The sequence below is a fragment of the Stigmatopora argus genome, chromosome 23, assembly GCF_051989625.1.
Source record: "Stigmatopora argus isolate UIUO_Sarg chromosome 23, RoL_Sarg_1.0, whole genome shotgun sequence".
In the NCBI taxonomy this organism is placed as follows: Eukaryota; Metazoa; Chordata; class Actinopteri; order Syngnathiformes; family Syngnathidae; genus Stigmatopora; species Stigmatopora argus.
In genome coordinates, this window is record NC_135409.1 from 2,156,512 (window position 1) to 2,383,392 (window position 226,881).

Genomic DNA, 226,881 nt, shown 5'->3' on the forward strand with positions numbered 1-226,881 from the left:
GATCAACACTGGAGGGAAACAGCCGCCTAACAAAGGCCACACTTTTGCAGCAGAGGAAAGCGCTGGATTTTGAACAACAGCAAAGTAAAAAGACACACATTGAGCTTTGTGAACTAGCCGGGGTTCGCATCACGCTGTTGCTGTTTGTTGTGATCTGTCCTTGCGAGTGATGTTCACAAGGGGAGGATGTGTATTCCCCACCAGTTGTTTGCGCTCCCCTTTCCTGGGTTGGACCTTAACCAGGTAAAGCCATCACGTTTTTGTGTGTGTGTGTGTCTGTGTGTGAAAGGACGAGCCGGAGTGGCCTTTAATCCAAATGATCAAGGAGTGCACATGAGCAGTTAGGTTACTGATTACAGGTGATGCTATAGTTTGTTTGTTATAAGGCTTAGCTCTCAGCGCAAAGTCCTGCCAGGCACTAAAAACCTGAAGACCCTTTGTTCACATTGCTGATTAGGACCACTGCTGCTTCTCAGGTAAATACATTTCTTTAACTTTTTTCCCACCGTTAAAACAAACGTGATGACTGCTCTGCAATTTGTACAGTGAAAACTGAATATTGATTGAAAACACGATTTTAAGCATCTTCTGTTGACATATATCATTTTTTTTATCACTGCATGACATGATTTTTGAGGGAAAGAAATAACCTTCTTGCTTAGGTTGGTTGCCAAATCTGTAGCATCATGAGTGTAGAGTCCACCAAGCCGCGTGATGCTTGCTGCTCCAAACTCAAGGTTAGTGCAAACAAACGTGTCCCCCCCAAAAAACCTCACTGTTGCTTATCTGCAAAACAGTTCTGTTGCAAAAATATGAGGGGAAAATAGAGCTGAAATAAATTCACCTACCTAGCTAACCATAATGAGTCAATAAAAAACTTATTTATGGGCTGTCAATGCGAAAATTAATTCCTGACATGTATATCAGTCAGTGGCTGTTTGAAGTAAATTACGTAATGTTAATCAGCAAACAGTTATATAAATGTATTTTTCACTTAGTACCAAATTGTAAGCACTTTAGAATGTGCGGTTTATTGTATTGTAAATGATTATTATTGGGAATATTTTTGAATATTTTACGAGTATATAGTATGATTGCTATTTACACACACGCAAAAGTACAACATTTCGCCGTATACCTTTGTTGATTCCTGTTAAAGTCACAATGTACCGTGCTGTATATTCTGCCATATTATTCAAACTAATTGACTGGAATGAGTATAATTAAAGATAATACTGCAGTTTTCCCCATTTAGCGTGTGTCACAACAGCATTTTTTCTTTCCCAGCTCTTTCTCGCATCAATGGCATTCGCATATTTTGCCAAAGCCTTCGGTGGCGCATATATGAAGAGCTCCATCACCCAAATTGAAAGGCGCTTTGACATCCCCAGTTCGCTTATTGGGGTCATTGATGGCAGCTTTGAAATGGGTTAGTGCATTGATTGATCCTTTTCAAAACCCGATAGTATTTGATTTCCTTGATAAAAATTCATCTCCTTTCGCAGGGAACCTGTTGGTAATAGCCTTTGTGAGCTACTTTGGTGCTAAACTCCACCGTCCCAGACTGATTGGTATTGGCTGCTTGATCATGGCTTTGGGCTCCTTTATTATTAGCCTGCCTCACTTTTTGCAAGGCCTGTCAGTATTCACTCCCAAATGAAAAGTGAACTCATATTCACACTAAATTGAGAAAGTTTGGGCATTTCTTTTTAGGTATAAATACGAGACCAGCATGACCCCCAGTTCAATGGACAATAACACTGGAGGCATCTTGCCATGTTCAGCCAACCGCAGTTTGACCCATATCGACACGGATAATTTGGCAGAGCGAGCAGGTACGGTACATAGCAACACTTTTCACGCTACATTTGTTGTCATTCACTTGTTTCTGGTCTACTATATCATGCTTAATCCCCTCAGATTGTGAGAAGGCTGCTGGTTCCTCCATGTGGATTTATGTATTCCTGGGAAACATGCTTCGAGGGATTGGAGAGACTCCCATCATGCCTCTGGGAGTGTCCTACCTTGATGACTTTTCAAAAGAGGAAAATACACCTTTTTACTTGGGTGCGTGGTGACGAAAAACACAGCTTTCATTTGAATTAAAATCTAAAACTGATGACGACAAAGAACTTTAGTGCTGCAACGTCGATTCAATTGAGTAATTTGATTAGAAAAGGCTTCGAATTAAATGTTGCTGTTCCGATTAACTTTTTAATTAGAGTGAGGTTATAAGTATTTTATTTGAAAGGGCTTCATATGTACGACTTAGCGTTGTACATTATGAATGTCAAATGGGTGGTTAGTTAAGACAATGCGCTTACTTTTGACATGGTGGAAAAACTCCTTTTCTTTAAAAAAGAAAAGAAAGGATGTGCATTTTTTTTATCAATAATATACTTGGTTGTTGTTTGGAAGTTTTGTCAATGCACAACTTTGTAGAGTTTGAAGATTTTATTTGGAATTGGCATGCAATGCTCTTTTGAAAGTGCAATTTTAGCGCCAATGGTGGAGAAAATGTTATTGCAAGCATAAGCACCTGTTTTTATTTTATTTTTCCAAAAATGATTCCGCAACGCATCAAGTGTTTGTTAGCCAATCGTCGATTATTTAATGATTGAAACCTGCAGCCCTAAAAACATTATGACCTAAAACGATAATAATCCCTTTATTTGTTCTTGAGTTATCTTGAACACAAACAGACATACAGAGCCAAGTACTGAATTAAATTAAAGTAATTTAACTTGTTAAGCTTCATGCCAGATTTTTATGTGCGCTTTCCTCGATATGCCAGCCTGCATCCATACAGTGGGAATCCTGGGCCCCATGTTTGGCTACATGATGGGATCTTTCCTCGCCAAGATCTACGTTGACATTGGATTCGTCAATGTAGGTGCGAAACCACACGTCCTGTCCTGCTTTTAACCCATTTGTTGAGTTTAATGACTCCTTATCTCTGCAATTCATTGCCCTACACTGAATAAAAAGGCTTAGAAATGAGTATGCCTTTCCTAACTCTGCTTTCTTGACCGAAATCCCTTTCCCAGATAGCGTGACCATCAACTACAAGGATTCCCGCTGGGTCGGAGCCTGGTGGCTGGGCTTTATTGCGACCGGCACTATTATCTTGCTCTCCAGTATCCCCTTCTGGTTCTTGCCCAGGTCCCTCCCCAGGCAGGGGAAAGAAAAGAACCAGAGGAAAGATCTGGAGCTCAACACAAAGCCAGAGGAGGACCAATTCCTCCCTGACCACGATCATGAAGAAAAAGAAATGACATTCCAGCAGATGGCTAAAGGTGAACAACATTTTTAGAGCCAAACTGAGATATTTTGGATTTTTACATGTTCAATTATTAACTGATAGAATTCCCAGCTGTCACACAATCTGGGCAAAAGTTGAACTATGGTCCAGTCAAGGATGCTTAGATAACAGTTTAGGGGCTCAAAAGAATGCTGATTTAATTTTTCTCTCCAGATTTTGTTCCTTCTTTGAAAAGGCTCTTCAGGAACAGCATCTACTCTCTAATGATCCTCACCTACCTCGTGCTAGTCAACGGCTTCATGGGCATGATCACCTTCAAGCCAAAGTTCTTGGAGCAAATCTACGGGCAGTCGGCATCCAAAGCCATTTTCCTCATAGGTACAACATACACAGGATGCTACATACTGGGAACAAAGATGTTATTGAAAGGAAGTGGAATTGTGTTTCTCAGTATAAGCCATTGTTCGGTAACAGTTTACAATGTTTTTTTTTGCGCCACTTTTATGATCTCGACCAAAACAGCTCGATGACTATACTTCGATAAAATTCATAGATGGACATTTCAGGCTGTAACGACTGCACTAATGGAATATTATTCATATCCGCAGGTGTCCTCAATTTGCCAGCAGTGGCCTTAGGCATCATTACTGGAGGTTTCGTTCTTAAGCGTTTCAAGCTGGGAGTGATCGGGGCGGCCAGGGTGTCCATAGCTGCATCTATTGGCTCTTTTTGCCTGCTGGTCGTCCAGGTCTTCCTTCATTGTGAAAGTGCAGAAGTAGCCGGCCTCACTGTGACATATCACGGGTGAGTGCCTCGTCCAGACTGTTCAAGTGTGACGTCAACCGCATAAATTTGATATTCAATACTACGAAACAAAACCACCACAAAAAATATCCTCGCCCCAAAACAAAACCGAGTCATCTACATTTACATGTGCGGGCAGTCGCTTACATACGTCGAACCGTGTGGTGGATGCTGTTCTGTACATTTGTTTTTCCGCGTTGCAATTGAGCAGACGTAACTGGCACAGGCCAAGTCCACGGCTGCCTGTACATTTTTATAAGCACATTTAGCAAAGAGTCATGTGATTAAATGAACCTCTGACCGCCTCCAGAATCCCTGATGTGTCCTACGATCCGCAAACATTGTCATCACAATGCAACACCGGTTGTTCCTGCTCCATGAAGCAATGGGATCCGGTTTGCGCCTACAACGGGATGACATACGCCTCTCCCTGCTTGGCCGGGTGTCAAACCTCCACCGGCGCCGGGAAGGAGATGGTAGGAAAGAAGGCCATACGTTTCCGTCCCAGCTAATTGCGACCAATTTACACCGATTTTCCCTGAATTTGCAGGTGTTCCATAGCTGTTCCTGCATTTCGGAAATGATCCGTCCCAGCCAAAACACCTCAGCGGTGCTGGGCCAGTGTTCTCGGAAGAGCGACTGCGATCGAGTTTTCAAAATTTACATGGCTCTGTCCGTGATTAGTTCCTTTATATCGGCATGCGGCAGCACCCCGGGATACATAGTGCTGCTTAGATCCATACAACAAGACTTGAAGTCTCTGGCTCTGGGAATGCAGACGTTGATCGTAAGAACTTTGGGTGAGTCGATTAATTGATCGCATCGTTCAGTACAAGTGTCAATCGTTTTTTAATTTTAATTTTTTTTTACAGGTGGGATACCGCCTCCCATATATTTTGGAGCCTTGATCGACCGCACCTGTTTAAAGTGGGGCACCAAGAACTGCGGAGGCCGCGGCGCATGTCGACTTTACGACGCCGATGCGTTCAGGTACAGCTCCGTTTTGAGGTCAAATGAAAACAAATGTAGATTTGACAAATAAGTAAACACATGCGTTCCAGGTGGACGTTCATGGGGTTGGTCAGCGGACTGTACTTCTTGGCAAACGTGATGTGGTTGGCCCTGTATGGAAAGATTGTTCAGAGGCAGAAAAAGTTAGCATTACGGGAGCAGGCCAAGGATGACAAGGGCGAGGGGACCGGAGCTAACGGACACGCAAATATTAATATTGACCAAGACAAAGATGAAATGGAGAAAGAGAGCACTATTTAAAATGACCTTCCAAATTTGAACTGCTTGTATTTTGGGCGTCGTCTTGTGGCATCTCTGGGCCCAGGAGCACAATTTATCATTACTCAGGAGTTTAATGCCGACAAAAGTATTCATTAGCTGTCATCTTGTGGTAGGAATAGAGGATTACACTCTTTTTAGAGTTGGCGTCGATAATGGGAGGATTTTCATTAGGGTCAGGAAATCTTTTTGGGTATATTTGGTTTTGTATTATGAGGAGTAACGGGACGACAAAACAAAAGTGCAACATAATTTGTTACATATGCTGACATCTTTGGGTTATTGTGCGCATAGTTTTGTGACTTTGCATTGTTAGAAGCAGACGAAAAAATTCACAACCTGTAATTACTGTGGATAATTTTCAGAATGTGTTATATGTATATTTGTACAACTCTACGGATTTTTCTTGTAAAAGCATTTTCACGACTGTTTATCTTCATTTATATGATTACAACAAGTTCATCTTCTCTGACTATGACTGAAACACTGCCTATAATTGTCATAATAACAAATATATTTCATGATAGTTTAATTTTTTTTTATGTCCTTGTTGTGACAGTAGTCTAGATAGGATAAGACTTTATTGCATTCTTAAACTTTTAAACTGCCTGGTTTTACCAACAGGGGGGAAATATTGTCACTTGAAATATCCGCACAGCTTCTTGCAACACCAGTGAGAAATTCAAAATCAATACAAATTTGAAGGATTATTAAATGCCATTAATAATGACCAATACAAATGAGGTTGAAAATAATCTATTAGTTATATCCCAATGAGGGAACATTCTCTTAAGGAATTTGAACACTGTTAATCCTAATCCAAGAAAAGAAGATTTTGTGATTGTACAAAAACTGAAACTACTCATTGTGTTTAGTATTATTTTTATAGGAAATGTCTAAAATTGTTTTTGAAGGTTTGAAACAATACCTCAAGAACTAAACACACATCACAGTTAGGTTAATCTCTCTTTTCTCTATGAATTAATTAAGAATGAGTCCTCTATTTGCTGATATCTGTCAGTCTGCGACTCATTTAACACTATAATTTCACTTCCCTAAAGATAAAATATTTATTGCGCAAACTGCCAGTAACTACTTACTTAGTTCCAAATACTCAGGCTGCTCCACCTCTCCTTACTTGTTGCCCTGCCCTCCTGGAGGCACTTGCATGCCAGTGGAATAAAAATGTGCACAGCCTTTTGTGCCACAACACGAGCAAACAGGAGAGCGTGAATCTGGCCCGCCAGGTCTGTTTTTTTCTTCTTCTTTCCTCTCCCTGACATGGCCGGCAGCCCCAACAAAAGATGGCTCTGTGGATACACTAGGTAACTTGATTCCCCTTGTTCGCATGCGTGTTTATTCCTACGAATCCACGTGCATTTGGATTTTGTCAATTAACCGCATTTTTGTCAGTTCCGAGAGAAAACGCCTCTTTGTAGTAAGAACCTTGACTTTAACACCTGTCATGTTACTTGAGATGTCCCTCTCTGGTTTTTCAGGTCCTCGCTTTTGTACACGAGACTTAATATATTCCCATTGTAAATTTCTTTGTAACATTGCATTTTTAAAAATTGACTTCAGTTAAAAAATCAGATTTTGTGAGTTACGTGTAACCTATACTAGGGCTGCCGCTATTAATTGCCATGGATTGCTTCAATTATTATGATCGACTTTTGCTAGCAGCAGGCTGGAGTTGTGAAAGGCTGAACTAATGATGGACGACAAAAGCAAGATGACCAGCCAGCACGCTCTCTTTGTCTCTGATGGAGACGTTAGCAAAAAACGAGGGTGTAACATCTCCGCTCTGAAGGTATCATACATTCCGGTGATTTCCTGAGTACAATATGTGATAGAGGTTTTCCCCTTTGGTCTTCTTCAGATGTTTATTGTGGCGCTGTCCTTCTCTTATTTCTGCAAAACCCTGGCGGGAACCTTCACCAAGAGCGCCATCACGCAACTGGAGAGGCGTTTTGAACTCTCCAGCTTGCAGATAGGCCTCATCGACGGGGGCTTTGAGATGGGCAACCTTTTGTTTCTAGCCGTGGTCAGCCATTTTGGCGCCAAGATGCACCGACCGAGGCTCATCGCGTGGGGCTCCGTTCTTATGGCAGCGGGGGCGCTTCTCACGGGACTGACACATTTCTTCATGGGACCGTAAGAAAATTACAAATCCATACTGTGAACAATATTAGGCACTCCCGAAATGATTGTTTAGGCAATTTCAAGCAAGTAAAACTGGAAAGTAATTGTAAAATCAACTATTGCAAGTTTGATTTCAATAGTAAAGTAGGTATTGAATAATAGTGATATAATTAAATGAATTATTTCACCTCAGATTATTTGTTGTACTGACTCAGCTATTTACTTCCCTTAAATCTGATAATGAAAATGTAACGTATATAACTATAATGCCATGGATTAGTTTTTCGAGTGTCTGGAAAAATAAATCCAATTCATGTTTTCTCTTGAATATTGATCCAGTATTTGCTCTATCTAAATTATTAAAAATGAAACTATTTCACGTTGTTATTTTTATCATTGAAAAACAACTATTGATTTACTCCATATAATCGTTGCCATCACCTTCATTGACTGAAAAAACAAATGCCAAAACAGAAAACGATAATCTGAAACATTATCTTTCAGGTACAAATATGAGACGGTCATTGCCTCATCCCAAAATGACAGCACAGGCACAATTGCCTGTGTTAGGCCTGACATCAACAACAACAATAACCACTGGAAACAACCACTCCACAACGTGACCCAAGGTATACGATTCCATTACAACTCTCTGTGGATTAACCTTTCTTTTCCACTGAGCACGAGCAGCCCCGTTCCCACAGAAACCTCGCTTGCTCGGCGAATTAAGCCACTTAGAAACGACGAAAGGTAGCCAGCAAATATTTCCTGTGGAATGTCAAAGCCTCAAATGTTGAGAAGAAGCAGAAAGAGAGCAGTAAACTCAAAACGCTGGCTTTGCTCCAACTATTCCGAGAATGTCCTCCTCTTCCTCGACTGTCTGAAATTGAATTCCGATTCATACCCCTTTGTGATCAATTTCATATTTGCCATAGCTAACACGAGAGGCATTCCTTTACAGCCAATAATTGTGTTTGCGCAGCGTGCGAGAAGTCCGGGTCCAGCATGTGGATCTACGTGTTCCTGGGGAACGCGCTGAGGGGGATCGGGGAGACTCCTATCACACCTCTGGGGATCTCGTACATCGACGACTTTGCCAAAGCGGAAAACTCTCCTTTCTACATCGGTGAAGTTCATTTTCTGGTGTGTTTATTTGAACAGCCTCTTCAGAACATCAACTGTTTGTACTTTTTTTTTGCTCGACAGCTTGTCTCCAGACAATTGCTCTCCTTGGCCCTATATTTGGCTACCTCCTGGGGTCCTACTGTGCTAATCTATATGTCGACATCGGATTTGTTGATATGGGTGAGTTTGAACACACACAACATTGGGAGAATGGAAATCCGGCAATGAGTTATTCAATAGATTTGTCGTTTGTTTCTTGGGGAAGTTTTTGTATTTGGAGGCTGACAGCACAAATAGGGGGAGATGAGAAGATAGAAATCTTGCACTTAATTGACTTTGTTGTTGTTGTTGTTGTTTAAAACAAGCCCCTGATTTTATTAGTCTATGCTTATAGTTTCTCCATTTGAAAGCATCATTTATTTTCCCCTAGAAAGTGTAACCATCTCCCCCAAGGATGCCCGCTGGGTTGGAGCCTGGTGGTTGGGAATGCTATTGTCCGCCAGCCTGCTCTTCCTCTCCAGCATCCCTTTCTATTTCCTTCCCCATTCCCCCGAGGGTGAAGATGCCAAGCCCATACCTGTGGAAAAAAGATCCGATACCATGGCAGATTCCTCCGACAACAAGCCGGTGAAAAATATTCAAGAACTCGGAAAAGGTAAGACAGAGTCCGATCTTCCTCACCACAATGCTGAAAATAGCAGCTTTTCAATCTTGATCTCTTTTAGGGTTCCTCCCTTCACTGAAGTGCCTTTTTTGCAATCCCATCTTCGTCCTGCTCATGATTGGCAATACGTTGAAGTTCAACGCGTTTGTTGGCATGTTCACCTTCAATGCCAAATACATAGAGCAGCAGTTTGGACAGTCGGCATCCAGAGCCAACTTCCTAATAGGTGAATAGAGGACACCATTGGTGGAATTCTGGCCACTAGGACCTTTGAATCTTTCTCTTGTCACAAAGCTTTTGAGTTAAATAGGCTAACCTGTTAACAAGTCATTTCGAATTTCCTTTTCTTTTGACTGCATTACCCCCAAATTTGATCACCTCTTCTGTTTCCTATAAAATACACATTCTGCACATTTGATGATAATCCAACTACATAACCTTTGCCTACTGGAAGAAGGGAAAAAAATGACATCACTCTGCATCCTAATGAAGAAAAAAAAGCTAGTTTTACGACACTCAGTTGGCCTCTAGCCACAGGTTTGAGGCCTCTGATTTATAACATTAAGCGGCTGCTCGATAAAGGTTTAAGTAGACACTTTTTACATGCTTCCATGGCAGCGCCTGGTGTTTCTTTCAGCAGCAAAGGGCAAACAATCCATTCCCACACATTAAAACAAATTCAAAGACTTACTAAGTCGGCAATACACATTTTGCAATGGTGTCATGCAGCTCAGATAAGCAAGTCAGATAACATGGAAATGCGAAGGAGTACAACATGGAGTTGAGAGCAAAACATTTTTCTTTCTTACAGGGTTACTGACCATTCCAGCCATCGCCCTGGGGATCTTTCTGGGTGGCATCCTGATGAAGCGATACAAACTGAGCATCATATCAGGCGCTCAGTTCTCCTTCGCCATGTCACTCGTATCGTACCTATTTATGTTGCTCAAGTTTACCAGTCAGTGTGACAACATTCCCGTGGCTGGACTCACCACCTCATACAACGGGTTAGCAACCCTCTAACGCCCTCTGTTCGCAACCTGCTATATATTGCCATTTAGCTTCACCTTTCTTTGTCACTGACAGAACACCGGGAGTGTTACACGGTGGGCAAAATCTCTTCTCCAAGTGCAACAGCAACTGTTCCTGCTCGTTGGACGACTGGGACCCGGTTTGCTCAGACAGCGGAATAACTTACATCACGCCCTGCTTGGCCGGCTGCCTCAGCTATATTGGATACGGCAGAGAAACGGTATGGCTATTTTGACGAAAGCCTGCAACAAGTGTCGCTGACGGAATACGTTCACCCGCAGGTGTTCCATAACTGCACATGCGTGTCCGCGTCTTACCCGGAGGGCAGCAGCACGTCTGTGAAACTGGGGCAGTGCCCGCAAGCCAAAAGCTGCAGCCAAAGTTTCACCTCCTACATGGCTGTGTCTGTCCTCAGCGCCTTCATTAACTCTCTGGGAATCACGCCTGCGTACATGGTTATCATAAGGTCCTTTTTCAGTGGCACGGGCTGTAAAGATATTCAATGTATATTATATTTTTTTTCTCTAAATATTCTTTTATTCCAGATGCATCACCCCACAACTTAAATCCCTTGCCGTTGGATTGCAGACCATGATCATGCGAGTCCTTGGTAAGAGTTGCCCTGCCCTACCCGTGTCTTTCCAAATGCGGTATTGTACTACTGTCTTATTAATAGGTGGGATTCCAGCGCCGATATATTTTGGAGCGTTTATTGATCTAACTTGCTTGAAGTGGTCAGTGAAAAATTGCGGTGGCAAAGGAGCTTGTCGAATTTATGATGCCGATATGTACAGGTATGACGACATTTTGTTTTCATGTGCAACCGTGCGGCCTACAATATTAACTGCTCCATTTTTTTACAGGGTAATCTTCCTCGGTTTAGTCTCAGGTCTCAGCGGGGTCTCCTTTTTTTTCACGTTAGCTGTGATAATCCTCCTCCGAAAACATTTCCAAAAGGAGGACGAACGTGAAGTTGAACTCCGACCCCAATTGATAATGATGAACGATCCGCACAGTGCAAAGGACGTCGAAGGAGTTCTTAACAATGGCTTCGTCTTTACAACCGACGAGGACGAAGTTAGTAAAAAAAACGAAAAGCAACCGGCGAAGAGAATGCCGTGAAAATATCGCTCAGATGAATTTAAATGGAAGTTTACTGTGTGGAATGTCTTATTTTTATGGTAGTAAAGAAAATGTGTGTTCCAAAGAGTTCTAAATCTGTTGAAATAAATAAAAGGAGTAATCTGTAAGCTTGGTGGCCAAAAATGGTACAGCAACTAAGATCCAAATACTGATTCATACAACATTCTCTTCCCTCCTGGGTTGCTAAATGTGTACTTTGCAATTGAGAATTCATACCAATGTTGCATTTCCATAAAAAAAATTCAGTTTCTGAGGAATGGCGTGTGTAGTTTAGCTGTGTTGGTTTGTACACCTGTACTACAAGTAGACGTGCAGTATTAGTACACATGGTGGTTTAAGTACACGCAAAGTGTACAAATTACCATACTTGAATATGATTATGTACATGTATAAGTAAACATATTTGTAGTACATAATTGGTGGATTGGTGGAGCGTGAGCTGTCTGTTGTAAACACAATCAAAACAATATTTTTTTCTGTCCACTTTTAAAATGGGATATTTTCAGCTCGGACAACCAGGTTAGAAGTTTTTTGAAAAAACATCACAGTCCTCTAATGTTTCTTGTAGTATCAGGGACATATATGGAACGATTCTGGCGCACATTTTACATATTGCTGCTTTAATACATACGAGTATATGAATCCATTTCACATGCACTGTTTTAGCTTGAGTTGTTGGGAACCCAATGAACCTCGTGCCACAATCGCTCTCAAAAACAGGAGCTTTCAGTGCGTTGCACAGGCTCATTTACGCTAGCAAAGCTCTTTTACATTTATGCAAAACAGAAAATGGGCCTGATATATGAACATGTACTGTTCCAAGTGCAGCGGAAATTGCATATTTTTGCATATTTACGTGTATTCAACCCACGTGGACAAGGTTATTTTCATTTCAATGGACTCATGTTTGTTTTTTAGTCATTTCAGTCACATTCACTTTTAAGGTGGAGTAGATAATGAGTAAATATTAACTGGAAAGTGTCTATTTGAAACGCCTTTTGTTTTTGTCACTGCGACACAGAAAGTCAGACAAACTAATTAGACAAGCCTCAAAACTGCAAATGAATATAAAGTAACATGTAAATAACATAAAGCTGCTAAATGTATATTGTATACAGTATACACATTCTGTACTGTATTTAGCAGTACAGTGGTACCTCGACATACGATCTTAATCCGTTCCGGGACTGAGATCGTATGACGAGATTCTCGTAACTCGAGCGGACGTTTCCCATTGAAATGAATGGGAAACAAATTAATTCGTTCCAACTCTCTGAAAAAACACCAAAAACAGGATATTGGATTGGAAAAAATGTTTTATTTCTTCTAATTCGCCATCTATTAACAAAGTAACACATAACTAGTGGTTTAATAGTAATAAAATGTGTTTAATCTAACGAAAATTGGGCAGATTTCGCCGACGGGAGACAGAGACGTTTGGGGGTGTGGGGGGGGGGGCTTCGTTTTTTTTCCACGACAACGCACTCGTAAACGGAACAAACAAATTTAAATTAACTTTGATTAATATATACAGACACTCAAACATACGTTTGATGTAACTTTACACAAAACTGAATTCTAATTTTGTTGTAATCTTTTGTTACCTTCGTTTTCCGGGTTGGCGGTTTGCCACGCCTGCACCCTCACGTTTGCTATCGATGGGCTGTTTGCTGTTGTACTACGTATTCCCTTCAAAATATTCCGAAAATGATTCACACAAATGTCCTCACAATAGGATAACCCACGACCACTTGCCAACGAAAAATAGTCTTGTAGTACATTTTAGCGATCGCTCCGCTGCTCGTGGGGACATCGGGGGCAGCGACTCGCAACTCCCTCGTTGTAATGGGTCTGGTCGCAACCGCTTTGAACAGCGCCTATGAGAGAGAGTTGCGACCGGAAATATTGCGAGGAGGGAATTGCGGGCCGGTGCCGCTGGATGTTATGAGCAGCGAACGAGAAGTAATATAAAACTCCTCGTATTAGATAAGAATAACAGGAAATCAACAGCTGAGCTTACCCACGTATTGATTGTGTGTAATGAAGTTTTATTCTGAGAAAGAGTGCCATTGCCTATCGGCGTTGTGTGCACGAGTATACTTCATTACCCAGAAAGCCCTCTTTTTCCCGCGCATGCGCGTTGTCGCAACTCGCCTGAAGAACTCATTCGGTGCTCGTAGTATTGTTATACACGAAAGATATGCAAAAAAAGCAGTGCCATGGCCACCTGGCTTGGTCGCATCACGAAATTTTGATCGCATGACGGGCGAATTATTCGAGCGAAATTTCCGTCGTAAAACGAGAATATTGTATTACGAACGGTCGTGTGACGAGGTACCACTGTATATAGTGCAGCAAAATCAATGTTTAAATACTCATGTAATCCATTTATTCATTCATAGTCTCACTTGCCAGTCTGATTAAAATAATGAGCCACTCTTTATTATTAATGATACTAACCGCATTCCATTTATTATTCATCAAAGTCAAGGGGAAGCAGAAAGGGGCAAACTTGGGGTCACTGCAAACTTCTGGAAGCATCCGGAGGTGCATCGGTCTTCTCCCCAAGTATTTTCGCGCTTTTCATGTCCCTTAAGCGGATGACATTGGCAGATTCTGCCGTTGGCCGCGAAAGTTGGCGTGTTAAGGTTAGAAGGATAGCTATGCATACAATATACGACCCCCCCACCCCACCTTTCAAGGATTCACTACATTCATTCAGCTATATTTGGAGAGTTGATGTCATAAGTGGTTTGAGCGCAGCAAATATAAGTGTTGGCGCATTGGGAAACAGAGTGGCAAACCTCGGGACTGCTCAGCGGTAGACCAGCATCAGCTCCTCAATGTAAGTACATTGGATGGTGGACTTTTGATGTATTGAAAATAAATCCATTTTTTTTTCTCTGAGTGCAAAGTCATGTTCATCCCTTAGCGTGTCATGCACTGTATGTAATAGGTCTTATGAAATTGGCTTTTACTGTTCTACTGTACATTTGTATTCATATATAAGGTTAATACTCACGAGAATTTTATTTTATCTCTATGCAATTTGAAATAGTGTAAATATAAATATAATTAACATAACATAATTTGGTCATATTTAACACCGATGAATATTCTCCAGTGGGCAATATTTTTCATGATGATTTTTATACTTTCAAATGTACGTATATATACTTTATTTAATGTTTGTTTTTTTAGCAGTATGTTTATTTTTATTTTTCTGCTCTTTTTAAAAAGTGTTATTAGTCTATTGTCTCTATAGTAAACATTTCTTCTGCATTTAATCACTGCGTTAAATTAGTTGAATGTTTTTTTTCTTTCCAGATCGCCATGTATCACCCAAGAGTCTTTGCATTAGTCCTAATACTGTTTGCATTGCTGAATTGTATCGCCACAGCGCCGGGGAACAGGCGAGTGAACACACTAATAGTGGTCAAAAATGATTTATAGTGACTATAAACCATTTTTGACGGTTGATCGCATGAGCTGTAGGCGTATAAACGAAGTTCAGCAAGCCAAATTGTGCTCATCTTAGAGAAGATGTGGATTGAAATAGGGAGCGTTAAGTGGCCACTCTTTCTTCTCCCTCTTGGGACTGGAGTTCCAAGAGGGAGTCATCACACTCAGAGCTTCTCATTTGTGATTCAGACACTCCAGTTCCAACTCATTCAGCGATGAGGGCGAAGAGTGGTCCGTGCCCATGTTCCCCTTCTCCAATCCCTTCCTCAGTCTTGTGGTGGCACGATCCCAACGAGGGCTCCCGAATAAAAACAGGTGAGTTATCTGTGAATGAGGTCGATCTAGCATTTTGCCCTTGATTGCATCCTTTCTTGTCTGTTTAAGCCATTCCATCCAAAAGAGGAAATGCAACATGGCAACGTGCGTCACCCAAAGACTAGCAGACTTTCTGGTGCGCTCAAGTAACACCTTTGGTACCGTGTACACGCCGACTAACGTCGGTTCTGCCACCTATGGCAAGAGGGCCCTATTTCTACCTCCCAGTTATTACCTTTCTCTCTAGTATTATAAGTAGTGACGACTGTATATAATAAATGTACAATAGTTATAAAAAGTGATCCACTTTACTCTAAACCTTAAGCTACAGTACATTTGTCCTTTGTGTTATAGTAAGTGCTGTCTCAATGTTTTTCCACAGTGGCATATATGAATGTATGGACAACAAATGCTATGAATAAAAACAATAAAAATTGTGATCAAATATATATATGAAGTTGACCTAATTTTAAAGTAGAATTTAAAAAAAATCTTCCTAATAAATGGACCCAACACACATGATGGTAGAAATGTGGAAGTGCTTAAGATATAAAGAGATATACTTGATACATATCAGTGCTCTCAAAATGAAAGTGACTGCTTTAACTTTGACAGCACTAATACATTTTAACCTCCGCATAATTATTGTCAAATAAGGATTATGAGGCATCACTAGTTTGATTAAATACACAGAAACAAGCTATGCCGGTAATAGTCAAATTTCATTGGCATGCTGAGGTACTTGACATTAGATTTCAGAGATAAATTATTTATAGGATGTTTTTTCCCCCAAAGAGGAATGTCCAGTTAAAGTAACAATATCAAACCAAATCCTTTGGTTAAATCAGGTAAATCATGTACCGGTTTCACCATAATATTGCAAAAATATGGAACGGGCCATTCCTTCAGGAAACGCCTTTAAATATACAATTTCGTTATACGCAGCTGTGAATGATGACAATAAAGGCTTTTGATTGATTGATTGATTGATGTGACCATTGTATCGTATTCCTGCTAGGGTTATTCAGGATAGCATCACGAACATCAAGAGGGGGATATATGACGCACAACATTAACCTTTGCTGGATTACCAATGACCTGATTTACTCAGTCTGATATCTATGTTGTTCAAGTGGACATAAAAAGTTTTGGGGTAAAATGAAAAAAAAAAAGGGAAAAAAAGCTATGCAGTCACATCCGCCATAGTGTCAAGATTGTAATTTGCATTGCACTTTCATCCGGGGTGGAGTTGTTTATATCATTGCACTAATGCAGGTTAATGGAAGTATTCAGGTATAGGTGACCCCATTAATTTCTGACATTACAGGTGCACTTGGTATTTAAATTACAACAATGCAGGTTGTCTTGTTTCTAGGAATATAAATGTAATAATAGTAATACCTACATTTTATATATATATATATAAATATATATATATATATATATATATATATATATATATATATATATATATATATATATATATATATATATATATATATATGGCAGTCCGTGCATTTTCTAGTGACGCCTTCAGCAAAAACTATTTTATGGATATAAAACCTCTACTGCAGCTACAGCTGCGACACATAAAAAATAATCAATAATAACCTCATACAATTGAAATATTATTTAGGAATATAGCCATATTTTACTCACCAAAAATCCTTTTTACCTGTACACAATATCCATCCTCCTTTCTTTCCTCCTTCTTTTCTATCGCCATCGAAGTTAATGCTGAAATTCAAGCCTGTCCTGTCGTATTTCTGGCATACGTTTTTATTCGATTTTGTGCTGAAAATGTTCGTTCCCGGTTGTGACAGGCCTGCTTGCTTTGGAGTTGTCCGACCTTTCTTAATGATGTCCAGCTTTTTTTCTTGAAAATGGCTTTGACAGTAAATCTGCAAACAAATCCATTTGTTATCCTCCTTCAACCATTGCGGGTTGACAAAACCGCTATTAAATCAACACAACAATATATTTGCTTGTGCAGCTCGCTACAGATATAGCTTGCTAGCTCTGGCCAGTCCACTCTATCACTAGCCAATCATGGTTGGTGAAAGCGATGACGTATCCCCACACCTGCGAGAAGGCCATGTTGTCACCAAATCGAATTCTGATTGGTTAAAGCAACAGTCTTATTGACGCTTGTTTAATGCAGCAAAGCCTGCAGAACTGATTGTGAAGGTCTTGAGGCAGATTTCTGACCCTGGCAACAAATAATGGCTGAATGGGATTGGTTAAATGCTTCAATATGAAAACACACATCTGGAAGCAACCAGGTGAAAAGCAATGAAAGGAAGCCAACAGACAATTTGGAATTATTTAATAAGTATTCATGGGCAAAATATAATTAACATCCGTCTGTGATTCAGATATTTCTTAGGCCAGCAGAAAAGGCCTTGAAGGCTCTGATGGCACACCACAGTGCATTTTCTCGTAGCGCCTTCAACTTATCATTCCAACCCTCAAAAACTATTTTATGGCTATAAAACCTCTACTGCAGCTAGAGCTGCGACACATAAAAAATAATCAATAAATCAATGCACAAAAATGGGGTAAAATCCACTTCCTAGCAGCATTTCATGATTAAATACAAATACTGGAGCTTTTCAGACATTAAAACCAGGCCAGGGGGCCAATTTTCCGGGGAAAAGACATCAATGAACGTCAATGGCGTACGGGCAAACATTGCCCGAAAATGGGGTAAAATCCAGCCGAAAACAGCATTTATTGATTAAATACAAATACTGGAGCTTTTTAGACATCAGAACAGTGCCCAGAGTATCATTTCCCCGGTAAAAAGACAGCAATGAACGTCGATACGTCCATACGTGAAATGACAAAAAATGCACTAAAATTAGGTCAAATCCACTTCCTAGCAGCATTTATTGGCTGAATACAAATACTGGAGCTTTTGAGACATTACAACCAGGCCAGGGGGGTGACAAAAAATGCACTAAAATTAGGTCTGCTAATTTTAGCAAGCTGCTTTGGCCCGCCGACTAGCCAATCATAGATGCTGAAAGCAATGACATGTCCCAGCCAGCAAAATGCCAATGCCTATGAAAAATCATTGTGGGGTTGCCAATTCGAAATCTGATTGGTTAAAAGCAACAGTCTTGTTTAATGCAGCAGACCCCGCAGAACTGATTTTGAAGGCTTTGAGGCAGATCTGATCTGGCAACAAATAATGGCTGAAATGTGATTGGTTAAATCAGGGGTAGGGAAGCTATGGCTCGGGAGCCACATGTGGCTCTTTTGATGGGTGCGTATGGCTCTGAGCTAAAATATGGAAACCGGTGGTGAGAGAAAAGAGTCCCGAACGCACCAATAGGAACGTCACGTCGGCACTGTGGCATTGATTTTTTTTTCATTAGTCTTCTGCATTCATTCTCTCATTGATACTCATTGAACTCATTGACATTCATTGATTAGCAACAGCTTAACAATGTTGTCAAAATAATTAAGAGACTTTTTGTACTTTAAAAGTTGTAAAATGACTAAAAAAAATCGCACATTTTCATGTGTTTTTACTTTTAAATTGTGATTATGGATCTCAAGGAATAATATTTGAAAATAGGAATTGTTTATGGCTCTCTCTTTCAAAAAGGTTTCCGACCCCTGGGTTAAATGCTTCAATATGAAAACACATCTGGAAGCAGTGCAACCAGGGGGGAAAGCAATGAAAGGAAGCTAACAGACCATTTGGAATAATAAGTATTGATGGACAAAATATAATGATTCAGATATTTCTTAGGCCAGCAGAGAAGGCCTTGAAGGCCCTGACGGCCCACCACTTATATATATATATATATATATAAATCGCGTAAAATCTTTCTTCCTTCTTCCCACTTGCCGTAGTTGCTGTAAAAATCCTTATCGTGTTCCGTAGTTTGTGTAAACAAGGAAGTAAGTTGACGGTATCCAAAAATGAGTCACAGTTTGCAATAATTCATTTATTTTTAATCAAGAATTCTGCGCCATGGACAGTAAAATACGCAAAACGTTCAAGTTTGTGGTCATCGGTGGCGGTATTGCGGGCGTAACCTGTGTTGAGCAGGTGAAGTATTATCAGCTGTTCTAAATGCGTAATATTGCTAAAGATGATTTTCCTGCGTATTTGTATTGCCAGTTGTCATACAGTTTACCGTCAGATGACGTCGCCTTGATTACTGCAGGTCCCCACATCAAGGCAGTGACCAACTATAAGCAGGTTCGACAGAAACAGACATTTAATTTAAATTTAAATTGGGAGGAAACCCTCCTAGGGAATGACACATTTCAATTAGAAGGAAAAAGTGACTCCTGATTTGATGATTTGATCTTTGATCTTGGTCAATCGCCCTGAAAAATTTAAAGGTTTTTTATTATATTTTTATAATGGTAAATCATGACATGCTTTACATCTTTAAAAGGTGGCCAAGGTTTTGGAGGAGTTTGATGTGGAGGAGCAACCGGCCAGTGTTCTGGAAGAAAAATACTCCAATTTGACCGTCATTCACTCTCCTGTTAAAAGACTGCACACACAATCGCATGTAAGGATTTTTCCTACAATAACAGACAATTTATTATTTTGAGAATGACCCACCTGCTTCAAAACTATGGAGGGCAAGAATAAGCAAAATTAAAGATGTAGCCTTTCTACTAACTATGTTATTATTTCAGGATTTCTTTGTAAATGTATTTCAACATCTACTAATACATTTCAAATCGAATGTATAATGTAATGTATTATATACATTAACATGTTTTCAACATTAACAAATGTTGAAATAATAGAAGAAGTACTTTGCAGAGAGTTATGATCAATACAAATGGGGAAAAATAGAAACATTAAAATGCATCAATGATTACTACATAAAAATATATTTGATTACATATTGATGACATCATTACGGTCATTCATTTTCCTTCCGTTCACAAAGGATTTAATTAAATTCGCCACTCCTTGTCCCTCATTTGCTTTGTCAAATATCTCCACCTTGTGGATTCATGCTCAAAACGCCAAACCCCGTGGAAAAGAATATGCATTATTCAAGACTAATTTTCATGATTAACAGCTTGTAGAAACTGAAGATGGACACATTTATGGCTATGAGTTGCTGTGCATCTGCAGCGGGGCCATACCGAAGCTGCTAAGCCACGACAAGCCATATGTGCTGGGCATTCGTGACACGGACAGTGCTCAGGTACCTCTATCCATTTGAAATTTCCTCTTAAGTGCACTCAAAGTCATGGATTCACTTGTATTTCAGGAGTTTCAAAAGCAGTTAACTAAAGCCAAGAGGATAGTCGTCATTGGAAATGGAGGGATTGCCTTGGAGTTAGTGTGAGTACACTTTTTTGAGGTTGCTAGTTTCTCTTTACATTGACTAAAACTCCTGTTTAGGTATGAAGTGGAAGGCTGCCAGGTGATCTGGGCCGTGAAGGACGCCGCCATCGGTAACGCCTTCTTTGATGCGGGAGCGGCAAAGTTCCTGACGCCGTCGCTGGGCGCTGACAAGCAGGAGCGAGTTGCTCCGTGCAAGCGATCTCGCTACACAACCGAGGCCCAAACTTTTACAGCAGGTCTTATTCTAAAAGCAGCTATTCCTCGCGCCGACGACTCACGTGTGCCATTTTTTTCCCCTCAGATCGCCACAGGCAAGGGCGCGGTTCCGGGCACACGGAGCCCGGCAGCGCGCTGGGTCCAGACTGGCACCGAGAGCTTGTTCTTAAAGGTGCTGAAGAGGTGGGAACCGAAAGCTTTGTTTGTTTATCTTGAAAATCAAACTGGTCGACCCTTTTTTTGCGGTCAGGCATCCCGTAGAGTCTCCGTGGAATATCAGTGTGAGGTGGAAAAGATCTTCACCTCTGAGGAGATGCTCAATTCCCAATCGGAAACACACGCACTCGATACCGGTGAGAACAGTTTGAAAAATTGTGACCTACATGAATCATTTCAAAACGTGTTTTCAAATTTTCCCCCATTTTTACCTGAAGAAAAGTGGCCCGTTTACGTAAAGTTGACCAACGGCAAGACATTTGGGTGTGACTTTGTCGTGAGCGCAACTGGCGTGACGCCCAACACGGAGCCCTTTCTCCACGGCAACAGTGTGAGTAACGTATACGCAAAAAATCCTATTTCAAAGCCCTATAATAACACAAGGCATGAATGCATCCTTCTTCAGTTTACTCTGGCGGAAGACGGCGGCCTCCGAGTGGACGATCACATGGTGACGTCGGAGCCCGACGTTTACGCCGCTGGGGACGTATGCACGGCGTCCTGGGAGCACAGTCCGCTGTGGCAGCAGGTAAGCCGGCATGGGATTTAAAATCATTATGGCGTGTTCATATTTGCCGCTACCATGATGCGTGTAGATGCGTTTGTGGACTCAAGCTCGCCAAATGGGGTGGCACGCCGGGCGATGTATGGCCGCGCGTGTCCTCTCTGAAACCATCGAGCTGGATTTCTGCTTCGAACTCTTCTCGCACATTACTAAATTCTTCAACTACAAGGTTGGAGTACTTTTGCTTCCTACGCCGTCTGGTTAATCATCAATCCTCACAAACGCCATTTGCAGGTCGTCCTGCTCGGGAAGTTCAACGCGCAGGGGCTGGGAGCCGACTATGAGCTACTCTTGCGCTACACCAAAGGGCAGGAGTATGTCAAGGTGACTGTACTAAAATGGAAGCCTGATCCGATGATCTTTGCGCTAAACTCGTGTTTTTTTTTCCCAGGTGGTCCTACAGACAGGCAGAATGGTCGGAGCAGTGCTCATCGGAGAAACCGACTTAGAAGAGACATTTGAGAACCTTATTTTGAACCAAATGGATCTCACGGAGTATGGGGAGGACCTGCTCAACCCTGATGTTGATATAGAAGACTACTTTGATTAAGGAAATGTACAAAAACACATTAAGCTCCGACTTGTGCCTTGAAAGGACATTGAAATGTGTCTTTGTTGACATCTTCCAGAAAACACCCAAAAAGTCAAGTAACATGTCTGCAAAAAACAAATTCTTCAGCCTCGGGTCATTTGTCTTCAATGTTGGCAGTGAATAAATTGCCCCTGTGATTGTGTGGTTGTAGAAGTTTAAATAATGAAATAGTTGGGGCATGTGTCATCAAATTATCAGGAATAAATCCATGTTGGGCCTCAGCAGAAGAGTGTTTGATTTGGGTAATGTCATGGAATAGACGACGACTAAGTATTTGGAGTTAATCTTTAATCAATTGTGCTTGATGACTTCATAAAGGACTCATGTGCTTCCTTATTTGATGAGAATCACATGTTATTCCTATTCTTATTCAGCCTGTGATCCAAACAAAGGCACCTTATTTCCGAAAGGGTAAGGACAGGGTGTCCAACTGTGGAGAACATGCTGTTTCAGCCTAATGACATGAGTAATACTAGGCGAAGAATTTTAGTGTTTTGGGGTGCTGACATTTGCATGTTATGCTCATATATTCCATAGCAACCCTGGGAAAATGGTCAGGTTTGACCAGCGCTGAATGGGTAAACGGTCGTCTACGACACTGGAAAACTATTTCTTTAGGTAAGGTGGATTCGCCGTCTCTGTATCCGCTTACTTGGCTCCCAAAGCCTGGCAGCTGACATTTAAAACGTCTAGACTTTGATGCGCAACTCAGGTCAACAGAAGTGGCTGGCGGATGTGACGTTAATAGCCCACGCCGTTGAGACTTTATTTGGTGTGCGTTTCAGTGTATACACCAGGAAGTGCCGGCTTGAGTTACATAAGAACGCACGTTTAATTAATCCGTTTTGAGTCTTAACTGACAACAAGTTATATTCCCGATTTAAAAACCGTATTAATTTGCTGAGACGGCGTGATAGCTGTTTTTTAACATGAAAGTTTCGGTAAATTTGACAGGAGTGGGTGTATCGCTTCATTTCTGGGTACGCCATGAAATGAATCGAGCGCGCCTCTTGGATGTTGCTTCCCATCATGCACCAGGCGAACGTTTCCACTAAGTGGGCGGGGGCTTTTGGAGAGGCGTTGCCGCATACTGTCCTCAGTCATTAGGATTATATGAAGAAGATTGTCAAACGTTCTTCACATTTTGCTTACGCTTCTTGCTTTTAACAGTTACTTTGCCACGCGGATACTACGAATCAAAACCAAATATGGCCAACTACATTCATGTGCCAGAAGAGGCTCCTGCCGTGCCTAAAATAGACGTGACAGTGGAGGAGAAAGACTACAGAACCGGTGCATTGAAGCTGGTCAAAGAACTGAGATCAAACTGGAAACCTGCGGAGGTCAAAATAAAGGTGGGAGTTGCCTCTGGTTTTAGTTTTTGATGTCACCAAAACGTTATATAGATCGTGAAACCGAATTCAAGAAAGCTGGTCGTCTCGTCACGACAACTTCCTTCTTTAAAAAATGGCCACTGTGGAAGTCGAATACCAAGCGTGTATCATGATTTCGTTCATAACGAGGTATTAGTGGTTTACTTACAGTCGTGTTGCTGGTACATTTCCTTGGCGCTGTTTGCAACTGCGTCATATCAAAGCCACGACCTAAAGCTTCCCGAGCTTTCTTTGGACAGATTGCGTCACTAAACTCTTCACTCTACACTTAAACTCTTCTTGCAAATATTTCCAAACATCTCTTGGTGTGAAAGCAGATAGCACTGCGCAAAAAAACTGGTTAAACTATATAAATATGCACTTTTTGCGCCCTAGCGGAAGAGCATTGAACTCTAATTGCTGTCAATTTGCATTGAATGAAGGTCATTTTCTGCTAATGCACCAAAAATGGTTGATACTACTCAAGAGCTGACCTGCATTTTTGCACTGCCGCTCAGCCATAGAGTTTGGGTGTGCAGGGTTGTGGTGTCAACACAGCCAGGATGAAGTCAGTCACGCGCTTGACCCTCTTCCCCATCTTCCGCAATGAAAAAAAACAAAAACAAACGGGGAACTCAGCAAAAAGCCAGTCTATGTGTGGGCATGAAAATAAAATTCCTGTCATTCCCAGTCGGTGCCTCACAGAGATAACAATTAGCGGCTGGTATGTTGACCCCCCCTGCACAGCACGGCTAGAACAAAAGAGTCAGGCTTGATTCCAACATACTTCCTCAAGTTATGTAACAATGCAAAAAAAGTAGACATATGTTTCTAATGAAGTCTCTACTCTCGCCTTCCCAGTTTTTCACTGACGGTATCACCAATAAGTTGCTGGGCTGCTACGTGGGTGCGGCCATGCAGGACGTGGTACTCGTCCGCATCTACGGTAATAAAACAGAGCTTCTGATCGACCGAGAGAACGAGGTGAAGAGTTTCCGAGTGCTTCACGCGCACCGCTGCGCGCCACGTCTCTACTGCACCTTCAACAATGGCCTCTGCTACGAGTTTCTGCAAGGAACTGCTCTGGAACCGGAGCACATCCGCAGCCAGCCTGTTTTCAGGTATCCCGTAAGCCAGGGGGGCCAGTACGTAGATTGCGATCTACCGGTAGATGCCAAGGAACTATTGGTAGCAAAAAAAAGTTTGAACACCCCTGCAGTAAGTCATATGTGACACCTTTCCACAAATTTGGTATGTTGGTGGATTGCAGGAAGGTGCTTCTCATTTCAGCACAACCCCCGTTGGTTAAAGTGTCTGTGGAACAAAAAGCTGCACCTGATGCGGCCCTCCAGGACTGGTCGCTCTGCCTAGCCCTGAATTCTAACCCTCACAACAAAGTAGATGGCGGGAGTTTGGCTTATTGAAAAGTAGATCTTGGAGCAAAAAAGCGTGAGAGCCCGTGTCTCAAGCGATTTAATGACAGTAACCATTTTTTCTTACCTAAATAACAAAAAAACCCAAAAGGGCTTGAATAATAAACCGCCATATTACCCGGCAACACGGTAAACACAACTAGCCATGCTCCAGTTATTTTGGCATTCATGAAATCCCATTGTCTGGATCACCAGGCTCATCGCCAGACAGCTCGCCAAGTATCATGCCATTCACGCTCACAATGGCTGGGTGCCCCAGTCAGACTTGTGGCTGAAGATGGGCAAGTACTTCTCCCTTATCCCAAAGTACTTCGCGGACCCCGAGAAGAATGCGAGGTGAGCACCAAAATCTTTCACCAAGATGTATAATTTTGTCATTGGCATTCTCTTATCTGCATGTGAAGCGACGACCTTGGCCTTCAGAGCGAGTCTGCAAAACCGCCACAAGGGCGAAACCACAGATAAAACCCTGAAAAAAAACCGCTAGCACATTTGCAAACCATAACTACGATCATCCTTCTGACTTCACTTTTCTGAACAAGACAAGTTAGTTATGAATCAGATTAAAAATGGTAATTATTAGGGAAAATAGTCATCACTCCCCCAGTCCAATGCAATATTTTAAGAGATGAGCATTTAAACGCACGTTGGCATTGAGTGGCACTATAACAACTTGTTTGAGTTAGTTCACAAAATATATCCAAAACAAACAACCGCTGAGTTTTCACCCAAGCGATTATTGTTAGGGAAACACTGACGCGCCGACTTGCATAGCCCATGTTGTCGTGTGTCATTCTGACTTCTTCCGGCTCCAGGTTGACCACAGAAGTGCCCAGTCCGCGTTGCCTGCGGGAGGAACTCGTTTGGCTCCAGCAGAGCTTGTCGTTGCTGGGCTCCCCTGTGGTGCTGTGCCACAACGACCTACTTTGCAAAAACATCATCTACAACAAGCAGGCCGGTGAGTCAACGACTGGTGCCGCGTCTCGCATTTGTTGTGTGGCTGATTTGTGGTGTGGCGAGCGCTTCCGCGCAGGTAGGATGTCGTTAACTGCATTGCAGCTTCCTCACCCAAGACATTTCACTTATTATATTGGGCTGTGGAGACAATTTGAATGACACCAAATTTTTAAAATAAATAAATAAATAAAAACTTCAATAAGTGCCATTTAGCATACTTAGTATAGTTTTTACTAAGACTGGGCGAGTTGTCTCATTGCATTAATATGATGGTAAGTTTAAAATCAAGTCTGATTAATACTGCTTTTGAATTCATTATTTAACAACAATTCATTGCATTTAATCTCAGTTAATTCTTTCAACTTTGAATTAACTCATAGACTCGGTGTTGGAATAGTTTCTTATTTCTATATTATGGCAGCACATTTAAATTAAGTATACTAACTATGACTTGAGAATTGATTATTACACAGTAATGCAATTCAACTGTTCATTATTTCAACTCTCATTGTAAGTTTGTATAGTTTCTTTTTTCATCAATATGGCAATACATCTAAAATAAGTGTTAATTACTACATTTGAATTTAGTTTATGTTAACTCACTGTTGGCATGACGGCAGTAAATTACTGTGATTGTCAGCTTGGTGCCACATTTTCGTTTGGTGAATTTGTCTCACATTTGCCTCGTCACAAACCTACTAATAGCTGTAAAAAAAAAAAAAAAAAGGTACAAAGTACATTCTCGGGAGTGAACGTGAGGGTGAGAAACGGAGTATGTGATGAGGGCGGGGTGCATCCCAGCTGTCAGCCCCCTCGTCCCATGGCGGCGAGGGGCGGGGCCATTCTCACAGCTCCTTGTGTCTAGCCTCTCTCCCATAGGAGGAACAGCTGAGGCGGCGATGGAGAGCGGCAAACTTCACTCGCGTAGGAAGTCATGGCAGCCATGGCGCCCTCCAATGCCATCCCTCCCTCACTTTTATTACTAGGCCTCTTGCCAAGCGGGTGATACCACCTTTTTTCTTTAACCTGGTCTTCTCTTATATATAGCTGCATTTTACCCAGCTGAAACACACATCCGCAAAACAGACTCAAACTGTTCATTTTTCTACAATCCATGGCTTTGTCCGGTAAACAAGTAGTCATTGTCCTCGGATTAGGTCGACGCCCACTTTGTTCCCATTGCACGTTTGCCGAATCGTGTTTCAAGCTCGGGTAAGACGCAACGTCGGATGTGAGAAAGAACATTTTTGATGACTTTTTAATTTTTTTAATTTTTTTTTGCTTTGGGAGAAATTACGTTTCAACTTAGAAGATGTTGTTTGGAGGAGCGGGAAAATGGTGTCACGCGTTTGGGTTGGCCGCCGAACAATGAGACGGGAGCATTGGAGGGGCGTGTTTACGAAAAAATGTTAGGACACATCGGGAGAAGGGGATGGACTTCGAATTTCGTGCAGAGAGAAAACAAGGGAAATTTGTCAGTGAGCCAGTGAGCATGTGTGAAAGATGTTTGCCCCAACCTTTTCATCTGCTGCACAGGGGGGGCTATAGCCACTGCCTGGAGGTGTTCAGTTGTGTCCCGCTAGGACCCACACTCCACCTGGTAACCCACCTCAGTGTCTTTCTGTGTAGTCCAGCATCAGCTCAAACAAAAGAAAACTTGAAAGAAAAAAAAATCATGTTTGCCATGACCGCTAATCCTGTTCATTTGGCTTCCCTTCCAAATTCTTATTCTGTCACAACTGAGCATGTCAAGCAAGGGTTTGTATTTTGAGATGGAACTTCTGACGATACAAGTGCAAAGTGCAGTCAAATGGCTGTTGTCGCATGCCTCTAGTTATGCCGTTATGTAACCGCACTTGCCTTTTGTTCCTCACTTTGCTAATATTTTACCTGGAAGTGCTTTTTATGTATTAGATCCTCTTCACTGTTATGACACCCGCCCCCCTCCGCTTGTGCATTCTTGTCAAACCAGTCTTGGCAAGTGTCATGTTATGTTCCTTTCCTTTGTAACTTTTAGTGCTGACTCTGTTTTTTTCCTCCTTTCACTGAGTGTGTTATCGCAGCCGGAAGATAACTCTTTCCCCCCTGTATTAACTTACATTTGCACAAAAGCTTCTCAAAATGCAAACTCTTTCTTGAACCGCCGAGTCCCCCACCCCCACGTCCGGTTGGACCAGGGGTGTCCAAACTTTTTTTCTCTGAGGGTCGCTTTCAGAAAAAATCAAAGATACAAGGGCCAAATTGAAATCTTACCACTTCAATTTTGGGGTTTTTAACATTACTTGTATTCATTGGCTGCCATTGATCCATTTTGACTTGGAGGGCTGACAGCGATCCAATGATCGCTGCCAGCACTACTGTAATAATGGATACTTTTTAAATGACTCACTCCATTTAGTGCAAAATCTGAGAAATTCAATAGAATGTGGACTGAATCTAAGATTATTTTGTGGGCCGTTATGAATTTGTTACTTCATAATTTGCTAGGGGGGCGGGGTCAATTAATACTGTGTAGTGGGAAGCACGTGGGCTGCCGGCCCTATTTTGGACACCCCTTAGTTGGACAGAAAAGCCAATCGACAGTCTGACATCTGAGTTAACAAAAGGGACACAAAAAAACATGATAATGATTTTCATGATATCCCGTGCCTCTGTGTAAACAACACTGCTTCTCCTTGCAGGAAACGTCAAGTTTATTGACTACGAGTATGCTGGCTACAATTACCAGGCCTTCGACATTGGAAATCATTTCAATGAGTTTGCTGGTAACTGTAGAATAGAACAGGACAGTCAGAGGGGAGTTAGTCAATTTACTGTTTATTTCTCTTCTTCAGGTTTGAACGAAGTGGATTATAGAAACTACCCCTCGCGGCCTTTCCAGTTGCAGTGGCTGCGTTCTTACCTGGAAGCCTACAAAGAGCACAAAGGCCACAGCAACGAGGTGACCGAAAGGGAAGTGGAGACACTTTATGTGCAGGTCAACCGCTTTGCTCTGGTGAGTCCTTTGGCGTCCGCAAGCCGTTGTGTGTAAATATTCTGAATAAAAACAATCCCATTAATGGAAAAAAGGTGACTGTTGCCGCTGGTCTCGCGTATGAATCTTGCTAAGAACCATCATGAGATCTTTTTACTCCTTGCAGGCATCACATTTCTTCTGGGCTCTCTGGGCTCTGATTCAAGCCAAATTCTCCACCATTGACTTTGACTTTCTGGAGTAAGTTGGACTAATTCTTCTGCGCTTAAAAGTCCTATTATCACCTCACCGGGTACTTTACTGCATTAGATTAGACTGAGCTTGTAGTCAGTACTTCAATTTCTTTTAGCGTGCAATTGCCTACTGCCTATTGTTGCCTGGGTTTGGCTCCAGCACCCCCACCACCCTTTAGGATAAGCAGCTCAATGAATGAATGAATTTCAACAGCTATGAATCTTTGAGTCTTAATACTTTATTTTTTTGAAAATACTCTTTGACAAGATTATATCGTTTAATTAGTGTGTATAAACCAGTGTGAGATTTTAACGTACGTTTGCCTCTCCCAATCAAAAATGAGTTAAACGAGTACCCTCTTAATCCTCTTCTCTCCCTTCATAGATATGCAGTTCTGCGCTTCAATCAGTACTTCAAGATGAAACCCGCGGTGACCGTGTTGAGCCTACCAGAATAAGCCCCACCCCAATGCCGACCCTGATCCCTCTTCCTCCACTTACTCAGTGCCTCTCACGACAAGCATTGAGCGCCCTCCGAGGGGACGCAGCGGGAAGACTTTTTTTTTTTGCGCGATGTGGCGAGTTCAGTTCAAAAGGTGGTCGCACACACGCTCAACAACCCGTTCACATGTGTTGGATGATCATTTCTGTCTGGGAATCGGGAGGAGAGCCAAACACTAATAATTACCTGGAGACTCCCATGGAAACTCCCCCCTTGGGAGGCAACCCTGTTTGTGCGTCGCTCAGGAAGCGGGAATCAAAACATAACAAATGGCTGTTGTTTTGACACCCTTATTTTCAGGCCAGTGCGCTATGTAGTTCTTCCTGGGGTTGTTATCTTTGTGTAAAGTCAGGGTCAAAACAATAGTCGGGAGGAGAGAAACTGGTGAAACAAAATGGCCGTTTCAGCATTCCGCATTCATCGCGCTGCGCTGGTTTCGCTCGGATTGAGACCAAAACTTATTTGTAGCAAACATTTCAATGTGAACAGAGGAAAGCGGGGACGGACTGCTGAGGAGGTCAAACAAAATGGCTGCTACTGACGTAAGGACCAAGAGAGAGAAAAATATGTAGATTTGATGCTTATTATTCTAGGAAAAATCAACCACTTTTAGCGATTTGTCTAATTCTAAGAGCTCTTATTTCAAATTTCCCAATAATGCAGAGCTTCGGGAGCCAGTGATTTGAATGCAAATGTGATTTCAATTTTCACTGTTCTTTCCACTGTTCATTTTCCATTTGTCAAATAGATTAAGTGTTGTTTCGCCGGTGTGCACTTACTTTCTACTTGTCAAGGTTTGGAAATAAGGTCCATTGTTTGTTATAGAGGGGAGCTGACTTGAAGTCACAAATCAACGCGAAAGCTTTTGAAATGTGAAAAGAGGACTGTTTACATATAGTAACTGTGATATTTGGGAACTATGTCCAAACATCTCAAAGACAAGATTCTTAGTTCTGTGACCTTTCCCCCCTGTTATTTCTGGTCATTATTGTATATTGTTTATAATGTACAGTAATGTTATATAACTTTGCTTGTTTGAATTTTTCTTTTGTAAGGTCATATAAGTGAATAGAGTTGCAACACGATTTGAAAAATACTGTAAACAAGCCTAGAAAAAAGAAGTAAAGTATTTACTCTATATCCACTGTGTGATTCCTGATCCAGCGACAGCAAAGCAGGAAATGTTGCTGCAGTTGCAGAATTTGTCCGCAAGAGGGAATGATCCACTAGATTTTCAACATGGCGATTATTAAGTGCACCTGATTGTACCATGTTGCTTTTCATTACTAATCACCTGCTCTGCACCCATCCTAAAAGAAAGCAACAGCAAAACATCTGCTCTATAAAGCCAAGGTGTTGTTTTAAATCTTATTAATCAAGTTAGGAAGTTATCTTAGTCATTTTAGGGAATTAAGTCCTCGTTAACTCAGCAGATATGAAGAAGTTGTATTGCTCAGTTTCATGGGAAGGAGGTAAATAATCACTTCTGTTTTTCATCGTGCGAAATGTTTACATCAGAAGATTTTTTTTCGATAGTTAGCAGTTGCAAGTGCAAGCTAGCTCGAGTAAGAATCATGGTTTGGGAGCAGTGTTACTTTTATATGACGTTTTTCAGGTGTTTGAGCATCTTTAGCCCCGTTGTGATAATTATACTATAGTGTAAAAACAGATCATAATTGTCGATACAGTGTAATGGGGCGGCCATTTTAGACGATGAATTAAGGCAAAACAATTGTTCAAAACACGCCCTACAGCATGCATAAATGTACGTATATGTAGATCCGTGGGTGTAATATTTCCATAAATGCGTCACATTCTTTTCACGTCGATGGCAGACAATGAGATATTATATGTTAATTATTTTTTATCTCATGTCATTTTTGGAACCGCGTTATCCTCACTTGGGTCGCTGGGGGTGCTGGAGCCTATCCCACCTGACTTCGGGCCATAGGCAGGGGCCAGTCAATCGCAGGGCACAAGGAGAAAACAACCATTCACGCTCACACTCATACCTAGGGGCAATTTAGAATGCCCAACCAGCCTACCATGAATGTCTTTGGAATGTGGGAAGAAACCCGGAGTACCCTGAAAAAAACCCCACACAGGCCCGGGGAGAACATACAAACTCCACACATGTGGATCGACCTGGATTTGAACCCAGATCCACCACTGTGAGGCTGACGCGGTAACCACTACATTTTTTCTATACATGCAAATGTGTGTAGTATATGTAGGTCTGTGTGTGTTTTACATTTTACATCTTGCATTTTACATTAACAGTTTCATAGCAAAAAAATACATAGGACTGCAGATTAATACAGTAAATACACATTATGTAATAATGACTGACCTTTGGGCTTATCCTCTCAGGGGTTGCCAGAGAGAAATAGTCGATCCGCATAATAGATTTGGCACAAGATTTACACCGGATGCCCTTCCTAAAGAAAATTACATTCACATCATGCCAACGTCATCCCTAGATTGAATTTAATGCCCAATCAAATATGCAACAATATAACACCTACTTTTTGTCTCCTTCAAATGAACACATATATATTCAGACAATTATGTTGCTGCTTTGCCAGATCGCTGACAATAATTCAATTATCTTCCTCCTCCACTCAGCCGCACAAATAACACAGATAAATTAACAACACAATCCACCATCTTATCTCCCTGACTTGTCCTCATGAAAATAAAAAGCTAATTCCTGAATTCATTGAACATTACTTGACTCAGTTATATTAGACTGTATGATCTCTATATCGTCTAAGTAAAGGAGGTTAACAATAATTAGCACAGTGATAATTGCAAATAGCTACTGCTCTCTCGTTTCACCTGATGAATGACTAGTGCTCACTGACCCGTGCAAAAATTATTATTTCATGTATTTATTTCATTTAATGTATTCTTTTTTTGAAGCAAGAAAGCACGATCACAAAACGTCTCTAAGGTCAAATCACAACACAGTATAACAGGAGTTAACATTCCGCCAAGGAGGGAGGCATAATAGGGGAGGATCAGAAAGCTAAATGAGGGGGTCTAAAAGATACCGAGGCAGATTAGCGGTGCAGACAGCTGCTCATAACCACATTGGGCCCAAAGATTTCACTAGCAGACTTGTGACGGGCGCTACAACGCCCGCACTGCTGCCTGTAAAACAATAGTGCAAACTGCAGGATGTGTGTGCACAAACAAACAAAAAAATCCATATGCTCTCATTACAAAGAGGATTTTCAGCTTCAAACGTTCAGGATCAAACAGGCTGTCGCACATAACCCTTCTTTCGCTTTCTTTCATTTGCCTTTCTCTCAGCAGGGCCCGAAAGCTCAAAAGGCCCTCATCCTTTATAAGACATTGTCGTTAGGAGCAGAACAAGAACCCAATCCTATTTGTCTAGAGTTTTCCCTCCTCAATAATTCACTATATATTGTTTGCATGCACTCTTAGACAGACGACGTAGCTTATTGTCGAATCCCAGACAACGACGCATCACAATGAGGCAACAATTACCGAGAATTATGAGAGTCCCGTTATAGAAAAGGATATCGTGATAGCATAGATGGGTTCACTGTAAACAGACAGCAATGACAGGGTGGAGAATTACAGAAATTGCTTTTATGTCAGACTATAACATGAGTGAATATTTATGCTACCTTGCTATAAGTAGCGTTACAAAGTAATCACAAAGGGGGGCAGGCAGGTAAGGTTTGGACATGAGTTCGAAACTATGTAATTTTTCTTTCGATTCAGTATTACTTTACCACATTTTACACTGTCTACGCATATCTGCGTAGTAACCAGCTACTTGTACTTTGTTGAAATGACATGACTGTTATGCCTGACTGCTTATTAGTGGCATATATTTAGCATTCTACCACTGCAGGTGCACTCACACAAACATGCAAATGAGGGGAAAACACACCCAACAATGTTTATTTATGTGTTTCCATCTTCTCAGGGTTTTCAAAAGGGATCATAACACACACAGATACGAGCGAGGCCATGAGTGAGGCCATTAGTGGACAGCACAGCTGTGCAGATGTTCAGGTATCCATACTTTGGTTGAAATGTTCAAAGATTCTTGTGCTTTAAAGTCCCATCATCTCAGGGGGTAGGTTTATGAATTTGATATATTGGCTTCACTGAGCCACGACCTGTAGTTATTTTCTTTGAAAAACACAGTTTTCATCCCTTTTCACGATTGGGCATAAATCCAGAGTCAGTATCAGGAAGTGATCTAAATAAAGGCAGGCTTTCAACCATTTTTTGGGGGAAATTGCTCCAATACGAACACTGCCAATATAAGCCTATATTTTGTTGAGTGGATTCCGGACATGGAAGTGGGCTAACCGATAAGTATTCTGTTGTTTTGATCAAAACATTTGACTGAAGACTGCTTTGGCCAAGTGAAAGATAATGTGTCACCAATTAAAAAGTTGTTAACAATGACTTAGGTACCAAAAATAACCAGGCTTTAGCCTGCAGAGAGAAAGAGAGAGATGCAAGGTGTTATAGTGATTCTGCCAATAGCATTAACTTGTATGGTAAAACCTCCGCAGAATCATGTTATTTGGTAATTCCTCCTCTGACCCGCTTTCAATTTGGTATTCTGACTTCTCACATGTTAAGTCAACGACTCCGTTTTCCATTGAGTCGTATAGCAGTTGCCGGAATCCTTACCTTCGACTATGTCATGGGTCTCCAAACTATTCCACAAAGGGATGCAGTAGGTTCAGAATTTCAGTACAAATAAACAGGAGAGGATTTTTTCACCAATCTGGTTGGTGTCTTACAAGGGCAGTCGGTCGATCACAATCAGATGCTGCGTGTTTTAGCACAAACCTTAAACTCTTTGTGCTGGATCGAGTGGACCTTTAGGACCGACCGCTTTGGGGGTCCCATCAGTTTCAACAATGCAGAGGTAAACAGTTAGACAAATTATTTTTATTGCACTATGGTATTGCTAGTTTTGGATCTGCGTTTGCCTCTAATTTATTTTTGAATATTCTTTGACAAAATTCTAGTAAATTAGTGTATACAAACACGTGATGGTGGGATTTAAAATTAAACTCAAGTAGTGTTCAGTGTACTTAGTGAGTCACTTGGACTAATTCCTCAACAGACGTGCACTTGGTGAGCTGACAGATGAGTTGTCTAAAGTGACAGTTTCTATGGAAGCATTAGTGCTTTATTTTTTTCTGTGTGTTTTATTTTCCTTTTTTTAAAAAACCCATTCGGCTAGCTTTCATCTGGTGCAGGCGCACACGTCCTAAGCTTTTCCAGCTTGAGACAGAGAGCGATTTACATATACCAGCCACATTTGTCACCGATGCTATGGCCATTGCGACTAAATCTCACGGGCGGGCATTAATACACAGTGCTGTTGTGTTCCCCAAGAGAAATCAACTGGTAAATGAAAACTGTATAGAGATGTTTCCTTAATAAAATAGGCATTTTGCTTAGGGATTCGAAGATTAAAAAAGAATCTGTCAGGAAGATGAAAACTAAATAAAGTAAAATTTGACTTTATCCATCATGATTTTATTACAAATCACAATCCTATGAATGAAAATCAGCAAATGTAACATGACAAATGGTTGAGTTGTCAGTGTAATGCCATTCTCCAGCCATTTTCAGTGGCTGTCATTCTCCTGGCGGCTGATAGATGTCATCAATGGCCCGTTTAAGAGCCTATCGACTGTCGCCTTTTTATTTTCGAGCATCTCGAGTGCTTTGCAGTTGGAGATGGTACAGATGGCAGGGCCTAAACGCAACACTTCTCCACACATTTCACTGTTCGCGGAGTGATATCAAAGTCAACTCAAAATGGAGGCTGTTGCCATCAACTTGAAACAAATTCTCACACTTCCAACAAAATTGTATTGTGAGTGAAGTCGCAGTGGATTTTTTTTTTTGGTCAGCATTCAAGCACAGATGTCCCCCCCACCACCACCCTGTATCTCTCTGTGTCGATGCGTGTGTTAAATAAAAACTCACATCCTCTTAAAAAATTTCAGCTGTGGATTTTCATGGATAAATACTCACAATTATAAAATGTTTTAATCCAGATTGCATTCAGACAATTTATTCCAGCTTCTAAATCACGGATTGACAAATTAAAAATAAATAACAAATGCCCTAGATTATGTCAACTGTGAGCCTGAAACGGACGGCATTATCGACTTGTCCGTTTGCCCACAAAGTGTCAAAATTAATAATGCCGCGTATGATTGTGGTGCAATTCAAGTGCCCTTTGTACTCACAGTTTACAGGAAATTTCCCATGTGGACTCAAACTGTGTATAAAATAGGACGGATTGTGTCAGTGAGGTTGCGACAGCCTGAGTAGTGACTAAAGTGCTTTAGCTTTTCTTCAGTTTTTATGTTGTTGTAATTTTAAATGGAGGTTTTTTAGTATGGAATTAAAATGAAGTGTTTTTCTGCATAATAAATTCCAGTCAAGTCCATTTAAAAAAATGTGTCATAAACTCACCCAATGAAGGATTGTATTTTTCTTACCATTTTTAAAATATATATTTTGATAAATCCCAAAATATTTTAGGATGTTCCCCAACATCAACATATATGCTTAAATTGTCCACTCCCATCGACAATCATCCAATGACTGAGATACTGTAAGATTGATGTGACTGTGCAGTTGCGCAAAAAACAAACAAACAAAAAACAAAAAAAAACAGTTCTAACTCATTTGATCGAGACAAAGACAAAATCATTTGTGATATTGGCCACGACCAAGCTTTGCCATCATTAACAGCCTGAGACAAAATGAATGGGACATCATCGAGCTAATCAATAATAAGACATCTTTCAAAGTTGTAAAAAGACTAAAATGTACTCCCAGCACAGAAAAATATGTTTACGGCCGTGTTCAATTCCCCAACAAGAGGTCATCTGTGCCTATTTTCGGTAGGGCGGGGCCCTGCCCCTTACGCCTGGCTGCAAGGAGTTTACTTTGGAGGGTGGCGGAGTGCCTGATTTTCTTGCCCGCCGCCCAACCCTTCCAATTAAATGTGGAATGCGGTGCTCTCGAAGGCCATTTGAAGTGTGCTGTGCTTGCGCGTGGTAGTTAGTTAGCGTAGCTTTCATCCGCACAGAGCCCGTTCATTGTGCTCGCAGTCGGGCAGGTAAGACAGGGCCTTATCTGTTTATTTTTGTGTATGACCGGCCTCACGCCAACCCCGAGACATTTTAGAGCAGGGGTCGGGAACCTTTTTTTTATCAAATTAAACAATTCATATTTTCAAATATTATTTATTGAGAGCCATACTCAGAATTTAAAAGTATAAATATATGAAAGTGCATTTTTTTTCATTTCACCACTTTTAAAGTAAGAAAAAGTCTCTGAATTCTTTTGACAACATTTTTAAGCTGCTGCTAATCAATGAAAGTATGTATGCAGGAGAGTCTAATGAAAAAAAATGATTAAAAAAATGTCAACGCCACTGAACCGACACGATGCTCCTAGCAGTTTCCCTATTTTACCTGACAGGTTAGCGGAGAGCCAGATGCACCAATTATAAGAGCCACATATGGCTTCCGAGCCAAAACAAGGGTACTGTTTTAGAGCAATCGTCATAAAAGCTTGTTCTCAATGTCATTGACTGCGAGCACATTTTTTTTCTCACTATGCACAATTTTAGGAAATGATAAACAGGCGGGTGGGAAAAAAACACGGACATTAGCACTTGGATTCAAAAGTGTAAAGAAGACAGGAATAAAAGCGAATTTGAACTTAATGAACATGCATTAGCGGCCTAGAAGTGCTTTCATCAGCCTTCTTTTCAAACCTTTTCGTTTTCACATCCCTCAGATACAACATCACAGCCCCGGCGAGCGTGGCGGCGCTGAGAGAAAGTCTTTATTTGCTCTCAAATGGGTCTTATCTGAAATAATGAATATGTCCTTGAGAAAAACAAAGAGACCCCTACAAAATAGGCAACTCCTCCATGCAGGCGATAAAGAAGGCCGATAATTGTGTTCGAGTCTTCCTGCCGACGCTCTGGAAATGAGTTTGTTCTTGTTTAGATCAGAGCCGTGTGTCGCTTCCACTCTTTAAAAAAAAAATTCTTGCCCACTTTTTGGGGAAGCTCGCTCGCCTCCTCTCCCAACTGTTTTCAACTCATTTTTAGGCATGCACTCCAAAACCGATCTTGGTTTTCCTCTATTATGTCAAGGTTTGGGCAGAAAAAAATCCCTCGACCCGACTCGGTAACCCAAATGTACTTGTGAGATGCAATGACAAAAGTTTAATCTATTGATTCATATTAACATAGGCAGAAATTTACGGCACTAATTGCTCCAATTGCAAATTGCATTGCTGGAACAACACCAGGAAGTGGCAAAGTTGCACAAATCAACCCGACAACATGTTGTCTAGCCTCTTCATATTTTTAGAAATTGATCTTAGAACTTGAACGGTTGTGGTGCAATGAAAATGCACCCGTGTACAAATATCTGACGCAAATTCCTGTTTTGTAGCCAGCCTCCAGTGGCTATCTCCGGCACTGCAGGGATTTATTTTGTCCATCCCTCGGCTCCGCCCTTCTTCATGTCCCTCGAGAACCCGTCGAAGCCCTGCCTCGCCACCACATCGCTTATTTAGACCCCCCCTTCTCTACCTCCGTGATATCTCAGTTTGTCATTACAGTTCATATTCTTAATTATGCAGCAAATGTCCCCGAGGGAATAGCATGGAGGCCGCTACACCGCAATCTGTCCATATGGCACTTAATTAAAAGTTTTCTTAAGAATAAATTGCATTCAATTCAATTAAAACTGTAATGTCATCGCGTAATAATAGGCCGAGCCTCCTACGACGAACACATAAAATCTATTCTGTGTTTTGCAATAGGAAAAGTGCGTATCTGCCCCCCTACTAAAAAGAAAAAAAAGAAAAAAAGCCCCCTAGTAGAAAATATGCAAAAAGCAAATATCACCAAAGCCTCCTACATGCCACCGAGCCTCGGGCTGCAGCTGCGCCTGAACACTCGAGCTATTTCCAGATTCCACTCTTGGAAATTCACACCATGACAAATGAACCATTGGAGTTTCGGAATTCCTATTTATCTGCCGCGTGCAGAACCACTTGATTTGGGTGTGAAGAATAAAGGAATTATACGGACACCAAAATAAAATAAAATAAAAATCTGATAATTTCAGGGATACACGATGAAATGAATATGTTTTAAAAAAAAGATGCGAACGCCTTGATTAGATGGTGGGCGTGTCCTTATCTGAATGCTCGGAGGAAAATTAGCATCTGACATTAAGCGTCCTGACCCATTGATGTACGCCCACTAAATCCTCCAGGATTATTTCCAAGACAAGGCAGGTTGCTTTGAACAAAGTCAACCTTTTAACTCAGTGATAGACCTCCAAATCATTTAAACTAGGAGGGCCTGGGTTGTAACTGCAAAGGCAAATGCAAGCGTCGTACGGTGACAACGAACTTTACAAAAAGTAACATTATCAAAAAGAAAAGACTTGCATCTCGTATTTACCAGATTATCACCAAAAGATCTCCATTTTTCCCTTCAACAATTTCCTTGCATGTGATAGAAAAGGACATCGGGAAGTTATTCTATCGGTTGCGGGACGCCGACGCGGCGGCTGTTTGGGGAGGCAGTGATGACTTTCCTCTCTTTCACCCTGAAGGGTAAACAAAGTGTTTTTCTTGTTCAAAAAACGCACAGGGTCTTGGCTCTGGCATGGACTTGGCGGCTCACTCAACCTCACTCGACAAGCCCCTGCGACCAGCAGCCTACAGGTGATAACACACACACACACGCACACAAACACAAATATACCGGTGGCATGGTGGTGACACATTTCGGCTCCACATTTATGAACTATTCAACACTCAATGTGACCTACAACACTCATAAGTCATTTTCGGGTTAAATTTGGGAAATTTAGCAAGAAGTCAATCTGCAGAAACAATAAACAAACTAAAATGTTGAATATTGATGGTTTTCCAATAGAGGAGTGTACAATTTTCACCTATGTAGTCACTGTTAGAGTGCCCTCATATACCACACTATCATCTTGAAGGTATGTGGTTTTCGAACATTTGTCACTTGTTGTTTCGGTGCATTCAAGGTTCAAATCCATCATCCGGCTTCATTCAAAACGCTTTCTATGACAGTACAAAGCGAATCTGCACACTCGTTTTGTGGTCTCCACCGGCTCTTTAGTCTGAAAGACTCCCAAATATTTCAACTCTTTGACATACCTTTGATTCAAGCACACAGCAGGACCAGTGGTAAATACAGACAGGAATATTGCTATTTTCCTCATCACAGTGCAAATTTCTTCTTCAAAGTCACCATAACAGAAGCGCACTCACGCAAAGACTTTGACTCCTGTATTTGTATGGTTCAACTGGGTTTATGGGCATTAGTTCGTGTTCATAACTTCCACTTGGATGTGATGTTGATTGCATTACCACATGAACAGGCATACTTGACTATTGTCCCGTTTCCTTGGGTTAATATTTTCTGATGGACCTGGATCCTCTCGACATTGGCAAAGGCGTCCGAGGAAGCGGAAGGACACCCCGTGGCCCAGTTTAGCCTCCCCGTTTTGGGTTAAGGGCACCTGAGGCCCGAGACGAAGTTGGTTGCACTCCCAATCGCCCGCCGCCCCTCTCCCTCCCACCACATAAACAAACTAAGACTTATTTGTCCCCAAGTATACGGCAAGTTTTTGGATTTCCCATTCCTCTCCTGTTTTTTAAAAAATATATTTATTTTTATTAGCACGGCCTGCTAAATTCTGTTTTAGACGCATTAAGAGTCTATGACGTAACCTCTACAGACAAGATAAAACCTGCTGCTGTTTATTTGATTTTCACTTCAAACATGCTAACGTAAACGCTTTTGTCCCTTAGAAGTCTTCTGCAGGTGCATCCTAAAGTATTTCAGAAAACCGAAAAGGCATTAACTTGTCTTGTTTTGCCCCGTTTGTTAACATGAAAGCACATAAATCGATCTTCACTGCCATTGATGGTGATAAACGGAAAGACCAGTCTATTACAGGGCAGAGTGAGTGCGACATTTAAAAAAGCATTTCAAAGTAGGGATACTTTTACTAAAGCATTTCAGAACTTGGAATCAATTCCCGCTCAGTGGCAATCTGATTGTGAGTGTAGTTTGCCTCTGGTTTGAAGTTAGCTAGGGATAGGCTCCAGCACCCCGGGATCCCGACCAGGATAATCAGTGTTGGAAAAAGAAGGAAGGAGTAAGAATACTAGAAATGGTAAAATTGTTTGACTAAAAAATATTCGTAAGCATTTTAATTGTTTAGTTTGAATGTACAATTTCCTTTAATTTCAAGATTGTACTCTCAGCTTGGGTTGAATTTTTAATGACATTTATATTGAGATATACCATGATGGGTTTATTTAAGGATTTATTTTAATGAATGCCAAATTCATTACTTGAATCTTTAGCACATTGAAAAGCATCATGAAAAGAATGCAGTTCTTTGATTAAAAATCCTTTAAAAAACAACAACGAAAAAACAACTACTAGAAATGGTAAAATAGTTAGACTAAAAATACTCCTAAGCATTTTAATTGTTTAGTTTAAATGTACAATTTCCTTTAATTTCAAGATCATATTCTCCGCTTGAGTTGATTTTTTAATGACATTTATATTGAGATATACCATGATGCGTTTATTAAAGGATTTATTTTAATGAATGCCAAATTCATTACTTGAATCTTTAGCACATTGAAAAACATCATGAAAAGAATGCAGTTCTTTGATTAAAAATCATTTTAAAAAAAGTCCACGAAATGACGAGATGTTCATTCTCAATGCAATCTGTCTTCAGTAAGGCCACACAAAAGCGACAAAACTTTTTTTTTTTTGGGGGGGGGGATTGGCACTGTTGGCAGACTTGTCACAAACAGCAAAAAATGATCCATCTGTTGCTCTTAGATCGTTCATTATTGGCACTATTGATCACGTCGCTGTAATCCCCTCCCAAAAATGTGAGAAAAAGAAAAAAGTTGAACAGCATAGAGAGAAACCCTCGCCAATTATTCAGTAAAAACTTTGTTTCTCAAAAACGGATCTTTCCGAACCGGTAAAGCAAATAACTAACACTGAACAACACTGACTCATGTCACATACAAAATGTACTGCTGTCAACGTACTCGCCAAACTGATGGAATGCGGATGTACAGAAAACGCGGGTGTGTGTATGTGTGCGCACACGCATGCACATTCTTTCTTGTCTCATTGGCAAGCTCATGTCCCATCTGCTCTCCAGGGGAGCTGACAGAGAGATAGTTGTCATTATAGAACATTTCTACTCACGCACGCATACACAGTCACACAGCAAACCGCGAACATTTACTTTTAAGCTGACCGACCATTTTACGGCTAATTGACTGTCACAAGGGCTGCGGAGATTAACGCGCATGGGCCGAAACGGTCATGCCACATTTTTTTTTCTTATTTGTTATTGATATTTGCTGGCACCCTCTATGCCCCCCCCCCCTCGCTCATCATCATCATCATCAGGATTAGCGTTTAATGGCAGGCTCACGGCGAAAAGCGCGCCCCTGTCACCGTCTCCCAGATTAGCCGACGCTTTGTGATGGGCTCGCTCGGCAAGACACAACTTTGTCTCTCCAACGGGAAAAGAAGCTTGGAACCACTGTTTTTATTTCTTTATTTTTTTGACGGTACACGCCGTGTGGTTTTAGCTGGAGTTTGTTCTTCTGTTCTCATCCCAAATGATTGACTGCGACGGCTTAAACTTGTTTTCTTTAAGAAGTGGACATCCGCTGTACGAATAATGCAGGATAACAATCACTTTTGCTAAATGACAATTTATGATAAAAGTCACATCCTGTATTTGTTTTAACTAACATTTTCTAGTTTGATTCTCTTTGTTTTTTGCTAGTTTTATTTTTTTGGGACATTTAATAGCATTTTTGTCATGTCTTTTATAGGGGATTTTAAGGGGATGCTGCAGCCAAACAAGGCTAACACTGGGTAATAGGTGGGGTACACCCTGAATTGGTTGCCGGCCAATCACAGGGAATAATGAGACAATCATTTACATATACACTCTTACCTATGAACAATTTGGAGTGTTCCATCAACCTACCATGGGTGTTTTGGAGATGTGGGAGGGAACCGGAGTACCCGGAGAAAACCCATGCAGGAATAAGGAGAACATTCAAACCCCACACGGGAAGGTCGTAGCGTTCCTTGAACCCTTGATCTCACAACTTTGAGGTGGATGTGTTCATCAATCGAGCATCTTTGCGAGTAAAATAGTTCATTGTTTTTATTATTTTTAATTTTATTTTCTTAAATGATTCCTACAAAACGATAAGTGGCATGGCACAAGTTGTGTGATGTTGTCTGACTACTGGAGTCCAGTTTGTGCGTGTCAAAGGAAAAGAGAGAACATTACTTTTGTGTACATTACAGACGTGTGAACAGTCGCATTAGTGATTCACAGCACCTGGCGTTGATGGAGAGGGTGGCAGTGCAGCTGATGGTACAGTACTGAATATTAATGCTTTTTAGGACAAAATTTGAACATGAATTAGACGCCCTATGCGTGCACTGGCACATTTCTCTGATTCAGTTAAACGAGTCACGCAACACCTTTTTTAAACATTTTCGTTTTTCCTGTCCTGTCAATATTTTTATGGCAACTTTTTTAAAAAAAATTAACAGATCTGTTTGTTCTTTAACGGCATCACTCCCTCCACGGATGACAGTCATGCTCTGCATGCATCTGTCTGCTGGTCCCCAGTTTGTCTGCGTATGATCACTTCCTTCCCTACTCTTCGCCGCACTTACATCCACGCATCCCTGTTCCCTCGCCGCCTGGACCGCCGCGCAGCTCCCTTGTTGCCAACTCGCTGTCGCTGTTAACTCCCATAGCATCTTATGTATTGCCAAAGCAGATTGTGTTTGGAGGGCAAGCAATTAAGGGGGAGGCAAGCTCAAAACTGTAATGTAATTTTGGCTGCAATATTCACGGACCAAAGAAGAGGGGAGGAGGGGCGGTCTTGGCGGCGGGTAAGGAAGGGGGTCGCTCACTGAGGAGGGCTTAAGCGGGACAGGAAGCGGCAAAGTCAACACCGTCGAGAATAATGATCCCGAGCGGAGATTTAGCGGGACGGGATCTGGCACTTGCCTAATTACGGGAGGGCAAATGTCAAGCCTGCTCGCTGTCAGCTTGGTGGAGCTTCCGTCTCCTTCACGTCGCAACCCCCCCGCCTTTGTGGTTTTTGTTCTCCTGCAAGTTTTGCCGTTTTTGTGCATCTCATTAAGGGAGAACTGCTCGGAAACCATTCTTCAAATGTTGCCTCTGCGCTTCAAAATTTACTGTCCAACTAAACAAATAATTAACAGAGAAAACCAAACCGACATGGGGAAAAAGTAATGTCATAATTTCAAGTAATACTACTGACAGGCGGATGAGTGGTTAGCACGTCGGCCTCACAGTTTTGGGGGTCCTGGGTTCAAAATCCAGGTGGGTCCACCTCTGGAGTTTGCATGTTCTTCCCAGGCCTGCGTGAGATTTCTCCAGGTACTCTGGTTTCCTCCCACGTTCCAAAAACATGCAAGGTAGGCAGGCTGGTTGGACAATATAAGTTGCCCCTAGGTATGAGTGTGAGCGTGAATGGTTATTTGTCTCCTCGTGCCCTACGTTTGGCTGGCCACCAATTCAGGGTGTCACCTGCCTCGTGCCCGAAGTCAGCTGAGATAGGCTCCGGCACCCCCCCGCAACCCTAGTGAGGATAAAGCGGTTCCGAAAATGAATGAAAGAATGAACTACTGACAGTTCACACAACACTATGCACTCACGTGTTCTTTATCCTCTGCCCAAAAACTTTATTGCATTTGTTGGATCTAATCGATAAACATTCAATAACTTCGAATTAGAGGAAGCACGCAGAGTCGGCCATGATGAGTTTTATCTAGCTTCAGCTGAAGGAGGGGGTCAGAGCAGCCAGCGGCAGGAGCGCGTCTATCCTCCAGCCTGACTAGTTTGAACTCCCTGCCTCCCCCCAACAGGTCGACTAGTTTTATTGACAAAGGTCATGTGACATAGGTACAGACTTTAGGCGGGAAACTGAACAAAGAAATGGGAGTGTCATGGTAGATGACGCGCCCCCAACTCATAGGTGTCACGGACGGAAATTTCCGCTAGGTCATGCAAAATTCTATTCTAGTGACTAAACTAAATAAACCTATTGACTAATAAAAAGCATAAGAATACATTCCATACTCCACATTTCCCCCCTGTAGTTACTATGAAAGAATTTTCATTAGACATCAATTTATATCCCTCCCATCCAGGTTCTAGAATACAAATATCATCAACAGTTACTTTCAACAGGGTATGGAAAATAATAAAATCACTTGTCAAGGCAGAGGCGAAAAACTCGAGGTATTTGGCGTCATTCGAGAAAAATTCCTCTGCGTCCCTCTTAATGAGCGAACACAATTTTTTAAGTCAAGACAAGTACAATTACCCGGACGGCTCGACATCGTGGGACCCGTCACACTTCGAAAGCGCAATAATCTCCAGTATGGTTTGCCATGCGGTGATACTGTATGTCACTGTAAGCTACCAGCGTGTGCTGGATAATGTTTCAAATCATAACTTTGATACAGGGGATTACACACAGAAAAAATACAGAACAGAAACAAAATCGCAAATGAGGGAGTTGCAAATTTAAACAGCATTGACTGGTTTCGTCTGGGATGAAGGTGCAGCAGTGTTCTCCCATCATGGCACACACACCTCCATCCACCGTCCCGCAACATCCCTAAGGGCTATGACAGTTTGGTTAATAAACACTCATGTAACAGTTCAATGTCTTTACACGAAGCATAACTTTATCCACCCCAAGTTGGGAAAATAGCAACTGTATGATTTTCTGGGGGGGCGGACCACAACTTATGGTCACCAGGAACATCACTACCCCAGATTGCATCATGTGGTTTGAATTGCACTGATTTTGCACTGATTTTGATCTCTTATCTCTTACTGTTATGTTCACTCCCCTTAAAAGGAATGCATCTCATCTGCACCACTGCAGATTTAAGTGTGGCGTCTAGACCCAGTGAATTCAGGTTGTCAGGATACCTGTGGAAATGGGTATACGGCTACACACATAACAACTTTCATTCGGAACAATCAGTTTCTCCTGGAACACCATGAAATTATACCACACATCTTCTCCATAGTAGTTCTCCAGATTGTTCTTTCATCTTGCTGTTGAGGGATCGAAGACCCTCCAGGGCCTTGGTTAAACTCCCGTCAGCTGCTGTGTTGTTCGGGATGAACGTGCAGCATTGGTCGCCAAAGATGGAGCACACGCCACCTTCCTTTGCCAGGAGCATGTCAACAGCAATTCTGTTCTGGAACGCCATCAGGAGGTCACCGACAACTGTTCATGGATGGCTGCAAACCCTTCCTCCGTCCTGTTCTGGAGTCGTGCAATTTGGTCAGCGAGCTTATACTCATCTGGTATTGGGTCCCCGTCCAAGAGTGGACCGCTTGGCTCTGCCTTTCCAGCGTTGAGGCAGGACGTTTCCTGCACTTGTTTTCCAACTCGAGGCTCTGTGGGCGGGGCGTTCAGATACGCCCAGGTTGTCACTGACAGTGCAGTCACTGACAGTCCAGTCACTGTGATGTGGGTGGCAACAGCTTTCACTGTGGCTTCTGTATAGAGGTGCAAAGTCTATGGGAGGTCAGGGTTAAGTGAGGGGTGCTCGTGGCAGGTGAGTAGACGTCAGATGAGTTTCTTCACGGACAAGGGTTTTGACACCGTCCGACTTAAAGTCCTACTCAGAGTCACCTGTCTCGAACGACCTTGACCTGAATCGACTTTGACTTTTCAGCGATCTTTGCTGCTGTGGAGGTTGGTGAGTTGGGCCACGAATGGGTCTTCCCATCGTGGAGAGAACCAGGACTTCACTTTTATGACTCGGATCAGGATCCAGTCACCTGGCTACACCACCTCCTGCAAGATAGACAAATATCACGGCAGCTTATATGTTCTTTGGATAAGTTTCTCTCCTTCATCTTCCCATAAAGGAAGTTGGAATGGTCTTCCAATAACTATCTCAAAAAGTGTTAATCTCAAGCTAGTTCTACCAGTTGTTTTGCCATGTTTTGCACTATGCTGTTTGAAAAATGAGCTCCATTGTCACTCCAGCTGATTCTGGAGATCCCATGTTCTTTACAGATCAATAAAATAACAAATTAAACAGTTCCTACAAAAATTTTAAAATAGGTATTTATACCTCTTTACCATACCTCCCCCCTGTTGAGACATTTATATGGCTCAATTATGGAATATATTTTTGGTAGGTACGGTAGGCCTTTAGCTTTGTACAGTTCGTCTGCTGACTGTTCTTGAGATCAGCTCAGTTTTGTTGTTGTGTATGCTGCTGTGTTCTGTCGTTGTCTTCAACACGTGCTTAACATTCATCATTATGTTTGTGAAAATTTAAATACCTTATCAGTCAAAATTAAACATGCTAGCTGATATTCTATTTTGAACACTGCTTCCTTGTTAAGATCAAAACCCATATTTGTTTTTTCCTCTTTCCTACAATTACACAAATTAACTAATCATACTAAGAATAGGAAAAATACAAAAAGCAAACCAGGCTGCTTTCTCCTCAGGAAAACAGCTTTCCCGTTCTCTGTAACAGTTTAGATTCACATCAATTAATATTCAGAAACAAAATGCACACATTTATAATTCTGAAAAGAATTGAACCCACTAAAATGTAACCACCCCTTGTTTGTCAGGGTCAACATTTTTAGCATAACTGTGTCTTTTAGAGCAATTAAAGCCCATTACTTTTAAAATGCATACTAATCAAGTCCCAATTCAATTAACAATGTGTATCGCGTTGCATATTAACCTCAGTTGTTTGAAATTCAAAATATCCCAAACTAGTAGTCTTTTAATCAAATGTAACATTCCATTGTCTTTGGAGTTTGCCAATCAGCTCCTATAAAACTTTCTTAATCAATATTTCTCAATAGTCAGGCATAAAATTAAAATCTAGTTACATTTCTATCCATTGTAGTTTCTCTTTTCTCTCTAATTGTTTACTTTAAAAATCTGTAAGAAGGTTTGGTCTCAATTGAAACGCTTTCACTTTTTTTATGGAGACAATAAAACCAATATAAAAAGTTCCTCATGGCTTACAGCATTGCTCCCCGAGCAATAATCTTTCCAATCAATATTTGAGTGCTTGCCATTTCGTCTGATTACGTCAAAAAGTTTATCTTACCTGCCTCCGCATACGTTTCAACTGAGAGAACCTTCTTACAGAGCACAAAATGGATCCGCTATTTTCATGTCTGCTGGTTTGGTCAGGAACATTTGCACTCTCATCCTGGGTTGCTCATCATGTTTCCTGTTGAGAAATGCAATCTCCCTCTGCCAACCCAAAATTAATGCGTTTCTTTAAAGTTTTTTCTTTTATGCAGACATATGATTAGCCTCATCCTCCAATTCCAATCGTGTAGTTAATAATGGCGTTTGGTACATTCCACTAAATTGGATTTCCATATTTTTCCGGAACGAAATATGGAAACTTTTGTCAATTCAGTCAATTATTCTGTTAACACAATTTGGATGCCATTATCACAATAAATCAATAGTACTTTGGAATTTGGTATCAAGCACTGTCTTTTCAGTGCTCCTAAATTTTGCATAGCAGATTTGTTTCTCCACTTCAATTTTCACATTTGGAGTACTGCTGCTTTTTCCATTAAAAAATTCCTTGGACAAAATATTTTTCCATAATTTGTCGTTGCCATCCCTGGAACGGGCTTATTGGCGAATTCCGAAATCGATTCCAATTTGCTAAATCATTTTCCACCTTGATACCTAACCGATTGATTATATCTTGGTGGTCGGCCAATTAGAAACACAAAAAGACAAACAAACAATCATTCATGTTCACACTCATTTTCAGAAATCAGTGGTCTGCAATTTTTCATCACTGGTGAAGAGCGCCATCCCACGTCTGGGCTTTTTGGCAGCTTACCTCCATTTTGCTGTCTTATCAGCCTAATCATTCTCAAAAGAAATAGGTTAACGTCATTTGGTTGACATCAACTGTTTGATGCTAATGCAATTCGTATATCATTAATATTCTAATAGTCATTAAAATGAACCACGCCAAAGCATATTTCACTTGTTCCGGGCAAAACAAGGAATGCTTTTTGTGCACTTAAAAACATTCCATGCCTCTTCCGTCCCAGGGAAATCATGCCTATCCTAAATCAATTATTTTATCTAAATTTACCTAATAATTTGGATAAATGCCATTTCTGCGTTGTTTTCATGTTTGATATCATTAATAATTTGGATGATTCTTAATACTTAAGTCTAAATCGCAAATCACTCTCATATTTCTAAAACCCAATAGTTAAAGCTCTGGCTGAATTCCTATCCGCTCTAAGAAGGCGGTTTTATTTAAAATAAGAGCCATTTTCTGTGCTCACTGTTACCTCAATTACAATTTAGGGAAAATAACCTTTCACTATGCATTTCCTAATATAAACTTCAGTGTTTAATAAAGGACCCATAATTTTTCACTAATATATCATAACACTGTCAACTATCTCTCTCTCTCTCTACATCTCTCTAAAACTCTCTGTCAACTTTCTCTGTCTCTCTCTTTCTTTCTCTATCTGTCTTTTTCTTTCTCTATCTGTTTCTAAAACTCTGTCAACTTTCTCTGTCTCTCTCTTTCTTTCTCTATCTTTCTCTAAAACTCTCTGTGCAGGGGGAGGGGGCCTTGGGCTAGGCTGGTGTGGGCTCTCTCCTGACTCTAGGTGTGAAAAGGGGCACTAAGAGCTTTGGGGGACCCCCCTCTTTTTGTTTGCACCGGGTGTGCTTGGTGGGTGAGGGGTGTCCGCATCTGTGAAGGGGGGCCGGCTGTAAAGTGGGCTTCTTGCCTGCTCCACATTTTTCGGCCATTTTCTTCCTTTGTTCTGTGTGTGTCTTCAGCAAGATTCAAAAGCAGGCAGACTTTTTAAGGGAATTCTCATGTTCCTTCTTCAGATTTTGGTTCTCTGAGAATTCCTCATAGGCCTTCCTCTTAGCTCATCTTGCCAAAGGTCGTACCTCTTGAGCTCATGTTCAATGATGTTCATAGGGAGGGCCCCAATTTTGAAATGTGTGACTAGTACATGTGAAAAACATATCATTCTTGTTCTCCATGAAGATAGAAAGTTTCTTGAGGAAAGACAACCACCTAAAGCAGCTCCTCATCCTTTCTGTCCAGAATCTTCACAAGCATGTTAACCATGTTTTTGTTTCATTCTTCAATGATCAGGAAAATCTCTCAGCATGAATTTCACATCTTCTTACTTCACGTCCCTTTGTTTGAACGTTTTTTTTTTTTTTTTTTTTAACAATGGTCACATGTTACGCTATTAATACATTTAAGGCGATATTTTACGGCGATTCTCTAGGGACGTCGCATCTAATTTATTATCTCTTTAATACTTATCTTTTATTATCCTATTTATCCGTCTACGCCGTCTTTTTAACCGTTATTCTCTTCAATCCTCTCGATTCATGAGCGCATACCAAGCGCGTACCAAGCGCGACATAAAGCGCGTCACGGCCTACTTCCGGTTCTTAACAAACGCTTCTGGTTTATATAATAGTAGTACTATACTTTTTAATCGAGCGCTTTCTTACTCATCGGGTGCAGTATTTTTGGAAGCTTTATTTTTGACAATCTCCAGAAATCCTTTTAACAAAGGGGACTCTAACCCCCACCTTAGGGGGACTTTTAACCCCCACCCTAGGTTAAGCCGCGTCACCAGCCCACCTCTTGGATCGACATTTAGTTGGCCAGACCGACTAAATGTACGTCCGTTGCATACCTTACGTATCTATTTTCCTTTTTTCTGACATACGTACTTCTCAACAGTATGCACAATTTATCCCCTATTTATGAGGCGTTTTTCTCGACTATTCCACGAATGAAAAACGGGATTCCCACCAGCCTTGTCCTAAATATTAATTTTAAACAGCCCCTTACCTTCTCTTGTGCCTCCTCTTTTCCGATGGGGGTTCGTTCTGCAACCGGGCCGCGATCAACCGAAATGCCCTCTCTTTCAAAGTAAGAGTAGCTGACGTCAGTATTCTCGGCTTTCAGTCCACCGCGGTCCGAAAATTCAGAAATGAATCTCCCGGGTTTCTAAGGCACCAGAAAATGTTGGATCTAATCGATAAACATTCAATAACTTCGAATTAGAGGAAGCACGCAGAGTCGGCCATGATGAGTTTTATCTAGCTTCAGCTGAAGGAGGGGGTCAGAGCAGCCAGCGGCAGGAGCGCGTCTATCCTCCAGCCTGACTAGTTTGAACTCCCTGCCTCCCCCCAACAGGTCGACTAGTTTTATTGACAAAGGTCATGTGACATAGGTACAGACTTTAGGCGGGAAACTGAACAAAGAAATGGGAGTGTCATGGTAGATGACGCGCCCCCAACTCATAGGTGTCACGGACGGAAATTTCCGCTAGGTCATGCAAAATTCTATTCTAGTGACTAAACTAAATAAACCTATTGACTAATAAAAAGCATAAGAATACATTCCATACTCCACAGCATTACAGTGTTTGAGCCCATGAAAAAAAATCAAAATTGTAGGTGCAAAATAAGAAGAAAAAAAATTTGAGTTAGGAAACGGAATATTAAAAAAAAAACAAGTTTGTCTGCTCATTGTAACGTAATGGAGCTGGTGCACGCAATTCACCTCATACAAACTTACCACTGTCTTTCATGAGAGCGCTAGGGATTCAGAAAAACATTCAGGACAACAAAGATGAGACATGACTTTAAGTTAATAGCGGGCTAGGAATACAAAAGGAAAAAAAGGCTTCGAGTTGATGTTTTCTGAGCTGAAACGCCCAGATAGCGTCATTCTTTCTATGAGGGGTCGCAATCCTGTCAGAGTTTTTCACAAGACGCAAGCGCTCTAATCAAATAAAAGCTGGCGGACATTTTTGCTGGGTGCTTCTCTGACAAGTTGAGCTATTTGAAAATGAAATTATTCCGCATTTACAACTGTGCCAGATACAACAACAAGGTGAACGTGTCAAGGTTTTTTGCCACGCTGTGTGGGACAAAATGTCATATTCTGTGTATAAAAACTGCTTTTTTTCCAATCCATTCCAGAGCAAGGGTGAGGTGAGACGAAAGGTTCACCCCCCCGCTTAGGCGACATTCATTTGACGGAGATATCCGACGTTGAATGGAATGGAATGAGCTTCTTCCCATTCAGAGGAGAATGCTGTGAATGGACGGTTCAGGAGGTGAGAACGGTTCATGTAAAGAAACGAGAGTTTGTGCTGAGGTGACTCCGTTACCCGGCAGCTGCTATCAGTCTTGACGTGTGTCGGCCGTGCTCCCAATTACTCCGGTTCAATAGACTGGTTCAAATTCCCCAGAACCGTGAGCCCTTTGTTTGTGCTCCCCTGCTACTGTAAATGTTCCCAGCCCCGAGCCTCCTACTTTTGTTGCCCTACCAGCGTTTCCCATACATCTTGAAAATGACTCCCCAAATTCTGACAAACAAAATATGTGAAAAAATGCATCAACCAGTGAGTCGGACCGAGGTTCAAGTCTTCTCCGCCGGTTCCCGGAGGAGCAAGAGACGACAACGACAGACGGAGGTGATCTCGCGAGGAGGTGCAAAGTGGGAACGGCGCAGGGGGAACCCCGACTGGGCAAAAAGACACATAACCCCCGACCCCACCCCCCCAACACACACACACACACACACACTCTCACTTGTACGCGTGTCAGACAGAGCCCCGCAGTCCCACCTTTGACACTAAGCTTCAAGAAGCAGGAAAACTGGCTCATCCCCACTAACACAGACTGGCAGGTGAGGCTAAGAAGCCTCTGTTCTCCCTTGCTCTTCTCTCCCTTTCATTCCTTTACTTTCACCTCTATTCCTGTTCCCTCGTATCCATCTGTTCATTCTCTCGCACACAAACCCACGCCAAGCCCCCCACCCCCTGCCTCCCTTCTCTTCGGTGGCTGCGGGCTGCAGGTTGAACTCATCTGTCAGGATCAGAAAGGGGCTGGAGTGACGGGAGACTCCTGTTCCGGCAAGATAAACAGCCAGCGCAGATCAAAAATATTCTCCCTGGGAAGACACACGCGTTGGCGCACGAACACCCACTCGTGCGCGCAAAAGGCGTCGGGATGCAGGGTGTTCGCGCCTTGTCAGCTTAAGAAAGAAAAAAAAATATGGTGCGGCATTCCAAATTCAGGAACTACTTAGTTATTTACAAAGGGAGGGGGAAAAAAGTTTGAATCGGACCAAAACATTTGGCGAGGGGACCGAAACCCAAGTGACAAGTACATTTTTTGGACGTGCCACAGAGAGTTTGATGATCGGCGCGACATTATTTAGTTAGTGTGACTTTTTGTGTTGTGAATGCCGACACTAAAAGTGTTAACACGAATTGGAAAGATTAACACATTTTTTTTCCAAAGGACAGAAAGTTCAAACATATGGCAAACTGAAAAACAATTAAATACAGACGCTCCCCTACTTACAAACATTCGAGTTACAAACAATGGTACATACGAACATGTCTGCAAATTGCGTTTATGTCGAAAAATGTTCGTAAATTTGATTTTGTATTGTGCGCCTTTTTCCGAGTAGTGCTTCTTTCCGCCGCTAATACCGACGCCTGGCGCTGTGAGCGCTCACCCAGCATCTACCTTCCTCTGCCCAGTTCGTTGTAATACGGAAGTGTGTGAACGTATCTCCAGTGCGCAAAGAACCTTTTTCATTTGTATCATTAAATATCTCGTGCATCCATTATTGAATATTGTTGGTGAATAGCGAAAGGCTTCTATTGAGGGAGGTGCAAGGAAGGGGCAAGCCATTTGAAATGAATGGCAATAATAACAAAGCTTGATGCGCGTCAGAAAGTGGTGAGCGTTGCACGTGAATACAACTTGAATCGTTCGACCGTCCGTACGATTTATAAACATAAAGATCGAGCAGCAGGACCCAAATATTGAACATTGCACAAAGTTTGCAAATCAATTGAATGATGCCATACAGTGCTACCGCATCATTTATGATGGAAAAAAGAAGAAAACTGCAATCGTCATTAGATAGCTTCTTTCGGCCAGTGTCTAGTAAATCTCTCTCTCTCTCTAATGTATGTATACAGTACTGTATGTATCTCTCCATTTTATTAAATGTTTTTTTCAGTACAAACCAGTGTGTGTTACTTATACAAGCCTTAAACATACAAATGCACGTATATATACTTATATAGGCCTTAAACATAAATTATAATACAAAATATAGCACTGAGCAACTTATGAACAAATTCAACTTATGAACAATCGCTCGGAACCTAACTCGTTCGTAAGTAGGGGAGCGTCTGTATGCTTCCTGAAGTCACAATTTCAATTACCGAGGGGACACACTGAGTGAAAGGGAAACACCATTGACCTAATTGGGCTGGAAAAGGGGGGATAGGAAGGACTGAGGCAGGACATGCTTTGGTGAGGAAGAAAAGAATGCTAGAACCCATTTCTTTTCAAATTTTCAATCTAAGGGGGAAAAAGAGCAAACAGGGAATAAAGATACAGAAAGATGGATTGTACTGATGCACTAAAAGGACTGAAAAAGGGAGGACAGAAACGACGAGGGTAGCAATGTGCCAGGAGTGCTAATGAACTCTTCCTTTTTATTTTTCTTATTGAATGCCAACAGGTGGACATTGAAGTACATTTTTCCCCTTTTAGCCAAAAAAGAGTAGAGGTCGCCAAGCTCTTTTATTCTGAGCATTTAAGCGTGCCTGTAAAAAGTGTGTTTTAATAATAAGCCCACGTGTACCGGTCGATATAGATTGTCAGAAGCGACAAAGAGATTTTTTTTGGAAGCGCCTCACAAACGTAACATCTGAGCGAGATGCCAAAATTCCCCAAATCTTCCATTTGATGTTTGAAGAAGCCTCGAGTGGGAAGAAATACGGAGAGAAGCGGAAGGGGTGGAGAGAAAAAAAGGGGAAAGGAGAATGAGACAGGAGGGAAAAGAACATTAGTGAAGGCCGTGCCAAGTTCGGGATCTGCCTGCCCGAGGTGAGCGCAGTTGCATTGTGGGAGCGGTAAGAGATGGTGAAGGGGGGGGGGGGCTTTGTCAGGTATGTCTCTGTTTCTATCTGAGCACTCCAACATGTGCATTTTCTTTCCCTGCTGCTGCTCGCCCGGATAACAAATCATTCCCTACAGCGCCTTCTGTTAACCTCGTCATCGCTGTTAATAACATTTGGAGATGCTAAGCTTGTAAATTAGCGAATCTGGACCGCGGAGATATTATTTATGCTTGTCTTCCATCCTGAAAGACTTGTCTTGATGGGTAAATTGTGTTTAATTCTTGGAGGAAGCCTTTTTCCCCCTGATTTTTTTCGTTTTTTTTTTCTTCCCACCGCAGCATGAGATGAGATTAATCCCTTGACAACCTTTGCAGGCGCACTTCAAAATTGCTCCCAAATGTCACTGTGAGATTTGCGGAGGGGAGGGAATGGGCACAGCCCCTGCATAAAAAAATAAAATAAATAAACGGGGGCAGAGGCAGTGGGATAAAATCAACGGCGGTGAAGTTTTCGAGTGATTCCATTCATGATAATTAAAAGTTACACTTGTCGCCCTGGGACTGTATTTGACTAAGCTGTTTGCTCCTTTTTATGTCACTTTAGGCTATAGTGAGTCTCCAGGCTCATCTTTCCACCTCAGGGTCCAATGTGACAACCTGAGCACTTCGGACGGGTTCTGGTCCGGCTCCAACCTCCCAGAATCCCGACCGAGGGGCGGCTGGCAAAGGGGCTATCGCTTTCCTGGCGACCCCAAAAGATTTGCGGCCATAACGCGTGTCAACCCAAATCCATCATCTTCTACTTTTCTCATGAGGTTAGTTCATTCCTGTGTGGTCCCTTCTAGCTTTCTTCCGCTTGTAGTACAGTTTGCGAGATGTTTTCAAACAGCCAATAAGAATATAGTCAACAGGGTTAAAATCACTTTGGTAAACCAGAACAAAATGTAACAGTCTTTCGAATTTGGACATGTTAGAGTAACAAAATATTACAACTCGTCCATGAATCGTAAGTAACAAAGGCATACATACAAACACATTTTTATTTTAGAATGAAACACGGCGCAATGATTGAAAACAATGGTTTCAAATGTTCTAAAGGAAACATGTAGCCTGTAGCATAATATGCAAACTAGCCAGCTGTTTCCTGATTGATTTTTTTAATCCAGGGGTTTCGCTTCCTTTCTCCTAAAAATGCACAACTGATGTACATTTTCTCTGCTTTACAAAAGATCATTTAAGGTGAAGGTTTATTTCTGAACCTTTTTTCGCCCCAGTCAAAGCAAAAGTTAGTGTTTAAATTCAAAGTGCAACTTCATTCCTGTGTGTTCAATTTAAGAGCCCCACCAGTCGCAAGGTCAATCTTCTCTCAGGGATTTCTTTTTGTTCGCCTGACAAAGCGACTGATGCATTCTTTGAGAGTGACCCAACAATACATGCTCTCGCCGAGGTCATAACGTCAACATTTGTCGGCGGTCTTTCATCTACCGTGAATAATAAGAGAAAGAGAGGAAAACCGGATGGTTTGAAAGTTTTCAACCCTTGTAAGAAAAAGAATGTAACCCATGAAACAAATCACAAGTGATTGCGTATGTGCGACACAGGTACACTGCGTCTGTCTGTCACTGTCTGAGTAGATTTGACACTTTTTTTTGGAGATCCCACATTACCGCCGAGAGAGAAAAAACTGTCCTCTTGCAACGCTGTGTTTATTTATCGGAACAGACTCCTCTCTATAAAGTGACAGTTGACACGGCGCTCCGATAAAGTGGCACGAGGTTCCGTTTCTAGACTGATTGATACGACCCGCTGATCCGGACTTGGGCATCTTTGTAGAATTTAGCAGTTTCTGCCCAACCGTGCTGTAAAAGGATTATTTTAAAGGACGAGAGAGAGATTAATGTGCGCTATGAGGAAAATTTCCTTAGCAGGCACGGCTGTCAAACAATAGGAAATGTACAGAGGATGCCTGATTTACAGTTGCATTTCAGCATTGGGGTTAATCTTGACATCACAAACATAGTTTTAGGTCAAGCTATCGCTCCTGCCTCAACGTCAAGATCCGTCTGTGTTTACGGGCCCGTGCTCATTTGCGGTCACGACCGGGCTCTCTCGGGCCTTGTAAAGAATGTCGGCGTGCAGCGGCTTAGCCGCACTCAACGCAGACCGTTTATGTCCGTGAACAAACGGGACAAGAGGGAGCGAGTAGATGTCTCTCACCGTAATGCTACATTCTGACTCAAGCGAAGTGTTTATATTCACCGTAAAATTGAATAAGACTAAGTGGCAGATCCATTCTGTCAGTTGTTTTGCATTTTCAAAGAAAGCAGAGCTTAAGACTACTGAAGAAAATGGCTTTGCGAAGTTGTATTTTAGTCAAAGAAATGATGAAAATGACCCTAAATTGCCTAAAAGTTGTAGGGCTGTAGCTGGCGACTATTTAAGCAATTGATTAATCTACTGTTTAATTAATTTAACTAATCAAGTAATTGGATAACAAACAGTTCGACCTAAAAACAAAGAAATAAGTCTTAATGCTTGCTAGAATGTTTATTTTGACCACTTGTGCCAAGATTGCCCTTTCAAAAGAGCATCAAATAGTGGTTATGTTGTATTCACTGTTGTATCCTCCCAAATCTATAAAAGTAAATACAGTAGTTTCTAAATAAACCATTTTAAACACTACTCTAATGAAGCGATAAATTGAAACAGCAAAATTTGATTTTCCTAATTGAATTAAAAGTTGCAGCCCTACATGTTTTGGTGGGTCTCTCAATGCTGGACCTGACCAGTAGCAAGTTTAGTTTTGCTTCAGTCCCAGGACAGAATCATTGTTCTGTATTGGACCAGTGGCAGGCCGTCAGGGCCTTCAAGGCATTCTCTGCTGGCCTAAGAAATATCTGAATCATATATTATATTTTGTCCATCAATACACTTATTAAATAATTCCAAATTGTCTGTTAGCTTCCTTTCATTGCTTTTCGCACTGGTTGCACTGCTTCCAGATGTGTGTTTTCATATTGAAGCATTTTAACCAATCACATTTCAGCCATTATTTGTTGCCATGGTCAGAAATCTGCCTCAAGGCCTACACAATCAGTTCTGCAGGCTCTCCTGCATTAAACAAGCGTCGATAAGACTGTTACTTTAACCGATCAGATTTCAAGTTGGCAACACCACAATGCCTTGTCGCAGGCGTAGGGATACGTCATTGCCTTCTCGCAGGCGTAGGGATACGTCATTTCTTTCCCCAACTATGATTGGCTAGTGATATAGTGATAGTGAGAGTGGACTAGCCAGGGGCTACCAAACTGTATCTGGTGCGAGCTGCATGAGCAAATATATTGTTGTGTTGATTTAAAGCAATTTTCAAGACGAACTTTTCAAGAAAAAAAAGCTGGACATCATTAAGAAAGGTCGGACAACTCCAAAGCAAGCAAGCCTGTCACAACCGGGAAAGAACGTTTTCAGCACTAAATCAAAATAAACGTATGCCAGAAATACGACAGGACAGGCTCGACAGCATTAGCTTCGATGGCGATAGAAAAGAAGGAAGAAAGAAAGGAGGATGGATATTGTGTACAGTTAAAAAAGGATTTTTGGTGAGTAAAATATGGCTATATTCCTAAATAATATTTCAATTGTGGGCCCGGTTCTGATATCTGAAAAGTTCCAGTGTTTGTATTTAAGATCCAGTGTTTGTATTTAATCACTAAATGCTGCTAGGAAGTGGATTTTACCCCATTTTAGAGCAATTTTTGCCGTTTCGCCATTGGCATCCATCACTGTCTTTTCCCGGGGAAATCACCCCCCTGGCCCGGTTGTAATGTCTGAAAAGCACCAGTATTTGTATTTCATCATTAAATGCTGCTAGGAAGTGGATTTTACCCCTTTTTTGCATTTATTTATTGATTATTTTTTATGTGTCGCAGCTGTAGCTGCAGTAGAGGTTTTATTGCCATAAAATCGTTTTTGAGGGTTGGATTTATTCGTTGAAGGCGCTACGAGAAAATGCACGGACCGCCACTGTATTAGACTCATGGCTAACGTGCCGATTCAACAATCACTCCAGCTACCTCCTATCACTGATTTATCTTCAGGAGTTAGGGATCTAAATCTACTTGTAATACACAGCTCACTGACCATGTAATCCCCGAGAACATCAGAATAAATCCATGCTAGATCCGCTACATGCAGACTTGCGGCCGCAGCCAAGCGAGGCCATTACGGCGTGGCCTCGACGCCTTTGGCAAAGGGGTGCTAATGGGTCGTCGACGAATTGACTTTTACGCCATTAGGAAACCTCCATCTGGGAAATCCTACTTACTCTCATGATGCAGTACAGCAGCTGTTCCAAGTTTTAGCTTTAAACCCACAATCCCCTTGCTATCATGACTCTTCTTGTTGCTTTTGTCGCCTCGCCTTTGCGGATCAGTCGTCCCAAATTTGGATGGACTGTTCATTTTGCATTATTTGCGGCTTCTGATTAAACGTTCACCACAGAAACGTTCACTTCAATGGTGCATCTGCCTACTTTTGGACCACATTTCACAAATCTTTGTCATTTTGGAAAACTTGACACTTTTTCACCCAAATGCGTGTTGACTGTTAGAGCAATCAATCTTTCTAAAATTTTGACCAGGACTGTTGATCTCACACACTCAGTTGCAGTGAAAAACCTTGACTAAATATGATAAATAAGGGAATTGCCTTAGGTCATCCCAGCAGTCTGAGCAATTAGCGCATGTAATTTCTGCTTAGTCATTTTGTTCTCCAATTCTGGATTGACCTGGATTTTTCCCAATTGCTGAGACTAAATAAATAAATTAAATCCCAACAATTCCTGCCTGGGGGAAGCGGGGAGATGGGGCCAGCTGGTGCTAACGCGGTTACAAATGCAGGCTGACAAGTTTTTTCTGTCCACCCTTGTCTGGAAAACTGAAAATAATGCGCAAAACAAAGCAAGTTGGTCTCAAGTGGGATTCAAAGTCAACTGTCAGGACACATGGCTGTCAGCTGTGGCTTTTGGCGCCCGTGTCGCAAGTGCGGGGGAAATTTTTTGTCGCGACAAAGAAGCTAAGAGACAAATAAATGGGCTTTTAAATCTTGGAGCCAAATGAAGCGAGCCAGGCGATGGAATCAGAATTCCGAGCCCCCTCGGTCCGTCTTTTCGGGGGGACAAGTGAGAGGCCAGCGATCTCTTGCCTTGGCCGGAAGACACTTTCCCGGTCCGGAGGGGTTAGCGGTAGGCTGTCTGAGAAGCTGGCAGCCGCCAGGGCTCCACTGGGGGTTGTTTTTGAGATGTAGGGGGATCTTGTGGATGCTTGGCATGCAGTGGACACTGACTGCTTCCAAATAGCGGCGCCTGTGCCAGGGCCCGGCGAGCTCTCGCTCATTACACCACACGTACAGAAGCGCTCCAGGCCCAGAGCTCGCAAGGCTCCCCAGACAGATTCATAGAAAACCCACTGGGTGCCTTATTTATTGGCTTGCCTGGAAATGTTTCCCAACTCTCAATACTCCAAACAAATTTGTCTTGCAACACAGGATCAGGCATCTCCCGAGTGCTTACTTCCTCTCACGGTTGTGTCTTCTTTGATCGTTACAGCATTAAGTATATATCATTTTGTTAATGTGTACACCTGCACAACATTTTCCTAGATTTTTCCTAGTGTAACTGTGATTGTTTTTGCTCTGAACTAGGAGGAGGTAATGTTTGAAAAAGTCAGACAAACACAATTTTTAATTAATGTAATTTAATAGGATTTGGTACAAAACTAGCAATGTAATGGAATATTACATGTGCTGATTTCCTGCTCCACAAGTTAGGCATGACAGCTCGCTAGTTTGCCTCTGGTGTTAACTTCACCTAACTTAGAAGGGAACACTTGTGTCTGCTCGTTTTTTTTGGGAGGCATGTAGTTGGAAGTGGCAGAAGTAAGCATTGTCCCTTAACAACAGTAGCTAGGATGTATAGTTGGTCAGGTGTCGTTGGGGGTGGGGTTTCCAAACTGTCAAGTGTGCTATACAAATAAATTTGCCTTACCTAACCTAGTACATTATCATTAATCTTCAGCAATTCGTCTATTTCCTAAATTAAAATGACAATTTTCACACAAAAAAACACTTAGTTGAAAGCTTAAACGTTTCCGTACTCTTTAAAAACATGAAAAGGTATGGTAATGAAGTCACTCAGCGAATTCATGAGTAGTATGAATTTTGATAATTTGTGCATATAATACATGGGAATATCTAATCCTGCCGTTATTTGCATTTATTTCTCCATGCCTTTATTTACTTCCAGTTCTAACCCTATATTTGTTTTACCTCAAGTCGTCCCATGTTCCTTGTAATCCCCTTTAGAGCATCATTGCCCCACGTTCGTTCCTTGTCCCTCTGCCTCTTCGTGTTACCGTATCCCTGAGCCGATTCCCTCACACCCCACCCCTAGCCGGCGGTCCCTTGTATTCAATGTCTCTCTGCTCATCCGTTTATCACTCGCCCTTGTTCCGCTTATCCCCGAGGGTTTTGTTTATTTGTGTTTCGAGCTGCTTTTACAGCTTGCGACTGACCCCACCTATTTTCTCACCAGTCATTTGAACAGCAGGGCTGCTTTGCAGCTACGCCACCAATTAACATACCATTAGCATAATATTTGCATGTGTGCATTAGGGTGTTGATGGCGAGAGAGAATAACAGTCCCCCGTGTGCGAGCGCGGTCCTTAGAAGAAATTATATACATTTCATGGAATATGACATTAAAGCGCCCACGGGCTGCTTGGCTGCTTTCAAGTTCACCGTGAAAAGTTCTGTCCACCTACGCAACAACAGCTGACAAGCCGTCCGATCACTTCCTTTTATCGTCTTCCATCACTGCTTCTGCCTAATGACTTGTCGCGAAGTACACCTGCACTGTCTCATCATATCACATCTTATAAAGCAGGCGCGCAAATATTTTAATGCTCTCTGGAGCAAGAACTTTTATCACACACTTTGAAAATTAAGGAGTTTTCATATTCCTTTTTGTTGGTGGCGAGTCTTCCAACTTTGCCACGACGCTCAACGCCCACATGCATCGAAGAGAACTGTTTCCTCAATTCTGCGTCGCCCATCTGTCGCAGGTGGTGCAAATTTGGCAGCATTTGGCTTTCAACCAGCCATGCCACTTTTTAGGACTGGGTCGACACAGTTAAATTTCTGCTGAATGGAGTTTCATTTTATCCGAGGAGCCAAGAATGATGATATGATGCTTGTCTGACTGTTCCATTTGAGCCTTGGATTGTTGATTTTTGTGGGTCTACTCATGATCGACTAGTCTTCCGAGAATCATGCTGATGAGTGAAACTGGTTTTAGGGCTCAGGTTATCTTGCCCAAAATAGATCATTTAAAAAAATGGAAGAAGTCTTATGGCGTTTTGAGCATATGCTCTTGTGGCTTTTATTCTGGGTCCATTTATGCTGGACATACCAACTTCCATGTGGGTTTGTGGAACTAGATCTGTGGGCTGAAATCTTCAAATCATAATTGGCTGAGTTTGTTTGTTTATTACATATATTTTTTATGGACTAGCCTACCAAGTTTCAGATTGAAATTGAATATATATTGCCAGTTGCCGAAAGATAGCCATAACCAGTCCGAAATGCCGAATTCAAATGAAAATGGCAAATATACGGAGTATTTTTTTGTGGGTCAACCCATGATGGAGATACCTACCCACCTCCATGCTGGTAGGTGACACTAGCTTTGGGGCTGAATTATATCCAATCTCTTACAATGGCCAAAATACCCCCAAGAGCAGCTAAAGTAAAGGTAAATGCCATTGGGTATATGTTCTTCAGACTTCGTTTGTGGGTCACCTCACGGGGTACACATGTAGTACGTGTAGTTTCGAGTTGCAAACTGAGACTATCTTCAGGGACAGAATTTTTTTTAACAAAAATGTAATTGAGTGTTATCTAGCAGTGAGAATGGTTTACATGTACCAAAATCCACGAGAAAAAAAAGTCATTTGATGGACAGGGGCAAAAGTAGGCCAGCCAACGGCAGCGATAATGACGAAGCGGTGTGGCATCCTGAGCCAGCTTCTTGGCCCAGGATAAAGCCCCCGCAGGCCTCGCTGCTACGTTGTGCGCCACGCCTGTCCCTCACATGCCGCCACTCTCGTCACATTAGTCCGCCGCTCAAAACACCGACGCCTAATATCTGCTTGCTAACGGTCCGCCATTTTGTCTCACTCGAAGGCCCTCGGGCCCATCCTGCGCACCGTGACGTGCAAGGTAATCATCTCCAATACACAAAATACTGTCTATATTCAGGCGCTAATGAATGACATTTCAAACATTTGCCTTTTTGAGGAAACGTCACCTAAATTCAGAGTGAAACAGTCATTTTAATGGCTGTCAATTTTAACTTAAGAGTATGGAAGAGTTGCACCGTACACATGCTTACATATTTCTATTTAATTCCACACTGCGGCATCACATTACTTTAGTTTTATGGCTTGAGTGCTTGTGTTTTCTGACACGGGACCATTTTATTGGCTCTTAATGCATCAGTCACCTGCTATTAATGGCCTTCTTCTTCAGATGAGCCCTGACGGATGTTTTTGCAGCTTAGCTACTTTCGTCCTTTATTTTACGAGATGTTTATGAATGCGTCGCTGCATTTAACGACGCGGCGCATCTCATGTTGTAAGGACGGCTTATTAAGCAAGGCACAACTCAACACGTGCTTATGATATATAATTTCTTGCCAGCTGACTTCGGACCAAAGTCCTGCTTTATACTAGCCATGTATATCATATTGGGTACCCGTAATGAGATCCAATACAAGAGTGGCATATTGATGACTCCATTAAAATATTGTCATCAATGCCATCGTAAATTTAATTTTACTATTATTATTATCTTTTTTATGACATGATTCATTCCAGTCAAATAAGGCAATGCATTTGTATACTAATTGAAAAATAAATACTTAGCTGCCATAATGTTTCATATTAAATAGATAAATTGATATAGAATTTATCAAATGAATTTAGTTTTTTATTCTCACGTTCATGAAGTGACCTAGATTTAGGATGTTTCAGTATGTCATTGAATTACTTTTTAACTCTTGCTTGGCATTTATGGCAATAGACAATTACTTTGCAATTACTCATACTCATATATTATTTGATTTAAATTGATAACAATGAGGAGTGCATTAGTTGAACATTAAAAAAAATAGACGTATGTTAACCACATTATTCTTAATACTCCTAATGGTCCCGTAGTTAAAAAAAAAACCTTGATTGCGGAAAAAAACAGAACAGTTTTGGATTCCGCACCCAAAATAAACTCATTCAGTGAAATTGATGACAATGGAAGTCCAGGCGAGAAAACCGACAAGAATGAGCGTATGGCGGCGCAGTGTGGGGAGACTAAATGTAAAACAAAATATTTATTATTGTAAATCTTTTGATAAATCTTTTGATTTCCTACGGTTTACTCCCTGGCGCATAACCTCAAATCGTCCGATGCTCCTCTTTCGCTCTCCTCTCGTCTCTCGCGGTAATCCCTCCTCCTCATGAATACATTAACTCCGCAGCCTTAAACTCAGTTTAGCTGGCGGCTCAGCGTCACAGCACATCCTATTACCGACTTTAAATCATTAATGTGACATGGTTTTCACTCCATTTTTCTCCCCCACTAAACACTCACAGTTTTGTCGCACAAACTATCCAACAGTATGCTTGGATTGTTTTGATTTAGTGATTTGTTGTGAAATCTGAGCAGGAGAAAAAAGTTTGAAATCCATGAAAATGTAAATCTGGGCCCACTGTAATAGTATTGCTGCTTTGTTTTCAAGTATTGTGATGGAAATAGCCAAGTGGATAATTGCGCTTTAAGCTGAGCTAACTCCTACGGTGCACCTTGGGCTGTGTGAGTGAGATTTAATCTGGGAGCACTTTGCGTACAATGAAGAGGAAAGAAAGAATCACAATCCCCTCTCTTGCTCCTCAACTATTCAAACGTAAACCTTTTTCTCAGGTTTTTACCTCCAGGCTGCCTCTAAAAAATTCATCACGCCCAGAGAACAACTAAGTCCTCTACTTACTTGGAGGAGTTCCCGATCTTTATTGCATCAAAAGGACATTTGCGCACGTGTGTGAGGCTATGCTAATGAGCAAAAATCATCTCCATCCTGAGTGCTTTCAACTGCGCTCTACATACCGTTTAGTTTTTGTTTTTTGTTTTTTTCTCTTTTCTCCAGCATATGGATGCGGGAGAAGGACACGATTTTCACGAGAGTGTTGAGTGGGGTTGTGTGTTTTTGAACCAGTGCAGAGTGTGGGCATCAATTAAAGATCGGCCTGTCGATTTTTCGCCTATAGGGCATCCCCTTGCCGAGTGAGAGATTCGCTCGCTCGTACGTCTGCTTTGTTTAATGAGGTTTGAACCAGTCTCAATGGGGCGTGAACATCTTCCCAGCATGCAATCACAAGCCAAAAAACCTGCCGTGATTGACGCTACACTGAGCAACTGAATTGTTGCAGTTTAGTTCGGAAGGCTAAAAATCCTATTAGTTTTTTTTATTATACTGGTTTGTTATGTACAGAAAAACGTACTGTAGTTCTGCAGCATTAGGATCCAACATGTGTGTATGTTTCTAACAGCAATTTAGTCTGAATGGATAAAGCTGTTTTTTGATGATAAATGGTATTTATTAAAGCTCATGAATGAAATCATGCAATATTTGAGCATTAGAGATGGGGTAGCTAAATAAATGTGGTTCCTGGCTGGCTTGTCATTGTCATTTCAGCGGAATCAGTCCAATTGGTGTACCGTTCTATATTGCCTGTAAACAATCACACTAACTATAGTCTCCCCTTTATCTTTTTTGTAACAATGCTAAAAATAACACCCGTGCTAGGGCAAACCAATTGCGTGTAAAAAATAAAATAAAAAAGTGTTTAGTTATGTATCAATAAGTAGACACATTTTACGTACTAGCCAAAAATGTAAACGTATACACTTTGGATATGTAATAAAGTAGAAGTGACAAGGACAGACAGTTTACCGAACACATTGTTGTCTTTATTAGAGACTCGTTTGGCAGTAATACTGAAAAAAGTGAACTTAGAACAGATTGTGATGGTAGCCCATGGCTTTTTTTCTTCTTTTTTTTTCCTCAATTATATGTTGTTGCTTTAATAATTGTCTTTTTCTGTGTGCATGTGTATGTGTGTGCGTGTGTGTGTGAGTACCGCGACTCCTGTGGCATGGATAAACATCAATAAAATAGACCGAGGAAGATAAAGGAGAGAGAAAACAAAAACAAATATACAACTTATATTACACTGTGTTATGAACAAAATATAAATCTATAACTCTATGTTATATTTACATAATTATCTTTCTTGATTTATCAAGTTGAGATGGTCAGATATTTAATGTTTTTTCAGCATTATTCACTTTGTTTTGAGCTCCACACATGACTTTGATTGTCTTAAATAATATGATCGCCTTCTTCATTGTCTCGATACGAGGACGGGGGGAGGCCGACCTTTCCAGCAGGGGTGATTGACATCCTCCCCTCCTCTCTCCAGCATCGTAGCGTGATAACGGCGCTGGCCGTACAGCAAAGTCAAGTCATGAGAAGTCATGGCTCCGTGGAGCTCAAAAAAAGCAACCCCAAAAAGGAAACAAAATAAAAGAGGCTCCTAATAGAGTTTAAGAGGCCGCGTGCACACAGCGGAACACCATTGGTGGGGTAAACACTGCTTTCCTATGATTAATCAAATACTAAACACACAAACAATATGTACAGGATTGATTCCAAATGTAAAAAAACCCAAGAGAAAAGAAAAGAAAAAGACAGCATAGGACTTGTTTGGTTGTCATGAATAATCTCTTAACTGTGTGTGTGTGAATGTGTGTGTGAATGTGTGTGTGTGTATGGATGCCAGCCAATGATGTTCCACTGCATAACCGGCGGAGCTAGTAAACATTGGGGCTTGAAGAAAAAAAAAAGAAGCAAAAAAAAAAAGAAAATGAGAATCTTCACATTATACATTTAGAATAAGCGTTACAAATAAACTTAATAATTAGAATAAAAAATATCATGTTCTTCTTTTCTCTGTCTAGAGTCTGAGTGCTTTTTAGAAATGGGTTTTCCGGACACCACCCTGCGGAGGATTAATCACAAATTTATTTTAAAAATAAAACTAAAATAAAATAAAACGTCAAAACTAAAATAAAATAAAATCTAAAAAAATGGAACCAGACCAAACAAGGGTGTCGTTCGGATCTAATTACAAGCAAAAATAAAGTCATAGAAACCCGATATAGAAGAAAAATAAATATACTGTACATAACTTACTAAACATAGCTGACCATCCTCATAGTAATTATTGTTAATATTAGAATAGAGGCAGTTTAGAGAAATAATAAAAATACAGTATTCAAATACAAAACGGAAACACTGACTGGCGGTCTGCTGAGGGCAGCAGGGGGAAACACAAAATGCGTGTGTGCATGTGCGGGACGGTTGATGAACAGCAGTTAGTTGTCTTTTTTTAAGGGCTAACACACGCACAGTCGTGCTTGCACGGTTCAAGCTTAGTCGCACTGCTGTTGGTGGAGGGACGGCGCGAGATGAGCGGGTGGATTGTCTCGCAAAACACAGTGCTTCTTGTCATCAAGCCAACCCATAAAATTATAATTTAAAACAAAACAAAAAAAAACCCTCAGTGTCCTTGCCGCGTAAGGTAGGGGTTGAAAAACTGCAAATCTCCAGGAATAAATCTTTTTTTCTCTTTTTAAAACTAAACTTGGTGTTTTTTAGGTGCTTCACAAGAAACCGTGAGGGAAAAGAAATGTCTCTTTTTCCTATTATTATTCAAACTTAGCACAAATAAAAGCAACAAATCACATTCACAAGCCACTTATTGGCACCGTGTACCTGAGTGAGAATATTATAGAACCGAGAACAGGAAAAAAAGTTTCTTTTTTTATTTCTCTCAAAAAGTGTCTCAAGAAAAAAAGGTCCGCCGTCTTTAAAGTGTCGTCTGTTTTGGCCCGTCACAGGTCCGCTGTTTTTGCGACTTTTTTCCTGACGTCCTTTATACTCTTCGGCGACAAGGGCCGGCCGGCTGGCTTTGTCTTCCTCCCAGATTGTGTAACAGTCAGTGTGGGTGGCTGTCCTACGATTCAGCTGATTGGTCGAATGCTGGTATCGGACTCTCTCATGGGTTTTGGGGGGGGATAGAGGGTGGGGCCATTGCCAGGAAGCTCCGCCTATTGGGCGATGTGATTCTCGTTGTCGCTGGCGTAGTCGGCTTCCTCGTCCTCATAGTCGAAGTCGTCGTAGACGTCGCCGTTGCTGTCGTCTAGCCGAAGCTCCTCCTCCTTGATGCTCGGTTCGTCGCCCTTCGGGCCGCCCATGTGGGAGGAAGTGTGGCGTGGGTGGTGGTGGTGGTTGGCGTTGGGCTCGGGGCTGCTCGACATGCTGGAGTGCTCCGAGGGCATCTGGGGCGACGGCATCCCCGCCATGGAGAGGGCGCCCGGGTAGACCACGCCCGCCGACGAAAGGGGGAGCTGACTCTGTTGCCTGGAACGCACGGCACAGTCAGATGTTTTTGGAACTCCTTCCGTGCCGATGACAGTCATAGACATTGAAAAGGGGGGACGGGAACGACAAGGGTGGGGTTTCCGAACCATTGTGCCGCGGCACACGGGTGTGCCGTGAGCCATGGGCTGCTGTGCCGTAGGAAATGATTTGCCAAGAATGCATACATTGTAATATTCCGAGATAAATCTTAACAATACGAGATCAAAATTGAAATATGATGAACATTGTACTATTACAATATTCAAATCTGAATACTTTGAGGTTCAAGTCATTTTGTAGTTTATTTTTATGTGAAGTGAACCTGAAGTTGTTTGGATTCACGGACTTTTGCCAATGTTGAATCTGTGTGAGCACAAAACTGATTTTCGTGTAATATTACAAGATTGAAATAATATTAGGAGAGAAAAAAAGATGTAATATTACGAGATTTAGTTAGTCATGGTGTTTTATATTTCGTGAACCGAAAGTTATTTGGTTGGTTTGGCGACAATGGTCAGTGTGAAAATTTGAATTTGAAATAGTTTTTAGAGGATTTATTTGATTCCTGTTGATAAAAGTTTGTTGAGAATGACTTTATATTGTTAATTTTAAATTTGAAGATTTTAAGATGGTGGTGTGCCTTGCCTTTTCAAAGTAAAAATGTGCCGCAGCTCTAAAAAGGTTGGGAAACACGGGACTAGGGTATGACAAAGCGGGTGGGAATTGTACTGACCCCACGCTGAAGTATTGCCTCATTTCCTGCCGCCGGGAACGCATGATGGCCTTGTACTCGCCGATGCGCAGCTTCTTGCCGTCCACCAGGCATGTGCGCTTGGGCCGCGGCTTGTACTTGTAGTCGGGGTACTTCTCCAGGTGCTGCTTGCTCAGGCGCGCCTGCTCCTCATAGTATGGTTGCTTTTCCAGATTGGTCATTGCTTTCCAGCGGGAGCCTTTAAAGGAGAAGCTTTGTCAACGACATGCGATATGCAAGGATATCCTGGAATTTGCGGAGGTGAAGTTGATACAAAACTCACTTGCCATTCTAAAAAGTAACACGTACTGGGAACAAAAGCATAGACATTAATGTCTTGTAGTTTTAGGGAAACATTGTACTTGCCTGAAGATATTTTGTACTTGTAGCAAAGGCAACTTCCACTTGCACAAAGATTACATATGTAGAAATTTTTTTGTAGTTTCAGCAAAAATTCCTGGTACACAATTTACAAGGGAACTTGTAGTTGTACACAATTGTCGTAGGAGTTGAAGCAAGTTTTGTAAAAATGTATTTTTAAAATTATATTTGTAATAATTCCAACTGCAAATTATCTTTTGTACAACTAAAATTTACCTCTACCATTACGGAACAAGTTAGTTAGATACTGTTCGTGGTAAGTTAGTTTGTTACTTGTACAAACTTTACAAGTTATTTCATTTAAAACTAGAAGAACTAGAAGAGTCATTTGTTCCCTCCTCCACGTCCAAGTCCCAATTGCACCAAATGTCCCCCCTTAAGTCTTTCCATGCAGAATTACCCCAATCAATTAACGAGGCAAGACAAAGCGCAAATCGTTAGCCACTAGTAATGAATCATTATTATAACCGAGGCGAGATGACGAGACGTTCGAGAACGGGCTTAAATTGCAGCCGCGCGTCGGTCAGCGGCATCCACTCGGGAAAAGTGGGGTTAATGAGGGGACGCCAGGTACTTATCCACACTAATGAGGGTTGTTCCGGGCAGCGGCGCTTGGATCACAGGCGAGTGTGTGTGTGTGTGGGTGGCTGGGTGGGTGTAATCTTGCGCCTGTTTCCCTCTAGCGCAGCCTCATATCTGGTCTGAATTTGCACTTGACTACTGTATGTTTAATGGCTAAAAGCTGTCAGCACTTGGCTGTCCTCGTCTGTTCTGCGATCTGTTAGCAATTGAGGCCGAGGGAGATAGAGAACCACTGGAGAAAGAGAGAGGGGATGCTTATTAAAACCAGATTTCCCAGCATTCCCAATCGCTTAGAAGCTCTTTAAAATGTCAGGGCCGCTCCCGACGGTCTGGGCGAAATGTCAGGCGGCGCGTTGCTTGTTTAACGCCTCACGTATGTATTATACTGTCATTTGCCCGAGACGCGCGTTCCCTTGCCGTTCGCGAACGAGCGAGTGCGGCTTTCCTTTCTTGAAATGCGACGGAGAAGTACAGCGGCAAGCGTGCAGGTGTTTGTTTACCGAGGATCTTGCTGATGTTAGAGTTGTGCATGTCAGGGAAAGCCTGCAGGATCTTCCTGCGCTCGTCTTTGGCCCACACCATGAAGGCGTTCATGGGCCGTTTGATGTGAGGCTCGCTGCTGCCGCGACCCCGGGCTTCGCGGAATATCCGTGAGTCGGACACGCTCGGAGAACCTGAGGGGACAAAAATGAGAGCTTTAGGGACGGGTTAATCTGAAATGTGGATTTCAAACAACTTGGAGCAAAACTAAACTAGGTTTAATGACTTCATTTAAAAAATACCAATTACATAGTATGTGAAAAGGGGTTCAAAACACATTGGTCTTATGATACCAACACAAATATAGGAAAATGTTTAGTTTTGCAAAAAATAATAACTCATAATAATGTAAAATGCAATTGGAAAATAGTATTCTACTGTGTTATGAAAAAAGTAAAATAGAAAAAAATCTATTAAATAGATAAAAATCCAGGACTTTATATAGAAATTCATTATTTTAATATACTTTTGATTGCATGAACTCATACCTTTCAAAGAAATTTAAAACATAACAGCACCAACAGCACTCACCCTTCTATCTGAACACATAAATAATTTCTACTGTGATGGTCTTTACTATACATCTAAGCAAAATTTAAACCTATGTGGATTAAAATGATGAAAAATACATCTTTAGGAAAATTTGTCAATACCTAAAGCAAACTTGCAAAACGACATAATACCCAGACCTGAAGTCATACACCTAAAACCTAAAATATGCTAGATATAATACTGATGATCATTTTGATTTTTTGTTTTGTTTTGGCTTGTTTACCATCTGAGTCGCCGCTCATGGTGAAGTCCAGCATGGCGTGGCTGAATTTGTCCTCGGCCTGCTGCTTTAGCTGTTGACTCAAACTCTCCAAGGCCGCTTTGTCCTGCACAACCCAACAAAAAAAACGTTGAAAACCCATTTTGCTTCATTAAAAAAAAACACACACACTTTAGAAGTCACTCAAAAGCATTCGCACTCACTTTCCCAATGTGACGCTTCGAATGTTAACGAGCATTCAGGATTCTGAGCCACCTGCGCTGGACGAGCGCGGCGGTCCTCGTCGAGGCCCCCGCGGGTCGATGCATTAGAGGGAGAGCAGGGCCACGTCGGGTTGCCCGCTGAGTATTTACTCCCGCCAATAAAAGCCTGATTCGCTGCACATTTACATGCTTAATGTGCGCTGGAACTTGACGGCACTCGCGCTGGCAGCCGTTTTTTTTACACTTTAATTATGTGCTTAAGTGTGGGCAGCCCCGTGTTGTCTTCTAAAACAACCTTTCAAAAAGTCTCCATTTAAACGCGACCCGAACGGGCCGGCTGCACGTTTTTAGCTCGAAACGGTTTAATTGTTAGCCATAATTTCCCCTGCGTTTTGAGTTAAATAGACGAGAGAGCCATTTATCTCTCTGGAGTCATCAGCAGAGAGATTTGTGGGAATTATCTGCGTGTCAAACAAGTGATCAGAGCTCATTTTAGGGGAGAAAAAAGGACATCATGTCCTCCACGCGCTTAGATATTAAGATTAAATATGATGTCGCACACGCACACACTTTTGTACAAGAGGGGAGACAGAGTGGATGACAGCCTAGTCTGACATTAAGCCCCAGCGCCGTACACTAGAAAAGTGGATTGAGCGGCTGACACAGGCGCCGAGACACAAAGTAGCGACAAAACTAATCCCTCTCGGAGTGTCAGGGACGACAACTCTGTTGTCGGCGTGCCGGTGGCCGTGGCTCGACAAAGCCAAAAATGGAAGGAGCAGAAGTGAGCGCACGGGCTGAGACATAATCACCGACGCTCTCCGAAAAATGTAGCCATGCCACTGATTTTTTTGTTTTAGTGACAGGCAGAATTGTTCAATTCTCTTCCACAAGATGGCAGAAGGTTCAGTAGATGAGTTAACTGACATTAAGCAATATGTACATTGAATACAGGTAGACAGCTAGACTTTGCACTTTATGTTGACTTGGAGGGGTAAAAAAAAACAATGTTGCGTTGGGTTAATACTCAAATACATTTTTTAATTAACATTTTTTCGCATTCCCCCCCAAAAAGATCCTTTTTGGATTCCGCACCCAAATGTTAGACCTAACTCACAAAAAATGGCTCCTTCCTTTTTACAAAAAGGTAGGGATCAAACAGGCTTTAATTATACTTTAACTTTATGTCTAAAATGTCTTTTCCTGTGTCTGTATTCTCACCCTCTTGCTACTGCGACAGTGAAACTTCCCGAATATGGGATGAATAAAGTTATCTAATCTAATCTAAACTATTTTACTCCCACACATGGCACAATTTTAATTTTTTTGTGTGGTATTATCTTTCTCAAAACTAGCTATGTATTATTTATTACAAAAGAACGTAAAAACCTAAACTCAAACCTTTAATTTCTGTCGAAAGAACAGAAGTCTACGCTTTCATATCGTAGATTGTGTGTGCAGAAAGATTGTCTGTCGGCCTTGAAAATGGGGCCAAATTGGCATTTGTGAATTATGTAGAAGTGACACCCATACAAATTATTTTAGCACGTTCTCTGTTGTTGTTGTTTTTTAAATTTTAAAATATACTTTTTTAAGATAAATGTTATGCAGTTGGAGCAGGAAAATATTGTTTTCAAGACGGTTGATTTTTGCAAACCCAGTGTCACGTCTTTACCTTGTCGGAGCGTCCGTTGTTGAGTCCGAGGCTACTGACGGCCGCCACCTTGGCGTCGAGCACCTGCTGCTCCCGTTTAAGATGCTCCTTCATCTGCCGGGCCTCGGCAAACGCCTTGGTCACGGCCTCGTGGTCGTTCAGGTAGGCTCCCGACGAGAGCGACGACAGCAAGTCTGCTGAGACAAGCGGTGGCATTTTTGTCGTTGTTTCAAATGACCGTGAACGTAATTCACATTTGGCGCTTCGTGGGAAGCACGCTTCCCCTTTTTGCCACGAGGTAAAGACATCAGCATACACTTGAGGAGGAGGGGAACCGAAGTGAGTCAGAACGCACCCCGAGCCACTCTGGCTTCGAGCTACCCGCCCTTTCGATTTAAATAGGCACAAATGTGTATTGATATTTGACAAGAAAAAAAAACATCTTTAATTGCACATTTCCAGCCAGGTAACCCCTCAAACTTCTCCATCACTCGCACTCACCGATAACAAAGAGCCGCCATTGGTTTAAGGGGCCTTTATCTGCGCTAAGCCGCCCCCCGCTAATGCCATCTCAGGCCAGATTACCAGCTTCAGATTGGTAATGACAGAGCCGTGAACTCTTTTAGAAGTCGGGGGAATTCTGGACGTGGGGGGGTTGGGTTTGTGATAGAAGAAAAAGGTGACGGCAGTCAATTTTAATCCCTAGAGAAGGGGGGGGGGGGAGTATTCTTCACCACGTCAATGTGTGTGTATGTTTATGTGTGTCAAAATGACAGTTGCCAACCATTCAGACAAGTGTATGTGACCCAAATAGTGGAGGCTTCTGTTACTCTCTTTATTTCATTTTAGCCTCTTAAATCCCTCACGACAGGCAAAGAGCATTTGGGACCACAAACGCTCGCAAACTTTGGCGACGGTGACAAACGCACGGCAAAAAAAGTGTTTCAAATTGAAGGCAGTGACAGGCCATCAATTTTACTTGAGATGGGAAGATGGATGGCCAGAGAGATGATGGAGAGAAACTGGCCTCGGGGTCTGTTAGGCAGTGGAATGACAGAGAGATGTTGGCATCACTTGCTTTTTTGTCGTACCTTTAGTGGTAGTTGCTTTCTAAAAGGTCATTTGACTGAGCTTAAATAGAATCTCAAATCAGAAGCTTTCATGTAAAAGTTTGATTTGAGCATCTTTCCTTTAGCAGACCGTTTATTACACAAAAAATCCCTTAACCCATTCGCTGCAACTGATTTTAATTAGACTGTCACTTCGGAAACGTTCACGTTAAGGTTTGATCATAAATCCTATTTGGGCATGCATTTGGGCAAATCTTTCGTTTTGGCGATATGGCTCGCATTTTATGGTGTCAATTTGACCAATATTCACATTGAAGTAACTAGTGACTGAAATCCAAAGACAATTTCAATTCCATTTCACTTATTTGGATAATCTGAAATGATATTTTTATGTACACTTTATCCCCCCAAATTTGTGAAAAACGACACGTCCCAAACTACCCCCAGCCGCATCAAAACGAGCGCGTCTAGACTCTTTTCCAATTTGCCCTTCGCTCCAATCCCCTCTGAACCTGCAACAAGAACCCTAATACGCCTACAAGCCGGAGTAACAAATGCGCTGATGACCGGGTAAACCCGCTGGCAACAGATGGGCCCGCGGCGACGTCGGCTCATCACAAAAGCGTCCGAATATTCCGCCGGGATCACACACAAACTTGAAATGCTGTAATCCATTTTTCCCGAACAAAAAACATCTGGGACCGCAAATCCACTAATCTGATATTAAATCCGGCGATTTGTTGAAAAACAGTGAGATTAGCCGAGAAGTCAGATTGGGGGGGGACGACGGAATGATGCGTTTGTGTGCGTTTCAGTTGTGTTTTTCGTCCTCGCTCATGTAAGAAGCTTCTCTAATCTCATTGGTGATACCTCCTGTCTGTCATACGTGCCTCAATTTATTATTCCCCCGCTTCATAAAAAAAAAAGAGGGTTGTTAATCCCTCTCGCATCTTTCCTCCCTCCCCCATCACCACTCATGTCTCTTTCAGTCACTAATAAACACATAACAATGCAGCAGGCCCGGCAGGCAAATAGTGCCACGGAGGCGGGGAGGGGGAAATAAAAAAAACCAAAAACAACACAAACACACTAATTATAGCTTGTTACATATGTGAAATATTTGAACTATCAGCGTGGCATGAAAAATGGATTAAGCGCACAAAACAGCGATTCATTTAGGTCGTTTTATGTACGCGCATGAAGGTGCATATGATTGGGTGATTACGCCACCGACAATGGCGACACTTGCAAGGAACGCTGCTATTTTTGGTCATGTGTGCCGACAGCGCACCCAGGAATATTGCGTTTAAAAATTGGGATTGGCGCAGCCTGGCTCAAAAGCGCAATTTGGATATAAGCCCGTGGCAGCATACGTGTCAAAAACACAATGCATGGAATGAGAGGGAAAATTGGATCTGGTTTGGGTATGTGCGTAAATGTAAATGATTGAGACCCAAACAACACAATTAATGGCTTGGCTGTTGTGGGATTGAATATACTATTTGCCTTAAAATGTTGGATTTCAGACGAAGCACAAAAATTGAAATCTGTTTGAATTGGTGCGGAACTTCAAATTGGAAGAAATTGGAGAAAAGAAGCTAAGAGGCAATTAAATATGAAATTTAGCAACCAACATGCACATAAACATCGTGTGTGTGTGTTTGTGTGTGAAGTTCAGTTGTATTTAACTTTGGAGTGTAATTTGCAAAACTGATGTCAATGACGGTTTGAGGAATACATTTTAGTTTGACTTATTAAGCAAAGTATTATTCTTTCTAAATGATTTTTAAATAAACTCTCACATCAGAAACGTTCACCGTTTGGATCATACAGTTGAGTTTGGAGAAAACCGGTATTAAATACTCTAAAATTCTTTTTGAGAATTTTGAACTCAGTCGTTGGCAAGATGTTCATTAATGACACTTACTTAGGCTTACAATCCCACATTTTCAATGCTATCAAAACGTAGGAGACAAAGAGTAGACCAACCTATTGAGCTGACTCTGGCCGGAGGTCCTCCGATGCTGGAGGGTGCGACACTGTGCTTCAGGGAGCCGGCGGAGCCCAGCTTGGCGGCAGCGGCAACGGCAGCGGGGACCTGTGGGGAAGTTGGGGGGGAGTTGGGTGACTTGCTCTCGGATGCCCTAGGCTTGGCCGACAGGTTCAATGGCTGTGCGCCCTCACTGTCCTGCAAAAACCAAAACAGCACAGTGTCGCCCGCTGTGACTAGCAATTCGGGGGAGTGGATCTAGCGATCTGTCCGGAAGGCCAACCGGGCGCATGCCGTTGACATCCGCATGCAAACCAGTCCGGGCGCTTTCCGAATGGGGACATGCGCATGCCGCATGCAGCCCTCGTCAACATGCACGAGCGTGGAAGCATCACGCCTCCCATTCCTCTGTATAGCAGAACGCCAGCGCTTCTAGTATTTTAAGTCTGGTGTTGCCGTTCTCCACTTTCCACCGTGGCTGCGATGTCGCCCCTGCTGTTGACCTCACGTGATGGCGAATTTCACTCGAGGCTAAAATATCCTGGCATTGAGATCTTCTCCATTTTTCTGTAGCGTAATGAGTTGAATCGCTGCCCAGGTCGGGTCGTACATACAGTGGGCTATATCCACTCATTATGGTCTGACTTTCACTGATTCCCACTCCTTAAGCCTCTCACAACTCAATTAAGCTCTTCCAATTAAGCCCCCCTGCACTTTGGTAGGCTGCGTGTGTGCGGCGAGGCCTAACCGGATTGTTCTTCATTAAGGGGGAGGGGGTCTTTGCTAAATTGAGAAAAAAAGATGTCTTCCATGAGACAATGAGAACACAGGAGAGTAGAAAAAGACAAATAAAACAAGCTAGAGGGAATCTTCTCAATCCTGACCCATATTATGCTGGGCTTTGGCTGCCGAATGTGTTTGAATATTTATTACAAATAGATAATGCTTGTGCCTCTTGTACAGCGGATGGGGGAATTTCCTCTCTTAGCCAAAGCAAATCCTATGGTGGGAAGGTGGCCAACCTGCATTATGCCAGTGTGGAGGAATTAGTTGAGACAGTCAAGCCTGAGAGGCTTGGACCCACTTGTTGTGTGTACGGGCGTGCGAGACATTGTTCAACAAGCTTTAAATCGTGTGTGCGAGGCCTCCAAAGCCTGCGTGTGGCTGGGAATGGCGAATTCATACAATTGCTTTTGTGTCTCTCTTGGCTGATGAAACAAGCGGAGTGCTGTCAGAGACAGAGGGAAACCGGATGGGTGTGTTTGGAATCAAGTCGTTTTGTGGGTACAGTCCCAATGCAGAACACACACCATTTTTGCAAAAAGAGTTGCTTTGAGTTCAAGTGTCTTGACATTGGGGACTAGAAAAGCAGTCTCATTTCGAACTCTCTTTGCCGTATTTTCTTACTTCATTGTTTCGAGGCATTGTTGACCCCAAGCTTTATTGTTTGTCCTTTATATTTTTTTAAATGAATTAAAATGAAAAAACAATTCTTGTTATTTCAATATTTTTTATAATTTTACTTCAAAAAACTGAAAAAGGAAAAAACTAGTCCAACTATTCTTCAGCACACCTTTTTTTCTTAGTAATGGCTTAAACAAATAAATTTCCTTAGATTTACATGACTACACCAATAAAACATGACAAATGAAATTTGATGACAATCTCTCACTATGAGTTCGTCAATAACCATAAATAAGGGACATTTTTAGCAGACTTTTTAGATCTTCTCACAGATAATATCCAAGTGTGGTTATACAAAAATGAAATCAAAACGACTCATAAAAATCATAAATTAGGCCAATAGTAACCCTCTCCATACAAAGAGGCCGTCTTGTGTATAAGAACGTGGCAGTGATTTGTGCATGTGTCTTCTTCACGGTGTGTGTGAATGTGAATGTGCACAAGTGTCTCACCCGAGGGTAAAGCACTTAAGCGATATGTGCCTGAGTCCAAACAGCTGTGAGCAAAGGCAGGCAGCGGGTCTCTAAATGACTCGAGACCTGAGACGCATCCCACAGGGGGAAAGGCACCTCTGAAATATACATGTCACTAGCCCAAAGAGAGAGAGAGAAGGGCGGTAAAAGAGCAGATTATAGAAGGCATGAGCAGAGGGCACAGCGGTCACTCGGCCATTTGGGCTCTACGGGGCCCGCCGGGGTCCGCACACGCGTCTGCCGCTCCCGCCGGGCGGGGGGAGATTATTACGGCTCCTCCGCCACGGGCCGTGGCACTCTGGGGTCAGCCCAAGTCCATATATATGATAATAAGACGCGCAGGGAGGTGGAAGGAGGTCTGTGCTGGTGATGATGTGGATGTGACCCTGCTTGTCAACAGAATCACGCGGATTGTTCTCGTGAGAATTTTCAAGGCTGAGGGGAAATTGGGAAGATGCCTCTCGGACCTCAGAGCACATGAACGCATTTGTTTTAAATGGCGAGCAATGGATAGTAGTCGTCATTCTTTAAAAGACAGTTGAAATAGTGATTTCTTTCATAGCCAATAAATGGGCAGAAATAGACTTGATGTCGTCTTTTGGGGCCATTTTCCTTAGGCTTGGGTATGTTGTGGATTCATACCATCTAAAGACAACAAGAAAGACACTTGTCGAATATATCCCACAAAATGGCAAGCATAAAGCCAAGAGTGCAACATCTAATACATAGGTTTTAAAAAAAACCCAAAAAACGAGCCATATATTTCAGCAGCATGTGTAGACAGGCAATCCTCAAAAATGTTTAGAAGACATTGTCGAAATGTTCTCACCTCATCTAACGATATAGCACATTTTTCTCCTTAATACACGTAAAATCACATTAAGTAGTGGCAAACAACACACCTTCCGAAGGTTTCACAGCTTAATGCTAATGCACAATGCATCATCCCATCTATTTCAACACAACGGGTGCAGCAAAAAATCCTCACAACTATATTCTTTATCCTCTGTTTTGGGGGAATTTTCTTCAGCATTTATCATTGTAGAACATCTCTTGAGCAATAATAGTGTGTCCCCGTGTGTATGGTCAAGCTCCCAAAGGCAGGCCACAAATTGTCTGAATTGGCTCGTCAGCTGCGAAAATGGCACAAACAGCTTTACGCCGTCGTGCTGGGCTGACGTGCTGAGGCTTTATCAGGAGAGTTGATTGTTGGATAAGGGAAGACAGGAAAGGAGGGACCATGCACACGTCATGTCGAGACAAACATTGACAGCGTTTGCGTCGTTACGCTAGAAAAAGCCAACGTAAACAGAATATGCCACACCTTGTCAATGAATGCAAATGCATTTCTTCATTGCTGGTAGGATTTACAGCAAGCAGTGCATGTAACATAACATAATCAGCATCCTCTTAGAGAGTTTGAGCACAGCCAAGGATGCAGCTTGGCCAATTTTCACTGAACCGAGTGGGCTTCGGAAGGGGTTCGGCAAGAGCCAAAAAAAGAACTAATTGAATTTTGGGTCTGTTCCATTGACCAAATCCTGTTTTTGTTTTGTTTTTAATTAATAGATTAAATTTGGAGGAGGAATGCACTTAAAGTGTCTTTCGTCCTTCCCTTATTTTCACGCAGCACTTATTAATAGTGAAACTAATTGGCTTTTTTATACTAAAAGCACTTTATGATATGATTTATGAAAGATTCAAGTGCGTTATAAATAAGGACATTGTCGTTAACAAAAACTAGAATTGACCAAACATTTTTGTCACTTGAAATAAATCAAATTACAATTAAAAGAAAAAAAAAGAAAACTCACTGAAACTGTCTTGTGAATTTACAAAACAAACAAAAACATTAAAAATAAAGACTAGACAAGCTACGTTTTCCAATTTCTCTCCACGTCGTTTGGATTTGAAAAAAAAAAAATCTGAATAATTGTTGCATATTTTCGTATGCGCAATATTGGTCGCACGGTCAACTGAGCGCCACGTGACCCCCAACATTTTTGGGTGGAGGAAATAGGCTTTTCCAGCATTAGTGCACAAGTGCACTGCCTCGTGTTTACCTTGGCCTTGTTTGCTTGCGGGGAGCTGCGGCCCTTGTCGCTCTGTGCGTGCACGTTGGTGGGCGGGGAGTGCGTGCCCAGGTTGGCTTGGGACGCCAGGCCGTGCTGCTTGGCCCCGGGGGAGACCTGCATGGCCGCCAGCTGAGCCGCGTACAACTGCTGCAGTGGCGGGAGGGGAAAAGAGGGGGGTGGACGGAGACGGAGGAGAAAGGGGCAGCATGAATAAATGAATACCGGCCAGCAGAAACAAAAAAAGGAGCTAAAAAGCTCACGGAGAAGAGGCCATTAGTAGCCGGGTTTGTTTGTGCCACACAGAAAGGGACATCGCCTCTCCTTCCTACCCTCCCTTCCGTACTACCCTTCTTTCGTAAGCCCCTTGGGAGAAGCGCTAACAGCTTCTCTGACCGGCCCAGAGATGTCCCCTCCAGGTGCATCTTGGGATATCGAGGTCACTCTGAAGGTGAATACCCCCCAAAAGTTATGCAAGCGCAGTACACTTTTCCTCCTACTTTGTTTGAATCCAATCTGCTTTTCGGGAGCAACAAAACAGCTTACCGCCATGATCGAGGCGTTTAATTAAGCGGTATTATGTTGTCTTGCTATTTATGCAATCGTAGTGAATAACGCTAAACAGCGTCTGGCCTGTGTTTGCGACAACTTGGAGGGCGCGTCAGTATTCCTCAAGTTTCTTTCATGGGGCTTAATACAAATCTCCGCGTTGGCCACAAATTGCCGCTCTCGCTTGTGAAGAGTGAAAAACGTCGCTTTTGCGAGGAACCAACAGATGTGTTTGTATATTTGTCCCCCCTCCACTCAATTTAGGAGTTAAGATTATTTATTTCAGACTTTTGTTTTCGGGAATGCAAGTACGCTTCCTTCTTTTTTCTATAGTTTAACTTGCATCCTTCTGTTGGGGCTTGGCGGTCGGCCACCGCCGCTAAACAAAGGCTGCTTATGCAAATGGCCAAGAAAGAGATGCTGTCTTTGCTATTCTCCGTCTTTCTGTCTGTTTGCACCTCTCTCCATCAGCCCTGACAGCCACCGCCGTAACTCCCGATTCCCTCTGCTGTCGTGATACAGACATTTGTCTCTCTTTAGACAAATAAGAAGAGGGAGTCAATCGAGCTGGCGCGCACAGAAGGGAAAAAAAAGAACGGTTTGGTGGGAACTCATATTTGACTGTGGAATAATCTGCTGCCTGTCACTGACAATATTCATTGGGAGTTTGTCACAGATTTTGGAATGAAAGAACTGGCATGGTGAGGTAGTGGTTAGTGTCTCTACTTTACAGTTTGGTGCTCAGTTTCTGTGGCGGCTCGAAATTTAGGCATATGTTTGGTTCAAAACAAGGAAAATGTGCTTTTGATCAGCTTTTAAAAATGCTAATTTATATGGCATGGGATTAGAAATTGCAAATAAATGGACTTCCCACTCTCAATGTGATAAAATTTGGTAGTGTGGTATCTGTAACCTGTTTTCAACTAACTTTTGGGTACCGAATCAAAAACTGGTCTCAGTTTTTAGCTTTTACCCTTTTTAACAAATGACAAGTAATAACAACTTAGTGAGTAAGTAAGCTGTTGGTTAAACATGCTATTAAAAACTGACAGCAATTTTGGCATGCCAATTTTAGTATAAAATGTAACTCGGATTACATTTTTAAAAATACCCAGTGTGTAGTTAATGGACAATTGGCTCTAACATCCAACCTTTAGCAAGCCATATCTGTCATATGGTTAAAGATTATAAAGTGGCAATGCTACTGCTAATTACGGGTCTAAATGTAAACTTTGAAGTGACAGTTTCTGAAGGGCGGGTTTAGTCATAAAAAGTAATTCCAGAATGTATTTAACTCATGCCTTGGATCCATAAATTTATCCAACTAACAATCTTTACAATTATGTATGTTAGAAAAAGTGTAGGCATCGAACAAACTAAACCCTTCTTTTAATTTGTAAGGCCCATTAGAATAATGAGAACCTAATTAGTAAGTAGACTGTTGATGCACAATATGTTGAAAACGTCTTTGTCCGCTTCAGTGACGTTTACAGTAAAAAGATGTCTCCGCTTGTCTTCCCCACTCAGAGGGAAGGAAGTGTAATTGCGGACCACTCGGCAGACAGGAAGCGACGCCACCGGTGCGCGTTGCGACGGAGGGGGGCCGGAGCGGGCTGCGGCGGTCCGCTGACAGGGGCCAGCTCGCTGAGATTGGATCAGCCTGGGCTTCAAATTGTTGCTCTGTGCTGCCCGTCGCCCTCCCTGCAGCCACACCCCCTAGCGAGTAGACCGTAGGCGTTATGTGTGTCCTGCCATATTTGGACCAGTGCTTCAAAGGCCGCTTTATTTGCAGACTGAATTGAGTTCCATTACACGGCCAACTCCTGTCACTCAAAGCTCGCTCAATGGGCTGACAAACATACACACACACACACACGCACACACGCGCACTAAAGGAGGAGAGAGGCACTGCCGAGTACGCCCTGAGCGTCGCCACGACGGCAGTGCATGTCAACAAACAGGAAGTGACAGCACGGAGCCCCCTGGGGTGGCTGGAGGAGCAAAAGTGTGGTGACGCACACACCCGGGTGCTTACACAGGCGCGCACACACATGGTGAATCAACAAATAGGAAGGGGAAATGCAATCATAGTTGTTGGAGGAGAATAAGGAAATTGAAATGTCACTCTTCAGACGCGCGAGTGAGTGTGTGTCGTATCTGAACTGCGACAACCATCTCGTCTATTTTTTTTCTTCCTAATCCCCTAATGTGATAATGTATTTTAAAGCAGGTTCAGTCTACGCATTATTGACAAAATCTCCAAAAGGTGTCATGAGACAACCACTTACTAGTATTTTTATATTTTAGTGAACTCCCACTCATGGTAACTTTAATTTATTAAATACCAAAATAAGATGCACATACTGCTTTGCGAATAATTTAAATTGCATTTGTTTTGTAGCATTTTTGCCAAATTCCAACACAAAGTTTTGTTTATTATGACTTGATACCTGTAAAATTTGTTAGTTTCAAACTGTGAAAACAGTCATGCCCTGATGCTAAATATTCTCACGTTTGAATGTGAACTTCATTGCATTAAAATGTGGAAATTGCATTACAATGCGACCCATAGGGGATTCAACCTTGTCACCTCAATCTTTAAAACTCAACAAAATATATCATTTATCACAATAATCCCATTAGTAAATGAACGTCAAACTGAGCACGTAACAAACTCCTCCGTCCAGATGTGAACGTGTTCTTGTAAATTTACTGAAATTTAGGACAAAAATTGAGGATTATCATGTTTATTCATGTTAGTGTTAAAAATGAACCATAAGAGAGTGGACTAACACTGTGTGATTGTGTGTGTGATTGTTACCATCCTCCTTTATTGTGCCTTGTCTTGTCATCTTAGTGGGTGGCTATTTTTACGTATACGACACTCCTGGATGAATATTCTGCGTTTTTACTCGGATTACCAACTGGCTCTTTGTCATCAAGAGCTTCAGTTAGGCCGCTATTGTTTCCACCGACACTGAAGACCATTGTTCCAGAACCTCTAATGGGTTCCTCTCTGTCTGTCTCGCCCACTTTCCGTCTGAATGCAGGATTGTCGCACGGCAAAGACCAAAGTCGGACTCGGGAAAGTCAATTTAACTCTATGCTAATTGGATGTTTAGCTATGTGAGAAATGCAATTGCCGTATTGATTTCCCCATTGTCGTCCCTCATGTCTTTCGTCACCGTCTCCCCGTTTCCCTCTTGCTCCCCCACCGCCCGCCCACCGCCCGCCTGTCTGTTGTCCGCCTGTCATCCATTTCTCCGGTATACAGCGCGGTAATCCAGGACAATATGTTCCAACATCTGCCTCTCCATATGATGCCTGACCCACGCCATTGACCCTCTTAACCATACACACACTTAGAAACACACACACAATTCACAAAACTCCACTGGATTTTTTTTTTTACTTGCACACCACCTACCGCCACCCTCACCCCCACCCCCTCACCTCGCCTAAGTGCATTTATATCCACGGGTCTCGCCTGTCCTTCTCGGCCTATTTGTGTGGATAATATCAATAATATCAAGGGTCAATAAAAGAGCCAGATTAATACAGTCTAATGCACAATGTCACACTCATCCCCCTCCAGATTAAGATGCTAAATGCCAACCTTGTGCACTCGGTAGCCAGGAAAAAAATTGCGCAGGATGTGGCATTAAGCCGACATTGAGTGTGAGAAGGACTCCCATTTGTACTAACGCTTTAAATCGTTAATACATTTTTCGCAGAATGGCAAACCACTCAAAGGATACTTTCGTGTCATTACCGGAGCGACGAATCGACATTCTTCAACGATTTAAGAAATGTTATGCTCGTGCATTCAAATTTGCAAACAAGTCTTGATAGGTAACCCTATTTTTTTTTACTACTGAGTCGCATATATGGGAAAACCATTTTCACGTTGTAAAAAAACATCACTCATAACCGTCGCAAAAAGTCACAGACCTAGCCAAACCTTAAAAAATAGTGCAACTAGACCAGAAAATATGTTGCCCCCTACAGTAACCTGAAGACCAAATACTTAACTAATGACATGACCCCCAAAAGAAATCCCACCATATTTAGACTCGTTGAGCCCTTCCAAATCTCTGACAAAGCCTTAATCTCAATGCGAGTGCCTGAAAGATGTTTTCTTTCTTTTTTTCGGGGGCGGACAAAGCCGAGATTTGAAGCGAGTCAGAACACTGCGCAACATATGGGCGGCTAGATTGCAGCAGTGATCTGAGGACACGATCGACGCGCACACTCGGCCGAGTCATAATGAAATCAGCAGCGGCGCTGGCAAACGTCGGCGCTGATAGAATTTCCCACCACTTTCTTATTCCTCCCGTGGTGCGTGTTTGGACCGACAGGTGCAGGTGGATTGTCGCGGCCTACCGCTTGAACTTCATTTAACCCGAATGCGTCAGCGGGCCGCTGTGCAGAAAATGCCTTTTTGCGCGTTTTTGTCACTCCACGTGCATTTTATATCCGACTAGATGTGTTTTTTGGTCGATGTTTGAGCACCCTACCTGTAGCTGAAGGGGTCCCAGACCTGGTGTAGCAGCGGCAGCCGCCGCCATTGTGGTAGGAATGAGCTGGAGAGGGTACGGGTCACCTGCGCAAAGAAAACACCAATTCATTGTTTTTTTTTTTTTTTTTTAATCAGATATTTAAAAGCAAACACAGGGTTCACAAGTAGCCGTTAAATCCCTGTTTTTCTGCTTGCCCTCACTCATCTTCTATCCCCATCCACGCCACCCCGTCCTTTTCTCTGCAGCTGTTAAAGCTGCCCTTTGTGCGCCGGGTCCTTAATGAAAAGCATGATTGTGTGTCTTCCTTCCCTAATACCCTCTGACAAAGAGCGGTGAGGTGAGGGGATTTCTGATAAAGCGGGCAGCCGTGTTGTAATTAAGAGCCGCCACCACCGATTGCACTACTCTCTCGCTTTTCATCATTTAAAATGTATATAGTACATGTAAAATATATATATATTTCAAGTCTGCGCTTCCTGTCTCGTATTGTCATTGGCACTCAGCGGACGCTCCATTAGGTACACCTGCACAAACTAATGAGAAGCACAGTAGATAGGCGTCCAATCGTGTGGTTGTGTGTATATATATACATATACACACATACATATATATATATATATATATATATATATATATATATATATATATATATATATATATATATATATATATATATATATATATATATCCTATATTCTGTCAAGGAGGAAAAAGTTTTAGTGATAGTGAGCATGCAGGGGCAGATATCTGTAATTACTTGGCAGGACCGTTAAAGGGAGTTGCTGATATACTTAATTGTCATGCAAAGTAATTTTAAAATTATGGAATGAAGTCTCTATATTAAAAAAAAGATGTTCTATCACTGCGTTTTGACCTGAGAACGTCTTTCATCCTTTAACCTCTAAAACCTGGACTTAAATAATAGACTTAAATATGTACAGTAACGTGTGTTTGTCCTGCTCTGAGCCAACTTTCCTCCTATTGTTCCCTATACTGTGTGGTCCTCAAATATATTTCTGATAAAAAAGGCAGTGGTGTGCCGTCAGGGCCTTCAAAGCCTTCTCTGCTGGCCTAAGAAATATCTGAATCACAGACTGATGTTAATTATATTTTGTCCATGAATACATTAAATAATTCCAAATTGTCTGTTAGCTTCCTTTCATTGCTTTTCCCCCTGGTTGCACTGCTTCCAGATGTGTGTTTTCATATTGAAGCATTTAACCAATCACATTTCAGCCATTATTTGTTGCCAGGGTCAGAAATCTGCCTCAAGGCCTTCACAATCAGTTCTGCAGGCTCTGCTGCATTAAACAAGCTTCGATAAGACTGTTGCTTTAACCAATCAGATTTCGAGTTGGCAACACCACAATGCCTTCTCACAGACGTAGGATACGTCATTTCCTTCTCGCAGGCGTAGGGATACGTCATTGCTTTCACCAACTATGATTGGCTAGTGATAGAGTGGACTAGCCAGAGCTACCAAACTGTATCTGAAGCGAGCTGCACAAGCAAATATATTGTTGTGTTGATTTAAAGCCATTTTCAAGACGGACTTTTCAAGAAAAAAAAAGCTGGACATCATTAAGAAAGGTCGGACAACTCCCAAGCAAGCAAGCCTGTCACAACCGGGAACGAACATTTTCAGTGCTAAATAGAATAAAAACGTATGCCAGAAATATGACAGGATAGGCTCGACTTTCAGCATTAGCTTCGATGGCGATAGAAAAGAAGGAAGAAAGAAAGGATATTGTGTACAGTTAAAATGATTTTTGCTGAGTAAAATATGGATATATTCCTAAATAATATTTCAATTGTATGAAATTCCCAGGGGAAAGTCGTCCTACGGGCCCGGTTCTGATATCTGAAAAGCTCCAGTGCTTGTATTTAAGCTCCAGTGTTTGTATTTAATCAATAAATGCTGCTAGGAAGTGGATTTTACCAAATTTTAGTGCAATTTTTGCCGGTTCGCCATAGACGTCCATCGCTGTCTTTTCTCTGGAAAATCACCCCCCTGGCCCGGTTGTAATGTCTGAAAAGCTCCAGTATTTGTATTTAACAAGTAGGCTTTTTGTGTTGTGTTTTTGTGTTAATCAAGAAATGCTGCTAGGAAGTGGGTTTTACCCCATTTTAGTGCAATTTTTGCCGTTTCGCGTATGGACGTATCATCGCTGTCTTTTTCCCGGGGAAATGATACTCTGGGCCCGGTTCTGATGTCTAAAAAGCTCCAGTATTTGTATTTAATCAATAAATGCTGTTTTCGCCTGGATTTTACCTTCATCTCTGTCTTTTCCCGGGAAAATCACCCCCTGGCCCGGTTGTAATGTCTGAAAGGTCCAGTATTTGTATTTAATCATTAAATGCTGGTAGGAAGTGGATCTTACCCCATTTTTGTGCATTGATTTATTGATTATTTCGCAGGTGTAGCTGCAGTAGAGGTTTTATGGCCATAAAATAGTTTTTGCTGAAGGCGTCACTAGGAAATGCACGGACCGCCACTGAAAAAAGGGAAATATATTTTTTCTTTGCAAAAATAAATATTGAAAACACTTTTTGTGCTCTGCCTGCAGGGACGCAATGACAAATGGAAAATGGAGAAAAACAAATGAATATTTGTTGTCAACACAAAGAGAGAAAAAAACCTGAGTAACTTCTTTTTTCTTTCTACATTGCTTCTCCAAGTTTGTTTTACACACACTCACTGCCAACTCTCCCACTCATAATGCATTGGCCATTCTGATCCACTTTTCCCCCTTCTTGATATATTTCCTTAGTATTGGGACTCAAAATCAGCTGACTCGGACTTGGACTCACATGCAAAAATATGTGATTAGGTCAATAGCATTTTTTTTCCAAAATACTTGTTGGCGTTAAGCTAATTGATTTTTGTTTGACTAATCTATATGAAAACCCTGCATAAAGACGAGCCCACCACCTGACCGCGTCTTTAGGTGGGCTTCAATGGTGTGGGTGGCTCTATTAAAATGAAGCCGAATTGTTAGGGGAGCTCTGAAATCCTAAAAGGTTTTTCTTGCTGCGTTTTTTCCGCACACACTAGAGTCCTATTTGTGGCAGTGTTTATTTTTTGTCTTTGCGATATCGCAAACGTGTCCCTGGCTTCCACGGCTGCGCGCATACGTGGGCTGTACGTTTGGAAACCCGTTCTGGCTGCAGCCCGCGTTAATGTGAGGACAACCTGGGGCAGGTCACATTCCCACCCTCCATTTTGATACCCCCCCATGGAGCGTTTATTCCCAGCCATCCCCTGGCAAGTGCCTGTTTCTCTTTCTCTCTCTTTTTATCGTGGTAAACAACACATTGCCACGCAGCCGGCGTGTGATAGACCCAAAAAAAAGTTTTTTTTTTAAAGAGAAATTATTATATTCAGACTCATTGACTTGGGTGAGCTTGATTAAGTAAGAGTGCCACTCACTGCAGCCAGGTTTGTAGTTGAAGCCAGGGGGCATGAGGAAACCCTGCTGGGCCGCCGCCAGGGTTCTCTGGTCTGGGGGGAAGACAGGAATCATCAGCGGCGGGAGTTGGCCTTGGACCTGCTGAGAATGCAGGGAGAGAGAGGGAAGGAAATATAGATATTACTATGGGGAACAATATGAGCTACATGATAATGCTAATTACGCTGTTAGCACTTGCCCACAATTATAATTACAGTTGCTACATATTTTTTAAATACGTACATATTTTCTGTATGAAAAAGCGCATATTACGTATGCCGTTTGTCATATTTTCTTAAGAAAATAACGAACCCTGGAGGCTGTGGATAAAAACTGAGATTGGTTTTGGATTCTGCTCCCAAATATTCGATAAAATCTTATTGACAGCGTTAGTCATACAAGCGGAGGGCAGGAAAGATTAGGGTATGAAAAGGCAAGGTGAGTGCAACATTTTAATTCAGAGTTAAAAACGGCAGCGATCAGTTGTATTCATTCAACAACCAAGCATGTAGGTCATTGTACTGGTTACTTTCCATAAGATAACACATTCATATAGATCATGTGACATATGGAACACACACATGACATCAACACGCATGCGCTTCCTGGAGTGCGGACGGTTCCCAGCAGCTGGCCCTTTCCTCATGTTTGAAAGACGGCGCGTTTTCATTGAACCCGGGCGCACACATTCACTGGCACGCTCCGAAGTAAGCATATCGCCGCTCTTCGGCAGAGAGCCACGCGACTTCACAAGGTTTCGGGAGCTTTTAAAAGGAGGCGAAGAAGAAAAACTCCGATCAGGCGTCTTTGGCAGAAGAGCCAAGAGAGCGCGAAGAAGAAGAGACGACGGGGGAGTCGGGAAAAGAGAGAGGAGGAGGAGACAGATGGTCGCACAAAGCAGCGCGCTGCCAAAAACGACGCACAAAGGCACGCGTGTGATGGACGGACGTACAGTTTGAGATGGGAGAAAGGTGACAGAGGGACGACGAAAAAAGATGCAAGCTGCTTACGTGGGGAGAATAGGACAAACCCGTCTCACTTTCGCGATAGAAACGCTTTGGAAAAACAAAGATTAGCCCCTGTTTAGAAAACTCAACCAAAAGCGCTAGTATAAGTCTTACCCGAGTAGAAGTCGTAGAAAAAGAAAAGTGCAGTACGTAATGCTTTGATGCCGATGACATCCCCGAACAGGATAATAGTCGGGTAAATGGCTGATGTGGGGAAAATGGATGTGAAATAGCTCAATCATAAAGATTCGCCAGGATATCATCCAGTCACATTTGAGTGATAAGGGCACCTGAAGCGGTGCTTTGCGACGAAAAACCCTTTTACCTGCGTCTCCGTGAGTATAGTAAATACTGTGTCTCCTCCTGCGTCCTCCTGTGTGTCGGCATGCCAACAACACTGCAATCAAACTCTCCCGACTCGGGGGAATAGCGCTCTCTTCCAGCGCCCCCCTCTCGCCCCAAAAACAATAATTACACCAGCATTTTTTTTTGGTTAAGCATAAACCGCGCAACGCCTTTGCGGGATCAGAAAGCGAGAGGCGTTCCAGCGCGGCGCTCGGACAGGCCCCCCGCGGGGACGAATCACAGGCAGAACAGTTCCGCTTTGCCTTTCAGGCCTAATTGGACATATGCTGGAGTGGAGCTGGCTAGGGATACTGTAACGCGCCATCGGGAGGAGGAGATAGGAGACGCCACATACGCGGGCGAATGACATCTGCGTGGCTTCGCTTCGTCTCATTGCGAATGAAAATATCACATAAGAGCCTTTGTAAGATCCTTCTCGCCTCTGCCGATGTCAGCTTTCATTGGAACGCACACCTAGCGAGGCGGCGTGCAATCAGGAGACATGAATTCTCCGACAATTGTGATTCACCACAATAGGAGAAAAAAGATCAAGCAGCAGAAGAGAGGAGAATAATTCCCAACCCATATGTTGCTGTAATAATAGTCGACTTAACAGCTGTTGGGCTGCTCAGTGGCACGGCACACAAGGCGAAGTCACGTGGGTCAAAACCTCCACATACTGGATGGGATGAATCGTGGGATCGCCCGTTTTGGAGAGGACAGACTCCCCCAAGCTTGCTGAACTGGGGAACATATTTCACGTGAGATGGTTCTCCACAATGTCAGAATTCTAGTGTCGCAATACAAAAGACTTGCAATTTAGTCAATTTACTCATATAAACTGCTAGTTTTTTCTCTTACTTTTGAACAAATTCATTCATCCATGGTATTCCAGCTTGGACGGCACTGAGAAACGAGTCTTTTGTTTTTTGGTTTGTTCTCCATTAAATTGATTCGGAGTTGCATCACGTTTCTAGAAATTGCCAGGGCATCGAGTCTGCGCCGCACTACCTCAACATCATTTTCCAAGACGTGGAGTCCCCCGAAAGCGAGAGACAAAAAGTTTGACAGAAAGGAAAAGAGACGCTCGCGTGAGAAAGCCAGGCCACATCTATCAGACAATCTCCACATCTTCACGCATAAAGGACGAGGCACATCTGAAAACAGCAGGCACTTCAGGGAATAACACTCTCGCCGGCTTCCCTTTCACATCAGTCCCAAAGTGAACATGAAAACCTTACAACAGCACAGACAAAACATCACACCGCCGCCTCTGTAGACTTTAGACGGCATTGAGACGGAGGCGCTTTTAATCTCGCCAATCCCTCCCCCACATCCCAGCGCCATCAAACAACCAACGCACGTGTCTGAAAGACAAACCGACGGACAAACGGGAGCCCATCAAGAGGAAGCGTTTCTAATCAGTGCTAATTGTTTGCGCGGAGTATCTAGAGGGAAAGTGAGAAGTTTCACAGGGCCACGGAGGACAGGAGGAACCGTCCTGTCGAGAGAAAGTTCTCGGCGGCAGATAGAGCGAACAGAATGAACAAGAGAGAGAGAAGGAGGTGCGGCGTGGGGAGCAAGAGTTGAGAATAATTGGCAGTGAGCGGAGACTGCGTTCACCACGCGCCAGGCGGCACAGCTTGAACTTAAAGCGCCGTCGCGGCATAATGAAGATGTGGCCGCTAATTAACATATGGGGTGCGAAACAGGTTGGTTGGCACACGGCGCGCTTCTCCCAAACAAAAAAAAACGCCAAGGTAAAGTTATTATTGGGGAGTAATTAGCTCTGTGAAGTTAATGCTCTCAACAATAGCTGCCAGCGCCGCACAATATGGCCTGCATCTGAGCGCGTGAAAAAAAAAATTGCCCCCGCTAAAGTGCCAGTCCCTCGGCTAAAATCTGTTGGCGGCCATATGCTGCAGCAATTAATGCAAAACCTGGGTGACCTTTTGCTGAACACGGGAGAGAACCAATAATTAATTTGAAGCAAGAGAGCTTCTAATGTCGCTCCATTAACTTTCTATGTATGGATGATGGGCCAGTCTGTTGTGACATTGGCGCTGGTTTTAGGGTTTTATCAGAGATGCCCATTCATCAACTACTCATTGTGCCGTCCTTTGCCGTAACTAGTATTTTTGGAGAGGTCTGTAGTTTGTGAAGGTCCAAAAGGTTGGATGAATCAGACAAAAGCATTGGAACAACTACTAAGGCAATGTTATCCAGGATTTCACACTTATTGGAGTATAGTAAAGGGTATTGTCACGGTCTTGTCTCAATTTTGACTGCCAAAAGTCTTAGTTTTGTCTTGATCATTATACGTTCTGGTCTCCAGGAAGTCTTGTTCTAGATTAGCCTTGTTATGAACACAACACTAGAGTACATTCTGTTCAAAACCGGTAACAAAAGTAGTGATGTCCTGATCAGATACACAGTATCGGTGCCCGATTCGGCTATTTTTAGCCTATCGGATTAGGTCTCAAGATTGGACCCAATCTAGTTGTTGCGTGTGTTTCCAGTACTATCTTGCATTTCAGCGTGCTGTAAATCGAACCAGAGTGTGACTGCTTTTTGTTCAAAACTTATAACTGTGACTGCACCATATTACATTTGTAAACTGACCATTTTTTGGAGGAAGTATAAGCAACACTTAAAAATGGTCATTTACTGGTTATAATGTTTTTGACATTATTTTTTATCGTAAAAATATGGATTAGTATTGGCAAAACATATCTTTAAATCTCATGAGATCGAGGGTAAACTATTCCTATTAAGATCATACATTGAAGCCAACATATGTCTAGTTATCATGTTAGGAATTACTGAGGAACTTAAAGCTTCTGAAGGCCGGTTGCCATATTCCAAACCCTCAACTCTTCGAAATTGTACCTTTTAAAAAAGAACGTCCTATCTGCAGGGAAATCCCAAATTGTGCCTGTAGCTGTTTAATAGAGATTAGACAATTATGCAGATGATTGGATTCACTGTTTCAGTTTGAGTGTTGTGGCATGTGTGAAAATGAATGAAATCCTTTGCGAGCTTGTGACTACGCCAGGTAGGTCAAGTGATTAAGTTAGCAATGCGGGTTAAACTTAACGAACGGCTTGTTAGTCGCTGTCTATCTGGACTCTTTTGAAGTAGTCAAAGCATCAAGCTTTACCCATTTGACCATTTTTTTTCCTTCTCTGCCCCCATTAAGCTTTTTTTCTTGCGAGTGTGCTTGATGAGATAAAAGATAAGGTAGACGGAGAGAAGTTGAGACACGCTAAGCCGTGCGTTTCGCTCCGGTGACTTTCTGATTCATTAGCCGGCGAGTTGTCCGTGTCCCCTCATCTTTGTGTTTCAATCCTTGTGTTGCCTTCTATTCTTCGCACGCTCGACATACACCCCCAGACGCTACGCAGGTGAGCGCCTTTCATCCCCACCGCACTTCCCGGCACGGCGGCCACCGGGGGGAGCCTCGGAGACAAGTCGCCTAATTAGAACGAGCGAGAACACGCTCACCCTTTCGAACCTAACAAGGAGGCCCTTGGCAGGGGGTGCAGAAAGAAGCATGTTTGCATCTCCAAGCGCGCACATGGCCGGAGAATAAAGCCTTGTATCGTCTTAGAGTGAGACAACGTAAGGATCTGTTTCACCGCGTTCCAATGCTTTCTTTGGCTTGATGATGAATCTAGATTTTTTTTTCAAGATTAGCGGAAAGAGGGGGGCCATTGGTGCGTTTACGGTTACACGCATGTCTAGTTGAATTTTAAAAGATGCGCTTTAGTGGGCTAGATTCAGGACTTTGCAGGATTATCATTTTTTGCACTACTTTGATTTTACCTTGATTCACGAGTGTCCAACCTAAATTCAAATTCGCTTAGTGAACCTAAAATTACTTTGAAGTCCAATCACCGTCTTTTTTAGCACATATTGTACTTAAATGATTTGCAGTCGACCTCCACTGTACTACTCCTCGTAGACTGCATTTGTCTAACGGCCCATTAACGATGCCAATTCCAGGTAAGAATGAATTAGCAACAAACAAGTCAATCGCTGACTTCAATGCAGACGAGCGCAAAATAACTGTGGTTGGATCATATTCAATGGCCTATTTAGTTGACGCAGACATAGTACGCTTCAATTCTGGAACTCCGGGTTTTAAAAAAATAAACAAAGCAAAGCGGATGCGAGGACAATAAATAATTTGTCCTCCTTCCACAAAGATGTGTGGCGCTCTCCTCCCTTTTTCATGAGCTTGATCATTCGTTTCATTTCATCACCTCGTCCAAGTGGACGCTTGAAAGCATTCTTCACAGTCCTTTGGGGGTTTCGGGCCCAACAGAGCCAATTCACACACACACACACACACACACACACATACACACACACATGCGCACTACAAACAGAGAGAGACACAAGAAGGGACAGCTGAACTCGGCCTCGTTAGGGAGAAACACAATCACAAGGGGCTTATCATACAGACACAAAACACGCACACACACCCCAACATAGTGAACCTGGTGCCCTCAATCTGGCAGGCCATTGTAGTGTGGGATTGTTCGGACAAGCTCCTCATGAATGATTAAGCATCGGGCTTTCTCCAATGACTCTTTGATGCCCATGCACTCCCCGTTTGATCACGGGGCATCGTTTTCTAGATACGAGCAAACGTACGCTCGCGGATGCCTACAGCTGGCCCCTCCCACCCCGCGGCATGTGAGAAGCTATTGTTAGGGGGCCCGTTCGACGGAGAGATGCTTGTTTGGGAAAAGGTTGCAAAGTCATGGGAAAAGAGCGCTTTGTCTCGGCGGGGTCGTGAAGGAGTGAATCATGAGCGGACGTGTTTATAGCTTGACACACACAGCTGCGGCAAATGCACGCATACGCACGCGTGTGCGCGCACAGGCCAAGACAAGCGAGATCCAGAACACATGGACAAGTCTTCCCCGGACGACACAATTGCGAGGGCCCAAAAAAGAGAGAACAATTTATAATTGAAGGCGCACAAAGCAAGTAAACACAGCTGCTTTACACCACAAATGCTATCACAAGGCGCCTTATCACATAAATTGCTTATGGGCAACTCGCGGGGGGGGTTAAGAATGTGTGTGTGTTCCGACTTGGACAGGGCAGCTCGCCGATACAAAGCCGGCCTTTCTCAGCTCAAAAATCAGTGTCATCTGCCTTTAGAAAGGCCCGAGCTATTAGTTCCGAGCCACCTGGGCTAACATAGAGGCTCCAGTGTCGCGCCCCAAAAAGGACAATGCTTACATTTTTTTTCAAATCGGTTAGCTCAGTCCTGCCTGAATTTGTTTAACGCGACTGCATCTGAGGCCCACTGCCCAAACTACGATGACAATGTGCCACTTGTACTCTGGAAATATATATTCTATCATGTTGCTACTAACTTCAATTTTCCCAAAAAGTTCACGTTTGGGCATTGTGTATGTGAGGAACGTTGACCTGAGCCTTCAATTTGGCTCATTACTGAGGCAAACTACAAAATGCCCTTCCATGCGCACACTAGTGCTGATGCAGACATTATGAATCATACATTAACAGGCACAGGCATAGCAACCCATGCATCATCATCATCATCATCACATGGTTGCACGCTCACAAAGCGGCCTCACCTGGATTTGCTGCTGCAGGAGGTTGATTTTGTGCTGCTGCTGCAGGAGCTGCTGCTGTTGCCGGGCAATCTGGGGACAAAAACCAGCACATTGTTAAAATATACAGAATAGGGATGGCCCATGTGTATGGGAAGTGGGGCGTGCGACACGTGGGCGGGTCTCGGATGCCCCGCTCGCACGACAGAGGGAATGAAATATTAACGAACGGCTCTCATCTGGTCGCAGCTCGCAGCCAAAGGGTCAACGCTGTCGCATCGACACACTTAGCGACAAGAGTCCGTCTGGCATCATTGTGTTAAGCCTCGCTCTAAACTGTTAGTGATGCACAGGAAATATCTATATGAATACCCGGCAAATATAATATCGCTCATTTCACGTCTGCTATACCGTATTCTCCCCAAAAGTCGGTGTCACCAAATTCCTGGTTGTTTGTGACCCCTTAAAAGCACAAGCGGGTAACCCATGACACTTAGAAATATTCGTCATTCCTCTACTTGTTTCGTTTGAGATTTCGCTCGCTATTGTTGTGGAAGGAAGGATTGCGTACCTGGTCCTGCTGCTGCTTGGCCAGCTCCATCTGCTGCCTCTGTTTCTCCATCTGCGAGGCGGCCAGCTTCTTCTGCTCCTCGTGGGCCGCCAGGAGCTGCTCCCTCAGGCTGCTCAGCTGGCCGATCATGCCCATGAGTTGGCGCTCTTTCTCCGCCAGGCTGTCAGGGGTACCTGGACAAGAGAATAGGAGGCGGTTTAGCGGGATTCTTGGAAGGAAACTGACTTGAGGATGTGTGTTTGTGTTCGGTCTCGGCAGGCAAAGTTTGTCCAGAATCCAAATGCGGATGTCTTCTAACCAGAGGCCAGAGAGGATTGTGGGAGTCGGGTCAAAAAGGGCAAGGAACAACAAAGTAATGTAAAGCTATCCGTGGCTCGTTGTGCCATCTAATATATGACCGGTTTGGGGTTTTAAGGTCTCTCCGACGGAAGGTGTGTTGTAAAACCAGATGTTGACTCGTTTTTTTTTTCCTGGGTAATTACTGCAGAGCACATCCATCATTGTCTTTATTGCTTCATTGACGTTGAAGAAAAGGGCCAGGAGAGGAAACATTTGTCAACAGGTTAAGCAAACTGAAATTCCACAAGGAAAAAACGGCTACATTTTGAATTGGAGCCTAAGAACAGTAGCTATTAAGCCTTTTGTGTTTGCGAGAAAGAGAGAGAGAGAAGGAAAGTGTGTCTGGTCTGTGTTTACCCTGCAGTCAACCCGCCTTCTGCTCACATTTAGCATGGCCTGACCCTTGACCTCTCAGATCCTGACATACCAGCTCCATTACACACACACACACACACACACTTACATGCATACACAATTACGTATCCAAACACACCAGCGCACAAGGCCTAAATCATTCAACAGGATGTAGTTAAAGAGAAGCACAATCAGCGCGGGGTCCTCATGTCTACTCATACCCACCGGTTTGATGCTATATATCGCGCCTGTCAATGTGTGTGTGTGTGTGACAACTACAATCCTCCATTGTTCCTCAGCTGCTACCTCAAAAGGGCTGCATTCCTGCAACAGTCGGGCCAGATGACAGCCAGAAAAATAAAGCGGGGATGGAAAAAAGAAGGACATGCGAAATGGAAGGGGAGACAGTGTGCTACATGGAGCCTGACCCGGCCTTTTACCGTGGGGGTAAGGTGAGAGTGGTTCGTTTTTTTTCCTCCCGGTTGGTAGTCGCCCCAACCTATCGACGCCCCACCCTTTCTTACATACGTCCAGTCACCTCTCCCTCACTTCGCCCACCAACAATGAACAATAACGGCAACTGTAGTGAGCGCTGGCTGCTGGAAAAATAAACAGGCCGCTGTCCTAACGCACAGACGCACCTTTGTAAAGCCAGAAAAAGCCAAACGCTCGTGTGTGTGTGTCACCAAAGCTGACCAAGACAAGAAAGGGTCCAGTGTTCAAAAACGTTGGCCTGTTCAAGTAGAGGGGGGGTGAGAGGGTATAACTTAAAGGGTAGTAGGGGTTAGCTTGTAAAGGTGAAACGATGGATCAAAGGACGCTTTCTTGTCTCCGGGGGGGGGGGGGGGGGGGGGGGGTCAAACACATGCACCCACGCACATCCATGCACAAATGCAAACACGGTTAAACTGGAGGGGGAGGGGGCGTACAGACACGGAATGTGTGTGATGAGATGTACAAGACAAAAAGTGTGTGAAGATGAAGCTGCTTTTCATTCTTTCCCTGCATCCGATGCGAGGCTTTAATCAGTAAGGCAGACGGACAGACAAAGGGCCCCCACTTTCCTAGAACTTTTACCCCCCACCCCTCATCTTCACATCAGCTTTGTTTCTTCAGCTGCTGTGAAGAAGAATCGATCATTGAGTTCTCCCCTCTACGGCGTGATTACTATAGCCCGAAAACTCTCCACGTAATTAACCAATTTGTAACAATGCAATGCTTGTCACGCTCAGTTTTTGGCTAATTAGTGACCGCCCATCCCAGCCTTCCCAAGAGGGAGGCAAGAGGGCAAGACGGAAGCAGAAAGATCCACGAAGTCTGGAAGATTATTAGCAAGTATATTCACATGAGGGGGGGGGCAACCCAGTTAGTGTAAATAAGTGGATTACAGTGATTAGTTTGATTTAAGTGTTTACTACACGGAGGAGTACAGTTTGATTTTCCTATTGACAAAGCTGTATACAATTTGCTTGCCTACGGCTTGCTTGGGCAAAATCCTGCCAACTTTCTTAATTTCTATCATTAGTGCTGTCAACGTTAACTTTCATTGGCTGTCATTGTCTGACCTGCACTAAAAATGAACATTGATTACACATTTGCTTTTGCATACAATATTGAAATTAAGGAAACACATCAACAACTTTCCAAATAGCTGCTTCCATGTTATTTATGGCTTTTTTGAACCATTTAAAAGTGAGTGTGAATAGCCTCTCTTGTACTGTTTAAAATATACTTTTTATTCATTTAATAATTTGCATTGAGAAATCAGAAAGGAAAAAGCAGCAACCATTCTCTTTGTTGGAATTAGACCTGTTTAATTCTTCATTCTTTTATTTGGTAGGGTTAATTCATTGTCTTCTATTGATGGCAATAGACATCCAATCCTTTTTGACTGAAAGAGCGGATTATGTACTTAAGTAAAGGCTTTGCGTAAAAAGTACTGTTTTACGATGGACGATGAACGGACACACATTTCAATGTGGACTCCTGATTTTGCCCTCCCCCATTTCTGAGTGAACGGGGCGCCCCGCAGGACACCCCCTACACGGAAATGTCAGCGCAGCTGGGGGCATGGGGAATAAAAGGAAAAAAAGAGGGAGGTTTGATCAATGGAGCACACCTTCGCCACAGCTATGACGCTCTCTGCGAACCTCTTTGCAAACCTCTTTGATTACTTATCTCGCTTCCTTTAATGACGCGTCAATGCTCGAAAATGTTTCTTTTTTCTTCCTGCGCTTTGGTCTGCTCAGCCTGATGCCCTTGTGCTTGTTAAAGAAAGTTCGGTGGCTCTAAATTTGTTTTTGAAGATAGGAAAGATGAGGGTATGAAAGGGCGGGTTGAGCTTTTGAATCGGCCGCACCAAACGGGCGAAACAATTCAGAAAACTGCTTGGAATTATGAGGATAAATTCATGAAAAAAAGTCTACTAAACTGGAAAAAATGAAAATACTTTTTGTCACTTGTGTTCCCCTATTTGTCCTCACTTATGTGTACAATGAGTCAGTCTTTTATAACTCTTGAGCACTTGGTATTCACATGCTCGGCATGAAGTCGCGGTACGTAACCTACCTTTAATTTCGCCAATGTGCCCCGAGCCCATGGCCAAAAGTTTGTCCTTCCAGTCCTTTGACAAGAGTTTCTCAATGCTGGGAGCTTCTGTTCAGTGAAGGACACACAGGAAAGAGAGAGAGGGAGAGAGAGAGAGACAGAGAGAAGAGAGAGAGAGAGAGAGAGAGAGAGAGAGAGAGAGAGAGAGAGAGAGACAGAGAGACAGAGAGAGAGACAGACAGAGAGCGAGAGAGAGAGAGAGAGAGAGAGAGAGAGAGAGAGAGAGAGAGAGAGAGAGAGAGAGAGAGAGAGAGAGAGAGAGAGAGAGAGAGAGAGAGAGAGAGAGAGAGAGAGAGAGAGAGAGAGAGAGAGAGAGAGAGAGAGAGAGAGAGAGACAGAGAGATTTAGTCGGGTGGCCAATATGACCATAAAGCACCTTTAAAGTCCATTTGCTGTAATAATGGCGGCAGCGGCTCAGCCTAATGGCCGCATCAGCGGGAGCGGAGTGAGGTAGAAACAGAAAGCAAGCGAGGACGCTAATAATCGAGCGAGAGGAAATCTGAGGAACAAAACAAGTGCGCGAGATGGGGGAGAGAAAAAAAACGAGGGAACAGAGAGAAGCGAATGGCGGCAAGACAAAGCGAGAGACAAGTGGAGCACGGAGAGAGAGGAAGTGCGAGAGGCTTTTTGCCTCTCACCTGCTGCTAGAGAATCATTAGCCCTGTGGGCCCTGAGACAAAGAGGGCCTTAATGCACCCCGCACAATGGACACATTATCAGCCGGCGCTTTGTTTCCCCACACTCGCCTGCTTACGTGAGCGCCTCGATGCACGCGGAAAAAAACCACCGGTAGAACGATCCCACTCAAAAGTGGATGTTTAGCGAGAAAGGTGTCGGACGAGAACGTTTTTGTATTAGACATGAGTGACCGCGACGCCAGATGACGTTCCTGCTTCAAAAAAGAAACAAGTAGGCACAAACTCAAAAAGTGAAAGCGAATCACTTTGAAAGTATCGGTTCTGTCGTGACACAAAGTGCAAAATTCTCCAAAGTGTGACGCTTGTAGGTCTTGCTTGCCTTCCAAATGAAGTTATAGTGAGGGTTGAAGCGAAAGAGAAGGACCGTAAATGTCATTTAGCAGGAGCTATCTGCACGTGAGATGGAAGGCCTGAGCACTGAGGCACTTTTTTAACACTGTGCAGTGCAGAGAGGGATCTTAACCCTGTCAGCCAACGCAAACACACGTACACACTCCAATGCACAAACAGCCACAAAGCAAACACACCCTCTCGCCTTCGCTATATACCACAGCACCAGGCACACGGATGAGGCAACAATTTGTTTGTCCTCAGGTTATTCCTGCGCCGACACTTCATAAGATGAAATGACGAGACAGATGTTAAGAAGGAAAACATTGTCATTTTACTTGTGGGGAGACAGCATTCGTAGCTGGGAATGCTTTGACCAAAGTTAGCCCCCTTTTTTTGGTCGGAGCACCACCCAAAACGCGGGTTTTTGAAAAATTCCAAATATATCTTGTCTTACCTTTTATCAAATTTGCATCATTCACATGATAAAACAAAACCATTTTTTTGCTAAATATTTGCTTCCATCAAAATGTAACCAAAAGTATCCCATTCCAAAAACCAATAGAAAGTGACCTAAAATTGCCCCCCAAAATCAATCAAACGTGACAAAGCAAATAATATAGAAGATCCAGTCCAGATTGCAGTCATCCCTATTGGGAGTATGGTGAGCATGTTAAAGTTATAACTCGCATCCCTGTCTCACAATTTTATGACTCGAGTAGCTTTTTCCCAAGAAATGCCGCCCACCTGCACGCGTCTTCCCCCAACCAATGACAATACGATTCCAGCTCACACACACGCAGACGCACTCGAGCGTGTCCTACATACTGCAGCGACATCTCCAGAGGCCTGAATCAGCTCCCGACTTGGACCGAGACGCTTTTTTTCGCCAATCAATTGGGAACTTTCTCATCCCTGGCTGTAGAAAGAGTGTTCCCGTGTTTTCCTCCCTCTCTGACAGCTGTCTCACCATTGCCCCAACAGGTGCTATTAGCCTCTGGTGCTCCCTCTTCGCTTGTCCACCCCCACTCCCCTTTCTCACTGCTCTTCCTCAACAATGACAGAGGCTTTTAAGCCAAAGAGCTTTGACACGTGAGAGGGAACAACAAATGGCAGCCTTTCCCTCTTCTTGCCTCTATCTCTAGTTAGAATTTTTATTTATTAACAGGGCTGCAGCCATTGTCCCAAGTGACAGGCTGGGGACCACTTTAACTATTAATAAAAAGCCAAGAGGCTCTTTCATTGTGCAGAGGATGGCAAAAAAGGGAAAGGAGACAGGAGGGGAAGAGACACGCTGTAGCCTTCTGCGATGTTGATTGATGATGTGGACTCGGCACGGAATGAACGCAGGCTGACCCCCCTTGATAAACACAATCCAGAAATGGACACATGTACTGTATGTGGGTTTGTGTGTGTGGAGGTTGGCGCCGTGCACACAACTTAAACTGTGACCTCCTTGTCCCCTCAACATGCTTGTTTAGCCCCTCATACCTGGTGGATGACTTTGGCCCACCCAGTGCATGTCCCCGCCTCCTAATTTTTATGACTCTGTCTGTAATTGAACTTTATTTGTAAAGTACTTTTCAGTATTTCACCATACATTTATTTTACTCTCAAAGTTAAAGGTTTCAGTGGAATTTTATATATTATTCATGAACTGCTTTTTACTATTTAATTCGAGTATATTTCACATGTTCAAATAGCGAGACAAATGCTGCAAATAACCCTGGGGTCATATTTAATTATTTTACACTTGTTATGCAAATTTAATTTATTTCGTAGTTTGTTTTTATTCTTGACTATCCGTTTTTAAATGGAATATTATTTTACATTTTTTTGCTTTAATTAAAAAGATTATATATCAGCTATACATTCATGTATATTATTAGCCAATTAGTTTGAAACATGGGCTGATTTTGTTTTCTCTTTGTATTTCATCCATTTTTTTCGCACATTTTCCACTTCAAGTTCAATTTCATTTTTTTGCCTTTAATTCATCCCGACAGTCGCATGAAAACATAGCAACCGCTCCCGACTCTTGAGAGTTGCCAGGAACCGCATGAAACTAAAAACTGAAATCCCTAAAAACTTTCCACCCCCCACCCCCAAAAAAATAAGTTTATTCGTATGAGTGTGAGGAAAACGCGGTAAACTTTTGCGCCCACGCTGGGTTGGGATATATATTGCAAATGGAGTCTGTAAAGCTTTAACCTTTCCGGCATTTATATATGTAGATTGTATTTTTTGGGGGGGCTCTGGCCGTTAGCGAGAAAGGCGGGGCACTTTCCAGCTCAGGAACGGTGCCATCTCCCGTTTTGCTTTCACACTTTCTATTGTTCGCCCGCATGTTGTTTTTTTTGCCCTGAGTCACCACTAGTGGTGAGCTCCATTTTTTCCTATTATCTCATATTTGTGAAAGGGAGGGAGGCGGCGGCGAGGTGGAGGTGGAGGTGGAATGATGGAGGAGGGGATGTGGAAAGAGACCTTGGGGTGCACAACAAAGGGGCCTCTGTGCCAGCGCCAGGCCCAGCCGGGCTCTGAGGATGAAGGAGGAGGGTCCGCAGGAAAAAAAAGGCCCTGGCTTTGGACCCCCACCCCCGCAGAAAAGGGGGTTGGGTCGGTAAACAGGCCGCACATTGACTTGCCTTGGCAGCCAAGATGGGACTTCGGCTAGCCCACCTCCTCCCGCCACTTCCTCCTTCATCCTCCCTCACCGCCTTCCCGAGCAGAGCAGAGGTCAGCGTTGAATAAGCAATTATACGACTAGTGGCAGCGTTTGTCTAAGCCCCGGTCGCTCCCCTCACCCAACCCCGAACACTGAAGTATTGAGATGGCAGCGCAAATGTGACAAGAGGCAGACAGAGTATGTTTACGTACGATGGCGCGATTAGATTTAAACCCAGTTAGAGCGAAACGTGAATCTTTGCCACTGACAAGTTATTAACTTAAGTGTGTTATTTTAACCGAGTTAGAGGCTAAATCAGAGCGAGCATAACTAACTCGGGTTCCTTATCATTCTTTTGACTCTCTATTGTCGCAGAGTGCATTTTCCTAGGAAGAGAAAATCTGGACTGATGATAGGACCACTAGTGTTGTTGAAGGTCTTGGTCCGTTCTCGCCCAAAAGTCTTGTCTTGGAGTGGGCTTCGAGGCCAATTCTGGAGTTTCCGTCAAGATTTTGTCAGCCTGGGTATTGATTCAGTCTCAATTCCAAAAGTCTTGGTTTTTGTCAGGTTTTGGTCTTGGGCCATTTTTGTTTTAGTGTGTTCTTGAGTACAACGCTAGTGACCACTCTACTTTTGGTCAAGGAATATACCTCAATTTATTGAAAACAGAACAAGGTATTCCCGGTGGGCTGTTTTAACAACATAATGCCAGCTAAATCTTGAAATTGAAGTCTGATAATCTGACATCTATTGAATCAGCCACAAAGTCTTGTTGAAGTGTCTCTAACTGTGATTGGCTGTCTTACCAGCAAGTCATCTATCAGTACTGTATAGATATTTTGGTAGTCCAAAAAGACTCCAAATGAGTTGCACTCCCTAAAGTCAAAGGATTGTTTGATTTTTCTGGTGTTTCTAACTTTGTTCCTGACTGGAAATCAAATTATGAATGTACATTTTCCAAAGATTATGTTATTTGCATAGCAGTCGGGCTAAAACAACATGGTCCCTTAACAAATGATAATGTTGTTATCGTGATTATTGATTGATTTAAAATTTGGTTGAGCTGGTCCATTTGACGGGACACTTTTATTGATTCTCTCAATGTCGGTCAAAATCGCTTTGCCAAGGCGAAAGATAAGGAAGAGGGGGAAGGGAATTCTAGAGGGAGAATATCGCAAAAAGCTTTCTGTCCACTTTTGCCAGGTGTGTGACTCACAGCAGCAATTTGCTACTTGATTTCATTGTACTTGGCAAGCGTCAATAATTCCTACATCTTACTTTGCCACTCCCACTCAAGCAAACTCGCGAGAAACTGAATTTTGATGCGCTCTCCAAGTTTAGTTAGTATAAATAAAACGTCCAGAGCACTTGGCAGCCGTGAGGCGCGACACCAGGAAGTCCACGAGCACAAAGCAAAATGTTTACTCCATAATGATCTCCTTCAAAGTTATTATAAGTTATTTCTCCTGAATCTAAACAGCAGGTCCCCTTCATCACGCTATTATTAGCAGCTCGAGCGAGATGGCAGTATCGCTTTAATGGAGGCTTTCTCAGAATAGTTGGCGGCGACGCGGAAAGTGAACATTTCGGAGGGTGTCAGTCAACAATTTAATAAATTGAAAATCCATTTATCTGCGCACAGAGTTCTGCCCTTCACTCCGCTTGCCTTTGCCTAACAGATGGTGTTGTGGGTGCTTATGTCCAATTTGATTTGAACCAAACCCGCAGCCAATTCTGATACTGGCACAAAATCTCGGAGAGCCCGATCGGCGCGCACATACACACGACGTACACACACACACACACTGGCAGTCAGAAATAGCAGCGGTGAGGGCGCGACATTGCGAAAGAACGATGAAGGGCAAAATATTGAAGAAAAAAAATAAAAAATCTGGATCGACATTCAAGAAAGTCGGAAGCAAACTTTGCGGGGACAAACATTTCCCCTTTCTCTCGGATTTTGCGCTTATTCTGTGTTTGTACTTTTTATCTGGCCAAGCGTTGGGGATATTAGCGACGCTATTCCCGGCAATGGTCCTTCCACGCAGTCGCAGGCACATGAGCCGTTTTCTTAATTGCCTCGCCGGCCTCGATCTTCATGAAAACGCTTGATGATCACATCGAGACGCCTGTATTGGCGCTCGACTGCTTCGCCTAAAGCTTGGAGGCTGGAGCGATTCCACATACTGCCTGCTAATTGCCTGGTTAACAAATACCCCCATTAGTGCATTGTGTTGTGTCATTACTGAAGTTTGAACACTTTGGAGACACAGAGAAACAATATATTAAGTAAATGTAGACAAATATGCTGGGTTCCACCTACACTGCTGAATGGTAATTATAAATAAATGGTTGAAAACTCAAAAGAACCACACGGATGTGGAAGCATATAATGTAATGCTGACTAGATACTACACATATGACAATCTTTTTGTATTTGGTAAATTTGTATTAGTATACATGTTTCCAAACCGCTTATCGGTGCCGGAGCCTACCCCAGGCATGTATGGGTATCAGGCCAATCATATGTATGAATATTATGAATAAAGTTTAATCTAATGTAATGGCAAAAAATATCCAGATTTTTGCAAAACTGAACATATTTATATCCATTCATTTATTTTCCATTCCGTTTATCCTCCGAAGGGTCGCAGGGGGGCTGGACCAAATCCATGCCAACTATGGGTAGTAGAATTATTTTTTAATCGATAGATTTGTTTACATTTTTAGCGCTATCATTTCAACCCACAAAATCTCTTAAATGGGAGTGTCCAATGTATTTAAAAAAATCTTCAAAATATTTTTTGAAATTTCATGGCTGTATGCATTTTGGTGAAATGAGTCCACCTGATGTCAGTTGCCGTGGCAACCATGGCACCGCTCTCCTCCATTCAATTTAAAACCGTTCCCCGCTGGTGCTTCATAATCCACATTTTCTCCCTTTTTGATTTCCGTCTCAAATCGAATCCTCGCCAAGACCCGTTCCGAAAATTCTGATTTCCCCACCGGAGGTGACAATCTAATAGTCTTGCTATTCTATTAAGGCACGCACATCTCCTGTCAAAAACATCTCGTTAAAATAGGCCGAGGCTGCGTGCGTTTGCACTGGTTCAAGCTGCTGTAATGGAAAATGACACTTGCAATCTGTCTTGTGGCAATAACCCCTCTTCAGTGCTCTTGTCTCCATGCACACACACACACACTCACTTTCCACATCCCCGTCACACTGCAGTGGCCCTCGGGCCGTCCTTGTCACTGCACCGCTTTATTGCATCACTTTAACGTGACAACAAAAGAAGACATTGTGTGTCGGGGCCCGGCGTGTACGAGGGCCGCCGACCGACCCGCACATTAGCAATACAACAGACCGTCGGCGCAAACGCACACATGCACGTTTTCTCTACTGAGTCGTGACATTTTTCGTCTGCCTGTCAAAGCGATGGCAGGGCGACGGACAGCGCGGCGAGAAGCTCTTGACACAAGTGTGCCGCTATGCATGCCGGCCGAACAATCAAACATAGCGGACTTTGGGGCGTTTTTTAGGTGAACGCCAAGGTTGAAAAATGATTACCCTATTTTTCGTACTAAAATTCATACTAGCCAAAAAATGAACAATGAAAGGAAAAAAAGCATATAGGTCGAACTGGAGTATAATTTGCATCCCCAATTATCAACACAGGCCTTGATGTTCATTATAAAAATAACATATGACCTGATATAATAACGTGTGAATAATTTTACACAGAAATCTCAACCCTGGCCAAACTTTTTTTTTTTTTTAAAGTGACTCAGTCTGGAAAATATGGTATTTTGCCTTGATTTAACATATTGAACTCATTTCCCTGTAAAGGCCATATTGATGTAGCTCCTAAAATCCAAACTATTTTGAGTGGGAGGTGCTGGTTAATTACTTGTTCAGGCAGAACAGGAAAGACGAGGGTGTGACAGGGCTGTGTGAGTGAGAAATTTTAACAATCCCTCGTTTGAATTCTGAGCAATTTGCTCCCAGAAAACATCCTAATATTTAAAAATGGCGGCGTCCAACAGGCTGGAAATTGGAGATACAGCATCTGAATAATTTCACTTCCTGTTGTATGTATATGTAGTTTTCACAAAAGCCATGTGTTGTGGTAGTTAGTTAAAGAAGAATCTGTGTTGAAAGCCGAGGCGTTTCATGGCATTGATCGGCGATAGACGTCCAATTCATTTTGCCTGGGAGAGGCTGGCAGTGAATGATGGCTGTCAACTCTCCCCTTAATGGGTTGGATTTTAATCACCGTCAGTGGCAGGCAAGGATTTATGTATGGATTTGGCACATTGTGTGTTGTGATAGCTAGAAGCATTCATTATTCATATATACCATGGTTGAAATGTAATGACATTATTTTTGTGTGAGAAAGGGAAAACAACTTTTATGCAAAAATTATAGTTTTGATACTGTTCCCCGTGAGGGCTTCATATGTTCCCTGTTTCTCAATCTTTTTTGTCTCAACATGCAAGTGTTTATCCTATCAGACAAGAATGCCTTTTAAACTCCTAAAAGAAGGAAGAAAAGGCCCTCATTGTCTCCTTGTAAGATAAGGCCGAGTGGCATGTGAGAACCATTAGGCCAACGTCAAAACCAAACGTCACAGGAATGTTTGGCTCACTAACATGTGTGCGCTCAGAGCTTTTTCCTCCCATTTTCCATGGGAAGATAGCATTTGGGGGGGGGGGGGATAAATGTTGATAACAAAGCCGCCCCAAACTCACTCGCGTCATCTGCAGCCAAAAGGCAGATGTGAGCATAATCGATTTCACCAACTGTAATGGTCTTCGATATTATATAACTTTTTTTTTCATTCACGTGTGTTTGCGGAGATTGAATTCCTGCATTTCGTTTCCTGACAAGACACCCATGACTCCCTTAGTGGACTAATTGCCTTAACAATGTTTAGCTCGGCGGATAAAAAGACTTTGTTGTCATAGGATAACCTCGTTCCGTAACCTTGTTTGTATAATTAAGTGAGCCAAGAAAACGTACAAGAAGGGCGTGATCGTTAAATACGGGCTAAAGGAGGGGAAAAAACGGTCAAAAAGAGGCCTCCGTTTTGGACTGTGTGGCCTGTGTGCGCCACGCGGGTGTGTCAGATAAACCGACGTGACCTCCCAAACAAGTGTCCAGTGTGTGAGGGAGAGCGGCTCTTTGAAAGCTGATCACAAGACTGCCCAGTGTCAGGCTAGCAGACAAGTATGAGAGTCATCGGTCGGGGGGGGTTGGGGGGGCGATCTATTCTGTTGTCTCGTGCAGCGTGTTCTCACAAGAGTTTAGTCTGGAGAAATCCAAAAATGTTACAGGAATGGCGTTGCGAGCTGACATAGAACAAGTACTATGTCCGATTTGAGATATTTGTGGGAAATCTGGGGAGCTGATATTCAAGTTTTATTTGTGAAACCAATTCCTCATGGAAGCAGTTAAAATTTGCAGTACATGATCAGTGATTGAATGCATATTTGGATCATTTGCATTGACTTTTTTGTTTATATTATTTAGATTATTTAATATTTAAACACCATTCTTAGTTTATTGGCCATTGTTTCTTGTGAATTCTCCTGTATTCAATTTTGAATCTGTTTCTAACAGTATACGTTACTTACATTTTTTCTAATGGATTAGTTCATTAATGTGGTTGTTTTATATCTGTAGTCTGAATGTCAAATATGTTATTGCAAAATATTCATTTTAATGTCGATTTTTTTTCAGTGGAACTAATTTAGGGCAGTTGCCTTCCAATTATTGTCAACAAAAGAAAAATAGATGTTAAAAAATTGATGCTTCGCCCACGTGCACGTAGGTGAAGTTCCGCGCCGAAAGAAAACGGTGACGAATGCCGAAAAAAACAACAACAACACATGACTCACGTACAAAGACGGAGACAAGTCGAAAGGAAAGGATGGCTAGGTAAACACCCTAAAAGGCCGATTGAGCATTCGAGATCTTGCGAGTACCTCCGCTGTGCGTTAACAATCAGCGGGGCGATCGCCTCAAGCTCTGACTGCTATGTTTTGGAAAGGCAACACAAAAACCCACCTGGGCTACAAGCGGGACTCGCGTCGAGCAGCTGATTCGCTCTGTGGGTGTAACAATGAGCCAAGAGGACCCGCGTGTACGAGCTCGATTGCATCTACATGCGTGTGTGTGTGGAGGTGACAGCTCTCGTCCCGAACTGACTGGCATCTGGCGGTGGCAGTTGTTTCGACAGCTGAGCTGACAACATTAATCCAAACGCGCCCAAATCAAAAGGAGGCAACACCTGTTCGCTGCTCCCCAGCACAAGCGGGGAGGAGACGAGAGGAAGCGTAAATGGAGGGAAGCTGGAGAGGGGCTCCGGGATGAGGGGAGATGTGAAGAAGAGAGGGCAAAATGCCAGAGGAAGAGGAGGGATGGCGGGGATCAGGGAGAAGATGGAAGGACAACAATCAATCCTTAAGAGCATCAGACGGTCGCCAAGATGGGAAAGAATAGGAAGGGGGTGGAGATTTCAGCTTCCCGTTTCCCAACATCTGGCAACAATAAGGGCCGGGGCCGCACAGTTGGCACCCTCCTTCGCCCCAGGGTAACCCCCTCGCACCCCAGGAGGCAACCAGCACTTCATTTGCAGGAGCTAGCCTCTGACCGACTGGTCAGGGGTTAATTTGTGTTCGTGGCTTCAAAGACATTTGCTAATCAACAAGTATGACAAAAGTATTGAGATGCACCTAATTGTAGGAATCCATAGCTTCATGATAATTGACAACTACAATACTCAAGCGGTCCCAGTGAGCAAACATGAATAACTTTTTTTTCTTCTTAAATGACCACTTCTGGATTACAAGAATGTAAATCATCGGCATAGATCAAATTGAAAAATATCCATCGGCGTCTTCTGTTATGCAATGTTTATCGTCTTTTTCAATATCCTCAAGTAAACCGGCGGATAAAGTTTGGCGCGGAAAACTCATTAACCTTGAAGCCATTATGCAAAAAAAGGAAAACATTCCTCTGTCTCTCCATGGCAATGGAGAGACTGGGGAAAGCGAATAACAGAAGGGGCGAAGAAAAACAACAACCGGGCGTGCAAATGAGGAGAGTTTATGAGAAGGAAAGATAAATTGCGGATTCCTTTGATTTGATTGGAAGACACGTTGCCGAATGGAAGTGAACGGGGGGTCTGTCAATTATTTCGGGATCTGTTTGACAGTCTGACGGCCGCTTGCCTGGAAACACATTTCTTATGGCTGGGGTGATGCACAAAATTGCACATACACATATTGGCCCCACCTGCCTGGTCACCAGATATGACCACACACACACATGCACATACCCAGAATGCTGCAGGACACTCACACTGTGACTCGGCCACAATAGCCGAGCTTGGAAGCCTGGGCTGATTCATGAACCTCAAGCCTTTGTCCTTAACTTAATGCCACGCCGGGAGGCCGATAACACACACTCACATGCACACACAGACCATCAGGAAAACCACAGGACCCTCTCTGCTCTCTCTCTAAGCCCCTTTATGCTCCTGTATCGGACAAAAGCCGAGGCGCTGCTTTTTCCCAACGCACACATGGGGACACACATACAATTCATCTCCTCGATATCTCTCATCTGTACCAGGAAGAAAAGGCAGAATGGGAGTTTCATGCCCACCGGTTGTCTCGAAAGGAACGTCGGAGCAGGGGGAAAAAAGAAAGCAGACGCAAAACAATTCAATAAGAGAAGTGACTTGAATGCGGCTTTCATTGGGGCAACAATGGACTGCCCTACAATAGGCCTCAAGTTGGCCGTGCGTGATGTAGCCGCTTTCGCATGCCGCAAAAGGGAGGCGGAAGAAAAAACAGAAGAGAACAAAATTGGACAGTCATTTGAATTGAATTGCACACCACTGAAACAATTTCTCACACCCACAGAAGTAGTGTGATGGACAAACTGATCTAGAGTGGCACTTCACATATGCTGAGATATAAATAACGTCTTTTTCATGTCTTGGCTCCATGCTGAAACTCTTTTGGTCAGTTTAATTTCACAGTTAAACAGACCTCTTAAAGTGAGGACTGTATATGCATTGATGGTGTTTAGCGTGTGTGCTAGCGAGACACTGGCAAGATGAAGAAAAGTAAAGGGGTGGGGGGAGGCGATCTGATGGACGGATGAATGAAAGACTGCCCCGACCGATCCTTCCACTTATCAAACTCGCTTTTTTCCACCCTCCTTTTCTTTCTCCCTCTCCTGCTCCTTGGCAGAATGTATCCGCCCTTCCCATTGTCACCCACTGGAGTGAACGGAGGCGTGAGCGAGTCGCGGCCAATGTGTGCTTGTCTGGCACAATGGCTTTGCCTAAGTGCTGTCCTATAAAATGCCTCAGTGCGCTCTAAAAGCAAGCCCTTGGATCCTTCACTGCCTTGGAAGTAGATGAAGTGCTGTGTGTGTGTGTGTGCGTGTGTGTGTGTGTGCGCGAGTGTAGTCCGACATCTGTCATTGAGTTGGCATTCTCAGGACGGAGACTGGTGCCTTGGAGCACCGCGAAAACGGCACGAACGGCTAGCCATAAATAAATACACCATTGTGTTTGACCTGAAGGTTGCCGACGAGCCTGTAAAACCTGCTGTGGAACATCCATGTCGTGTCTAAACTGTCAGGTGAAGGCAGAAAGTGAGTAAGGGTCTGACCCCTGGGTGGACACCTCGCTCGATATAAATCCATCCGCCAACCAAACTAATAATAACCATCCATCCGACCGGCCATTTCCTATTGCAGTTATTAACCAATTCACCCATGCCCAACCACCCAACTTATAATTTAATTAAAACAACCACATTGGCCTGTAGCCACCCTTCAGTCTGATCCAAACACTCATCCACCCACTATCTGTCTTCTCTCCGTCTTCCACTACTGGAGCACGGGATATCTAAGCGATGCCAGGTAGCAGTGCTTTGGTGCCTTCAGTATCTCCTCAACCATTCGCAATCAAGCCTCCATTAATCGAGCCAAACATCCATCTATTCCCTTCCATTTTTATCCATAAATCCCTCTGACATGATCAATAGGAGAGCGATATCGGCGCATATTGATGAAGATATGCTTCGTTCAGACCAAAGCAGAACTTTTGCGCGAAAACCCATGTTGCAGTTTTCCGATCACACAGACCTTGTGTAGAGGACAGTCAAAGTTAAACAACTTCCGGTTCATGTAACGTAAAAACAAGAACAGTCATGTAACAAATTGCGTTGCATGGATGCGGCATGTTGCAATGCTGTCGTGTTGAGTGCTGTGTTTTCTGGGTTGTTCTTAAGTGTCTGACTTGCCTTAGAGAGGGAGGGGTCGGCAAGTTGATTTTGGTTTCGTTCTGTTGGTGTCACAGTAGTCAACACGTTTCGTGCTTTGAGTTGCAAATGAACCCCTGAAAAGCCAAACTCTCCGTACACGTTTCAGAAGTAATGTCAAGTACAGCATTGTATTTCTTTATTCTAATGCATTCACTTTTTTCTATACCAGTATTTTGAGTTACATTTTGAATTGTGAAATCCGACCTAGGTGAAAATTCGGGTTACATCGCCGGCGTTGGAAGGGAAGTCTTTCGTAAGTTGAGGACTCCCTGTATTGTTATAAGTACTGTATATACACTCTGCCCTAGTATACGAGACAAGACCCTTCATCCACCTTAAGTAGAGCAACAACTGCCGTAAACTTACTTTGTGCGTGACATCTTTTGTGTGTGTGTGAAATTCAGCTCAAGGCCAAGTCCACTTTTGGTTTCAAGACGTTTATTGTTTTTTGACCCATTTTGTTTCTTTGGCTCCTTGTTCTCATCCCAGCTCCTCTAAAAGTGTGTGTCATTGATCCAGCTGGAAGCGATATGCCAGGATCTGTGTGTGAGAGAGTGTACTAATATTCGAGGCCTTTCATAATGATTAAAGCCTTCATTAAATTTTCATCCCAACCTGCTGTTTTCTGCTAATGGCCTTTGTGAGCCGCACAGCCAAACAATAGCTCGCACTGAAGGATTTTTATCTTGCCTTCACTCTCATTTCCAAGCGTCACTCGCCCCTTTTCCCCTGTCTTTAGTTATTTTCTCTCTTTTGACCAGTCTGGGTTTTGTGTGCGTAAGGTCTGGAGGCGCTTTTGTTGACCCTTTTCATTTGAACCTACAGCTGATAATGCTCCCGGTCGGTCTGGATCGCCACTAATGGGCTTTATGAAGATGCCGCTCCTTTAGATAACTTCTTAACTTTCCTATTGTACTCACCCCTTGCCTCTTTTCATTTCTCTTTGTGCCACCTGCCCTGGCTTACTCGTAAAGACCCATTATTGTTTTTCTCGCCCTCTGTGCCAGTTCATGCTGTCCACTGAAGCAGCGAATAGACCAAAATGCGCCTCAATTACATTTCATCTCGTCAAACTGCAGTTTTCCCCACCTTTCATTTTTTCGTTTCTTTTTCTTTTTTTGTACACGAGTCTAAGTGTGCCATTTTTGCCACAACAGGCCTCTCTATCGACTGGTATCAAAACAAGCAGACAGCGAGAAAAGCAGACCAGCGGCAGTCTTGACCGTATTGAGAAAAGCCTTAAAAATAAGGTTAGCACATCACAGCTTGAAATGAAAGCCTGTTGATGCACCAGGGGAAAGTATAGGCCAAACACACACAAACACGTACTGACAAAGGGAGGTAAAGACAGTTGTAGTGTTTTATTCACTGCACGGTAACCTTTCTGGGGCGGAATGTCATGAGAATTTGCGGTGAAACATGAGTTGGAAGTTGTTTTGACAAACAACGAAGGTGGCCGTCAATAAAACATATTTATATCAGGAGACGGGCACCTGTTGGCCATCTCCTTATCACCATTATCTGTTGCATGTAGTGACTTAAGCGCCCAGTTGTCCGCCAAGAAGTAATTAGAGTTGGCCAAAGGCTAATTTTAACCCCGACTGTCAGAAGTCAAGACTTAATTTCAGACACTAAGCGATCCAGCGTCTTTGATTAGATGTCTGACACGAAAACAGGGTGGTACGGTTCTGTAACTAAGGTTACAAAGGTAGCCAGAAGACACACAAGCAACGCAGAGCTAGTGGCGAGTGTGTGGGGAAGCTTTTCACATGCGCAAGGGATAAATATGCAAAGATTTGTGGACAATGGGCCCGCTGATGCTGTCTGGTTGCGGGGTAGAAAAACAACAACAACAAAGCCTCTCGTGTGTGTTCAGAACAGAATGACAGAGAAGAGAGAAGCCAAAAGAGATTGAGGGGGAGAGGGAAAAACTGACCTTCTGGTTCATTTTTTATCAGCTCCTCCATCTTGCGTTGTTTCAGTGTGTCCACTACATCTGCCAGGCTGCCCTTGCGTCTCTCCGGGGTTCCCAAAGTGCCGGTGGCCGAACCTCCGTCGCTGTACTGCCGACCCCCCGCCCCGCCTTCATCTTTGCCCGGTGAGGTAGCATTGTGCAGGGGGTAAGGGCTAAGTGAATTCACCTTGGCGCTGTCCAGATCCTAGAAGGCAAAAGAAGAGAAGAGAATGCTGAAGACCGGTCTTCATCCTGCCACTGTATCATTTCCCAAAGGTCTTGGTTTTGTCTCGGTACAGAGGATATTGTGGGCTTGAGCGCAAACGTAGTCATTAGGTTCATGAATTAGTACCTCTAAATAAGGACAATTATCTCCTGATCTTGCTCCCTTCATCCTCTCCTTTTCTCCCATCCCAGCATGGCTCGGTATTTGGACTTTAATCCGTTGCCAGTTTTCGTAAGTTAGAACGCACTTTTTTCTGCACTGGAATCTGCGTTTGACTGACTTGGAGTAACTTGACAGAACCAACACATGAAACGAAACTCTCGGACGCACGCTACCGCTTCATTACAAAGCCCTCCGCAGCTCAGCTTTGAGCGCCGTCCAATGTTACCGTACACAACTCGTAAGGCCGAGTTTCAGCACCGCTACTTTTGTCTTGCGAGACTGTTAATGGCGTTAAGCAAAGATTTGGCACTTTGTCAAGTGGTAAATTTATGTAAGGACTCAAATCACAAAAGAGTGAACAACTGGCATGACAGCTACAAAATATTATATACGGAGCCAACAGTGGTGCTCTGTTCGTTGTGCCAGGCTGTCGCCGTGAATAACTATCCTGCTGTCTCTACTCGCCCTCAAAACTGAGCGGTATGAGCAGAAACTAAAAGCTTGGATTGATTTATAAAGCGTTAGCTTTTGGAATGGCCCGTGCGGAAAGCGGGGTAGAGAGGCATTACGAGAACAGCTTGAATGGTCAGTACTGTTCAGCCTTCAATCCAATCGAGGTGGCATTTGTTTGGAAGATTGACTTAATACCTTCTCAGCCCAATTAACAGTGACACTGAGACACTCTAAATTGCCCCTAGGTATGGGCGTGAGTGCGCATGGCTGTCCGTCTCCTTGTGCCCTGCGATCGGCTGGCCACCGATACAGGGTGATCCCCGGCTCTGGCCCGGAGTCAGCTGGGATAGGCTCCAGCACCCCACGCGACCCTAATGAGGATAAAGTGGTTCCGGAAATGGGATGACATGAGACTGAGAGGGAGCGCGCATTGTAAGAAAGCAGCCCACAGTGTTGTAGATCTTTGAGAGTGCCCCCCTCTAAGTCTGAACAACCTGGAATACATCAAACTGGACAGCTTTGGTCAATTTTGCTTCTTTAGAAATAGATGTGTTTTTGGATTAGTGCAGAGTTTATCTCCTGGGGAGTGAAAAATGAAAGCAAAATGTCCTTTATTTTGCTCGCAGGGACTCCGGAATCAAGTGAGTCAGTCAGTCTCAGCTCTCAGCCTACAGAGGGGTCAATGGTCCACTGAGTTAATCGTTGGCTAATCCCTTCTCAGGGCGGCAAACACCACCTCGAAACCTGGGGCACACTAACTCCTCTATACATTGTTTATGCGTGTGTGGGGGCACGTGATGGAGAGACAGCTATGATGTAACTCGTGCCAATTTGGGTGGAGATCATTTGCAAATGATTAACTCGCATACCTGGAAGGGGAACATGATACTCAGATCACAGTCCACAGCTAAGTCATCGAGATAAACGGCAAATACAATTTGCTCCAAACACGGATGCCGTAATAACCCCTTCAAATGTCAGTTTACGTTATGGACGAGACAAGGGGAACAGACCACCATTATCACTCGGAATTCCCTCCACTTGGCCGAGTCCCTCGCTTAATCTCACTTCGATCTTGTGTTTTCACACTCTGAATAAGTCAGAACTTTCAATAATTCATTCATTCTGCCGGCACTGCTGCGCATACATTGTGCACCGAGCATGACACGGTTACTGTGTAACTTAATGTCCACGAATGACAGGCGGACGAGTTGACGGCAGGCTGAAGTCAGGTGGATGCTGCAAAGCAGAATAACTAAAGTTAAAGTATTGTATTGGTGGTCTGTCTTAAGACCTGCCCTGTATACTGAATGATGGATATGTTACAAACGGAAAAAAATCTGTTTTGTGAGGCGTTCATAAATCCATGGACACTTCTCACTTGTGATTTGAATAAACGCGCACATCAGAAAGTTTACTTGGAATGCCATTGCATTTTCTTGACCCTGTCGGTGAAAATTAAAGACCTTTCCTGTCTTTTGTCACGCCCTTCCTTCCTATCTTTCTTCCATGCACTCCCGTTGGACAGATTAGGCTAATTCACACTTCAAATACCCAAATGTCCCGGTGATTACGAGTTGCATCATTGCGAGCACACGCCATGTAAATGAGACCAGGCGGCGGCAGACTGCTAGGAAAATGAGGGATGTGGCGGGGGGTTGGCATGGGGGTTAAAGAGAGCGCGAGGTGATGTTATTAGAGGAAATGAGCGCGTTGACAGAGCGAGGGAGCAGGGAGGGAGGAAAGGAGGCATCTTGAAGGCAGCGGTCACACCTGCCACATCCCATTTATCTAATCCAGCGCCTACTTAAAACAGTCACTTTTCTTTTCTTTCGAGAAAGATGTTGCGCATACAAAAACAAACAAGAATGAGCAAAGTGTGCGAGGAGCGGCGGTGGGGCAGAATGTCATTTGGCTCAACAATGAAGGTCATTTTCCAAATCGTTGGAGAAAGAACAATGCTGAAACCAGTTTCAGTGGGATTTGCGTGTGACAGCCTCGTCCTAAAGGCTACATGAATGAAGTATCTAATCCACGCGGGTGACAATTTGCAGCCTTGACATTTGCATCCGAGACAGAAAAACCAGAGGGAGACGTTCCAAAGTAGTGTCAGGTGCGCCCGCCGCCGCGCTTCTCAGCTAAACACGATTTGTCCAACTTTTCCTCATCAGCATGCATTTATTCCCACGTGTGAACGCTCCAGTTTTTTAAACATTCCTGCCCTCTCCTCGTCACGAGTGAGCAACTTTTGCCATTTTGTTCGGCACCCAGATCGCCTGCAGGTGTGCGCGCACCACCGCATTTAGCTGGCGGTGTGGGCGGTTCTGCCTTTAGTTTGCAGATGTCAATTCTCTTCCAAATGACTGGAACAAAGTAAAAATTGCGCATCACTAGGCTTCATCCCTTTACTGCCTCTGCAAGGGAACCGAATTAAGCAACTTTTGTCCTAAGCTCATCTGCTTTAAAAACACTTAACTGAGCCAACAGAGCCCCTCCAGCCCCCCAACACACACAGTCACACTCCCCCTTGCGCAAGGTGCACGTGTGAAGTATTTGATGCTTGGCATGTCGTGGCGGATCACGACACGGACAATGCGACAGTGGGAAGAGCTGGAAACAGCTGCTCGACTAAAATACACCCGCATACGCGGGCACAGGCACAGTTACGAGAATGTCACTGATCGCTCCTGCAGGGAGGTAAAGACTTCGCTCCACGCCAGAAGTACCAATCTCCATGACATCCACTTGCAGCCAAACACAAACACACACACACACACACACACACACACACACACACACACTCGGAGCAAATCCCTTCACATGCCATGTCTAAACACAGAGACTTTCAGTTGTGACTCAGAGGTCCTCAAATTCAAATCGGGAGGTGCTCTGACAAATCTTATTTCGTTCATGTGTGATTTAGGGAAAGCAGATTCCATCTGGATCCGATCTAGTTTGAGCTGCAATGTGAACACTCTGTAATCCAAGTTGCAGGCATCTACATATTCCAGAATATTACTGATACATGAGAGCAACGCTGGCATGCGAAGCTAAGCAGTGTTTGGTGTTAAATCATTACACGCAACACCAGGATAAAGTCGCACCCTTAAAAAAATAAACATGGAAAAAAAACCCTGATGAAATATGTTTCATGATTTGGGTTGTGTTAGCAAAACAATTAGTGCTTGCCCATTAGCACATTTCCCAGACAGGATGCTTTCCTCTGCCTCATTTGCATGCTTTTTCTTTTTTTAATTTCCTGCTGCAAAGATATGCATAACGCTAACATAAAATAAAAATCTTGCTCACCCCCCTGATTGAACTGCTTTTTAGCGATCCCGTCGCGCACTCTGGGAACTTGACTCGTAATAAAACAGCCTTTTAGCCAGATTACAATCATTGGGACACAATCATAAACAGCAGCTTTTCTTACCGGGAGCTTTCATTAGGAGTGAAATGCTGTTAAGTGAAGTATATTTACAGGATGCGCATGTGTGTATTAGGTAGGTGAAGCTGCAGCGAAGGAATGAAGAGGTCAGCGAAGCGTTTCCGAGCCCCCGCGTTAATTCATCATGACAAGATAAAGCTGTAATTCCCCCGCCTGCTTCATCTTTTCTGCCGACCCCCCGGCGCCTCACTTCCAAGTCGAGTGTTTCCATATTGTTTTCTCCCTATTGTCCAGAAAGGGACAGTGAAGCCCCCTCTCTGGCCCTCCACCCACTCTAGTAGTAAAGCTCCCTCTATGTTTCATTCGCAGTGGGATTGCGGCTCAAAAAAAAAAGTTACAAGGTCTCTGGGTCCGATTCAAGCTATATGATTGGCTGAGAAGTTGTAATGCGCTCAGGTAAAGGTACGTGATTAAAATGCACACTTTTTTTAAATCAGGTAATAGAAATATGTATTACCCTGTACAAGATGTGTTCGGGTAAGCAGATACTTTTGCGACGCACTTTTACCTGCACATTATAACTCCTCAGTCAATCATATAGTGTGAATAGTTTGATACGCAGCCCCTCTATCCTCCCCCAAAGAGTTTGTGTATTTACACCGGCATGAGCACACTTGTCAATACTGTTGTCTTTCTGCTATAACAGATCAATATAGACAAGAATTCAAATGTGCAAAAGCAGCACTTCATCAATGCAGATTTTCAGCAATAATTTGGTTTAACAACATGACAGACTGAAGAATTTTATCATTTTGCGGGAAAATTCTGGTTTTCTTCTAAGAATAACCTGTTTTAGAACCATCATGGTTGCGTTTATCTTCTCTTTTGGTCCTGAGCCCAAAATGCAAGGACTTTGGTTTATAATCAGTGTTCAACTGGGAGTGGCCCTTTTCCTAATCAGCTAGCTAATTACAATTTGCTCTCTATCATAGCTGCTAAACTCATTTGGATTGTTTTATAGCTGGCAGGTATGAGCGTAGTAGGGTGGGGTGTTTTATTGGCTTGGACACGCAGTACAACGTGGAGGAAAGGACGCGTACAGCTTTAAGTAGATGCGCAAACACACCTAAAATGTGTTCCAAGTAGATTGTCCAGTCTTAATGTCCATGGCAAATTAGGTGTAAATCATTGCATGTGTACAAGAATAAATATTTACTTTGCAGATACATTTGTCTTGCGAAGTCCACAAAAAAGATGAGAAGTTGTGACGTAAAAGCCATCAGAAATATGTTTTTTCGGGTTGAACCGGATGTTTTTCCTTCTCGTCAAAGAAAACAAACCTGTTTCACCTTACATTGGGAATATTGGTAACGTCTGACGTGATTCGTCTAGTGAAAAAGTCTCTGATGACCATGCTTAAAAAGACACGTATATTTCGGACTATAAGTCACACCTAAGTATAAGTCACACTCAACAAAGAACACTTAATGAAAGAGAAAAAAATATATATAAGTCACACAGTAGTATAAGATGGATTTTTTGGGGGGCAGTTTCTTTAATTAGTAACAAGAACCAATTTTATATCTAAAATTAATGGTAAAATTGGGAACGAGAGACAAAATAAACACAGGGAGACCCAGCTTTTTTTTTTAAGTGTGACTTACAGTCCAACAAATACGATCCTAAATTATTCACCTTTACTTATAACATATTTTTTTTAATTGTTTTTCACTTACAGATGACCTTCAAAACTCATTCTGTCCAACTGCTGTGGCAATCTGATTGGAATGTACAATACAAGAATGTCAACGTTTTCAGCATTGTGAAGTTTTATACATGAAACCCCATATCTAACAGGTAAGACATAAACCAGACGACTCATAATAATTTCAATCAACATATTTTCATGATTGAACATACAAATGTTGCGATGTTTTTAAATTGCTGGCGAGTTGCCCTCGTTGCCTTGCATTGCTGTTTCGCGCTAATATTGAATGACTCACACAGTGAGCCATAACACTGTATAAAACCCCAATGCAAACATCCACTATACATTTGCCCAATGTCACACTCAACCTGCATTCTGTGAATCACTGCAATGGCTCATGTTTCGCAGTCACGCAACTTCGCATCAGATGGGCTCAGGGCGACGGCTGGTATCACGCACATGACGGCAAAAAAGTCTTTCTGGTGTCAAACGGTAGCACTGGACCTTCTTTTTTCACCGTAAGAATAGTCTGATAGAAAATTGCAGACACACGCCGCAATTCTGTCTTCTGGCCTTCTGCATTTCAAGTCCATTTAGACCCTCAGTTACAAACTCTGACGTCAGACATTTGTGGCAGGAGCGCTAGATCGCGCAAAAGTTCTTACCATGTTGTTGGGAGGGCTGTCCAAGCTCCGAAAAGTGGGCGAGCGTGGGGACACCTTGCTGCAGTAGGGGGCCAACGGGAGGTGGATCACACCACCCAGTCCCTCGCTCTCCTCATCCTCCACTCGCTGTCTGCTGGTTGCTATGGTTACCTCTCCATCTGTCCCCCCATATGGAGAGGCTGGTCGCTTGGAAGACATCCTGGGAGCCAAAAAACAAGGATAAGGAAGGTAGAAGACAGGGACGAAGAGGGTTATTCGGGGTTTTGGCAACGTCGATATTAAAGCATAGGAGAAGAGACCAGGTGTTCTATTGTCTTTCATTCCACTAAGCTACTTTTCGGTGTATATGAAAATACGTTGGAACAGCATTTCTCAGAAAGACCCCAGGACAAATAAAAGCACCGAGAAATGATAACAAGTTTGTAAAAGCTTTACCACTATACAATGGGTTAGAGTCAAGACTTTGTTCGTACCAGGAATTTTTCAGGTCGACATCAGTGCTTTACGCAGCAAGACTAAGATCGAAAAAAGTCAACTAATTCCAGTTCCTAAAAACAAAAACGAAACAAAAAAACAGACATGAAGATTTAAGACTTCTTTCTGCAGCACTTAGAGAAATCCCATGTGTTCATTCAGGTGACGAAACAATAACCCCTTCAGCTCTTTGGCAGACCTTCAAACACACTCTCAGCTCTTCCAACGTGTTTCCGTCGGTTGCCATTCAACGTTTACGTCTCTAAAAGATAGCCCATTACTGTAAATAAAGCCCGCTTGCACCGGCATTGTGTGGGAAAATCACCATGCCTTGACAATGGGCTTTAGCAGACAGAGTAGGACTGAGAAGAAAATAATGGACACTGAGAGAAAGAGAGAGAGAACAGTACGAAGACTGACAATAATATGTTTCTGAAAACCTCTGGACAATAGGGGGGACTGAAGGAAAATGGCTAGCTACACAAGAGCCCCGCTGTGTCAATTTGTTACCATGGCTTTGTTCCCTTGAAAAGAAGCAAAGGATATAAAGCCACATCTATTAGGTGAACTCTGTCTCTCGTAAGGTAAATTTGCCTCCGCGTACTCCAGCTGAATAGGGATGCAGCGACTATGCAGCAATAATAGAATTTAATGTGGTTCTCAGCGTCGGCTGAGTGCTTTCAGATGAACTTGTAAGCCTTGAAGCCACCGCGACTATGACCCTAGGTAATAGGCAGCTAAGGGGCTGTCACCCAGAGGCAACGCTTGGTGAGAATGGAGGGGCTTCGTGTGCGTATAACTGCGTGCGTGTGTGTGTGTGTGTGCGCGCTCACCAAGACAAGCAACAGGTATCCCAATTTTTATATCTTTAGCTTCCACTGCTTTCTTCCTCCAATTTTTCTCTCCAGTCCTTTACTCCGCTAAACTGATTACCCTCTATTGGATTTCTTTTGGACCGCCGATCTGGCATCGCTCCGAGGAGCAGCCCTGCTACTAATTCATTGCTTATTTGCTTTATGACAGCCAAAGTCAAGCAATCTCCAGCACCAAGCTTGGAGAGGAAATATGAGCATTGCTCCCGGAACGCCATTTTATTTTCATTTGGGTTCGCCCGCGTGGAGAATCGTTTAAGATGTCATATATGTTCACAAATTCCAAGAATTTGATTTTATTTTTGCGCGCCTCTTTGTTGCACTCTAATTCGGGAATTAACGGGATTCTTGACTTGAAATTCAATCAAACCATTAACAAAAAGCAAATTAAGGCAGTAAGAAAAAAGATTGTAGCTGCACCCAAATGCAAACTAACAGTTGAGGTCCAACGCATTTTCTTATGGCTTCTGACTGGCTCTGGTGTTGTATCCCCCACCTGTTGCTCCGCTCTACAAAATGCGCCTTCATGTGAACTGAGCTTTCATTAAATGTCATGAAATGACATTTTTGGATCCTGCAGTGCGGAAAATGTTACATCAACAAAGCCGTCCGTATGTGCAACAATGAAAGTCTGCATGAGCGATTGTGCGCCGCCATACATTTCTTTATCTGCGCTCATGATTCACCTTTGTGGCTCTTACTCAGCATAAAGTACCATAAAGGACAATCGACAAATTACGTAGATGACAAAAGGCTGGAGATAAAACCTCGCGTGCGATTGTTGACATTTCAGAGTCATTTGAAGATAACGATAGTGTGGATGAATCCTCACACAAGATCCAAAGTACTGTAGTGACCAACCCAGCTGTGCACACATGCTAGAATGCATGCATGCATACAACAGAGGCCCCAACACTGCAGGTCTGTCTTCATCACTGCCTGTTTACTTTACCTCCTTTCACTCCCCGCACACTGAGGCCTTTTGTTTGGCGCACACACACCGACACACACCTCCCCTTGTGTGTCCCGCACACACCTCTGCCTAATCATAACCCTATGTATACACACGCGCGCAGTCGGGGTCACCTTTGAATCACCTCACACACTCTCCGCCGAAAAAATAGAAGGATTTTCCGAAGCACAGTAGCGACATTGATCATATTTTAGACAAGGGCGCCGTTATCCAAACACGTTTTATTATGACTTTCTCTGGCAACGCCCCTCCCGCTTTCCAAATTTGCCAGCACTTCCTCAGAGGGGAGGCCGTTCGCAGACCCTCTTCAGCTATAAAATTCTTCCCCCACTTTGCCCCGCTTAATGGCTTTGAAGTGGCATTACTCCACGATTGGCCACGCAGCGAGCGCAGGTTACGCCAGCGACTTCGTTTAAACCCGCGCCGGCGAAAACCGAGGAGAAGACGCTGGAAAGATGGGAATGAGACGAGGATTAAACAAGATGATGCCCCCCCCCTTCCCTTCTTTTTACTAATAACATAAGTCGGCAGCGTGTTTCGGGTCATAATTTCTGCACGGAACATGTCAAACACATATTTTTGAAAGTACACAATTCAATGACTGACAAGACTAACGTGATTGAAAATGACACTCGTTCAAAAGTTAAGGGACACTCACACATCTTTTTTTTCTTCAAAGAAAAGCACCATTTCCTCCTTTTTCATTGTAGGTTCTGCGTTTCTAAATAATTGGATTGATTTCTACGTCACTTCAAACTTTTCAACATTACCGTACGTTTCATAAACCTCGACGTCCCCACAAATTACGTAATGATTTGCAACTGGAAATATATTGCCAATCTCATGCACGGACCGCACAAAAACGGACATTCAAAAAGTTTGAGAGCCACTTAAAAATGTCCTTATCGGAGCAAAGAAAATTGCTTTTCCATCAAAAGTAAGGATATTACTCCCTCACACCCGATTTATTTGGCCTGTATTTTCTGGAATATAAATTGTGACTCAGGTGCTTTATAACGGTTTTATTTAACTGTAATCATTGAAAAGGACAAGACACCCCGAAATGTATTTCTAACTATCAAATCAAAACCCAATTGTCTAATCTGTTGTTTTTCTCTTCTGTTCCACAAACTCGTGTAGAAAGCGCACGCACACACACACACACGAGCGCGCACGGTGACAGCACTAAGCTGAGATTAGAGCGCCACTTCCCCCTTGGCTTTTTGATGATTAGCGGCTCCTCCGTTAAGTCGCTCTCATATCACATATGTCCACTGCTGCTAAGTCAGTAATCGGGACGGGGACGCGCGTCCATTAACCGCACGCGTAATCGCCATGGACGGCGGGTTAACCGTCTCCAGGCCGGTTAGGCGGGCCCTGTAATCAACGCAACCGGCTCGCCGCTGGCACGTCACACCGTGGCGAGGCTTACGCATGTGTGTTTAAATACATGCGGGCGGCTTATGAACACACAAGCGGGGTTGCGGCGAGGCCAAGCGAACAAACCCCACCTTGATGTTTTTCAATTTTGCCTCAAATCTCTGAACAAAAATAGGAAAAAGGTAAACTGCTTGACACACAGCCCCCCTCCCCTCGCTCTCTCTCACACACACACACACACACACACACACTAGCAGCTAACATAATCATGGCACTAACTGCTCTTGTTAACTCCTTTTCAAGGAGCGTGGGAGCCCCTCTGGAGAATCCCGCACGCTGTAAAGTCAATGTGCATGTACGCTTTAGATTACAAGCCGTATTTCTACCGCAGCACGAGCGGCCCATGCCATCGGATATCCGTATGTAACGTAACGTTTTTATTTTGGACCCCCCATCCCCCCCAAAAAGCTCCAAAGGGCACGTCAGAATATTTGAGGGTATTTTGTGACACCTCAGGCAAGAATATTAGCAAATATGCCCCCCTACTTCCACCCTTTATCTGACCACTATGTCTCCATCTCCCTGTCAAGCCCCCCTAAGCGCAACCCCGTTTCCTCTCTCTGAAGCCCTGGTGTTGTCTTACTTACCACCCCCCACCTACCCCCATGTACAATCAGCTGTTTGTAAGAAAGTCACCCTGCCCCATAAGGAAATTGTCTAAAAGTTTTAAGAATATTTGGACGTCCGCACTAGCCGCGATCGGTCTATTTTTAACCATAACATTTTTGCGCTCTTAGCCATGCTTGTGGATTTCCCCCTGATGATAGCTTAAAGCAAAGTGGACGCTCACACACACACAAAGCGTCCAGTGTTTGAGAGGTAGTAGGCCGCGAAAGGCGGGTACGAGTGTCTCACCCGCACAAGCATAAGGGACTTTCATTAGCGTTAAAATAAGGGAGGACGCCGTAAAATGGAGAAAAAATGGACATTGTCGCATCACTTTAAAGGCCAGACAGCGCGTGGGAAAATATCGAGGGATGAAGCAAAGCTGGAAGACAATGAAGGGGAGGGGTGGAGGGCTTGTTTGAGAGGAGACAGACGGAGAAAGGGAAAAGTGCATCCGGTGGAAGGCATGCATTCCCCTTCTCGTTTTGACGTTTGCGAGTGGGGGCGACGGGACGCGGCGGCGCGCTGTTTATTGAGCGAGCTAGCGACTTTTTTCCATTGTTACGCCGGCTCTGCTGTTTGTTAAGCAATCCATGAAGGAGTCGCGACATTTGTCTCGCTGTCAGCCGACCCCCGTGTAACCACGCACACACACAGCTGGTCTGTTTCGTTTGTCTCTCACTATTTTTCAACTCCCTTCTCTCTCTCTCTCTCTTTTCTTTCTTTCTTTGACTCTCTCTCTGTCTCCCTCACACTACCTGGAAAGACAGAGGCTTCATTGTCAAGCTGGGAGGGACCTCGGAACCTCAAACACTGCCTCCTATTGTGGGCTGGAGGGACCGTGTGTCTATTGGTCGGGAAAAGTGGAAAACCAGTGGAGGGCATTGGAATATACACCGTATATTTCAGCCTATAAGTCACGCTGTTTTTTTTCAACGCTTTGCCTGGCCTGCGACCAATAGTTGGTGGATTTGTTTATACAGTTTTTATGTGATACTAAAGATGATTTGGCGTAAATGGAGAGGTTGGTAAACTTATGTTGTTTAGGATATAGTTCTCCGAGGAAGTGATATGACCTAACATTAACGGGCACCATTTTGCTGTTATAAGTTTAAAGTGTAATTATTGGTCTTCTAAAATTCCCAGCATAAATGCGACTCACCCTTCACACCCACACACAACAAAACCCCAAATGGCCCCTCTTTTCATCCCCATACAGTCAGCTGACTTCACCCTGCTTGGTGAGTTCCGAAAGGGTGGAGGGGTTAGCTTTTGCCACTGGTATTTATTTTTATTTTTTTTAGGCACCCCCACCTCCCTCACGGACGGAGACACGGTTATCAAGACTCTCCGGGGACGGACAATATGGCCCAGACAATGGCCTCCAGTCCAAGTTGGTTTGTGTGAAAGAGAGAGAGTGAGAAAGAGAGAGGCCGGTACAGGGCCAAAGGAGAAGAGAGGCCGAATTGTGCATTAGAGTGCAGAGCACGGACTCAAGTACTCAATTACATACTCACACCACTTTAATCTCCAAGGGAGAACATTTTACATGAATCTCTTCAATTGCGCAGGGAAATATTGTCCAAAATACATTTGGGGTAGTTTTGCATCAGTGTTGACTCACCCACCCCCACTTTAAACGTAATAAACGTCGGACCCAAATGGAGGGGTGTGAAAACCAAGCCTTAACGCCACATCGAAGAAGCAACAGAGTGAGACCTCTTCCTCTCCTCCTTCCTCTTTCCATCCACCCCCAACTATTTAAGACATTTTCCCTTTTCCCTGACAGTCACCCCCACTTTTCTAGCTTTTCTTCTGTCCATCAAGGGGCAATATGTCAATGTAACCCCACTGGTTCACTTTTGTTTACTTTTCTGAGAAGACTCCTTAAAAGTTCCTTAGTAAATGACAGAAAATTTCCAAGGAAGTCCTGAGTTACCCCTAACACTCACATGGAAGCAAAACTGCCACTTGCTAATTTGATTCGTAAAAGACAAGACAAAAGAGAATACCAAAAGAACAGAAGACAAGCGTTGAGAATAAGTGAAAGAAACGGAAGTGCGAGAAAACGAAGCCACTTACAAAGACGCAGGAAGCGGGAACATCGTGAGGCTGGCCCGTGCACAATCCATTCCCGACTGTGGCACTCCAAGTACACACACGCGGTGGGAGATACCCCCATGCTCACTCTTTTGCATTCGAACACACACACACACAGACACACACGGGTGCGCAATGATGGAGTGCATTACTGGAAAGAATAGAGTTTTAAGTGCTCCACACTTAAATCATTGTAATCCCCACATTTATCTCTATACATTCTCCTTTCCTGCTTTTAATCCTTTAAATTTGTAATTCCTTCCCTGGCTGTTGTAATTTTTCTTTCCCCCCGTACCTTGATTATGATTGAGCCCATTTTTGTTTTTGGTTTATTACCGTCGTATAAATACGCTTTTTAAACAGGAGGTCCTCCCTCGAAACTAAAAGAGGAGTTTCGCGAGGCAAAACAGAGAGTGGCATTGTCACGCCATAAAAGTCAAAGAGAAGAGAATGAGGGAGTTGTGTGTATTAAAAAGTAGGGTATTATAATATAACAAAATCTGGCGGTAGCCAGCAGGCGTTACTTGTGTTGACAGTGTGGCAAAAGGGCAACGCTAAAGGGGTCACACCTTGAAACATCAAGAGCGACATTTGTATATTCAGGAGGGAAAACAATGGGATCACCTAGTGGGATTAAGTGAAAAATAAACCAACCATTTTTGGGGGAAGGAGAGTTGACGTATTTGAACAAATTGGAAGATTGCAGTTTGTGATGAGCTTTTACAAGAAAGGCCGTGCCATGCACGCGGATGTAAGAAGGGAAGTGAGATGTAAATAAAGTGATGAAAGTGGAGGCGAGACGATGAGGACTGACACACACGCACTGATATCCTAGTTGATTTTACACACAGAAAAGGAAAAGCCAACTGAATGCTTCATTTGAAAGCACACTGCCACCACCGATTACTACTTTTTCCCCTTTGTCTCAACGCGGCATTCCTATCTCTGTCCCCGCCACTCACTTATCGGCGCGGAAGTGTAGGCGCGCCAAGGGGTCCGCACGTACCTGTTACACTCCTGAGGTAGCTCAGGCTCAGTGAGCATGCTGGAGTAAGGTTCCGTCTCTCTCAACAACAACAACATAAAACAGTCCCACAAGATGCTCAGCTGGACGGAGGTTGCTTGGGTAGGTCTCCCCTCAAAACAAGACGGGATAGGAGTGATCCTTCACACACACTCTCTGCCGATGACCGTGTGTGCATGTGTGTGTGTTCCTCTCTCTCTCTTCTCACACACTTTCAGACTCACACCCTCCCTCTCTCTCTCTCTCTCTCTCTCTCTCTCTCTCTCTCTCTCTCTCTCTCTCTCTCTCTCTCCCTCTCTCTCTCTCTCTCTCTCTCTGTTTCTCTGCCTCTGTCCCTCCTCTTCTCCTCCCCTGGCTGTAGGCTGCGAGATCCTGCTCTTAAAGGGCCAGCAGTAGAGCCGGGCTCGATCTCGTCCGCTGAGCACGGAGGGGCGTGTGAGGGGAGGGTCCCTTTTGACCGGAGGGCTCGTCAGTTACTCACACGCCGTTCTCACACTTGATTGCCACACACTCACCAAACAAATCGTGGCGACAACTGGGACGAGCAGACGGTCTGTAATTGGGGCCCAGAAAAGCCCCTTACCGTCATTGACTGGGGTTAGATTTAAAAGTAAGGTCAATGGCACGCATTCGCTTCCTGTCACTTTCTCTGAGAGATTTCAATCTGCCGCGTAGGCGACTATTAAAGGATACAAATAGAGAGGAAACCATACAACCACAGATGACAGCGACGGAACTCTGAAGAGCGAGAGATTTTGCGCGAGGGGGCCCTGGTTGGCGGGTGCTGCTGGCCAGCTTAATTGCGATAACCGCACCTTCTAACACTCATTTTCTTCCAATGTCCGATTACGGGGTCTCCTAATCACCGTTTTCTTGCGACAGGGAGCCTGACTTCAAACTGGATAGTTACAAGTCGCCATTTACTAGTTGGGTTCCTCAAATGTCGAGTTAGAGATGTTGGTCAAGTAGTGACAGAGTACTGCAATGTTGGTACGCGATATCAACCGGAACAGTCAGACAAAATAACGAGATCGTCATGTACCAGGAGACTTTGTCCCTCCATTGTGAACTAAATTGGCTCTATGTGTCCTGTAATACTACTTGTGCGCAATATGGCAAGAACATGTTACCGATAGCATCAATGGCTAAATGCAAGGTGTTATGATAAGGTCCCAAAAATAATTATGGCGACATAACTGCAGTGTACAGCTCAACAGATAGGATCATTGCCTTAACAGGCCACTCTTTTGGTTTAACAAGTATGCAGTTAGCACCAGCTAAATATTTGCTGTCCTGTTTTGTTTGGACGTCATTGCAGGGAATGAGAATAATGTCTCGATGGCTCGGATTATTATTTAAGATATCAGTGATGTTTATTTGTGCTTATCATGGCCTATTCGGAGAAAGGGTCTTCCTGTTTACATTCTCTCCAGCAATAAGAGTTGAGTTCCATGAGTTTTGTTCTGATGTAGTCTCATACTAAACTAACTGCAGGGTCTTCAATTTTCTTTAAAATGCTTATTAGAATTGTTAGAATTAAAAAGAAATGGGGTAAGCAACGATTAATGAATCATTCATTATTAGTCATTATTTTTCCTTGTGTTATGGAGCAGTGTGTCATGCATTTCTGCTATAACAACTTGTATTCCCTGGAATTCTTCAAGTATGTGAATGTAACTATTGATATAATCTTGACATTAGTATGATTTATTTATTTATTTTTTTCTAATGGAAATTTTTTCATTGACATATGGGCTTGAACATCCTCTATCCATGTTCATGGTCATATTTATGAATAGTATTGAATAGGCCGTACATTTTCCGCTGAAGCGTAAACATGACTTTGAAATATAAGTACTCTGCCTCCGTCCTTATGCTTTTTCGTTTTGATACCTCCAGAATGAGCCTATTGATTCTGCCGCGCACATTTAATTTTGGTTACAAGCAGCCAGCTGAACACTTTTAACAAAACATATGCCAGGGCTCTCATGCATGAACGCGCGCACACGGCGAATGCTCAACCTTCGCCAGTCAAACGCACACCCATTGTGTCCTCAGGTGTGCATGCTGTACATGTAATGTGTCAGGGCTGCGCGCTGCTTTTAGCCCTTTGTGCTGTCACTCACTATTAGTTGTGTGTGGTCTGCGTGTCACACATACGGCCAATCCAGCCATTGTTACAGCGAGGGGAGAGGAAAGCAAAGTTGACAGACTGCCACTTCTGTAATACTTAAACACACACACAAAGAAATGGGAGGATTGGAGGGCTGGAAGCCAGACTGTCACTCTGCTTATTCACTGTAAATGTACATTATATATACATGAACAGAACACGTGTAATGAAAAAGAGAGTAAGCTTTCACGTTCTAAAGATGTAAAACCAGCAGCATATTTTGTATAGTATGTCTTGATATTGACGAAATTTTAAAAGTCGATCCGTCGCTAATTCAAAGTGTCGTCAAGATAAATATTACTAAGCAACATAAAAATAGTCCCAACTGCCTGACGCTTTTCGCTCCTCACACAAATATGGAAATGCCAAAGTCAAGTATTCGGTTACTCTCAATTTTCTAGTTACCTAATGTGATTCATGGTCAAATAGGAAGAATGCACTGTGTAGCTGAATAATTCAATCACAATTCCAAGACTAAATGGAATTGATTGGGAACGGCATGTCCTTGATCCTGCAAAAATAAACTAAAGCAAACGATAACTCCATTTATGCATAACGGCAGTTATGAATCAACGGTGAATTAATGATATTTTTCAGTTTTAGTGTTGGGCATTCTTAAGCATGTTTACACATTAAAGTTAACATCTACTACACAAAGAACTTGCGACCCAATTGAATTGACTAGCAAAAACAACAAAACACCACATTTCTTTGTCACGACAACCATTTTTTGTGCCTGCCAGGTGTGTCGCAACACGTTTAAGGTGTTTCTCGCTAATGCAAACAAAGAGTATCTTACTGTGAAAACGAAGACAACAAAAGTGGCCACAAAGGAAACAAAAAGAGCCTCTCAGTTCATTTGAACTTTTGTGTTTGCTTTCTCAGTGACAACGCTACGCAAAAAAGTGACATGAGAAAGACAAAAGGTGCTGTGAATCTGCTTGACTTGACTGTCCTGGAGGAAAAAAACGTAATTACACACACAAAGCACACACACGCACAGTCCATTACAATGAAAGCATTGATAAGACGCCCCTATGACGGGGACCCTAACAGCTGTATTGCATTAGGGTCCGAGTGTGAGCTGGGGTATAGGGAGAAGTACTGTAAACAAACCTTAAAGACCCTCTAACACAAGTGTAGTAGTCACATGTCCACAATCCCACAAACACCCATTATTATGAATTGAGTATTATAAAGTGAAGTTTCACATGAGGCATAGTAGCACACGTCTTCCTGAATGAAACATCATAATTTTACTCATTTGGATTACTTTGAGGCAATCTTTTTTCTGTACGAATTGCTTATCCAACATTTAAAGTTATGCGTAATTGTTTCAATAATTCCTACGGCATTTAGAGTCAATTTTGACCAACTCACAAGGAAACAAAAGCTATTTTCCTCTGTCCTAGTGACACCCTCCCACTAACTAGAGCTTAATAAGGTATCTCATTTGAGTATTTATTGTTGACATGCAAGTAGCTCAAATATGATGTGGGATAGGAATAAGACACGCAAGTGCTCACAAGCTCACTCAGCCTGATGATAAACTGCACAATATTTGACAAATATGCAACAATTGCAAGTGTGCAAGCCTGTGGTCCAAGTCCCTATCTCCATCCCAGCCAGAGCCGCTATATCAATACCTCGTTGCGCCTCTCTCCGAGGTAGAAGAGTGAGCAGAGGTTGGCGTGGGGGGGTTGTGGGGGGACGTTACCTTCTGTGTGAACTAAGTTTATCGCGGATAGACATACCCGAGCTGAGAGCCTCATCTAAAGGCATGAGTGGCGGGAAAGCGGTGCTATTAAGATAGAGACGCTATCTCTGGACGCCAGTGCCTGCTTAATACCGGCACGGGGGTCTCCGGACACTCTCATCCACACTTTCACCAACTTAGATGTAGATCTTGTGTGCTCATCATCTCCTGAGTCCACTAATCTACCACACATGTGAATGGATGGACAGACAGCTCAGAAGATGAAACTAATGCTGCTTTTTCTGCCAAAATTTCTATTGGCAAGCTCACTAAGAAATCGAATTTTGTATGTAAGTTTAAGTTTATTTTTCCCCATCTCAGAGTTACACAACTCTGGTGTTTCATGGACAAGTATTATACAGCAAGCGGTCTAACAATTATTTATGCGGGAAATTAATTAATCTGCATGCTTTGTGCGAATCTTAACTCTTTACTAATAGGCTGGATTAGATTTGTGGTCGTTATTTTGTTTGTTTGCTTTTCTTGCCGCTCTCTCCTCTCCTTGAAAACATCAAGAGAGTTAATTAGGCTGCTTCTGGTGTCATTTGTTGGTAATGTACGGTTGGAGAAAACAATGCAAGAAGGGACTGATAGGGAGTCTTTGTCGCAGTGAGGTTAATGAATAGAGTCCGCCTCGAAAGATAGATGGTAAAGTCCAGTATTTTTTGACTATAAGTCGCACCTGAGTATAAGTCGCACCAGCCAAAAAATGCATAACTAAGAAGGAAAAATAACACATATAAGTCACACTGGAGTATAAATCGCATTTTTGGGTGAAATTTATTTGATAAAATCCAACACCAAAAACATACATGTCATCTTGAAAGCAAATTTAAAATTAAAATAAAATAGAGAACAACAGACTGAATAAGTGTACACTTACGAGGATATTCTGCGATTTCTGTGAGTGCTGACTTCATTATTACTAATTTTGTACATGCTGTATCTGTGAGGCCTTGAAGAGGCTTAGTATGGTTGGCTGTGAGTGTCAATGTTCATTTTTCAAGATCTAATTTGTGATTAATGGGTGACCAATCCAGGGTGTACCTCATCTAGTTAGTATTGCATCAAATGGAAAAGTAGCAGGCTCTGAATTTCCGACCCTCCACAATGGGTCCACCAATTATTACAGGTTTTGCTGTACGTTGCAGGCAGTGGATGATCACCAACCCAATTAGAATATATAGTACTTCTATAGTTGCAAAGCTTTGTTTCGCTGATTATTTCTACTTATCCAATTTCCTCCATCTACTCCCCCACCACGCACACATCTCAAAGCTGTCAAGATGTTGCCTCTTTCAGACTCGGGCTGAATGGGGGGATTTGGCTGCGTTCCCCCCCATCCCTCCTTGCTTTTGCAGCAGCCGTTTTCTTTCTTTATCAATTTTTTTTTTAAAGCACACATGTTTATGCACCAAATCTCCGCACTTTGTGTCTCACCACGTCAAGGCGCAAGCTCAACCCTAGATTGATGCGCCCTGGCAGTCCCACCCCAACCCCCCGCCTGTGTGTACTGTGCTCTCAGGGAATAGGGCAACGCGTGAGGAAACAGACGCAAAAGAATCTGGAGTGAGGAGGGAAATCTTTTGCTGATTTTCTTCACAGGCTTTGTGGTCCTGGAAGGCTGTTTATATGTTTTAAGACTATTGGTGAGAACAAGAGAGAGGAGATTGTGCTATCCACTGCCTGGGGGCTATGCTGAGCCAATGCATTTAAGCCCCCACTGTTCCACGCTTAACAATAACGCCTACTAGTTTTAATTTAATTCTGTCATTTTTTTTTTAAACTAAATAATCCACTTCCATTTTGTCTGTGTCACAGATGGAAGGAAATCTAATCTTATCGCATACACGCAAGAGTACCTCTTTCCTTCATCACAAGCTTGGATAGGGAACAATACGCGCGCTCACATGTTGGTTTAAATGAATAAGAATTCTGAAAGAAAGACGATTAAATACAAGTTGCGAAAGCAAGATTTTAAGAACTGTAAACACACAGAAGTCTTACCTTCCCCAAACATTGAAACATCACACAATCCATCTGCCCACGATAAGCAGCATGCAGTCTACACCCACTCGCCATCATTACCCAAACATAAGTCAACATACCCTCATGATGTGGCAATATTTACATGGACATTTACATCAGACTGTATTCCAACATAGTGGTTGGGGCATATTCTTTTGAGATGCTTTTGTGGCCTCCTACTTGGACTGCAGACCATTAAACATCACTGCAGGTACACCGTGCGGCACACGACCAAGTTATATTCCATCCGTCATTTTCCGTGGGGGAATTGCACCGATGCGGATTACTTTGAATGTTGAAATAATTGGGCATAATTGGGTATTATTTAGATGAGGTGTACGTTTGGTCCGAGTAAAAAGTTGTGCCAAGTGTTTCCGCCTGAAAGGCATGAAATCTGACAAATGGTATTGAGTGGAGGACCCGAGAAAGAATGTTTGATAATGTAAATTCATCGAGTTGCTTGGACACAGCAGGGAAGGGATTCCACATTCCAATGATGAATGGATTGTCATTCTTTGGATGTCGGATGTTTTATCTGTATCTAATTATCCACATTTGAATCAATAATTGGCTGTTTAATTTCTCTTCGGATCCAGGTAGTTTTTTTACAGCTTTCATGTGTAATTTAGAAGCATTTGTGAACAAAAGGAGGATGCCGAAACATATGTTTATGATGGGGGGGAAAAAATCAAGTATGTTGAGCATTGCCATCCATTCTGAAAAGTAGAAATCTCGTTGAGGTGACCTGTCTGGCAGTTCTCGGGTGTTCAGTATGAGTTTATTTTAACTCATTGACTAACCATGTTTTTGATGGTTCTAGACGAGGGAATGATAGGACATACCTGTCAACTTATACGTTTTTCCCGTATTTTATACGATTTTTTTTATCATTTCAAATTGTGTATGCCGCATAACAACTTTTGTATGGGATTTTTTAAAGTAGTTTATTTGTAAACCTGATCTCGTTTTACCCATTTCAGATCTAATCCGGATCGTCTCAGTCACTGGTAGCAGATGAAAACGTCATCGTCGACTGCTAATAGTATTGTCATGCTTTAAGCATGAGATTAATGCGCATTCCCCTTTCACCCCTCCGCCTTTTCACTATATACAAATATAGCGTGTCAGAAAGCCGTCCACTTTTGAATTTTTTCTAGACTTTTACGTGTGCCGTATGTGAGTAAATATGTTTTTATCGCTTTATAAGGGGAATTGCAATCATTGTTAAGGGGAGCAATTGGCCGAGGTTGACAGATATGATAGAAGAGACTAGAGTGTGACAGCGCAGAAACATTTTAACTCATACGCTGCCATTGATGGCACGGAGGGCTTGGCGATTATCATTTGCAGTCAAAATGGATTGTAACTCTATCATTTATTAACGTCAAGTGCACGTCTATTTGTTCTCCTTGTGCATTTTGTTCCTCCCGTCCAAAAGAACCCCCTCCTTTTATTTCCCTCACTGTGGGAACACACTGGCACACAGATGGTTAAGCCCACCCTTGCTATGAGTGGGAAGAGTGGGAGTCGGAAGGGGGGGTGTCTGTGCAGATGGCACAGAGGGCATCGCCAATCGGTCCCTGCCACTGCACAAACGCGCGTATCGAGTCATAATTGGTGCGGGAGGTGAAGAATGTGGAGGTGGGTGTTCATTGTGCGCCGTGTGCGGGCAAGCGGGCGCTGGCGCGAATCCGGTGTGTCACACAAAACCCGCAGGATTCTTGCTGGCACCTCTGCCCATGCCGCGACACAGCGAGAGGCTCGGCGAGGCCTGCCAGAGGGTTCTGGCAGCGACTCTAATTTCGTCGACACCGGTGCTCTTTTGACACATGAGTATGGCAATTGGGGCTCACCTTTTCAGTGGGGGAAAAGCCCAGTTACGCGCAAAGCGGATTGTGAAGGTGTCCAAGTGTGATTAGAACGTGTCCTAAGCAAGCAAAGCAGACACCGGTACCCCGTCTCTCATTAGGAAGACCCTACCATGAGTCCCTAATGGCTCAGCCTTTGATATGCAATGACGACTAATTCCCTTCTGTGTTGCACTCTCTACAGACAACACCGTCATTAGACCATGGACACACACACGCACACACACACACACATGCACCCCCCCCCCCACTCACACACACACACACACAATCTCATCATTTAGCCAGGCCAGAAGTTTGGAATGTTCTCTGTCTTTTTCCTAATCTTATGAATTGCCTACCGGGGGACTCACTTCGCTCACTTGTCATGTAATTAGAACAATATTTACATAAAAACATTTGAATCATGTATCATTAAAAAAAACCTCTTTCTTGATGCATGCATTTTCTTCTTAAAGGCAATAAGGTGATGCCTAATTTGCTGGAGCTTCTGTTTGTCTGGTATGCATAAGAAATTGTACCTAGTAATGAGGGAGAAACTAGTGAAATCAACCTACTTTGTTTGAGGTGAAAGTGTTCCATACTCCTTAGCATCTAAAATCTATCAATAGTAGTGCTAAAAATAGCACATTTACCTTGTTTTCTCTGGTTTCCCACTCTCTACCTCCCATTTCCCCGGCCGTAACCTGGCCTCTCTTTGTTATCAGTCTATTACCATGTCCACAGTCCATTCTGGGGCTATTAAACATGGTGACCAGCCTCACTCCTGCTGGCCCCTGCCTGCTAATGGTACAAAAACAGACTAAATACAAGTCATCTGGCCAGGGATGGCACACCTCCTTCTTTTATGACAAACCATTCATAGTCCTCGCGGTGCCTGTTGCTTTGAAATAATTCCCGATGTAGACATAATGGAAGCGGCGTTCTACTTTTGGGAGTCATCAAAACAAAGGTGAAGAGTTAATCCGGTGTTTTAAAAGTGACTTTTACTGGAAATTCTGACATATAAACTCTAAGGAATAATAGCATTGAGTCAGAAGGTTCGATGACCAGCAGCAAATGTAAAAAAAAATCATTGTTTCTTCGAGATAGATCCCATTATACAGTAGCGACCACATTGACCACTTATTGCTGGTTCATCAGTCGATCGTATTCAACAAATTGAGTTAAGACTGACCCAGCTGATTCATGAGTTTGGTTAATTTAGTTTCCGTGTAAACTGAAAGAGCAGAAAGATTGAATGCCAAGTGGCGCGGTGTCATCAATTTAAGAGGATATGCCGCTATGTCAGAATTTTTGCAATGCGCAGAAGATAGTTAATCTTTCCACGACAGATTTCAGCGATGCCATGGAAGCGGCCAATCTAATTTGTTTAATCACCCGCGTGACTTCACTTGCTTGGCCCAGACCATTCCTAAACAATCGGTCAACAAAAGTCTAAAAAAGGAAACATTTGATAAATCTTGAGATAAAAGTACAAAAATGAAGCCATACATTGTAAAATCATGAGAAAAGGCCTAATTTTATGAGGTTTCAGTTGTACAATTAAGTCAGAATTCAAATCATTATATATAATTACACGGTCAAAGTCGTTGAATTTTTGTCGCGTGAACCGGACTTTGTTTCCAGTCAACTGTTAGCGACGTAAAGGTTGGTCAGGAAACAAAACGGCATTTGGCAGCGGGCGTAGCGTGAGCGACAAAACGCTGCCGTTCTGAACGCGGCTTGACAATCGCACAAGATTGACCAAATGCAGAACTTAAAATGGCTGTTTAAACAATGTCCTACTGTTGTCAGCGATACCAAGCTGATTGGCGGCAATGCAGCACGCCAAAACCTAAGTGAGCAATTGTAATAAAAGCGCTGTCAGGGAGCCCGGCTCGCTCATTGCCCGCGATAATGAGGATGTTGTCTCTCTTCGGTTCTCTCGGCGCTCGGAGCAGATGCACGGCACGTCGCAGATGTGCGCAATTGGAGTGACATCTGAGAGTAAAACTCTCAAGCCTTCTTTGCGACGTCGCGCGCTCCTGTTTAAAAGCGATTTCCTGGCGCGCCAACGACGGCGACTCGGGAGCGAGAAACAGCAAGCGGCAAAAGGAAGGAGGGGCGGGAGGAAATCTTTGGCAAGGCATTTTGCTTTGAAGCGTTTTGGAGGGAGATGACATGTAAAATTAGGAGGGAAGATTTTCGCCCTCCACTTTTGACTGAATGCAAAGCGGGTGGATTTTTCCCTCATTGAGATGAATGTCACCACCAGGGGCCACGCCGCAGTCCCTGAACAACACAGATTACCTTGTCTAGCTCGATCACAATCTGTTAAGATCTCCAGCATTTTGATTAAAGTGTGGTTGTTGTTTTTTTTTACTTTACATGCAGGTACACCACAACTGCTCGTTTCCAACTTTTCAAATGCCAGTTGGAACAAAAAGGGGCCTTTTCCAATTCAACCATCCATTTGCCAATAAGAAGCCTGTCTTTTGCCAAGGAATCATTTAAGTACAAAAGGTATGTAGTAGAGTTTTTTTTCTTTGGTTTCTTCTGTGGAATCTTTCGTTAGCGTCACATTTGTAGTTTTTATTTAACTTTCAGATTATGGTATGGTAAACCGGTTCATTAACAAGCTGGTGATGGTAGGGTTTGCGTCCAAAATGAGAGGCTGAGCTTCTTAGTTGTTTGGAACAATACAGTGTTGTCAGGAAACCATGTGATTAACAGAGTGTGACATTACTGAAAATGAAATCTCAAACAAACAAATGGGAAACCCCGACATGAAGGCGAACATAGCCTTGCTTTTAATTTATTTATGGAACATGGGTTTGGGAATCTCCCCCGAAAAAAAGGGGACGACAAGGGCAAAATGACTTAATTAATTTAATGCCCTTTGGGAAAACAAAGGATTGATCTAAGGACTGTTGGTTGGTCCCTTTAGTAAAGTTTCTGAGTTGGACTTTTTGGGCAAGTCGTAGTGTACACCCTAGATTGCACCGTCTATCCCAGATATGGGCAAACTACGGCCTGCGGTTCATATATGGCCCGTTAGGCCTTTTAATCCGGCCCGCCGGCGTTGTCCAAATTATTATAATTTTTTTTCTCCAAGATGGCGCCGTCACGCGGAAGCCAGTGGCAGTAGCTCTGTCCACTCTTATTTGTTTTTCATGTTTTACAGCCCTTCTATCTTTTTTTAATTACATTTTAATGTTTCTTAATACATTCCTTTTTACTTTACTTTGTACTTTATACTTTTTACTTTCATGTTTTTACAACTTTCTTTGATCTGTTAGCCTGGCTTCTTTCTGCCACTTCTTTTTTGGAACATCAGCCATGCCTACGCTGTCACACACATGGGACTAGCTGTTACAATACGCAGCAGAAGGAGCAACACCTCAATCCCGCTGGAAATTCGGAGCTGGACAAAAGTGCCGGGAGAAGAAGCAACGCTTCTGACCAATGTTCCCTCTAATTTTTCGTTGGTCTGGGCAGAAAGACAACCTCCCTGAGCGCACTGAGTACCAGTGTGAGCGACATCATTGGTACTCGGATGATTTGCCTAAAGACGTTTCGCCGACGGACGTTTGACAGACGGGCAGGTCGCCGAATGGACGTTCGGCCGAACGGAGGTTTCGCCGAAACGGGATTCGCGCGCTCGCCCCGCCCCGGGATCGTGTGCGTTCAAGTTTTTCAACCTCGGCCATATACGGCCCGTTAGGATTTTTAATCCGGCCCGCCGCCGGCGTTGTCCAAATTATAGTAAAAATCTATGTTAGTCTACCATCAATGGCAGCCCGGAAATAAGCACTCTTGGGCGGGCATGGCAGCCCGGGAATAAGCACTCTTGGGCGGGCAGATGTAGCAGAACCGAGCCGTAAAATGACAGCAATCGGGTCAAATCCATCCTAAACAGCATTTGATGATTAAATACAAATACTGGAGCTCTTTGGACATTAGAACCGAGCCCAGGGAAGTGAATTCCTCGGTAAAATGTTGCGATGATGTCGCGATGGAGGAAAAAAAAGTCTATATACGTCCATTCGCCAAACGGCTCAAAATGCTCTCAAATTCGGTCAAATCCAGCCTAAATCAGCGTTTAATGATTAAATACAAATACTGGAGCTCTTTGGACATTAGAACCGAGCCCAGGGAAGTGAATTCCTCAGTAAAATGTCGCGATGATGTCGCGATGGAGGCAAAAAAACGTCTATATACGTCCATTCGCCAAACGGCTCAAAATGCTCTCAAATTCTAGTATTTGTATTTAATCATTAAACGCTGTTTGAACGAACGTTCATTCGGCGACCTGTCTGTCTGTCAAACGTCCGTCGGCAAAACGTCTTTAGGCGAATCATCCGGTCATGACATCATCATTGCTCGCTATGGGCACACCAGTATCACACCTGCCACAAGCAGGTGCATGTCAATGTTCCCTCTAATTTTTCATGTAAAACATGCTGTAAAACACGAAAAACATAAGAGTGGACAGTGCTACTGCCACTGGCTGCCGCTTAAACGGCGCCATCATGGGGAAAGGAGTAAAAAAAAGGGATTTTATTTACTGCGCGCCATATGATTGCTGCTGCGCAGAGAAGACGAGAGTAGTGCGCAATTGCGCGCGCACAGCTTAGAGGGAACATTGCTTCTGACCAACCATTCCATTATGGGATAAGATGGAAGAGCTGTCGGCGCTTACCAGGCCGGAAGCGGAGTCCTGCTCTGCTGCTGTTGTCTTCAGCTCCAGACTACTGAGGAACTGTGCGGATAAACTTGGAAGAGTGACTCTGCATATTCTCTACCTCGGTCACAGTCTGCAGAAGTTCCCCATCTTGTGGAAGACTTCCTGTGTGTGGTTCCAGTTTTTGTCCAACTTTACGTCTTTTTGAGTCTATCCGTTTTTGCTACCGAAACTCGTAGCTCGTTTTGTGTTTTTGCTGCTTTTGTCTTAATGATTTGGTGATTCTTAATGATCCCATTGACTTTGATTTGCTTTGTACTTTGTGCTTTTTGCTTTTGCTTTGTTGTTCTGCGGCCTTTGACTCTACTGTCTAACTTATAACTATGCCTTTTCTTGCTACTGTCACAATGAAATTTCCCGAACACGGGATGAATAAAGTTATCCATTCCAATGTCCTTTCTCACAAGACCCGGAAACGGTTCCACAGGAGTTGCAGTTGGAACTGATTGATCTCCAATGTGACAAGTTCAACTCCCTGAAAGTCTCTTTTTTTTAGGCTTCATTAAGTGCAGCCAAAACTTCCAAACATCCAGAAGATGGCACAGAGGATTCTGGTGTTATTTGGCGTATTATTTGTGTGAACAGACCTTTAGTCTGATGAAAACCAAGAAAGCACCCCATAAATCCCAGATGAGTGATGAGTATGTTCATACTTTAGTCATTTTTTTCTGTTTATGTTTCATATGTACTGTTAACGGATGCAGTCTTTTATATGTATCATATCTTGTGCTGACCCGGCCCGCCTGTCAAATTTTTAAAGTCAATGTGGCCCCCGGGCCGAAAAGTTTGCCCAACCCTGGGTTAGAGGCACAGGAGTTTTGCAAAAAAAATGTTGCAAAAAAAAAATGTCATTTCATAGTACTTAATCTGAAGAAAACATCATCATTTCATTAGTGTATAAAAACTCGTTATAGTGGACTTTTGATGAAAAATCCTGTCTATTCCATATTGAACAGGACTAGAGTCTCCACTTGGGCTATCCGCTAATGTTGAGCTTTAATAAAACAGTGTTAGATACAGCCTAACGTCTGTGAACATCAGTAGTCATTATATGTGGTTTCGAACGAGAGTAGCGTTGGTCTCAATGTGGTTGTGTGTACGTAATCCAGAAAACGCAGAATCTTTAGAGCTCACCGAAGAAGAAATCATCTATCATTGCCATTGAAAGTGACCGCATTTATGTGAGGCTGATCTAGAAGGAGTTATATTGTTGTGCCCACGGGAGCAGATGTCGCTGGCACTTACTCAATACTTTCGCTCATATTCTCTCTCTCTTTCTCTCCTTGTCTGTTTCACTCTCTCGTTTCTGGCCAGATGGAGAGATGCTCCTCACTCTGGATCATAATGCTCGGAGGCCATGTGATCCAGCATCTCGCTGTCTCCTTCCTCTCCATATCTCTTTCTCTTTTGTCTCTTTTGATCCAGGGGCGCTCGCTCTCCCGCTTTCTCCGTGTCCTGACAAAGGCGGACAAAGGCCTTTCATTTTCTCTGGGCCCTGCTTGAGCGCTCTCTGTTTGTACTGTACTACTAAACTGGGCACTCTCTACTCGTTACTAAAAAAGAAAAAAGAATCCAGAGTCCCCGGGGCCCTGCGCTCGGAAAAGGGGCCTTCCTGCCTCCATGTGATGGGGGTGGTGTTTACAACACGAAGAGAAGAAGCAAGAGCGACAGAGTATATTATTTCATTAAGTGCCTTGGAGCTCACTAAGGGATTGGGGACTAAAAACCTTGCAGATCTGTGTGACAAGGGCACGACCTCCCACAACCTGGGAACTCCAGCCCTGCATCTTGCCATTTTCATGTGATCTAGGGCAGACGAGGGGGTGTGTGCGAGCTCTCACTCAGTTTGAGAGCCACTAAGCTTTTTAGTCAGGGCCCGCTAAACAGAGGTGACCAGAAAGACGGAGGAGAGCGACCGGGTAGGTGAGGCGGGGACGGACGAGTTAAAGGGCGCCGGTGGGGGGGGCCCTCAACCAAAAACCACCGAATGACCGAATCGGGCATTGTCGCCAAGCCGAGCTCGAGCCCATTCTGTTGATCTGTGCAGGATCCCGGCGAAAACAAAACTGCATTGTTCCCACAGATGGAAGCCGGTGTCTCCTGGGTAACAGCATTAATCTCCTCTTTTCTCCCGCTTCCTCTCTTGTCGGGGCCATAATCGGTGGGCTCCTTTCAGGAGCAGAACCAGCCTCAAAGCCGGAGCTTCTAACTAGCCTCCTAATTAGCTGCAATTACAATGAAGACAACATGATGAGATAATAGAAATTTGCAAAATAATGACATACCACGGGAAAATATTCCTCCTCCCCAAGCACCATTTTTCCCCCCTCTCACTCCGTGAGAGGCACAATGGCGAGACGAGGCCCTTTTCTGTAAGCAGGGAGCTACGAAAAAAATGGTGGCGCATTATGTGCCATAGAACCCTATTGTCGGCCTTCTGGTTGCTTCAATCAACACCCCATTGTCTGGCTGCTTAAATCAAAATGACTCAAATACGGGCTCCATAATGATGCCCTACAAGCAGCTGAACTGAACTGACTGAAAAGAGTTGAGACAAACAAAATTGGTGCAATAGTCCAAGCAAGCTTCTACAAAAATCATGAGCGATTCAACGGGGGGGGGGGGGGGGGGGGGATTTTCAGCAAAAAATCCATTGGGCAGACCTTATCGGAAAGAAAGATGATGATGAGAGGGGAGGGAGAGGATAGAGGTAAACAGCAGGTGGTAGTCACGCACAGAGCAACGTTTTTAGCATCTGTGATTGGCAGCAACAGACTTAAGAGTGAAATAGTGGAACACAACGGAGATTGGAATGCGTTCTCTCTGACGTACCTGTCCCTTGCTGGGATCTGTACCTGCCTGACAACGTGACGTTAAACACATGACTTGAGTTGGTTTTGACCCAAACCCTCTAGAGTATTTACTTCATTGTGTTTTGCCAGGGACCTTGGGGTAGAATGTTAGGGAAAGTATTGGTGGATCATTTGGGGGACTTCTGCCATTCGGTTTTCTCTTTGGCCACAAAAATGGTACTTAATTAGGTTTGCCTCTGGGGATTGACTTGTCCAGTCTAAAACTGTCCCCTCCTTATCCCTGAGTAACTCTTCTAAGAGTACCTTGTTGGTTATTTTTGAGAACTACAGAGCCACATTTGGACGTAACAATAGTATTTAATTCTAAATCGCAAGCACATTCCTCATTGCTACATTTGTACTCTACTACATGAAGGCCAGTTTAAACTCACGTTACATGGGTATTATAAAGGTTTCTATCTCAATCGAACCTTGTGTAAAAAGTTCTGAATAGAGCCATTGGGCATAGTGTATTTAACAGTGTGAAAAATGGATGTAGTTTCACTTTCAATGTCAAATGTTGATCGAACATCTGCCTCCCACTGACAAGAGGCAAAGACAACAATAAATTCCACCAGTTAATCAAATAAAACATTGCTTTTATCCAAAAGTACTTCATTCATATGATCACACCATTAATTTCATTTATCAAGCAAGAGCTGAGTTACAACACAATACACCTCACTGGTCTCACTATAAAAGGCCGATGGGTCAGAGGCAATAGAGATGACGCAACACTTAAAACCAACTAGGCACTCCCCCTCGCCTCCCGAACAGAATCCTGCAGAGTAATTAGCGCGTGTCAGATAAGTTGACAAGCTCGTTAACGTGCCGCATCATCCGATATTGTCGCCTTTGTTTGTGTCGGCTTTGGCGAGGAAGTTAGCGGGCTAATTATCATAATTACAAGTGCTGATTTATATGGCTGTAATTAGCAGAGCTCGATTTTGGGTGCATTGCCCTTGTGCCCGAGGAGATTACGTCATAAAAAACAATAGCGCTTGAAATCAGGATTCAAATTCAAATTGTGTATTAACATGTTATTTTGAACTTTAGGTAAAAACTTGTAAAGTTTTTAGTGCCAGGTAACACGAGATAATGTTATCTTTACATTAGGAAGGAACCACTCCGTCAAACTGATTTGATGAGATGAAGAGCGCGAGAAAATTGAGAAACGAGCATAAAACAAGCATGAACGCCTTCACAAGTTGTCCTTAATTGCAGCAGACGTTCACAGTAGGCCGACGAATTAGCAGCAGTTAGGTCGCGTCATTGCTGTAAAATGGCCCGTCCATTCATGCAAACTCACGTGCTTGCGAACACAATAGAAGTTGACCTTAACGGTTGTTAAGTGGCTGCGAGGTCAGAGCAGGGTTAAAATTCCACCCAGGGATCGTACGGTCACAGGGTTGAGACCTCTTCTATATAGGATTTGATCTATCGTATCTACCGAAAAAATGATGACTGACTCATGGGTGTGTCTTATATGCGCACAAATTAGACTTGGCTTGCACGCCATAACGCAAGACAATGCAACCGATACTGTTACGTCTTCGGGGAGACGTCGAGGCAAGGTACGAGGAATTAGAACCCAATCCCGGGGAAGCAGGCGAGGACGAGAGAAATAGTGCTCATAACCAAAACTTTAATAACTCAGGCGGGATCTTACAAAATAACAAAGACTTGGGAAACGAAACACATAACCAAACTGGACTAGGGAAAACACAGGTAATCGAGGAACTTGTGACGTGGATACATGACAAGGGAATTTAGGCAGACGATCCGACAATTACATTATAATCAATGGGGTTTAAATAGACACAACGGGGACTAATTTTGAATCACGCGCAGCTGCGCGAGCACAACGGCAAGGTAGGAGGGACAAACAAGAGTAGGGAAAAGGCAAAGGGAAAAACAATAGCAGGCTACTCCTAACAGATAAGGTCATTTATTTCAAAATAGAGTAAAGATAGACAGATAAAATGTTAACAAAATTTATTTTGACGTCTATGAATGAATTTTTTTTTTTTAAAACCTTATCTTGCATAAAACATGAAAAAACTAAATTACTTGTTCCTGACATTTCTCGCTCAGGGCACCACCATCTTACCTAGGGCTGACAAACTAGACCGCTACGGACACACATCCTGGTTGTGCTGCTCACGTTACTTTCTTTTTTAATTTGTCTACGTCCAGGCAACAGTCTTTAGGAATGTGCAATCCAGCAGACGAGCCTTTCGATTCATACAGTTCAGAAATGACCACGTGTGATGATTTTTCTTAAGATTTTCCTTTCAAAGTAACACATTTGTACTCCCTGTCAAAAACATGAATATGGAGGTGAAAATTATGAATCAGGGGGGATCTAATATGAGAGAAATTGTAAAATTCAACCATTTTAAGGCTACGGCTTATCCGCGGAAGCAGATAATATGCGACAATATACGGTATATTCAAAATCTGTAGTGCAAACCCTGGAGATCTCTGCAAATGGAGACATAGAGAACGGACTGTAAAATGGATCCCACACAAATTCACAAGTGCAGTGTTTGTCACTGTTTATATGTGTGAAGAAAGTCCCAGACTGGGTGCCTTAATTAACACGGTGCATATGACTCCCACCGGAGCTTCCTAATTAGACATAAGCGTGGAGACGTTCTGTAATTATCTGACAGGGCTCGACGTGTTACACTTAACTAGTCTACCTCCTGCGTGGCAGCCCGCTCGGCTCGCACCGCGTCTTGCGTTTGGCAACATATGCATGTCGAATTCCGCACGCACACCTTGCTTCTTGCTAGGATCTTAGACCTCTGCTGTCGTCTTCTTTTATTCCCTTCAGTCTTTTTCAAAGTTGTGTCAAAGTGGCATTCGACTCCGCAGTAGAGTGGCACGACTCAATTCTCGATCATTGATATAATTCATTAGACAATAGGCTGAGTAAATTGCATGAGGTTTGTTGTTGTCTCTTAACATGGAGATTAATTTGACTTGTTTTCCAACACTGTCCTTAATCCAGAAAAACAATAACTGATTAAGGGGTTACAAAGTTAAAACTCCAAAGCAGTCAAGTTGGAATATGGCTGCTTATGGCAGAACGCTAATGGAATCATGAAGCAGCTTATCATGTGAATGAGAACAATAATGAGGAGACAAAGCGGAGACAAATCCATTGTAAGTGAGGTGGAATTATGTCGGCTCAGTGGATTATAAAAAGGCCTTGATCCAGTGGGAGTTGGAAAAACATGGCTTCCATGCCCACTTATTTTCCCGCGCGCGCGATGGCATCCGCAAATATGTGCGGCGAATGTCACAAACACGTTAATCCACGCTAATATCGGCACTCTTGCGCACACTAACGTATGCATGACATTAAACAAATGCGGACTGGGAGGAAAAGGCGCGGACGGGGACGTCAGGCCCGGGATAGCCACTCACGTCGGCTGATAATTGAATTAATTCAGCTGCGAAACAACTTCACAGATTAGCGACTTAACTTTTCAATAATAAGAAAAAAGCCAGCCAGGCGAGATGATTACATTTGTCTCAAATGAGGGCAGCCGTCGAAATGTATCGCGTATTCATCGCGTGGCCGCCGTTTAAACCCGCGCTCGTATGCATGCGCGGACACGCGCTTGGAGTAGTTAAAAGATGGTTCTAAAATTCCAAATTGAGAAACTGCTGGCACGACATTTTCAGGACGATTTGATTTTATCGGGGACCAAGAAAAAACATGGCAGCAATGACAATAAAATGGAGACCCACAATGAGCTAAATACACGCCTGCTAATCTTAACAGGTATTCAGATAAATATAGCCTACCGCAAACAATATAACAAAAAAAAAACTACAATGTTAGTTTTTGGGAGAAAAAAATGGAAACAAACAGTGCAAGTATATCCTCATTTCACATTGGAAACATTGCTTTCTTGACAATAATACAGGTAGAGAGTCACGAGACAATAGCAAAATCCAAGCCGTCGAAATGCCAGAAGAGTGCATTAAAATTCCCAAAAATCCCTTTCCCATCTGACTCGATCTGGTGCCTCTGTCTGTACAAAGCCTCTCTTTCAAGGCCTGATAGCTTCTCTTATGTCAGACAGCGGTTGGCCTAAAATGGACAATGGCTGCATAGAAACAAAAGGCAGTTTATTAAGGAGAGCGAGAAAGAGAGAGAGCGAACAAGTGGCACTCTGCATTCCACTGTGGCTGGACTCACATCTGGTGACCATGTGTGACCAGAGCAGCAGGGCTAATGATGGGCTTCCTGAGGCCAGCTCAATTAGGCAAGGCCTCTCTGGACTCCCAGAGAGAAAAAGAAAGGCAAAATGAAAGATGGCTATCGGCATCTTGCTTTGTTATTTGGCCGTTCAGTCTGAAACCCTTTTGGCAAAAAAATAAATCACCACAATGACCGTTCCGTCTTAACCCAGGCAATGCTTGCATCTGGTGGGTCACCTCAACAGCAAACGTTCACGAAAATCCCATCAAGGACAGGAAATCACACTTATTGAAGAACTGAAGCTTCACTCCACTGGGAATTGTCTCATAAATATGTCATCTTAAAGAAAGAACAATAGTCTCAGGGCAGTGTACTTTGACCGTAAACAGCTTTTCATTTGCCGTGTATAGGAAGTAGTAAGAGTAGGAAACCCCAAAATGAAGACAAATCCTATTTCGGAGATCTTGATCTTGAAGCCATTATGATTTTGAACTGTGCATTAGGCAGGAGAGCCTTTACTTGTTCAGTTAGACTCGGAGCAAGCGAGTTTAGGTAACAGAATTTCCTAATCCTGTCTTGCAAACTTTTCAACCCAGGCGATCCTGTCGGACAACCTCAAACCTGATAAACAGCAAAGAATAGCCTGTCTGTCTTTGCCATAAAGGGCTTTTATTAGGACAATCATTCTCCTAATCATGCGTTTGTGGTCAGATGTTGACGATTAGAGCGACATTTAAGCGGCAATTAATAACGAAAAGCGGCATTCACAGTGTGTGTGTCATTAACGTTGATGTAGGGATGGGTCAGCGAAAGTCTTGAGTACCAGTTGTCAAGCTTAGATGTTTGTCTTACTGATTTTCTATTCTAAATTCATGTTTTTGACTAAAACAAACCATATTCCTTTGCTGACTACTATACAACAGAATATGTTCGAAACAAAGGTATATTTTCCGATCAAAAAAACAGTTCTAAGCTTTCATTTGGGGATTTTCATGTTTACTAAATTCATAAAGCTTCTTATTGTCTGGCCCTTGAAATATGACTTCATATCGACTATCACTCTTGAGGTTGTTTGTTCTCGAAATGAATCCATAATTACTATTTTCTGATTCTGTTTATTTTTCTCTACATTAATTGGCCGTTTTCAACACAAGAACACATTTCACCCTTTGGATTGGCTTACCTATCTACGCTCTTTTCATCCTCGTATGAAAACGCCTTAACCTTGGGCTTCTAGACCGTTTTCTGATGGCATCTGAAGAGATAATAAGACGGCGATTAAGTGAGACGGATGCCGCCTTAATAAATAGAACTCAGCTCATCACTGTTGTTTAATCTTCCATCTTCATTACGGAGCGAGACTCGAGAGAATGTAGCCACAGGAAGGCCGGTTCAAGGGTTCTGTATTTACATGTTTAATCGCCATAAACCAGAATTAAATAGCGGAGAATGGAATGTAACAATGTTTGACGGCCAGAATGGCAGGATAGCAAACATGGTCTGCAATTGTACTGGTGTGGATGCACTTATTAAAAAGTACGGGCTGGACACGAGGGCACCGTGGCACAGGGTCGCCCGCCGAGAAGACCATGTCGCGTTCAAGAACACTTGAGCCGAAGCGGGTCGTTTGAATTACAATGAAGCGTGTACATTTAGTAGCGATCGATGCGGAGCGCAGCACCTATGCAGAAGACATGGGGATTTTTTCCCTCACTTCATTGTAATCTAAACACTTGTCATTGGCAAATGAATATTGTGTTGAATAAAGGCTTTGCTCTCAATGCTAGGCGCAGAACAACATCATTAAAGATAGTTTTTCTTTAGTTTGAAGTCTTTCAATGAGCTTTTTGAAGGGTAAACTAAAATGTCGTGTTGCCAGGTGACAGTGTGACGTCATACTCGTTCAAGGTAGCATTAACGACGACATTGCGAGTGGAATTTGAGATACAAGTTGAATTTGTTCAGCTTTTAGGGAAAACAAAAGAAAAAAAATATCGGGTATTTTTACCACTACGAATAGCATGCCTTCACCATTTAGTATACACATTTTAAAATAAAAGCTACTGAGGTTATTAGTAAATCATTAGGAAATACACTCGCAATGCCACGAGACAGCGATATATAATTTTGGTTATGCAAGACGTGTCATATTTATAACTGTAACATCGATACTAATTTGTTTTAAATCCAAGTAGCAAAATGCAGTCCTTTTCAGGAATCTGCTTTTTTTGGAGTGTGACGAGCACTGCATTGGCCTACCAAGGCTACACTCTTAAGTCAAAGCACAAAAAAGTCAGCCGGCTGATCGTCCATGTCTTGAAAAATTCAACCACCTTTCTCGTTTCTACATACAGTCAGTCGCATTCTAACGGTTGCCTAATGACTGACTAGACCCAACGCACAGCACATTGGGAGGTTTTAGACATGGCGTGTCCAAGTTAGCATAATAGTGTCGATGTGTGGGTGGGATTTGACCATCTGCACAATGGCCAGGATAAAAACTTTCTTTTTATCTCGTATATATTCCACCGACGACTCGGCCTGCTTTACAAAGAAGAAAAAAAGACTTTGGCGAGGCAGGGGTGTTCGCCCTTGTGACCATCAAAGCTGAGCTGAACCTACTGTTTCCTGGGGGTGGGGGTGCTTGCGTCTTGATGTTTAACTGGAATAATGCTCACCATAATCAACTGACTTCATGTTTTATCTATAGTTGTTGTTGGTTGCAAGTCTATCAAAGTGAGCTGCAAAGGGGAGAGACAGAGAGGGAGGCTGTGGGATGGTGGGCGGGGTTAGTGGACTAGCGGAGGTAGACGAGAGATGAATGTGGCCCCTGTTCCTTAAACATGTCCTGGGTAAACAGGAAGTCCAGCTGCAATCTGTCCCTGTGATTCCTTTTACCTCCCAAAAGTGGATTCCAACTTTCCTCCAGGGAAAAGAATCGGGCCGGTGGACGGTTCCATCGGCAAGACTTGAGTTAGTTGGCAATCTGGACACGCAGAGCCCCTCAGTGGGTCCTAATCCCCCTATTTCTTTAAGAGAGAGAGGGGAATAGAGCGGGGGGGAGAAAGGAAGCATTGTGGCTGGAGACAGTGCAGTAAAAAGAGGAGCGTACAGTACCAAATTGAGGTCGTGGCAAGACAATGGCTGCCCTTCACTGACTCATTCACGCACGGTCTCTCCACACAGCTCTATCAAACGTCTCTTTCTTTTCTTCTCCCCCCCATCTGTTCTTTTCTCTTTCTTTTTCCCCTCACGTCCGCCTTTCTTCTCGCCAGGGATAATGAAACGGGGGGTGCTCGTCTAGGACGCAAAGAGGGGCCTTCCTCAATGGCCACCTTCATATCGTGCACACCTTTTCCTCCCTATGCTGCTTTGCTCAACAGGAAATAGTTTTGGAGGAGCCAAGCTGTTATCTATTTAGTGCCTTTCTCCCTGTTGCTATACAGTATGTGAAAAGAATGTGAAGCTTTGGGGGAAAAAAAGGATTCAGCAATAACAATGATAGGATGTAACTCACTGTCAATGGGAGTCAGTGAGTTAATTGTACAACCAGTCTTGATAGTTTAATGAACTTCGTTTAAACCTTGAAGCCAACAGTCATTTATATATATATATATATATATGAAATTACAATAATTCTTTGAACAAGTAACATGACCCTAAAAATGTCTACTAAGATGCTATTGATTATTGTAATAGTGAAAAATGCCCTTCACTTTGTGTGAACTCCCCTCACATGTAGGGCCGTAATAAGGAAAAAGGGGGCATGATTATGATAAAGGCTTGGCTTTGTTTTACAACAGATGTCTCATTTAGCAAGTCTTATATGGGGACAGCCTGTGATGAACATGAACAATGGGGCGATTTGTGGAATTCACAGTATGACAGAAATATCTGAGAATGCCTCGGCACATAAACAAAATTTGAAGTGAAGAGGGCAGAAGCACCTTCGGGCTACTGGAGCCACAAAGCCTGCCGGTCCGCAAAACTAATTTGGCTTGGCAAAACGAATCACTCAAAATTGAGCAACGACACCCAAGTGGTGGGCTTTAACCGATTTATCGCCAGACAAAGGGGGAACAAGGATTGGGATTGTTACACAAAACAAAACAAAAATTGTCTTGCGACTCCAACTGAGCAGATCTAGACCTCAATTGCCCAAAGGCTGGAGCACATGATTATTGTAAGGTAATCATTATTGCCCTACTGGAAGAGATTGTACTGATCTTTTGACAGTCAAGTGCTTGCAGTTGTCTTGGAATGTATACTTGTACAATGATTCTCAAAGTTCAATCTGTCCAAAACACAAAACAGCTTCTCAGGATGACCGTGCAGATATGCACATCCCCAAGTACAAGCAAACTAGTTAGTGAGAGTCCTACCAATTGTACCTGAGCAGAATTTTCTGTTAACTAAATGTAGTTGTAGTAGATAAACAAAACAAAAAAAACAACTTTATCATGCGCACGGAATCTCAAGAAGGGAAGTACAAATCAATATCTCTTCTGATATTTACAAATAAGCGCTTCCCTTTAGAAATGTTGTCTTCAAAGTTTGAATGAAGCACCATTTTAAAGCAAACAACTTTTCTCTCCATTTTTTTCATTGTTTTAATCCTGAAGCTTCTCAGTTTACACAGAGTTAACCAACATAAGTATTTTTTAAACTGTGCATTAACTTAACGGCTAGAATACTACTTTTGAGCTCATTATTATACAGAATGTAACTAACCACAATTGCATTATTTTTACTTTGTATTAACTCATTGTCAAAATTGCCACCGATTATTCAGTCGTCAACTAAGTAGCCAGTCCCTGCATTGATGAACAATCATGGCACTAATAGAAGTACAGTACTTTGGTTGTACCAGAGGAATGCACCTTTGGGTTAACTTAATTTCACTGAAATTTACAATAATTCCTGGGGAATTTAAACAACACGGAATTCACGAGGGTGCCTGCAAATATGGGAAGATGGGATCCGGGTTGCAGGGTTTGTCATAAGGCAACAGATGACGAATCAGTTAACTGTGCATTCAGGTTAGTTTAGCCCAAATGAGTTCAATGAACAACAAGAGGTCGAGGTTCCAGTTGCTTTCGTGCTGTAATTACCCATCAAAAACAAACACACTTGTACGGACGGGGACATTACTTGACCTAGCAGATGACAAACCTTGTGTTTCTCATCAATTACATAAGGGAAGAAAAGTGAACCTGAACACCTTGCTGATTCCCCCCTTCTGCTCAGACTTTTATTCCCTTTACCAGTAATTACATGTGGGCACGGTGGGATTCGGACCAATGCACAGCACTCATGGAAATAAGGAATAGATGCGCACAAAGCAACCTTTCTGATTGGGGTTAACAGCAGCCTAATTTGAATGAGAAGAGGGGGGGCTTTCATTAGCGAGTTGCAAGGTTTCAGGTACGCATGCCGAGGGCAGATTCTATAACCTTAATGAAAATACACATCCTCCATGGGCATGTTTTATTTTTCTTGATACTGAGAAATAATCTTGTTTTGCTTGCGAGGCGCATCGCAATCCTTGAAAGTTGTCCCGGTCCGGTCCTCATTCGTCACGGAGTTGTTTGTTTCTAGAGTTTTTATGAATGTGCGTAATGTCATTGTAAGTTGCTAAGTTGTGTGTTTATGTGTGTGTACATTTACTTAGCTCCACTAACCTACACGTGTCATTCCATCCGATTGGAAAATGTCTTTGCATTTCTTCATTTTAATGGCTTAATAAATCCTATTCTTATCTCTTTTTTTCTATAAAGACATAAATTTGCATACATATTTCATTCAAAATTGGTATCCTTTTATCATTTGCAAGGAGTTTAGGGGCTAGTTTTAAAGATCGCAGATGGAATTATGCTAATTCACTGTTAAATATGCGGCTAGTTACGAAAAATCCTAATTACAAAACCAATCGTGGAACCAATTAATTTCGTAAGTAGAGGTACCACTTTATTCACTTTTTTAGTTGAAGGTCCTTAGGCGAAACTAACTGCGACCTCAAACGCTGCAAAGGCAACAGAATGTTATTCATCCAGATTTTCAACGACGTGCAAAATGATTCCAAAAAACATATTTCGGGAGCGTGCAGTGGAACGCCGAGCCAACAGAACGAGGCCACAACAGACAGCTAAGCGCCCATCTGAAATGGAGTCACGCAACAAAGTGGACACTTCGCTCAGTGACACCTACAAATACCCTCACACATACACACAGCGCAACACACACACTGTCCTGTGCTGTCATGTATAATTCAGCGTGTGGCCGGGGCGGGCAGATGCCTCATCCCCGGGGGGTCCCATCATGCCATTGCAAGGATGAAACATTTAACAGCACAAGACAAAAAAGAACACTCAACAAATAAACAAAAAGGCTTTCATGGTGGGAACAAATGCACACTAAGGCATATATGCACCCACTGTTCCTTTAAAATGGAAAAGCTTAGGTTTAATGAATTTAAAATAAAAATAAAAAAACTTACACTGCAACGTTGTGACACTCAGTGAAAAACAATCGACCACATCGCTTGTTAAATGAGTCAGCACGCAACTGTACTGTTAAGCGACAATACAGTCATGTCATGGTGATATTGGCTTGGATTGGATAACTTTATTCATCCCGTATTCGGGAAATTTCATTGTGACAGTAGCAGGAAGGAGGGGAATGCAGATACAGAAAAAAACACAGTTACAAGTTAGACAATACAGTCGCAAAGGCCGCAGAACAACAAAGCAAAAGTACAGAGCAAATCAAAGTAAATGGGATCATTAAGATCACCAAATCAAATCAAATAATTAAGACAGAAAAGCAGCAAAAACACAAAACGAGCAACAGTGGACAGAGCTACCGCCACCGGCTGCCACTTGAACGGCGCCATCTTGGTTGCGGTAGCAAAAACGGATACAGACTCAAGAAAAAGATGTAAAGTTGGATAAAACTGGAACCACACACAGGAAGTCCTCCACAAGATGGGGAACTTCTGCAGACTGGGACCGAGGTAGAGAATATGCAGAGTCACTCTTCCAAGCTTATCCGCACAGTTCCCCAGTAGTCTGGAGCTGAAGACAACAGTAGCAGAGAAGAGGCCCTCGACTCCGTTTCCGGCCTGGTAAGCGCCGACAGCTCTTCCATCTTATCCCATGATGGAATGGTTGGTCAGAAGCGTTGCTTCTTCTCCCGGCACTTTTGTCCAGCTCCGAATTTCCAGTGGTATTGAGGTGTTGCTCCTTCTGCTGCGTATTTTAACAGCTAGTCCCATGTGTATGACAGCGCAGGCATGGCTGAATGGTTCCAAAAAAGAAATAGCAGAAAGCAGAAAGAAGCCAGGCTAACAGAACAAAGAAAGTTGTAAAAACATTAAAGTAAAAAGTATTAAGTACAAAGTAAGGTAAAAAGGAATGTATTATTGTTGGAATAATCCTTAGGTATTTCCAAATTCACAATAAAAGAGGCATCTGAAGTCACATCTTTGTTTAATTCTTGCAAGAAGAGAATACATCCATCTCTCGCTACTTTATTCATAAGATTTTAACGCCATGCCCCACAGAAGTCTAAACATATTTAGAGTTTCATAACAATTTATCACAGTTCTCAAAGCAATTGTAGGTCTGTCGAATCTTCCCAAGAGCGCTTGTTGTGGACCCATCCTGCCCAGCCAAAACAGTCCACAGTTCCCAAGACCGCGTTGTTGTGGACCGATCCTGCGAAGCAAAAACAGTCCACTGTTCCCAAGGGCGCTTGTTTTGGACTCCTCTTCCGAAGCCGAAAAACAGTCCACCGTTCTTGTTGTTAACCCATCCTGCCCAAGGCCATTCCCAGTCCTCTTGATGCGAACCACAGTCCTCACTTTTGCAAGAGATGCATTAAAATGGTTTTTATCAAATGCCAATAACTCTAACATAAAAGAAAAGCGTTCCCATATATATTGATTAATATTGATACACATATGGAATGAGCAATACTATTCCTAATAGGCAAATATATATTGATTGATATTGATACACATTTAGGATGAGCAATACTATTCCTAATAAGCAAATATATATTGATTAATACAACAAGTATAATTATAATAAGGATTAATATTCCTAATAAGCATTGCAAGCACATTTATAATAATGATTACTCCAACAATTAAGAAATATTAAAATGTAATTAAAAAAAGATAGAAGGGCTGTAAAACACCAAAAACAAAAAGAGTGGACAGAGCTACTCCCACTGGCTTCCGCGTGACGGCGCCATCTTGGGAAAAAAATTGCGTTCTTTTTAAAGCAAGTACACTCACATTCTAATAATAATACAAACACTACAAGGTGTCGTTCAGTTATGATGGAGAACAATTACAAATGTCCAAGATTTTAGAAATAGGGTCTGTTTTTTGAGTATTGCTGGGTACGGATGGAAAAACAAATAACTCTGGAAGTAAAAGCCATTTTAATGGGATTGAAGAGTTCACACGTCGAACGCCATAACACTGATCAGATTTAGAGTTTTGTAAATTATTTGACCAATTCGGACTATAAGTCGCACTAGCTATAAAAATGCACAAGAAAGAGGGAAAACCATTAATAAGCTGGACTGGGCTAGAATTCCGATTTTTGGGGGATTTCTATTTGATCATATTAGCCGTTATTGGATTGGATTGGATAACTTTATTCATCCCGTATTCGGGAAATGTCGTTGTCACTGTAGCAAGGGGGTGAGGATGCAGAAATAGGAAAGGCATTTTTGACATAAATAGATAGGTGATAAGTGGGTTAATAAATAAATACATGAATACAGTGGTACCTCGTCATACGACCGCTCATCATACAAAATGCTCGTCTTACGGGGGAAATTTCGATCGAATAATTCGCCCGTGATGCGTTCAAAATTTCGTGATGCGACCAAGCCAGGTGGCCATGGCATTTTTTTTTTGCATATCTTTCGTGTATAACAATATTTACGAGCACCGGATGAGTTATTCAGACCAGGAAACGCACAACGCGCATGCGCGGGGAAAAGAGGGCTTTCTGGGTAATGAAGTATACTCGTGCGCACAACGCCGACAGGCAATGGCACTCTATCATAGGCGCCGTTCGAGGGGATGCGAACACAGATGCTACAAGCTAAAAGGAGCCGCAAGCCAGCGCCGCCAAAGCTCCCATGAGCAGCGGCGCGATCGATGATAAAAGACTGCTGCTCGTTGGCAAGTGGTCGTGCGTTATCCGATTGTGAGGACATTTGTGTGCATCATTTTTGGAATATTTTGAAGGGAATAGTACGACAGCAAAAAGCCCATCGATAGCGAACGTGAGGGTGGAGTGTTTGTTCCGTTTACGAGTGTGTTGTGTGGAAAAAAAAAACGAAGCCCCCCGCACCTTTTGTGCCCCTCTCCCCTCGGCGAAATCCGCCCAATTTTAGTTAGATTAAACACTTTATTTCTATTAAACCACTCGTTATTTATTACTTTGTCAATATATGGCGAATTATAAGAAATAAAACATTTTTTTCAATCCAATATCCTGTTTTTGGTGTTTTTTTCAGAGAGTTGGAACGAATTAATTTGTTTCCCATTCATTTCAATGGGAAACTTCCGCTCGAGTTACGAGAATCTTGTCATACGAGCTCAGTCCCGGAACGGATTAAGCTCGTATCTCGAGGTACCACTGTAAATATATAAATAAATAAGCGTGTTGCTGAAATATATATATATATATATATATATATATATATATATATATATATATATATTTATATATATTTATATATATATATATATATATATTTATATATATATATATTTATATATATATATATATATATTTATATATATATATATATATATATATATATATATATATACAAATATAAATATATAAATATACATACACATACATATCGGTAGGTCTTAACAATAGCAATAATAATAAACTCTACAATGTCTGTTATCGTAATGTGTTTGTATTTTTACATTACATATGACTATAAAAGTGTCTTTGTTCATTTCAATAGTAAAAAAAACATTTAACAACAAGCTAAATATGCATTCTTTTATGTTCCATACAGATTATCCTCACAAGGGTTACAAGGGTTGCCGGGCGGTGCTGCAGCCAATCCCAGCCAACTTTGGGCAGACAAGGTAAATGGGCTTTTGTTAACAAATGTATACATATTTTTTGATTACTTATGACCGTGAATTTGTGTTAATTTATCTCAGGCTGTTGCATTCATTAAGACACTCACAGTCCAATTTCAATTGGTCAAAAGTAGCAAAACAAACAGACAGGAAAATTTAGCTCTGCTCAATGACGTCTTGACGTCTTTATTCGGTCCTTGGGAGCCTCCCTCACAAAAGACATCCATCCTTTTCAAATGCGCCAGACATTAAGTGATTTAAAACAAAGCTCTCCTTCCAACCTTGATGACTCAATGAGTATTATGTGGGACTTTACTGTGTGGCTTGAAAAAGATTGGGTGAACTGCGTAGGCTTTGGCCATTTATTCAGTGGCCTATTGATTACGGGTTCAACATCCTTAAAAAACATTTTGCGTCTGTTTCTTGTGTCAAGTAACATTTCATGACATTTTATGTCGGAAGTCATGTTGAGTCCACTCTCAGCCTCTATTTATGTCAACGCGTCCATTCACTCGCCGTGAATTCTATTGTTCGCCCCCCCATTCTGAGCGGATTCATTTAATTTACCTCCCTCATTGTCATTTACGAGTGTCCCTCGCTTTGCCATTCTTTCCTCCTTAAGCTCGGCGCCAGGCTAAAGTAGCCAGAAATGTTGGGTTGCAACCAAGACCAATAATTACAGCTTGTCAGAAAGAATTAATTGTCTCATTCCTCATAAAGACGTGTAAAAAATTACCATGTCGTTATGAACGCCGCTGCTCTCTGGAGGCGCCGGCAAAAAGCAAATTTAATTTTCAGAATTTTCCCATCGCGAGACATAAATAAGTGTTTAGCCGGATAGAGTACCGGTTCCTTGTGGCCGCCTCTTTATGTAATGGCCGTCGTAAAATGTTGATGGGCTGCTATTGATAAGTATCAACTCCGAGCCTGCTCGCCATCCTGGCAGCCAGAAATGAAGATTTTATCCCATCATTTTGTAAATTGATTGTTTTAGTCCCTGATTTGTCATCTTTCTTGTGTAAAACCGTTTGTTCAATCTCATTTTTATCGCCTCCTGTCAGCCATCAGTCAAATAGACGTGGCCTCCATTTAACTATGTACTTAAATCATTCTGTCTTGCAGTGACAGACAACTACGCCAGAAAATATTAGCACTCAGCTTAGTTTTTTTTTGTTCAAGAAAAAAAAAGAATGAAGTCATATGACGTTACATTACTTTGAGAGACGTCATTCAAATGTGATGCAAGTCAATTCAACACAGCACGGGAGTCACTACCGCGCAAAGGGGGGAACTCCCGCACATTAAAACAAGCACACCCAAACATAGCTCACCGGGTGCGCCCCTTCAATTCGACACGGACTTTCCTCACACACACACACACACACACACAAACACACACACACACACACACACACACACACACATACATTATGGAAAGACTGTGATCATGACACCGCCTCAAATCACGCAAACACGATGTAGCCAGTCTTTTATTAGTCATTTTTATCGATCCTCATGACTACCACTTGCAGACCAATTTGTGCAAAATTCTCTGACGTATTTATTTGTTCCTCATTTAGAGATTAAGTTATCGATATTAAAAAGGCCCGGAGTCAGCTGGGATAGGCTCAAGCACCCGCCGCGACCCTAATGAGGATAAAGCGGTTCGGAAAATGAGATGAGATATTAAAAAGATTTGGCTTTCTACCTATACTTAATAGACCGTTTCCACAACAATATCACCAAAAAGTCATGTTTTATGATCAACAGTCAAATTATAACATGCAAGTGCTCCAATAAATTGGTTCTAGACTCAATTGACTGAGTAAAAGCACACAATTAAATCATGAGTCATTCAAATCTACAAGATTTAAATTGTTTTAATACAAATTCATCTTATATAACATTTAATGATGTAAAAATAAGAAAATGTATTAAAACTTTTTCATGCAAATTTTGTATATTTTAGTTGTTTACCAGTTACTAGCTTACCGTTCACTTGGTCAATCAAACTGATGCCACGGGCCCATTCGTTCAAATTCTTTGGGTCCACTCCCGAACAGTCGGGGGTGGGAAGAAATTTGCTGATTATTCACATGAATACACGCAGAGACACATCAATATTCTTTTTCTGCATTCCCAATTCCATCGCTTATATTTTTCTTTCATCGTAATCGGACCCGCTGAACCCTGTGCCCAATTCATTATATTTCGTCCAAATCAAAAGCAGCATTTTGTTCTTTTTTTTTGTACAGTCTGATAATGATCAAACTTCCATTTATCGCTGAATTTTTCAGCATTTTCTTATTAATAAGCAAATTTGGTGGAACCCTTTTAAAAGTGTGATGTTGATTAATGTACATGATGTCCTGATAGGAAATATTAGAAATGCCTCTTAATATCTTTGTCTCAAATGTCTCCTAAATTCTGGAAACTAAGGTATGTAATATTTGACTCTGAACCAACAGATTTAGTAATACAATTTGTAATAACATTTGGCATTACTGCCATGTTTTAACGTTGCAATTTGGCTGTCTGTGGCCATAATGGCTTGTAAAAAGTTTGACTCGCCTGCATTTTGATTGGGGAGTGAGCATGTCCAAATGCTGAGGTCACTTGTTTTTCTTTTCCCACTTTTCCCCCTACTTTCCTCCTACGCATACCCCGCCTTCCCGCGATTTCTTCATCTATAAATACTACAGACATGAGGAAAGACGCGAGTCCATACAAACGCACCAACGGCAGTCGACCAAGGAGCACAGTGGCGTATTGTGCCGGCAGAGCCAAAACACACTCACTTCCACGGCCATTACTCCCCATGGAAACAGTGGTGTGTGTTATCGCACACATGTGACGTTGACGTTGCTTGCCGCGCAGTCGCTGCCTTAGACAATAAGCTATTTCAGGGCCAAATCGCCGACAAAAATCCATTTTTCCACCCCGCTAAAAAAGATCAGGGATGGAGGGAGGGCGAACGACAGGGAGGAAAGCTGAAATGAAATAAACAGCCGGCACGCATCTCCCTTGTCTCTTAAGCTGGATTTATCTCTGTATTTTGTCATCCTTCTAATTTATTCGCCCAACCTGCTTACAATTACTGCCTTTTCAAAAACTCACACTGGTGAAGATTGCATGGTATCGCCGCACGATTTGCGCGGGGGACTCGCATAAGGTTGAAAAGCTCCTGGTGTACTTCTGTAGATTATCCACTCGATACCGATTCATTTTCTCCCGCAGTTGTCACCGTTGTGTAAAGAGCCAATGTAGGACAAACACAGAGAGGAAGGGAGTGGGCTCATCATCTTTAGTTGTGATTACAACACTTGGCAAGCTCTGCCCTGCCTGTTTGTCTGCCTATTGCCTTACAAATGGATTAGTAAACCGCGATGCATTTGTGTGAAGCTTCTCTCCAGATTTAGGATGATTTGCGAGTGACGCCGATCAGATTTGAGATATAATTCGGGCACAGCCGCGCTTAGCTTTGCGAAAACGGAAAGCGTGCACCAACTTTTCCACGGCTCGTCGTAAGCTAGTCTTCAACTTTTGGAGTCAGTCGCCGGTTAATCCACCGGAGGTCTGTTCACTCATCCCGCGTTTACATGGACTGCAGGCAGAAACGAGTCGAAACCGAGAAGCAGAGGGGAGAGTGGAGCGAGTGGGAGCCTGCTTACAAATCCACTTATTGTGCTGTAAAACGGCTTTGATCCTAGGGAAAAGATAGGAAACTTTATCCTTCAAAGATGACTGCAAATTTTAAATGGCGCACCAAATTGCAGGCTGTGGCTTCTTAACTTTTCTCTTAGGTTGTTTTTTGCAAGTGACCTCGCAAAAGAGGTCCCGCAAACGGGACTTCAGTCTCGAAATTTATGGATCAGAAAACAAACGGCAAGAAAAATGGGTTTGATTTGGTTGTTGGGGTACCCGGACATTTCGTTGACGGACAATTCGTCGCCAGACACTTCGTCGACCGGACATTTCGTCGACGGACAATTCATCGCCGGACACTGTCGCCAGACAGTTCGTCGACCGGACATTTCGTCGACCGGACATTTCGTCGCCTGACATTTCGTCGCCAGACAGTTCGTCAAACAGACATGTCACCGGACGATATGGCGAATGGATATTTAGTCAAAGAGCGGTATTGTCGAACGGTTGCTTCCTCGCGAACGATTGTTCTGTTGCATAAATAATTTGTTGAAAGCGATCAACCAGGTAATCTCTCTCTCTCAAAATTATAATCACCCTAACCACTAACCTTAACCATTATCCCCTAACCCTAATCCTAACCACTAACCTAAACCACTATCCCCTAACCCTAATTCTAACCACTAACCTTAACCACTATCCCCTAACCCTAATTCTAACCACTAACCTTAACCACTATCCCCTGGCCCGCGACGATTTAAAGAAAAAAAGCCTTACTATCTATGGTCATTTATTTTGAGGAATTCTAACTGATAGACAGGTGTGCAAATACTGATTTGCAGTGGTATCACGCAAATAAATCGCTAAAACTCATACATTTTTCCTTTTTGGATTATCTCTCTCACAGTGGCCATGCACCTACGATGTACATTTCTAAGTGAGAGAACTTGCAATACAGCGCGGTGTTGAAATACTTTATATGGTCATTTTTATCAAACAAATAAAAGTCTTAGTATACTTTTAGCCCGCAACGAATTGTCTGTCGACGAAATGTCCCGACAAATTGTCCGTCGACGAAATTTCCGTCAACGAAATGTCCGTCGACGAAATGTCCGGTCGACGAACTGTCTGGCGACGAAGTGTCCGGCGACGAAATGTCCGTCGACAAAATGTCCGGTCACGGATTTTTGCCTAGAGTGGAAATGAAAATTAGACTAAAGCACATTCGGTGTATTTTAGTTTAAAGGTAGGGGAATTTAGTGTTAAGTTGAATATACTTTCAGTTTGGTTGAATTTGGGGTAACGTTTCAGTTTAACTCACGAGCTCGCATTGACGGCGCTAGATGTCCAATCCATTTTGGATTTGAGCCTCGTCAGATGAGAATACACAGGCGTTCCTCCTAGTTTAAAAGAATTGGATGTCTATACAGCATAGTGTAGTATTCTATGATTGAACTTGTTATTTGGAATAGTGTACTTTCATATTGGATTGCATCCTGTAATCAGTTTTCTGCTGTTCAGACATAGGCTTTATTATTATCATCAAATCATCAAAAGCCCATTGTCATCATACACAGCTGCGTATAACGAAATTGGTGGTGCTACTCCACAAAGTGTGTTTTCCCAGTAAAAGAACATAAATAAGTAATATAAAAATATAAAGAGTCACATCCTGTTAGGCAAATACTAAAATATTGCACAATCTAAGATATTATTGCCCACCCCGAAGTTATTGCACAGAAGGGATTGTGTGCCGTGCTAACGTAAGATCAGAGTCCTGATGGCTGTGGGGAAAAAAACTGTCCTTAAGTCTATTTGTCCGTGCTTTGTGAGACCTGTAGCGTCTGCCAGAGGGCAGCAGCTGGAACAGGTTGTGACCAGGGTGGTATGGGTCCCTGACAATGTTCCCGGCTCTGCTGAGATAGCGAGGGCTGGCAATGTCATCCAGTGAGGGCAGAGAGCAGCCGATGATCTTCTGGGCGGTCTTGATCACTCTCTGCATGGCCTTTCTGTCTGCTGCCGTGCTTCCAGCGTACCACACTGTAATGCAGTATGCCAGGATGCTCTCAACAGTGGCTCTATAGAAGGTTACCAGAAGCTTAGTGTCCAAGTTGTTCCTCCTGAGTAACCTCAGGAAATGGAGTCGTTTCTGGGCCTTCTTCACCACTGCCGTGGTGTTGGTAGACCAGGAGAGCTTTTCCGTGACGTGGACCCCCAGGAATTTGAAGGACTGGACCCTGTCTACGCATTTATGAGGAGTGGGGCCAGGCTGCGTTTGCGAAAGTCCAGGATTATTTCTTTAGTTTTCGTGGTGTTTAGTGTGAGATTGTTCACCAAACACCACGAAGACAGTTTGTTGAGCTCATCTCTGTAGGGAGACTCATCCCCTCCTTAGATGAGTCCGACCACAGTGGTGTCATCGGCAAATTTGATGATGGAGTTAGACTGGTGGGTCGGTGTACAGTCGTATGTGTACAGGGAGTACAGAAGAGAACTCAGTACACAGCCTTGAGGGGAGCCAGCGCTCAGTGTAATGGAGGAAGAGAGGTGGGGACCAAGTCTAACAGTTTGTGGACGGTTGGTTAAGAAGTTCTTAATCCAGCAGTAGATGGAAGAGGATAGTCCAAGGTGGGAGAGTTTGTCAGCCAGAATGTCCGGTATTATAGTGTTGAAGGCTGAGCTATTGTCAATGAAAAACATCCTCACGTAGTTCCCATGGTGCTCCAGGTGGCTCAGTGCTGTGTGTAGAGCTACGGCGATGGCGTCCTCAGTGGACCTATTTGCTCTATAAGCAAACTGGTGAAGGTCAACTAAGGGAGGGATTGTATCCCTGATGTGGCGGGCAACCAACTTTTCAAAGCACTTCATGATTACAGGCTTAAGTGCAACAGGGCTATAATCATTCAGGCTGTCAATGGTTGGCTTTTTAGGGACAGGGATAATAGTGGCAGATTTCAGGCATGATGGGATGATGGATTGTTGCAGAGAACAATTGAACATCTTTGTGAAAACACCAGTCAGCTGGTCAGCACAGGCTTTGAGCACCTTCCCAGGTACTCCGTCAGGGCCAGTAGCCTTCCTGGTGTTCACAGTCCGCAATACCTGTCTCACTTCATGTTCCTGAAGCTTCAGTGTACTGCTGCAGGGTGGGGGTGTTGAGACTGGGTCTGATTTGCCAGTCTCAACGTGGGCAAAGAAACGGTTCACTTCCTCTGCTAGTGAGGCATCTGCGTTAACAGACACATTATTGTCATTGTAATTGGTAATATATCGTATTCCCTGCCACATCTTCTTTGGGTTATTTTCTGTGAAGTGCTCCTCAATTTCCCTTGTATATGCTGCCTTGGCCTTTTTAATGCCTCTCTTCAGGTCTGCTCTGGCAGTGCTGTATTGTACTAAGCATGTTTGATGTTAGAATAAACATGGTCTAGAGTTTTATCTCCTCTGGTGTGACACTTCACGTACTGGATAAACTTAGGCAGAACAGTCTTTAAACATGCTTTGTTGAAGTCACCAGCGACAATAAAGACTCCATCGGGGTGGTCAAGCTGCTGTTTGTTTACAGTCGCTAGCAGGAGGCTAAGTGCTGTGCTAACGTTAGCATCTGGTGGGATGTAAACAGCCATTACAATGACAATCGTTAGCTCTCTAGGTAGATAGAAGGGCCTGCACCGTACTGCCAAGAGCTCTAAATCAGGGGAGCAGTGAGTGTTAATGATCCTACTGTTGCAGCACCAGTCGTTGTGTATGTACACGCAAAGTCCCCCCTTGCTTTTCCCTATTTCTTTCGAACGATTGTGTCGGTGTAGCGTGCGGCTAGCTAGCGATACCGCAACATCGGGGATTTGCGGGTGTAGCCACATTTCCGTGATGAAAATAATGTTGCAGTTCCTGACAAAGCTGTTGGTAACAAGCTGAAGTTCCAAATCGTCCATTTTGTGGGTGATGGATCTGGCGTTGGTCAAGAAGATACTCGGAAGCGGTGCTCTGTGCGGTTTGCTTTCTTTCCCTTGCCGCCTCCGTCGTACTCTGAGTGGGCTGACTATACACGGAGATCCCGGTGGTCTCGAGATGTCCTCGGGGATATTGTAGGTCCGTTGGTAATCTGTTGTGATGGATATATCGCATCTCTTCCCGAGAGTAATTAAATCCTGGCAACTGTAGAAAAAGTTTGCCCCGCAGATGTTAGTAAATAACGATAAGATTGAGAAAACAAAACACCAAACTGGAGAGCAAAGAGCCGCTGCACCCATGCGCGCCGCCATCTTAGAACAACTATGTCTATGCTATATTCACTTTTCAGTTACAAATAGCCCAAGAAGATAACAAAGACTTAGCAGCCACCCCAATTCCCTAGGTGGAAGAGGGAAATTAAAATTCCAACAGTTGTGTATCTGTTCTAACATCTGCAAAATAAATGTGAAGTAAATGTATCATCCGGTTTTGGACGCAAAATTCAAATTTTGTCAATAGTGGAATGGCCGTCTCAGATAGTCTCTTGATAGAAAAATGAAAAAGAAGACTTCACTGTGGTAGTTGAGTCGTTTTTTTTTCTCTGCGCTTTAGTTGCAAAGTGTTATCGACAAAATGATTGGGGAAGAGCTGCGACTCAAAATGTATGTGGACAAAAGCATGTTGGCCATGTGAATCACAAGGAGAGAAGTACTCCAAGTACTCCAGCCTGTCACCAGTTGCAACATTAATTCCTTTGGAAGGGCAAGGCCTGCTTTGTTTGCTGCTTGTGTCTATTTGTTTCTCCCCGTCAGAGTCCAGTGCGGAATGCTCTAAACTGAGCCTCCATTAGGCCCGACACAATGGTCACACGTTCTATTTTGCCACAGCTCAATGTCTCCTCGCTATCTTTTGATTGAAGAATTGGATGCTTGAACGGACTTTCAGTTTCTTTTTTTTCTTCTTCTTTTTATTTTTACAACGGTCAAATCAATGCGCTACGTTTTTTTCTCTCTCTCAGAGCGCCACGGGTTTCTTGTTATGAATTGGCGCATCATGATCTGCCATGTCTGGTTCTGATGCGCCACACACAGTCCAGATTTTGTCCTCTGATCATGCCATTCATTTGCACTTCTTTCGGGCGTAATAATAATGGAGGCTATTTTTAAGTAATTGCAGCAGATTTCCTCTTTGTACAAATGCACATCATGCTTTTTGTTTTGTGGAATTTAGTTCTGGGCTTTGAAAGTTCCTTGTAACGATCCATTTAGCAGACACATGTTACTTCTTGCTACTGCGACAGTCAATTTCCCGACTACGAGATGAATAATGTTTATCTAATCTAATCTATGCGGACAGTCTGAAAAAAACATCTGGTTGATTTTTTTTAGAAACTTGCTAGGAAACTTCTTTAATTGGCACTGTATTATTAAGACTTGAGGGACAACCTGGATATCAATGCATTGCTGTTGACTTGAGGTGCCTGAATGCCAATCCTCATGATTGGGGTTGTTAACCAAGACCCGCTTTACATTACTGTAAACCACAAGAGAGACAGATTCTTAGCAAAAACACCAATTTAAATGCACACATGACAAGCCCAGTTTTGTATTCTGTGACATTGCACGCTTGGGATTCTTGCAATCGCATACAACCTATCATTAAGTGGATGGACAATTGCTGTGGGTCTCACAAGTAGAGTACAAGATGCGGCTCTGATTCCAAGTGCCTGTCACTACTAACTAGTAAACCCAAGGGGGGGTTGGAAGGACAGTTCCCTATGCGTGCACACACCACGTAACAAAGTCAAAATGGAAATTAGTTTATGCAGGATGCACGCACACACGCAGATTGTGTCCTCCAAGTGTCCATCCGAAAGAATCTGATTCGGTTAAATTCGATTGGATTACAGTCGGGATACAATAGAGACAAAGCTAAGCTATTGTGTTCACCCTGAGATGACCCGGGTCAAAAGCGCGAACAGGGAGAGCAAAGGTCATGAATTCCCCCACGATGAAAGTGCTGTAGAAGTCGGACATTTTGTTAAATGAAGTACAGTGGTACCTCGACATACGAGCGGCCCGACATACGAGAAATTTGAGATAAAATTTCGGGCAAATCTTTATCTTGAGATACGAGACAAATTTTGATCTACGAGCAGACAGCGGACGCGAGAGGCTGCTCATAAGAACATCATGGGCACTGTCTCTCTCCCCGCAACTCCCTCGTGTAACGTATCTCTGGTCCCAACTCCCTCTTGTAATGTCTCTGCGAGCACTGAGCGGAGCGTTGCATTTTTTCCGTGTTTTTTCCCGTTAGTCATTGCAAATGGCGAGGCGATCGTTAATACGAGAGTTATACATACTACTCGTTGGCAAGTGGTCATGCTTTATCCTATTGTGAGGACATTTGTGTGCATAATTTTTGGAATATTTTAAAGGAAATACAAAAGCAAACTACCATCGATAGGTTGCATCTGAAACTCAGGGTGGAGGCGGGGCAAACAGCGAGGGAGAAGAAAGGTATAAAAATGTAAAACAAAATTAAAATTAAGTTTAGTGTAAGGTTAGATTACATTTATTTTTGAGCGTGTCTGCATCGTAATCCAAGTTCATTTAAATTTGTTTTTGTTATGTTACGAGCGTTGAAGTGACAAAAGGCTAACACGCCCCCCCCCCCACCGCCTCTCTGTCCCTCTCTCTCTACCCTCCGCGAAATCCGTCTAATTTTAGTTCTATTAAACACATTTTAGTATACTATTAAACCACTAGTTATTTGATAATTTGTTAATAGATGGAGAATTACAACAAATAAAACATTTTTCCAATCCAATATCCTGTTTTGGGTGTTTTTTCAGTGTTGGGACGAATTAATTTGTTTTTAGTTCATTTCAATGGGAAACGTTCGTTTGAGTTACGAGAAAATCGAATCAAATTAAGCTCGTATCTCGAGGTACCACTGTACTCGGAAAATTTAGTCTTGTTTTTTTTGTGTGTGTTTCTTGTCATTTTGCCACTATTTAATTACCATGTTTCTTTCGGTTCTTGTCAGTTCGTTTTTACTGAACAATCAGTTGATAGAACAAACATGACCCTGTTAGACTAAGAGTTAAACGGATTAGTTCAATTTACTACTCCACAATGTCCTTGATTTTGATCAAACAATTTGCAAAGTATTTCAACTTGCCCAATTAGGACTTCATCCGTGCAAAAATCTAAAATGAATTGACAAAAACTGGCCTTGCTAGTACTGGAACAATTTTGGCTTTTGTTAATATAGGTATGATTACCTCAAAAGTCCAACCCTGTATATAAATATATATTTAATATAGACGCCCTCCTAATTTGTGGCTGTGTGACATTTTCAAGGTGGAAAATAGTATAACAGTTCAACTGGAGTAGTCCACTCCCTTTTATAATTAAGGGTTTTTAACTGTGTCCAGTCAAACTCATTAATAGCATCCAACAACGACATTATTGTTGCAACACGTATCAAAGGGATTTTGTAGATATATAATTTAATTCTGTCCATTAGAAAACCTTGAATGCGAGTTTCTATTGCAAAATGGTCTCGTGTGGGCAAAAAGCACCATTCAATCCTCACGTTTATTCATTGATTGGGCTAATTAGCCTGTGCTGGCTGACGGTGCATTGAATATGTGATCACGTTAACAATATGAATGCTCCAGCGCGTATTATGCGGAATAAAGGCTTTCCGAACATTGGTTAGACAATGTGGCATCGGGTCCAAAGGTGTCCCCATGAACCACATCGCCGTGCAACAAATGAACTCGACAATCGCCGCATTGTGTGACATTGGGGTATTGTATTTTTTGTTATATGGACAAGGACACATCTCGTACCTTGACCCTTTTCTCAGCGCCGGCCAGTCGCTATTCAAACCGGGAGCTCCTTTTAAATTATGCCGTCGCTACTTTTCTTTGCCAAGTCTAAATCAACCCGGTAATTAGAATTATAAACAAGGACGAATGAGAGCGCTTTCGATATGGTCTTTGTGAGGAGGCAATGGGCACTAGATAAGAAGCTGGGAGACCTTGCGCAGACCTTGAAACAAACATGCAAACATGTGACATCTCATTTTCTGAACCGATTCATCTTCATTAGGGTCGTGAGGGGTGCTGGAGCCTATCCCAGCTGACTACGGGCCAGAGGCCGGGGGAAACCCTGAACCGGTGGCCAGCCGATCGCAGGGCACGAGGAGACAGACAAGCATGCACACTCACCCTCGCTTGACAAAATTCGTACTGGCCACTGTTTTCCAAGGCTACGGGGCAAAAATGGGCTTTGAGTGTACCAGCTGGCGTAGAGTTATATGGAGATCTTCTGTTGGTTCACTCAATCAGCTGTCAGGCTCTTTAACAAAACAAATGGCTGAGTGTTAAGACCTACCGTATGTATACATGTACATCTATGTGTATGTATGTGTATATACAGTGGAGATACGAGCTTAATTCGTTCCGGCACTGAGATCATATGTCGATATTCTCGTAACTCGAACGAACGTTTCCCATTGAAATGAATTAAAAACTAATTAATTCGTTCCAACCCTCTGAAAAAACACCCAAAACAGGATATTGGATTGGAAAAAAATGTGTTATTTCTTCTAATCGCCATCTATTAACAAAGTAACATAACTAGTGGTTTAATATTACTAAAATGTGTTTAATAGAACTAAAATTAGACAGATTTCGCGGAGGGTAGAGCAAGGGACATAGAGGGAGGCGGGGTACATCTCTTAAATATCCGCTGATTTATCAAATACCCAATCAATTATGAAATAGCGGGCTTAGTTTGGATTCCTGTTAAGAACCGTTGTCAGTAGATCCTCACCAGAAGTTCTCTTGGAAATATTTCTTCTATCCTGACTGGCAAAGAAAACCCTGCTTTTCTCGCCATCCTCAACAGTTTTACCATTAATACAGCCTCACCAATTAGTATCTTTGCCCCAGCCCACTTACACACACACACACACACACACACCCTGTGACACCCCAGGGCCCTGCACAACCCAAACAGCATAATTAGACATCCCCTAAACAAAGCACACACTCTGTAATTACTCTGTAATGTTACATAGCACAGGGGACCAAACAAAGGCCATTTTCTCCCGGATCAATCAATGTGCGCACAAATATACCCATGTGCTCGACACCCCCTTGTGCATTGTCTACATTTCTATTGATTAGGAATCCCCAATGGTTGTCTCTTATGCAGTGGTGTGTCTTAGTGACACACCGCGAGTGGCTTCGTTGTATATAAGCGTGGCACGTTAAATGTTATCCTTGCCTTTGACTCTAAATTCATCAGCACATAAAACATTTTCTTTAGTGGACATATGGAATTTCTTTTTCCTTTTCATTTCCACGAAAAATCCCTCCAGCCTGTGCAACGGCAACGCGCTGTACGATATCACGATATGACTCGGCCAAAACGATATCAAGCTCTACAGGAAACTCTACTACATGAGTAATGTAGGCAAGACAATCAAAAAAGGCAATGCATATGATCCACACAGCACAACACAACACAATTTGTTCCAATATCAATGTTGAATTAGTTTATTATTATTCCTAATGCAGCATCACAATCGAGTATTAGTAGATAATTAGGATAGTTTTAGGTTGCTGCACCATTTTATACATTTGCCTTTTGAGGCAGGTCAGTTTAATGTCAAATAAATGTATAATATTGTGGCTTTTAAATGTTGTTATATAGAATGGCCCATATTTTGAGATATTTCCCTATTCGCACTACGAAAACATAAATACACAATTCTTGAGAGATCTAGCTCTAAAGTGGCTCTCACTAATGCCCACTTTCTCCACTTTTTAATTTGACCTCATCACAAAATGCACCCCCGTCCCTCCATTTTTTTTCCTGCGGATGTTTCCCGAAGTCCGGTGGCGCTAAATTAAATCTCTGTTCAAGTAGTGTGAAATCACATTAGATCTTAATCAAGAGCCATTGTGCGTTTGCCTTGTTGGGTTTGTTTATTTTATTATGAGTGTTAACTTTTCTTTTTGCCCTGAGTGAATCACTTATTTATTCTACGGCGACTTTTGTAGCGGATGTAATAGTTTTATTACCTTTTCAGAATTCTATCATTCATATAGTTTTGGTATTTGTTAGTAATATCTAATGTAGTATCAAGAAGTCATGGTCAAGGTATTGCCATCCAACACATCCATTTTCATAGGCTCATTCTCTATCCTTCAATATGTTGGACTACTTCTCTATTGGACAATACATTCTACCAAGTGTTTTTATTACATTGTATGGGTTGCTTTGGGATGTATTTAGTTCTCAAACATGGAAACCCAAGCTGTGCGCAGTTGTGAGACACTTCATTCAATGTACACTTTTTTTGTCATTTCCACGTCTTAATCAGAATTGCTAAATTCATCACACGTTTTTCTTTGTTGAATTAAAGGGACATTCACACTCATGGAATGTGAAAAATGGTCAAAAGAAATTACAAGTCATGATTGCATTTCCAAATTTCTTAGGATACAAATAAATAAGATTTTAACACTAAATTTGTGTAACTTTGCTGCCTATCTGTAAATGTGTTCTTTTCTCCCCACAGTTTTCTCAGCGCTTACATTGGATCTGCTTTTAAAAACACAGACAAACACATCTTTGAGATGCAAACCCTGAAGTGGAAGCTTCTGAGGTAAGAGTTTATTGGCAAATGAAGATTTGATACCTCCAGATATACCTTAGGAACATCAGAGAATCTCCCAACATTAATGTTATAGCTAAATTCCTTAGTTTCATGTAGTGTAGATTGTGAGAAGAGTTTATTTGCGTGACTAGGAATGCCACAAACACCCTCTCACAAGCCACCCTTCCCTTTGCCAACCCTCAGTTTCATAGAGACGGCGGTAGCCGCTGTCAATTTCCATCGCTCTCGGCACTGGTCCGAGCGAAAAACCGCAAGCAGACAAAAAAAGAGGAAGAAAAAAGTGAGATTATTGATTTGGTGTCAGCGTCAATTAGAGAGAAGAAAGCAAAGGAGCCGCACAGCAAGAGGTACAGACTGAAAAGGGCTGAAAGAGAGCTATTGGTACAAAGCTAATGGAAAAGGAACAACAGATTTATCAGGAGAAGTCAAAAGAAGACCAAATCTGATTTGAATGAGGCGGCAGATGAATATGTTTGTAAAATTCACCTCTCTGCGGCCTTGGCTATCAATGCCATGACTTCAGTTATTAGGAGGAGGAAACAAGTTTGATTTCTTGCAATAACAACTTGATTATATTGTTAGCGCACGTAATAAAGATTGGTTTTCTGCTCGCAATTAGAGCATCAACTGCTTACCACGAGTCAATTACATTACAAATAAAATTGAGTACAGAGCTTATCAGTTTCCACTAATCCTTCACCTCACATAGAGTTCACCGCTGTCCTTTTGAGGGGGCAAATAGAGGAGTTTAGGGAAATTAAACTCATATTTTACTGTATTATGGTTAGCAGACTGAGCCCAGCCTTTCAGGCATGCGCTTTGAAAGGTCTACCTGAGCAAAATTACGAGTGACAGATATTGAGGAAGAGAGGCGCTGTATTGATCTTCTCCTCAAGAGTCGCGAGGAAAGAGAAGGGGAGCATGGATGAGTAAATAACCTGCGATGAAGCGACACGACATATCCACGCGGTCGGTAAAGACTGGAAGCAAGTGTGCAAATCAAGAAATGCAGTTACAAAACAGAAACCAGCGAGGAGCGAATCATCTGCGTTTGGACAGTAAATCGGCGACTTCTTCACAATATAGTAGTTATATGGATATTTGGCACAGGATTCAAAGGGCTTTCAATCAATTTAATATGTACGCATTTACCACACTCGGTTACAGTTCACTAATTGGCAATCGAAATAGTAAGCGTTTTAGACAATTGTGTAACTGATACATTTAGGAAATTCAAATGAAAATCATTCGTTTGTTTTATTTAGAGTTTTTGATTTTCAGTCAAACCGCTATAAATGGAAAAAAGAAAAACAAGAAATTTACAGTTTTTCAAATAACACTGCAGTTTGGTTGTGAAATATTAAATGTGTTTATTTAAATGTATTTAGACCTCTATGTCAAATATGCTGCAATTGGATGGCCACCAATTCACGGTGCCCCCAGACTGGCTGGGATGGGCTCCAGCACCCCCGCTGACTCCTGTCAGGTACAGAAAATGAATGAATCTTAAATAAGCCATTTGAAATAAATATTTTAGTTTGTGGTCAATAAAGTAGAAAAAATGTCTAAACAGTCACAAAAATATTCTAGAAAAATTTCTAATTGAAAACTATTTTAGTCTTAAATATGAAGTTTGTTCCAATGTATTTACACACATTTAGAAACAAAAAAAAACACAGTTTAAATTGACTTTAAATGTCCAACAGATAAAGTAGAAAAATGAATGGCTTTAATGGTCGAAACAATATGAACATAACTAAAAATAAAAAGTGATCTTTATATTTAAACGGTTTAGTCGTGTTATTTTATAAACTTAATTACGAAAACCTTTAACAAAAAAAATGGTATTTCCAATTAATATTTAGATTCTATTGTGTTCTTCTTTAAATGTATTTTTAAATTCAGTTCAAGGGGATTCGATCTCATCTAATCAATGTGTCGATCTCGATCGAACGATTGATCCTTCGCCCCCTGTCAATCAAAATGGATTGGACATGTGACGCCATCAACAGAGAGATCAATAGGCGATAATTATTCGAATACCTTCAAATTCCAATGTTGACCAACGTACAGTAAGTGTGTTGGAATCTGAGGCACGAACCTACCGTCGGAGTGACTAGTTGTGCACACGTGTTGGAAAGCGGGTGGAGGGCAGGGTGAGGATATTGTTATTTTTCCCATAGAGGACATGACGTGCGACACGTCGCAATTCCACACACCCGCGCGCGCAGTCAGACAAACACACACGCCGCGTGTCACTGCGCATTACGACGCGCTTTCTGCGGGCGCAGGCGTCCGGACAATGACAGGCAGGCAGAATCGGCGGCATAATGAGAGCGAGCAGGGGCCTTGGCCCGCCCCCACGCACACACAAACGTTAGTCCCACACGCGCACGCCACCACAGAGGGCTTCACTCTGTCCGCTAGCCTCTCAATTACCCAGCAGGCTTTTAGTGCTACTCTGCTCCACTACAGCAAATTACCCAGGGCCCTGTCTCACTTAGAGACTGGTGACTGTCTGTCTCTCTGTTGAAGTGTGTTGGTGTTGGGTGCCACGACAGAGAGCAAGCGGGAGAAGGACTGCGAGTTGAAATACAGGCCGCTGCCCATCAGGGCTAGATGAAAAGCCCATGCTCATAAAAGTGTTTGAATGCAACTGCTATTAGGTTCATACCTCTTCACGTGTACCCGCTCACGCGCGGACACGTGGACAGGAAGCAGTGCGCTCAGCGCTGGTGATGATTGGGAAGTTTAGGGTTAAACTTTTAAGGGAAATGGTCTAAAGTCGCTTTCCGGACATGATAAACTACTACTCTCACCTAAATACTTTTATATGTGATGAATTACTCACAAAAGTCATCTAGTCCAAGCTGTACAAGGATTTTTGCACAGGGGATTTTACATCTACTATAATTAGTTTCTGCTTGGCTAGTGCGAAAGTTAAAGTAAAAAAGCTTCCGGTACATGTGACCTAAAACTAATGATAAAAATCAGGTTGCGGGTCTGCAATGTGATGTGTTGAATGCTCTGTTTTCTGGGCTGTCTCTAAACACACCCCATGTCTGACTGGATTGAGAGAGGGAGGGATGGATGAGAGGGTGAGCTGGTGTTGGTTTTGTTTTGTTGTGTCCTGTCCTTTCGGTCGAAAATAAACTGTTGAAAAGCCCAACTCTCCTTCCATCTCTCACCACTAATGTTCATTACAGCACATTTTAATGTCTTTTACCTTTTCATACAAAGGATTTTGTTGTATATTACGGTTTACCCAGTGAAATCCAACTGAGGCTGAAATTCAACTCATGTCGCCAGCCTAGGAACAGAATTCGGTCGTAACTTGAGGGCTCCATGTACTTGATTTTTTTTCCTCCTAATATGTACCACCATGTAATTCTCCTTTTTAAAAGTGAGTCAATGACTGCCATCGGTAGTGATAGATGTCCGACGCCCAGGAAGAGCTTTATTCTGTGGGCTATGCAAAAGTAGGTAACCTGGTTTGGCCACACGTGCACCGTGTAACACGAGAGTGATAATTAACAGCCACCTCTGCCCTAGCATTGTGCCGACAGACCGAGCGAGAGGCCAACGTAGCGGCTCGAGTAGAGCGAGAGGATCAAAGTAGCGGTCTGCGGCCAGGGGCCCCCTCCGTGCCGAGATGAAACGCGGCGGCTGCAAACTTTAAAGACTTCCTGCCATTAGCTTGGACCTCGTCCCCGTGCATTCTCCCCCCGGAACCCTCGCAAACACAGAAATACGCCCTCTGAAAAATGCCGGCAGTGAGTTTGGAGGAGACATCTCCAACTGGGCCGTATTAATCTGACAAGAGAGGAAGTGTCTTTACTGTCCTTTTGCTGGCAGACACCTGACCGAGCCCCGAGCGCAATCTGACCGTCTCTTCGGGCAGTCGGGGCACGGAGGAAGCGCACCACGGGCTAACAAGGGAGGATCAAAAGGGAACATTACCATGATCCCTCTTCATCTCACTCTCTCTTCCTCACGAGCAATAAGAGGCCTGCCGGCTGCCCGTCCTTGTGCTTGTTAAGCAATGACAATAGGACGTGCCCTGAGCCAAGGAAATGAATTATTTACCCCCGCTTCCACTTGTGCTCTTGAAGCTTAGTGTAGAAGAAGGAAAAAAAAAACATTTTCTTGTTTTGCCATTGAACTTGCGGCTCTTGTCTTACACGGGCTCACCTTGTTCTACTCCGCAGCCTTAGATGTTAAATGCTCTGAATAATTTGCGTCTCGGCTGTCGGCGAGGATGTTCGTCCTCGCTCGGTGTGGCGTGCATACATGCACTGGCGCAAAGCCACGCAGGAAGTGTGAATACTTACAGACGCGGTAAAAATATTAGAAAAGTAGGAAAATGAGTCTTGTCATTAAGTCCTGATTTAACGCATGAACCTGACTAAAACCATATAGGAGTTATGATGGCCACTGGAGGTCGTGTTTTGAAAATGACGACTAAACTCTCACCTCAGAAACTTTCCGATCCAAATTGATTACCCTAAAGTTGTGAGTGAGTCTGCTTTTTCAAGCAGTTCCGATTTAAGAATTCAGAAAACAGGTAAAAAGAAAGCAAAATTTACTCCAAACTATTACGATATACCAAATATCAGCTGATAAATGCATATACATTGCAAAATACGCCTTACAATGCTTTCTGCTATTTTTGAAACTATTTCCAGTAAGTAAACCCTCACCTTCAAAACTTTCACTGGCGAGTCCGCAGCTCAATTTACTGGCCGCCATTGACGTCCAATGGGAGCTGACGTCTCTCGCCGTCAGTGGCGCTGAAAGAGTGTTCGCAGCCAGTCCTCCCAGTTGAAATGTTTGTCTGCGCCTGCTACTTAATCTGATTAAAGAAGACAATTAGGCTTCCCACGGAAGGCCCGGCCCTCACCCTTTCCTCCGATGTAAAACTTTTTTTTTTGGCGCAATTCAATGTGCCCTTGGTGAAGTGGCCTCCATAATTATTTCACCCCTCGTTCCCCAATCACGCTTTTCCCCTCATCAGGATTCCTCATCGCGCTCGTCTCGTCTCCTTGCTCCTCCTCATTGTCTGCTTATCATTCGCGCTCCTCGCTGCTCTTAGGGGCCGTAATGAGTAGCTTTGAAACAAGTGCGGGTGGAGTAATGGTCACCTTGATAATGGACGACGGGCTCAGTGGTCTCGCCTGTGTTCACCTCGTTTCTGTCCAAGTGTAAATGTGAGGGAAATTTTTCCAATTTCTTGATCAATACTCGAAGGGGTGGCACAGGGTGAGACCGTTGGCCTTGTGTGGGCTTGGGGTTGTGTTTCAGTGTGGGGGAAGAAGGGGTGAGAGTGTGAGGGGGCACGACATGAAAGCGCCTTCATTAGCCGAAGCCAAAGCCTCATATATTTCTCACAGGGCATAAAAGGCCATTGTAAAAACGCCCTCTGTTCCCTTTCAAGCATAAAACGTGTCAGACGACACAAAAGGATTCCAGTCGTCACAGAGAGCAAGGATCATTATTGAACAAGCCGGAGAAAGAAAGCAAGAAAGAAGGGAAAACAAAGCGGGGTGGAGGGAGGGGATATGGGCAATGAGAGGAGATCACGATTAGAGGCCACCAAAATTTGTGGAAACTCAAAGTATTATAATAATAATAATAATAATAATAATCGGACATAGGCCCTGTTGTCATTATCACAACACAAAAGCCTACTTGTCATCATACGCAGAAACTGCGTGTGACGAAATTGATGGTGCTTCTCCATAAGCTACGTTTAATCGGCAAAAGACCTAATAAGTGTAAGTTACAGACTTGTAATTTGTCATTCCGCTGTTGAGGATACAGGTCGCTTACCTCGCGCTTACCTCTCACTGTCTTCCACTTACCTTTCCTCAGTCAGCTAGTAGGAGACAGATCACCAACCAAACATCTGTTCATATACCGCAGAGGGGAATGTGTGTTATATTAGCGCGAGTTTAGATTCCTTCTTTACCACTTTATGTTTGGAATATCCCACCTGTAAAATGCTAAAGCAAAGTTTCAGAGTACATTTTGAGTTGTCTCGAAGAAACATACCTGTTAACTTATACGTTTTTCCCATATTTGATAAGTTTTTTATCATTTCAAATTGTGTACGCCGTATAACAACTTTTGTACAGGATTTTTTTTAAGTATGTTTTTTGTTTGTTCGGCTCTAATCCGGATTGTCTCGGTCACTGGTAACAGACGAAAACGACATCGTCGACTGAGCATGACATGCGCATGTACCCAGACAGTCAAGCTGTCAGCAACATACAGCAACATCTACAGATTTTTGAATTTAGTGCATACTGATTGGGCACCCCGTCCACTTTGGAGAAAATTTTAGACTTTTAAGTGTGCCCCATGTGAGCAAATATGTTGCATTTGTAAGTTTTTTTAATTTTAATAAGGGAAATTGCAATCATTAATAAGGGTAGCAATTGACCGAGGTTGACAGGTATGAAGAAGCAGAACTAACTAATGGTTAAAAAAACTGACTGGATGTGGAGAAGTAATATATACCAGCATGAAAATTTCCAGGGTTTCTCCTTCAGTTTTTGCTTGACTTTCTGTGTTTTCAAATGCCGAGTTAAGGAAGCATCCTGAACGCTCCTCTCGCGAGTCCTTGGAAAGATAATGACTCGGCAACTGGTCTTTTTTATCCACCTCGCATGCCTTGCCTGCTTTTGTGCCATCCTCCGCCAAGCAGAGCCCCCACAATGCAGTCGTCTCTACGGATTTCAATGGCCCGGCTCTCCCACCGACTGCCTCTTGAATGCGGGGAATGCGACCCTGCGCATGACTGGCAAATGACCTCAATTACTGTTAGGTTGCCACAGTCAAAGGTGTCTCCATTTCACGCTAACAAATGGGCATTGTTCAGGTAGCAAATCGTGACACTTGCTCGGGGGTGGGGGGTCCCTTATTGAAACTTAACGGCAATTCAGAAAGAAGGATATCATTCCCCGGAAACGGCTGATTGAGGTTTAACCCTGCTGTATGCCGCACAACACACAATGGTGTATCCCTTACAGTGAAATTTTATGCGGGCAGATACAAAAGCAATGAACTCCTGATCCATACTATACGACAGGTCATTATTTTCAGCTTTTAAAGCAAAACGTCGGCAGCCGTAACCCAAACGGACGCAGCGGCAATACATAAAAGAGGAACGAGAAAGACGGGATGTAAAAGAACCATAGAGTGGAATTATAGAGAGATTTTATTGGGAAATGTCTTCTGATGACTTCCTGCTGTTGTCTGAACAGTTTTACAGTGTCAGGTCAGGCCATCCCACCATGTCTTACCTTTTAGTGCATTTCATATATCAACCGTGCATATGCCACAACGAGGCAGAATTCGCTCTGGTGTGTTTACATATGTGCTATACTCTGAAGACTAAAGACTTTGAAAGTACTAATACATAACTATCAACCTCGGCCAATTGCTCCCCTTATTAATGATTGAAATTTCCCTTATTAAGTGAAAATAAACCGTACAAACATAACGCGGCACATATTTGCTCTCCTAGGGCGTACTTAAAAGTCTAAAATTTTCCCCAAAGTCGACGGGGTTCTCAAACAGTCAATGCGGCTTTTGTATGCACTAAAGTCAAGATTCTATAGATGTTGCTGTATGATGCTGACAGCTTGACTGTCAAGGTACATTGCTTGTTGACGCTCTATGTTTATATAGTGAAAAAGCGGACGTGTGAAAGGGGAATGTGCATGCGCCTATCATGCTTAAATCATGACAATATTAGCAGTCGACGATGACGTTTTTGTCTGCTACCGGTGACGGAGACGATCCAGATTAGAGCCGAAATGAGTAAAACGAGATCGGTTTACGAAAAAACATATTTTTAAAAAAATCCCATTGAAAAGTTGCTATAGCGCGTACACAATTTGAAACGATCAAAAAACGTATAAAATATGGGAAAACATATAAATTGACAGGTATGCTAATATACCCTGCATATTCTCAACTCACTTTTTATCCCATATTTTATCTTATCTTATGTATTTGCACACCTAATCCAAGTGTACAGTCCTCGTAGGCTGTTGTTAACTATAAACAAAAATAATAACTTCATCAGCTAGATCTATTGTCAGTAACAACCGAAACAAAATCACAAAGGACCTAACTGACTCTCCACCTGCATTTTTTTCAATACCAATACATATTTAATCAGCAGTGTAAAGAGGTCACCATCTTTTTTTGCCATACCTGCAAAATCAGCTTTGAGCCTATACTTGATTGCACATGTATGACCTATTTACGTACTTGGAAGACAACACTTTGAGAAGTGGATGCTCTCGTAATAAAAATCAGTTAGTTGTACTGCGCTGGATCAAGTTGTCCAATGCGGATTAAAAGACTCGTGACATTATTAAGCCAGCCATTCGAGTAGAACAAGACGACCGGTTGTATCGGAAGACTTTTTTTGGGGCAGAAGAGCCAACGTTGACCTGCAGAGTGTAGAAATCGGATGGCGAGATTACATGCGATTTACACGGGGGTCACGCCACCCCGAAAAGAAGAACATGAGTGGACACAATTAGGGAATGTCTGTGTCTCTCCTGCATTCGTCATGAGATGTCAAATTTGACTAACAGCTGCCTCATGTTCCCCAATCTGGGAACAAACATGCTTATAGGTCAAGAACTTTCTCATCTTGTACACCGCGGCTTTGGAGGATGATTTTGGCTGAGCTGTAAAGATTCTGTCCTCAAAAACAAATTTGCTTGTAGGCATGAATAAAAAAGTAATTGACGTTCTTATCCGAAGGGCAAATAGCAATATTTGGAGTCCAGTCGGCTAAACTTCATTGAACGAACGTCTATCGGCGTCAATGGCACTGAAACATGATCATTCACTGCGCTTTCTTCATCATATTTCATCCAATCAAACAAGCAACAAATCCATGCCAGAGGTACCACTATTTCAATCAAAGGCTACAAAGAGAACAATAGCTTCATTTAAAAAGAGCACACAGGAGATCAGAGTGGCCCAAGGGTACAAGGGTTGTCCTTCTGCACTTTGATATTCAAATGCGGCAAAACAATGACAGGCTGAATCTTGAACATTCTGCCCGTTTTTTAAGTGCTAGAGATATTATTTTAAATAAATGCCTTAAATGAACAAAATGTCCATTACCATTGCTGCTTTGTCCGCAGGACATAAGATGATGGTATGGACATGTGATGAAGAATCGTGTCATTTCACATAGGACATGCTTTGCAATTACCTCGTGTTTTTTTTCTTAAACGTTTATGTTGTATTATGTGCAAGGCTAAATTTGTTTTATCTAAAGAGTCCATAATAATAATCGGACAATAATAATAATAATCGGACATAGGCCCTGTCGTCATTAACACAACACAAAAAGCCTACTTGTCATCACACGCAGAAACTGCGTGTGACGAAATTGATGGTGCTTCTCCATAAGCTACGTTTACTCGGCAAAAGACCTAAATAAGTGTAAGTTACGGACTTGTAATTTGGCATTCTGCTGTTGTGGATACAAGTCGCTTACCTCTCGCTTACCTCTCACTGTCTTCCACTTACCTTACTTCAGTCAGCTAGTAGGAGGCAGATCACCACCCAAACATCTGTTCATATTACCGCAGAAGGGAATGTGTGTTATGTGAGCGCGAGTTTAGATTTCTGATGGATGTGGGGAAAAAACTGTCCTTAAGCCTATTTGTCCGTGCTTTGTGGGACCTATAGCGTCTGCCAGAGGGCAGCAGCTGGAACAGATTGTGACCGGGGTGGTAAGGGTCCCCTATGATGTTCTTGGCTCTGCTGAGGTAACGAGGGCTGGCAATGTCTTCCAGTGAGGGCAGAGAGCAGCCGACAATCCTCTGGGCAGTGTTAATCACTTTCTGCATGGCCTTTTTGTCTGCCGCCGTGCTTCCAGCATACCACACATGAAGATACTTGTCATGAAATTGACATGATTGTAAATTCCGGTTATGGTCACTATCGAAAATTTAGTACTGAACGCTGAAGAGAAAAAATGTATGATGCAGAACAGCCACTAGACGTCCCTCAATCTGAATAACAGCCTTGAGATAAAGCAAGACACAACTAAAACATATGGTGCATACCTAAAATCGTTCAAATACGAGGTTTTAATAGTTTGCAGTGTTTCACGATGATCATTTGAAGGATTTTTTTCTGTGGAGTTTTTGAAAGTACAGTTTTCATCAAGTCATCAGTTTTGTTTCCCAAATTATTAATATTCAACAAAAGATGTGTTTAATCATTTGGAATGAATGCTAAACGTTTGTAAATATTGCTTCTGTGGAAGATGAATTTCAATGACGTGTTAATTTTAGTCCGTAGTCTGTTTCTTTTAATTCTAATTTTTATTCATTTATTGAAGTGGTTTTGCAATTCTAGTGCCACCAATTAGATCCAATTAGACGTAATTTTGACAAACGTTTTACTACTTTTTTGCCCGAATTTTTGCGAATGACGCACCGTATTTTCACGACTATTCGGCGCATCGTATTTTTAGCCGCAGTGTCAGTAACGAGTGCTATTTCTGTATTTTAAACACACAAAGCACGCACCGTTTTTTTAGACGCATATATTATATATTATATATGGATGAACATCGAAACGCAATAGCGCTGGCTACCGGAAGTAGCCTATTTCCGGGTTCCAGTGTGCAGTGACTGCTGGGAAATATAGTTCTTGCACGCTACACCCACATGCTAAAAACACGTTTTTAAAAAGGCAACGGAAGCAAAACTGAGTTCGGTTGTTCTTGATTTAGACATTTTACAACTTACTCACGTCATCATCACCCACAAATCCATCAAAGTCCTGATTTTCTGTGTCCGAATTAAACAATTGCCCAAATGAGTCTTCCAAAACGCCGGGTCCCGCGGTTGTAGTTCTTAAGCCTCCGGGAATGACTGCAAGCTCTGAGTTATTATATATAATATATATATAGTTCGCAGTCTACCTTTGAATGCTCCGTTGAAGCCAACATCTAGCGGCAGGATTTCTTTTGTAAATACAGCCGAAATGACGGTGAGCACCAAATTAGTGTGGTCGACGTCATACTGAGTGTATTGAAGAACTCTATATCCCAGCAGTCACTGTGCAGTACTTTATCTACGGGAAATAGTAGAGTCTGGGGCTGCTTGGCGTAATTGTATATATATATATAGTTCACAGTCTAGCTTTGAATGCTCTGTTGACGCCAACATTTAGCGGCAGGATTTCTTTTGTAAATACAACCAAAATGACGGCGAGCACTAAATTAGTGTGCTCGCCGTCATACTAACTGTATTGAAGAACTGGGTGTATTAAGAACTCTATATCCCAGCAGTCACTGCGCAGTACTTTATCTACGGGAATAGTAGAGTCTGGGGCTGCTTGGCGTAGTTGTCCTATCGACTGATTTATTTTATATTATCGTGATAACAATTTTAGTATTGGGCCATATATAAAGCGCACTGGATTATACGGTGCCCTGTCTATTTTGGAGAAAATTTTAGACTTTTATGTGCGCCTTATAGTCGTGAAAATACGGTATTCAAAAAAATGGAAATAGAGTCGTCAACAAAAGATTATTGACAACCCATTTTGCGTGTTGTTTTTTTCGATATTGCCCGGTTCTACTTTTGTTGGCAATTTGTTAGATATTTCAAGTGAAGTTCATGTTAAGTGCTTCCAAGTCAATCTCATTGTCCAGACACGAGTTTTGACGATATCAAATCTGTGTCACATCTGTCACTTGGCGGCAGGAGATGAGCGCAAGTACGGGCTGATTCTATCAGAGTCGCCATTCCAGAAGCTTATCGGGGCTTTGCAGGGGAGGTCCACCAGCACCTGTTGCGAAAAGAGCGCGAGACCGATAAGACGGCAAAGTAAACTCGAAAGACGTTGGCGTGAGTGGATTGGGCGCCTGCCACGATTGAAACTTGTTAAATAGCAAACAAACTACGCATGTTGAAATTACGCTGGGATTCCTAAATAAAAAAAAACACGTGCACATAGGGAGGTTCGCTGAGATAATTACCGAGCGCTCCCAGTCGCATCCGTCTCGCGCGAGCTGGTGGCGAGCCAGCCGACAACATGTACCCAAAAACAACAGTCACTGTTCTGCCACCGTGGCTTTTTTCTCTCGCCGGCTCCATCTGTGCCACTTCACTTCTCCCTTGCCTTCATCTTCTCCGTCTTTCTCACGTTTCTCGTTCGTTCCGCTTCTTCCTAAAAGTCGCCCCCACCCACCCTCCCACACATGTGCTCCGGGGCGAGGTAGCAGGTTGACAGAAGCCGGACCCTTTGGCATACCTGTCAACCTCTGCCGATAACTGCCCTTATAAATGATTATGATTCCCCTTACAAACCCCCAAAAACCTTACAAACACCGTACGACTCGTACGGAGGGAGAGAAACTGAATGAGAGAGAGCAGGAGCCGCTGTTCTCGAGGGCAAAGTGAGGTGCGAGAGGATGATGCACTTGATATACTGTGAAAAAAGGAGGAAGAAGTGTGCGAGAGAGGGAGGGGGGCCACAGGGCATCGCCAAGTAGTTTGTGCGGATTACGCCTCCTACTGGACCATGTTTCTCCCATAAATTCATGTGTGTTTGTTCAAAATACCCCAAGTGTAACACCAACAAATTACCGAACCAAAACAACAAAAGTGAAAATCACCACTGCATCAACTGGTTGAGAGGAAAAGTCAAGAGTCCGTTTGAGAAAAAAAATTAAGAAATAAAATAAAATAATATTTTTACATGCGCTTATGTGTCAAGAACAACACGTTTCTAGATTTCATTGGAATTGAACTGAATTGATCGCAAAATGAGATTCCTATGACGATGTTTTTATCGTTAATAATTTTTAGGGCAAGGTGCTTGTATCATGTAAATATATATATATATATATATATATATATATATATATATATATATATATATATATATATATATATATATATACATATACATATACAGTGGTACCTCTACATACGAGCTTAATTCGTTCCGGGACTGAGCTCGTATGTCGATCTTCTCGTAACTCGAGCGAACGTTTCCCATTGAAATGAACTAAGGACAAATTAATTTGTTCCAACCCTCTGAAAAAACACCAAAAACAGGATATTGGATTGGAAAAAAATGTTTTATTTCTTCTAATTCATCATCTATTAACAAAGTAACACATAACTAATGGTTCAACAGTGATAAAATGTGTTTAATAGAAGTAAAATTGGGTACAGAGAGTGACAGAAAGAGAGGGGAGGGGGGATATATTTCCACAATAACGCACTCGTAACAGAACAAACTAATTTAAATTAACTTGGATTAATATATACAGACACACTCAATCATACATTTAATGTAACTTTACACAAAACTGAAAGTTTTAATTTTTTTTACCTTCGTTTTCCGGGTTAGCTGTTTGCCACGCCTCCACCCTCACGTCCGCTATCCATGGGCTGTTTGCCCTTCAAAATATTCCGAAAATGATGCACACAAATGTCCTCACAATAGGATAACGCACGACCACTTGCCAACGAGAAATAGTCTTTAAAGAACGATCGCGGGAGCTTCTTTCCTTAGAAAGAATAACAGGAAATACAATAGTTGAGCCTACCCACGTATTGATTGTGGGTAATGAAGTTTTATTCTGAGAAAGGGTGCCATTGGCCATCGGTGTTGTGTGCACGAGTATACTTCATTACCCAGAAAGCCCTCTTTTTGCCCGCGCATGTGCGTTGTGCGTTTTCCGGTCCATGTGTAGGAGAAACTCGTGTGAAGAAATCGTTCAGTGCTCCTAGATATCTGTTATACACGAAAGAGATGCGGCAAAAAAGACAGTGCGCTACAATGATAAACAGCCTCTCATGTCATGGCCACCTGGCACTCGCATCTCGAAATTGTTCTCATATCTAGAGCGAATTATTTGCTCGAAATTTTCCTCGTTTCTCGAGCATCTCGTAGGTAGAGCTGCTCGTATGTAGAGGTACCACTGTATATTTATTTATTTTTACATGATACGAGCACATTGCCTTAAAAATTATTAACAATAAAAACATCGTCATAGGAATCTCATTTTGCGATTAATTCTGTTCAATTCCAATGAAATCTAGAAACGTGTTGTGCTTGACACATAAGCTCATTTAATAATATTATTTTATTTTATTTTTCTCAAACTGACTCTGCTTTAATTGACCTCTGATCAATTCATAATTTTTCATTTAATTGGTATTTTTTTGTCGTAAATCATTTTATAAAATCTGTGTCCATATATATATATATACGGCCTTCTCTGCTCGCCTAAGAAATATCTGAATCATATATTATATTTTTTCCATCAATACTTATTAAATAATTCCAAATTGTCTGTTAGATTCCTTTCATTGCTTTCCCCCTGGTTGCACTGCTTCCAGACGTGTTTTCATATTGAAGCATTTAACCAATCACATTTCAGCCATTATTTGTTGCCAGGGTCAGAAATCTGCCTCAATGCCTTCACAATCAGTTCTGCAGGCTCTGCTGGATTAAACAAGTTAGCAACACCACAATGCCTTGTCGCAGGGGTAGGGATACGTCATCGCTTTCACCAACTATGATTGGCTAGTGATTAGCCAGAGCTACCAAACTGTATCTGGAGCGAGCTGCACAAGCAAATATATTGTTGTGTTGATTTAAAGCCATTTTCAAGCCGGACTATGCCAGAAATACGACAGGACAGGCTCGACTTTCAGTATTAGCTTCGATGGCGATAGAAAAGAAGGAAGAAAGAAAGGAGGATGGATATTGTGTACAGTTAAAAAGGATTTTTGGTGAGTAAATTATGGCTATATTCCTAAATAATATTTCAATTGTGGGCCCGGTTCTGATATCTGAAAAGCTCCAGTGTTTGTATTTAATCACTAAATGCTGCTAGGAAGTGGATTTTTCCTCAATTTTAGTGCATTTTTTACCGTTTTGCGTTTGGACATATATGGACGTATCGACGTTCATCACTATCTTTTTCTCAGGGAAATGATACTCCGGGCCCGGTTCTGGTTTAATCAATAAATGCTGTTTTCGGCTGGATTTTACCCCATTTTCGGGCAATGTTTGTCGGTACGCCATTGACGTTCATCGCTGTCTTTTCCCGGCAAAATCACCTCCCTGGCCCGGTTGTAATGTCTGAAAAGCTCCAGTATTTGTATTCAATCATTAAATGCTGCTAGGAAGTGGATTTTACCCAATTTTTGTGCATTGATTTATTGATTATTTTTTATGTGTCGCAGCTGTAGCTGCAGTAGAGGTTTTATAGCCATAAAATAGTTCAAGTTCATTTAAATGTGTATATGTTATTTTACCAGCACGTTGCCCTGCAAAAAGCCTCTCCCCCCTCTCTCTGGCCGTCTCTCTCTCTCTCCCCCCTTCGAAATCCGTATAATTTTAGTACTATTAAACACATTTTAGTAATATTAAACCACTAGTTATGTGTTACTTTGTTAATAGATGGCAAATTAGAAGAAATATAACATTTTTTTCAATCCAATATATTGGTGTTTTTTCAGAGGGTTGGGATGAATCAATTTGTTTTTAGTTCATTTCAATGGGAAACGTTCGTTTGAGTTACGAGGAAATCGACATACGAGCTCAGTCCCGGAACGAATTAAGCTCGTATCTCGTGGTACCCATGTATATATATTTTCTTAAATTAAAACGGACAATAATAAAAAATCCAAATGTTGCTCAATGCTCATCTCTCAATGCCGTTGACGGCGCTCGACGTCCAATCCTCTTTGACTGACTCTAGTGTTGTCAGTGGCGTCCAAATAACTAAGAAGGACGTGACTTTTGGACGGACGCCCTTTTTGTGCTCGGCACAGACGCCGAGCAGACATTGCACAGCCGTTGCGTGGACGTGGAGGCCTCGGGTCGCCGCTACACCGTTATTAAAAACAGTGTGATAGCATGTGGGCTGTTCCCTCTCTTCACCCTGTTTCTTCACACTCCTTTTGCCTTCTTGAAATGAATCCGCCGCTCCTCTGCTACCCTCTTGCTCCTCGGTTTCTTTGCAGCGGGTTCACCGCAGACCTCAGACCCGTGCCGTCCGCTACCTCCCACGATGGCTTTCTTGTCAGTTTTTCTTCTTTTATTAACCTCAACCTGAGTAGAAATCACATTCTTGCTTTGAGCCCGACCTCCTCACCCTTTATCCAGCCTTCAATTATAAAGCAAGTGTACTTTAAAGCTTTTTTTTCAATGTTCTCTTTGCTCGTCCTTGAAGTAAACACCAACATGGGTGCCGAGTTAACAACTATATGTACCCTGAGCAAATGTCTACCCTGCGTTTTAAGAGTTTTCCTTGACAACGGCTTTCGGAAAAGGTGACGAAAAGACTCGCAAAAGCTTTCAAATTCACCATAATAGGCGCTTATTGGTCAGATCAGATGCAATCCAAATATGAGAGCAACAAATTAAAACTAAATGTGCCTCCAAGCTTTCATTTTGTATTAATTAAACGAAAAATAGGCATATTTTTAAAACTATTTTAGGTTGGTTTTAATTGATTCATTATCAGCAGAAGTATATCCCGTATAAATAGATTAAAAAATATATATACAGGGTGTCCCACAAAAATGTATGCACACTCAAAATAATTGTAAACGTGATGTTTAATTAGAATTTTATTATTTCAAAAGTGTGAGAATATTTACAAGTATCATTTACCTGTTTTTCCACTGCTTGTTCTCAAACTGGCGCCCACTTTGATCCAGGCACTGCTGACAACGCCAAACAATAGAATCGCACACATTATGAAAAAATTCTCTTGGTATTTGGGTGCATTCATGCTCAATGGCATCTCTTAATTCAGCAATCAGCAGAGGGTTTTGTAGCGTAAACATTGTCTTTACGGTATCCCCATAGGAAAAAATCGAGTGGTGTGAGGTCAGGTGAACGGGGAGGATATACAACAAAACCTCTTCGTCCAATCCATCTGTTTGGCAAAACCTCATCAAGAAAGGACCTAACATCACGATGGTAATGTGGGGGTGAAACATCTTGCTGAAAATAAACCTCTTCATCTTCAAAATCGTCTCTAAGATTGTTGCAGCAAGTTCAACTAAATGGGACCGGTTACAGTTGCGTCAAAAAAGAATGGTCCAATTAATCCTCTTGATGATAAACCACACCATACAGTAATTCCCGGTAAATTGACATGACGGTCGACAGTAACATGTGGATTCCCAGGTGCCCAATAGGTACAATTATGGCGGTTAATACTTGTAAATATTCTCACACTTTAGAAATGATAAAATTCTAATTAAACACCACGTTTACAATTATTTTTAATGTGCATACATTTTTTGGGACACCCTGTATATATGTATGTATGTATATATATATATATATATATATATATATATATAAATATATATATATATATATATATATATATATATATATATATATATTTTTTTATCTATTTATACGGGATATACTTCTGCTGATAATGAATCAATTAAAACCAACCTAAAATAGTTTTAAAAGTATGCCTATTTTTCGTTTAATTAATACATGTCAAAATTAAAGCTTGGAGGCACATTTAGTTTTAATTTGTTCCTCTCGTATTTGGATATATATATGAATAGTATTTCCTAGTAAATGTTGCAAAATGTGTCTTTGTTAAGTTGTATTACATCTCATTCATACGTTCATTTTTCAGAACTGCTTATCTTCACAAGGGTCGCAGAGGGCGCTGGAGGCACCAGGCGGGGGACACCCTGAATTGGTGGCTAGCCAATCGCAGGGCACGAGGAGACGGACAACCCATTACTTCTCGTACTTAACTTCAAATCCAGTTTACCCCAATAGTCATCAGTTTACTAATTCCTTTTAAGATGAATTACCTAAATACTTATATAATAATCATCAATACTGCAAAAGCCTTTACCAAAGATAGTCAAGTGTTATATCCAACCCAAATATTTTACAAATGCTGATATTTGTGCATTTGAAAAAGGCATTCTAATCAATTTCAGCCACGCGGTACAGTTTGATTTTCCGAGGCCAGGGCCAAACACGAAGGGCGGAGCGTGGGAGGGCCATCAAAGGCCCATCCATCCACAGTGGATCTCATTAAGACTTTACAAGGTAGCACGTCGCACCTCACTCCAGCCATCCGCCGCCGGGAAGCACTTTGCTCTTCTCCCTCCACGGCCCTCCGTCCTAATACTCGTTCAATCGCTGGTGCGCTCCCTCTCTCGCCGTCTCTCTATCCTAGAAGGGGGCCAAAAGATGTAAACAAAGCCAGCACCTAATTAAATAGATGAGCAATATTAACATAACCTGAAAGCCCCAGCCAATAGTACCCGGCGCACCCACGCGCACACCTCCCTTCAAATCCCCCTCCCTCCTCATCCCTCCTTCCATTTTCCGTTTTTTTTGTCTCTTGTTGTGATCGGAGCAGCGAGCGCCAATTGTGGGCAGCGTAATTACCATTAGGACAGAAAAGCCGAGCACGTCTTTGATATGGTAATGACGCTCAATGTACACCCTGTAAAAGCCACCCCACCCTCCCCCACGTTCAATAAATACATCCACCTACCCACCCACCCATCCATCTCTAGCCTGCGCACTCGTATTCAATCAAGTCCTCCTGTACTCTTGCAAACACGTCCAAATAATGCCATCTATTAATATCAAGCAGGCCACATGCAGTTTCGGTTATGGGAAGTGGAGAGATCAAGGTGTGCTCAGTGGGAAAGAAGATGGCCTTTAAGTACATATGTTTTCCATCTCGCTTGAAGTATAGCCGGCGCTTTGTGTCTAAAGCACTTGTCACTGTCAACAAGTATTTATCGGAATTCCAAAGTAAAATACAAGAATGTGCAGTGTTTAGCAATGAGCCAACCCATTCAAGGCCTTTAAGCAATTTGGAGTAGTCCATTGGAGATGACAAGGTCAAAGAGAAAAATGGTATGAACTGTGTATGTTGAAGATGACGAATTTAATTCCGTAACAGTTTATTTAGTTCTTGTAGCGGACTCAAAGAAACACCGGTTCCAAAGCATTTTTTATTAGAGGTTGGAAATGTTTATGTGCTTCAATTAAGCTGTTAAGCTGCTTCAATGAAGAATAGCTATATTTAGAATCAGCAAACATTATTTTTTTGACATTCTGAAAAATCCATTTGCTAACATTAGGATTGAGCTCAACACTAAGGACCTTCAAATTCCATAGTGATTTGATTTGGAGTGATAAGAACATGAAAGGGAGCGCAGTGACATCACAACCTCCATTGGTTACACGTGCGTACAATCAATTGACATATTTCCTTCGCATGGCAACACCGCCAAACCCTCCCAACTCCAATTTTCTCACACATACATGCAGCCAAACTTTGGGTTCGCCTCAATATTCGTTTTCTTCTGTTTACTCTCGTTACGTTTATTTCACACAGCGGTTAGAACCCTCAACTTCCGCCACCATCAATCAGCATATTTACATACATGACGAAAGATGGCGTCAATTCCTCCTTCTGTCAAACTTGTAACATTTTTGCTGAATCTTTGCTATTGCAGTATAAAAAAATTAAATCCTTGCCGGCCATTGACAGCGTTCGATGTAGTACAATCTATTTGAACTGGGAGGGTTGGCAGCAAATGACCAAACCTTTTTTAACCCACATTCCTCATATCTGTAACCCTTCCTCTCTCCATCCGGCCTGTCCGAATTTTGGCCCCCATTCCGCGGATGGAACATGAACAAACCCAGTGCCCAGCTCCCTGCTGTCTTTCTCTCATCCCGACTACACACGCTCATATCGCCAAATCCCTGCAGCCTTTCCCCTCAACGCCATTTCGCCCTGGCCAGCCACATGAAATCCTGGGAACGAGAAATCTCACGAGGTTCACAATGCACAATGTCACACACACACACACACACACACACACACACACACACACTGTCCTGTACATTCTGGCCTCTACAGTGGCAAGAACGCAAATTTAAAAAAAATACATTGGCGCGGCAGCATAACTTCCAGGCCAGGAGAGGACAAAGTTGGATTGGACACAAAAATGACCTAATTAAAGTTCAGAAACAATACTGTACACACTGCGTGTAATTGTACATGAAAGTAATCTTGTTAAAAACACTGATGACATGGATGTAGAGTACAGGTAATGTCAAAGGCTTGCTTTTAGAGTCAAATCGCCCCTCATTTTAATCATCACATTGGGTTTGCACAAAATGTGTCCCAGAAATAGTCTACTTTTAGTGTACTTTTCTATTCTTTAGCCAAAACTCTTCGCCTCCAACATATACTACATGAAAATTAATTATGATTTCCTTGCCAAGCTAGAGGGAAAATAGGTCAAATGCGCTGGCATCTAAGCATGTTAGCTCCAGCCTGAATATTTGACAAATATATATTTCATTGTCTATTGCGGGTTGGCACAAATACACCCCAACAGCCTAAGCTAATTAAGACGTGGCAGGGAGCCCATTTGTTCGATAGTACGCTGTTGTATTGTCATATGAACAGGGATTTGATTTGAGTATAGGATCCCGTTATCAACCAGGAAATTCTCGGGTTATGGAAGTAATTTGGGTTTTTAGCCATCCGCTGCACATTTTTGTTTTATAGCTGTCTCAAAATGTTAGTTTGTTCTCTAATTAGGCTCCTAAATCAGTTTACTAGTAGATAAAATCTAGTCAAATGAACTGAAAGCCCAGATCAGAGCACCAAAGCACATTGGCATCCATTTGAGAGATGTTTGCCTGATTTACGTCAACCTAAATGATAGTTTTTTCCAAGGATAAGCAACAAGCCCCCAATATTTGTGAAGGACAGTAACCAGAACCATTAAAAATGTGTTAAAACCAAACTATACAGTTTGTATTTCAAACATATCACATCTAAACACTTTACACCAGGGGTGTCAAACCGGTCCTCAAAGGGCCGCAGTGGGTGCAAGTTTTCATTCCAACTCAACAAGAGGATACCTTTTGCAAGTGTACTCAGTTAATTAAAGTCAGGTGCTACTTATTTTAGAAGACACCTGATTGGTTAAAATGTCGGCACTGGATCGGTTGGAACAAAGACCAGGACCCACTGCGGCCCTCGGCGGAATCGGTTTGACACATGTGCTTTACACAGTCAGTTTACACAGCAAAAATACAAAATGAATGATAAAAGGTGTCACCGCGTGAAAAGCCGTTTTGCACAGACAACGAGGGAAGACAGGAAAGCTTAGGGTATAGAAGGTTATTCGCTGCCAGCCCCTCGCAATCAAAATGGATAGTCCCTCTCTGTTCTGTTAATGACCGTGAATATAGATAAAGCAATATTAGAGCCCACGTAACCCCACAATTAACCGACTCAAATACATAAAAGTAGTGTTGGCAAAGGTGACCCAGGTAAGCAAAACTCCCTCCTCCCCTTCCTGTCGTCTCCCCCGTGGGGCCACGGCGAGAAAGCGTAGAGCAGAGGGATCCCTGGCCCGTCAGAGGGGAGCCCAGATGGACCGAGACCTCCACACACACATGCGCACACACTAACCCAGTCACTCACATGTCATATGTTATCCCATCTGCACTGTCACCAAGCTGCTTGTGACCCCAGGGTCTCACGGAGGATACACACACACACACACACACACACACACACACACACACACACACACACACACACACACACACATTACCTATACACAAATACGCTCGGTTACAAAAAACACACCTACACACAGAGGTGTTCTCAGTGTGTAATTGTTTGCTCGAGTGGACTCATACACTTCGACATGACTGAGTCGCGACAACACTCGGATTCAACGGTGCATCCCAATTTTTATTTATTGTTTAAGTTTATTCATAATCGGAATGGAAAACAAATGAATTAATGAACAATCCTTTCCTCAAGTGGCTCTTTGAAGTTGTGGGTGGTTTGTGTGGGGTATTATTAACCATTACGCCTAAATGTGAGTTATTGCAATTTTACAGTCTAATACTCGCATTTTCTAAATTTCATGGCAACAATTTGTCTTGAAAGTGGCTTCCTTTGCACACATTTGTATTCAAAGGTGATGTTGTTTCATTTTACATGTAAAGGGCCATAGAATTGAACATTTGCATGCTGAAACTAAACATGCGTGGCTATTTGTCTCGCAAAATGACCCGTGTAATCTCTCCTCTACTTGCGCTGGACGTGTCAGCTAAATGGGAAGTGAAGAGTCAAATATGAGATGTCACATTCGCTCTACCTCGCTGGCCTCGACCCCCACCTCCGCTTTCAATGTTTTGCGCATCTCCCTTTTGATTGTGTCTCTTGCTCTTTCTCTCTCTCTCACTCTCTCTCACTCTCTCTCTCTCTCAATCTCTCTCTCTCTCTCTCTCTTCATCTCGCTTGCACAATCACTGTCCTCTCAATGGAGCGTGTGGAGTTAATGGATTTCACGTGTAGCAGCAAGCACTTAAAGAAGGATATTTGGAAGAGGCGATTAATATAGCGTCTGTCTTGTTAGAGCACTTGGTGGAACAATTGGGCCTTGTTTAAACGGCAAAACAAACATTGCCACACCTGCAGGTGTTGAAATCAGCTAGCTCGGAGTATTGACTTAACTGCTGTGGCTAAGATTGCAAGTAAACAATCCAGCAGAAATCTGTATAAATGCAATTCTTTAACATTACAGACAAGACTTTTAATAAGAGCGTACTGTTGTATTGAGGTCGCTACTAGGAAACACTTGACTCAAATGCAGTTATTGACAGCAATAGACGGCCATACCATTTACCCTTTTTTTGTCCGGTTCTAGCTGTTGGCTTTTTCCTGCGTTTTTATCATTTAAAAGGGTGAGTGGGGGCGGCATTTTATATTTAGATTAATGGGTAAATACTAATGTTCATTTTAAACGAATGTTTTGTTTCTAGAGGCTCTCGATTAATCAAATGAATACGCCGTCTGCGTCAGTGATCCAAACGTTTTCATGTAAATGCGGCAATTGTTCCAAACTTGGTTAATTACATAACTCGTCGTTTTGCAGGTGTTATGATCGCTGCTGCGCATTGAGAAGTCCCCCAGGAACCGCAAACCACCTGGAAATTGCAGTAAAGAGTTTAATTGTAGAAATGAGAACACCGGGAGGTTGAAATTCTTTCTCTGGAGAGCCTCGTCTTTGTTCCTGTCGGTGGGAGAGATAACAATTCCTCCCACCGTTAACTACCTGCCTGCCTGCTCGCCGACCGGGTTTTGTTGTGTTTTGTTGTTGCTAATAAGCCTAATTGGCCGTAACCCAGGCACCGCGAGAAAGCGGGAAGGAGGGTAATGAAACTACCTTGCGTTCTAGTTCCCTCTCTCGTTCCTGCTTGGAGAGAGAATTCCACTGAGGGACAGACTGAACATTGAAAAAATTAAAAAAGCCTAGAGGGCCCTGCAGCTCTTGCAAACAAGGGAAAAGGTGAATTTGAAGCATGAGAAAAGCGACGGGGAACCAAAGTTCATCGCTATTGTTTGCTTTGTAGTTAGGATTTTTAAAGGCCCGTGCACCCCTTTGATACTAAAAACGACCCTTGATCACGACTGTGGGATGCTTGATGTTTAATTGATGTGAGCTCTTGGGTTCTGATCTCCCCAATAGAGTCGTTGATGTGTTATTTATTAGCCGTGTTTTCCTATTTGTTGTGTGCTTCGTTTTAAAACATGACAAAGCGTTAGGGCTCCTGACGGGTGATGAAAAAAGACATATGGATGATGTGTAACGTCACCCGTGCATGTAACGCATATTGAGTGAGTCTGTATGTTTGCGAGGGACACGAAAGAACAACACGATGACAATCTGTCGACCCTAGGTGACAGATGATGCTCCCACTGTTTTGGTGTACAATATGTACATGAATACTATACACTACACATTGTCTCGTGTAATACAACCATGACATTCTCTTAACAAATCTTTAACATATGTAAATCGCACTAGTATCATTTGCAGAACCAGTCCAACTATGAAAAGAAAGTTGCATTCAGAATCCAGAAAATGCAGTAACAGTTTTGACACCAAATCTTGGCAAATAGACCAAAGGGAATGAAGTACTTTGTTGTGACTAGCCTCTGGGAATACAGCCTTTATTACTCATAATGTATTTATAGTGGATCCCTGGGATAAACTTGCCCTTTGTTACCGAGCACTTAAGAGCCGACGTGTTGTGTATACACATAACAAAGTATGCGTGTATTTTGAGTTGTTTGTCTCTGAAAGGCAAACAAAAGAGTGCACATCTTACATGGCGGCCTTATCTATTGAAGCCATCAGCTCCTCAGCACCCACGCGTCTGTAAACAAGACACCCACTGTGTCACACATCAATATTGTGCACCAGTAAGCAAGCATGAATGTAGCCTATGACCAGGTTTTGTGTGGGAATATTCTAAACTCGCCTACAAAAGTATTGCAAAAGTCGAGCCTTTTTTTCCGCACCTCTGACAGGGTTAGACATCCAAGAGGGAGGACAACAAAGACTAGTGTACGACAGGTCGGTGTGAGTGAGACATTTTATTGACTGTTAAAATCGGTCTTGTGTTGATTACTTTCCACACACGTCCAGAGATCATTTTCAATCATTCTTTACTTCAACATGCGTGCAGGATGTAGATAACTTAAGCGATTCACCCAAAACGATTCATACTAAATCCAGGTTGTGACGTCGCTTCTGTTTGAATTGTCCCGAGCTGTGAATAACCTTTGCTGACTGACAGACCATAGACAGACAAACAAGAGTGGGGAAAGATCAGATAAATCAGTTTCTGGACCCTAAGGCACTTTTTTGACTGAAGAGAATAGCACAATCAAACTTTAGTTGCTGATGCTATCTGACCACTGCAACACAGTTCTAGTTTGAACCGTAAGTCGGACAGGGCACAAACATCACTCTGGAGTTTGATGACCCCGATACCAATGCCAGTAGCCCAGTTTCACGCCACTTTGACTAAATCTTGCCAATGACAGTCAAAGACAGCACTGTTTTAGTCCCTGTTTGTTCGCGGTCACTATTCTCATCTGGCACCTCATTGTTCCCTGTTATGTGTCCTCACGTGACTAATTCTATCCGCCGTGTCGTGTCTTAGTGTCCCTTGTTGTCCAGATGGTGTGTGGGTCCTCTACTTGTCTGTCCTCAAGGTCCCTCAACACAATCTGACCCGGCAAAGGCCATATGTTCCAAATTGTGTTTACTCGGACTGGAATCGTCATGAAAAGTTATTCAGGCCCGGTATATGTTGTGAGTTCAGCCTGAACTCAAGTGAGTCATTTTGACCCAAAGAACAATAAATGCAGGACACCACAGATTTCAACTATTTGAACTAACTGTACTGACTAGACTGTACGTGTGTAAGTGGGAGTAACAGAAATAGCAGCTGACCTACAAATGTCCCTTGAGAGATGCCTTCGCTGTGCCATAGATACCCATCTGAGAGAGAATCTTATTAGAAGAAAAACAAGGGCGATTCAGTTGTACTTCACACTCTGGGAAATGGTATTCCTGACAATAACATTGTGACCTAAAAGCAGTATAGATCTAGAGATGAATCCAGAAAGTAAAAGCTACTGGTGGCTGGAAAGCATGTGATTTTAGACTCATTTTTTTTATTCCTGTTGTTTTTTTCTTTCTCACAAATAAGGGTCTGTTTGACCATGTAAATGTAAAACTGAAAATCCAAGCTCATGCTACCCACTATCCAAAATGCCGCTCACTAAGGACACTCATTGTGGAAAAACAAATTAGAGAAGATGCTGTATCCACATCACAGAATCACATTGGCAGCCCGATGTTGTATTACTGCCACATCCGGCTGCTAAACCGCGCTTTAAAAAAATAAATAAGTAACCATTAGATACAAAATACAAACAAAATTACTTTTTGAAAAAGGTCATTTTTTTCCACTCCTGGCTCATCGCCCCCCGCGCCATTTCCGATTTGCTGCATAAGTAATTGGCAAATTTCTGCCACATAAATATGTATTAGCAATCATTAATGGTGGTGGCGTGTGAGGGGACGCCAGGTGCGCGCTGGCAGGCTGGCTGGTGGAGCCATTGAGCTGGACAGGTGGATTTCTGCGGCTTGTTGGTATCGCTTTCCCAACAATAGCCAATTTAGCACATTGCGTTGCGAGTCGTAGGTCAACTCGAATTGTAAAATCTACCGATTTGTATCCCTTTTACATCCCTAAATGGAAAAGGATCAAAAACAGTATGCCTGTGAATTTTGTTTTGTCTATCATAGTTACGCTTTCAATGCTTATATCTCGAATCGCCCCCAAATCAGTGCAAAAAAATCGTCCGAACGTAAGATTTCATTTGCATAGCTTGAAGGGATTATGTTTCGATACAGTAGAAATGATAATGTCTAAATTATTAAGAAACACTAAGAAATATGATCTAATAGTATCGTGATATGGTTACACTATGATGATCCATAATCCCCGCACCTTAATTAGCCAGATCCGAGCATTTCTGCGAGCGAGCAGGCACCGAATCTCAAAATATTGATTCGCCAAAGCGAATGAAAATATTTATCCTCGGTTAATCTTTTAGAACAACAAAACCAGCGAGGGATATCTAGAAGAAGAAAAAAATATTGTGCAAGAGAGGCAGCGGGCTGTGTTTGTGCGTCCGTCTGTGCACGTGTGTGTGTTGTCCGTCTGGCGTGGCGAGAGCAGGCTGGCTCCCCTGTAGAGCACAATCACTCTGCTTGGCTAAACACAATCACACAACCTTAAACCCAACTCGCATCGTCCCAGTGAGAGCCTACAATGTGTGTATGAACGAATGTGTGTGCGCGCTGGACAAAAGGCAGTCCCATCTGTTCCATTGTCACAGGGTCTTTAAACAGGATCAGATAAACATGACATTTGGGATGAAGGAGCAAGATCGCATTATGACATCAAATATATGCGAACAGAATGCGTATGTGAAGTAAATCTCAGCTCCCTGGCTATTTATTTGTGTGAAATCATCCAAATTGTTGCAGAACTGAAGCCAAGTTTGTCATAGCGAATGTCAAAATTGACCTAGATTTTATCCTTACTTTTTGTTTGCGCCTGCTTTGCGTAACCTGCTTTTTTTTCAACATTGTCAGACTGAATGTAAGCCATTGGCCTAATCAGAGATGGTAATCACACCATTCTCTATCATGACAACAATCAGTGAGAGTAGAGACACACAAACACACAGACACACACACACACACACACACACACATCTGCGTATTAAGCTCACTTCTAATGCTGTGATAGTGATGAAACATCTGGTTGCGCACAGCTCAGCGTTAATGAAGAAGAGAGATTTGGACAGATGCAGATGGTGAACCTATAGTCATTATCTGTTTCTGGGAACAGAAGGATGTTCACATTGAATATGTGGCATTCAAGTTCAAAGCCGTGCAAGTCGTTGGGAAACAGTCAAGAATGGCTTCTATGCGGATTTGCCACCCTGTCACCATGATTACTGATCTCGAAACTGGGATAATCGAGCCTTTGTTTGCGTGGAGCCTATTATATAGATGAAAGCATAGAACAACATTATAAAAGTCAAGGTTTATTTTCCTCCAATTTTGAATCCCGGTGTCCGCCAATTGCAGCATGACCCCGGCAAACTAAACCGAACAGGCAAACTGAACAAGGTGAACTGAATTTGACCGTTTGACCAAGCATCCACAGCTACCGCATTCCTGAAGGCCTCGAGCCGACCAAAAGACAAATAAGTCTTGTCTTGAGGAAAACTGAGCACCCCACTGGAGTTGAAGCTAATGTGCGCGCCGTGTCTGCAAAGATACACTTCCTGTCTGCTTGTGTGTTGTGTGTGAGATAAAGAGAGCAGGAACATACTCGCTCTGGTATAAAAGAGTCATTGTTCACCAAGGTGGTCCAATTGGACCTTCACTTCCACCCCTAAAATGTACACTGCACACACAAAGTGGTGCAAATCTACACAATGCCTTACAGACATATAATACACACCTCCTTATGCATAATAACAGCTTTGTGTTCCATGGTGGCAATTGCACAGAGGTAAATATTTGGGTGTTGGATATAAACGGCGTAAATTACACACACGCACACAATTGTCTCATTCCGGCTGCTTGTCTTCCTGTCGGGTGATGATGTTTAGTCTTCCCTCGCCACAAATCTGATTGGTGCATTTGATCTCTTCCTCGCTTTCTTTTTGGAATCTGGCACCCCCGACCTCATGTCGGCGCGAAGATCTGGGATGTAGTCACGGTTAGCGCACGTTGGGATCAGTCACTTATCTGAGATGGGATCCGTCTGCTCAACAGCTGATTCATCCCAATGGTTTGAGTCATCAGGCTAATGGGAACACGTTGCATGCATTAACCAGTGGGTATAGACATTTGTTGTTGTTGGTTACAGTGCAAAACGGTGGCTTATACTCAGCTGTGACTTGAAGTTTTGGTTTTTTGAAGAACTCCATTTGGTAGTAAAATTCAATAACTGTTCATCTTATGGTCACAAACATTTAGACTGGGATTCTGTATTTGTAATTTTTAATGTTTGTTCTTGGCTTCTGATAAAATGGGACTGATATGCTTCACTCTTATTTTTATTTTGTTTTTTAATCAAGTGGTTATATTTATAAAAATAAATCTGGAATTCCGGCATTTATAGCCAGTTCCTACCATTTCAAATGTAAGGATTTGTGAATTACTTGACAGAAAATTTAACATAAAAAACAATAAATCAAACTATTTATGCAGTTCAAATATAAGCTTCAAATTTTGGCCTGAATTTTCACTGCTCATCCAAAGGTGTGCGGTATGCATTTTTCATCCATAAGCAGCCCAAAAATGCTTATAGATTACATAAGTGAGTGAAAATATTTCCCCTTCAGGCCCTAAAACAGAGAACATAGCAAGACTTGACAATGAAGAGCAACAAAAATCTGGGGTAAATAATAAAAGTAGTTCAATCAAAGATTACTTGGTAGGAGCAATACAATCAGCAAAACACAATTTGGAGGCAAATTCAAATGGGTCATTGTCACAAAGGGAGTCATTGAAAAGAAGGAGGAAACAGCGGAAGACCTCAAAATGTGATTTTTATTAATATGCCTCCTCTAGAGAATAGAGCCCGAAACAAGTCACATTCATCCCATTTTTCTTGTGACTCTCATTCTGTAAGCCTCAAAAGGACACTTTAGAGTTCCTCGTGTTAAATATTTGTTTAATATGTCAATAATAGCCATGGAGAAATGACAAAAATACCTGTTGCTTATCGTCCTTTGACATTCATATGACATAAAAGGGAACGCAACAGAAGGCGTACCGATGGTTAAAACGCACACAAAGACCCACTTTTGTCTTGGATTTGACAGGTTGAAGTACAACAAGCGGTATTGCCTTATGTCTACCACACAAAAAAAATAAAACGCATTCGCTGATGTCTCTATTCACTTAAACTGTCACACTCGCACGCCCTCAAGAGACCTCACTTCCTCTGCTCGTCAGCCAAATTATAGTTCTCCTTCTTGTCTTCTTTGCTTTCGATTTGGCAAGTTGTCACCCCACCCACCGCACACCTTCTTTGAAATGTAAACCACACATACAGTTTTGGCGTTTTACTCATTGGCGGCTTTTGACGGCGATAGACGTCCAGTGCATTTCGACTGGACCCAGGCAAAATGGATTGGACGTCTATCGCTGTCATGTCATCTAAGGATGTTTTATACTTTGATACATTCTGTAACAATCTTTTTTTTCACTCTTTGACAGTTATAGACATCAAATACATACTTGAAACTTGTAAAGGGTGGCTATGAGTGAACCTGTTTTACTGCCATTAACGGCAATAGACATTCAACCTAGTTTGACTGGGCGGCTGACGGTGATCCTAGTCAAAAAGTAGTGGACGTCTGTCGCTGTCATTGGCAATTGGGGAGTTAAAACAAAATGTCACCTTGACCTCTGTCAGTTATTCTCGCATTCCAACATTACACATATTATAAATTTCGCTATAATCAGCTTTCTCATGGGCATTCATACATGCGAGTAGATTTAGTACATTATCATATCCCGGAGTGGAACAAGAGCAATAATTCTATCTCAGCATAGTAACAAATGCTATTTAAAGAAGATTAATTCCACAAGAGGATTATTCCCCCACGTTACACATAATGGGGAAAGGAGGCTGGGTGGGTGGTGGACAACATTTGATCTCACAAACATCTCTATAATCCCAGGTGGAACACATGTTGGGGTTTCAAAAGACTTATACAGCGTGTGTGTGTGTGTCGGTGGATGCGGCACATGCATTTGTAGTCTGAAGGAGGGATTTAGTGACAATTCCAGAAATATTCAATCATTTCTACTAGGGCTGCATCTATCGATTATTTAAACTGGGAAGGACGAAGACGAGGGACACGCACACAGAACAAGGGCGACATAACGAAAGACAGAAAATACTCGCACATGGACGCACAAAAACACGGGCTTAAAATACACAGACTGGTGTTGATGACAATCAAAAGAACCTAGCTCACACCAAGGACATCGGAAAGACACAGCAGGTGAAACACATTCGTAATCACGCACACAAGGAAAAAACACGCCCAACCAAACATGACAGTTTTCCAAAATCAATGACCCAATTTATTCGATTAATCGTTGCCTCACGATTTTCTATCAGAAAATATTCAACTGACCCTTAAAACTACTTTGTATCCTCACAAATCAATGAGTAAATTCAAGCTTTTCTCCATTTTGGATTAAAATTTGCGTGGCAGTGGTGAAGCCAACAACAACGCTCAATACAATACAATGACAGTTTTAATCATTAACAGATTATGGCGACAATCAGCACACCATTACATGATTATGGATATCTTTTTTTTTTGTTAACACAAAAACATAAAACTTCATCTGCTCCCTTAAAAAAATCAGCAAACTACAGCTTCATGTGTGGCTAAACATCATCAGATCTTCTAAAAAGTATAAAAGTAATTCCAAACAGGCAATTAAAGCTCAACTCGGTAATTAAGGCGAAGATGTCTTTCGTCCCGTGGAGAATACAAAATCAGATCTGTCTCCCATTAAGGCCCCACTTTTCATTCGATGTAATGCGTATCTATGTGCAGCGGTTGCTTTCATTGTGAAACAGCTTGACTGAAAACAAACTGACAAAACATTTGAAGCAGAAAAATCGGGCGCACACAACAACCTGCCAGGAGGAAATCGCTGCTAATTTTTCTGTCATCTGCCAGCCGTTGAAAGGAGAATCCTCCTTCAAGACATTATCAAAAGAAAGGCTTGGGCGCCACCGTTTTTTTTCCCTTTCAGTCCCACCCCCAGGTAGTGGAGAGAGCAAAAGTTGATGCGTAAGTGTCCAAGGAGGCAGGCTAATAAGCACTTAAATACTAGCTCTGGTTCCAATCCAAACCTCTTTGCACTCTGCCTGGAAGGCTCCCTCTGAACATTCTTAGGTCTAAAGGTCCAGTTCACTCAGTGGCGGGCCATCAGGGCCTTCATGGCCTTCTCTGCTGGCCTAAGAAATATCTGAATCATATATTATATTTTGTCCATCAATACTTATTAAATAATTCCAAATTGTCTATTAGCTTCCTTTCATTGCTTTCCCCATGGTTGCACTGCTTCCAGATGTGTGTTTTCATATTGAAGCATTTAACCAATCACATTTCAGCCATTATTTGTTGCCAGGGTCAGAAATCTGCCTCAAGGCCTTCAAAATCAGTTCTGTAGGTTCTGCTGCATTAAACAAGCGTCGATAAGACTGTTGCTTTAACCAATCAGATTTCGTGTTGGCAACACCACAATACCTTGTCGCAGGGGTAGGGATACGTCATTGCCTTCTCGCAGGCGTAGGGATACATCATCGCTTTCACCAACTATGAGCATTAGCTTCAATGGTGATAGAAAAGAAGGAAGAAAGAAAGGAGGATGGATATTGTGTACAGTTAAAGGATTTTTGGTGAGTAAAATATGGCTATATTCCTAAATAATATTTCAATTGTATGAAATTCCAGGGGAAAGTCGTCCTCCGGGCCCGGTTCTGATATCTGAAAAGCTCCAGTGTTTGTAGTTAAGCTCCAGTGTTTGTATTTAATCAATAAATGCTGCTAGGAAGTGGATTTAACCCCATTTTAGTGCAATTTTTGCCGGTTCGCCATGGACGTCCATTGCTGTCTTTTCTCAGGAAAATCACCCCCCCCCCTGGCCCGGTTGTAATGTCTGAAAAGCTCCAGTATTTGTATTCAATCATTAAATGCTGCTAGGAAGTGGATTTTACCCCATTTTTGTGCATTGATTTATTGATTATTTTTTATCTGTCGCAGCTGTAGCGGCAGTAGAGGTTTTATAGCCATAAAATAGTTTTTGCTGAACGCGTCACTAGGAAATGCACGGACCGCCACTGAGTTCACTTAAATACGAGGCATTACCCTTGATTCAGCTGTCACACGGGAGAGAGCGTGTGTACTTAAAAGTACAGGTGTGAATGTCAACTTGGATCTTCTCGCTCGTTGGGGACTAATAACAGATGCTTTGTTCCGCTAATTTGCGCTTAGCACACAGTGAGCAAAGACAGCGTGACGTGTTAAGTCCAGACTTGTGCTCATGACTGTCACGAATAAAATACAATGTGTGAAGCGGATTCATCTTAACCATTTTGCGGGTTGGAAAAGTAGCCAAGAAATCCCTAGCGCATGCAAACTATTTGTTTAAAAATTCATTTTCCATTCTGCTTATTCTGACAAAGGTCAATGCTATCAATTGGAGAAAGTTTCTTTGAGGAAAGCGTGGCAAAGGATGTTTCAAGGGGAACGTCTTATCTTTGGAAGGCCATGTCGCAGGATTGTTGATTTTTAAAAGGTGCAAAAATATAACTACTTCAACAATTGTAATTGGATTTCAAGCAATTTTGCTGTGTTTGAAAGGACAGTTCAAAATGTTACTTGTCAATTTATAAACGCAGGAGCTAGTTTGGGCTAAATCTGAAAAACTGTTACGTTAACCTGATACATTAGGATATTAGGCCATTTCATCGTCAAAACACCGTTTTAGGTCACTGCTCAACACAAATTTTCCACAAAATGTGATGTGATTTTTTCCCTTTTTGGAAAATATAATATTTCACAACAATCTTAAACAAAGGTCCCCCCCAATAATTTGTCACCAGGTGTTCCTGACCGGCCCATTCTAGAAACGCACCCACAAGTTGAGAATGACCGATGTCGTAGTCTTGCAATTAATAAAAAAAACAAGAAAAAGTAACCCTACCCTTGAACATAATCTATCATTCAGTGCAAATTGGTAAAAAAATTGTATTTCATCCAAGTTATAACAACAAAAAAGACAGTTAGTATTTACAAATACCAGAAAAACAATTCGGCATTGTTACTGAATCAAAAAACCGTCATCAAAACAAATCGAAATCCCTTGGAGTCGCTAAAAAAGAAAAAAACAAAAAAGACAAGGAGAAAACTGTTCTGAGCTGCCAAAAGCCCGATGGCAATGTTAATGGACTAAAAGGAATTTCTGGCAAGAACTGGTACTGCATATGATGACAATATCCCAAATTCTTCATTCTTCAGACCGTGGGGGACGCGGCACCAGAGAAAGTAAGAAATGCATCCAAGACAGGCATGCGGAGGGAATGCTATTTTGGAGCCTTTTGGCCATGATTCCAAAATGTATATCTGGCATGAAAACAGCACACTACATTATTTAGCTAGTCAATGTAGAAAGCATGGCTAATTCTTCTAAATAGCAGTCACTTTTGCGTCAAAGATGACTCGACCGGAAGAAGAATTTGAATACTGAAACTCAATCTTGCTATAAATTTATGCGTTGTGACTAGACTCCCGACGGTGAGACATAGAAAGAGGGTCCAATGTGTTAAGTGACAATTCCAATGCAATTAACTCATGTGCAAATCTATAATACATGGAATCAATCGTACTGATGCTGGGAGGATTTATGCACTCGGAAAAGTACATTTTCTTATAATATCGAAAGTGTCTATTTCCTTCGTTTGCATCATTTTCTGATGTTGTGGAGACCATTTTCCAAATTTACCAACATTACTTTTGTCAGATCATTCCCATATTTATTACAAATATTTTTTTCTTGAAAAATGAAAACTTCACTTTCCCCTGAATCCTATATTCGGTCTTTCACGCAGGTTTAAAAGCCGAAAAAATCCAGCTAAATGTTTGTCCACACTCGTCTCTTGTTCACATTCAAACAGGTGATTATTTCTTCGAGCTGTCATAAGACGTTTTTTATGTTCGTAAAATGTGCATTTGGCTGTCAAAGGGTTCATGCACGTATCCATACAATGTTTCTAAGCAACAATAGCATAATAGTAGCATACCTCAACTCATACATTTTTCCTGTATTATATATGCTTTTTTGATCATTTCCAATTGTGTACACCGTATAACAACTTTGGTATGGGAAAAAAATGTTTTAGAAAAGTACGTATTTTGTAAAACCGATTTTGTCGTCCCCATTTCGGCTCTAATCCGGATCATCTCAGTCACTGGTAGCAAATGTAAACGTCATCCTCGATTGCTAATGTTGCCATGCTTTGAGCATGATATGCAAATAAATATATAGCGCGTCAGCAAGCAATGTATGTACCCAGACAGTCAAGCTGTCAGTGACATACAGGAACATCTACAGAATCTTGAATTTAGTGCGTACAAAAGGCTCATTGGGCATCCTGTCCACTTTGGGGAAAATGTTAGATTTTAAGTGTGCCCTATGTGAGTAAATATGTGCAGGTCACTAGTTACGATCCAATGAGACACCTTGGACCGCATCATCAAAACCTCAGATCAAAGGCCCGCGAGACAAAAGAGAAGAAAGCGGTGATGGCACAAGAGTTAAATCGGATGTAGGAAACAGAAGGGAAGGGATAACAATTAGACAAAAAAGAGAGTTGGAGCGGCAGTTGGAGACAAAGCCTGTGTGTGTTGTGCGCGTTCATTATAAAAGTGCCCTGTCTGTCTTGGCGCCCTATCAGGTGGCATCAAAACGCAGTTCGATCTGGAGGGGATGGTGGTGGGGGGACTACAAAGTGGATCCCGGGCCCCACGGAAAGAAGCCTTTTTGATCGCGCTAATTAAAAGCCATTTTGTTTAAAACAAACAGTCTCAAGTCTAATTGGGTCTTTTCCATAAGAAAGAGAAGGATGTTGAAAGTGGAAGAACACACGGAGGTAGGAGGACAACCCGTTTGCGGGGTGGCGAGGGTGCCGGATCAGACATTTTCCATGTTACCACTGCTGGGGATACCCACCAACAGGAATATTTAGTAACAGTACGGCATAGCTCACGTGGGACGGCAATCACCAATGTGGTGACGACTTAAATGGCTTGGCTAGGCCATTAGTTCCTAGTTCAACAGGATGCATTATCATGTCATCATTAGTTTAATGACTTTTTTCCCCTCCTATTAGTCATGTGCTTTTTATATATATCATATTATTATATTTAGATGTATTTTATTTGATTTCAAAATGTTTCCATTGTCAAGTGTATAGAAACCTGTGTGACTATCAGGCCTTCCGATTAGAATAACTTCATTTAAACTCTAAAACGCCAATTTCATGGGGGTTGTCACTGAATGTCAATTTTAGAATAAGTATGGGCTGGTTTGGTGTCTCATTTTCAGATAACTTCCAGTTGATTTTAAGCTATATTTTTGATGATATTTTGGTGGGGTGGGGGGAGAGATTTCTGCCTACCCAAGTTAAAAGTCAGTCGTTTTAAGACAAAAAAAGAAATGCTAATTTTTGCAGTTTGATAATCTAGGTTTAGAGTGAACAATGAAAATCCATTTGTTGAATTCAGTGACGTCAATTGGTGTGTATCCCAAAGTGAAGTGATCTGGGCTTGAGTGCCATTAAAAGACGATATTATAGTGTTCAATGACTGGTGGGTTCAGGAATGCCACAGTTTTGTATTTTTTTTGTAGGTTATTAACACGCTATTCCGTTTCTTATAAATGAATAAACAAGTGACAAAAAGTAGAAAAGGGCCACATAAACTCAGTGTTACACATTTAGAAAAGTGTTATGAGTGGCAGACTATCCAATTTTACCACGTACGTATACAACTCCATCAGACGGGCTTTCCTGTCTATGCCGCAACGCAAACGTTCACTTATCTATTTGATAATAGGAGGGCGCCGAGCTCGTCGTGACAACAAGAGCGGGAGCGTCTGACAATGCCGAGCAGCCCCCGCAGACAGAGTGACGTGAGATATAATCTGCTCCGACGAGAACAAAAGGGCGAGGGAGAAGAAAGATGCGGCGCATCTTCATGTGCGCAATTGGGAGTCGGACAATGGCGCTGTCATCGACCGAGCAAAGACAACAAGGTATTGTTGTGGAAGATGTCTCGATGCTGAAAAAGGGTGCGTTGAAACACAAGGGGAAACAATGCGAAAACACAAAGTGAGTGAGAGCCAAGCTTAATGTGGATGAATTACAATCTTTAAGAGGAAAGAAAAGAAGGGAATGTTTTCACTAGCTCTTGTAAAGTGGCGTAATTAAAACATTATGCCTCGTTTCCTCAAAGACTTCGCTCGCGAGCGCAGCTCGTTGGATATTGTCGTCGCCTTTAGCGGGCCATCAAGAGGCCAACTGTGTTCCTCATTTGTACTTTACTTCTTCTACTTGGTAAAGGAATAGATAAGCACTATTTATTTAGTTTCTATATATCCATCAATATTCAGCAGGCATCAAGGCTTTTGTAGTTACCAAAATGAAAGAAATATTTTCAATGGAATTAAAATCCACTGTTTGTTTTCTGACTGTAACATCATTTTAGATTTATAAAACTAACCAAAACAAACGTTGTTGCAGTAATTATTATTATTAATTTTTTTTAATGATTATTGTTGATGTATTTTATACATGTACATTTTTGTGGCAGGCAATTTCAGTTAAATCATGGATGCTCATGGCTCACGACATCGCAGTCAGGAAAAGGGGTTTAAAAAAGGAGGGTACGCTGTCGATATGGTAAATTCTAATCTTACGCAGTTTTTGTTTTGTTTTGTTTTGTAATCACCCAATTTTGCAATAATACAAACATGCTCCCAAAACATAGCTCCAACATACTATGCACCTTAACATGGACAAGCACTTATTGTCTACAGTTCAAATGCCAAATTTTTGACCTTAAAAATAGAATAGTAAATAGAATAGAATAGTAAACTTCAACTGATGTCTAAATTCCCTCTTGGAAAGACCGCCCCACCAATAAATTGCTCCTTAAAAGCTCACCGTCTCGCCACAAAACAATACCACATTAATTACACAAACCATACAACAATAAAGCAAATCACGTCTCTTGGCTCATATGATGTATTATTAATCCAATTTCACGTGAATCCTTAATTTTCTTTAAAAAAAATTAAGGAAAGGAGGCTAAGAAAAAAAATCTCACAGCACAGATTAATGAGGTAAATGTAATGATCTGAGATGATCAAAGACTATCAGTGTTGGGCAAAGTATAGCCACCAATTAGTAAAGCAAGCGCTTGGGATAGGAACTAAAATATGCACCACCGTTGTTGATGAAAAGACAGGGTCATAGAGAATGGACTAATTTCACAAATGAAACAACGTGCGCCAGACAAGTGAAGATGCTGTATGTTCTACCCCAAAAAAGGGGGAGTTTGTTGTGTACAGTACAGGGGCGTTGTTTAGATTTCCCATGTGTCCCTGAGCAGCAAGCGAATGCGGTCCCCAAAGAGCGCCAAAAGAGCTGACTTTACTTTGATAACAATAATAAGGTAACTCTCTCACTGCACTCTTAGTATAGCACCACAGCACCACAATGAGGTTTGCCGTTTGATCCGTGAAGGAGGCTTTTTAGAAATTTGCAAAGTTTGGAAAATGTCACCCTCTCAACTTGGGTTCATTTTGGCGGGGTTTGACTGGGTCTGAACTAATTTGCGTCATCATCTTTTTCTAGTAGATAATATCAAATTCCTACCACCGGGCAATGGGTAGAAATTTTCGTCGCGATTAATGGAATGAGATTAATCATGATTGTGTGACATGAATTGCCTTTAATCGCATGCTGTGAAATAAAGAATTCAAAAGGTGTATTTAGCACGCCTTTTTTTAAATTCAGTATCCTAATAATACTATTACAGTGGTACCTCGTCATACGACCGCTCGTCATACAAAATTCTCGTCTTACGGCGGAAATTTCGATCGAATAATTCGCCCGTCATGCGATCAAAATTTCGTGATGCGACCAAGCCAGGTCTTTTTTGCATATCTTTCGTGTATAACAATATTTACGAGCACAGAACGATTAATTCAGACGAGTTTCTCCTAAGACCAGGAAACGCACAACGCGCATGCGCGGGCAAAAAGAGGGCTTTCTGGGTAATGAAGTATACTCGTGCACACAACACCCATAGGCAATGGCAACCTTTCTCAGAATAAAACTTCATTAACCACAATCAATACGTGGGTAAGCTCAACTATTGTATTTCCTGTTATTCTTTCTAAGGAAAGAAGCTCCCGCGATCGTTCTTTAAAGACTATTTCTCGTTGGCAAGTGGTCGTGCGTTATCCTATTGTGAGGACATTTGTGTGCATCATTTTGGGAATATTTTGAAGGCAATACAACAGCAAACAGTTCATGGATAGCGAATGTGAGGGTGGAGGCGTGGCAAACCGCCAACCCGGAAAACGAAGGTAACAAAAAATTACAACAAAATTAGAATTCAGTTTTGTGTAAAGTTACATTAAACGTATGTTTGAGTGTCTGTATATATTAATCCAAGTTAATTTAAATTTGTTTGTTCCGTTTACGAGTGCGTTGTCGTGGAAAAAAAAACGAAGCCCTCCCCCACGCCCCCAAACGTCTCTGTCTCCCATCGGCGAAATCTGCCCAATTTTAGTTAGATTAAACACATTTTATTACTATTAAACCACTAGTTATGTGTTACTTTGTTAATAGATGGCGAATTAGAAGAAATAAAACATTTTTTTCAATCCAATATCCTGTTTTTGGTGTTTTTTCAGAGGGCTGGAACAAATTAATTGGTTTTCCATTCATTTCAATGGAAAACGTCCGCTCGAGTTACGAGAATCTCGTCATACGAGCTCAGTTCCGGAACGGAATTAAGCTCGTATCTCGAGGTACCACTGTATATTAACTCATTGGCAGCGATTGAATGATTGCCATGAATGCACAGTTAACATTTAACTGGATTAATCTACTAATCGTATCTCAAACAATATGTTGCAGAATCATTTTGGAAGGGGTAGAAAAAAGAATGGTATTGATTATGCTTGCAATGACATAGGAAAGATAGCATTAAATGCTAAAATAAAATCCATGAGTGTATTTTGAAACTACAGAATTGCACCCAGACAAAAGCTACATTCATCATGTGCCTACAGAAAGTAGTACATGAACTATATCTGCTTGCGTAGTGATTAGCCACTAATGACTCACGCGAGGCAATACAAAACAAACAGCATAACCTTTGGCCAATAATTTTAGGCTTATCTCTCAGATAAAAAATAATTACAAAACAAAAGGCTGTCTTTCTTCTCAATTACTTGGAGATACACAAAGAAGATGGAATTCTTTGTCACCTTCCGAAATTGCTCTTAAAATTCCTAAATGTAACATTTGTAACAAGATGCTGCTGACAATGCCACTCCAGAACCTCTTGGGCTAACAGATGGTAGCAAAAGAAGGAGGATGTGCTCTAGCAAGCCGCCACGTTGTTTACTTACTCCTTGTGTGAGATCAACACCCCATTAAAGTAGTAGCAAATTTCTTCAGCTGAGCCCTGGCAACGGAGGGCCCTCATCACTTGCATTGGGAAGATATTTTTTGAGAACCTGACAGATGTCTGTCGCCATCTGACTCATACCTGCATCTAAAAACGTGTCTCGCTCTCTGCAGGGCCTCGGGATACACACAAAAGCAGTCCAGCCATGTGTGGCTTTTATGAGCTGTCGTACCGAGTACTTTTTTGGGGTATTTTTCACTTAGTACGTAAAAAAATAAATACGCGGCAGTGTGTAAAGCAATTTGGAATTATTATAAGCTATACTGTGTGTACTCCTCCTAAGTTTGAAACACATTCATTCAAGCCTGCTGGAGTCAGAGATGGCAGAAAAAAAAGCTCCCAGTGTAATACAATCTTGAAAATATGAATGATAAATTGAGCTCTTGCTACTTCACTATTCCCTATATGCAAGGTGGGAGGTATCGACTTACTGGAGGTTGCGTCGGGAGAGGAGATGCTCATTCCCCTATGAGGCGTGTCCCCTAGGCAAAGGCAGGGAGGTGATGGGCTGGGGTCGAGGGAGGGCTGCCGCTGCTCCCCGTGGAGGGGCTCCTAGCGCTCATATTGATTTGTGTCACTTCTCCGTCTCTTGCGCTATCCTCCTGTCTCACTTCGCCACTTTTGCTCGCACTCTCTCCCTTCACTCCACGTAGCACACACATGCGTGCACAAAATAAGACGCAAAAACACAACTGCTTTTTTTTTGTCTGGCCACTATCCGTTCTTTGTGCATCAAGTGATATTAAGATGAGCCAATTAAGGTGCAAAGAAATGTTTTGTATCTTATGTTTAACCATAGTAAAATACTTCAAGTGTGAAAGTTGATTTCCGATATACACGACTTGAGATACAAGCAAGGTCACGCAACTGGCCGAGGTACTATTGTATTGTATTGTAATGTATGAGCAATTCCGCCGAAACCGGACACTCCTTGCACCATGTCACAATGAGATACAATTGTAAAGGCTTTCCCCCCGATAGTTTTAACATAATTTACGAATAAACCCTCACTTGAGAAACGTTCACTTGCATCAAAAGCAAAGAGACAATCATATAACCGACATCAAAATTAATCAAAATTGTGGTTACTTAAAACGCCAACATGCCTAAGAGCTTCCTGGACCATTTTATGGTCTTGCTTTTGTTTTCTTTGACCTTTTTGCAAAATCCCTCCAATGCACAATAAGGGCAGGCAAAAATCTACATTTCAGACATTCTACCCAATTGTCAGGCTCCCCATATATTATCCTAAAGTACATTGTGTCACTACTTCCATGTTATTTTAAATCCCATTGTCCATTGATTTAAATGAACCCTTAATAGAACCCCCCATGTCTAAGTGTTTATCGACTACCTTATGTAGAGCATGAGCAATTTCACTCTAGCTAAATGAAATGATTCATCCCTTGCCTCACTGTACCTCAATCCGCTGTGTACGCTTCCTCATTCTAATGTGCATTTTGCTGCCCACTGTACCTTGTAAATGCCACAATGTGCCGGAGCAGAGGAGGGAAAGGGCTCAGGGGCAATCAGCGAACGTGCGGGGGCCGACTGGATGGGCTTCAGAGGCTGACAAAACTATATAATACGGCTGATCCCTGTCCAATTCACTTTCACAGTTCGCCGAGTAGCGTTCGGCTAAAGCGGCGGAAAACAAAAGGGAGTCATTGGCGACGTCCTGGTTCTAAAGTTAGCTAGAGTGAACGCGTGTCGCACAAATTGTTATCCGTTTATTGCACATTTGCGTTAAATGATTTTTTTTTTAAATAGTTGTATGCTAATACCGAGCATAGAACCAAGAGGGTTATCTAATAGCCTCCATCTGGAAAAATCTGACTGTTAAAATTGCCCCGTGATCCTTTATTTTTGTAACCAGCAAACAAAGCTGGACATTATCTCTGACTTTCGCAACGTCAACTTTTGGTAATCGCTCCTGTTTCTTCCAAATGACCCTGATGTCCCAACTTGCTAAAAAGGTTACATTAAATTAAAATTATTTTTTCCAGACACCATATTGTTTGTCGGAAAATAATGGCATCTGTGTCCTGAAAAGGAAGAACTTTTTTTGTGTTTCAAGAAGAAAATGTATCATCGGTAGATTTGATTTTGATGCAGTATGTCCCCATTGCGCCACAATTGATCTTCTCTGTTTTTCTGGCACAGGAGCACAAAAGGAGGACAGTGCTGTCAATCTGCAACATTATTGAATTAAAGCCGAGGCGCGTGTACGGACACGCAAAAGCAGCAGGTACTCCTCGTGGTCGAGCTAGCTTCACAAAATTTGGCAGCGTGCCTCGGACCCCTGCTGCCTGAGGCTGGAGAGTCTGGCCAAAATGCTGAGGCAAGCCCTAAAACCAGTATTTAACGTTCAGAAAGTGCCCATGATTGAGAATGAAAACCACTAAATGAAGCGTTTATATGCTTAAATGAGGGTTTTGTTGGGTAGAAAGAGGAGTAAAAAAATAAATTACCTTCTTGTGCCGTTCAACAGGATGGGCATCAGGAGGTCATTTAAAGCAAAGAACAAAAAAATGATTGTGGGGTTCGCTTATTTTATCATCACAGAATTACATTCTAACTAAATTAAACACAAAAAAGGTAATACAAAAATAAGCAAAGACATAAACTCGTGATATTGCCTGCATTTCTGACTTGCTGTTTTTTATTTAAGGTGACAAAATGGCGACTATAAAAGTCCTCTCCCTTAAAAAAGAAGAAAAAAATAGCCCTGATAAAAACTCCTTTTCACATTTTGAAATTGTTTTTTACATCTACATACCTGTCAACCTGGGCCAATTCCTCCCCGTATTAATGATTGGAATTCCCCGTATTAAGCAATAGAAAACCGTACAAATGCAACGCGGCACATATTTACTCACATAGGGTGCACGTAAAAGTGTTATGGTCGCGCCGCGATAGTGGATTGTTGGTCAAAGGCTGTGACCTTTTTTTTCAAAAGCTTCAATCGTTGTAGTTATTTGTTAAAAAGTGAATTTAATCTGTGTAATGTGTAATAATTATATATTTCCCAGCAGACATTGAATGTGAACGGTAAATCTTTTAAACTCCGCTGCTCACAAAACCCAGGCTCAAACACCCTCGCGTGGCTGAAACGTCTCATTACAATCCAACAAATCCCTTAAAGACCCCCCTGCCCTCCCCCATTCCTAAAACGCATCACAATTGGTCCCCGGCAAAGCGTGCTATTCCCGAGGAGTAAGAGAACAGGAAGTTGTCGGAATATAAACAAGGCGCAATGGAGGAAGCAGGGGTCAAGGTGGCGCTTCCTGTTGGAAGCCAACCAAAGTTATAAAGTGATATTATTTTGCTCAATATCAATGAGTGCATTTACTTTACTCCTGTAAACATGAAACATTACTTTACTCGTGAAACATGAATGCAATTTAAATTCAATGTCACTTATTGTCAGATGTCATGGATTTAAATTCGGACAAAAACGTGGCATCTGGCCTGCATTATTTGAGCAGATCATGATGACTACCGATAATCTGGTATTATTGTAGTCACTAATTGTCCAATTCAATTACAGTAATAGGACTCGAGTTACATTTTAAGGGATATCAATCTCAATCCGCGATGGAAATGTCCAAATATGCACAGCGAGTTTATTTTATTGTATTTTCATTCTGCAACACCGCCTCCCACACAATTCCGACCAAGGGCTGCCTTTAAAAAAAATGATATCAGCAGTTTGGAAGAAGCTGCACCACTCCCAAATTTAAATGAGAAGACATATGGCGAACATAAGAATGATTTCCACAGACCGAGCGCCAATAGCATCTGTATTTTAACAGTCTATCAGCTGTAGTGAGGCTGGGGGTGGGGCGCAAAAAGCTCTGAGGGATTTAGGAGAAAAAGGATATGATTGCATTTATGTCCTATCAAGCTGTTTGCGAATCCAGGGGAATGCCTAATATACGTCTGTATTTGGTCACCAGCTTACATCTGTCTGCTTATGGATTTATGAGTTAAAAAAAAACTATTTTGTTCAACAAAAAAAAATGAGGCGCCTCTCAACAGAGGCAGTGACTAATAACTAAAACCGACAGGGATGGCAGCCACACTCACACACACACACAAACACACACTGGGTGACAAGCACGAGCAACAAAGGCGACCAAATCTGACACATTTTCTCTGACAGTGGGATAACATTCTCCCACCCCTCGAGCCTTGCATATATTAATGCCGTATACCCCATGCATAACCCCCAACCCGCTCGACACTTTTCGCATGTTAGGAAAGTTTGTTTTACTAGATTGGAACGCTCGCCACTATTCGAGGATGCTAAAATTCTATCTGTAGTACATTTTGAATCTTCTTGCCTATAAATGTGATTCACAAACTCACAATGTCCATTAGAATATTACAAAAATAATCAAATGTATCAGTATGATTGGACATTAATGCTTTCTAGCACAAATTATGACCTTTTTTTTACTCTTTTATGTTCCTTCAATGAAAAATCAGATTGCAATGGCCAGTCCTCTAATGATTTGGACAGCTATCACTGTTTCTGGACTTAATTTATAAATTAATTCATAATCATACAAAAATAATATTAAAGTAACACTGATAATTACTGATCAAAAATGTCTTTATGACAAGGTTTATAGGTTGTCAGTGTCATTTTTTGACTATCCTAAATGAATGAATAACATTATTTGAGTCATAATTATAGAATCTTATAGTAAAGGAGTAATTATAATTACAATAATTAAATAAATACATAACAATAAAATGACTTGTCTTAAAACCCCTCTGTCAGGCATACAGTACTTTTTCCCCACACTCCCAAAAAGTGTGTTTTTTGCTTCAGACCGCAAATAAAGGTCATCTTAATCTAATAGGAAATTCCTGAATTTAATAACATGGTGGAAACAAAAGCCATTGTCCATAAAGACCATAGAAGGAACTTGGACATTAGTCAAGCCAAACGGGTAAAAAAATAAAAAAATACCATTTCTCTTTTTTTTTACAAATCTTTTTGCATTCAACATAACCCAAAGCTCATCTGTATTGTGATATATGATTTGAGATCTCCCAGATCCAATCATGTGATCGGAATTTGGGCCCAATCACGTCATTTTCAGAGGCTCGGAATCGGGTAAAAAGCATCAACTACTACTACTAGTGTGTCAAATAAATTTTAAGATAGGCCATTCATTGAATGTTCGCCTTATTGTGCGGAAAATCTGGTTCTCATACGTTTTATACTATATATAGTATTCATATTTACACTAACTGCTGCTTAAAGACAGCATAAAAATCACAATCAAGAGAGCTCGATTATCACATTGGTCTATTTCTTCATGTAAATTTGTTAATGAGAAGCAACTTCTTTTTTAACCATATTTTTTACTTCATCACTGAATTGTAAATGAAATTGTTTTCGCTATTTATCTTCTTATTAGGCTTTTGGATGTGCAATGTTCCCCTCTATAATCCTCCATTTTGGATCTGGAATCAAAATCGGGTGACTTGGACTCGCGTGCAAAAATATCCCATTGGAACATATACATACATTTTATCCGTAAAGATAACTTGTCATACATTATTTGACCATTTCCTCAACCGTCGTGCACGTACTCGGCGCCATTATCGTATAAATCTGTCACCGCCAAGCCTATTCAAAAGGTAGACGATTTATCGCCAATGTCCGACCTGGAGGCCAGGTCATGGGCGAGTCCGCCCAACAACAAGGGTCTTTGTTTTGAGCACCGACAGGGGACTTCCTGCATCTGATAGCAAAGGTCCAAAGGGGCCGCCCTTTACGTTAACGTGTATTACCAAAACGAACTCCATAGCATCAGTATGCAAGATAAAACAGCCCCAAAAAATGTTTCCTACTTTTTCGCCAACACAGCAGCGTTTTCAAGCAGAAGGCCAACAATAAAGTGGCTCTTTTTCCCAACATCTCCTGCCAAATTACAGCCACAATCAATGTTGATCATACGTTTACGTCTTATAGCCTCCCTCCTTTGCTTCTAAAAGGTAATGGCGACAATTTTCTCCTTTCACTCTCACTGTAGGCCTCTTTTCTTACTCATTGGGGGAATGCCAAAGGCTTTTTTCCCCTTTTTTTGTCTTTGGCCGCTACTCTGAAAGCCTTTTGACCCAGCAAGTAAGGTTTTGTTGACAGATTGATGCCTTCGCACTGACATTAGTTTGAATTGTCGGCGTTCACAGGCCGCCGTGGAACAAATGCCCTTGAATTTCCCCCCAAATAATCCCCTTGTGCGACCGTTAGCGTACGCTTCCTCTCAGAGGCGGGCGGAAAACGTCCCACCTATCATTTGCTATTCCGTCACTTTGTCTACCTTCATCCTAATCATTATATTTAGCAAAGTGCTGCCTTCACCTTTTGATAGGTTTCAATGTGGATGATGCAGATGAATAGAAGAGAGACTGACGAGGTGGTGACAACCGATGCAACGTGGCATTAAACGAGGTAGAACACAATGTAAAAGGAAAAAAAAACATGTATAAGTGCAAACAAATTATGGAGGACTCTGAATTAGATTTTTTTTAAGAAAGAGAAATTCTACTTTTGATTCTCTTACAATGAACTGACCACAAACTTTTCGGTTTTACTGTCTTTTTCGATCTATAAGTCGCACTTTTGTAATAGTTTAGCTGAGATATAGTTATTCGAAATACTCTTAATATGTTAAAATTCGGTGTTTTTTCCCTTTCTTTGGCTCATGCGACTTATACTCAATACGGTATCTAACGTACAAGAATGAATGTTTTGTTTAGAAAAAACAACATATTTTCTCTCTTTTTTTTAAGAAATACTTATGACTACATTAAACAGTCTTTAAATACTTTAAAAATATTTGACATTTTCAAACAACAAGCATCCTCTTATGGCTTTTTGCTTATTTTAATTTTAAAAATTAACTAAACAAACAAGAAACAAGCAAAACAAGTCAAACACAGCCTCTTCCTTTAGAGACTTTAGTGGTGTATTTTTAATGAAAACAAAATTAGTAATAACATGTCAATGGCATCCAATGAGTGAACAGAGAATAATCAAACAACTCAGGTTTCTATTCACACAACAGCATGAATGTATCACTCAAGTGTGTGCCAGAAGTGCAATAACACTGAGGTTTTGGAGTGTTTGGATTGGGTAATGTTGTCCTAACGTACAAACACCAAGTATTGTCAAACCTCGCTCGCAGTGGGTCACCACCGAGGGGAGTTCAGAGGGTCCAAAAGCTGCATCCCCCTTGCCCAAACACACACACACACACACACACACACACACACACACATAGACACCGGCTTGTCAAAGAACCCTTTATGCACTGTTCTTTTTTTCCCCATGAGAAATCCCCTCTTTATTCCTGTAGAAGTGATAAAAGCATTTTAAAAAATCAACCAAAGTATACATACTTTTCTTATTCATTCAAATGCAAAAATGTGTGTGTTTTTATATAAATGGGCATTTATGAAGCAAACACATACGTGCAATGTCACAATTGGCTCATTTATGTCCCTTTCTGCGCCCCACATTCATACTTGGCAGACGGCTGTGTTGTTTCAGTGAGCGGGAGGAGAGCTCATGCACTTTTCATTTCTAGAGGAAGACACAGTCGCTCATATGTGCAACTTTGTGTAGGCCCCCGTTCAATGCTTAAATAAAGAAAAAAAAATGGTGCACACTGCCACTCGTGTGGTATAAATGAGCTGTTTATGAGATATAGCAACATATGCATATTGTGATCCAGCCTTAGACTTAAAATAGCGTGTGTGTGTGTGTGTGAGTGAGTGTGTGTGTGTGTGGTGTGGTGTGTGTGTGTGTGTGTGTGTGTGTGTGTGTGTGTGTGTGTGTGTGTGTGTGTGTGTGTGTGTGTGTGTGTGTGTGTGTGTGTGTGTGTGTGTGTGTGCGTGCTCCCACGGGAATGTAAATCTGAGAGTTAATGGAAATTATAGTACTAATCCTCCTCTACATCATACATTTTTAGGGGTTACATAATGTTGAAGGTCAAATTTGATAATTGTAACCTCAAATCTCTTTTTTGGTGGAATTTTTTTTTGACCTTTCGTACCAAGATCAAGTTTCGAACAGTTTTGAACATAAATAAGACTCACCTGTCTAGCATATGCAGTTGAAATTTAGAAGAAAAAAATGTATTTACACCGGACCAGTTTTAAGCTATTTGAATGAAAGTCATACATGTGTGCTTGGTTAAGGTTACATTTCTCATTTTTGTGGTAATGTAAATCAAGATTCCTATAATTCAAAGTGAAAGATTAACATTTAACCCCTTTTAATTGGTTGTGAAAAGGCATCCAAATTGACAGTATGTGATCAATGAATAATATTGAAAGTTATGCTTAGTTACAATTTGATAACATTAATTTATATGTACAGTATATACATATTAGTGCTGTTCGATATGTACTGTATATATATTAGATGTACTATCTGCAATTTATAAAGATGTCAAAGACTACAACTTTATTTCTAGAGTTGAAGCTTTAACTTTGCTGATTGAAATTTTAAATTTAATCAAAATAAATTTTGTTCACAAACATTTTACTGTAGTTAACCCATTGTTCTCCGTTTACCATCATTACTTTATAGTATGTATGTCCCAGGTCACTGATCAAATAAAAAATTGCCCTCCCGAAAATGCGACTTATAGTCCGAACACTACAGTACCATGCATATACTATATGCAGTATGTACAGTAGAGCTGTCCAAGTTAAGAATTTAACTTCCAGTTAAAGTTTTAACCCTCTTCCGCTTTAACTGAGACAGCACTGACTTTTTCTGAATTATTATTTTACGTTCATGCTTAAACTATAATGTTACGCCGGTGTACAATTTTACAAATCCCAAACACGGAAGTGTTAATACGAAAATAATCATTTAACGGTGAGTGCTATTGACTTGATAAGAGGTTTATGGGACTAAAAGACAGGTGTTCATTGGCCAGTGGGTGCCTAAGGTGGTCTGCATGTGATGGGTTACTTTGTGCATGCGTGTGTGACTCACTTCCACCTGCAGGGAGACCGCCAGCTGCCAGGCCTGAAAAGCATTAGTCAGAGATAACATCTCTCCCTTTTAATACACGTGCGCAAGTATTCGCCATCCCACTGAATAATTAGTGCATGACGGCGTGTACCCAGATGAGACGGCGGGACGTTACTGTTTAAGTCGCTCAGTGCCTTTGACCATGACAGATATCCAATCATTTGGGTCTTTTCATCCTTCCGCTGTCACTTTGAACTCTTGTATTTTACGGACTATAAGTTGCACTTTTGGCTGAGCCCACGACCAATACTCAAGTGAGACCTGTGTTTTGTTTTTCCCCCTCTTACCACAAAAAAGGCTGTTATGTGTTTGTTGTTTTTTCCATAGTTATCGGAAAAACAGTTATGTTAACAGATGCCTATTTAGCCTGTTCTCCATTTACTATTCTTACTTATTTTTGTTCTTGTTTTGTTATCAAATAAGTTATACTCTATCCATATTATTAGACTTATACTCCAGTGCAACTTCAAAATGAAAGGCTGTTCTTAACATATTTGGAATAACATTCTCCTGTAATTTTTTTTTTCTTTCCTAAAATTGAATAGTTAAAAATAAGTGAGATATAAGTGAGATTAGAAATGTTTTTTCCTGATTGGATTGGATAACTTTATTCATCCCGCATTCGAGAAATTTCATTGTGACAGTAGCAAGAGGGTGAGAATGCAAATACAGGAAAAGGCATAGTTATAAGTTAGACAGTACAGTCGCAAAGGCCGCAGAACAACAAAGCAAAAGCACAAAGTACGTACAAGGCAAATCAAAGTAAATGGGATCATTAAGAATCACCAAATCAAATCATTAAGACAGAAAAGCAGCAAAAACACAAAACGAGCAAGAGTGGACGGAGCTACGATCATGTTTGAGTGTCATCCATGACAATAAATGTCCTATCCATTTTGACTGCCGGCCTCTCGCAGCCAAAATGGACTCCAAATTAAATTGACATGATTCAAATTGTGAGTGACAAAAAATGTCAAATTGAATTTCAATGACTACTTTTAAAATGGCCATTGTTGGTGCCTATATATAAATATATATATATATATATAAATATATATATATATATATATATATATATATATATATATATATATATATATATATATATATATATATATATATATATATATATATATGTATATATAACTTCTGCAAAAGAGCTTTGTTGCCTCTTTAAAAAGTTGAGGTTAGCTGCTTAACAATGAAGCAAAATTACCCCTGTTTGAATGTTTTTCATACTTTTCATTTCCCATACTGTTTCTATTCATTTCCATTCACCCGTTCAACCAATGACCACCCGTATCTCACTCGCGTATATCCATTCCCCCGAAAAAGGATAGCGTTTCTCGCTTGACAGCAAGCAAGAAATCACATCCTCCCTTACAACAGTGACGAGAAGTAAAACAGCTTTTACCACAAAGCAAATCAGGCTTTGGTGCTGAAGCTGTGTGAGTGACACTGATCTCTCTGTGAGTGTGCTCGCCATCCATCCATCCATCGAACCGTCCGTCCATTTGCTCTAAGCTCTTAAGCAGCGCTGCTGTTAAAAAGTCTCCTAAAACTCTAAGCCAAGAGAGATAACATGAGTGGCGGGGAGGATAACGTTGATGTCATGTCAGGCGCACACAACCGCCGCCCAGTGTTCCTCTCGTGTTAACAAAACCCATCACACCACTGTCTGTCTCTCTGTCTGTGTGAAGGCATGCAATAATCTCTTTTTAATCACAAGCTCTTATTTGCCCCCCACTACACACGCAAAATACTTTTTTATTAATGCCACCAAAAGAGAGAAAGTGGGACCGCGTGATGATAGCGATAACGCCGATGATGATTTTGTGATTTAAAGATGCCGTCAATGTGCTGAGGATTAACATGGGCATGGGAATATATAGTAGATTAGTTGAGTTTTCATTAGTGGTGACAGGCCTCAAAAGGTGAGCGCCACTTTACCTTGTTGTGCGTTTCTTTGCTACTAGCGCCATCCTCTGGTTAAAATGGTTTCATGAATCACAATCAGGGGCGTCTTCAGAAATTTTTCAAGGGGGGCGGCATACTAAAACTAAAAGCCATCATTTCTATGATGTGATGGCGAGTGGGGGGTGCTAGTGAGTTTTTCCAATGTATTGAGTGGCTGTCCATTTGGGATGAAATGCATAAACAAATACAATATCACATTATAGTGGCAAAATCTGCAATTTGTTACTGTAGTATTTTTGGGGGTGTCACATTTTAGTGAGAAAATTGTATTGGAACCAATATAATATTGGGCTATGAATATCTTTTTCAATAGCGGAAATGTTTGATATTTCCAGTGCAAAATAGATGTGTGCAAAAATAGATGTTTACTATAAATCTCATTTTTAATTCATTACATCGTTGGTGTCAGGAGTGGCCTGTTTTGTCCCTCCTGACGTGTCATCTGGGAAGCAGCTGAAGTCAATGTGCTGATTGCTTCCTGGCTTTATTATTTAAGGAGCAATGAGTGAGAGCACCATTGCTTGATCGTCTCTTTGTTTGAACTGGCTGGAAGTCACTCACGTCTCCTGCGCTTGGGTCCCCCATATACCCCCGATCGCGCAGCGACGCAGCGTGATCGTAACAGTTGCGTAAGAACTAAGAGTTTGATGTACTCGCATTGTGGATGTTTATAGTGTGTTGTTTATTTAGACGGAAAAGGAATAGCGATACAAAAAAAACATTCTAAGAATACGTGCTACCTAATACAAGTAGCATTACTTACGATCTACTCTAACCAAGATTTAGTCACTATTCTTTAGTAGACAATTAGTCCACGTAACTAGTTAACAATCCGTATCGTTTTAGTAAATATTATTTTGTCTCTCTCAAGGACTTTCCCTGTAGATAAATCGTGTTTCAAACCAAGTGTTTCTCGGCAGGATTCTGTTGAGTCCAAATAGAGCAAAGGACGCTAAAAGCAAGGGGAGAAGGGGTAAAGAAAAGGCAAATAGGAGACAAACAGGCCCCAGAAAACAACAACGACACAAAGTGGCGGCGAGTTCATTAATTAGACTTTCAAATTGGACTAACTCAAGATGACAGCGTAGTTCTTGTCAAATCACATCAAGCCCCGCGGCCAGAAGGAGGAAAGGGCGGGCGCGGGACGCTCAGAGCCAAACACGGCTCTTTGGAGCTGAATGGCTGCCATCTTTCTCTTCCTTCTCGCCGTCTCTCGCTCCTTTGCCTCGGATTACACCCCGACGCCTCCCCTGTGCCCTCGCGTGAATGTCACGGACTCCTTAACGAGAAGTGACAGGACGTCATCAACAGTTTCGGGGCCAAATGGGGGTTCATGATTTTGCAACACCGACACTGCTGTTTAAAAAAATGGCCTTTGGGTCACTTCCTATTAATATTGGCGCGTTTTCTATTCGCTTCCATGTTCTGACTCGTCGGCTGCCTTTGACGGCGATAGATGTTCGATTTATTTAGAATTGGGGGGGCGAATGGACAGACGTGACAATGAATTGCAGTTTAGCGGGTTGATTGTGTTCGGCGTGGTTTAGTCGTCTTGTTTTGTTTTAGTTTTACATTGCTATTTCCATTTGTTTTGAATGCATCACTTAGGAGTGAGCGTTTGCGTTGAAGTTGATGCTGGAATTCTCAGCATGCAATGCAGTGGCATAAAGATGCGATGAAAATGAAGTTGAATTATTGATTTGGTTAGCAGCTAAAATGTGTGTTCAGTCATATCAGGATGGATTACTTTTCATTTGTTGTTTATTCATCGAGTGGCTGTTTTTAACTTTATAAAAGAAGTACTAGCTCTATACGGTAGTGTATAATTACGGAAGGGGAAATACTGTAGTAATATTTGAAGCATTATTTCATGAGATAACCAACAAATTCGAAATGATTGCATCCTAATGTCCATCAGGCTAAAATTTCCAAAAACCTCTTGTCACAAAGCGACAAAGTTGTCCTCTTCTCTTCTTAATGGCGAACAAATTACAAACATTGAAATGAAAGCCCCTCGAGCAAATCTGCCAACTCAGCCACGTAACAGAGGGGAAAAATAATAACAATCACAACAAAATGTTCCCCCAATCCGTGACAGCTGCAGAGACAAATCCAATTATTTGCCTCTCATTCTGCAAATTTGTTCTAATGGTCCAAGTGAGCAAGTAAATAAACGCACGCGAAGGGGAAACAAAAGGATGTGATTTCTAATTAACTTGAAAGAGGAACAGGAAGGGCGACTTAGCAAACCCATCTTTCATCCTCAGCCTCGGACCACTCGCTTGTTTGTTGCACAATGTTGTCGCTCGCCTCCAAATGAAATGTCAACAGATTTCAAGGCACCCCCGCCGCCGTTTGCTCGATTTTATTGATCATTAAGCCTTCCCGCGCTTGTCCGAGGCTTCTTCGGCATCTCGGCTTTTTGAAGATCACACAAAAAAAACAAGTTTAGTGAGGCAATAATTGGGTTTGTGCAATTACAGTTAATGAGAGAACGCTGGAGTCCATTTTGTTAAGGCACAAAGCGAAAGAAAGGGTTGCGGGTGCCGGAGCAGCACGCGTATTCTTGCATGATGGATGGAGTGCTCGTCTGCCTAGCGCTGATTAGACGTAGAATAATAAACGTGTTTCGTGAAAATTCTTGAGTTGCGCAGTACTATCAAACTTTGGGGGTCTCGTCATCGTGACAGGAATGAGCTCTTTGAATGCCATTGACGCTGTTAGACGTTCATTCCATTTTGACTGGGAGGGGCAAATCAATGAGCTACAGTTGAGCTTGTTTTCGTCCTCATAAACGTATTACCAGACCACTAGAGATGGTAATCATGATTTACCAGTGTTAGAGTAGGACTTAGAGCTCCAAAAAACTGAGCGTGACTACTATTAAACACATTTTGGTCAATTTTGTCCCATTAGATTTGTTTTTAGTGGTAGGAACAACATATGAGCACACCCCTAAATATGCTATACCCACTATTTACTAATACTTACATGGTAAACAATGATTTCAAGCACTAATCCCAGACTAAAAAAAATAAGTGACCCCCATTTGACACTTAATTTGGTCAATTTTATCCCATTAGATTCTTTTTCAACCCATATTACTCATGATGTCAATAGCAACCAACATACAGCTTTACTTTGAATCCAAAAAATAAATCC

General features: G+C 42.3%; 7 protein-coding genes across 22 annotated transcripts; 6 read left to right on the forward strand and 1 right to left on the reverse strand.

Annotated features, from left to right (window-relative positions):
* Nucleotides 1-276: 276 nt before the first annotated feature.
* Nucleotides 277-5,787, forward strand: slco1d1 (solute carrier organic anion transporter family, member 1D1). Its single transcript, XM_077593825.1, has 14 exons — nucleotides 277-476; nucleotides 663-737; nucleotides 1,288-1,429; nucleotides 1,506-1,638; nucleotides 1,714-1,835; nucleotides 1,921-2,067; nucleotides 2,795-2,893; nucleotides 3,048-3,296; nucleotides 3,476-3,640; nucleotides 3,871-4,066; nucleotides 4,377-4,542; nucleotides 4,617-4,866; nucleotides 4,939-5,056; nucleotides 5,128-5,787. Exons 2-14 carry the CDS (start codon nucleotides 687-689, stop codon nucleotides 5,336-5,338), a joined length of 2,049 nt encoding a protein of 682 aa, XP_077449951.1. The 5' UTR covers nucleotides 277-476; nucleotides 663-686; the 3' UTR covers nucleotides 5,339-5,787.
* Nucleotides 5,788-6,031: 244 nt separating this feature from the next.
* On the forward strand, nucleotides 6,032-11,569 carry LOC144068902 (solute carrier organic anion transporter family member 1C1-like). The gene is made up of 14 exons (XM_077593824.1): nucleotides 6,032-6,681; nucleotides 7,037-7,166; nucleotides 7,236-7,510; nucleotides 8,003-8,127; nucleotides 8,481-8,624; nucleotides 8,705-8,803; nucleotides 9,054-9,278; nucleotides 9,349-9,513; nucleotides 10,099-10,294; nucleotides 10,374-10,539; nucleotides 10,601-10,785; nucleotides 10,865-10,929; nucleotides 10,996-11,113; nucleotides 11,183-11,569. Exons 2-14 carry the CDS (start codon nucleotides 7,068-7,070, stop codon nucleotides 11,439-11,441), a joined length of 2,121 nt encoding a protein of 706 aa, XP_077449950.1. The 5' UTR covers nucleotides 6,032-6,681; nucleotides 7,037-7,067; the 3' UTR covers nucleotides 11,442-11,569.
* Nucleotides 11,570-13,953: 2,384 nt separating this feature from the next.
* On the forward strand, nucleotides 13,954-15,659 carry iapp (islet amyloid polypeptide). The gene is made up of 4 exons (XM_077593826.1): nucleotides 13,954-14,307; nucleotides 14,790-14,875; nucleotides 15,114-15,239; nucleotides 15,309-15,659. Exons 2-4 carry the CDS (start codon nucleotides 14,796-14,798, stop codon nucleotides 15,484-15,486), a joined length of 384 nt encoding a protein of 127 aa, XP_077449952.1. The 5' UTR covers nucleotides 13,954-14,307; nucleotides 14,790-14,795; the 3' UTR covers nucleotides 15,487-15,659.
* A 3,448-nt stretch (nucleotides 15,660-19,107) lies between these two features.
* Nucleotides 19,108-22,384, forward strand: pyroxd1 (pyridine nucleotide-disulphide oxidoreductase domain 1). Of its 3 annotated transcripts, XM_077594220.1 has the most exons (13): nucleotides 19,113-19,302; nucleotides 19,375-19,455; nucleotides 19,658-19,777; nucleotides 20,303-20,431; nucleotides 20,498-20,571; nucleotides 20,632-20,810; nucleotides 20,876-20,973; nucleotides 21,041-21,143; nucleotides 21,225-21,337; nucleotides 21,413-21,535; nucleotides 21,603-21,740; nucleotides 21,806-21,895; nucleotides 21,963-22,384. In XM_077594220.1, the coding sequence occupies exons 1-13, from the start codon at nucleotides 19,225-19,227 to the stop codon at nucleotides 22,119-22,121; spliced, it is 1,485 nt and encodes a 494-aa protein (XP_077450346.1). In that variant the 5' UTR covers nucleotides 19,113-19,224; the 3' UTR covers nucleotides 22,122-22,384. The 3 variants fall into 3 exon arrangements, with proteins under 3 accessions (XP_077450347.1, XP_077450345.1, XP_077450346.1); XM_077594221.1 differs by having other exon boundaries at nucleotides 19,108-19,302; nucleotides 20,632-20,854; nucleotides 20,914-20,973; nucleotides 21,041-21,337; XM_077594219.1 differs by having other exon boundaries at nucleotides 19,110-19,302; nucleotides 21,041-21,337.
* Nucleotides 22,385-23,211: 827 nt separating this feature from the next.
* etnk1 (ethanolamine kinase 1) lies at nucleotides 23,212-30,775 on the forward strand. The gene is made up of 8 exons (XM_077594223.1): nucleotides 23,212-23,518; nucleotides 24,398-24,657; nucleotides 25,165-25,305; nucleotides 25,785-25,927; nucleotides 28,608-28,691; nucleotides 28,761-28,921; nucleotides 29,067-29,140; nucleotides 29,519-30,775. The coding sequence occupies exons 1-8, from the start codon at nucleotides 23,372-23,374 to the stop codon at nucleotides 29,589-29,591; spliced, it is 1,083 nt and encodes a 360-aa protein (XP_077450349.1). The 5' UTR covers nucleotides 23,212-23,371; the 3' UTR covers nucleotides 29,592-30,775.
* A 21,129-nt stretch (nucleotides 30,776-51,904) lies between these two features.
* On the forward strand, nucleotides 51,905-214,985 carry LOC144069111 (uncharacterized). Of its 3 annotated transcripts, XM_077594224.1 has the most exons (10): nucleotides 51,905-52,008; nucleotides 55,429-55,639; nucleotides 97,395-97,547; nucleotides 120,665-120,783; nucleotides 138,990-139,118; nucleotides 158,473-158,545; nucleotides 172,745-172,831; nucleotides 209,022-209,220; nucleotides 209,778-209,866; nucleotides 214,836-214,985. In XM_077594224.1, exons 1-4 carry the CDS (start codon nucleotides 51,993-51,995, stop codon nucleotides 120,666-120,668), a joined length of 384 nt encoding a protein of 127 aa, XP_077450350.1. In that variant the 5' UTR covers nucleotides 51,905-51,992; the 3' UTR covers nucleotides 120,669-120,783; nucleotides 138,990-139,118; nucleotides 158,473-158,545; nucleotides 172,745-172,831; nucleotides 209,022-209,220; nucleotides 209,778-209,866; nucleotides 214,836-214,985. The 3 variants fall into 3 exon arrangements, with proteins under 3 accessions (XP_077450350.1, XP_077450352.1, XP_077450351.1); XM_077594226.1 differs by lacking the exon at nucleotides 97,395-97,547; XM_077594225.1 differs by lacking the exons at nucleotides 138,990-139,118; nucleotides 158,473-158,545; nucleotides 172,745-172,831; ... (1 more) ...; nucleotides 209,778-209,866; nucleotides 214,836-214,985 and adding an exon at nucleotides 131,847-131,934.
* Nucleotides 65,874-129,011, reverse strand: sox5 (SRY-box transcription factor 5). Of its 12 annotated transcripts, none has more exons than XM_077594218.1 (15): nucleotides 128,771-129,010; nucleotides 121,300-121,498; nucleotides 114,680-114,902; nucleotides 99,664-99,750; nucleotides 96,403-96,575; nucleotides 95,856-95,924; nucleotides 88,867-88,984; nucleotides 85,434-85,519; nucleotides 80,359-80,517; nucleotides 76,358-76,556; nucleotides 73,320-73,495; nucleotides 71,445-71,547; nucleotides 70,630-70,803; nucleotides 69,149-69,365; nucleotides 65,874-68,415 (listed from the first exon to the last, which is right to left on the reverse strand). In XM_077594218.1, exons 1-15 carry the CDS (start codon nucleotides 128,845-128,847, stop codon nucleotides 68,103-68,105), a joined length of 2,373 nt encoding a protein of 790 aa, XP_077450344.1. In that variant the 5' UTR covers nucleotides 128,848-129,010; the 3' UTR covers nucleotides 65,874-68,102. The 12 variants fall into 12 exon arrangements, with proteins under 12 accessions (XP_077450344.1, XP_077450341.1, XP_077450342.1 ...); XM_077594215.1 differs by having other exon boundaries at nucleotides 73,320-73,492; nucleotides 76,358-76,466; nucleotides 88,867-88,987; XM_077594216.1 differs by having other exon boundaries at nucleotides 73,320-73,492; nucleotides 88,867-88,987.
* Nucleotides 214,986-226,881: the final 11,896 nt, after the last annotated feature.

Excerpts from the sequence above, each read along its gene's own strand:
- LOC144069111 (XM_077594224.1), top strand. Across the intron at positions 55,640-97,394 it reads TCTTCTACTTTTCTCATGAG|CTGCTACCTCAAAAGGGCTG; the intron begins GTTAGTTCATTC and ends ATTGTTCCTCAG.
- etnk1 (XM_077594223.1), top strand. The coding sequence starts at position 23,372 with ATGGCCAACTACATTCATGTGCCAGAAGAGGCTCCTGCCGTGCCTAAA. Across the intron at positions 25,306-25,784 it reads GACCCCGAGAAGAATGCGAG|GTTGACCACAGAAGTGCCCA; the intron begins GTGAGCACCAAA and ends TTCCGGCTCCAG. Across the intron at positions 28,692-28,760 it reads TCATTTCAATGAGTTTGCTG|GTTTGAACGAAGTGGATTAT; the intron begins GTAACTGTAGAA and ends TCTCTTCTTCAG.
- slco1d1 (XM_077593825.1), top strand. The coding sequence starts at position 687 with ATGAGTGTAGAGTCCACCAAGCCGCGTGATGCTTGCTGCTCCAAACTC. Across the intron at positions 738-1,287 it reads CTTGCTGCTCCAAACTCAAG|CTCTTTCTCGCATCAATGGC; the intron begins GTTAGTGCAAAC and ends TTTCTTTCCCAG. Across the intron at positions 2,894-3,047 it reads CATTGGATTCGTCAATGTAG|ATAGCGTGACCATCAACTAC; the intron begins GTGCGAAACCAC and ends TCCCTTTCCCAG.
- LOC144068902 (XM_077593824.1), top strand. The coding sequence starts at position 7,068 with ATGATGGACGACAAAAGCAAGATGACCAGCCAGCACGCTCTCTTTGTC. Across the intron at positions 7,167-7,235 it reads GTAACATCTCCGCTCTGAAG|ATGTTTATTGTGGCGCTGTC; the intron begins GTATCATACATT and ends GGTCTTCTTCAG. Across the intron at positions 8,128-8,480 it reads ACTCCACAACGTGACCCAAG|CGTGCGAGAAGTCCGGGTCC; the intron begins GTATACGATTCC and ends GTGTTTGCGCAG.
- pyroxd1 (XM_077594221.1), top strand. The coding sequence starts at position 19,225 with ATGGACAGTAAAATACGCAAAACGTTCAAGTTTGTGGTCATCGGTGGC. Across the intron at positions 20,974-21,040 it reads TTCTTAAAGGTGCTGAAGAG|GCATCCCGTAGAGTCTCCGT; the intron begins GTGGGAACCGAA and ends TTTTGCGGTCAG. Across the intron at positions 21,896-21,962 it reads AAGGGCAGGAGTATGTCAAG|GTGGTCCTACAGACAGGCAG; the intron begins GTGACTGTACTA and ends TTTTTTTCCCAG.
- iapp (XM_077593826.1), top strand. The coding sequence starts at position 14,796 with ATGTATCACCCAAGAGTCTTTGCATTAGTCCTAATACTGTTTGCATTG. Across the intron at positions 14,876-15,113 it reads GCCACAGCGCCGGGGAACAG|ACACTCCAGTTCCAACTCAT; the intron begins GCGAGTGAACAC and ends TTTGTGATTCAG. Across the intron at positions 15,240-15,308 it reads GGGCTCCCGAATAAAAACAG|CCATTCCATCCAAAAGAGGA; the intron begins GTGAGTTATCTG and ends TGTCTGTTTAAG.
- sox5 (XM_077594207.1), bottom strand. The coding sequence starts at position 127,862 with ATGCAAAAGAGTGAGCATGGGGGTATCTCCCACCGCGTGTGTGTACTT. Across the intron at positions 71,548-73,319 it reads ACAACGGACGCTCCGACAAG|GACAAAGCGGCCTTGGAGAG; the intron begins GTAAAGACGTGA and ends TGGGTTGTGCAG. Across the intron at positions 69,366-70,629 it reads TAACATCAGCAAGATCCTCG|GCTCCCGCTGGAAAGCAATG; the intron begins GTAAACAAACAC and ends TCTCCTTTAAAG.